We start from the raw sequence: 209203 nt of genomic DNA on the forward strand, positions 1-209203 counted from the left end.
TTGGACTCTCATTCTGACGGCACCCATTCACTGCAGAGGATCCATTGGTGAACAAGTGATGTAATGATAATTTCTCCAAATCTGTTCTGATGAAGAAACAAACTCATCTACATCTTGGATGGCTTCAGGGTGAGTAAAATTTCAATTTTGGGTGAACTATTCAGTGTTTCCAGATTGGAAATGTCTAAGTATCATACAAGAAGCTCAAAATTATTGTAGTTGGAAGAAAATTATTGTACACAAGTCAAACGTACAGAAAACAGGTATTTATCTAGACCAACAACTTCCTGATACAACCTGCAAATTACCACAATAGATAAATAACTAGACGTACCTTAGTGGGAAGGTCAAAACTCCACCTAGTAGCTGTCATCGGAAGCCTGCGTGTTGCCAGATTGAGGGGTTCTTTTTGCGGTACGGATTTTATGCCGTCATGGACCGCAATATACTGCTCGATGGCTTAAAAGCAGGGCACCCTCCCGCATTCTTAACACATACAAAATACTGAAATTATCACACATTATGGGATTGTTTTTTTCATTATTAATCACACATCGTACAGATGTCAAAATTATCATACAAATTCAATAATTATCGTACGTCTCGCAACCCTGGAACTTTTCCTTTAATTTGTTGTTTGATTTCCAGTGTTTTTTCAAATTCTGTGCAATAACAAATTCAAGCATAAATGTCCAATGTAAAATTTGTGTCATGAAGTAAAACCAGAAAACATCACTGTGCATTTTTAAATCCCTTATGCATATTATAATATTTATTCAAAATAAGTGAAAGGCAAAAAAATTACATACTGTTCGACTTGTAACTTGAAAGGTCACAATTTATAACAGCAAATTATTCAAAACATTTAAATTATGCTACCATCTTTTTCTGGACTTAACAAGAGAAAAATGTAATTATACTGAGCCTTTTTGCTTAATGAGGATTCAGACATTTTGACTCAAACTTTGACCCAAAGCCCCAGTGCTTCCAATTAAGCGTTCGCTTCTGGTTTACATCGTAGAAAATGATGTGTGATGCAACTAATGAGCCATTTGGACAGTTTACCATTAAAGAAAATATATAAATAAATAATAAATAATAATAAAAAGCCTCACTGCTGAATAATATGAACGAGATAACCATTCACTGCCAACGAATCACTGTCGATCTTAATATTTTAATATGGTAATCTATTCTATTTTGTCAAAATGCACTTCTGAATACAGTTTATAGCCATGAGAGGCTAAAACACACTAAGCTGCAACAGTTTAATTAAATGGAAATTTTATTCGTATTTTATTGTATTGAATTGCATGAGGAGCAGAATACATTTTGTGACCTCTTTAAAGGCAGAATTTTAGATCCCTCGCTGACCTTTGATTAGCAAAGCCTCAAATTCTCTCTCTGATTTACACAATGACATGTCACAGCTTTTCAAAACACAGAGAAATTATAATTCCGTGAATATATTTCAAAACACAGAGACTGTGAGGAATACAACAGGAAAGTATCTGACACGGGAAAAATCCTTGAATCTGTTATGCACAAGAGAGACTCTACCTTTGTACTGCGCAAAAAGAAAATCTTACAAACAGTGATCTGATTCCTCATCTTTATTCTGTCTAATTAATGGAATACACACAACACTCAAAGCTTATGCAGATTTCCTGATGGTATTGTGATCTTCTTTGACATTTCATATTTGTTGTGTAAACATCACTGGACTGTACACTCATGGGTATCTGCCTGCACATTTATGGGGCATTTTCACAATAAATTACTATAATAATGCATCATAACAAAAAACGTCTCGGTTACGTATGTAACCCTCGTTCCCTGAAGGAGGGAACGGAGACGTCACATCGGATGACCGACGAAATTGGGATCTCGCCAGAGAGACCAGTCCACTTCGAGTGTAACTAAACGAGCCAATGGACATTGGCATGCGATCATTGCATCCAGCTGCCGCTGATCACAGCGTGAGCATAAGAGGCAGCAGCTGCACCGCATTAATTCATGCTTTCGCTGTGGAGGGGGACAGCCTACGCTCCAACCCTTGTTGCAGAAAGGAAAGCATGGCTCTGATCGAACATCTCCGGGGGTCCTCATGGTGAGAAGAACACCATTCGACGAACAGGTTCCACTTCAGAGCATAGGCCCGTCTTGTGGACGGTGCACGTGCTGAAGCGATAGTGAGTGCTACCTACTGGGGTAGGTCACCTAGAACCTCCGTATCCCATCCAGGGACCATACGTGGAGTTTCCACAGGTCCGGACACGGGTGCCAGAGGGTGCCCCGTCTCAGAGAAAGCAGATCCTTCCTCAGAGGAATCGGCCAGGGAGGGGCTGTCGCGAGGAGCATGAGTTCCGGGAACCAGGTCCTGTTGGGCCAATATGGAGCCACTAACAAGACCTGCTCCTCGTCCTCCCTGATCTTGCAAAGTGTCTGTGCTAGTAGGCTCACTGGGGGGAACGCATATTTGCGCAGGCCCTGGGGCCAGCTGTGCGCCAGTGCATCCGTGCCGAGCGTTGCCCCGGTTAGGGAGTAGAACCACTGGCAGTGGGTGGTTTCCGGAGATGCAAACAGGTCTACCTGAGCAACTCCGAACCGACTCCAAATCAGCTGGACCACCTGGGGATGGAGTCTCCACTCCCCTGGAAGTGCTGCTCGAGACAGCTCGTCAGCTGCCCGATTGAACACTCCCGGGATGTGGATGGCACGAAGGGACCTCAGATACTTCTGACTCCAGAGGAGGAGGTGGCGGGCGAGTTGCGACATGCGACGGGAGCGTAAACCGCCTTGCCGGTTGATATACGCAACGGTCGCAGTGTTGTCCGTACGGACCAGAACGTCGTTGCCCTGAAGGCACCCTCTGAGGCGGCTCAAGGCAAGGCGTACTGCCAGCAGCTCGAGGCAATTGATATGCCAACGTAGTTGGGGACCCGTCCAAACCCCTGACACTACGTGCCCGTTGTACGTGGCTCCCCAGCCGGTGGCCGAGGCATCTGTGAATACCACAGCATGCCTGGATACCTGCTCCAGGGGCACTCCTGCCCGAAGGAATGAGGGATCTGACCACGGGCTGAAGGTTTTGCGGCAGGCCGGTGTAATCTGAACCCGGAGAGTACCGCGCTTCTACGCCCACCTCGGGATTCGGCCATGGAGCCAGTGCTGAAGTGGTCTCATATGGAGCAGACCGAGCGGAACTATAGCCGCAGCTGCAGCCATATGCCCCGGGAGCCTCTGAAAGTGTTTCAGTGGGACCGCCGTCCTGCCTGATAAAGTCTTGAGGCAGTTTAGCACCGACTGAGCACGTTCCTGGGTGAGGCGTGCTGTCTGGTTGACCGAATCCAACTCCATGCAGAGAAAAGAGATCCTCTGCGTTGGCACGAGTTTGCACTTTTCCCAGTTGACCCGAAGGCCCAACTGGCTGAGGTGCCTGAGCACCAGGTCCCTGTGTGCGCACAACTGCTCTCGAGACTGTGCAAGTACGAGCCAGTCGTCGAGATAGTTGAGGATGCGCACACCCCGTTCTCTCAGGGGAACAGGGGCCGCCTCTGCGACTTTGGTGAAGAGGCGAGGCGAAAGGGACAGCCCGAAGGGCAGGACCTTGTACTGATATGCCCGGCACTCGAACGCGAACCGCAGGAATGGCCTGTGCTGCGGGAGAATCGAGACATGAAAGTACGCGTCCTTCAGGTCGATTGCTGCAAACCAATCTAGGGGACGGACGCACCCGAAAATGCGTTTCTGCGTCAACATCTTGAATGGCATCTTGTGAAGTGCACGGTTCAAAACTCGCAGATCCAAGATCGGTCGTAACCCACCGCTTTTCTTGGGCACAATGAAGTAAGGGCTGTAAAACCCCGACCTCGTATTGGCTGGAGGGACCGGCTCTATCGCGTCCTTCGCCAGCAGGACTGTGATTTCCGCACGCAAGACAGGGGCATCGACAGCCTTGACTGAAGTGAACCGTATGCCCCTGAACTTGGGGGGACGCCGGGCGAACTGAATCGCGTAGCCGACTCTGATGGTCCGCAGGAGCCACCGAGACGGACTGGGGAGCGCTAGCCAGGCTCCGAGAGACCGTGCCAGTGGGACCAGCGGGGCCACCGACATACCCATGGAGGGGCAGCGAGGTGGAACACAGGGACCCGCCCTGGGGCCTGTGACGGCCTGGCATGTGATGGCAGGGGGCGGGGTCTGGGTGTGTAGTGTAACACTGACCTGATTCCTCCTCGTGCGGGAGGAAACACAGGAACCCGGCTTGAGGCTTGTGACATCCTGGCGTTTGACGACTTGAAGCGGGGACTCGAGTGCTACCGCCCTTATCTGGTTCCACGAATGGGCAGGAGGGGTGCTCTTGGGCAACCCCCCGCTGCCTGGCAAGAGAGGAGGAGGGAAGTGATCCCGTGATACACGGGTCACCACTCTCCTCCTCTTGAGACCCAGAGATTGAGGAAATCGCTCTTTTATAGATGTTTTGGGTACCGCTGGCTGCTGGACCAGGGGCGGAACAAAAGCAAAACGAAACAAAAGATTCTCCACCCGGCCCTACTCCGGGGGAGGGAGTGGTGCGGTCACCATCTCCCGATGAGCAGTCTCCTCCATCTCTGGGTCACCCGTCTCAGGGCCTCTTGCACTTGCGCTTACCGCCAGGTTTCGCGGGGGCCTGGACGGGCTGAGCGTCCTGCCTGCGACCGGCTCCACAATGCTGCCTGGTGGAAGGCTGCTGCGGCTGCGCGGAAGCGGGGGGCGGCCACAGGGGGGCGCCCACGGCGACGAGCAGGCTGAGGGGCTGCAGCCGGGGTGGAAGCAGCAGGTTTCCTCCGGCGCATGATGTGTTTGATCACCTCAGTCTGCTTCTGTGCTGCCGAGAACTGCTGGGCAAAGCCCTCGACAGCGTCGCCGAAGAGGCCGGTCTGTGACACAGGAGCATTCAGGAACTGTACCTTCTCCTGCGCCTTCATGTCAGCGAGACACAGCCAGAGATGGCGCTCCTGGACCACTAGCGTGGACATCGCACGACCCAGAGACTGTGCGGTCACCTTCGTTGCTCGAAGCGCGAGGTCCATCGCAGCACGCAGCTCATGTAGAACCGCCAGGTCGTGACCACCCTCGTGCAGGTCTTTCAGGGCTTTGGCCTGGTGGACCTGCAATAACGCCATGGCATGGAGGGCAGAAGCCTCCTCCCCACAGGCTCTATAACCACTGCCAGTTAGACCTGACGAATACTCACAGGCCCGTGAGGGGAGACACGGGTAGCGGCTGTTGGACATAGTTGCATGGCCACAGACCGCTCCACCGAGGGGATGCCCACGTACCCCAAAGCTGCCCCACCATCGAGGGTGGTGAGGGAGGAGGAGCCACAAGATTTGTTTCGGGCAGTAAAAGGTGCCTTCCACGATCTTGTAAGCTCCTCATGCACTTCCGGAAAGAATGGCACCGGAGGGGGGCGCTGAGAACCAGCACGACCCCCACCGAGAAACCAGTTGTCCAACCTCGAAGGATCGGGACGCAGTGGAGGATTCCACACGAGCCCGACATCCTCAGCGGCCCGGGAAAGCATAGCCGTCATCTCTGGGTCTGGCTCGGACAACGCTACCACACCCGAAGGGGGCAACGCAGCCGAGTCGTCATCCCTGGAGAGAGAGTGCTCACCCTCCGATGCAGCAATCGACATCTGGTCGTCAGAGGGGGCGCCAAAGGAAACGCTTGGTGCACCCCGTCCAGCAGAGGGCCCAGCACGCTTCTTCGGCAGCTCCACCGGCTGCGGAGTGCTTGAGGGGTGAGGAGCTCCACTTGGGGATGCCCTCACCGTGATCCTCAAATCACCTCTGACTCCACCCGACGCAGCATCACCCCGGGTGCCAGGACGAACGCTGGATTGCGGCAGAGGCAGAGGGACTCCGCCATGTTTGACATAACGGAGTCTATTACGCAACTCTGAGATGTTCATGTCCCCACAAGAAGAACATGAACCATCCACGAAAGCTTCCTCAGCGTGCTGAATGCCCAGACACGTGAGGCAGCAATCGTGACTGTCCTGAGGCGCCAGGAAACGACCACACCCAGAAACACAAGTGTGATAGGACATCTTTAAAAAGACGCGTTCACCCGTGTTGCTCTTTTAGAGAAATTTGCTCTTTCAGTGCTGAAGCACGCAGGGGAGCTGGCCACCGCACACTCTTAGTGTGGTTGTCAGCCGGAAGACGGTCTTTTTTCCCGTCCGACGTGACCACCGCTGCTGCGCCGTACCGCCAACACTCGCTCGCTCTTGCGAGTGATGCACTGCCACTCGGCAACTAAGCGAAAGGATGAATTAATGCGGTGCACCTGCTGCCTCTTATGCTCACGCTGTGATCAGCGGCAGCTGGATGCAATGATTGCATGCCAATGTCCATTGGCTCGTTTAGTTACACTCGAAGTGGATTGGTCTCTCTGGCGAGATCCCAATTGTGACCGACTGAAAGGGAATCGCTGTTGTTGTAGTCCGACACCATGAACCGGGAACCTAATGTGACATATTCGTGAGTGAAACAAAATATTCAACAAGAAAAAATGTGCAAGGACCATTCCATTGGGAATTGATTAGACTGCAAAAATGAGCTGTTTCATATCTGAATACGAGATTGCAGTTGTCTGTAAAAGGATGAAAAAGGAATCAGTTCATGTTTATATTAGTCTCTTCCAGCTGGGAACCAAGATGGTGATGGGGAGGTGGAGGATGAAGGTCAAGTTCACCCTTGAGAGCAGCTCATCATATCCTGGTGATAATGCTTAACCTGCATTAAATTAATGTGCTAACTGGCATTTCAAAGGTTGTGTTACATAGCACAATAGCATGAAGGAATGCCTAAATAGCTTTCATTTTCACCACCTGTATTGTCAGCCGAAAAGTAAAGTCCTTTCAGAGGAAGAGCTTGGTATTATTGTACTTCATTTTGAAGGATGATTGCCAAGACAAACATTTTTCTTTGGAATAAAGTGCACTGATGAATCAGGGAGCAGGAACATTTATTAAGACAGTAAATAGGGTCCATTTAGATTTAATGTTGACTTTAAATCTGACATAAATTATTGATGTTAGCTGCATCCAAGCAAAGTAGAAGGAGCTCTTGCATTTATGGTTGGTAATAGTTTGAAAACAAGGTATAGATGCACTGCAAATTTCTCTTATATCTCTCATCCTTGCAAATATTATTGCAAGCTGAGCTGTGATATTCGACGGAGGTGCATTAGTGAAGGAAAGTAAACATGTGGAATGTGTATTTTCTGTTTACTTAGAACTAACCACCTTTGTATTTGTCTTCAGATAAGAGTACATTTCTCATTTTTATTTAATACTGTATAAAAACAATACATATATTTCCCTTCCAGGAACTTCGAGCTGTGTCCGAAAACGCTATGGGAATGCCTTCAGCGTGACCACACTCTGAATATCACCTGTAATCAGTCAAAATAGAAGGGCGAGGCGTCACGGGTGGGGTGACGTCACGACCAGGAAGTATATAAGCGTGTGCGGCGGAGCCGGGGTCAGCTTTCTGTCATTCAGCAAGCGCTCTGTATGTTGTCAGTCCGTTTTGTGTCTTGTGAGTCTTATTTAGTGTTGTCTGTCCTAAAAGATGCCTAACTCCAAGGCCAAGACGATGGGCGATCCCAGATCGCGTTTCAGGTTGTGTGTTAGTCCCTGCCCTCGCTACATCACGAGTGGGGACACACACAATCCGTGCGTGGTCTGCCTGGGTGCGGAGCATGCGGCGTCGGCTCTCGAGGGAGCCGATTGCCCGCACTGTGAGCAGCTCTCGCTGCGCACACTCCGCACCCAGAGGGCTCTCTTCGAGGAGGGAGCCTTTGCGAGTGTTCCTCACGGTGCTGGCCCCGCGCTGCCGAGGCGGAGCGGCGGCTGCACTCGTGGGGCTCGCACATGGATCATCAGATCCAGTGCCCGCTCTCTGTGTTCGGAAGCCGCGTTTCTTCCCCCAGTACTGGAGTGTTTACACAGGTGCCCCACAAGGCTGTGTGCTCAGCCCGCTGCTCTTCACACTGCTGACCCACGACTGCACTGCCAAGTTCAGCTCCAACCACATCATCAAGTTTGCTGATGACACAACAGTGGTAGGTCTCATCAGCAACAATGATGAAACGCACTACAGAGAGGAAGTGGCACAGCTGGCTGAATGGTGTGGCACAAACAATCTGTCCCTCAATGTGGAGAAGACAAAGGAGGTTGTGATGGACTTCAGAAGAAACTCCGTTGACCACCCCCCACTGACCATCGACAGCTCGACTGTGGAGAGAGTCAGCAGCACTAAATTCCTGGGGGTGCACATCACAGAGGATCTCACCTGGACCACCAACACCATGTCACTCTCCAAAAAGGCACAACAGCGCCTACACTTTCTCCGTCGGCTGAAAAGAGCAAGTCTCCCTCCACCCATCCTCACCACATTCTACAGAGGCACCATTGAGAGTGTGCTGACCAGCTGCATCACTGTCTGGTACGGGAACTGCAGTGCTGCTGACCGCAGGACGCTCCAGCGGACAGTGAACACAGCTGCTAAGATCATCGGTGCCCCTCTCCCCTCCATCCTGGACATTTTCCTTACACGATGCTCCAGCAAAACCAACAGCATCGTAAAGGACTCCACCCATCCCTCCCACAGTCTCTTCCAGCTCCTACCATCAGGAAGTCGGTATCGGAGCATCAGAGCCCGCTCCGCCAGACTGCTCAACAGCTTTTTCCCCCAGGCTGTGAGAGCCCTGAACTCAAATCACCCCGCCCCCCTCTGAAACCCCATGCAAACCCCTACCTCCTGTAACATGGACCACACTCCCCAACCTTACCACACCAAAGGAAAAACTGTATGGAATCTTTTATTTTTAATTTTTTGTGCGCAATTCGAAGTGTGCTACACACAGGTGAGTGGGCCTGTACAAACCACACTCTCCTCTATGTGCACTATGGACAATTTACACTATGGACACTTTACACTATGTGCACTATGGACACTTTACACACACTGCTGCGTGAACACAATCCCACAAAAGACTCAGCAATATATGTATGTTTACATGCTCATGCACTACAAATCATCCTGCACTGTTCCCCAACCAGCTGCTGACTCAAATGTCTCTCTTTGCACATGTACAGTATTTGTGAAGCATTCGTATAGTTAGTATTTTTTTATCTTCTATTTTTTTAGTTTGTATAGGGTAAATATTTATGTGAAGCATTCGTATAGTTTGTATTTTTTATCCTTTATTCTTTAGTTTGTATAGGGTAAATACTTATATAGTATACTTATAGTTAAATCTGTCAGTAGGTTAATTGTATAGGTTTATCGTGTTTTTTAATCATTGTTGTATGTCTGTATTTATGTAGCACCGTGGTCCTGCGAGGCACGACATTTCGTTCCACTGTATGTCCCCACATGCAGCGGAATGACAATAAAGCTCAACTTGAACTTGAACTAATGTGCCATCTCTCATACTGAGCTGCTTAATAAGAATAATGCATTTCAATGGCCAGTGTGAAGACAAACCTGGCAAACCAATTCACAATCAAAGAAACAACATAAACATCAACACAGCGGAAAAAAAAAAAATCATAAAATTAGAGCCTCTTGAAGGCTTTGGGTTTTTGAAGTTTTGATCTTTTGATCTTCTTGTATTACTTCTGCTTTTACAATCTGTGGATGAAACATTGATCTCTGGCCGTCGTTCGAGGTCACATGATGAGTATGCTGATTGTTTGGCATTGTTTCTTCACGCTTTCCTCTATAAGAGCAACCTGGCTGACATTTTTGATGTCTAGCTCATTTTAATGACCACATCTTATGTACTGTATGTACTTCACTTTGTATGGTAAGCTGCTGCTTACTTTCATATTCCGCCTTCACAAAACAAAAAAAAAGTCCTCTTTCTGTGTGAATATACTCATTCCAGATCGTGTATCCATAAACACACTCCTAACCTTCCTGAGCAAAAGTGATCAAAAAGCCCCCTGAACATTTTTACATTTTCTCATGATTAATATCTAACATTTATAATCTCTCTTTCAGCCACGAATAATTGAAGAGAGTGTGTTTTCTCTTTCCACGTCTTGCTTGAATCCTTAATGCTGTGGTACTTGAATGGAGTGGTGCTTTTGTCTGGATCTGATCAGCTTACATCAAACAACAGGCTGCAGGATTACGCGTTCCGCATTTCTTAGACGACTTGGATGAATATTATAAGCACTCAATCGCAGACATTTGTGATGATAACCAAGTTAATGTACTTGAACAGCTTTTAACCAGGATTTATTTGAAGTATTTTTAGCTATCAAATGTAGGATATCAGAGACCAAATCAAACAAATTTAAGATTCGATCAGAACATTGAAACACGAGGAGCCGAAATTCCAGAGGGGCCCCAAGCCTGTAACAGGACATCATAAATCAGATTCCTAGCTTCAGCTCATCTGAAGCAAGCGAACCAACCAACTCTGTCAGTGAGCAGCTTGCAACATTAAAACAAAAGGAACAAATATTGATAATTCCAACTCAGGAAAGAGCCTGTCAAATTTGGGGCAAGTAATCAAGACTGATGGTCAAAGAGATGGCCATCACATGTGTTCCACGATAGAAATCACGAGCTTCCTTAGATTGTTGAATGTTCGCCTTCTGCTAATTCACGCCTGCACACTAGGGGGCGCCGACCAACGTATATGGATTTAATGGACGTATATGGACTGAAGCAACTTTTTACTTGATTATCCATATCACATTTTACATGTTAAAATGTAAAATACAAAGATTTAATATTAAAAATAGGCATTTTAATATCATACTAAGTCATATTATTGGAAGATAGTGACATCTGATATGTATATGCTCTTTATGCAAGTAGTCTCTTATACTGTTATAAAGAGCTCATTGATTTACAAGCTATCAGAATTTCATTTATTTTATTTATTTATTTTTTGGCCAAATAAATATCACCAACTGCATAAAATTGCATATTTTTCTCTGAATAAAACGTTTTTTTCTGCTCCAATATGAGCTGCATATTCTCATAGTATATGAGGCATAAAAGCCTGATCTATTAAATAATACTCAACATGTTTAATTGTCTAAAGTTTTAATAAATGGTTCCATTAAAAAAGACTACTATTTCAAATGTCAGGCATTACAGGGTTAAGAAACTGAAGGTGCAGTTACAACATCTACCTTAGTCCAGCTGGTAGGACTAATTAGTCCATGCTAACTAGTCCAGCCAACCAATAACAGTGCTTCTCAGTTTTTTTACTCCAAAGAGCTGAAATGTATATTAATTATAAAAATGCCCATTTTATGATTTTATTTATTTATATGATTTCTCCAGGTCTAATTAAAAAAAAATACGGCTTCATTGGCAACCACCCTGGGTTCATTGTGTTCTCAACACAGATTAAAGCAAAATAGATGAAAGCCTACATGATTGTTTTTCATGCGCATTTTACAAGGAGCTTGTACTTGATTCTTGCTCAAGTAGCTTTTCAGACATAAAGGTCTGCTGGAGTTGGATTTTTCTGCAGTAATGGTTCTTCTGATGGAGAGGGATTTATTTTACTCTCTGCTCACCTACACTCCATTTAATATCTGATTGGACACGGTGATACTGTATATAAGACAGTGATTGTTAAGTGCTGTATGTGGGTTTGAGATAACGGTGTCCACAGGAGGTGAACCGCTAAAGCGCATTCATTCAGACCACCACATGAAAAGAAAGCTACATTAAACATATCTCATTAAGATCTCTGCTGCGATTTACTGCTACTTTATGGACTCACCTGCTCTGTGTTTTAATGCAGTGTTTGCCCCAAGATACAGAACAAAATAATTTCTTTCGGGAAATTACTTTTATAACACCATCATTTAAATAATAGTTTAGTTAAATGATAAGAAAGGTGACTGGCATATATTGGGACACCAGAATAGCATAATTTAAGGATAATATTTGTTACAAGATACTGATTTAATTTTGCTTAACAAATCATTGTACACCAATAGCTCATGCTCATAGTTCAGTGCTTGAAAAATCATGCTAACTCAAGGACTGACAGATAAGAGCACTACTTATGACCCATGTTTTCATCTCTGCTAACAGTTCAAAGGCTGCAATAAAGAATGCATTTCCATAATTTTTAAAAAGCATCATGATATTAATGATAAATTGTTTTATACAATAAATAAAAAATATAAAATTATGGAAATAATATGAAAATTTTCTATAAATACTGTATAACTATAATACATATATAGAGTTTATGCAGTTTAAGGTAAATTTAAGACTTTTAAGACATTAAGGAAAAAGAAAATTTAAGGGATGGATCAAAACAGTATTGTCTCAGTAAATGTACATGTCTTGCTTTAAACTTTAAAGAATTGAAATACAAATTCCAACAGATCACAACATATCTTCCAACAGATCTCCAAACAGATCTCCAATACATTTTCGTAAAAAAAAAAAAAAAAATACATATATACATGTATACAGTCATGGCCAACAATAACATGGCCAACACCCTTGGTAAATATATGATCAAAGAAGGCTGTGAAAATTAATCTGCATTGTTAATGAGCTTTTGAGCCTTTTATTTAAATAATTCACAAAAATCTAACCTTTCATTATATAATAAGAATTTAAAATGCGGGGAAATATCATTACTGTCACGGTGCACACACGAGGAGGAGCAAGGAACATGGAGACGAGGATGTAACTTCAAATAATAGTCTTTACTGATGACATCAGGACAAGACATGGCTGGACAAGGCAAGGCTTACAGACAGAAACACCGGGGGTAACGAGTAGACCAGACGAAATCTAACAGAACAGACAGGACTAATATACAAGGGATAATCAGACATACACGGCTAGACAACAATGAACTAATAATCACATCAGACAAGGACCGGAAACAAACCAAATATGGATACAAGTGGCAGGAACACATGAGACACACGACAGAGGACTGACACTTACGAAATAAATGTTTTTCTCTAATACACACTGGCTACAGTTAATGGCACCCTTTTTTCAATGCTTTTTGAAACCTCCATTTGCCAGTTTAACAGCTCTAAATGTTCTCCTATAATGCCTGATGAGGTTAGAGAGCACCTGACAGGAGATCAGAGACCATTCCTTCATCCAGAATCTCTCCAGACCCTTCAGATTCACAGCTCCATGACGGTGCTTCTTCTCTTCAGTTCACCTCACTCATTTTCTACAGGGTTCAGGTCAGAGGACTGGAATGGCCAGCAGAAGCTTGGTTTTGTGCTCAGTGACCAATTTTTGTGTTGTTTTTGCGGTTTGTGTTTGGATTATTGTACGGTTGGAAGATCCAAACATGGCGCATTATAAGATTTCTAACAGAGTCAGTCACTTATTGATTTTTTATCTGTTGGTATTTGATAGAATCCATGATGCCATGTGTCTAAACAAGATGTCCAGGACCTCCAGCAGAAATATAGGCCCACAACATCAAAAATACAGCAGTATATTTCATTGTACACATGGGGTACTTTTTATCCCTGTGTTCACCAAACCCATCTTGAGTGATTGCTGCTAAAAAGTTGTTTCATCTGACCATAGAAGCCAGTCCCATTTGAAGTTCCAGTCGTGTCTGATAACTGAATTTACTGGAGTTTGTTTTTGGATGAGCTAGGAGAATTTTTCTTGAAACCCTCCCAAACAACATGTGGTGATGTAGGTGCTGTTTGACAACTTTTTTTAAAGGTTTTCTGACCCCGAGACACAACTATTTTCTGCAATTCTCCAGCTATGGTCCTTGGAGAGTCTTTAGCCACTCAAATTCTCCTCCTCACCGTGCATTAGGACGATATAGACACACGTCCTCTTCCATGCAGTTTCATAACATTTTCTGTTGATTGGAAATTCTTAATTATTGCCCTGATGGTGGAAATGGGAATTTTCACTGCTCTAGCTCTTTTCTTAAAGCCACTTCACTAATTTGTGAAGCTCAATTATCTTTTGCTGCACATCAGAAATATATTCTTTAATTTTTCTCATTGTGATGGTTTATTAAGGGAATTTGGGCTTTGTTTTCCCTCCTATTTATATTTCTGTGAAACAGGAAGCCATGGCTGGATAATTTCATGTTCATAATCACCCTGGAGTGCTCAAAATTGTAAATATGAATGGGAATATACTTCAGAGATATTTTACTCATGAGAATTTTTAGGGGTGCCAATAATTGTGTCCAACGTGTATTTGAGAAAAACATTTATTTTATAATGATATTTCCTGCCATTTTAAATTCTTATTTTCCAATGAAAGGTTAGATATTTGTGAATTTTTTAAATAAAAGATCAAAAGGGTTAACAATGCAGATTAATTTACACAGCCTTCTTTGATAATATTTGCCAAGGGTATAATATTTGCCGATATTTTTGGCCATGGCTTTATATATATATATAGTGTAACGGGCTGAAGAATCACACAACCGTGCAGGGTGAAGAAAATTCCCCGGAGGGTGAATTTATTGAATAAAGTGAACAGTGCCGGAAATGTGCTTGTCGTTGGTGCACGGTGTCTTCTTCCTCTCTGGTGTTGGCGTCCTTCTTTCCCTCTGCATGATGTGCTCGGTGACTTCGTGCAGGTGGCGGGCTGAACGGCTATCCAGAGCTGTCTGTGAGGCACAAGAAAACACACGTTAACAGCGGTACTTGCTGGAGGCATTGCTCACCGTCCTCTGTCCTCTCGCGGCTTATAAAGCGCTCCCCTAAGCCGCGGCAGCTGGGTCCGATCAGCCCGCCGTGATGAGGAGCAGGTGTTTCTCCTCAGTTGCCAGGGCGACGCTGATAGGCTCTCGGGACAGGCGTCACATATATATATATATATATATATATATATATATATATATATACAGATACATACATACATACAGCACACACACACACACACACACGCACGCACACACACATATATATATATATATATATATATACTGTATATAAAATGCTTGAATACCTGTGCTCTGAATTACTAGATTATAGAAATTAAAATGAAGTGAGATTATAATTAAAACCAAAATGCATTTTATGAATTTAAGACTTTTGCTCTGATTTAAGACCTTTTAGGCCTTAATTTGTGGAAGACCCGCAGAAACTTTGTATACAAAACATGGGGCTATCAATTTAACATTTAATTATTTAAATACTAAATAATTTGCCATTTTTAATAAATAGCTATTTAGCATTTCATTCTTTAAAAACTAAATAATTAATAATTAAATATTATGCGATTTTGCAATTAATTATATCCCTGACCCAGACTAACATTTTTAAAAAGTTGGACCACTGAACGTAAAAAGCACTTTAGAAACATTGCACTTGTGGAGTGAAATGCTGAAAAAACTTAATAATCAGAATATTGTCAATTACTTTAATTTACAGCCCTAATAAAAAGTCACCAAAAGCTTCATACTTGAGATCTAAAACTTTGCATGGCATGCTAACTCTTTGGCAACAATTAAGAGGTAACGCACTAAATTTTGAGCTTGTTCTGTGTACAGAATATCTGCAACTCATTTGTAGTCATTGTAGATTGCTGTTATAAATGGCATCTCAAGATCTAAAAATCAACTCCCTACTGCATTATAAAACCTATTCGATGAAATGGTTACTATTAAGAATATCTAACAATAAAATAGACTGAATTCATATAAGAAAGTTAAACTTAATATACTATGAATGAAACTGTGACCTGTGCTGGTTTGCAAAGGTTAGCCAAATATAACAGAAGAAATGTATATACTGAAGTCTTAAAAGTGCAGCAGTGTTGTTTTACTAACATATAGTAATTTCGTTTTTTGTGAATATTCTAAATTAGATTTTATTTTTTATATTTTCAGTTTTCATTTTAATTTTAGTTAAAGTTGTAGTCATTTTATTTTATTTATGTCATTTTAATATAAATATGTTTTTAATTATTTTTAGTTTTAGTTTATTAGTTTTAGGGTACATTTACACAACAACACTCAGTACTTCAAAATGGAAAAATTTTTGCGTTTTTGAAAAAATGTGTCTACACACAACAATGTAATTAAATTGGAATTCCCGTTCACACGGATCTGTGAAAATGACTAAAATGCTGTATTATGCATGCCAGGCCAGTAGATGGCGGTGACATGAAACTCGTGCATGTCCATAGAATGAGCGCGTAATATGAGCTTTCGTAGTTTACACGGAGACAATTACAGTATGCAAGATTAATTTAAAAAAGAGACAATAACAGTATAATTTTCAAAAACTTACACATTTGTTTGTGAATTTGCACTATATGGAGTGCATTAAAAGGCTTATGAAGTTATCAGTTAATTGATTTCTCAATCAAAACAATTATGGATTTTAATTCTGAAATCAACTTCGAAAACAACAGTAGCTGTAGATAAAACACAGGACAACTTAAAACAACAAGAGTTATGCTTTTGTATATTTCAATGTTTAATTTTCCGTCTGAGAGGTTGATTTTTATTAAAATGAGATGTAAAGTTTTTTTTTTTTTTGATACTTTAGAATCCTGCCATAACTTACTCAACTATTTGTTCAACACAACGATAGTCTAAATGAATATATAAACAAACCATTTAAATTAGTGCTGTCAAACGATTAATTGCGATTAATCGCATCCAAAATAAAACTTTTTGTTTACATAATATCTGAGTGTGTACTGTGTATATTTATTATGTATATATAAATACAAACACATGCATGTATATATTTAAGAAAAAATATGTTGTTTATATACTAAATATGTTTATACAGTATATAATATAAAATAGAACAATATAAATATTTAAATGTATATACATGTAAATATTTTCAAAATATATACTGTTTGTGTGTGTGTTTTTATATGTACATAAATGAACACAGTACACACACATAAATTATGTATGTAAAAACTGTGAAATTGATTTCTACTCAAAGTTATTTTGTCTGGCTTTCAACAAACACATGCATGCACGTGAAACAAAACAAGCCTTCCCATCTACCACTGTTTGCCAGCTCAGCCTTCAGATCCTGTGCCGATTCTGCTCAGTGGCCAGAGAGAAGCGAGAGATGAAAGACTCAAACAAAGAGAGGCAGTCAAATATTTATGAAAGCACAGATCCCTCTCACAGACAAAGAGAGAGAGAGTGCAAGGTGACGTCAAGGTGTTTGATCGATGTAATGGAGTCAGTTTAAGAAGCGGTGTGTGCGTGGCCGATTCCCTGGAGCAGAGAGAGAGCGAGTTTGATATGATAATGCACCTCGTGCCAGTTCTGTGCACCATATGCCCATCCTTTCATTGGGGAGATAGGTGCAGATGGTCGGGCTCGCTGCTAATAAGGGGAATAGAGCAGTATGGGAAAAGAGGTGAAGGGATCCCTGATGCAACACTAATGACAAGTCCACTGACAACACCTTCAGTCTAGAACAGCAGGGTCAACTTGTCCTGCCTTCTTCACAAAATCACAGAAATCTGTCTTGTTGACTACAGACTGAACTCCTCCTTGACTCTTGAATGATTACACTAGAGGTAAAGTGAGTCATTTCTGTGCCAATGACGGCACCACATGATGGACTCTCTGAAATTACTATTGTTTCCAAAGAGGTCTCATAAGGGAAGAGTGCTTTTTATCTTTATACCGCCAAACAATCTGGTGCTGCATTCACCCACATAAATCTGTGGATATTATTAGATGTGAATGATTGAAAATACAGAAATATTGTTGCATTTTTATGGTTCACTAAAAGGAATCGACTCATAAGAGTCAATTGTTTGTGAATTGGCACTGAGCATGCTGCATTTTTGTAGATCACTAAAAAGAAGCTTGTATACAGTTGTTTGTGAATCACCATTTCACTGATTCACTAAAAAGAATCAGCTCATAGTCATTTGTTCGTGGATTGGCACTGGTCTCACTTAATTTTTTTTATTCACTAAAAAGAACTGACTCAGAGTCATTTGTTTGTGAATCAACATTGGTCGCACTGCATTTTAATATACTGTAGGTCACTAAAAAGAAGTGCATTTTAATATAGGTCACTACATTTCTTTGTGAATCACTACTGGTTGTACTACATTTTTTTTGATTCACCAACAAGAACCTGCTCATAAGAGCCATTTGTTTGTGAATAGGCATTGGTGACACTGCATTTTATTGATTCACTAAAAAGAAGAGGCTTATGAGATTTATATGTTTGGATATTTGACTAGACTGGTCACGCTGTGTTTTAGATTCACTAAAAGAACCAGTTATATATTAAACGTGTACCTAGCTATATATACATACATACATACATTATCAATTCTTATTTTAGTTTTAGTTATTTTAGTACATAAAGTTAAACCAAATGAAAATGAGATGTTGGCTTGCAACCTGATGAAATTTAAAGGGATAGTTCACCCAAAAATGAAAGTTTTATGTTTATCTGCTTAACCCCAGGGCATCCAATATGTAGGTGACTTTCTTTCTTTAGTAGAACACAAACAAAGATTTTTAACTCGAATCGTTGCAGTCTGTCAGTCATATAATGGCAGTTGCTTCCACATTTATTTAGTTTCCTGAGGGACACTGGTATAGCAAATAGGATATAGAATACAGTTTTGGAAATTATTTGTATTAATTAAAGGGGAAGGGGAAGAAGAGAAATGGAAGTCTCCCTTCTAGTTATAGTTTATCTCTGTCTAGCTCCGGTTCACACTCCAGTACAGTAGGTGGTGGTAATGCACCATTGAAGTGGGATGCCAACCGCCATTAAACATCAAGTGAAGTGAAGTGAAGTGACATTCAGCCAAGTATGGTGACCCATACTCGGAATTCGTGCTCTGCATTTAACCCGTCCAACGTGCACACACACAGCAGTGAACACACACACACCATGAACATACACCCGGAGCAGTGGGCAGCCATTTTATGCTGCAGCGCCCGGGGAGCAGTTGGGGGTTCGGTGCCTTGCTCAAGGGCACCTCAGTCGTGGTATTGAGGGTGGAGAGAGCGCTGGACATTCACTCCCCCCACCTACAATTCCTGCCGGCCGGAGATTCGAACCCGCAACCTTCGGATTACAAGTCCGACTCTCTAACCATTAGGCCACGACTTCCCCACATCAAGGAAGAAGAAGAAGAAGATCGCTTCTGCGCATCTGTCTACTATAATTGTAGACAAATTATTGTAGACGGTAGTAATCTTTCCTCATTGTCACACAGTTTGCTTTAAGCTGTTATGAGCAGCCAAACATTCCAACTGCATTCTATTTCATTTTATAATTCTATATGATATACCTGTATACCTACTGTTCTAAAACAATAGGGTTTTTACTGTTGTTCACGAATCAAGTCTTAAACTTTGGCATAGAACTCATCCTGTTTGCTCTACATTCAAGAATGATTCCTCAACTCAATGAGCTTATAAAGGAGAGGTGGGGAAGTCGTGGCCTAATGGTTAGAGAGTCAGACTCGTAATCCAAAGGTTGCTGGTTCGAGTCTCGGGCCGGCAGGGATTGTAGGTGGGGGGAGTGAATGTCCAGCGCCCTCTCCACCCTCAATACCACGACTGAGATGCCCTTGAGCAAGGCACCGAACCCCCAACTGCTCCCCGGGCTGGCTGTGTGTGTGTGTGTTCGTGTGTTCGTTGGATGGGTTAAATGCAGAGCACGAATTCCGAGTATGGGTCACCATACTTGGCAGTATTTCACTTCACTACTATTACTTTTCTATCTGATTTCTTATTTTTGTCTGGAGGCTGATAAATCACTTACACTGATGGCATGTTCAGACGCTGAGCCCCTCGAGGTCAGTCATATCTAGGCATGAAAGAAAAAGAAACAGACATAGACAAACAGATATTTCTAATAACATTAGATATAACATGCAGATCATTTGTTTGAGGATTAAATTAAGGCAATTGTGTTGTATTAGAAGATTTCTGAAATATTATGTTTACAAGGTTGGTGTAAAAGTACTGAAATGGTAATTTCTGGCTCACTGCATGAAACAAAATTTTCAATTTGAGCAAATAGCCTGTATTGTATTTGAAATCTACAGATGCAAATAGATAAAGTGCAATAGAATAAACACTTAAATGTGTATTTTGGATGATTTCTTTCCACTAATCTGAAATAAAACAAGTCATAGGAACATATATATGTAAAAAAGTGCTGACTAAAATTATAGTTTTTATTGCATTTTGAAGCTGAATTGTATGATGCAGGGCACAATAATATTCTTAATCAGGGCAGAATCAATTTGGTAATGCGATGATATTATTAAGCTCTTCACAAACACTCTTTTGTGTTAGCGCTCCAACTATTTGGAGCAATTGGCACCCCAGGGTTCTAATGCGCACAAGTCAGACATCAAATATGTGAGCTGAAAACTGCATTTTTAGTTTCTCAATAGAGTAAAACCCAACCAGCATCCCTGTGGTGCAGAATGTTAAATGTGTAGAAGCACTAGACCTCTATCACGCGTGATCCGAAGTAAGAAATGTCAAAGCCTGGTATTATGAGAGATCATTTTACCTTATGTTTTGTGACATTGAATTTCATTTTTTTAAGTAGATGATTTTTCATTTTATATAGGCCTATATATATTACACACAATATTATAATATTCTGAAATATTTGTATATTTTAAAATGACTGCTTTCTATTTATTCCTGTGATGCAAAGCTGAATTTTCAGCATCATTACTCCAGTTTTCAGTGTCACATGATCCTTCAGAATTCATTCTATATTTGTTGCTTAAGAAACAAAATCATTATCAATGTTGAAAACCGCAGCTTAAATTGTTTGTAGAATTTTTTTTTTGAAACAGATTATTACTCACTGTCAAAAATATGATTAAATAAATCTATCTATCTATCTATCTATCTATCTATCTATCTATCTATCTATCTATCTATCTATCTATCTATCTATCTATCTATCTAAATGATATATATTATATAGATATATAGATTTGCCTTCTGGGGAAAGAGAGCTGTCTAATCACGCTAATTGCATTATACAAAATGCAAAGTTCATCAGTAGATTTTGTAGTTTATTTAATGTTGTTTTTATTATATTGACATGGTCAAATATTAGTGCAACACTGGGATGGTTTGTATAATTAGCTGAATAAGCTAAAAGCTGAATAATTAGCTAAATGGATTTCTCTATTACCAGACAATTTGGAAACATGGCTAAGAGATGTGCAAGAATAACTACTGCTAATTTTTGAATTTATTTTATCTTCAAGGCAGGCACAAATTACAAATATGTAATATTATAAATGTCCAACATTATGCTGTCATTATGATTTGAGACAAAGCCTGACCCTCAACCAGATGTTACACTTTGCTTTGCTGTTACACTCATTCAAGAAGCCAAATGTCTTATAGTGAGCAAAAAAGAAAACCAATGAATACTAGTAAATATTCAAAAACGCATTTTGACATTTCACTTCATAAACTTTGTATTTGCTACTGGCGTTTTCAGATGGTGAGCTGTTTATAATTTAAAACGTACAGTCTTGAGATTGTTTTGAGGTCCAATGGAAATAATATTTATACATTCATGCCTGTACAGATGTGAAATAATTGCTCATATCCTTCATATGCTGTTTGTAGTTGTAAAATGGCTGTACGTAGACCATACATACATGAAAGTGTTTTCATTTTATACATGAACGTTATTTTGACAGTATTTATGAACCTCTGTTGTATGTGTTGAATATAACTGCTGGGTCATTACTTCCATATCATTAGTGAGCTTCTGGGAAAATCACGTTTGCATCTCAATAACTACCTTTGCATGTGCAGCACATATGTTCTTTAAATATGGTATAAACGGTAATCCATATGCTACTGCATTAGCACTGGTTGCTTAATGAAATATTATATCATAAATCATTAATTGCATTCATGTGTTTTATTCATTTATTACTGTCACACTAGCTGTGATTCAAACGCCTCAAAGAGCAGCTGAACTCAAGAGCACCTCGTGGCATCAGAAAAGCGCAAAGAATATGACAGATATCAGAGAAGTTGCCTGGGCAACAGGGATTTTTGTTCCGTGATTGATTCACTGCAGTCACCAGCCAGACATTACAAATGAGTCAGAGAAATGAGTCCCCAGGAATTATTCATGCTGACAAATCTATTGACTGCTGCTCAGCTGAGGGGAATGCAGATGAGGAACTGTAAAAACAGCGAGTGGGACTATATTGTGTGAAAGGCTCCACTTACCCAACGGCTGAAGCGGCCACATGCTGCATTTTATCCACTTAAGATGTTAGTCAAGACTTCCTGCAGTAAAAAGGTTTGTTTAGTTTTTATATGCTCAGTTTATAAAGATTGCACTGTGAAAATCCATTTATGAAAACACAACTGTATAGCAAAGACTATTATGCACTCTGTACATAATACGGTCAAGTACATCAAACTCTTTATCATTTTTTATTTAATAATATTACATTTTATTTGGATCTAATCCAAGGTGAAAAATTAGATTTATGTTTGTATTATTTATAGACTTTTACAGTATATAATAATATTTTACATTAGTTTTCATTTTACACTTCCAGTTTTCATGTTCATTTTAGTTTAGGTTTTAGTCATTTTGTTATGCACTTGTCATTTTTTTTGTAATATTTCTATTTATCTTTATTTGAGTTTTATTTCACCTATAGGTTTAGTAATTTTAGGACCATAGGACTATGTAATAATAATAATAATTATTAAGTTTCTAAGCTGAAGTTTTTTCATCTAATGTTTATATTTTGTTTTATGTTATTTCAGCTTTATTTCACTGAACGAAAAGATGGATTTTAATTGCTTGTTTTATTTACCAATAAAATCACTGATTCCAGACACGGTGATTGGATCAGGATGCATCATAGGATCATGGCGTTACCAATTGTCTAATATCCAAGAACCCATTCTTTTTTTTTTTTTGCTAACAACTGTTTATTGAATTTTATTCTGTGGAACAGTAGTACAAAACAAAAAGCAGCTGTATAAATTTAGAACCCACCCCAACCCATCTCACCCCCTGGTAGACTTAAAAAAATAACTAAATAAATAAAATAAAATAAATAATAATAATAAAATATATTAATTCATATTAATAGATAAACAAATAACAATAAAATAATTATTACAAAGATTTTAGAAAAGAAGACAACATTAAAAGCTGAATGCCATGAATTAACAGTTTTCACATTAGATCCATGTATACGAGAAGTAGAGCATTCCATCGAGATAATATCCAACAAATACATAGTTCAGGTTTGTCTGTCCATTGGGTAAGGAGGATTCCAATGGTTGACAAGCAATTTTTTTGCAGCTAACAGTGAACATCTTTGTTGGACGGACAAGGTGAAGTCCCAAAAGTCATTCATGAAAAAATGGCACAGAGTCAAACATATCTCAGTACTCAACAAATATCATAGGTCCAGTGAGAGCTGAGTCCAAAAAGGTGAGAGAGATGAGCACTCCCAAAAAAAATGCAAAAACGTGCCTAAAACTCCTTGGGAACAGAGCTTACACTTAGGAGAAGACGAAAGATTCATTTAAAAGAGTTTCATTGGAGTCACGTAAACCCTATGCAGCAATTTCCAATGAATCATTTGGTGATTAGGGTTTTTAGAAGACAATTTAAACATACCCCATACCTGATCGGAAAATAAAACATGCACATCCTCATTAAGATCCTTAGCCCAAACAGTTGTATTAGATAAAGGTTTGTATGAATGCTCAAAAAGAAAGAGATAGATGACTGAAGCAGAGGAGGGAGATTCCTCAGAAGGAATGATAAGTTTGTGCAAAGGGTGAACAGGCAGTAGAAAGTTCCAAGGCACCCCATATGCCTGTAGGGCCGATCTAATGTGCAAATACATAAAAAAGGGTGCCTGAACCCATTCTCAATACATGAATAAATATCACATCCGAGAAGAGTTTTGATATCCAGTCAGAGCAGTATTATGATGAATGCTTAACACTGATCAAACAATGAATATTCAGGTCCTCGCACTGCACACAAGTCAAAGCAAAATTTTGTTTTTCTTAGGGGATAATTTCACAGAGCAACGCAGGGTAATTCTGCTCCAAACAAATAACGACATACAATACATCTTATTAGCTCCATAATATAAATAACCTGAATTCCCTGATTTAATGGGAAGAAAATTGAAAGTTTTCTGTTGCCAGTGGGAGGCAGAGAAATTGAGTTTGTTAGTAATGAGAGAGTTAGTAAATGAGTAATTTCACTGGCGGTGGAGGAAACCATTTCATAGAGCTAAAAAGTGGATTCACTGAAATAGTATCAGACCCCACTCAATACAACACACTGCGGATCTATTGAGCATTTCACTCAATACTGTTTAAATAGCTTATAAAAGTAATTGCTTAACTAAAATCATTTAATTGTAATATTCGGTTTTGATAGGGTTTCTTTTAATCGGGGGAACAGACGTCCTTTTTTGATTACAAATGGCAAGTGGGTTTGAGGCAGCAGGGCTGTTCTAACAGTATTACTGTTTTCAATTATGGCTATAAAAAAAAAGATCAATGTTCAGTTAAGGACAAAAATAGAACCCCCCTATCCCCAATTCAATAGGATAGGGGTTAGGGTTAGTTTTTAAATTATCTAAAAAAAAAAAAAAAATTCAATAACAAATATCTCAACACAGAAATATATTACTATTGCAATAATACTATTGTACAGTAAAATAAAAACTTAATTTAAATGCATTTGGTAGTTATTAGTTATTATTATTATTATTATGTAAAATGAAAAAGGTTAATTTACTTTCATGTATTTGTCACTGACAATAATGATAATAATTCAAAATATTTTAATTTTATCATAACTTAAGTATTTTATAATCCATTTTTATGCATTTGGCAGATAATAATAATAACAATAACAATAATAATAATAATAATGTCAGGAAAATGTATTTACAGAACAATACATTACAAAGTAAAATTACAACACTAATATTTATGTCCATTTCTTTCTTTGCATTCAAACGTTAGACTCATAGAGATTTTTATTTATTTATTAATTAATCTATCATTTACACAAGTATTTAATAAGATAAGAAGAAGAATATAATACAACCCTAATTCTGGAAATGTTGGAATGTTTTTAAATTTGAATAAAATTAAAAGTAAAAGAACTTCAAATCACATGACCCAATATTATATTCACAATAGAACATAGATAACATAGCAAATGTTTAAAGTGAGAAATTTAAAAATTTTATGCACAAAATTAGCTCATTTCAAATTTGATGCCTGCTACAGATCTCAAAACAGTTGGGGCGGGGGCATGTTTACCATGGTGTAGCATCTCCTCTTCTTTTCAAAACAGTTTAAAGATGTCTGGGCATCGAGGTTATGAGTTTCTGGAGTTTTGGTGATGGAATTTGCTCCCATTCTTGCCTGATATAGGTTCCCAGCTGCTGAAGAGTTCGTGGTCATCTTTGACGTATTTTTCGTTTAATGATGTGGCAAATGTTCTCTATAGATGAAAGATCTGGACTGCAGGCAGGCCAATTCAACACCCAGACTCTTCTACTACGAAGCCATGCTGTTGTAATAGCTGCAGTATGTGGTTTTTCATTGTCCTGCTGAAATACACAAGACCTTCCTTGAAATAGACGTCATCTGGAGGGGAGCATATGTTGCTCTAAAACCTTTATATACATTTCAGCATTTATAGTGCCTTCCAAAACATGCAAGCTGCCCATACCATATGCACTTATGCACCCTCATACCAGAGATACTGGCTTTTGAACTGAACACTGATAACACGCTGGAAGATCTCCCTCCTCTTTAGCCCGGAGGACACACTGTCCGTGATTTCCAACAAAAATGTCAACTTTGGACTCGTCTGACCATAGAACACTTTTTCCACTTTGAAACAGTCCATTTTAAATGAGCCTTGGCCCACAGGACACGACGGCGCTTCTGGACAATGTTCACATATGGCTTCCTTTTTGCATGACAGAGCTTTAGTTGGCATCTGCAGATGGCACGGCGGATTGTGTTTACCGACAGTGGTTTCTGGAAGTATTCCTGGGCCCATTTAGTAATGTCAATGACAAAATCATGCCGATGAGTGATGCAGTGTCATCTAAGGGCCCGAAGACCACGGGCATTCAACAAAGGTCTTCGGCCTTGTCCCTTACGCACAGAGATTTCTCCAGTTTCTGCATGAGTGATGCACTATCGTCTGAGGGCCCGAAGACCACAGGCATCCAACAAAGGTCTTCGGCCTTGTCCCTTACGTACAGAGATTTCTCCAGTTTCTCTGAATCTTTTGATGATGATATACACTGTAGTTGATGAGATTTGCATTTGACGTTGAGGAACGTTGTTTTTAAAGTATTCCACAATCTTTTTACACACTCTTTCACAGATTGGAGAGCCTCTGCCCATCTTTACTTCTGAGAGACTCTGCCTCTCTAAGACATCCCTTTTATAGCTAATCATGTTACAGACCTTATGTCAATTAACTTAATTATTTGCTAGATGTTCTCCCAGCTGAATCCTTTCAAAATTTCTTGCTTTTTCAGCCCTTTGTTGCCCCCGAGCCAACTTTTTTGAGACCTGTAGCAGGCATCAAATTTGAAATGAGCTCATTTAGTGGATAAAAGTGTAAAATTTCTCCATTTAAACATCTGTTATGTTCTCTATGTTCTATTGTGAATAAAATATTGGCTCATGTGATTTGAAAGTCTTTTAGTTTTAATTTTATTCAAATTAAAAAACCTCCCAATATTTCCGGAATTCGGATTGTGTTATAATAATAATAATAATAATAATAATAAAACATTTGTTTACAGAACAAAGAGTAAAATTACAATACTACAATAATATTTAGGTCTGTCTTAATTTATTTGCTTTCAAAAATAAGAACCACAAAGCTCTTTTCTTTTTGTCACAAAAGGGAGCCCTTAGAATAGAATTAGAATTATTATTAACGATTTTATTATAAATCAGGCATACATCCCTGTATAAATTTCTATAATTAAACTGCCAGTCATGTTTGTATGAAAAATAAACTTGCTTTTATCTCCACTCAGTGGACATTTCACTTCAAGAAATCTGAACTGAATCATCTGAATCATCCCATTTATTCTATAGGCTAAAATAAGCAGCATACATTGCTGTTGAACTTTTGGAGTGCGGAGCTCCACTCATGCTTGAGGAGTGGAGTTTGGAGAGGTGTTTGTCTTTGACTTTTAATGACAGTGATTAAGCACATAAGCATGACTGGAATTCAGAGGAACACTTAGACCCTTACCACTCACTGCGATCAGCTCTATTAAGTCTGAACTAACCCCTCTCTGTTTATGCAAATAGGACCTGTAAAGTTTTAATAAATGCAGGTTCATGCGAGCTCCATGTCCCCAAGGACACTTGAGCCAAAGGCCAGACTCGAGTGAAAAGTTAGAGAAGGAAGCTTGGGTTTTTAGCTCAGCTCCCCGGAGGAAAGTTATGTATCTGCAATTCATTCAAGTAGACCCCACTGTCTCATATTAAGAAAAATGATTTATGTTCATTATAAACTAGATTGTGTTATAATACACTTGACGAAATGACAAATGTCTTTATAGTATTTCAAATGAAATTCACTCTCTGTAGAAACCAGGGTGTCAGTCCTCTGTAGTGTGTGTCATGTGTTCCTGCCTCTTGTGTCCATATTTGGTTTGTTTCCTATCCTCGTCCTATGTGATCATTAATTAATCCTTGTCCAGCTGTGTTTGTCTCGTTATGTATGATTTACCAGTGTATTTATAGTCCTGTCTATTCAGTTTGATTTCGTCTGGTCTACTCGTTACCCCCGGTGTTTCCTGTCTGTAAGCCTTGCCTTGTCCTGCCATGTCTTGTCTTGATGTCTACATTAAAGACTATTATTTAAAGTTGCATCCTCATCTCCGTGTTCCTTGTTCCTCCTCGTGTGTGCACCATGACACAGGGCTTGTATACAATATTTAATGCTGAATTTTTTACGTACTGTAAAATAATTTATGTGGAAAAATAATACATTACTGCAGTCAAAGCTGTAGTGTGTAATTTATTAAACCACCTGTTAAAATGCTTTTTCATATCTCAGATTAATTTGTAGAGTCGAGTTAAGCTGATTCCCCTGAAAGGTGCAAACACAGTGGCACTTGCAAAACACTACTTATAATTATATTTAATTATTTACTATGGATTTGGTTGGTAACAATAATGTGTGTGCAAAACAATGGTAAAATTACAATACTAATCAATTAGAAAAACATTCGATGTACTGTAGCTAGACTGGCTGATTTTAATTAAATAAGTAAGTTGTGGATAAATATACAATCCTGTCCTAAAAGTTGAGTGTATTTTTTTTTTGTATGCTTGTGAAAAAAAAATTAAATCAAGAGTCAAGTATTAGCAAGTTATTAGACTGATTCCCCTGAAAAGTGTCAACACTGTGGTGCTTGCAAAACACTATATTTACTGTAATTATTTTCTTAATTGCATTTGGCAGGTAATATGTGTGCGGAACAACAGTAAAATTATAAATTTACAACCCGAATTCTGGAAATGTTCGGATGTTTTTAAAATTTGAACAAAATTAAAACTAAAAGAATTTCAAATCACACGAGCCAATATTTTATTCACAATAGAACATAGATAACATAAATGTTTAAACTGAGAAATTTAAAAATTTCATGCACAAAATGAGCTCATTTCAAATTTGATGCCTGCCACAGGTCTCAAAATAGTTGGGACATGTTTACCATGGTGTAGCATCTCCTCTTCTTTTCAGAACAGTTTAAAGAAGTCTGGGCATCAAGGTTATGAGTTTCTGGAGTTTTGGTGTTGGAATTTGGTCCCATTCTTGCCTGATATAGGTTTCCAGCTGCTGAAGAGTTTGTGGTCATCTTTGACGTATTTTTCGTTTAATGATGCACCAAATGTTCTCTATAAGTGAAAGATCACCTATAGAGCACCCGGACTCTTCTACCACGAAGCCATGCTGTTGTAATAGCTGCATTATGTGGTTTTGCATTGTCCTGGTGAAACACACAAGGCCTTCTCTGAAATAGACGTCATCTGGAAGGGAGCATATGATGCTCTAAAACCTTTATATACCTGTCAGCATTCATAGTGCCTTCCAAAACATGCAAGCTGCCCATACCGTATGCACTTATGCACCCCCATACCATCAGAGATGCAGGCTTTTGAACTGAACGCTGAAAACAAGATCTCCCTCCTCTTTAGCTCGGAGGACACGGTGTCCATGATTTCCAACAAGAATGTCAAATTTGGACTCGTCTGACCATAGAACACTTTTCCACTTTGAAACAGTCCATTTTAAATGAGCCTTGGCCCACAGGACACGACGGCGCTTCTGGACCATGTTCACATATGGCTTCTTTTTTGTATGATAGAGCTTTATGTAACCCGCTGCACCAAGTACTGCAGACACAATGGGTTCTGAATATGGACCAGTTTTCAAAAGTTCAGGTTCGCCTACGGAGAATAAGGAGCTCAACAACAACAATGAATCACTCAGACACAGTAAGATGTTCAACTCTGTGTTATTTGTCAAAAGCAAGTGTTTAACTAAGCAATTGAAAAGCACCTAATCAGAGGAATGAGGAAAATAAAAAAATACAATAGGTGACTTTCTCAAAGAAAATAAAAAAAATAATAATTTCAGTGCAAGTTGTTTCGACAATAACTCTTCTTTTTTTTTTTAGATTAAGGACTTCAAATGAAAACTCAGAACACTCAAATGGGCAATTACAATCACCCTCTAACCACAAACTTCACATCAGTTAATGAAGTTAACCTTTTGTGTACTCCTTTTAGGTATCACTAATTTCTTTGTTTACTCTGGAGAGAAAAAAAAAACTGAAATGAAATGGGGATTTTATCCTTTGTTCAGTCTTCCAAAAAAAACTGTATCAAAACCTCAGTGCGCTCCTTTTTTTTCTTGAGTGAAAGCTTGATTCCAGAAAACGTTTCAACTTAACCCTTATTTGACACCCTCTTTGAATTATAAGGAATACATTTCCCTGTCTTGTCTAAATTTTTAAAAGAAAAAAAAAAAAATACACGATCAAATTAGAAAAAATAAAACAATTAGGAAGAAAATTCTAATAAACCTGAATAAACTCTCAATTTAAAGCTCAGTTTTCAAGAGTCTTGTGATTTAGTAGGTTCATTCACAAACTTGTTAATGTAACTGAATTCCGTTAATGACAAGGAAAATGTTTGTCCTCAGTCTCTCCCATTAGATCCTTCCAAAAGAAAACTGTGAAATGCGCTGTTTGTGCTACTAATTCACTTTCCTACCGTCCAGTTCGGCAACAGCAATGTCAATATCACTCAGTAGCACTTGTTGAGAACTCCTTGCGGCTCGCCAGTCCTCCCTCCGTGAACACGAGAGTTAGGACGAAATCCAGGAATCCAGAGACTCCATTCCAGGAAGCATCGATCTCCATACACCGTCAACTCCGAGCTTGCAACATCCACTCGACAGGGCAACGATGAAACCGAATCAGAAGTAGGGAAAAAAAAAACCTAACCTTGAATAACAAGGTCACGAAACAGTCATTAATATCATTTTCAGAACAAACACATATCACAACGTTTAACAGAGTAACAAAATGACAATAAATGATCTCAATTACTAGGGATGCACCGATACCACTTTTTCCAGTACTCGCCCGATACCGATACTTTAATTTTTGGTACTTGCCGATACCGATATTTTTATTGTATTTTTACATTTTTTAAATATTGGGTAAAGAAAACAAATGAGTATGTAAAATGTTAGTTGATTAACTTCATTTATCAAATAGATACTGTCAAACCAAAATTTATTCAGACACCTTCAACATTTCTCACATTTTATTCGCTATATAATATTACAAGAACTCCAATTTAACTGTGTCAGAACAAATTTAGCTTGATAATACCTTTCTATCAATCAATCAAAATTATTCAGACAGCTGTTGGTATGACAATATTTACACAACTATCAATACTTTGTCGGGCCACCCTTAGCCTTAATGGCAACCTGTAGTCTCCTGGGCATGCTGTCAACCAGGTTCATGAAAGCCTGAATTTCAATTCCATTACTTGGTCTGAATAATTTTTGGTCTCACTTTTGTATCAATTTTACTGGTAGTCCACTGTATGAAGAATTTTTGGGTATAATTTGTCACAGTTTACTTTATTTTGCTATCCTCAGTTACTTAAATTAACTATAGTGTCCTGCACCCACTAGTAAAAAAAAATAAAAAGTAAAAAATTATATCTGGTCTCTGAATAATTTTTGGTTTGACTGTATATCCTTCGGTTATTTTTCACACTTAATTATGCCCATTAAAATGTAATTTACAATTTTTTGTTACTTTCACTGTAAATTTTTTATTTATTTATTTGCTCTATGGTACATCATCGTAAATAGCATTAGAGCTGCTCCATTGCAGCGGCTCAGTGCTGTAACCACGCTTTTTGCTGTAATTATGCAGGGAACCACTCTTTATAAATCAATCATTTTCAGATATATAATTTTTTTTTTTTTCATCTTAAACATTTAGATTTCAAAGCCATATAATTTGCAGAAACATGCATGAAGCAAGGAAAACACGCACAGCGCGCGCACTTATGTGTACCGGAGCAGATGAAAGGGACAATTACAGAACAGCCTAGCGCATTTCACACAGGCTGATAGTTTCACTTGTGTTTCACTCGTGTTCAATGCTTAAGGTTAAAAATAAATGATGTTTAAAGTGAATGAATGCCCCTATATGTTGTCATATATTTACGATTTAGTTTTAATTCAAATGATGCGTGCTGAGCGAACATCAATAAAGATCACACCACAGAAGTGCGCGCGCGCTCTCTCTATCTCTCTCTCCCTACTGTTAAGTAACTTGTGCATTGTTTTACTTACTCGTTTTTGACATTTCCGACCGAAGTACAAACTTTCCAGTGATATCTGTGAGAAAGGGATATACTCGACAAGCTCGCGCATCTGCCATGGATGAGACCATGGATGAGATTGACTGTTTTGTAGCTCCAACAAACTTGGTGTCCACTCGGTCTTTCACTAATAAACGTCTTGAAATCAATTCCCAATCGAAAACATCTTTTGCTTCTGTATGAAACACTTAATTATTGGATAACACACTATATGTGTTAAACGAGACCTTCTCTCTGTAATCGCGTAAAACCAAAACCGACTTATTCACTTTTTACATCAAACTTTACTTCTGATCTCAATACCGTGTCTCTGGTGAATATCAATCAGTGTTTAATCAAATAGCCCGCAGGCATCCAACAAAGGTCTTCGGCCTTGTCCCTTACGTACAGAGATTTCTCCAGTTTCTCTGAATCTTTTGATGATGATATACACTGTAGTTGATGAGATTTGCAAAGACTTTGCAATTTGACCTTGAGGAACGTTGTTTTTAAAGTATTCCACAATCTTTTTACACACTCTTTCACAGATTGGAGAGCCTCTGCCCATCTTTACTTCTGAGAGACTCTGCCTCTCTAAGACATCCCTTTTATAGCTAATAATGTTACAGACCTTATGTCAATTAACTTAAATAGTTGCTAGATGTTCTCCCAGTGGAATCTTTTGAAAATGTATTGGTTTTTCAGCCCTTTGTTGTCCCCATGCCAACTTTTTTGAGACCTGTAGCAGGCATAAAATTTGAAATGAGCTCATTTAGTGCATAAAAGTGTAAATATTTCTCAATTTAAACATCTGTTATGTTTTCTATGTTCTATTGTGAATACAATATTGGCTCATGTGGTTTGAGAGTCTTTTATTTTTAATTTTATTCCTATTAAAAAATATCCCAACATTTCCGGAATTTGGGCTGTAATATTAATTTAAAAAAGCACATCTGATGTACTGAAGCTAAACTGGCTGATTTTGGTTAAATTGTTAAATTCGTTATGGATGGAAAATACGTTCCTGACCTCAAAACTGAAGTGTGTCATTTTTTTATGCTTGTTAAAATATTAAAATGTCTTTACATATTAATCTGGGATATGTAGAGTCAACTATGCACAAGTTATTAGGCTGATTCCTCTAACAGTAGTTGTGCAGAAATGTTCACTTTTACCTTAAAGGAAATGCACACTTCACCTTAAAAAAAGAACCAAAGAAAGAAAGAAAGAAAGAAACTGTGAGTGACATCAGAATGCTTTTAGGCCAGCACTGTGCAAATCAAATTATGATATTATCAGTGCACTGATATAGATCAATATTTCTCCACCATATCCCATATAAAGTTTTTGTTCCGCTGGGCAAAAGTAAAAGTCCTGTAAGAAAGGCCTTTCACATGCTGAAATGCAATTATAGATGTGTGTTATTTTATGTGTTACTGGTACATGATGACTGATAAACTATTAGGGGAAATCATCTCCATCAGTGATGCAACATTCAAAGTTCATTTCTGAGACAAAGACTCTCTCTACTGACAAAGCTTCTACTTTCAATCATTTTTTATATATTTTCCATACAAGTTATCAAAAGTTATCCACTTTTTAAAAAAAACTCCATCACACCTCAAAATAAATAAATAAAATGGCAAAATATTTGCCAATCTTATAGCCATAAGTTTAATAGATCTAGGTATGAACAATTTATTTATTTGAAAAGAAAGTAATACTTTTATTTAGCAAGAACACATTTACTGATCTTGTGACAGTAAAGACTTTCAAACTGTTATAAAACTAAATCTAAATAAATGCTGTCCTTTTTTTCTATTCATCAAAGAATTCAGAAAAAAAGTATCTCTTCCACAAAAATAGCTGCTGAAAATTCAGCTTTGCATCAAGTAATAAATTACATTTTTTTTTAAATATTCAAATGTAAAATTATTTAAAATTTTAGTAATATTTAAATGCTTATTTCACTGTAAACTGTAATAATAATGTAATACTGTTTATTTGATTTTCGATCAAATAAATGCAGTCTTAAAGGGGTCATCGGATGCAAAATTCACTTTACAAGTTGTTTGAACATAAATGTGTATTGGAAGTGTGTGTACACATCCATCCTATAATGATAAAAATCTACCCAGTAGTGTTTTTAAATCCGTTTTAAAATCCTCTTTCTCAAATCAGGGTGTTCTGAGGTTCCTGTCAGAATGACTTAGTTCTGTACAGGCTGCTCCCACGATAGTTGATTGACAAGACCGTCTTACCTTAGACCCACCCTGAGTGAGCTGTGAGCTATCTGCCATTGTGTCGACTCCGGTGCAGGGGAAGACAATATGTCTCCGATTAAGTGATTGAGGTGTTTTGTTGTTGGATGTAATAATGAATATAGCAGTCGTCATTTACTCCTGACATCTGAGCTGCTGAAGACGATTCACGTTACTTACGTTTTGAAGTGAATGCGCCGATCCCGATCTGCCTAAATGTGTCTATGTTCGAGAGAATCATCGGGTCAGCAGAGCTCATTAGCATTTAAAGCAATATGGACTAGAATGGCTTAATTAAAATTTTGACAGGCACTAACATTGAGAAATTTTAACCAAAGTATGTTATAGACTTTTAATTAAGATCCTAAAGAATCATATCAACTTGTGGAAAATGGGCATCCGATGACCCCTTTAATAAATGTGACACTTTTTTGAACCCAAACTTTTGAACAGATGTGCATACAGTACACAATTAAATGATCATTTATTACTTTTTGCTTCACTCAAAATTACAGCTTGATACAGAGTAAAATTACATCATAAGTTATATTTGCATTGATTTGTTTTTTGTATTGTTATTTTTTATTTTATACCACACTGTTGTCTACTTCATAACCAAGTACACACACAAAAAAAAAGTTATTAAACTGTAGAGAATGGTGGAAATGATGCCACAACTGAGAAACAGCCAAAAACTAATATACAGTAAGGCATACAAATGCTACAAGGATGCAAGTTTTATGTGACTGACATTTCCGACAACTGTTATAGTAAACAGCAACTTTGTAAAATTATTGTTTGATTGGAAAAAAGTGTTAAAAAATGCTCAAAGGAAAATATGTTTCACTCATAATTAAAATACAATACAACAGCAATATTGTTTGCAAATGTCGTTTCTGTTGATTTGAGCTCCGGGTCACACCTCATTAACAACAGAGTTTTTTTTGTTTTTTTTTCTTAAATAATACAGAACTATGGTGGTACTACTATTTACTGGCCTATTTTTCACATTCTCTAAGAAGCCTGAATCCAGCAGAATCCCTCACACAGAATTGAAGCAATCTAGCAGAAATTCACACATGAATGAGCCAGTTATAAAAATACCGAAAACACTCGCTGCCTTTAACCTAACTCTTAGCAGGTTGTCTAAAAATCATCTAAAACATCTAAAAATCACTCATTCAATAAATCTTGATGACATTCAGTGATCCTTGCATGCATGTACTCACTCTCTTCCCTGCAATCTACTTGGACTGTTACCTTAGCAACAGGTTTCACAGCATTGCAACCAACAGTTGGCAGACCCACATCACTGCCATGGAGCTAATGGCTGTAGGGAAACACAGGACAGAGCATTCAAATTAGTAATCTATAATTAATTATTATTCTACTACTCCGCGCGCCTCCCCTGACATGCTCTCGCGCACCACACAATGAAGTAGACCGACTCTGCTTGAGAGGTGATCTGGCCTGGGTAGTGTGATTTACATAGTTTCTATATAATTTCTTATCAAGTTTTCAAGTTTTAAGTTTACTTTATTTATATAGCACATTTAAAACAGCCAGAAGACTGACCAAAGTGCTTTACACTTGGAAGCATCCACAAGAAAAATTAAAAGGAAACAAGACACATAAATAAGAAATGGAATAGATAAAATACAACCTAATAGGCCATTGAAAACAAATAGGTTTTTAAGAGTGATTTAAAAATCGTCAGACTAGGGGCCGTTCTAATCTCAACTGGCAAGTCATTCCAAAGACGAGGCCCAATTACTGAAAAGGCACGGTCACCTCTACGCTTGAGTCTAGAGTGTGGAATTAAGAGGAGGTTCTTGTCGCAGGATCTCAAACTTCTCAAAGGGGTATACTGGTGGAGCAATTCGGATAGGTAAATGGGTGCTTGATGATGTAACGATTTAAAAACAAATAATAAAATTTTGAAGTGTATTCTAAATTGGATAGGCAACCAGTGAAGGGCCTTCAGGAGCGGAGTGACATGATCCCTTTTTTTCTTTTTTAAAAGAAACTTAGCAGCAGCGTTCTGGACCAATTGAAGACGGGCAATTTGTGATTTAGAGATGCCACAATATAAAGAATTACAATAATCTAGACGCGACGTAATAAAAGCATGAACGGCCATCTCCAGAGTCTTGTCGGTGAGAAAATTTTTGATTTTTGCAAGTGTACGGAGCTGATAAAAACTAGATCCAATCACGGTGGAAATTTGTTTATCAAATTTTAGCGTGTCATCCAATAAAACACCCAGGTTCCGTACCTGTGAGGACCTAAAAGCAGATAAAGGTCCTAGGTCAAAATCAGAGTCCTTCATATTATCTGATGGACCGAAAACTATCACCTCAGTTTTTTCTTCATTTAGAGATAAGAAATTTTTAAATAACCAAGATTTAACTTCATCTAAACAGGACAACAGAGCATTCATGGCCATAGGATTGTTTTTCTTAAAAGGTAGATAAATTTGGGTGTCATCAGCATAGAGGTGAAATGACATCCCGTGTTTCCTAAAAATGGAGCCTAGAGGCAGCATATATAGTGAAAATAAGGTGGGAGCTAAGACAGAACCTTGAGGAAGACCACAGGGAAAAAAGGAAGTGGAAGAGAAGAAATCTCCTAGCCTAACCACATATTTCCTATCCGACAGGAATGACTGAAACCACTTTAAAACTGTGCCAGAGAGACCCACCCAAGATTCAAGTCTATTAATTAATATGGAATGGTTGATAGTGTCAAAAGCAGCTGATAAATCTAAGAGAACAAGGACCACAGAGTCCCCTGTGTCAGTGGCTAAGAAGATGTCATTTAACACTCTCAAGAGGGCTGATTCGGTACTGTGAGCAACCTTAAAACCAGATTGAAAGTGTTCAAACAGACTGTTTAGAGCAAGAAAAGATTGAAGCTGGAAAAACACAATCTTTTCCAAAACCTTTGAAACAAATGGTAGAACAGATTATCATATACGCGATCATATAGCCTAATCACCCAGACCCTGATGATTTTACTCTGAGTACCAGCAACATGTCAGAAGTGCCAGTACGCACAAAAAAGTGCAGGTACTCTAAAGGCTAAAATATAGAAGTGCCGGTACCGCTTACCGGTGCGTACCGGACCACTTCAAGCACTGATTGTAAGCAACAAAAAAATTGCAACCAAATTATGTGCTTGTGTGACCAACTGAGAAAGTTAGTCGCAAAAGTGCGACCAGTGGGAAGAATGAGTCTAGAGCCCTGTACGGGTACATAAATCCACACAAACTAGCAGATTAAATAAGTCATTTGAAAACAGCGTGAGTGATTCAGCTGGAGTGCGTCTTCTCTCTTTCACTCTCTCAAAGCAGCTTCACATCAGCGCATCTCGTCTGCAATACGAGCTGCTGCACGCTGTCGCTGATCTAAGACTTGGCTCGCATTTCAGGACACATGTCAAAATTGTCACTTGCTTAATTGGGTCATTGTTGCATCATCACAAAAATGTGTAATTTTTAAACCAATAGGTACTGGCGCGCTCCAGAGGCTGTTTCAAGGCTGAGCGCTCACAGTCACATCCAATGCCGCCTAGCGAGTATCATATTGAGTTATTTTTTGTAGTCTGTTGAGTTTAAGTGGCCAAATACACACAAAATTACACAAAAATGGCCATCCTGGCCAGTTTCCAGGTTTTTTCTTAAGTAAATGTGAACAGCTGAGAAAGAAAACGCATGTGTATAGGCTATGGATCTGTGCATTATGGTTTGTGAGAGCAGAGCAGTTCACGTCGCGTCTTTTGCGTGCTCAGGATCTTTGTTTCAAATGTAGATGTGCACATTATAGGTCAGCACAAATGTCTTTCATTGGCGCGTGAGGAGGGGGATCCGACAAAATGAGGTGCCGGATCTGATTTTGGAGGTGCCGGATCCGGATCCTGGGAGTGTCTATTTTTCTCCCTTTTCAAATCTCATATCGCATCAGAAAGGCATTTATTTTCAATAAAAATTAAGGAAATAATCAAAAAGTTGAAAATAGATCAAACACAGATCAAAGGTTCTGCTTAATACGGGATTCTTTTAAAAGTGGCAATTTCTTAAATGCATGCTTTAATCTTTTTAAAAGGAAAAGGTAACCTTGATCTGTTTGTCCAGTGAATTTGAATGAAACATACAATAGCCTGCAGTTCAATGGGCAGAATAAAAACACAATACAAGCCAAAAAAAACTGCAACAGCTTTTAATGTGAGGAAATATTGTCTTCTTACACAAAGATAAATAAAGCCTCATGTCTCACAAAACACATTTTACAAAATCACAAATTAAACATTTTCAGAATTTTACATTTAAACATGTTACACAAAATATTTACATAATATTAATTCTTCCTTTAAGCAAGAAAACATATGTACATCAATGTACAAATGAAACCAACAAAGATGAAAAAATGAACCTCTACTCCTGAGAAAATGCTGGGTTATATTTTAGTGCACTCCATCATTTCTTTAAGGCTAAGTAACTTAAGTTTACATTTACGCATGAGAGACGGCAACAATATACCGCCTAGATTGAGTTTTCCCTGTTTGTTCCTGAGGACGAGTGTCGCTGACAGTTCTGTAAGGCCATAGGCACCGTTTTCCTTAAATGACGAACCAATGCTTCCCTTTGTGCATGTGAAGAAATAATAATTCCTGCTCTGCGTCACTGTGTCTCCTCTGACATCTTCACTGAGAGGTTATGTAAATCCACAGAGGAGCCTTCAATTATAACACGCTTCTCTGCTGCCCCCTCAAGGTGGAATCAAGTCAGCGCTGGTGAAAACTGCAACGCAAACCTGCACAAATGGGACTTTAAGAACATGCACTGCTTTAAAAAATTAACATGAAAATTCTCATCAAACAACAAATAGCTCCTAACAAAATCAGGCCAACAGAACATCTAGCTGAACAAAATCCTGTATGATTGCGAGGTGAATATTCAAGCGTGATGAAATAGGTGGACACTTTGAGTGCAAAGACAGGGTGTTAATTGTATTATTATTAATATTTACATATGATATGGTGCTTTTGATCCATAAGGGTGGATGTATAGGTGAGGTACACTATCCTGCGTGGATGTTTATCTCTTTTCCCTGTCCAGCAGGTCGTTTTAAATATCCCTCAGGGGTCTAGAGTTCATACAGTATTTACAGCTCATCCGTCCTGCTAAAGTCATGAAGAATTCAACACAGGAGGATTAGAGAATCTCAAACTAGCATGAAATGCCATGGTATGTTATACAATGGCCCCCAAAAACTGTCCTTAGGGCTTTATCTTTGGAATGCTGATGAAAAATTGATTGTCATTTTCGGGGCAAGGGTAACGTGTGAATGGTGTTAAAGTGCTCGGTGGCATTTCAAAGACGGGACTCCTTCGAGAAGCTAAAATAGAAAACATTGGGCAAACGGAATACCACCTCTCTTCTCGAATCTGTGTAAATGTTAAAACCGTGATAAAATTTTCAATTGTCTTGTGCGCAATAAGCCGAAATTATTTTTCAGCCTAAAAAAAGTTGGCCAATCCCCAGTTTTGTATTTTTGAAAGTTTTTGGTGGCACAGTTCATTTGAAAATGAGTGCAGTAATTAATATTTATATACAACGTACATTTTAACAAGTATTCAAAGATGGGATTTGTCTGATAAACATTTGAAAGCAAGTGCAAATATAAGATTTTATTGTGTAGCAATATGTTGTCATATATATATATTTTCCCATTACGCATCATGAGGTTTTTTTTGGAATAATAATTTCAAATTTTTATTATTTAGTTATTCTCATTACTGTGATGGAGAAAAGTTTATTACAGCAACAACTACTGTAATAAAACACTATTTAAAAGCAGAAAAACATTTACCATAGTATATAAATTCTTTACAATTGAAATATATTACTACTATTTATACATTACGGTAATGAGAATTTGGGGGCAAAATTGTTATTAAAATATTTTTTTTTTTAATAACATTAAAAATAAAAACAATTCTAAAATAGTATTGATTTGGATTAGGCAAAATATTTTCTTTTGATTTTGGGGTGTAATGCGACCTGGATATGTTTTGAGAGATTTATTATATTGTAGAAAGATTGACAAAATTTGAAGAGGGCATTTTCGGTGACTTCCTACATGATTTGATAGAGAGTCCATGAGAGGGAATGACGTGGACAGAGGGGATTATGGGTAAATCAGCAGAAGAAGATCTCTCCGTCCATTGAAGGCTCGGTCAGGGGCAGCAGATGTGATGCTGGAGACAAAAAAAACAGCAAGATTTGAGGAGAAAATTCATCTACACTGAACCACAGTAAATACAGACATCTTTCTCAGTGTAATAAACACCTGAGATTGATATATAACTCACAACTCGAATCAGAAATCCTATTAGACCTTCAAAAGCAAACCCCTTCCTTCTGGAAATGTGTGACGTTCTGCGACAGAGAACTTGTTACCAATTCCAGTCAGAACGGAAACGGCGGTTGTGGTTTGCAGGCTAATTGAATCAATTCTTTATCATTATCTCTATTGAATTAGTGTGTGTGTGTGTGTGTGTGTGTGTGTGTGTGAGACAGTGTGAGAGTGAGTGTGAGACAGTGTGAGAGTGAGTGTGTGTGAGAGTTCAATGTGTTCACCTGCATCCTGAGGAGGCTGGCTCTTGCTCTTCTTCTTCTTTTTGTCCTTCTTCTCCTTGGATGAAGCCAGCTGAAGCAGTCGTGTGGGCATCTGGTTTTGTCCTTCTGAGCTCTGAGTTTTGCCGCCCAGGGAGAAGAGGCTGCGGCCCTTCTGTTTGGAGTCCATCCTGGACAGAGAGTTCTTCCTGGGGCTGGATGATAACTCGCCCTCCCAGATCTCTCGCTCGATGGAGCTGCTGCTCTGGAGCTTTAGGGAGTCTTCTGATGTGCTGGAGGGCGTGCGCTGAAGCCGAGCCTGTGGAAGAAATGAAAAGAAAAAAAATCATGTTAATGTGTAAAACAAATTTGTGTTCTTTTAAGTTTCGAACCAGTCATTATTTGAAAAGCACATTTACAGAATTTTTTAATTCTGGCACATATTGATACAGTAAGCCAATGATAATTATTATTAATATTCATGTTATGGTTGATAATCTATAAATGGCCAATATTAATATTCTTTACTATTTTGACTAAAGAAACTTAAAATAATATTTAATATGTTTTTATTTGATTTTTTTGAAGAAATTAATTGTTTTAATCAGCAAGGAGGCAATAACCTGATCAAAAGGGTTACTGTGACTTGTGTTTTCATTTTTCTCTCACATTTTTACAAGTTTTTTTACAAAGCCTTTTTTTAAGAATCTTCATTTCAAATTAATGCTTTTATTTTCTATTTAACAAAGATTTTTTTTTATTTTTTTTTAAATATACCACAGTTTCCACAAAAAATGTTTCTTGATCATCATATCAGCATATTAGAATGTTTTCTGAAGGATCATGTGACACTGAAGACAGGAGTAATAAGACTGAATGCTGAAAATGCAGGAACAAAATAAATAACATTTTAAATTATATTAAAATAGAAAACAGTTATTTTAAATTGTAATAATATTTCACAATTTTAACTATTTTTGATCAAATAAATGCAGCCTTGCTGAACATAAGAGACTTTTCAAAAAAACATTAGAAACGCTTAAGATCTCATACTTTTGAACTGTAGTATATTTTTCCCATTATAAATTTGCTAATGTTTACCAGTGCTATTATCTGTTTTTAAAGTTTAAAAAAAAAGAAAAAAAGAAAAAAAACTAATATTGTCCAATAACCGATCCAATACCAATGTATTCTACTTCCCTAATTTGTGATATTTTCTAGCATGCAAGTTTTTATCTTACAATAAAATGTGAACAAGATGCTATTTCAGAAGTCAAACATGTCAATAGTTCATTTTAAGTCAAGTTTAAAACTAGACATTACTTAATTCATCCCATTTTATTCAGTCGTTTGAATGCTCTCAATGCTAAAGAAAGAATAATTCTCAATAAAATACTGCATAAAGAAAGATGATGGCCTTCAGCTCTCTATTCTGAGTGAATTAATATTATGAGTTACAGTAATAAGTAAATGCACAGAAAATATGGAGGCAAAAAAACCTGCTTGAATATGCAGTTGAAGACTCACCTCCACCTCGCGGAGGTGCTCCACTCTCTCCACCTCCCTCTGCAGCTGCTCCCTCTCCCTCTCCAACCTCCTCTGAATGTCCCTCAGTCTCTCTAGATCCCTCTGATAATTATCTTTCCTTCCCTGCAGCTCCTGCTGCGCCTCCTCCAGCTCCTTGTTCCTCCTGCGCATATCCTCCTCCTTCACGTGTAGCTGCACCTCGCGGCCCGTCAGCTCCTGCTCCTTCACATCCCACTCCTTTTCCTTGCGCCGCTTCTCTTCGGCGTGGGCAGCCTGCTGGCGCTGCAGAGCGGTGGTGTCCTGTCGGTGCCGCTCCAAGCTGCGCTGTTTCTCCTGCTCCACCAGCGAAGGGGGACGGGAGGAGGAGCGGGATGGGGCGCGCTCGCTCAGGGCCTGACGCTGGTCCTCGATAAAAGTGTCCTGCTGCAGCACTATGGCCTGTAAACAAAATACATATATTAACCATTTAGAACAAAATATTGTATATACACATATATAGTATGAGGGGCAGGAAACAACAACAAAATTATTAATTTAAATTATTATATTCAAATACACACACACACACATTGTGTTTTCATGTTTTATGGGGACATTCCATAGGCGTAATGGTTTTAATATTGTACAAACTATTTTCTATCACCCCACACCTAAACCTACCCCTCACAGGAAACGTTCTGCATTTTTAGATTTTCAAAAAAAAAATATTCTGTATGATTTATAAGCTTGTTTTCTGATGGGGACCTAAAAATGTCCCAACAAGGTCAAAATTTACTGGTATTACTATCCTTGTGGGGACATTTGGTCCCCATAACTTGATAAATCCCAGGTACACACACACACACACACATACATACATATATACAGTATATTGAGAATGCATTAAAAAGTAAAAAGGTTCCAACTATACAATACATTAATTTATTACATTATATATGTCCATTATTCACAACACACACGTTATTTTTGAAAAATTAAACAAAAGATCAAAAGTGACAGTAAAGATCTATGACGTTACAAAAAACTATTTCATTTAAATGCTCTTTTGAACTTTGTTTTAATATTATACGGTACACGTCTTCAACATTAATTATAATAAGAAATGTTTCTTGAGCAGCAAGTCAGCATATTAGAATGATTTCTGAAGGATCACATAACACTGAAGACTGGAGTAATGATGCTGAAAATTCAGCTTTGCATCACAGCAATAAATTACATTTTAAAATATATTAAAATACAAAATGGTTCTTTTAAATTGTAATAATATTTAACAAATACATTTTTAATTTTTATTTTTTATTTTAATGCGTCAGTTCAGATTTATTATTTTATATTTAGTTTGTTCTATTTCTTGTTTGGAACATATACACACCTGAAGTGAGCTCAGAAGGTCATGAAGGTGAGTGACACTAGTCAGGATCTGCTGTCAGGAAACACAAGCCATCAAGAAAGACAGTCATTTTTCTCACTCAAAAAAGCAATCAAAAAGTCATTTAAATGCACATACTGATCACCACAAAATACATACAACTGATTATATCTAACACTTTTTCAAGGAATTATGTTCAAAATGTTTACAGAACACTTGTCTTACATAAGTTACATGTTACCCAAGTACACTTTCATTTTTTCCCAGTTCCGCAAGCTAAAAGTGTCATCCACAGCCCCAATGAGCATTGAAGGATAACATCCTGCACTCTAAAAGAAGCATGCTCTCCTCTCTTACCTCGCTGTTTCTCTTCAGCAGGAGCAGCAGGTTGGCGTTTCCTCCCTATGGAGCAGACAAGCAGAGACTGCAGCTTTACTGAGCCCAGCTGAGACTGTTTAATCAGCCCAACACCAGTCAGAGTGCAGGCCTGAGCCCAGCACACCGCTGCTCATTACGCACATTACAGAGTCAGCCGATGCTGGGCGCTCCTAATGGACGCTTATTCATTTTCCACCCTCCACCGAGCCCTTGCTGCACTAATGACTCCCATTAGCTACAAAACCTGACAGGATATTATAACAGCTCCATGTGGGTGTAGTAAACACTACATGACACTGGAGGACAGTGTGACTCTGTTTGGGTCTGTTTATTGGGATGGATTGCTTTAATGTTGTTTTAAAACATTTGAATAAATATATGCTGACATACACTGGGGAAACAAGCATTTATAGTCATTGTGTGACTTTTATTTAGAACAGAAGCACAGCAGTCTTTAGAAATGAATATTTAAGAAAAATAAATCCCTATTTTTAAGAGTGCCGATTTCACCTAGATGTTACGTAAACAAAATTGTGGCAGAATGTGTCAAAGTCCCTTTAAGAGTATTCTATAGTCTTTGAATATGTGCAATAATCCTACTAAAGTTGGAGAATATTAAAATGTATTTACCTGATTAATATTTAGATTAGTTCTTCATTTATGTGAGTCTTCAGTGTCACATGATGCTTCAAAAATCATTATAATACGACAATTTGGCACTAAGGAAGCATTTTTTATATTGAAAACAGTATAATATATATTTAAAGTGCCCCTATTATGGATTTTTGAAAACGACCTTTCATGCAGTGTGTAACAGCTCTAAGTGAAAGAAAACATCCTGCAAAATTTTAAATCTGAAAGTGCACCATGTATAAAGTTATTGTCCCTCAAAAGAAAGAGTCGACTCTGCATCATTGAAATGAGTCGTTTTTAAAACAGTCAACACATCAACATGAAACATTAGCATATTGCCCACCCACTTGTTGTGCGCGCAGACCTGGGAAAACTTGATTTCCGCATTGGTCTGAATGAAAATGCAAATTCATTCTTTGCCACTAGATGCCGCTTTTGGAGAGGTAAAAATAACCTGGTAACGGCTGTACACAAAGCAGCACTGCGCTCACAAACACTGCGTTAAATGAAATCGAATAATTATCGGACCAATCACCGCAGATTAGCGTCACGCAAAAGAGGGGTTTGGAAAAATTAATCATTGAGCGGATCGTTTGGGAGTCGTTGAGCAAATAAGGTAAAAATAAATGCATATTATAAGAAAATGAAAGTGTTTTTTTGACCTTGCATGCATGTCAACCTGTTGTTGGGGACTCCCAAAACATGAACCTTTCATAACCCATAATAGGGGCACATTAAATAACAGTATATAATATCATTTAATTATTATTTATTATTATTTTAGGATTCTTTGATGAACAAACTTCAAAAGAAGATAATTTTAAAAAATGATTTTCAATATCTTCAGTGTCTTCATTGTCACTTTATATGAAGTTAATGTGTGCTTGCTGAATAAATGCATTAATTTCTTTCAAATAAAAACTAAATCTTGGCTTTTGTGTGCAGTATTGTGTATATACACACACACATACATATATTAATATTATAACATTCATATTCATTACATTAATATATTAGAATTATAAATATTCAGATTTATAATATACTCAAGACTGACATCTGTATAAATTAATATATACTGAAACAACTATTCTAACTACTCAACTAAATATTCAGGATTTATATTTATACGTTCAGAATAGCTAACATAAATTTGAATACTGACTTGGTAATATTGTGTTAGCTTGGACTAAAGCTAATTTCTTAAAGGCGTCCTACCTTCTTCAGTACACTGTCAGATTCTGTCCTCCGAAGATCTTCAGCTTCCTCTTTGTCACCATCTACACACACAAACATAATGACTGAGCAGGATCGAATCAGTAACTGTGCTTTACATACAGAAGATTTACAAAGATTTTTTTAAATGAAACAAAGAAAAAAAAACTTAGTCAAAAGAGGTACATAAATTTGGTTTACAACCATCAGCTATGCTGCCTGAATAGACACATGAAGTACATGAAATGTCTCACGTTTGCAGATGTTCATCTGGTGGCTGTCAAATCCTCCGAAGGTCTCGGCTCTGCGTGGGAGACACACAGGTCCCATGTTCCCCGGAGCGCAGGCCACCTGCTGTCCCACCGCCCCTCGCAGACTGTTGTTCACCAGCGCCTGCAACATCTCCACTGCCACACAAACACACACAAGTCACTAACCTCATTACATTAAGTGAGTTACTAGTCCTGGAAGAACATTAGAGCTGGAAATGAGATGTTGCCACAGCTGCCACCAAACACAAATAACTCATAAATAACACATCAGCTTCCAGACAACAGGTGGGGAGCAGCTGAAGACGCTGGTGGCATTTCTTACCCTCTCTGAGAGCGTCCATCATGATGGGTTCCCCCTTGGGGACGTCCTCGTTGTTGGCCCTGAAGAGCATTTTGACCGCCGAAGCAGTGTCGTCGGACGAACCGCACATTTCACGGAAAAGCTTCATCTTCTCCAGCAGGAGTGATACGATCTGTTCATCTTTCCTCTGGAGCATGTCTAAGACACAGGAGGTCTTGTTATTTACAGATTTTTATCATAATTAGGGTGTTAAACATATACATTTTTAGAAAACTAAAAACCTTTTAATTAACTCAAAGGCTCATTTGAATGTCAGAATCAGAATCAGCTTTATTGCCAGGTATGTTTGCACATACGAGGAATTTGTGAATTTAGTGACAGTAGCGCCACAGTGCGACAATGACAGCGACAGGACAAGACACAGATAATTAAAAAAAAAAAAATTACAAATATACAAAATGGACAATATGCAAAATAGGACAAACACTATACAAAAAAAAAAAAAAGTGTGACGAGTAAACCACAAAATAATAGAAAGATAAACAAAGGATAAAAATGATGTTTTGTCTTTGCTAACTGTATGTTATATAAAATATTTCATAAGTGATTCATAAGCAAACAACTCTTCTGAATTAGTTCATTTTAATGTCAAAAAAGATCATTGCACACCGAGTCCAAAATTTTCACATGCGTTTTTTCCGTTTTTTTGTATTCCACCTCCTCTCCTATCAAAATGCATGCTACGGACGCAAAAACGCAGAAAATCGAACCTGATCCAAATTTTTTTTTTGACGGACGAAAGTTTCGGAGGCAGTGTGCAAATGTAATTGACATAACGTGAGGTCATATTTATTTTTTAACGTGCAATGACCTTAAGACCTTAAGATATATACATATATATATATATATATACACAATAAAAATTTTGATAACTTATTTTGTATATATGTTTTTAAATCAATAATTTATTCATTTATTTATACTATAAGAAATATATGGTATATTATTTTGGATAATTTGAGAAAAAATATATACATTTACATAAACTATGAAAAAAGGGCAAAGACCTAAACTAACAGAAAGAAAGCTGTTCACCTCTCATTTCTTTCGTTTTTGTTTCAAGTAGTTTCCTGTCTTCCTCCGTTTCACTCGGGATCCCCTCATCATCATCCTTTTCTCTGTGAACACGCACACAAAAATCATTTCACTTTATACATTTCCTGGTATTTTCTGAATGATACCATCCAAGCATCCTTGCAATTGTTCTACTTTTTAATTTAATAGTTAAATATTTAGTAATTTTTTAAAATAATTTTTAATCTGTAATTTTTAAGATTATTTTAAAATAATGAAAAATGCAAAAAAAAAATATGTTTATATACACATGTATATATTTAATCAGTATTATTTTTGTCTAAATATCCATAAATCAAGATGATCAAGATGACTGAATAAGAAAACATTAAGACTACAAAGACTATTATTTCACAGAATATATCTTAGTATTTTTCTTAGCTTAATGAGGTTCAAGCTCTAAGTGAGAAAACCATTAGATTTATTCTTGGCAAGAAAATATTATTTGCATTAGAGTAAAAAAAATTAAGTCCCTTACTATTTCATGCAATTTTGCTTCTCAAATATCTTGTTTTCAGCATTAGCTATTTCTTCTTTCATTTGCAGTGAATGTCCACGATGTAAAGGTAAGGATGTGAACATCTGGTACTCACACTGAGTGCATGGCGTCCTGAATGAGCTGCATCCAGGTGTTGCGCTCCTCTCGGGAACTGGCGTGAACCTCCACCATCTCGGGGTTTGCGGTGCCAGCGGTGATGAGGAAGAGGCCGCGCTCCTCGTGGGCCACCTCTCGCACTATCAGCTTCTGCAGGGAGATAACGGTGGCTCGCTGGTCCTGTTGATGAGAAGCGTGAGACACAGAATGAGGAGGGCGGAGTGAAGCCGAAAGAATATGCAGAGAGAGAAAGAGAGAGATGGGAAACAGGAGGAGGAGAGAAAAACCTCAGCGGATTGAACGAAACATCAACACTGTAGTGTAAAATGTGTCCGTATATTCAGTCATCTCTTAATCGAAGTATTAAACTTAATAAACCATCATATGGCCACATTTTACAATAAACACAATATTTCCTCAGACATTAGGCCAAATTTAACACTTGTTTCTCCAAACATTAAATAGGTCTATTTAGAAATTCATGATGAAACTAATCCAAAGTAACAGTGGATGCTACTTTTGTTCTCAGTGCATTATGGAACAAAACAAGAAATGTCCTAGATTTCAAAGAAAAAGCTTTGTAAAAAACATGAATGAAGAAAGCCGTGAAGAAACATGACAAAAGTGCATTATCAAAAAATATGGTTCATTTTTTAACATTAGTCAACTACAATAGTTAACATGAATTAAAAATAAACAGTACTTCAACAGCATTTGTTAACCTTCCTTCATGTAAATTTCAACATATACTAATGCATTTTTAAAAATGAGAAGTTGTATCTTAATGACTTCAGTCTGACATATCGAAACTGATTAATCATTCTGGGTAAGTTTTTATGTCAGTTCTGATTTCAAGTTGATTTTAAACCTACTATCTAGTAAAGAAGAGAGCACAAAATCCAATCACTCACCAGAGATGCAAAAACATATTTCTGGTCTTTTTCTTGGAGGAACACAAAGACATCAGAAAGAAGTACTGCGTGGACATCTAAGGATAAAAAAGGTGATGCTTCTGTTACAATAAACATTAAATTCCAAAATATTACATTTTTATATTTAGAACCATTAATGGGTAGCACTTTATTTTACAGTCCTGTTCCTCATGTACATACTATGTACTTATTGTAGTAATTAATATAACTAGGTAATAACTAGGTACAAACCCTGAACCTACCTCTACCTTACCTTATATTACCAGTACTTTCTTGGGTAAGTACACTGTAAGTACATTGTGAGTACATGTAATTGAAATAAAGTGCAACCCATTAATGTTATAAAAAATGTAGAGCCATAATCTTATTAATACTATTTATGTGGAAATATGCAATATTTTGTATGTACCTTTGATAAGAAAGTAGTATTTTAATCTTATGATTTAGTGATAAAAAAAGAAAGTACAACAAAAAAGGTTTACACAGGTGATTTTGTTCCTTGTGATGATAAAGTAAATAAATGGCAGTGGCTACTTGCGCTCAATGTAAATAGCGATATGCTAAGTGAAAATAGCAGTATTTTCTTAGCGATATGCTATTTACACTAAACGCAAATAGCTATAGATTCTATTTACATTATTAAAATAGCAGGATTTTCTGTTATTTATACAACTGGTTAGTGATGTATGTCTCGAGACCACTTTTACGTGGTCTCGGTCTTGTCACGGCCTTGACGGTCTTTGGTCTTGGTCTTGTCTTGGTCTCGGACCTCTCGGTCTTGTCAAGTCTCGCTGTCTTAGACCGTCATAGTGGTCGGGGATTTAGCAGTACTACACGCCAGTGATGCGCGGGTTGATCCAAAATGAGCGGGTGCCCGCTGTCACCCGCGGTTACGAGTCATCCAAAAATATTTTGAATGATATTCGGGTCGCGGTCGGTCGGGTCGTTTGAAATAAAGATGCCAATTAAACCTTTGTAATTTATATAGTTCTAGTATTTATATTCAACTAACTGTTGAATAAATGCTGACGCGGGACAAAATTCCCGATTTCCCAACACGTTGGAGCAATGCCATTGTATAATTTTAATAGGTTACTTTTAAGCGCATATAGCTCAGTATGTCAGTTTTATGTATTTTCTGAGAGGGGGTGGGATTTTTGTTGGGAAAGGGGGGAGAGCCGCACACTTCGATTAGACTGGATAAACACATGCAACATCTTAATTAAGAAAATGAAACGAAATAAATGAATAAATCAAGCCTATATTACATAACACTATATCAGCATTCAGAAAAAGAACAGTTTGCGCTACTAAGGGCTTTCACACTTTTCCAAAAGCCGTTTTCTCATGTTTCTTCTTTCAATACTAAATCAAAAAACGAATGGACGAATGATATACGGATTGGGTTGTTTATTTACCCGCGCATCACTGCTACACGCTCAACAAAAAAAAAACTACACGCTCTAGAATCTTTGGTATCCACGACAACACAACGTTTGATAATGCAATATTAATATTTTGCGCCCTTCAAATCAAATGCAACCAATCACATGCATGTATTTATTTTTTTTGCGACAGCCATTGACATTGACATATGACATTGACTGTCAAACATTAGGCCTAATCCAAGTTTATAATTGTGTATCTTTAATTTGATGTTACAATTTCATACACATTAAGTATAATTTCAATTGGTTACATATTTCTCATTCTTTAGACAGTTGTTGGAGGAGCAAGATGGTGTTGGGGGTGTTTGATGTTTTGTCAGATGAACCAGTCAGTACCAGTAATGTCAGTCCTCAACAGTATACAAAAGTTAAGGGAGTCTCAATCCTCTAATAGTGCAGTAACAGCCGTCATACAATTGCATAGTTGATCTCACCCAGTCTGAAAAAACATTTACAGTGAGCTCAGTCACACACATGACATGGTCTGTCTCTGTATTGCTCTGCCTGTAGTTGAAGTAATACCGTCTAATATGTATTGAATGTAAACCCTATGCTGCTGTTCATACAAGTTATTGCGTAGCTTCAACACTAGTCTGTTTTTTTTTCTTCTCCGGTCTCGACTTGGTATCGGTCTTGGTCTCGACTTGGTCTTGGTCTTGACATGGTCTGTCTTGGTCTTGGTCTTGGTCTTGTCTTGGTCTCGATACCTTCTGGTCTTGGTAGTGTCTTGGTCTCGGTTTAGGCGGTCTTGACTACAAGTCTACAACTGGTTGCAAATAGTGTCAATTATCTGCACCTCGGTATTGTGGTGTGTATGTAACAGTATGCAATAATAATGTATTCAGTGCAAATTATAATTTTAATTCAAATTATTAAATGGATGCCACCTTATTGGGTCAATAAAGCCCTCCCTTCACCTTCCTTAACCCTACCTGATACTTTATTTTCAACCTCTTGATTATTTCCTTCATTTTTATTGAAAATAAATGCCTTTCCGATGCGATATGAGATTTGAAAACAGATGAAAAAAAAATGTTTGGCATACGGTGGATTCAAACTTGGGTCAATCGCATCAAAAAGACTATGGTACATGCTTTAACATCTATGCCACTGGAGAAGATGTTGTTTGACAGTCGTCTTTTGCAGTGCTGACTACCCCAATCACTTGTTGGTGGGCGGAGTTAGTGCAAATAACAAGGCTGCCAACAAGACGGGCTATTTGCACTTGGTTATTGCAACTCTCAATTGAAGGCTGATCAAGCACATGATCAGATTTCAGCACATAGGATCTTTAACACATAACATCGTCTGAAGAGGTTTCATATTTTGAAACGGAAGAATCACCCACATATAAAAGTTGAAAAAAAGTGGACAGTTTACTTCTATTCACTGTTGAAGAAATGACATCTATCAAGAGTTTTACCTTTCAGTCGCCCGGCAGCGTTCTTCAGCTGCAGAGGACCATCATGGAGAAGCTTGCGGCTGCGCAGCAGATCCTCTCGGGCAAACATCTGGCCGTTCTTCATGCGTGTGATGGACTTGCTGTCCGTACGGCTGTAGATCTCTTTCAACCTTTTCTTCTTCTCATGCTCATTCACTTTACTATCCACTGAAGCAATTGTATCTTTCACCAGCTGTAGCGCCTGCGTCAAGTCCTCAAAATCCTTCTCGCTCTCTGCACAAACACACACACACGGGTTCATATGAAATTGAATTGTAATAAATTCCTATAAACAATAAACCAGTCCATTTTGTTTCATTATAGTATTAGAGTGGCAGAATAAAATCCTCTTGAGAGCTATAAGCTCCTTCTCAAATTGCCCCTGAAAGGATATTTGCTATACTTGACGCTCTAATTCACTTTAAAAATCTCTTTGTTGGGAATGTGATCAAAAAGCCTTTCAGACTGGCCGTGCAACAGTTGGAAGTGATTTGTGGTAAATGTGGAATATTTATATGCTGCTTCTCATGTGTGTGCGGCACTGGGCCCATCCGTAAGACAAGCACGTTTACGGAGAGTGTATTAGAGTGCTATTTAAACACTGACAGGCGAGTCGCTTTGAAGAACTGAGGCTTGACTTTGCTTTTTGCCGGCGTCTCTGGCTCAAGTTCAATTTTATAGTGTCTGCTTGTCTAATTTTTGTCTTGTTTTGTTATCTCATCATTTCTGTGTATTCGTAAATGACACAGAGCAAACAAAATTGGAGGGGTTCACGACCATCGAAAGTGGCCAGTGATCTCTAAATCTATCACACAATAGTACCAGCAAAAAATAAGCAATTTCTTTTATTAAATTGACACGATCGAGAAAGATTTTTACAATTCTGACAAATTGTTTTCTAGTTTATTAACATTAAAATATTCAGTTTTTACTTAAAAGCACAAATAACAATACAAAACTATTTATGTTGACGTAAGCAGTGTGTACCTTAGATGGAAATGTATATTTTAATCTTATGACTTAGTAAAAATAAAATAGTAAAAAAATTTAATAAAATGAATAAAATGCTATTTAAAATGTAAATATTTCTATTAAAATGTAATTTATTCCTGTGATCAAACTTGAATTTACAGCAGCTATTTTTCCACTCTTCAGAGTCATATGATCCTTCAGATATCACTCTAATATGCTCTATTTATTGAAAAAATATCGGGAATGAGAGAAGAAATGAGACTGGGTCACATGGGTCACAAAGTGAATTAGAGCTCCCACAAAATCTACATTTTGTGCTAGAGTAACTATTTAGCCCAAACGCTGTTGCTAAGAATTAACTGATAGATTTCTTTAAAAATAAGATTTAAGACTAAATCGCTTTGTGGTCAGCAGAAGACGCTAGAACCCCTGATAGCTAAATCTCACCTTTGGTGTGCTGCAGGATTCTCTGTAAAAGCACCGGGTACTTTGTTATCCGCTGAGTCACCAGTAATATGCACTCTGGGATGCCCAGTCGCCGGACAACACTGCTGCTCATTTTTTTCTGGAAACAAGAACACATTGAGAATCATTAGGTATCTTTGTGCATTTAGTGGGAAGAATGACCAACATAATGAAGTGAGGCATTTACTCTGATGAATGCCTGGAAGTGTTTGTCTCTGGCGTGCAGCTCCTTGTAGAAGTTCACTGCTTCACTGTGTCGACTGCAAAATCTACCATAGATTTTCTTCATGTTTTCTGTATTGGAGTCTGAGAACTGAAGCACATCATGTGGCATAAATCAAAACAGGAGCTCGGATATGAACAATGAATCTTCTGTATAATTTAAGTTGACATATGCATGTCAAGCTGAACAAAACATTTTTTTATGTTAATCATTTATAATTTAACACAATATAATGCAATATTACCACCCACAAGTAATGTAGTTTAGCAAACTTAGTAATATTACAATACTTATGTATTCCCAAACTTTATCAACCAATCCCCTTTGGCCTAAAATAGAAGTTGAAGTATCATCTGAGATTAATAAATAAATATTTTAATAATTTAACAACACATTTGCACATTCACAGTTCTTTGATGTTGGTTAACGGTCACATGACATATTTAATGACATTTAAAAGTATTTAATCTGTTAAAATATTTTTATTTTAAAATTATTTTTTTATGTATTAATTATTTATTGTAATATAATTATTACTTAGCATTTTTTAGGATTTGTGTTAATCAATTTACAAACTCCAGCTTGAGAAACGCTGTAAAATAATAAATTAATATATGAAGATATTTTTCTTTCGTTGCGATAATATTTTTATTTTCATCCATTAAACTTGCCATAATAACATCTATCATTTCTACTCAATTTCTACCCATTTTCCAGTTTTTGGAGTTTCAATCCCATTAGTAAGTAAACTGAAGTGCAATGAACATATGACTGCAGGATGTAAATATTGTAATACTTTTAAGACAGCAAGTAACTTAAATGTTAAAAGTATGTTTAAGTAAACTTAAATATAACATTTTGGAAATTTATTTTATTTATTTATTTTTTAACCATTTAGTATAACATTATATAACATAACAGTACAGTATATCAAATTATCACAGCAAAGCAAAGAACGATATAATACAGCATAGTGTAGTAAGTGAGGTGCTTCAAAACCGGTCAAAACCCAACATAGTACACACAAGTACACAGTATTCAAATAAACAAAAAAGTCCTTAAATTCAAACACAGAAACGTATTAATATATAATCAAACGTTCTCACCAGGCTGACCAGCACATCTCCTATCCTGTTGATTATGAATCCATCTGTGCCTTCCAGCTTGCCTTCCTTCTTCCTCTCTAACAGAGCGCTGAAGAAGAACGAATGGAGCTCCAGGAGATCTTCCAGCATGGGAAACATCTTCTCCACCATCTGGGCATCCAGCTGGAGATCTGTTAGCAGGCCCTTACTGTACACATCAGACATAATCCGTAACGTCCGCAGGTGATGCATCTCCGTCTGGATCAGCTCTGGATTGATAAAGGAAGAGGATGTTTAGATCCAGACATCTGGAAAAGCAGCAGTTAGCGTACTTGTTGCTTTTGAGTCCATGAATGAAGATGTAGACCAGAGGTAGGCAACGTCGGTCCTGGAGTGCCGATGTCCTGTAGAGTTTAGCTCCAACCCTAATCAAACACACCTGAACAAGCTAATTAAGGTCTTCAGAATTACTAGGGCTACAGGCAGGTGAGGTTTTTTCAGGGTTGGAGCTAAACTCCAGGACAACAGGACCGACATTGCCCACCCCTGATGTAGATTCTTTGAGATTTCCATGTAAAAGTTGGACGCTGGATGTTATCATATCCATAAATAAATACAAAATTAGCAGCATTGTTATTTTAGTATCATTGAAATACTATTATTTTTTTTATTTTTTTTTTATAAAACGTGTTGAATTAGATTTTATTTTAATATAAATAATCAATGTTTTCATTTTATTTGAATTTTATTTCAGTGCATCAAGTTGAACTAAACGAAAATGAGAAATTTTGCTAGCTGCAATAAAGTAGCATACATAAACTATTTTCTATATGTATATGTGTGTGTGTATCTTTTTTTTTTTTTTGCAATTAAGTTGTAGTTAACTATAATAACCTTGTTTAGCAGACACTTTACCCTGGACACATTCTGCATTAATTTAGTCAGAGTTTGTGAATAAAACTCACAGAACAGCAAATGCTTTTGAACATAAACAACTGAAAGTGCATTCAATTCTACCATAGTCCTACCATAGATGACGTCTTGTCTCTTAATGACGTCCTTCTTGAGTTGCTTCAGATATTTCTTATCTACAGTAAGGCTCCAGGAATCAGCTTCCAGTTCCTTAACATCTGCTTCAAAGTCTCCCATCAGCCGGATGTCAACCATCTCAGTTCCTTTAGCAACAAAGAAAATGTTTACTCATGCATTACTAGAAAAATTTATGGGAACATTTACACAACTTTAAACTTTCAAAAGCCTTTTCACTGATAGTGAAAGTGAAGAATGACAGAAAACAAGAAGAACAAAATACAGGCCAGATTCACAACCAGGTTTCCCAGATGAGCATCACAGACATGCACTAAACAATTACTTGTTAATTTTCCTCTAAAAGATCTCAGTTTGGAAGCTCTTTGAAGCTTGTGAGAGAAATATAGCTGCTTGCCTTCATCTAGAGACTCATTGGATGCTGTGACCTTGTTGGGTTTGTGGAGGGAGTCAGTGGATTGAGACAGATACCGCCTGCTTCTCAGAGGCGTATCGTCAAACCTGCAGGAATAGGTCGAGGTGCAGTGGTTATAACAGAAGGCCGGTAAGGTCCAGTATCCTACAGACAGATTCACTGTCACAGATTGTAGAGTCAGCAATTCATTTGTATGTTGGGAATGGCATAATACCACACTACTCCTACTAAGAATGCAGTATGCATGCTGTGCACAGTATGAGCATTGTCTATATGCACTTAACACCAATATAACATTAGATTTGACCAAATGTGAATAATATTAAGACACTAGATACTGTTTCACACAATGTAATAAGCTTGACTTGATCTTTTTATTAGGATTATATAATGTCTACAACTATCTACTTAGTGGCTTACTTGATTGAATTTCCAAAAGTTAGGAAGTTTTAACACAAAATTAGATACAAAAACAAGATCATAACAGGACACGTTGATTGTAAACATGCAACATAATGAGGTAATGTAGCATGTTATTGTTAATTCATCATTGCATACTGTACAGTTTCACATGGATCTTTTTTAAATAGTCTGTAGTAAACAGTTTATACTGTGCAGTGAATTGTATTATTAATATATACAATAATGGTATTTATTCATATTGTGAATTTGCATCTACAGTGCCTTGCGAAAGTATTCATACCCCTTAATTGTTTTCACGTTTTATGTTGCTGCCTTATGTTAAACTGTTTTAAATTACTTTTTTCCACAATCAATCTACACTCCATACACTATAATGGTAAAGCAAAAAAAGGTTTTTAACATCTTTGCAAATGTATTAAAAATAAAAAAACTTAAAATGATTCCATTGCATAAGTACTCATACCCTTATCTGGGACAGTTGGAATTTAGCTCAGGAGCATTCATACTGCTTGTAGGTGTTACTAGACTTTGAGTGAGGCTAACCTGTGGCAAATTCAGTTGAATGGGTATGATTTGGAAAGGCACACACACGTCTTAATAAAAAGTCCAACAGCTGATAATGCATATCAGAGCAAAAACCAAGCCCTGGGGTCAAAAGAACTGTCTGTAGAGCTCAGAAACAGGTTTGTGCCAATCCACACATCTGAGGAAGAGTTTAGAAAAAAAAACTCTGCTTCATTGAAGGGTCACAGAAGCATATAGTCTCTGTTACCCTTAATGGAAGAAGTTTGAAACAACCAGGATTCTTCCTAGAGCTGGCCTCCTGGCCAAACTGAGCAATTGATGGAGAAGGGCTTTGGTTAAAATGGTGACCAAGAACATGATGGTCACTCTAGTTGAGCTCCATGATCGTGTATGCAGATGGGAGAAATCTACAGGACAAACATCACTGCAACACTCCACCGATCTGGGCTTTATGGCGGTGTGGCAAAACTCAATCTTCTCCTCAGTGAAGACAAAAGAAAACATACTTGGAATTTACAAAAAGGCACCTAAAGGACACTCAGACTCTGAGAAACAAGATTCTCTGGTCTGATGAACCTCAATTCTAAGCATCATGTTTGAAGGAAACCAGGCACTGCTCATCATCAGCAGAGTACCATCCCAAAAGTAAAAGTGTGCTGGTAGCAGCCTCATGCTATGCGGCTGTTTTTTAGCGGAAGGGACTGAGGGACTCATCAGAGTAGAAGAAAAGCTCAATGCACCAAAATATAGAGAGAGCCTTAATGAAAACCCAGTCCAGAGCATTCAGAACCTCAAACTGTGCAGAAGGTTTACCTTCCAACAGGGCAGTGACCCTAAACACACAGCAAGAGTGGCTTATACACAACTCTGTGAATGTACTTGAGTGGCCCAGCCACAGCCTGAGCTTGAACCCTATCAATTATTTCTGGAGAAACTTGAAAATGTGCATCTGACCCCATCCAACCTGACAGAGCTTCAGAGGTGAAGAGGCGAGGAGAAGAATGGCAGATAATTGCCAAATGATGATAAGTAAAGCTTGTCACATCAAACAAAAAAGACATGAGGCTGTAAAGGTGCTTTAGCAAAATATTTAGTTAAGGGTATGAATACTTATGCAATGTACTTATTTAAGTTTTTTTATTTTTAATACATTTAAGAATTTGTGAGAATTCTGTTTTTGCTTTGTCAATATGGTGTATGGAGTGCAGATTGATGTGGGAAAAAAGTAATTTAAAGCAGTTTAGCATAAGGCAGTAACATAAAACATGAAAAAAATGAAGGGGTATGAATACATTCGCAAGGCACTGTATTTTAGATGTATATTTTCATTTCTTTTAATTTTAGCTTGTGATTTTGTTGCATTAGTGTTGGTTTTTTTTGGCTCTCTCTAATACAGTATATATAATTGTATACATTAAAAAAGCTCCAATTTGATATATATATATATATATATATATATATATATATATATATATATGTGTAAAGATTAAATATAAAATAAATATAAATATTAAAACCTGACAATACTTGTTGGTGTATGGGTTTATGAACTAACATTGCAATATTGTTGATGGACATGCTTTTCGAGAGGTTGCTGCTGTGGAAGGGCATAATACTGGTGGGTCGTCTGGACGGGACAATCACAGAATGCTCCTCTGGAGAGAAGATAGCAGACCAGGGCCGTTCCCGCAGTGTGGATGCTGCACACAAAATCACATACAACATTAGGACAAAAATAAGAGTATAAAAAGAGAAAGAAAATCAACAAACCCACATTTTGTTCGTAGAGTGACGACAGGCATATTGGTGGACTCTGGTATAGAAAACTGTTGTTTATAAAACAGAAAAAAGGAAGAGATTTGAAACAGAACACAATGCAAACACTTTTCTTGATGTGTAACAAAGGATATGGCACATTTTACAATAAAAACAACTCAAACCTTCATTCTGCTTTTGGGGCAAACTGGGACACTTTCTCTACAACTCTTGTGAACTCTCATATTGCAATCTGCAAAAGACACGTCAATAGAAAACATTAGGAAAGTACTCATTTGCAACTCACTTTAATAAAGATGCTCCATTCCAGATGCTGTAAGCATACAGTATTAAGCATAAACAGCTTTTTCTCTTTGCGAAGATTTCACCTCTATGACCAAACACAAGGTTTTAATATAGTTTTAACACAAGTAATTGTGCTTGCTATTCTGGCTTTTGGTCAAAGTGGTAAAGACAGTAGGGCTTAGGAATTCCTTCCAGTCAGGAAACTCCACCAATCACACAATTTAAATGCCATGAACATGCCCTCAATCTCTAGAAAAACACATCTGTCTTAAAGAAGTCGTGGCCTAATGGTTAGAGAGTCGGACTTGTAATCGAAAGGTTGCGGGTTCGAGTCCCCGGCCGGCAGGGATTGTGGGTGGGGGGAGTGAATGTACAGCGCTCTCTCCACCCACAATACCACGACTGAGGTGCCCTTGAGCAAGGCACCGAACCCCCAACTGCTCCCCGGGCGCTGCAGCATGGCTGCCCACTGCTCCGGGTGTGTGTTCACGGTGTGTGTGTGTGTGTGTGTGTGTGTGTGTGTGTGTGTGCATTTGTTCACTACTCACTGCTGTGTGTGTGCACTTGGATGGGTTAAACGCAGAGCACCAATTTCGAGTATGGGTCACCATACTTGACAATACGTCACAACAACAAAGATAAAGACTCTGACCTCATTGAACATGTCATCAGATGCTTCCTGAAGAAAATACTGTATTCATAAACACTTTCAAACCCAAGAGAACTAATGATATGATCTGAATCAACTATACAGTATTTTTTCCTTGTTTATTATTTATACTTACTATAAAAATCATTTCAAAAATAGCATTTACTGTATATTATATTATTTTCTTATTTTTTATTATTATTTTTGTTGACACCATTATTTTGTAAGGGACCATTTCTCAATATTAACTAGTTGCTTATTAGCATGCCTATTAATAACATACTGGCTGTTTTTTACTTAAGCACACATTCTGCATGACCATATTCTACATCCCTAATTCTACCAAACACCTAAACTTAACAACTACCTTCCTAACTATTAATAAGCAGCAAATTAGTAGTTCATTGAGGCAAAGTCATAATTAATGGTTTGTTAATAGTGAGAATTGAACCTTAAAATAAACAGGTTGGGCTATAAGGCTATGGACAGATGCTAAAATAAATTCAATGAGAACTTACAGGACTTTTATACACAAATATGAATATGCGATTAAAATATAAAACAAACAAAGAGGGGGAAAGGGATAGAAACAATACAACAAAGACAGCAGCTCCATGAGGAAGTGAATGATGTTACCAGAACTGCTTCCTATTTTTAAGCAACGAGTCTTTTGAAATACATGACACAATAGTTCAGACATCTTTAAATCACCCTTCACTTGGAAAACGTTTTTCTATTTTATTTTCATACTAATTAGCAAAATCATTTCTATTATATATGCATCCTGATTCTGCTATTTGTCCTGGTAAATAAAGGTGATGAAAGGATATCTCCACTGAAATTTAGTATTTGGGAGTAAATAACTGTAAGTACTGAAACCCTCAATGACAAAGCACTTCTTACTTGTGCAGTTGACAGTATCTTTAGTGTTGAGGATTTTGTTGCATTGCTGGCACAAAGCTGGATGCAGCGAGTTTGACGCGCTGAACACGTGTCCATTCACTGATTTCTTCTCTCTTTCTTTAGCCTCCCGGTCTTTCTCCCGATTCTTTTCCTTTTCTTTATCCTGCGCCAGAAAAGGAGAAAGAAATATTACAACAGACGACAGCCGTTAACACAATTCTCAAATATGCCGAGCACCGTAATGGCCTGTCATAGTTACTTCAGTTTAAACCCATTAACTTCAATTGCTTATTGTTTCCTTTAATGGCATTTTTGCAAAGTAATTTACTGCACCACCCTGTCTTCATGCTCCAAAACAAGGTGCTTGTTTGCTATTACTAAAATTTACAGGACTTGAGCACCCCAGATTGGAGCTAATAAGTATGCTATGCGAAAAAGGACCTTAGTGGGCACACCTGACAACAACCTGCTTGTTTGTGCAATATCGTAAAAAATGAAAAAATGTGCAATGTCATTTCAAACTGAGGGCATGTTCATTGTGATTCAGACAGTCGTGCACAAACATCCTCTCAATTGTTGTCAAGTTCTCCTGTAACAAAGTTCAGCTTCCTACTTGTAAAACAGGCCTCAAGTTAAGCAAGTGTACAGAAATGACCATTTTTGGTAATAAAACGTCAAAGTAACAAATATCATCTGGCTTATTTTAAACATGAAATATTAATTTCTACTATCCACCATAAATCAGAAACACTACCATCAATAATGTGTCAGTTGCGGATGAAATGCTCTAAAAAGACAATCACTATGACAAATAAACAGTGAGTAAGTCATTAGATGCCAGTATTAGGCAACTAAGGAGTTAACCATTTCTGAAAATGTGAACATCTAGAGGTGAGAAGAAAAAAAAACAAACAAAAAAAAAACACACACACACACACACACACAAGACAAACCACAACAAAAGTCAACAGGGCAAATCATCACTCTCCTCAAGCGAGGCGGTGTCTGAGATTCGGCCTACCTCTTCTCCCTTCAAGCTCCTTATGCTCTGATAGCGGCCCTGCACCTCGCAAAACTTTCTATATAACATTACTGTAGGAGGCAGAGCCTTTGCAAGACTCTCGAGCGAGACAAGAAGTTCAGCATCACCTCAAATTCAAGAGGAAGTGATCCAATTTGAGCTGGGAGGTGCTGTGACTCTTACTTCCTTTTTATAAGTCGTTGCTGGTCTCAGAACAGCAAAGTGCTGATGAAATCTGTACATTTTGATGTTAAAACACCCTTATGAAAACTTTCTAGCCAATAAGAACAGCTGCAAGCCTTTCAGGGTATATATGTACTGGCCCTTTAAATGGGGAAAATGCTGAGCTAACAGTAAAGGATGAAGCATTATTGTGCCTCCTCTTCCTGTCTTATTTCCTCTAGTGCTCAGAAAGAACCTAACACAATATACTTCATTCATTTTAGTAAATGTCTTTCATAGAAGTCTTTCAGTTGAATGACCAGGTGGTTATTCGCATCCAATCACCACTATGAATAAAACAGATGATCTAATCTACATTCTTGGTAGAGAGGAAATAACTTGAAAAAAAGTTGACCACAAAAGTTGACTTACTCTGGCTTTCTTGTACATTTTGTTCTTCAAGTAGCTGAACGTCCGGCTCACTTTGGTGGTGCTTTTTTCAAAATCTCCTCTTAAAGGTCCAGGTTCCTCCTCTGTGATGCTAAAAAAATATATATATATATATATTTAAATAAATAAAATTAAATAAATAAATAAAATTAAATAAATAAATAAAATTAAATAAAATTAAATAAAATTAAATAAAATTAAATAAAATTAAATAAAATTAAATAAATATAAATATAAATATAAATATAAATATATATATATATATATATATATATAAAGGAATGCTTTACTTCCAGTGTTTCCAGAAATGTAAATATGAAATGAGCCAAAATATTTATGGCCATCTAACCTGTATCCCATTGAGCTGGTGGTACTGGTGAATGACGTCATGCCTACAAACACAATGATGGAGTCAAATTAGCATCACCAACAACAAACAGACTCCATCGCCCCATGGTAGAGCCTGACTTACGTAGACATGCAAAACCGGCTTTTTGCAAAAAGAGTTAGTGAATAAAAAAATGTAAAAAAAATAAAATGTATCTCTCAAACTCCAAAAACAAGTGCCATTAGAGCTGGGTGATATAGCTAAATCTCTCTCACTTCACCTCTCAAAAAAATTCAAAAATGTCATTTTTTGCCCCCCATGAAAAGACATGATCTGAATAGAACTGCTGCTGTTAAAAAGTACAACGTTACACAATTTTCTCTAATTTTATATAGTCAGCAAAGATATTGTGATAACATGGCTAATATTCGATGTATCGCCCAGCTAAAAGTAGTTCATGGACATCTTCTGAAGCTATATGATTAGTGATGCACCAAAATTATTATATTTATTTTTTTTACCAAAACTGAAATTAATGTTTTCATGAAAACCGAAAGCAAGAATATAAATGTTGGTCATTAAATTTGGGTCATTAGGTAATGAAATCAGAATGTTTTTCAGGGTGTTATGTTCTCATTAGGTGATAAATTAAACAAGCCTCTCAATATTTCAGCTGAACAAATTGTGCATATTGCTACTCTAGCATCAATTTTCGTCAAGTAAAAACACAGCTGGCATGTTTACCTGTTGTAGCTTAGTTTCAATAAGACATTTTGAAAGCTATGCTGAATTTTCATAATTCCTTTTTCTTAACATGTGGTTTATTAAACCAAAACAGTTGAAAACTGATCCAGAAAACGTATTGCTCTGTATGAGGGACAGGTCTCAAAGGTGACTAGCATATTTCACCTATCTCTGCATCTACTGTGAATCACAGGAAAGTCATCTAGGGACGAGACGCTGGAGGTCACTATGCTGAGGATGCTATTATCCTGAAGATCCTACTGCAAACTGCAACTTACTTATGATATCCTCCTCATCACTAGATGAAGAGCTGACTCTAAAGACAGTTTTAGATTTGGGGAGGAGCGGTGAGAGGTTGAAGGTAAAAGAGATCTGCCTCTTTCGCCGATTCCTTCCTATCGCTGGGCGGCCGCATTGGGGATGGAAAAATCAGAGCAAGTACTTATTAAACCAGATGATTAAGGGCCTGAGAAATGGGTGGAGGACAACTAACATAAACCAGATGAAGTAAACAAATTATGTTATACTGGTACCACCTGTACTCGTACAACCTCTGAGAAAAGAAATTCATTAGAAAAATCTGGTACCCTGAGAGAAAAAGATGTTTCTAGCACAAAATCTGTTCTATAATCACTCTATACTGGAAATAAAGCAGCTTTACTTACCATCTATGTCCCGTTGGCTGATGGAAAGCATAGAGACTGATTTTGTGAGGGGGAGAGTCACAGATGGACCGCTGTGTCTGAACTGATGGTACTTCCTCGATTTCTGAAATCACAAACTCAGATGGCTCACTCTTAAGACTACTTTTTCCACCTAAAGTGTTTTCAGGAAAACAGAGCACTAAGAATTATTAATAGTTTTTTGTTCAGGTTGTTGGCTTCAAGGACCATTTCAAATGGTTTGTGTACTTTAACCCAAATGTCACGATTTGGAGACTCTTGTCTTACCTGTCCACCTGGACTGCTGCATTCTCCCAAATCGGACTTGGGTCCTTCTTCTGTGAGAGACATCAGTGAGCCCCTCTCCTCACTCTCCTGCCTCTGAACCCCTCGCTGATCCTTGGATGGACCTCCGGACTGCGGTATCCAGCGTTTGCCATCCTCAATCCCTGCTGCTAGACCCTCCAAACTATAACTACAACAGAACACATCAAAAAGAGCTCAGTTATGCTAAGAAAGGGGGGAAAAAAAGAACATGTAAAAATAAAAAATGATAAATATACAAAAATAAAATTAATTAAATTACTAAATAAAAAACTATTAGTGCTATCAAGCGACTGATCGTGATTAATCGCATCCAAAATAAAAGTTTTTCTTTACATAATATATGAGAGTGTACTGTGTATATTTATTATGTATATATAAATGAAATCACATGCATGTATATATTTATTAAAAAAAATATATATATAAAAATGTATGTTTATGTATTAAATATATTTGTATATAATATAATATAAAATATAATAATATAAATGTATTTACATGCAAATATTTTCAATTGAATGAATGTATGTGTGTATTAATATATACATAAATAAACAGTACACATACATATATTATGTACACAAAAACGTTTATTTTGGATGCGATTAAGCGCAATTAATCGTTTGACAGCACTATTAATTATTAAAAATAATAAAAAATTGAAATAAAAACAACTAACTCATGAAAATTTTAAAGTATATAAAAACAAACAAATAGAAAGAAAGAAAGAAAGAAAGAAAGAAAGAAAGAAAGACTTTGAGAGCCGCCTTATTTAAAGTGACATAAATAAAAACAAAGCTGTACACATACGGTTTTCTAATATTTCCAAAACTATCTGGACAACCTGCAGCATTGACTGTGCATCTGTCCTTCACTATTTTTTTTAAATCACTTCAAAACAAATATGGTGTTCCCATGGTTTCTTTTTCACCCAAAAAGGCATACACATGTGTCTGTGTGTGGTGTACTACTGACCAACCAGATGCAAAATATGCAAAGCGGATGTTCATATTGCACTACACCCAACACAGATCAGGGCTCCAAACTGCGACTAAAATGGTCGCATTTGCGACCAAAAATATTGATTTGCGAGTGAAGTTTTTGCTGAGGTCGCCACTGGCGACTATATATAATTAGCATGAAAGGACTTTTTTCCCGATTGTTTTGCACTCACATCTTTTGTTATGTTCACGTATTAAACTTACAAAAAAATGTAATAGTTAAAAAAACACTACACTGTACACAAGTGAAAATGTTGATTATTTCTTCCTGATCTGACATTTAAAAATTATATTTATGTGTGTAACCTACTGTAGTCATGTCAAATTAGTCATATTAAATCCTATTTTACATTTCAGTGTAACAATCTGAAGCAGGTTTGTTACAAACGTCCTCTTACCTGACATTCGGACCAGTTACGAGAACAACAATATTAGTCATTATGCAAAAACAACAAAAAAAGCTACAACAAAACTACACAGCAAAAAGCAGCTCCTCTAAGTATCTCGGCAGCAACACAACTAACTTTTAAAAGCCATCATTTCTCTAAGCTTTACCGAGGCTGACTGGAGCAGCACAGAATAAGGCCTATACAAACGCTTCACTATGCTCTGCAAACAGGTAATGCAAATGATGATGCAAAAGCTCTTTGTGCTAGTCAGAGGGGTTGGCTCTTCGGTTGAATTTACAGGAAGCTTGCACACAATGCAGTACCTGATGAGCTCTCTAATTTCTTCCAGCTCTCGACAGGGTTCACTGGGGCACCAGCTCAGACTGACCAAAATAAAGGAGACACCAGTGGGCACAGACCAGTTAGAGGGGTGGTAGAGTGGAAAAATGAGCGTTAATTCAGTAAACAGTTTGTTGAAAGATACTGGATAAATTATCATGCTCATATAGAGTGCAACAGTAGGGTTCCAGAAGATAAAATCCTTTTATTGGATTAGAAAATAGTTAAATAAAATAATATTTATATATATATATATATTAGTGCTGTCAAACGATGTACACAATACATACAAATATGCATGTAGATACATCTAAAGATTTTCAAAATATATACTATATGTGTGTGTGTTTATATATAAATATAATATGTGTGTGTATTGTGTATATTATGTAGACAAACTTTTATTTTGGATGTGATTAATCGTTTGACAGCACTAATATATATATATATTTATATATATATATATATATATATATATATATATATATATATATATATATATATATATATATATATATATATATATATATATATATATATATATATATATATATATATATATATATATATATACACACATACATATACACACACACACATATATTTATTTTTTTTCAAATAGAACTAAAAACAAATATATCAAAAATTATATAATAAAATATATCAAATTTATTTCATGTAAACTAATATATATTATATATAACATAATATATAAACAAATTATTTATTATAAATTATTTAATATATCAAATTAATAAATAATTAAAAATAAATACATTATACAAATTGTATAATAATGATTATATATAAAAACAAATTAATGAATAAATATAAAAAATGATATAAAAAATAATAATAAAAAAACAAAAAAGAAAGAAAGAAAGAAAGAAAGAAAGAAAGAAAGAAAGAAAGAAAGAAAGAAAGAAAGAAAGAAAGAATATATAAATATATTTAACACATAAAAATGAATAAATTCTGGAAAAAAAATAAATGATTAAAAAATAATTAATTATAAAATAAACTGTTTAAATAAATAAATAAATAAATAAATACTGTGGTGCTTAACTGTGGGTGGGGGGGTATGGAGAAAATGAATAGCTTTATTAAGTCTGGCAAATATTTATTTTAATACATATTTATTTTTTAAACAGAATTGGGTTTAATTGGAAAATTCTCAGTACTGTGATGGAAATGGAAATCACTGTTGCACTCTATAAGGATTTCAGATACTAAAGGACATCTCAAAATACTCAAGAATACAAAAAAAAAAAATGGATACCTTCTTCTGTAAAACATAGGCTTTTCCTCTCCTGTACTTCGTTCAGAACTGGAAATGGAAAGATGAAGAGAGGGATGAGAGATGACATGGAAATATGAGAGATTCAAACTACTATGACTATAATAAGAGTCTCTGAAAGGTAAAAGTGAAACTAGTAAAGTATGGAATTGCTTCTCAAAAAAAAAAAAAGAGCGAATGCAAATGAGTAACAGAGGGAAGAGCGAGTTGAGAATGACTGAAAAAGCATGGAAAGGCATGAGGGTGTCAAGTGTGAGCGATGTCATTCTCGGAGCACGCCATGTTTTGGTACTAATGCATTAGCATTCAGTGTGTACTGAGAGAGAGTGAATTCAGTGCATCAAAACATGAAAACCCAAATACATTTTAGGCAGTCATCTGTGATAAGATGTACATTTCCATCATATTCATTTACTATATTGCTATAGCACTTACAAATGGATTACAAACCCCTTATTTTAAAAGATTTGGTAACACATTACTTATTTACACACATACACATTTACACTACCATTCAAAAGTTTGGGGTCAGGAATTTTAAATAAATTAATACTTCCATTCAGCAAGAATGCATTCAACTGATCAGATGTAATGGTAAAGACATTTATAATGCTACAAGATTTCTATTTCAAATAAATGCTGCTCTTCTGAATTTTCTATTTATTAAATTCGGCATTTCCATCACAGAAATAAATTACATTTCAAAATATATTAAAATTGAAAATAAACTAAAATAATATTTCACAATTTTACTGTTTTTTTTCTGTATTTTTAAACAAATAAATAGTCTTGGTGAGCACAAGAGACTTTTTACAAAAGCAATTAAAAAAAAAAAAAAAAAAAAAATCTCACCACCCCCAAACGTTTTGAATTGTAGTCTGTCTGTATATCCTATATTAGTACCATTAAGACATCTTGCATTGCAAAATTACTACAACTAAGCACACGTCAAAAAAAAAGAAGAAAAAAACTTAATATTTTTATTAAGAATTATCTTATAATATATTATTATCATTATTAAGTAAAGCCAGAACAATAAATACTACTAAAGCCAGAACAATAAATACTACTATGATGTTTTTTCAAAATTTTCTAAATATTTTATAATTTATATTTGAAATAATGTATTGAGAATCAGTTTTCACAAAGCAGAAAATATGAAAATATGGTCCTCATAAGAAACATGATCTCAGGTACCTGCGCTGGTTCATCTCTTCTTCCCCTCCCTGGTTCTTCCCAGGACCCCAGCTGTGTCTGCGGACGGGAGAGAGTGAGCGTACAGTGGAGCGGGAGAGAGAGGCGGGCAGTGGCACCTCCTTTAAGCTGTCTTTGGCGTCCTCTTCCGCCTCCCCTCCGTGCCGCACCTCCTCTGAGCTCTCGGCCGAGGAGCTGGGATGACCGACGCTGGCCGTGTCGTCTGTGGAGGAACAGGAGACGGACACCTCACTCGTGCTGTCGCCTCCCCCTACTGCCTCCTGCCCCTGAGCAAGAAATAATCAGACACAAATTAACAAACAATATTTTGTTCAGACAGATGAAAAACTACTCAGCAAAGCACTACAGTACTATAAAAACCAGGCTACTGTACGTCTCGTCAATGATAAATGAAAAGTGTGCAAAAGGGAAACAAATGGTTCAATTTAAACAACAAGCAGCCATGCTGCCAAAAATGCTATTAAGAGTATTTAAGTTTATCATTTAAAAAAAAAAAAAAATGTATCAATGTGACAGGAAAAAATATTTTAAAAGCTTCCATGTTTTTTTATGATAGAACTATGTTAATTCTATGACCAGGTGTTATTTTAATATTATTTATATACTATTATTAAGTTTTAGTAATTTCGTTTGTGCTTGTGTCATTTTTATTAGTTTTGGGTTTTTCCTGCATTTCTTTTTAACTAATTTTTTTTTTATTCATATTTTTTTTTTTTTTTTTTTTTTAAACTAATTTTTTTCTTCAATTCAGGTTTAGTCAGCTTATTTTATTTTCACTTAGCTGCCAATGCTAAAGCAACACTAGTTAACAATAAGAAAGCTAATCCTGATCTCACAACCTGACCTATTATTGATTAACTTTTGAATTATATATGAAATTTAATACTGAAAAACAGACTAAACTCTAAAGTTTGAAAAGTTTGCATCGACAAAAGTGAACACAGAGCAATATCATTGTATCATTTTGATTCTTTTTAGAACTTTTCTCTTTCTCACATTTAATCTATAACACTCACTCAAGTTTGACTCCTACAGTCCACTGCATCTATATCTAAATAGAGTCTGTTTACCTTAGACTTGTGTGCATCTCTCAGACTGCTGTCTGTCACTTTAAAGTGAAAAAGTATGTCACTGAATCATCAGCAAGGTGAAATGAGTCTGCACATCAACACACACACTCCTTATTTTCATCCATCCAGGCAACTGTGACACACACAAACCATAACCTATGATCCCACACACCTAAACTTAAAGCAGTCGTGAGCTTCCTTGGTGTGAGGTTTTGATGAGTCTATTGCGTGGAGCGCTGGTGCCATGAGAGAAAAGGTGAAGAGGATTTGAGTTTCTGACACACACTGAGGTTTTTGTCGGTGCTCTGGGGGGAAAGTCCTCAATTCATGCGCCCCTGAAACAGCTTCTATTGAGCATGTGTGCGAGGAAGCAGAGGGGGTGGTTTATAAGCGTGTGTGTGAGCGTGCAAGAGGTTCTAGAGAACTTATAACCACGTGACCCAGTGGAAAAAAAAAAAAACCCCTCTGGTAGATTTTAACATTTAGGTGTCCTAAAAATCACCAAAAAAAAAAACCAACAGATCTAGTCTCTTACAACCATTCAGCGTGCATCATCGGATGTGTATCATAATTCAGAATTTCTTCTCTGCATTATTATTAGTGTTTTTTGTATTTAAATACAAATACAGTATTTTGTATTTTGAAAATACACAAAATTCATTTGAAATTGGCCATCCAGTGAAGTAACACCTGGCCTGTTTACAGCAAGAACGATAATTATAAAGATAACTACATTAGCGTATTCTAAGTATACAATGCAGTTGTGTCATCTGTCACTTTAAATGCTCAAGCTCTTTAAAGCAGAAATAATTCCGATTAGCTGTCAATGTTTTATCATTCATCATTTTTTGTACTGTTATGATTATAATTGTGGTGTGCTATCTGCTATTCACTTAGATTTAGGATGTACTCACACTAGTGGATCTGATCCATGCTTGAGCGCGATTGACCCCCAAAGTCCAGTTCATTTCACAAGTGTGACTGCTCTGTACCGTGTCCAGTGCGGTTCGTTTAACCATGCCCTGGCCTGCTTGAAGAGGTGGTACGGGTGCGGTACACATGTAGTGTGATCACTAACCGTGCCGGACCATGGAACAGTTAATTTACTATTTTGTATGCTCTATTGTTATCGTTATGACAGCAAAAATCTTTATTACTACTTGGATATCACACTTTTCAATTAATTTAATTTCGAGTACATTTAGATTTATAATGGGTCTGGCTCTCATCTTATTGATGAACAGTTAATGTAGTTTTCTGTGAGTAAAGCTGCAAATTCCACCATTAACCTCAGCTGCCTCTGTAATAATCCTCGGATATCTGTCTGTTAGCGAAAAGAAAAAAAAAAAAAAACGCGCTTGGGCTTTAGTACAAGGCAACTGTGCCTAGTGTGCGTATACCCTTTATATATATATATATATATATATATATATATATATATATATATATATATATATATATATATATATATATATATATATATATATATATATATAGCATTATAGTTATCTTTGTCTACACACACACAGAAAGCTGCTGATTACTCATTTATCCATGTTTCTTTATCGCCCTCACGTGTCAATAGGTCCTGCCCACTAAAAGCTCCACAGATATATTTGCATAGCACGATGATATAGAGATGATATAGAAAAAGTTCAATTGATTTACACTTTATATCATCACCGACATATATATTGTCATATCACCATAGCAATAAGTAATGATTAAAGTTTAATGAGCACATTTGACTAGTTGATAAAACCAAAATCTGACCAAAAAAAAGAAACCTAACAAGACTGACTAGTGCCATGTTCCCCTTGCTAGTGCTCTTTTGTTACCTGCTGGGACAAGGTATGCTTTTTTTTCCCCCACAAAAAAAGATCACCTTGTTTTAATGTTAAAGTCATGCACATAGTAGTGCAATAACTATTTCAAGCATTTTGTATGGTTTATACACAGCAAAACAGCATGTATTTGACTGAAAATCCAGAATCATCAACAAGCTAACGGTAAAGATAGCACTGTGACTGTTTATATAGTTGTCAACAAATGAGATGCCCTATTCTCTCAGAAACACCTCAACAAAGCACGAGAATGCGACATGCTTGTAATCAGGACTTCTGAAATTGGAAATAGGACATTTTGATAGCACACGAAGGCAGGAATCCAGAAAATGTCATTACCCAATTCTAGATGAAGTCATACAGCTGCAGCTCACATGCATGAAAGTGGCATGTCTGAACTAGTTGATACAGGAAATCAGCAGTCTAATAAAGAGGTTGATTGGCAAAAAGTATTTTATGTATTTTGAAAAAAAAAAAAAAAATACTAAGATTAAATGTATTTAAATACAAAACGCATTAGATTTTTTTCAAAGGTATTTAAATACAAAATAGTATTTTGTATTTTAAATACATGTTTTTGAAATACTGCCCAAATACTGCCAATTAAATAAAAAATTATAAATACATGCATACTGAATTTCCCATTTCTCATGCATTCTTCATTCTAAAGACTAGTCCAAAATCGTGATATTAAATCACAACTATTTTATACCATTGTTCTATTGTTTTATATAATGTAATGCTGAGTAGAAACAGACCATTTTTATATAAAATGCTAGATGTTTTAAAATATTATTTGGAAAACTGATTTTTTTTTTATTAATTTACAAAATATATATAATCCTTGCAAAAGGATCATCATATCTGGGGGTCTGTGGCATGAAAACATTTGATAAGGAATCACTTTTATTATTCCTCATACTTAAAGTTAGGGACTTTTCAAAGCTCTTATGCATGAGTCAATTGATGAAACCTCAAATCATGCAGCTTGTTGTGCTCTATTGTTTTTTTTTAGTGAGCAGACTAACAATTTTTCTAGGTGGACAAGAAAAAAATAAATAAATAAATAATTAAATAAATTAAATTAAAAATTAAATAAAAATAAAATAAAATAAAATGACTTAAGCAGTAAGCAACCACATAATGCCCAATGTGGCAAACAACTTGCACTTCTTCAGAAAAGGTACAAATCTTTCTCTCACCTTTCTGAAGATGTTGGCCTCTCCAGTGTCAGTACAGAGAAATCCATCTGTATCGCTTCCTGAGTCTCGAAATGTGACCGTTTCTGAGTTGCAAGTGTGAAACTCTGGATACTGTGAACTCTCTGAAACAAAAACACAGTTTTACACAAAGACAGACAAATTTATAGCTAAAAAATAGCTTGTTTATCCAGTTAATATCTTACTGAAGCCCAGTGTCCTCTTAAACAAAACATGCAATTTCTTCTACAGAGCAGATCTTTGTACAACAGCACGTGTTCATGACAGTGAAGTCTGACAATCTTGATAGAAAAAGTATCTGAGGCATCTGTCAGTACCGTCGCGTGGGTAACAAAACCATATCACGTGGGAGACAAAACCATTATGATAAACCTCAACAGATTCCATCACCTAGAAAAATACCACCCGTTTCCCTCCCTCTCTCGCTTTCACTTTCTTCTAGACTTTCAAAGTGCAACACACTCTCTGTGTAAGCTTCGAGTAAGTGAAGAATCAGCTCTCAGAGATCTGTCACGAGAGTGTGAGCTTTGTCAGCTGTCACACAACACACAGGTGGCTCCATGATTTGGGATGTGAAGGAGGGGTCTCGGTGGAACTGCAACAGCTGCCCTTTCTCTATGCGTGTGTGCTTTCAATGAACTAATGCTGGAGTAAAAGCAAACGTCATTACCTCAGATAAACAACTGACAACATAAACACAGGTCATGACAGGCCTCTGAAAAGAAAGTCAGCGTATCGTATCAATATATAATCCCAGTTATATTTGAGTATTTACAGTATGTTTTTGATATGATTCATCGTAATGTTTTAGATGTTAAAACATGTATCCTGTCCCAGTACTTGGAAACTGTAAACACTGTGGCTCTGCTGTGCTTTTAAACATTGAAATAAAACTAAATTTAAAATAAAATACTTTTTGCATGGTAATGAAAATAGAAAATCAAAAAATAATAATAATAATAATATTAAAAATATTTAAACAAAATGCAAATTAAATGCTAAAATTTTTTATACCTGTTTGGTTTTAAAAACATTGTAATGTGATGAAACTGCAACCATGAAACTAGAATGTGATTGTCAAATTGCAATTTCTCCTGAACTTGTACCTGGAAGTTGCAAACAATGTGGCTTTGTGGTGCTTAAAATTAAATTAAATTAAACTTAAAACATTTTTGCAGTTTAATAAAAAAAAAAAAAAAAATAGAATAAATAAATAAAAATTTAAATGGAACAATTATTTATGTTAATTAAAATAAATAAATTAAACTGCAACTATAATGCAACATTGTTAAATGTTGTAAAAATGTTTGATACTTCCAAAGAAGCGATTAATAAATGTCAACCCACTTCCTGCATTTACAAAAACATAGCAGTGATCAGTGATAAGTGATCACTGATAAAGCTGTGAGTTCAAGTCAATCCAGTCAGAGGAGTCTAACTGGAAAAAAAGCTTTCTGTATGGTTGAAACACACATCTCATTAAACAGGAAATTTCTCTTTTTAGCACTGCATCATGTTTGTGGTTTGAATGCATCGTTTTTTTTTTACCAGACACTGCTGGCGGAATTAAAGATTGACAGTCTTCAATAAACAATCCCATCATACTCCTCTATACAAGCACTTTCCATTACCATCATCTGTGCATCGCTCAATTCCTCATACTTCATTAGGAACCTCACAATAAAAAAATAACAAAACAAGATTTTCCTTCCTCTTCTGAAATGAAAGGAGAAATTAAAGGAGTCTGTGTAGAAACACTCCAATGTTTACAACGCAAAGTTCCCACCTCTCTGGGAAGTTAGCAACAGAAGTCATTTACATACTGTATAGAAGTCTTAAAGGTACAAAAACCAAAACAGCCCGTTTAATTCTAAGGGTCAGAGAGAGGGTGGAAATTCTGTACAAGACACTGTGGATAACATTACAGTTTAACTGTATACTGCCGACACAGACAGCATCCTAGCTGTCGAGGAAGTAAGCACACACGCCACACAAAACACCGCTCATCACATGAAGTACATGAGCGACGTGACTCACAAATGAATCAGAGAGAAAATGACGTTTACATGTTGCCAAGCTTACAACATAAGCTCAGAAAAAGAATACAAATACATAAAACAGTTTAATATAACTAAAAAAGGACTGTTTGAGACAATTGTCAAACAGCAATGAGCAGTTTATTTGCTGTAGTGCTTATTAATCTTTGCTTACTTATAAAAAACACAGTTTATTGTTAGTTCATGTCAGTTCATATACATTAAGAAATATTATCTGACCATTTTTTTAAATAATGTAATAAACATTGAAAATAGCATTCACTGTGATTACATTTTAGATTATTACAATTCAAAATAACTTTTCTATTTGAGTATATATTTTTAAAAAGTTATTTATTCCTGTGATGCAAAGCTAAATTTTCAGCATCATTACTCCAGTCTTCAGTGTCACATGATCCTTCAGAAATCATTCTAATATGCTGATTTGATGGTTAAGAAAAGTTTCTTATTATTATCAGTGTTGAAAACAGTGGAGCTGCTTAATAGTTTTGTGGAAACTGTGAAACACTTCCATTCAATAGTCTGGTGTAAGATTTAATAAAAATAAAATAATAATACTTCTATTCAGAAAAGATGCTTTAAATTGCATTAAACTGTTTTCAACATCAATAATGAGCCATTATTAATAATTGAGTTCCAATAATAATTCAGCAACAAATCAGCATATTAGAATGATTTCTGAAGGATCATGTGACAATTGAAGACTGGAGTAATGATGCTGAAATTGATAAACTAAAATTAAGCCCTACTAGGTTAATATTAGTATTGATTTACATAACCGACAACATGATATCAGGTCATAGACGTGTGACCTTACCTGTGGATAAGCTGGGTCTCTTCTGGGAAACACTGGAACACGCACTGTCTTTGTCTCTGTGGATCTGGGGACAGAAAGAGGAAGATATGGTCTTACGCATGTGACTGTATAAGTGGAAAAAGCTGTCTGACACATTCAAAGCAAATATAAACATCAGACTGCATGAAAAATTTGTGGTTTTTTTGTTGTTTTTTTTTTTCATCGCTGAAAAGGTCAACGTAACCGAGGGTTTCTAATGAATGCATGAAGCAAAGGGAAACAGAAGCAGCAGCTTTTCTCACATACGCTCAGAAACTGCAGCATATATGAGTTTAGAGCCCAGTCTGCGGTTTGTGGACACCATAACAGCTGCATCTCACTCATTACAGACAACACACCACCTCACACCGGCCCTGAGGGACGACAGCGGTTTCAGCGACCAGGATCCAATGCTGAGATGCTCCCCACAAACAAACTACTGCTAGCTGGATTCAATCCAATGATAAAACCCAGAATATAAACCAGATACAGCTCAAATAAGATAAACTACGCCTGAGACTGTTGTAAAATAAACCCATAAACTAAGAGAGGCAGACAACTCACTCCCTTAATCCAAAATTAAGATTAATTTTAAAAAGGCATTTATGGAAATAAATAAATACATACATTCATACATACAATCATGGCCAAAAATATTGGCACCCTTGGTAAATATGATCAAAGGTGGCTGTGGAAATTAATCTGCTTTTGTTAATCCTTTTGATATTTTATTAAAAAAAATAATAATAAAAAAAAATCTAACCTTTCATTGGATAATAATAATTTAAAATGGGGGGAAATATCATTATGAAATAAATGTTTTTCTCAAATACACGTTGGACACAATTATTGGCACCCCTAGAAATTCTTGAGTAAAATATCTCTGAAATATATTACCATTCATATTCACAATTTTGAGCACTCTAGGGTGATTATGAACATGAAATTATCCAACCATGGCTTCCTGTATCACGGAAATATAAATAGGAGGGAAAACAAAGCCCAAATTCCCTTAATCATCCATCAAATAGTTGAGCTTCACAAATTAGTGAAGTGGCTTTAAGAAAAGAGCTAGAGCAGTGAAAATTCCCATTTCCACCATCAGGGCAATAATTAACAATTCCCAAATCAACAGAAAATGTTACGAAACTGCCTGGAAGAGGACGTGTGTCTACATCGTCCTAATGTACGGTGAGAAGGAGAGTTTGAGTGTCTAAAGACTCTCCAAGGACCACAGCTGGAGAATTGCAGAAAACAGTCTCGGGGTCAGAAAACCAAGCTTCTGCTATGGCCATTCCAGTCCTCTGACCTGAACCCTGTAGAAAATGAGTGAGGTGAACTGAAGAGAAGAAGCACCGTCATGGAGTTGGGAATCTGAAGGATCTGGAGTGATTCTGGATGAAGGAATGGTCTCTGATCTCTTGTCAGGTGTTCTCGAACCTCATCCGGTATTATAGGAGAAAATTTAGAGCTGTTAAACTGGCAAATGGAGGTTTCAAAAAGTATTGAATAAAAGGGTGTCATTAATTGTGGCCAATGTATATTAAAGAAAAACATTTATTTCATAATGATATTTCCCCCCATTATAAATTCTTATTATCCAATGAAAGGTTAGATTTTTGTGAATTTTAAAAAAAATATTAACAAATTAACAATGCAGATTAATTTTCACAGCCTTCTTTGATCATATTTACCAAGGGTGCGGATATTTTTGGCCATGACTGTATATACACACATATTGCTAACCAGCCAATCACATGGCAGCAATTCAATGCATTTATGCATCTAGATGTGGTGAAGGCGACTTGCTGAAGTTCAAACCGAGCATCAGAATGGGGAAGAAAGGGGATTTAAGGGACTTTGAACGTGGAATGGTTGTTGGTGCCAGACGGGCTAGTCTGAGTATTTCAAAAACTGCTGATCTACTGGGATTTTCACACACAACCATCTCTAGGGTTTACAGATGTAGGATATCAGAGACTGAATCAGACAAAGTTAAGATGCGATAAGAGCATTGAAACATGAGGAGCTGGAATTCCACCGAGAAGCCAGGACAATGTCATAAATCTGTCCAAATCCTAGCTCCAACTAGTCTGAAGCAAACTAACCAGCAAGCCTCTTTCACAGAATAGCTTACAACCTTGAGACAAAAGAACACTTATTGATAATTCCAATTCAAGAAGGAGACTGTCAAATTTGCGGCAAGTAATCAAGACTGATGGTCAAAGAGATGGCCGTCACATGTAAACCTGTGATAGAAAATCAAGAGCTACAGACTCTCTTGGGTGGGTCTCCACACACAGAAGACAAAGAACCAGACTGAAAGTCCTTCGTTCATAGAGACAATCTGTTCACATGTACTAAAAATCATCTTAAAAGGACATATGAGTTATTTCTCTGCATAGAAATAACCTATATTATGTTTGTAACCTACACATTAGATTATCATGCTTTAATCAAATATTATGTATGGTTTTTATTAATCACTATTGAATAGCTGAAGGATTCAGATGCGTGTTTTTTATGTATGAGTGTGAAAAATCATGCTTTAAATGTTTCTTCCAATCAATTCTTTGTCAAATGTATCATAGTCTTGTTATAGAAATCGTGTTCAAAAGTATACTTTGCAAGAGCCTGTAAAGTTTGGACCTCTGACTGAACGGATAACGTTGATTTATTGACCTGGTGGAGGAACAGAGCAACACCCCAAGCAAGGACAGTATCTAATTGGTCAAGACGTCCAGATGGGACGGTCTGAAAGCAGAGTTTAAAAACTCAGGACACCATCAAACTTTCTCTTAGTCACTCTCTCTCCTCTTCTCTTTTGCCACCGCGTTTTGACGCTGCTCTTTGAGCGTGCTCTGGCCCATGTGCCAGCTGCTACCACAATGGAAAGAAAACCAACCTAGTCTCATTACCTCCTTTTATTTTTATTCTTTTACTTTAGTTTCTTTTCTTTCCGTGGAGTTTCGTGTTCTAATGTAAGTTTGCTACAAAGTCCAGCTCCGACTGCACCCGCTTCAAACTTCAACCAGACCAACTCCGCATCCTCAGCCAATGCCCAAGACCTCACTTCAAAGACTATTGAACTTCCAGCCAATCAGACACTTCGGGGAACCCCCTGTCTGCAATGACAACACAAAGGAAACCCCTTAACACAGGCAAAGCAAGCAAGCAACACCTCCAGGTTCTAACTGAATCAGGTGCATTTAATATAAATTTTTGCCTGATTGAGAAACTCAAAGTGAGGGTTAAATAAGTGATCGATGGTTGTTCAGGTCGATGCAATTGAACATATTGCTATAAACTTGGGATTTCACATTTCCATTCTCTTAAACTCATCCTTTCCTCACTTTCTCTCTTTCTGCAACATTGTGAATGTGTGAATGCTTGTGTTCATGTGTTAGATTAGTTTATGTCTTAGGTTTATATAAATAAAATCTGATTTATATTGAAAAGAGAAGTATCTTGTGTTTTCTGCTCACAAGTTAATGTCTTAATCTGCCGATCTAGTTACAATGCTGTTTAATAGAGTTTTCACTATATTTTGGATTTTAATATCCAGTGCAGAGTTTGTTATACGGCTCCTTCAGTGAATCGCCGTAACAATGATTCTGCTCAAATTCCTATAAAATCATAAATGATTCCCTTTGAGCTAAATTAAACTATTTCTTTAAATTACATATTAATATTACTTTTATTACGTTGCACAGAGACTGGTCCGAAAAAGAGAAAATATCCAGTGAGCGATAGTTGTGTGGACGAAAATGCCTTGTTGATGTCAGAGGTCAGAGGAGAATGGGCAGACTGGTTAGAGATGATAGAAAGGCAACAGTAACTCAAATAACCACTCGTTACAACCAAGGTATGCAGAATACCATCTCTGAACCAGCTTCGCTTCAGCGGCAGGCGCGAGTCAAACAGCGCGATAACTGGCGCGCTGTAGCCCGTATCAATTCATATAAAAGCAGGAAATAAACTATGTGCATGCAATGTCGTGGTCAGTTAAGGCATGAAGTTACCAAAAAGGTGATTAAAGCTGCCTTAAAACCGCGCATGCACGTAATATGTTATATTTGACCCTGCACCACAAAACCAGTCTTAAGTGTCAATTTTTCAAAAATTGAGATGTATACATCATCTGAAAGCTGAATAAATAGGCTTTCCGTTGATATATGGTTTGTTAGGATTAGGGCTGGGTATCGTTCAAAAATTTTCGATACCGATACCTTGAGTTCGATACCGGTTCCTGAATGATACTTTTCGATACCAGTTTTATGAAATCAGTTTTAATAAGATTACATTATCTCAAAAAACTATTTTTTTAATGTTGATATTTATACAGACTCAAAGCCTCATCTCCTGAGCCACTGCACAAAGGAACAAAATATATCCAACACAATAAATAAATAATTTTAATAAAGTTCAAATTGTTTTCAGTTTACACATCTGTTAGGCTACGTTTACATTAGTGCGTGTTCATTTTAAAACATCATTTCTAGGTTGTTAAAGACATCAAGAAATTTTAAATCTTCATCCACTTTCATAAGTGGGTGTTTTATTTTCTTCCACCATATGTTTTATTGTTATTAAATTCTGGTGTAGTATGTCTAATTATTTGAATGCATAAAAACAACTTAGTTTATTTAAATTTATTCTTAAAATAGCCTAATGAAAGGTTTTATTTTTCCTCAGAAATTCTGTGTTCTGTATCTGGTTTTCAAATGAAGACATAAAACATTAATTTAATTTCTTTAAATTATTGAAAATCAAAGTTTATTTATTTTGGCAAACAAAGGGGGTTTACTATTAAAATTAATAAATGGAATAACTGTTGTGTGATCATTACTAAAAAAAATTATAATAAAGTTTTAATAATTTTAATAGTAGCCTAGTAGTAGCAGTATGTACTGTCTGCTGAACAATATTAATATATTTCTGCCGCAGTGTCTTCCAAGTTAAACCAAACTTTTATTTTGACGGGTTGCCTGGAATACCTTTACAGTTCTGTGTGTATATGATATGACGTTAGTTTTACTCGAATCAAACGGTAAAATGCTCATTAATTGACTCTCACAGCAGTTCTGAAGATGTTGTTCATGTGTTTATGTCCTCATTTAGTTAGGCGGCAGACGCTGAAATCACCGCGAGCGTCACGCAAGCTTCAATCTGTGTGTAGTAAACAAACCGCGCGATATAAAGAGCGGATTGCCCCGTGCGCTTTCGAAACATTATACATTATACAAATTTGTGTCCTCCTAAACCACATAAACATGCACACACACACAATATATTAAATTAAAATTTTAAAACGTTAATTTTTCAAAATATTACTGTTGTATTGTATTCTATTGTATTTTTTAATCAAATAATTACAGCCTTAATGAGCATAAGATTTTCAAAACTATTTTTGAACGCTAGTGCATGTGAACATAGTTGTCTTTTATCACATTGCAGATGTAAAAACACTGTAGAGGGAATGTGTTTTGCCATTCTTAAATTGTTTTAAGCAAACCAACAGACAAAGCAGTCCTAATACAGGTCACATATAACTTGGTGCTAAAAAGAGTCTCTTGTCTATCTTCTATACCGTACTTCCTTGTTCAAAGTCCTGTTTCAGTCTGTATTATACTAAAGAGGCCCAATAATGTCATACCTGCTTCCCTGCTATATGTCAGCTTTTGATCTGAGGCACTGAAAGGGTGAATATATACAGTCTATTGGAAATGTTTACACAGATCTCAAGTTACAGCCAGTACTGCTACTGAACAGCAACCTGTACAAAGCTCCCACAATAGAAAGCCTGTATTACAGCGACCTGCACCGCTGATGGTTATTCACTCGGCTGGAAAGCACACTGAAAAGCTCTTTCCCCTTTGTTATAACCCAGCTACAGGGTCACACAGGTGATGCAAGATCGGACGGGGGAGAAAGACGGTCAACAAAAGGATCCCTAGAGGGAGGGAATACAGGAGGAACACGTGAGGAACCAGAGAAATGGCTTCTGATTTGACCCAAGAGCAGTTCACGTTTCCATCCTGACCAGGGACTAATTAGGTTCACAGTTCACACCCTCCAAAAACCAAGTGGCCGTGCACAGTTTTAAAGCCATTAACAATGCACAACACTACATTGATGATCATGTCCATGCCAGGGCTGAGACTGTCCACTGTGTGCCTCTGGGAAGGCAGTGTGTGCGGAGAACACGGTCGTCTGTTGTCCCGAACACAAGCCCTGCCTACAGACGGGCTGGAGAGCACAAACACACACTCTCAGAGTTATTCATACAGCAGTTCCCATCATAGAGTGTGATGATATCACACTGCTGCTGCTGCTGAAAAACCAATAGAGATTAAAGAGATTATAAATGAAAAGAGCTGTATTGTTAAAGCATAAGCGGTAGGAGTCAGACAGGGGTTTGTTTAATTATTAAGTGTACAAGATGTTTTCATTGGATGAATTAATTCTTTCTTCACACTTAGATCAGATCCATTTGTCCAGAGGAGTCAAAGATGTCATGTACAGAGATCATCACATGTGCGAGTTTTAACAGTATATATATTTTATACACAAAAAATTACATAAATTTGTGGTCTGTATTTTTTTTTTAAAGTTTTTGAGTCTCTTATGCTTAAAAAGGATCCATTTATTTGATTAAAAAACTGAAATATATTACTTCAAAATAAAACAACTGTTTATATTCAAATATACTTTAAAATATAATGTATTTCTGTGATGCAAAGTAGAGGTCTGCATTACCGTAGGACCAGACCACGCGGGATTAAATTCTCGAATAAAATGTGGCAGCGGGCGGTAACTCTGGTGCAATTTGAACGGGAGCGGGTGGTCTAACAATATCCTGTTCCAGACATCCTTTCAGAACAGCATATCCGCACTTTATTCTTATCAAGCACCGGTACAGTCTACACTCACACTGTTATGCACACGCTGCCAGAGGTGGGTAGTAACGAGTTACATTTACTTCGTTACATTTACTTGAGTACATTTTTTGGGTAACTAATACTTTTAGAGTATATTTTAAAATGGGTACTCTTTTACTCAAGTATATTTTTAGAGAAAAAACGGTACTTTTACTTCGTTACTGTGGGCGACTCTCCTCTCGTTAATGTATCTTAATGCAATACAAATACAAAATGCTTTGGTTTATTCCAAACGCGCCGTCTACTTTTCTCTGGGCAATGAACGATGCCCATTCGCGAATGATTCATTGTTTTGAGTCGATTCTGTTTAAAGGCTATAAGTGAGTTCGACTTCATGCAGCACTTAGCAGACTGATCGGCGGCTGACTTGAAGCAGTGCATGCCGGTTAGAAATTTAGTCCGACTTGAACCGGCACCGACCACACGTCATGTCACCACACGATAGCGTTTCGAGAGCAGCCGGCTGACTCAGCCGGCGCAATTTCTCCAGAGCGACTGCGGGAGCGCTGATGACGACACAGCTGTTTCACGATTGGCCAAATTCACCACGACAACAATGACATGTGTTTCTAATGTCTTCAAATCCAATACAGCTCACAAATCTGTTTTTAGAACAGTAAAAGCTTTTTTACTGTAGTCGCAATGTTATATTGAGTCACGTTTATCATAAAACACTGATGAAAGCATACATACCCCCACTTTATTAGTATTTAAATAGTTTACGTTGAACTTTATTCTTGAGCAGATGGCACTGTATTAAGCAGTATATAAAAAGTATTTCTGTTGCTCATGAAAACGTTTCTGAAACGTCTGTGTATTTGACAAATATTGCATTTTATTCACTTCATCTTTGATAGAGTATGCAAACACCACGTGAGTGTCACTAACGGGAGCAGAAAGTGTCCAGCTTGACATCCGTTTTCAACTCTGCCCCTGACTGCAAGCGGCTACTCTCGTTGATCGCCGTCTGTAGCCGTGCTTCAAGTCGAACGCACCTAATATCAAACCAGTTGGCAAACCAGTGAATCGGTTCGCGAATCAGTTTGAATGATTCGTTCAGTTCCCTGCCGCACGCGCTGAGTCTCTGAAGCGGTTCTCACTCACAGAATTTTCATCAGCTGTTACTCCAGTTTTCGGAGTCATATGATCCTTCAGAAATCATTATAATATATCGATTTATTACCAGTGTTGGAAACAGTTTTGCTGCTTAATATTTTTTGGAACCTGTGACATTTTGTTCAGTATTCTTTGATGAATAGAAAGCTAAAAAGAGCAGCACTGATAATAAATCAACATGATTTCTGAAGGATTATGTGACTTAAATGTTAAACAAATTGTATCCTGACAAGACGAATAAAAATAACGAATACAATTTTGTGCATACTACACTCTTTCTTTCAGTACAGGAAATTTAAATGTGTGATTCTGGAAACGAGACCTAAATTTTGCATGAACCTTCAGAAACCATTCTAATATACAGATTTGCATTTGCTTAATATTTTTATGGAAACCAGGATTTTTTCATTATTTAATGAATGTATAGTTCAAAAGAACAGTATTTATAGAATTTTTTGTAACGATGTAAAAGTCTTGCCACTTTTGATCAATTTTATGCATCCTTGCTGGAAAAAAGTAATAATTTCTTCCTGATCTAGAACGTTCGAGCTCTTATAGTGTTCTGTTGGATTTTAATGTAGTAAAAAAACTTTAATTCATAACACATTAATACTGATTCAATGTAAAAGTTTGACAGAGCAGCAGACTACTGTACAAACATTTGAGTTGGATAGACTCCAGCTCCAAAAAAAAAAAAAAAAAACCCCCCCCCCCCCGAAATATAGCATATTTAACCTATAACACTTCATTAGACAGGGAGAAATAATTTTATAAATTTACATTTAGTCATAGAGGAACAATCAATGAATGAATGCAATCGCATTCAGTATGTACATTAGCATAGACTTTGTTTCAAAAACCAACTCTATGAATAAAGAAAGGCTGATAAAAACCAAACCAGCTTGATTATGGAGTAAACATTTGCATCTCTAACTGCGACAGAGCTAAATGTACGCAAAAGAGACTGACAGTTAAATATGCAAGACTTACATGAGGCATTGACAACTCTTATAAAATAAAGGTTTATTACTGGCATCTATGGTTTTATGAATAACCTTTCAAATCCATGGAATGTAACCACACAAAAGTTTATTTTTAGTGCAAAAGGGCTCGTTAGATTTAATAAAAAGTTTAATAAACAAGTTCCCATTAATTTCAGTTGACAGTTGAAATGCAATTTTCGAAGTCACTGAATATGTTTTATAACAAATGTGCTTGAATCGAAACATAACGAAACAAAAAGCAAGCATGCAGAGCTGTAGTGCAGCAGTTAGCACATGACACATTGAGCTGTGGTGCTCATGCAAGCAATTCAGGTTTGAGGCACGTGATGTGTCTAGATCCATCTCTTCCCGTCTTTCTCTTATCCATCCATCCATCTGATAAAAGAATAACATCAAACACAAATCTGCATGCTTTCCAACCACTATATTTTTGGTAACGCTCTAAAGATGCCTTGAACCGCTCTCCGTAACACAGGCCCAAACCCTAAAGTCAGAGCCAAACATGGCCCAGTGTTGCTTTCCAGAATCTGGCATCGCTGCCGTTCTCACTGCATATTTGCGGCGCTAGGGGAGAAGCCAAAAGGGCAGTGCCAGCAGACTCTGTAGAGAGCCGAGCATTCAGAAGTGTACCCAATAAAAACACATCTGGTTTGAAAATGCACAGAGTGTGTCGATGCATGCAGCGGGATCAAAAGTTGTAATCCAAAATCAACTGCTTCAGGATAAAATTTATGACACGAAAAGATGTTAATCAGTTAGTGGGACATTTTGAGTCTAATTCCTGTGCCTGACATTGTCATGTTCCTACAGGACCATTTGTGTTTCCAAGATCTGCATCTTAAAACTGCACAAAGCTCCAAAATCTCTGGTTTGTGCTGATTGTAAAGATGGTGATTTTTAGTTGCAGTACAGCGCTATGAAGTCACTTGGCCGACGGCCCGTTTCCATCATTCTCTCCAGGCTGAGAGCCAAAGGAAACCATTAGGATTTGAGTAGCGGCTCCCAGACTGTCACCAAACTGAGCCGCCCCTCGACTCACGCAGCACTTGACCTCCACATGCATGCGCAAACACACGCACTCATGCACAACCTCCATTTACAGTCAAAACATTGTATCTGAGCTTTCCCAGAAGCATTTCTCCAATCCAACTGCCATCCAGTCTTCGGGAGTCATTAAGAACAAAAGCGCTCAAAACCATCTAGAGAAATGCACGGAGCGAAAAATGTACTAGGATCAGTCAATGGAATGGCACTTGCTAAATAATTTACTTCTAAAATACACTACAGTTCAAAAGTATGGGGTCAGAATGATTTTATTTTAAATAAATGATATATACATTAAACTGATTCTATTTCAAATAAATGCCTTTTTTTTCCAGAATCCTGGGGGTAAAAGCGTATCACTGTTTCCACAAAAATATTAAGCAGCACAACTGTTTTCAACTTTTATAATAATAATAGTTTCTTGCACAGAAAAGTGAAGTGAAGTGAAGTGACCCATACTCGGAATTCGTGCTCTGCATTTAACCCATCCAAAGTGCACACACACAGCAGTGAACACACACACACTGTGAACACACACCCGGAGCAGTGTGTGTTCAGCATATTAGAATGATTTCTGTAGGATCATGTGACACTGAAGACTGGAGTAATGATGGTGAAAATTCAGCTTTGCAACACAGGAATAAATTACATTTTAAAATATATTAAAATCTAAAACAGTTATTTTAAATTGTAATAATATTTCACAATATTACTGTACTTTTTTTTTTTCAAATAAACGCAGCTTTGGAGAGCATAAGAGACTTCTTTAAAAAGCATTAAATACATTTTTACCAACCCCGCACTTTTGAATTTAGTGTATGAAGTTTGAGTGAAAAAACATTTTTTAAAAAAGTGTGGAGTGGTAGTTAATTTTATTCATCAGGAATTAATCTGACTGTGAAACTGGACAAAAGGTTGAAAAATAGAGACTGAATCCTTTTTACAAAGTCAAGTATTGCACTTCTATGAAATTGTGCAATGTTGAATCGTTTACAAAAAACCTATGAATTCTGTTTATATTGACTTCAAATGGCACTGATTCAACTGTACTGAATCAAATGACTCAGTGACTATGACCACACACATTCAGATTCAAAAGAGGAAAATGAGTCATGAATTGCCATTGCACACAAAAGCTTAATGCAATAACACTGAAAGTGACGTGACATGACTTGACATGTCACGTCATACTTGGAATTAGTGCTCTGCATTTAACCCATCCTAAGTGCACACACACACCGTGAACACACTGCAGTGGGCAGCCATTTATGCTGCGGCACCCAGGGAGCAGTTGGGGGTTCGGTGCCTTGCTCAAGGGCACCTCAGTCGTGGTACTGAAGGTGGAAGAGAGCGCTGTACAATCACTCCCCCCATCTACAATCCCTGACGGACCTGAGATTCGAACCCGCAACCTTTGGGTTACGAATCCAACTCTCTAACCATTAGGCCATGACTTCCTGAAGACACAGTTCAATAGTTATTGAGAACTTAAGGATTTGAGGTTTGGAAGAAATGACATCTGTGCTAATGACTGTTAAGACCAATCAAGCCACACGTCGTCTTCGCTGTATGATCAAACTGGTAGATCAGCGCTTCAGGGTGTTTGTCTGTTGAACCACATTAAACAGCTGAGAACAAGCTGCACCTTGTTTGCACACACACAGTTTTAAGTCTGGCATGATGTGTGAATGTCAGATGTCTCAAGCCAACAGAAGAACTATGAATCAACAAATAAGACATGACAGCGTTTGGACGCTCAGAAAGAACAGCTGACTGCAAACGCCACAGATATGGCCATCATGTTTTGCAGGAACCAGCGCTTTCTAAGAACTGAAACAACACCTTAGCTGGGAAAAACTTGGAACAACACTGCAAGATATCAATAATATTTGCATAGGAAAAATCATAAATGAGATAGTTGCGATCTGTTCTGAAACTCTTGATGTCTAGAGGAAATAACGGAGACATTATAAAATGTCTCAAACTGTGCGACTGATGGCAAAGTCTGCAATAAAGCGTTTCAACATGAAACATTTTTCACCACAGTCTTCCATCACTGTATCTGACAAGGAACGCTGTCCTCATTCATTTTATAACACAGTTCAAACTTAAACAAAAAGTTCTGAATTAAGTGAAGCATAACTAAGTTTTATAAAAAATGTTTTATATAAATAAATATTTTTGCTATTTTATGATATTAAAAATTATTTTACTTACATGTACACAATTTTGAATAGCATAAATATTTTTTGCCATTTTATGCCACAAAAACAAAAAAAATCTATACTGTATGAAAAAAAATTACATTTTATGCGGTTAACAAAACATATTTACAAAAATAAACTAAACCAGATATTTTAGGCCATTTTAATGTTTGCTAATGATTTAAAACCTAGTTTAAATCCAACAGTTTATACTAAATAAAGACAATGCAACAGCACTGAATGTCAACATTTCAGACCTTCTTACCTTGATTAAAACTACATCCAGAGTTCTCTCTCCTTTGGCACACAAACTATACCTCCGCTTGTATCGCTCGTACATCTTTCCAACAAGTGTAAGAGGAAACTGTGACACTGAACAAAGCTTATTTCCCACATGAGGTCCTGACAGGCACAATCTCCACGGCTCAAGCGTTTGGAAAAATGATCTTTCACATCTGTGTGAAGGGCCAGCCCCTTTCCCTCGCTCATCCCCCACTCCACTCTTCTCTCTCTCTCACACACACACACTCTCTCGCATATGCAAACAGTCTTTTTTCCTCTTTCTTTGCGCCATCCCATTGTACTGGCTCTTTCTCACACATCTGCACACGGGTCATTCCTGCTATGAGGTACATTTTAATAGTCCAAAGTGTATTAACACTGGATCAAAATTGGATTATTTGGATTATTAAAATTATTTTTTTACACATGCAAATCATATTATTTGGTTCACAATTAGGTTCAAGTGGATTTAAAACAATTTCTTTACTTTGGTACGAGAAGAAAATGTGTTATTCTGCACATACTAACATGACAAATAATCTTAAGAAATTTTTTTCTTTCTCTAATAAAAATGTTTCTAAACAAAGCTTTCCTGAGATTATTTAAATTAAAATCAAGTTATACTTAATAACAACACTGTCTAAAATTAAAAGCATTAAAGAAACATTTACATTAATAGAAATAAAAAATTTTAAAAAATTATTTCGTTACTTGCAACTTGGCAACATTTCTAATTTTAAAATTAAAAACAAATAAATATGAATAAAAGCTAAATAGAAATAAAACCAATAACTATTAAAAAAAACTAAATTAATAATATTGAAATAAATATTACAATTAAAACAGAAAATATATATGAAAAAACTAATAAAAAAACATTGTTTATAACTTTTGTTTCTATGTGCTCTTAGTGTTTTGTAACAAACCTAAACTAACAAAAGCCAGTTCCTTGATGACATCATCCTCCAGGAAGTGACGTAATTTGGAACGGAAAACAACAACACTTATCTAATAAGCACTAGAAATGGATTTGAGGAATTCTGTGGTATTAGTTTATTTCATTCTAAAATATTCTGAATATCTAATATTCATATTAAAATATAAAGAATATCTAAATGAACAAGTTGACAAGTTAACGGTCACACAGCAATGGCTAACTATAGCTATTTTTTTCCCCTGTTAAAAGACTTGGCATTGAGTAAATAATCAAGTTATAATTACAGCATCTTATCTTGACCAGAGCATATTTCTGAGAGTCTGATAGCCATTTATAGAAATAGCTCCTTATTAGCATCAAGTTCAAGCAGCACTGCAGAACGAGAACAACCCACACGGTCGCTTTTCTTTCTCAGCGTCTCAGTTCTCCTTCCTTCTCTGAGTTCAGTCCCTGCAGGAAAGCCTGTCCGGTGGGATACGCAGATAACAGCCCTCATGCCTTTCTAATGGACACCACCATTGAACCGTCGTCAAAGCTTTTCAGTGTTTAGTGCACCATGTACAGCATACAAACAATCACAAACACACCCTCTGCCCAGAGGAAACGAAGCCGAGAAACACCTACTAGTGATTTCTTCCATCTGCTCATGATCTCCAGAGGTGAAATGAGCAGAAAGAAACCGAGGCTCCGTGTGTTGCCAAGATAGGGCTGGTTTTAATTTGCAGGAAAAGGCCTTCAGCACTTGTGGTTCACATAAAAGGGTAACCCCAGCCCCCCATTCCCCCAAACGGTTGTAAAGAAGCCTGTGGATGAACAGCTGGCCCAGAGGTCACGACATTAAACTGTCAACGTCCAACAGGAGAACGGCTCAAAACAACAAAGTGCTGTGAAAAATCATTATATAACCTGTTACATTGTGCCCTGCAACGTAGATCAACTGCATTTTTGTCAATTGCTTGTTTGAAAACTTTGAACACTATTTTTTTTTCTAGCTATCTCTATTCTCTCTTCCAGGCCTGAACTCTCACAAAATAAACAAATCCACATTGCTTCTGGACTTCACGCCTCATTGCCACCATATCTAGTGTCTCTGTGAACACAGACACAAAAGCAACTGTTTAACCTTGAATAACAGAAGCACAATCACATTGTGAGTAAAGCACAAAACTGAAGCTGAAAATTATGTCATTTGGCAGAAAACATATGGCCGCAAAACGAATTTCGTTTTGGCCGGATTTTGTTCAAAATGACGTCACATCAGTTCGTTCTTTGATTTCGTTTGAAGTATTTTGGGGCCTTCATAAATGTCCTTAATGCATCCTCAATGAATAAGAGCATTAATTCCTTAGCAAAAAGAAAAAACTTTTGAATGGTAGTGTATTTCTCTTCTTTATTCCAGCACTGGCTCCACATGTACAAAGATATATTACTGCTGGATATTCAGATGTTTATAATAATTCTCAGATCTTTTCATAACTAGCAGGCCTAAAGATGAAAAGGAGGACCACATCTGTTATTGGTTATACATGGGCCTGACACCATGGGGACCCGACCGAATTGCTGCTGAGTAACAGGACGTTACGTTATGTTTTCAGAGAAATATCGCCCCCATTTGGAGCTTGGTGCTCAAAATTATTTACTTCAAAGCAACTGTAAATATTGACCCCTCGCTGACAGGGACCATGACAAAAATCAAGAGCCTATTTTGGTTAAAAAGAGATTTGAAATCAAATTTGTCTTGTTAGGTTTGCTTTTATATCAACTTAACTTTTTTTTAAATATATGGCGCATGATCTGAAAAACAGTGAAACATCACAGTCATCCATCGGCATAAAACAAAGAAGTGACAGAAACAATAATAAACAACTGACAGCCCTAGTATTTTAGCAACAACTATCATGGGATATCATTCATGTCACAACATACACCCACAGCATATTTCATAAGTGAAGTGCAGTAAATTAAATACATATTCTGAAAACACTATATTTTTAGTACTAACCACTGGTGCATCTTTTTTGTCTGTGATATCAGGCCACATTGTCTTCTGAGCGTCCATCTGATCCTCCAAACTTGCATCTGACTCTGTGGGAGAACATACAATAACTTTAATCAGTCAGAAATAAGTAGTCAAAAAGTTAAAAGAAAATAGTACAACAAATATATATATATTACTATTAATAACATTATTTTTAATTCACTCAAGAATGGAATATCTGAGTCATTATTTATTAAATGATAAATGAACTAAAAACATGTCCTGCACTGCAAAAGCATCAACCAAACAGGCATGTTTCTGGAAATGGTAAGTCTGGCTATTTTAGTTCAGTTACGTAACTGTGCAAAAATAACAATACTCTTTAAAAACATGGGCGTAGCAATGTACTTTTTCGGTCACTGTGAGAACGGAGGAAAAAAAAATTCAGGAAATGGATGCTGACCTCGTCTTGCAACTTCACTTCCCTGGGCATCCCATAATGACATCACCTGTTGCTAAGCTACATTCTGTTATGTATATAAATCATGATGAATACACCCTGTTCGCTCAGGCGTGTGCGTGTCGGAGACGCACAGGCTACTTTCAAATATTCTGTTGGATCAGAAAGGTATAATTACTAAATTTTGGTTTATCATGGAAGGCGGGTGCTCTTGAAGAGACTTGGACAGCCTGTTATGCAATCACAGTGTAATATTTGATCAGTGATGAAATTAAACATGAATCTTGGCAATGGATTTTTTTGTTTGTTTCTCCTTGATTCAGACTAGCAAAATGTCATTTTTTGAAGCAGGAAAACATATGTCATCAAATGCACATAATACTATATTTTTAGGAACAGAAGTCATGGTTTTAATATCATCTGAAATGTGCTGCAACTTATTTTCCAAAACAACCTATATCACGTAATTTCCATCAAGCATGCAAAATGATAAAATGCACATATTTTAGATTTATGTCAGATGAGAGGTACGTGAGCCCAAGTTTATTTGTTTATCACTTTATTCAATGTTGTATAGCTTTGGCATTTACAATAAATGTTTATAAGGAATACCACTGTAATTTATGATGGTCTATGTATTTTTCATTCCTGTTCTGAATACCATTTGATTTCAAGGTTTTGTTGTGGAGTGACTGGAGTTATAATGCATATCTATAGCATTTACAATGTTCCTAAACATTTCATTTTATTTACCGGCATTTCATATGTGACCCTGGACCACAAAACCAGTCATAAGTGCTTTCCATTGATGTATGGTTTGTTAGGATAGGACAATATTTGGCTGAGATCCAACTATTTGAAAATCTGGAATCTGAGGGTGCAAAAAAATCTAAATATTGAGAAAATTGCCTTAAAGTTGTCCAAATGAAGTTCTTAGCAATGCATATTACTAATAAAAAAAAGTGAGATATATTTACGGTAAGAAATCTACAAAATATCTTCATGGAACATGATCTTTACTTAATGTATTTTTGGCTATTCCAACAAATATACCCCAGCGACTCAAGACTGGTTTGTGGTCCAGAGTCACATTTTGTTACTGAATAAAATAATAAAATGTGATTTGAACATTTTTTTATCTTATAATCAGGTGCAGCTCTTATTCAGAAAACAGTTCATCATAAATATTTTACACTTTTTATTGTTCAACTCACCTTTCAGTAGGTCTTCTTCACCCATTGGTTGCACTGCAGCTTCTGTCTCTTGAGACACAGGATCTAAGCATGCTTGGGTTTGCTCAGGACATACAGAAGAACCTATAATGTCATCCTCGTCTAGAGCATTTTGGACACGTAAGGCACCATCTAGATGGTCACTGTGGACCGAAACACCCAACAGACCTTCTGCATTGACTGCCAGACTTTCCTCAAACTCAAACTCATTTGATGTAGCTATTATGTCTGTGGGATCCACCAAGACACGCTGATCTCCAGATTCATCTGAGTTTACAAAAACTACACCCGCATCCTCTTCTGAAAGGTCTACTGCTGCTGTGCCCTGCATGGCCTCACTGTTTGAGGTCATATCCTGTCTGGGATCCTGAGAGGAGTCATCTGGGAGATTCACTTTCTCCATATCTGCGGCAATCGCTGACTCAATAACTTCCTCTGCTGATGCAGGAGCTTCCCAAACGGGTTCGTTCTTCTGATTCCCTTGAACGTTCTCCATCTTCTCAAAGCCAGAACCTAAAAGAACCTCTAGATTTTCTAAGGTGCCTTCACTAGTTGCTGTCGAAGATCTCGGTTCTGGACCAAGCTCAGTTTGTAAGACGCTGGAAGAACTTAGTTTCTGTCCGTCAAACTCACTCTCTTCAACCATTGCATCTTCAATTGAAAGATTTCTTTTTTCTACAGGCAACAGCTCTTGATTTACTTCTTGCAGGTGTAAAACGCTCTCATCTTCAGCAACCGAAGTCCTTGATGGAGTATCACTAAATTGTTCCTTCTCTTGGTTGCCATCTGTTTCAAAGTATGGCATTTCTAGACTCTCCTGAAACTCCTCATCAGTTTCTTCTTGATCACAGGTTCCTGAAGAATCAAGATCTCGCCTGCTTTCCACATTACACGTGATCTTCTCACAAATGCCTCCCTCTAGCTGGGTTCCTGTGTCATCAGTTTTATCACAAACATCTTCACAAGCATGCATTTCATTTTCCACCAAATTTTGTCGCGAGCAATCCAGAGGTGTATCTCCATCAGGATTTAGGTACAGTGGTTTCTTGCTTTCTTCTCGAACCTCCACTGGATCTATGAGATATCCGCACTCATCCGCTTCTTCATCATCAGTCTCTGCACCCTGAGAACAAGATTCAACATCTGAGCTTTCCGGCGTTTCCAAAGACTGAGTGATTCCCATATCTCCTGCCTCAACGATGAGGCTACGTTCAGATAGCTCTTTCTCCTCCAAAAAGTTGTGTCCTTTTTCCTGATTTTCCTCCTCAGGTCCCTCAGCACACACTGGTGTTTCACAGATTAAGTCATCCACTTTATCAGCTTCCTCTCTTTGTTGTCCACAGGAAGAGGTTCTGTTGACTAAGCTCTCAGAACCACTCTGCAAACCATCACTGCTATCTCCAACGTCACCTGTACCAACTAAACCAGTAGTTGAACACTTTTCTTGCTCTCTGCAATCAGTCTCACTGTTTTCACAAGCACACGCCCGCTGATCTTCGCTATTGCCATTGTGTAGGAGAGCCGGGTCAGTTTCACAGCTGAGTGAGGGACCTCCGTCACCCTCCCTGATTTCCGAGGGATCCAGGCGGTCATTACGTTCTCCTTTGTTTTCCTCTGTGCTAAAAGGAGTGAACCCTCGTTCTCTCGTATCAAGGGAGTCGAGCAGTGCCTCTTCACAACAGCAATCTCTGGTCTCCAGGCCGTCATCACATTCTTGGGCAATGTGCGGAGAGTCTGAGCTCTGCTGAAACGCAACTCCTCCCTGAACATGAACACAGAACAACAGCTTAGGGTTTTCTCTCCTTCAAGCAATTCTCTAACTCTACAGTTATGTCAATGCAATGAATAGCAGATCAACAGCTGTTGGAAAAAGTTATGGTGGGGGTTGAAATCTGAGGGATATTTCATGGCAAACAAGTTCCCTTCTGTTGACTGCATAATAGTATGTATTCATTTAGCAGACATTTCTAAAATCCAAAGCGACTTGCGAAGAGAAGACAACACAGTGATTCATTGTATAGAGGCAGTAACATGAGATGAGAAGTACAATGTTTCAAGCTGTTCGGAGACATTAGTATATGTGTGTGTGTGTGTGTGTGTGTGTGTGTGTGTGTGTGTATATATATATATATATATATATATATATATATATATATATATATATATATATATATATATATATATATATATATATATATATATATATATATATATATATATGCACACTGTATACACAGACATACACTAAATATTTTAGTATGTTAAATATTAATAAATATTTTAGTATGATAAATATATAAAATAATTATATTATTATAAGATGATATTACATGCACTACCAATCAAAAGTTTGTAAGTACGATAGCAAGTACTCAAGTAAGTACTAAATAAATAGTAAGTACGATATTTTAAATAAATTAATACTTTTATTCAGCAAGGCCACATCAAACTGATCAAAAGTTACAGTAAAGACACTTATAATGTTACAAGAGTATGAATTTCTGTATTAATCAAAGAATAATGACAAAAATGCATTATGGTTTCCCCTACAATATTAAGCAGAAGATATTATGTTATTTAATATTTTAAAGCATAGTAATAAGAATTGTTTCTTAAGAGCCAAATTAGGATATTAGAATGATTTCTAAAGGATCACGTGACACTGAAAACTGGCTGCTGGAAAAACAAAACAAAACTGGAAAATAAAACATTATTTCTCATCAGAATTGCAGCCTATTTGCACGCTGAAAATTGGCACGTCATCATAATTTTAACCACAAATCCCAAAAAAAAAAAAAACCACAATGAGCAACAGAGTTCAAAAAGTAGAAAAGGAAGTTTTTCCACATTTAGACAAACACGCCTAACTCACCTTCCCTTGACAATGGCTAAGGATCAGTCTGTACAGTTCCAGGATGTCGGCCTGTAGGTTGGGTGGTGCGCCGCCCGGCTCGGTGCCCACAGAGAGGGTGTAGGTGTTCAGAGAGGGGTGGTGCTGCACCACAGGACTGCCCGAGGAGGAGAGCTGCCTGAGTGTCTCAACGCCAATGTCTCTCTCAAAACCCTCCCTAAATCAAAACAAGCCATCAGATGAACAGGATATGCTCAAACTTTTCTATTCCAGCTTTAAACAAAATAACACCCTGCTGTCATCAAATGTACTGTAATTAAATTTCAACTCTTTCGCCAACTCAAGATTGTTAATAATAAGAGGTAATGGTTAAAATCTGGGCCTAGAGCATTGACTAATACTGGGTGGAGTGATTTTTGTCACAAGAAAGCAACTGTCACTGCTGTCTGAAGCAGCATGCAGCAGATTATTATTATTATTATTATAACCTTTATTTTACCAGGAAAAACACATTGAGATTAAAAATCTCTTTTACAAGAGCATCCTGGCCAAGATTAACAGTAACACAGCTCACGGGGGGTTAACATATAACATCCATAACATCAAGTAACATCCATAAATTACACACATGCACACAAACAAGCATATCAATACACAACTAGTCAAAACATCTACAGCCCAATGTTTCTGTCTCCAAGTTATTTAAAAACCCTTTAAAAATATCTAGTGACACCAGCTCCTTAAAATGTAATTTAATTTGCAAATTATTCCAAGCAAAGGAAGCAGCAAATTTAAAATACTTTTTTCCCCAATTCAGTACGTACCACTGCAACAGACAATAAGAAAAATTCCTGGGACCGAAGGCTATAATTGCGAACAGATTTTTTACAGATATAAGTATTAAGATATGAGAAAAGTAAACCCAGGATAGATTTGTAAATAAAAACGTGCCAGTGTTTTAACCTACGGATGGACAAAGCAGACCATCCAACCCGGGCATACAACTCACAATGATGAGTAAAGGTCTTAAGATTTGTTATAAACCTCAGTGCACCATGATAAACAGTGTCTATAATATGTATATATATCACATCACCATAGTCCAATACAGACATAAAAGTGGCAGCAACAAGCTTCTTTTTTGCCTCAAAGGAAAGGCAGGATTTAATTCTGAAATAGAAGCTCAAGGTCACTTTCAATTTTCTCACCAATTGCTGGACATGGGGGCCAAAGGAAAGAGCATCATCAATTAAAAACCCAAGATACTTATACTGAGACACAAATTCAATCTCCAAACCTTGAGAAGTTATAATAGAAGGAGGATTATGAGGAATTGATTTTGATTTAGAAAACAACATAAATTTTGTTTTATCTGCATTTAAAACTAGTTTTAGATCGAATAAATTTCGCTGAACAATATTAAAAGCAAGCTGTAACTGTGAAAGAGCCAGATTAGGTGTGGATGCTGAACTATAAATTACTGTGTCATCAGCATAATAATGAAAATGTGTATTATTAACATTTTGATCAATATTATTAATATATATAGTAAATAGGAGCGGCCCTAGGACCGACCCCTGTGGCACACCTTTAGTTACATTAAATGAACTAGAAATAAAACCATCTGCCTGTATACACTGAGTTCTATTAGAGAGATAATTATTAAACCAACCAATAGCATCTTCAGATAATCCGATACTGACAAGACGTTGTATCAACAAAGTATGATCAACAGTATCAAATGCTTTGGACAGATCAATGAATAAAGCTGCACAGTGTTGTCAACTGATTCAATAAAATCATTTAGTAATTTTAAGGCTGCAGTAGTAGTACCATGTTGTTTTCTAAAACCAGATTGAAAATCAGACAGGATATTATTAACAGAAAGAAAGTCCTTTAGTTGATTATTAACAAATGATTCAAGGATTTTGGCAAGGACAGACAACTTTGAAATGGGCCGTTATTTAGCTGTGTAGGATCTCCACCTTTAAACAGGGAAAGAACAAAAGCTGATTTCCATATAGATGGAATTTCATTTAAAACAAGATAAAGATTAAAAATATAAGTCAAAGGAGGGGCAATAAAATCAGCGGCTAACTAAGATGAAAGAATAATACACAATTAGATCGCTTTAATGTCTCAGCAATAAGATTAAATGGATCTAATGGAGACTTCCTGCTTCTCAGATGTTTCTTGTGTGGGAAAAAAAAGCACTAATTATGTTTCTCAATTAGATTTTAAGGTGATTTTAGATGCCTCGAACAACACAGTGCTGGCCAAAATTATTAGAACACTAGTATTTCCACCAGCTAAAAAATGGTTTTAAGTTAGTTCTTTCCATCTTTTGCTGTAGTGTGTCTGTAGGAAATAGCAGTTTACATTTCCAAACATTTATTTTGCCATTAATTGTAATAATCTAGTGAGATTTTTGTTTGCACAAGGAGTCTGACAACAGCCAGTGCTCCACACAGAGATCTGATCATCATCCAGTCTGTCTGGAGTGACATGAAGAAACAACAAACTGAGACAGACTCAATCCAGAAGAACTGTGGTAACGTCTCCAAGATGCTTCAAGAAACCTACCTGCAAAGCTAACTGAAAAACTTTGCGCAAGTACACCTAGGGTAAAAGCTGCTTTAAACGCTCTGTGTGGAGGTCTGGCTGTTGTCAGACTCCTTATACAAACAAAAATCTCACTAGATTATTACAATTAATGGCAAAACGAATGTTTGGAAATGTAAACTGATATTTCCTACTGACACACTGTTGATGTGAATAAGAGGCTGTGTATAAAAGCGCATCACTCACCGGCTGAAGAGCTCCAGCAAAGCCGCATGTCCTCGACTCTTGGCGATGACCACTGGTGTGGAGCCCTGTTTATTACACAGGCTGAGGGCATCTCGGGCCCCTGGCTGCTTGAGGAGAAACCTGGCCACTTTGAGGAGCCTGCGGCGGGCTGCGAAGTGAAGGAGGGTCTCTTGAGGTTCCAATCCTGAGAGAAATAACAGTATATTTAACATAGTATAGAGAGAAATAACAGTAACAATGTGTGTATGAATATTTTTCTCAATATGTCCTTGTATTTGGACATTGCATTGCATAACAAAATATCACACCAGGTTATATTTGTTTTAAAGAAAAAGAGCACAAGCACAATTTTCTAACATAATTCACTACACAAGTTTGTTAGACAAGGGCAAAGTATTACGATTCAGCAAAGAACCAGACCATGTCAATGAACTAAATATTTAAAAAGATTTGCCACCTGTAATTAACGTCACACTGTAACTGACCTGTGAACTGTCACGTGGCCATTATGAACTCAAAGGAACTGCTCTGATTACTTAGAACCTGATCTGCAATGTCATTTAGGGACGTTTATTTGGCTGCAGATTCGAGACCTGGAATATCATCCAATACATTCTCTTCTAAACTAATGATACCCAAAAAAAGAATGAAAAAAGAGAAAATGGAGACACAAAAAACAGTCACAGGCCAAGAATAACTGGAGATAGTTACACAAAAATATTATTATCTCTCCAAAATAAAGCAGTTCATATTTTACATTATAATACATAAAATATTAAATTAAATGTGGCTGTAAATTGTATTTTTTCATTTTGTAGAGAATGTTAGAAAGAAAGAAAGAAATCAAGCATGGTCCTGATGATCTACTACACTAATGCTATAACGCCCCCTAAAGGATAAACCACATAATAACTACTGTTGAGACAATCCTCCAGTTTGATAATATAAAGTCCTATTGGACAATGCAAACAGATATGAAACATCTCAACCATTGTGTCAAACTGGCAACTTAATAAAGTAGATATACTTTACTTCTGGAATCAAATGGACCACATTAAAAAACAACTACAGAAGAACAGCCTAGGATTGCACATGATTCAACAGACTCATGGACCTACAACCCTATTTGAACCCACAACCTTTTGATTTCCAGCCCAGATCTATGCGCTAGCCTCCACCAAGCTGCACTCACGTATGTTATTCCCCAGCAGGCTCCAGCCAGGGGGTAGCGTGATATGTTTGAGGGCAAGGGACAGACTCTGGTCCAGCTTTTCGCACTCCTGCAGAGGGATCTGATGCTCGTCCAGTAGCAGAGCCTCTTCCAGCAGATTCGTCTGCCCCACTGCGCTCACCAGGAACTGGGCCATGTCGAAGGCCAGGTCCTGTACGAAGTGTAGGTGCTCGGTAGCCAGAGTATGAATGTTACCGTCCGGTCCCGCTGAGCACAGGGTGACCAGCACCGACTCACAGCAGTTATGAGCTTTACAGAGAGGAAAAGATCATGACAGCAGTCAAACACATTCAATACAGTAAATAATAAAGGGAAATGTCAAAAGAAAATTGGGGTAACTGCTGTTGTCAGATATTTGAGCCATTTAGCTGAGCTGGGATAGCAATAATAATAAAAAAAAAATACACCAGCTAATAATTTAAATAAATTAAAATATTAAATTAAATTACAAATAAAAAATGCTAATTACAATAAATAAAAATAAAAAAGATTTTCGGGTTATTGCAGTACTACTGTCAGTACAGACATAGAATTCATGTCTGGAATCATCATACATTTTTTTTTTTTTTACACAATTTATTGTTTAAATAACAGTATTTAGTAAGCTAGTGCTGCAATATCTCATTCCTGGCAGATACAAAAACAACAAGTCCTTATTGCAATGGTAGCTCATCTCCAAGCTATAACTGCTGTGGCTAAAGCCTGTGGTAGGCTACACACAGAGGTGACAGTCAGGTCTCACCACACAAAGTGGCATGTTGACAACCTCCTGAGAAAAAACCCATACTTGCATGTAAAAGCATTTTTAAGAATCCCAAATGTCCTACTAGTGGTATGGACTTCTGTTGTTTTATCCCACTCTCTAAACAGTTCCTCAAATAACATTCAAACCAACTGACATACATTTAATTAACGCTTAAAATGAAAATATCTCTCTACGCAATATTACTACATTTTTTCAGTGCACATGACTGTGTTACTTATCAGCTACATGACAAAACAGTAAACAGTAAAAATATGATGTAACTTCTATTTCCAGAATAATCAGCTGTCCCATTAACACACTTTACAGCAGAGAAATGCAAGAACAGGATATCAGTTTTAGAAATATTTAAACACCATAATTTCACATATTTCAGAGTGAAACAATGTTAATTAAGGACAAATGTAGACCCAATTTCATCTAAAAAGTGATTAAATACTGCAATGTTACTGGTTAATGTAATTTGTCCCTGTAATTTTTTGATGACAAGAAAATAATGATTTTTCTTCTTTTTTTTTTTTTTTTTTGGTAATGTCACTGACATCCAAGATGTTAATGAGTTTGTTTCTTCATCGGAACAGATTTGGAGAAATGTATCATTCCATCACTTGCTCACTAATGGATCCTCTGCAGTGAATGGGTGCCGTCAGAATGAGAGTCCAAACAGCTGATAAAAACATCACAGTAATCCAAACACGACTCCAGTACATCAATTAACATCTTGTGAAGTGAAATGCTGCATGTTTGTAAGAAACAAATCCATCACCCATTATTTTTAACCACTGCTTCCGGATATAATACGAGTCCTCTTTTCATAATATTATGAAAAGAGCATTATGGATTATGGACTTGTATTTTGGCCGTGTAGCTTTTCACTTCACAAGATGTTAATTAATGGAGTCATGTGGATTATTGTGATGTTTTTATCAGCAGTTTTGACTCTTATTCTGACGGCACCCATTCACTGCAGTGGATCCATTGGTGAGCAAGTGATGTAATACTACATTTCTGATGAAGAAGCAAACTGATCTACATCTTGGATGGCCTGAGAGTGAGTAAAATTGCTGAAAATGTTCATTTTTAGGTGAACTACTCCTGGTATAATTAAGTAAAAGGTCAATTTTCACGCTGACTTCAATGCAAAAGCCATATAAGCACAAAAACTAGATTCACAATTGCCAAACACGGTCTACCCCTGTAAGCTCCCTCCATCAGTGGATCAACTCTCACTATGGGACTGAGCGACACCATGTTCATTCTGACTCAATCCACCAGAGTCCTTAATAGGATCACCAAGCAAACAGGTTTTGTTGACAGGAACAAGTGCTGCCACCTCTGTTTGGCTGGAGACAAACACTGTCTGCAGTGAGGACTTACATGAGGGTTAATTCATATAACATGATCTTTGATAGGAACCTATAGCTTAAAACACATATTATGTATATGTGCATGAGCTAAATGAGTAAACAGTGCTCATTTTTATCTGCCAAAAGACATGTCTTAAAAACAGCACAGAGGGCATCATGTTCACCCAATTCATCTTCCCCCAACTGAGTAAACAAAAAAAGTGAAAAAGTCTCTAAATTCACAGTCAGAAGAACATTTAAACATTCATCACTAGAACTCACAGTTAACAACCACATTCCTCAACTTCGATATTTGGCAAAAAGTTAATGTGACTGTAATTTCATAATCCATCTGAAATGTGGTGTCATTTTTCAATGCTAAAATACTTTATCTTGTCCCCGTTTATGCAGAGAAAACAAAGTAATTTATAGCTTGATTTATTTTTTTGTAAAGTGTTTTTAAAATATTAACCCACCAGACGTACAGTAAGTACAGATGCACAATATATCATATCAATTATGGGCCGATGTATTAACAGTTTCAGCTCAGCTGATATTGGATATTTAAAATATTTTATTTTAAGATTAAGCTCATTGATTTATTATTACTAAATTAAAATGAAAAATAGGGCTTTTAAAGATTTTTAAAACCTTTTTAAAGCACTTCAATATTAAAGCATGAACCTCTTGGAGAGTGATTTCACTTTAAAAATGCATGTTAAGTTTCATTTATATGTGCTTAATTGTATTTTTTAAACAAACTAGTATACATTTAGGCCTATAATAGAGCTGCACGATTAATCGTTAAAAGATCGCGATCTCGATTCAAATACCCACACGATCTAATTTCTAAATGACAACGATTCGCCCGTGTCTATTAAAACTTTGAAAAAATCATACCGGAACATTCAAATCTGCATTCGCGCTGCTGCTGATCCAGAGAGCAGACAGTTAACGTGTTTAGGTAAGAAAAAGTTTCACAAACAGTCTTTTCAACTACACAGTATTATTTCTGTCTTGCAGTCATTCATAGAAATACTGGGATAAAAGTTTATAGTTCGGCTACAAACATTGATATCTATGGTAGCAAACAAAATAGAGCCACTCATCTTTTGAAAGTAAGTGAAGCGTCGATGCATCGTTTCGCCACTAGGTGTTGACAAGTGACTGTTAAAAAATTTATTTGTCATTGAATCATTCATTCGAGATTCGTTCAAAAACACTGATTCATCCATTAATGAAACAAGTGAGGTATGAGTGAGTCATTGAATAATTAATACAAACCAGTTTTTCATCATTTTAATACTAAAAATTGGTGTATTAAATACACTATATTTTAAATACATATACCCCAGGTTTCACAGACAAGGCTTAAGCCTAGTCCTAGTCTAAACTGTAAATCTGCGCTGTTTCAACTGAAATAAACGTGCACTGACTGATCTTAAAATATATCAGTGCCTTTGATTTGTCTCAAGATGCACACCAGTAATGTTTTTTTTTCCTAAGCATGTTTATAAAAATTGCTTAAAATGTCTTAATTGAACTATGATTTAATCCTGGCTTAGTCTAAACCCTGTCTGTGAAACCGGGCCACACTGTATTATAGATTAAAATGTTTAATAATTCATTTAAATTAAACATTTAAATTAAACACTTTTAAATAGACTGCAGCAATTAATATTTAGTCACACATTATTTTGTTTAGTTCAGAATCGTGATCTCTATTTGAGACAAAAAAAAATCGTGATTCTCAATTTATCCAGAATCGTGCAGCTCTATTGGAGATTGGCTATATATAAAATAAAAAAGGAAAAAAAAAAAAAACATTTATCGTGATTACAATACTTGTGCATCCCTAATAATAACTTTGGCTCAGTCCATATACAGTTTCTTTGTAGTGCTAGTGACTACTAGAGCACCAAATTTTATAGCAAACTTCATTCTAGGACAAGCATTCCCATACATTTTTGTCAGCCAAATCCAAGATATTTTAAGCATATCCTGAGATTTTAAGATCATTAATTTAACAACACATTTGCATTTCAATGGTTCTCTGATGCTGGACAATGTCGTTTGACATGCAGGAAAACAATTAAATATGATATCTTTTTTTTTTTTTTTACCCCTGCAGTTCCCTCACAAACCCCAATTCGATAAACTCTGTTTTAGGAGTGTTTTTGGGTGTAACAAAAATATCCTTTTCAACAGGAAAAAGGTGGAGAGGTCACGGTTGGGATGCAGTTGGCTATAACATCACAGATCTAAGGGCCCAGTAGTGCACTCACCTGGACACACAGCCTGAAGGGTGGCATGGTTGACCTTCAGTGTGCTGGTAAGATGTCTCTGAGCAGAGCCGGTGAACAACAGGAAGAACTGCACCTCCCCCTGTTCTCCTTCACCGAGCGCCTCATCACAGAGCTGAACTGTTAGCACACACTTGCCCTGACACAGGAAAAGAGAGAATTGTGAAACACAAAATTGTGTTTATGAATAAGAATTGAATATATTATTGGGCAAAAGCACAAATAAAATGCCAAACTGATCCAAGCTTCCACCGGTTCCAAACCCTTTTTATTGAATGACATGTTCATTTTCTGCATTTTCAACAAACTTGATCATTAATCTACGGTTTGAAAAAAACAAATGAATCATTTCTACATGATTTATTAGACAGAGGCACTTGATTAAAGTGAAAGGTTTGCAAAAAGTATACTTTCCTTGCTTTTAAATGGAACCCTTCATATATTTTTAACCCAAGAACTCAGAGTTAAATGCAATGAAAAATAACTGAAGTTGTGGTTACAACAGGATATCACACTCGTGTTGGTCTGCACAGATTAGCACAGATAGCAGTGAGACTTTAACAGCACACACCCTGATGTTCTACATGAGAAGCTCCCTTCCTCCTGTGACACTTTCACAAATTAACTAAAAAAAAAAAAAAAAATCTATATAAATAATATTCAAACAACATGTTCACAGTTTTGCTCAGTGGCCAACGGAACCACCATGGCAAAAGTCATTATGTATTTATACTGTGACTTTATCACATATGTGACCGTGGACCACAAAACCAGTCTTAAGTCGCTAAGGTATATTTGTAGCAATAGCCAAAAATACATTGTATGGGTCAAAATTATAGATTTTTCTTTTATACCAAAAATCATAAGGACATTAAGTGAAATATTCCATGAAGATATTTTGTAATTAATTTTGATTAGTAATGTGCATTGCTAAGAACTTCATTTGTAACAGTTTTTCATGGTTAAAGAATGCAAAACGAATGTGCCGATCTTAAGAGCTTTTTAAACTTTTTTAAGGGGTCATATCATATGATACGATTTCATGTTTTCCTTTGTCTTTGGAGTGTTACAAGCTGTTTGTGCATATATAAGATCTGTAAAGTTGCAAAGATTAAAGTCTCAAACCCAAAGAGATATTCTTTATAAAAGTTAAGTCTCGTCCACGCCCTCCTAAAACGCCTCATTCAAACACACCCCCACATGTCTATGTCACGGTGTTGAAAGATTTGCATAACACTGCACAAATGTATACGCAATGAAAGAAGGCGTAACTTTTATTCTAACTGTAGTATTGTTGTTGCCGCCACCATGTCCTGGAACTGTGTTTCGCTGTGAAAGCGAAAGTACTTTGTTTGGCCTTCCAAATGAGTACATAACTAAAAATCAGTGGTTAAGTTGTATTTACAACACTGTTCCAGAACAGTACAACGCAAATATTCGAGTGTGTGCAGCACATTTTACGGAGAACTGTTTCCTGATCCTGGAAGAGAGTAGCCTACAATGTGAACACTATGAATGGCTGTGAACACTATAAAGTGGAGCAATTCCAACTTTGCAAGAACAGTCTGGTGCTTCTGACTCACAGCCTAGAAGTACGATTTGATATTTAAAGAATTTGCTACTGACGATTCAAACGCGAGTTGAGCAGTGTAGAGTAGTGCTTGTTTGGCGTTTCTACGATCAGAAATACAGACATGGTGTTATGTTTACGTGGCACGTATGAGTCATTATAATCAGTAATTATGTCCTCACTGAATGCAACAAATGCCTCATTTATAAAGGGTTTTATTGCTTTAGTCTCATCGCGCCGGGACACGGCATCACAACATGGTAAGGGGCGTAACATTTCAGTCACAGGCTTGAGGTATTCAGCCTATCACAATGCACTGGATAGCTGGCCAATCAGAGCACACCTCGCTTCTCAAAACGATGAGCTTTGTAAAAATTGAGCTTTCCAGCAAAGCTCAAAATTTCAGAAAGGCGGAGCATAGAGGAGCAGCAATAATGTACAATATGTGGAAAATAATGTGTTTTTTGAACCTCAAACCACATAAAGACATTGCATTACACCAAATACACAAAATAATGTTCTTTTTAGCAACATCATATGACCCCTTTAAGAACATAAATGTCCAATGAACCATGACATAGTCAACTCAAGAAACCGATAAAGTAGAATTGATAAGTAGAGTGTTCTTCGCTGAACTTAAAGTGCTAGAAAGAAGCATTAAAAACTTTGGTTCATGGCAAAGTCCTTTGCGTTACAGCAACATAAAGGGTTTTTGAGTTTCGATGGAGGCTGTCCTATGGTACGATTGCCAATCAGATAAAATGTAAATCTGAGCTGCATACCGACTCCTGAAATTATTTCAGGAGAAGAAAGATGTCTATGGGAATAAAGACACAATAAGGGGTGTCACACATACTTCTGTGCTCAAAACCGTCCTAATCCGTCCTCTATCACTATCACCATTGTATCCATTCATCTCAGTCCTTTGGATAATCTAATATCGTTTCAGCAGTTATTTATAGACATTAACACAAAGATAAGTGTCTTTGAACCCTCGTCGGATTTCACAGCAGTGGAGGAAAAATCCCTTCTCATTGTTGACTGTACGCCCTACGTCAGATGGGCCTCTTGTGATAGTAACACAATACCGGTCATGCATCCTTCCCGCTGCTCGACTCACTTTCTGTTCTTGTAAGGCGCTGACAGTCATATTCTCCTTTGGGATCTAGATTAGCCATATTCCCTAGGAAGCATTCAATCAGGGGTCACCGTTATCCTAAATGAGAATGTTATTGATTTTTCAAGATCTGTGTTGAAGTCGACTGAAAGGACAGCAGACTTTGAGCAGATTGGCAAAGCCAAACAGTTTTTAACTGGGTTCTGCTTATATTATTGCAGAAAATGTACGTTAAAACACTTTCTTCTATTTCAGCTTTATGAGACAACTACAGGTGCATCTCAGAAAATTAGAATATGGTGAAAAAGTTCATTTTTTCTTGTAACTTTCTTTCAAAAAGTGAAACTTTCATATATTTTAGATTCATTACATGTAAAGTAAAACACTTCAAAAGTTTTTGTTTTAATTTTGATGATTTTGATGATTAGAGCTTGAGGTAGAGTCTCCCTCCACCCATCCTCACCACATTCTACAGAGGCACCATTGAGAGTGTGCTGACCAGCTGCATCACTGTCTAGTACGGGAACTGCAGTGCTGCTGACCGCAAGACCCTCCAGCGGACAGTGAACACAGCTGCAAAGATCATCGGTGCCCCTCTCCCCTCCATCCTGGACATTTTCCTTACACGATGCTCCAGCAAAACCAACAGCATCGTGAAGGACTCCACCCATCTCTCCCACAGTCTCTTCCAGCTCCTACAATCAGGAAGACGGTACCGGAGCATCAGAGCCCGCTCCGCCAGACTGCTCAACAGCTTTTTCCCCCAGGCTGTGAGAGCTCTGAACTCAAACCACCCCGCCCCCCCCCCTCTGAAACCCCATGCAAACCCCTACCTGCTGAAACATGGACCACACCCCACCCCAAACACCCCCCCCCCCCCCCCCAACCTTACCACACCAAAGAAAAAAACTGCATAGAACTTTTTTTTGTGCAATTCGAAATGTGCTACACACAGGTGAGTGGGCCTGTACAAACCACCTGTAGTAACACGCTCTCCTCTATGTGCACTAGACACTTTACACACACTGCTGCGTGAACACAATCCCACAAAAGACTCAGCAATATATGTATGTTTACGTGCTCATGCACTACAAATCATCCTGCACTGTTCCCCAACCAGCTGCTTGACTCAAAATGTCGCTCTTTGCACATGTACAGTATTTGTGAAGCATTCGTATAGTTTGTATTTTTTTATCTTCTATTTTTTTGTTTGTATAGGGTAAATATTTATATATAGTATACTTATAGTTTAAATCTGTCAGTAGGTTAGTTGTGTATAGGTTTATAGTGTTTTTACTTCATTGTTGTATGTCTGTATTTATGTAGCACCATGGTCCTGTGAGGCACGACATTTCATTCCACTGTATGTCCCCACATGTAGCGGAATGACAATAAAGCTCAACTTGAACTTGAACTTGAACTTGCAGCTCATGAAAGTCAAAAATCCAGTATCTCAAAATATTAGAATATTGCCTAAGATCAATCAAAAAAAAGGATTTGCAAAACAGAAAAGTTCAAGTTCTTTAAAGTATGTTAATTTGTGCACTCAATACTTGGTCGGGGCTCCTTTAGCACAAACTCCAGCATCAGTGAGGAATGGCATGGAAGCGATCAGCCTGTGGCTCTGCTGAGGCACTATTGAGCCTTCAGCTCGTCTGTATTGCTGGATCCACTGTTTCTCATCTTTCTCTTGAAAATATCCCATAGATTCCATATGGGGTTCAGGTCAGGCATGTTGGCTGGCCAATCAAGCACAGTAATATCATGGTCAGCAAAGCACTTGGAAGTGGTTTTGGCACTGTGAGCAGGTGCTAAAGTCCTGCTGGAAAAGCAAATCAGCATCTCTATAAAGCTTGTCAGCAGATGGAAGCATAAAGTGCTCCAAAATCTCCTGGTAGACGGCTGCACTGACTCTGGACTTGATAAAACACAATGGACCAACACCAGCAGACGTCACGGCACCCCAAATCATCACTGACTTCAGAAACTTCACACTGGACTTCAAGCAGCTTGGATTCTGTGCCTCTCCACTAGGTGTGTAACGATATACTGGTATGACGGTCTATCGCGGTTTGAACGTACACGGTTATCATAGCATAAACATTTGCATATCTACGGTTTAAAAATTAATGAAACAAAAAATATAATAATCTCACCCGCGCATATGCAATTTATGTTGGCTGCTTCACTCTGCTGAAATGACAGAGATTGTATCTAATTTCCATCCCCCGCCGAAAAAAAGTTTAAATTTGCAGTATGGGAATACTTTGGATATTAAAAAAACAATAAAAAAAAAACAAACAAACGTGGGGTTGTCCTTGAGGACGAATCCAATTTGCAAAAAATGTGGACGCAAAGTGGCTGCAAAAGCAGGCAATACATCCAACATGTTCGCTCTATTCGTGGACATCACCCCTCCGTGCAGATAAAGGTATGCCGCATTTATAACAAGTTATAAGGCCGTATAATTTCCGTGATGCAGAGGGAATGCTGGTGCAGTCGTGAACATGGGATTTACAGTATAACATTAACGAGGTTGTCTCTTAAAACGCACAATCTGATGGATTGATAAATCAAAAGTAGATACGAGTGGCGCCGTTTTATCTACTACATACTGAAGTATGCATGCATGACACTAATGGTGTTTTCAGTGTCTATATAAACATGAACATCAGCAGAGCTGCTCTGAGAGAAAAACAGTTTTGAGAAAAACAATTGTCAAATACACTAAACTCAAAGGTCTGCTACAACCAGTCAAAATAAAAGTTCAATTTAACTTGAAGTCCTGACAGAAATAAATTAGCATTGTACAATGTACTTAAAAGTTATGATAATAACAATATTCTTTATAATAATTTATTTATTTAAACATTATTTAAGGAATATCATGTTTGTCCATGTTTTAACTTAGGCTACGTCCACACGAAGACGGGTTTCTCCGTATCCAATCTTTTTTTTTGCCTCAAATTCTGTAAACACGGAGTCATCTCAGGAAATAGCTGCGTCCACACGGAATCACTGAAACCGACTGAAAACGATGTAGTAAACATGCAATTCTGCCACAGAGATACACAAAAAAACAGAGAAGACTTGGACCATGTGCGTAAACCTTGCGCGCTGAATATAAACTAACACACAAAGCAGGAGATTTTGCTTTAATAAAACTAATGAGCTCAGTAGGTTCTGCAGCACGAACACAGGCACGTAGTCTGACATTGTTGTTGTTGTTGTCGCTGTTATGTGACGTAGCGGTGTCTGATTAGGGGCCAGACGTGGGCTGATGACGTCATCGTTTCAGAAAATATACGGATTCGCCGTCCACACGAAAACATGAAACCGGCGTTTTCAAATTTATCCACCCTGGGACCCGGTTTCAAAAATGATCGGTTTCACTCTTCGAAAACGCCGGTTTCGTGTGGACGAAACGCCTATACGGTAAAAAATGTATGCGTATACAGAGAAACCCGTCTTCGTGTGGACGGGGCCTTAGAATACCTCTGTTGTGCAGCACTTTGCCAAAAATAAGTGGTTAAATTTTCATTTGATAACATTTTAAAACATTAATTAAAATGTTAAAGTGTGATATAGATATACATAAGGCTTATGGCTTTATTTTGTAATTGTTTTTTTGTTTTTTCCTCACAAGGGGGGGCTTACTTTCATTAAAATTATTTCAAGTTTGTTGCAATAAAGGATTTGTTCACTCAAATAACTTGTTCTTATTCTTTTAAGTCATTGTTACTGATAAAAATGGTTTAATATATACTGTGAAACCGTGATATTTTCTGAGACGATTATCATACCGTGAAAATCTCATACCGTTACAACCCTACTCTCAACTCTTCCTCCAGTCTCCAGACCTTGATTTCCAAATGAAAAGCAAAATGTATTTTTTATCTGAAAAGAGGACTTTGGACCACTGAGCAACAGTCCAGTTCTTTTTCTCCACAGCCCAGGTAAGACGCTTCTGACGTTGTCTCTGGTTCAGAAGTGGCTTGGTAGCCCTTTTCCTGAAGACGTCTGAGCGTGGTGACTCTTGATGCACTGACTCCAGCTTCAGTCCACTCCTTGTGAAGCTCTCACAAGTGTTTGAATCAGCTTTGCTTGACAGTATTCTCAAGCTTGCGGTCATCCCTGTTGCTTGTGTTCCTACCCAAATTCTTCCTTCCAGTCAACTTTGAATTTAATATGCTTTGATACAGCACTCCTTGAACAGCCACCCCTTTCAGTAATGACCCTCTGTGACTTACCCTCTTTGTGGAGTGTCATCAATGTCTGGATCATTACCAAGTCAGCAGTCTTCTCCATTATTGTGGTTTCAAAGAACAAGAGATATCCTGAATTTATACTGTAGGGATGGTCATTAATTGAAACTCAAATGTAAATATTCTAATATTTTGAGATACTGATTTTTGACTTTCATGAGCTGTAAGCTCTAATCATCAAAATGAAAACAAAATTTTTTTTGAAATGTTTTACTTTACATGTAAAGAATCTAAAATATATAAGTTTCACTTTTTGAAATGTTACAAGAAAAAATTAACTTTTTCACCACATTCTAATTTTCTGAGCGAGCCATCTGTTAATTGATCTGTTTGAGCATCTTGATTTCTTACATTTTATCTGACTGTCAATCGTACCATAGGACATCCTTGTGGTCTATGGAGGGTCAGAGAGCTCTCGGATTTCATCAAAAATATCTTAATTTGTGCCCCGAAAATGAACGAAGGTTTTACGGGTTTGGAACAACATGAGGGTGAGTAATTAATGACAGAATTTTCATTTTTGGGTGAACTAACCATTTAAACACACAATTCTGTCTAGTTAGAAAAAAAAAAAAGCATTTCCATCCATAAAAGATTTGACTGAGCAAATAAAGAGAAATGCAAAATAAACAGAGGATACTTACATATAATGGGGCTTGACAAGGACTAAGTTTCATGACTCTGGACACTGAAAAGATAAAAAAAAAAAAAGCATGTCAATGCAAATCAGATCAACCAGAATACTGATGCTGCTTTCAGCTCAATTATAAAAGGTTTATAACTCGATAAGTTTGAGCATGAAAATAGCCTCAGCAACTGTGGATCCAATTCAAATTAGCACCTCTACTGAAAATATAACAGCTGATAAACAACACTTCAGGCCTAAAAGATATTCATGAGTGTGACTCACACCTCAGTGAATGCAAGACACGCTAAAATACACTGCCAACTCACAAGCCTGTAATTAGCAGAAAAGTGATGCATTTAAATGTCTAAGGGAAGAACAAGTTCATGGGCGAATCTCACGCAACATGTCAAAATGATGTCCTGGTCATATTTCACTCCATAAATCAAAAGAATGAGACAGGACATTATATTCTGAACATTTTGAATTACAAAAACACCCATTAACGCATTACGTTAATCATAAGTTGGTATAGAAGTGTGCTTAATTTACATGAAAATAATGTCGCAAATTAACAGAAATCTTGGTCCTAAAGTATAGGCTTAATTTTGTTCATGCAGAATATCTTTTAGTTTTTGGACATTTATAAGCAGCTTCATAGACTATACAAATTTTTTAATTATCAAACAGACTTACATGCAAACCATCGGTCATCCATTCTTTCATTGGTTAAAACAGCGCTGCTATATTTAAGGTGAAAGGATAAAGAGACCGCCAATAATACCCATCCTAATCCTATTCTCCTGCAGTCACGTTGATCTACATTCCCTCTTCACACAGTCTTCACATTTTACCTTTAATATCTGATTTTGCAATGCAAATTACTTTGTTTTCTACAATAGAAAACATATCAGCACGTTTACTTGAGATGCGTAATTGTGTAATAAGTTTTGTTTTCAGAAAATACACCTTTACAAAATGTTCTTGTGCATTGACTTTTTTGTAAGCATAAATCTAACAATTTTTTGTAAGGGTTAGGGTTATCCTAAAAACAAGAAAAAAAAATTCCAATGCAGTAAGAAATTTAATTTAAGAACATTCCTTGGTTTTGCTTCTAAACTAAATGCATCTTGCTTTAAGTTCAAGTAGAGAAGTAGATATTTTACTGAAAAACAAGACAATAACCATATAACCATACATATTTACTAAATCGTATTAACTGAAACATTGAAACAAGCATTTTCTTTAGCTGCTTTGGAACGATATGTATTGTTAAAGCACTATAGAAATGAACTTGAATTTAACGCAAATTAATATGCACAAATTTTGCATGCATTTTTTCACACACAATGTATGATTTATCACTAACTTGTGTAATAGATTACATTCTAAATCAAGAATAAATAATCAAACTGTGGAACAATTTTTTTTTTTGGAGGAGGGGTTGTGGATACTTCATCTTCAAATATATATATATATATATATATATATATATATATATGTGTGTGTGTGTGTGTGTGTGTGTGTGTGTGTGTGTGTGTGTGTGTGCGCGTGCTGTGTAGGTCAAATACACTATTCTTATCCATACAGAATAAGAGTGAAACGCTTGGCTGAACCTGAATGCAGTAATGATGACCAGTGAAACTGCCTTTAAGTTGTCTAACATTTCAATTCAGTTCACCTGCTGTAAGATGATATATACCTACATAAGCTTATACCGTAAATACTTTGCGATGCATGAGTTAATCTACATCAAAGGAGAAACATGGCTTCCCACCTTGAGGTGTGGCTCTTCTGGGTTCTTTTCATAATGTTCTATTGCACAAAGAGCAATGGCATGCAGCAACAATTTAAAAGGGGAAGTTGATTCATCACACACAGGCACTGCTGATGTGACAAGAGCAAAGATCAAATATAGATTTCCTCCCAGCTGAAATGGTTAAGGAAACCTCTTTCTCTGACACTGGCATATTTATAATGAACAATACTGACTTCATATGGACGTAAGGAAATAAGCAAACCTTGAGACAAACCCGAGTTTGACCCTACAGCATGGGCATTATATGAACTGACTGAGGCAAAGCTGTTATTAAACAGCACAATTTTAGTTTTCTTTAGCAGCAAATCAGCATATTAGAATGATTTCTGAAGGATCATGTGACACTGAAGACTGGAGTAATGGTGATAAATTCAGCTTTGCATCACAGGAATAAATTACATATTAAAATAAATGAAAATAGAAAATAGTTAAAATTGTAATTACATTATTTCAAAACTTACTGCAAAAGGATAGGAGTTAAATATCAAGTTCGAGCACTAGAGAATTACTGGAAAACCTATTAGCATGTTTGACCCTCAAGCAAGGCACTCCATCGCATGATGATCCATGAGGATCCTGCAATTAACGTCTTTGAGGCCTTTTCGAATTACATGCATCTGCAAAATGACAAATTACAATAATTCGATCTGACATAATAATCAGGGAAGCTTATGTGAATTATGAGATAATTATCATGTGTCAAGTCTCTGAATGGAGGTCCAACAGGATTATGACAGGCTTTGGGTGAGGGTTAACCTCAGTGATCAGCATAGTGCAATTTCCTATGGACTTTTGTGCAGCAAAATACAGCACAGTCAATGCTTAAAACAGGCAATAACATGTACTAGCCTTGGTAGAGTAGAAATAATCAGGGCTGCATTAGTGCCTCAGGTGTGAAGATTTAAAGTCTAAAATGTTGCTGAAGTAGCAGCTGCTTTTGTTTTGCGTTTTAATCTTTTTTGCCCCCAAGTGATATAACAAACCCCTACTCTATATTAAAATGCATTTCCATATCAAATATGCCTGTCTTTTTTAAACCAAGCAGAGTAATTGTCCACACACTAGGAGTAATTTCATACAAAAGACCACAATATGCATGCATATAAGTCTAAATCAAATTCTAGATAGTAAATTAGTTGAATAAGAATGATTATAAACCCTAGTGGTTTCTGATATTATATATGATATGAGATATTATATGAGATGATATGACCGTTGTTCTCAGAGAGTGGGCGGCAACCCAAGAACGAGCCTCGAGTTCGATCTGACAACAGGAAAAACAATGCAAAATTCATATAAAGAAACAAAGCAACAAAGAGATTCTGCTATAACACTATGTGCTTATATAGCATGTTATACACATTGCAGATTTAATATTGGAGGGGGGGGCTAATCAAACAAGGAAGTATTTTGTATTAATAATGACGCATCAAAATGATTTTTTAACAAAACCAAATTTAAAGTTTTAATTTAGTCGAAAAACAAAGGCAAAACTTAAAATAACGTTAAAAATGTAATTAAATTTAGGTAAGTGGGTAATTTAACTATTTATTATTCAGGGTGTTGTGTTATTAAAGAAATAGTTAATCCATAAAATGAAAATTTGCTGAAAATATATTCACGCTCAGGCCATCCAAGATGTAAATGAGTTTGTTTTTCATCAGAGCAAATTTTGAGAAATTTAACATTGCATCACTTGCTCACCAATGGATCCTCTGCAGTGAATGGGTGCCGTCAGAATGAGTCCAAACAGCTGATAAAAACATTACAGTAATATACACGACTTCAGTCCATCTACTGACATCTTGTGACGTGAAAATGTGTGTTTGTAACAAACAAATCCTTTATAAAAGGTGTTTAACCATCCATTTCAGTGGAAAAAATCCACCCCTTGTTGTCCTCATACACAGCTGTATTTATTTTGGACTGTTGCTTGTAAATGGTGCATATTTCTCGCCTGATTCTGAAAAGACTACTTTTTCACTGAAGAAAGCAATATAATAGATAGACTTGTGGATGGATGCAATGGTTTAACGTTAAAAACATCTAATTGATGAAATTATTTCTTACAAGAACGCAGCTTTTGGCTTCACAAGATGTCTTATAATGTTTTTATAAGCTGTTTGAACTCTCGTTTTGACGGCACCCATTCACTGCAGAGGATCAATTGGTGAGCAAGTGATGTAATTCTACATTTCTCCAAATCTGTTCCAGTGAAGAAACAAATTCTTCTAAGTTGGCCACACCACCCACTCCTAGTATGAACAACCAAATAAACAGGTTTAGAATATGGGTAGGGCAGTATTTTTGTGGGTTTCAGGCATTATTCAGAATGAAAGGAAGCACTGAAACATACGACATATGACCAAGTTCAATGCGGTCGCTTGCATTGAACTGGCCACATTGTGTGAGCAAAAACTTGACCGTACTATATTGAAAATTGTACAGCTTCAGGTAAATATCTCTGTTTTTGTTGTGGTGTGACGTATTGAAGCACGTGAAACAGTAACACTCAATAGTGACATCTGATACTGGTGTCCCTCACTGACACATGATCGTGTCAATACTGAGCCTGCTTCGTTTTTACATGTGAGAAAAAACTTGGCAAGATCAGCCGGTATAAACACGATTGCTTTAAATACAATTGGAAAGTTCTAAGAAGAAATAACAAACAGAAATTGTAGTCCGTTAACTTGAGTATCGAGATTTGTCATGAATATCATAAGAGCGATATTATGTCAACAATAAACCTGTGTCAATAAGAATGCAATATTATAAATTGTCCTTCTCGGTGTGGAAACTAAGTGTTATTAAATGTCATTTGAGACATAAAGCTTGTTTTATTACTCTGACCTGAAATGACCACACCTTCTGATCAATGCACGTTTTGAAGTGGTTCCTGATCTACTGTAGTTCAAAAGCTGTGGTGAATTTGTAACTGTTTGTAGTCTATAGTTCTCCAGAGAGCCACATCAGTAATGCCTGAGTGAGTGACTGTGTGTGTTTTGGGGGAGGGTCACAGCTGAAAGGTGTGGAGGTGGAGCTTGATGTTTAACTACTTGGTTTCCATAGCAACAATGATTGACACTTCAAAGCGTGAGGGCCACTGTTCTATCCAAGACCATGAGATAAACGTTACAGCTAGAAAACCGCAGCATATTTATCAGCATGCCCATTGAAAACCATCTGTTTAATCAAGATCTCAACCTGCTAAGACAAGCAGCACTTTTATTCCTCAAACACTACCATTCAGAATTATGGAGTCAGCAAGATTTTTTTTTAGAAATGTATACTTTTATTCAGCAAGGACACATTAAATTGTGACAGTTAAGGCATTTATTTTATATTTATATAGCAAACAATTATGTTCTTTCCACTTTCTATTTACCAAAGGATCCGAAAAAATTATTACAGTTTATTCTAATTATTAGTATATTAAAATGATTTGGATCATGTGACACTGCAACGCTATCTAACGACTAGTTCGTGCATATTTTACGAGGTGGCTGATTCGAATGAATTCGTATGACCATACTCGTATGATTTTGTACGATTTGTCTAGACCCCAGTGAAAGGTAGGTTTAGGGGTGGGGTTAGGTGTAGGTCAATCATACAAATTCATATGAATTCTGCAACTCGTACAATTAGCAAAAAAAAAAAAAAAAAAAAAAGTTTAGCAAAAATTATATGAATTTACATGAGTCGGGTTGTACAAGTTTGTACAAATTAGCCACATAGTAAAATATGTACGAAATGCCATGAAATCCGGTTGGACACTGAAGCCTGGAGTAATAATGCTGAAACTTCAGCTTTGCGTCACAGGAAAAAATTACATTTTAAAATATATTCATATAGAAAACAGCTATTTTAAATAGTAATAATATCTAGCTAACTTTTCTGTATTTTTGATCAAATAAATTAGGGATGCACAATATTATCGGGCTGATATCGGAATCGGCAGATGCCGATATTTACATTTAAAGCAATTATCGGCCGATTCCAATATCAGCCCGATAACATTGTGCATCCCTAATTTATTTGATCAAAAATACAGAAAGTTAAAAAAATTATGCCTATAAGTCTCGCCGATAAGAGGAATACATTAACTCACATGTGCTCAGGGTGTGCTAGTGATTAGATCACGTCAGCAGTGTGGCTCATTCTTGAAGCAAAGTTTTGTCTGAATGATGATTAGATTCACTCTTTTGGATTGCAGCATTTAATCTGTGAAACCAGTACAGAATGATGCGTTTGCGATAGAGTAAACAGGCTAATAGCACGTGCAGCAGCAGCCTCCCCTGGGTCCTAAAGCCCATTCGGTAATGCGTTTTAACCTGTAGGGGGCGCTGTTGGCCTACTTCTAATTCAATTAAATGTAAATAGTCGTGACGTATTGTCAAGTATGGTGACCCATACTCGAAATTGGTGCTCTGCGTTTAACCCATCCAAGTGCACACACACAGCAGTGAGTAGTGATCAAATGCACACACACACACACACACACCGTGAACACACACCCGGAGCAGTGGGCAGCCATGCTGCAGCGCCCGGGGAGCAGTTGGGGGTTCGGTGCCTTGCTCAAGGGCACCTCAGTCGTGGTATTGAGGGTGGAGAGAGCGCTGGACATTCCCTCCCCCCACCTACAATCTTTACAACCTTTCGATTACGAGTCCGACTCTCTAACCATTAGGCCACGACTTCCCCTACACAATTAACATTTACACTGTGTTTCTGATTAAATAAAGCAGTAATTGATATCATAAAATAATGAGTATGTTTTGATTTAAAGGTCAGAAGCTATAGCTTGCATGGAAAAAAAGATAATAATTCACAAACATGACACTTGTAAATTAAATCATTTTATAGGCCTATATACTGATTTATTCATTAATGTGTAATATGCTTTATTTTTTAAGCAAATCATAAGCTCTAAAAGATTTTCTGAATTTTTACAACTCTTTTGCTTTAGACCATCTACAAATGTTAATCCTTATAAATAAAATAAAATGTTAACGCTGGGTTAACGCTGCATCTTTCTGGGGGGGGGGGGGAATGCAGCGATTGATATATAGTTTATTTATAGTTATTTTCAAAGCTTCAATGTGCCATCAAAAACCTTCATTAAGGTTTATTTAATTCGAACAAGTTCTTGCTAAAAAAAATAACCAAAATTTAAAATATTTTTGCTTATAATTTTTTCACATGAGAGACTTGGTGTTGTTTCCAAACAAAAAGGAAATATATCGTATCGACCAAAATGATTTGGAAAAATATCGGCATATCGGCAAAAATCCAATATCGTGCATCCCTAAAATAAATGCAGACTTCACCTTTAAAAATAAAGGTTCCAAAAGGGAGTTTTTGCAAAGATGCCATAAAAAAACTGTATAAACTTTATTGTCAGACAAAGTTTGAAATTTGTCTTGCATCATAGCATGTTTCACAATTTCTACCAAACAGATCATCAGATTTTACAATTTCACATAACCAAATAAAAGATTTTGCAATAAACACTACAGGGAGCAAGAAAACATGATTCCTGGAATTTTGATGCCGTGTTCAATTCTTGCACTGCTTGAAGCACAAAAGTGTGTTTTAGACTCATTTGATTAAATCTTGGGACTTTGTAGCACAGATTAGATGATAAAAGTGCAAATGCATTATTCAGCACATGATTCGAGTCAGAAGCAATGCTATTAGCCAGCCCTATGATAAGATAACTCAGGTATATGAGAGGCTGCCCTCAAACTTTGAGCAAATTTTTATTTTGATGTTTTTAACCTAACAAACTCATGATCACAGACATTTTCAGCTCCCAAAAGAGCATTTCAGTAAACAGTTCTTCAAAGAACAATGTTTTTTCTTAGTGTGAAGAACATTTTAATCATCTAAAGACTCCTTTTCTACTATAAAGAACCTTTTGTGCAAAGGAAACTTTAAGATTCTTCACGGAACCATAGAAACCAATAAACATACTTTATTTTTAATAATCTCTTTCAAAAACATTGAAAAATCTTATCGACCCCAAAAATTTGAACGGTAATGTATAATGCACCAGTTCCAGCTTGTGGTTCACTCAGGCTCCCTCCTGTAGGTACAGCTTTGCACTTCATGTGACATATGACTGTATGACGTAACTTAAAACCTGTAACACGATGGAAGTCGTGGCCTAATGGTTAGAGTTGGACTCGTAATCCAAAGGTTGTGGGTTCGAGTCTCGGGCTGGCAGGGATTGTAGGTGGGGGGAGTGAATGTACAGCGCTCTCTCCACCCTCAATACCACGACTGAGGTGCCCTTGAGCAAGGCACCAAACCCCCAACTGCTCCCCGGGCGCCTCAGCATAAATGGCTGCGCACTGCTCCGGGTGTGTGTTCACGGTGTGTGCGTTGGATGGGTTAAATGCAGAGCACGAATTCCGAGTATGGTCACCATACATGGCAGTATGTCACTTCACTTCACTTCACATTTAAACTACTGAAAGTCACCTTTAAAAGAACTTCGACAGGTTTCATGCCACAGGTTTATAATACATAAATTTCATATATTTCTCCTCACATTTTAACAAACTCCTTGGATGACATCTTACCTCAGATCTTGAGAACTCCAAGCTGAGTCCAGCAGAGCTCATAGATCCATTATTTCAGCATATTATGTGAAGCAAACGAACCAAAAAGCACACCTGAATCTTCATGCATCTCAAGTGCATGGCAGGTTAGGTCACAGCGCTGATTACTGCGAGCTAAATGCGGCTTTGTGTTTGGCAGCAGATAAGAGCCGTGTGATGTCATGGGTGGGGGAGGACAAGGAGGCTGTGGCTCAGGTGTCTGTTTCCAAGAGCCACTGCTGCTCGCTGTGCCGCCTGATGCCTGGCTGGTTAATGTTCTCCTACCTGATGCTCTCAAAACCTGCTGTTATTGCTGTTTGGTCCTGCTGTTTTACTCCCTCAGGGAACAGTTACCCTATTTATGAGTCAATATTTACCTGTACTGCCTTTCTGACATCACATTTTAATAACTGAGGAAACCCTGGCAAGAAACACTAAAAACAAACATAACTAATCAATAATAAAAATCAATTGGTCAGTCCACCAGAGATTGAGAAACTAAGTTTCAAGGGAAAGTTTTTGCACTAGGTGGTTCGGCTTTCAATTAAAGCAATTAATTTTCATATGATATCACAATACATGAGCCAATTAATGAAATAAACAAACTTCCATCTAGAGGTAAGCCTAAGTTTCCGATATAGCTGGGTTAAACCACATTATTGTTGATGAAAATAAGAATAAAACACAAAAGAAAAACCTGATTAAACTTTTTACAAACTTAAATTCAACATACAGAATTACCAAATTTTGCCATAAGTTAAATATATTAAGGTTCTGCAATATATAAATATATTGTGGAAACTTATTTCCTGTAGCGCTATACAAATAACTTAAATTATGAATACAGTGGCTATAGTCATTTACAGCTTAGATATTACTGTGCTTTTAAACAGCATTAAAAACTTATTTTTTTTCCCCTTTATTGTGGATTTAAAAATCTCTCAATTTTAGGTCCTAAAAATATAAATAAGAAAAACACAAAGAAAAAAGTATTGAAAAATCAGCATGCTGCAATTTTCAGAATGTATTTTGTATGAACACTGTCATTAATAGGCTTTGTGCACCTGTTGACTTGACTTTTGAGTCCAAGTTCATTTCCTTATAAACGATAAGCCGCCTGACAGAAAAATGTGGAAATATAAAACCTGTTTTGATGTTTGCACGGTTAAGATCACGTCCATAATAACACATGAATCCAGAAAGTATAACTAAACAAAAGCTGTCAAGCGTTCACGCGCCTCTGTATTTCTCCAAGTATGCATGAAATAAGCCACTTACCTCTTAACTAAACACGTCTACCGCCGGATTTTGCCTTTAGGACGCATCAGGATCCAGATAAACTGAAAACAGGTCAGATGACATCCACGTTTCATGATACTCTCTGAGGAAACATATTAACCAGTGGGAGGCAAACGCTGATGACCAAAAAACTTTCCTATCCGTTTTTTCTGCTTCTCCCAAGCGGTGGCCCTGAAATCCGAATCCACCATTGAAACGCATTGAAATCTTATTTCGTTTTTTTCCTTATTACAGACGTTTGTACACTGAAAAGCATAATCATTTATATTTATTATTTATAAGGAATAGCACCTGACATTCATACAGAACTCCGCTCCAATAAATGATCACACAAAACCCTTTATTCTGTAAATCACAATCGACTGTGATTGGTCCATCTTGATCAGCGATGAGAAAATGATCAGGTATCAGGAGACATCAGTAATGAGACAGAGAACCGTTGCTATATAGTGAACTGAAAATACCTAGTAAATAGATAAAATGTCAAAATTATTATTTAGACCAATCGTACCTTGACTAATCACAGAAAGGCCGTCTAAGACACGCCCTCCTGAATTCAATCTTGAATAAAAGCTCATCTAAAGTCCCATCTAAAGCCATTTCAGGAGTTTGGTTTCTAATACTGGCAAATTAGGATCATATTACTGATTATTTTGCCTTTTGCACTCATAATCTACTTTTTTGTTTGAGGATGTTAACAACTGAATGTTTTCAATTGGATTTGTCATCAGCAGGTGTTTTATGGTTTGTTGTGTCGCCCCCTGGCGATAAATAAATAGACTGCATTTCAGAAACTCATAATGAAATCTAGATATTAATATAGTGAGGCATTGCTTGTGTGCATTGTGAATGGAAGTTCAGGGGTTTCTGAATAATGAGCTTCATGATCCTCAATGAACTGTCTCCAGTGCGTTCAGAAAGCCCCGGAGACCCTTCTCTCCCCCCAGCAGAGTTCTGGTGTTAGATAAATAAGGAAACACTGAAAGAAAAGACTCTTCTCTGTGTGTCACACTGAACTGCACTTTGGCACATTTGCAACAGTTAGAGTAGGGGGAAACGTGAAGTGAATCTCAATATCCCGTCTGCAGTCTGCCGCTCCCAGTCTGCCACCAGTGAAGAGAGATGGGAAACAAGCTTGACACAATGAAGTACATTGCCAGCTTTGTCCCATCACAAAAGCTGTTTTGTACATTGAAGGACTTGCTGGAGGAGGAAAGACTTGGCCAGCTATGTCAAAGTTGATTCATGCAGAGTTGGGAAGTTTTATGGTTGTTAGTGATGTTGCTGTGGTTGTTGGGTGGTGATGGCGCAGTGGATAAGACACATGCCTTTGGTGTGAGAGACCCGGGTTCGAATCCACTGTGAGACACCAATGTGTCCCTGAGCAAGACACTTAACCCCTAGTTGCTCCAGAGGCGTGCGACCTCTGACATATATAGCAATTGTAAGTCGCTTTGGATAAAAGCGTCAGCTAAAAATGAATAAATGTAAATGCTGTGTTTTCCACTTTATGCATTTAAATATTGCTACTGTTGAAGATTTAAAAAGACCTTTATGGTTATAAATGATTCAAAGGTTTCAGAATGTAGAATATCATTTTTAGGAAACAGTGCCATTTTGTCACTTTCACTCACTAGTACTGATATAATTAATGATATTGTAAGGATATTGAACGTATTTTAATATCACCTATTTTTGTTTCATAGATCTGAGTCTGTTTTGTGTGTGACAAGTAAAACATGTCTTATTGAATTTGTTGTTGTCATTTCCCTGTATTTCAGTTCAATGTCAATATTTTGTGATATTCCTCTCTTTTAAAAAATAATGCTTTGATATTTCTGACATCATGTTTAGAGGTGTGTACATAATTTGTATTAATTTATTTATTCCAAATACACTACCGTTCAAATGTTTGAGCTTTTTTGAAGGTTTCTGAAGGACGTCTCTTATGCTAACCAAGCCATCTTTGCTCAGTCAAAAACATAAAAATAGTAATATTGTGAAATATTATTATAGTTTAAAATAACTTTTTATCAAATTTATTAAAATCTAATTTATTTTAATGAAGGCTGAATGACTTTTCAGCAGTCTTCAGTGTCGCACGACCCTTCAGAAATCATTCTAATATACTGATTTGCTTTCAGGCTGTTTAATATTTTATTTTTATTTAATATGTTTCATTGTAAAATAAGTATTAAAAATGATAGGCTGTAAATATTTAATAAATAATAAACTAATATTCAATTCCTCAGTTGCTCCTGACTTTCCACAAAGAAACACTAGATGACGACTTCCTCTTTCACTGTGGAGCAGATTTGAGGATAAAGTGCATTTCAAAAAGCTTTATTTCTCTGAAGAACATACAAAATAAAAGTGTCAATCAGTGGAATCTCAATGTACGGTTGTGAAAGTCCAATTATTTATCATTAAGCAAGCATTATCTATTCTAAAGAAATCCAGTAGCCTACTTGGGTTCATCACTTCTTACGGCTCGCGCGTCTGTCAGTCAGGTGACAGGAACTGTGGTCACGCTCCAATCAGTTTTGATTGGGCCAGTTTGATTGTGACTCTTTACTGTCTTTCCTTCACACCTCCGTTCCCGTAATCCAGTGGGATTGCACTCGCAGATCTGGAAAACAAGACAGACAGAGGAAGACTGACCGAGTATGACACCAACACAAACAGTCATTCAGTGGAAGATATTTTCACTTACTTACTTTATCATTTACAGGCAGCTGATCCCAGTTAATTATTAAATTAAATATTAAAGTAAAGTAATTATAATATGGATTAATAGGGGATTAACCTTTTTAAGTATTATTGCAAATATATATATATATATATATATATATATATATATATATATATATATATATAAAAATTGAGATGGAGAAATTTGTTTCAGGTTTTAGTGGAACTTTTAATAACTGTGATTCAAATATTAAATTAAATTAATAGGGAAAATTAAAATAAATTAATTTAAATTAAATTAAATTATAATATGGATTAATAATGGAATTTTTAATACCTGTGATTCAAAAATTAAATTAAATTAAATTAATAGGGAAAATGAAAATAAATTCATTTAAATTCAATTATAATATGGTTTAATAGTGGAATTTTTAATACCTGTGATTCAAAAATTAAATTAAATTAATAGGGAAAATGAAAATAAATTCATTTAAATTAAATTATAATATGGTTTAATAGTGGAATTTTTTAAACAGGGAACAATCCAACAAGGCACATTAACCATAAATAAGAATAATCAACATAATACTTACACTCACAACAAAAATAACAACAATGAGTGGGGGGGGGGGGGGTGAAACACAAGGATCAAAAACATAAAGACATCAAAGAAAAATACATGAAAAAAGCAAATGTTTTGAAATGGAGAAACAACGGGTTTCAGATTTTAGTGGAACTTTTAATACCTGTGATTCAAAAATTAAATTAAATTAAATTAAATTAAATTAAATTAAATTAAATTAAATTAAATTAAATTAAATTAAATTAAATTTTATTTTATTTTATTTTATTTTATTTTATTTTATTTTATTTTATTTTATTTTATTTTATTTTATTTTATTTTATTTTATTTTATTTTATTTTATAAAAGTGGAAATTTGAATACCTGATTCAAAAAGAAAATTAAATTAAATTAATAGGGAAAATGACAATAAATTAAATTAATTTGCATTAAATTATAATATGGATTAATAATGGAACTTTTAATACCTGTGATTCAAAAATTTTTATAAATTAAATTGATTCAAATTAAATTATAATAGGGATTAATAGTGGAACTTTTGTGTAATTCAAAAATGAAATGAAAAATAATGGAAAATTAACTTAAATTAAATTAAGTTGGCTCCTGCAGGTTCATTAAATAAAAATTGCAGTTTCATTATAGCCAATGACATAAAAACAAAATTAATTGGTCACGACAAGACACTAAATGTGGTTTATTATGTGGTCTGCCATTTGACAAGGTTTGAGGACGACTGTGTTAAACCAAGGATTTGTGGAGGTGAAGCTGGTCTTACAGTATCAACTGCCCACTTAGGAAGTTTGATAAATTGGTGGGAGGGGAATGTAAAGAGACGGAGCAAGCGGAGAAAACACAGGGATGTGATCTAAAAATAGCCAATGGCTCTGTTGGGGTGGAGCTAATCCTCTTTGCAGCAGAATTATTGGCTGTGGGATTAGGCAGCTTTACTGTGTGCAAGACATCTAACCTCTATAATACTGTCCCAGAGCAGGCCGTACAAACAAGCCCTGAGCAACACCGGAAGTGGGCGTTTTATTTCAGCTAGTTAAGCCAGTGTTGCTGATGTCAGCCTGAGAAGGAAGTGATATCAGCATCCTTCTGCATGTCATGAAGGAACATTTTTTGTTAATAAAAAGGTTTCGAAAGATATTGCACTTTGGTGCAAGCAAAAGCATTCAAGCAAAAACATTTCAGGCTATGAAAGCTAAAATGAATAAACGTGGCAATTCAAAGGCTACAATCTGTGTTTTATGTAGTCAAACGTGTTTAAGGGGTCCTCTTTTCTCACTTAATAACTTCTCAGTGATTATTTAGCATTAATGGTATCATAAGCATGTGAGGTAAAATCATTAACAGTATTCCGCTCCCCCAAAACATGCAATAGCATCCGCTTTGGTCTATTGTGGTCTCATGTGTTCTCTAAACTGGACTCTACCATTTGGTCTGGCTGCATCAAGTGTAGGGAGAGTCCATCTGGATGAGCCGGTCGACCCATAATCCTCTGGTCTGCCCAACAGCCTCCTGTTAAGGTGACATGTAGTGCTTGCCTTCTGAAAGCCTGCCAGGATTTTCCTTTGGATTTTTAAAATTCATATCAAACACCATAACACTTAAAGTGAAAGTGAATAATAATTCTGGTAAGTTCATTTAATTTCATTTTAATTTTAAGGATTTAAAACTGCTTTCAGAACCATTGCTTTTAAATCATGCCTGTATTTGGTGATGTGAATGCTTCACATTCAATATTAAATGTTTCAAGTCGTACAAATGGCAGATCACAATATTTGACTACATCCGTGTGGATCACAACAATAAAATGGAACCCATTATGAGAGATTAGAATTAAACTTTGAAAGTGTTGCATGCATGTATTTTGCAGATCTATAAAGCTGATGGAAAAGCCTCATGACATGTTGCCTTTCATTGCGTACAACAGATTGTTTATTGACTTTTAGCTATTGATATTTTTGGTCCCGTCTGTCCTCCGATGAGATTACAATTATAAATTACAACTCTAAAACGAAAATAGCAATTGAAATAGTATTTATTTATTTGTTTTATATTTAGCTTTAAAGCAAATTTATTTTATTTTTTCAAAAAAATCAAAGAACTTGTAAAATCTAAATTACAGAACCTCGCACAGCTGAATCTGTTTTATACATATATATATATATATATATATATATATATATATATATATATATATATGCCGGACACCCCTCAAACTTGCTTAATAAATGTTTTTTGCTCTTATATTTGGGGATTCCTTTTGTATATACTATGCCTGACTCTGTGGAAGGTCTGCTGATAGAAATGTTGCATATTAAAATTATTAAGAGTTGTGCGGGATATATACAGTATACATGTATGCAGAATATAAGAAAATATAATGTAACTAATTTATAATATAAAGATTTTCCAGTTCACCAATTATTAAAAAAAAAAAACATTCTTATTTGTTGTTTTTTTTTTTTTTTTTTTTTTTAATAAACAGCAATGTCAGATAATGACAACAAACAATTAAAATGCCCAAATATATCTGAATGAAGTATGTTGATAAAGTGTTAAAGGTGACTGCCATGAGGCTACAGGTGGCATGCTTAAGCAAACTTGCCCTTCAGACTTGCCCTCTGTTAGGTACTGTGTCCTCCCTGTGACATCACTAAAGACCCGCCCACACCATGTGCACTTTCAGCCATATATGGATATATCACCTGACAGAGAGGATGTCACAAAAGAATTTAGTGGGAAGATTGTATAAAGATTTAATTATTGATTTCAGTTTAGCTTTCAGAACCTATGCATTATGTATATATTAGAACATATACATCATATATATATATATATAAATATATATACACACACATCATATATTATTATTATTATTATGTATTAGTTTTCAATGAAAACATTTTTTTTTTTTTTTGCTTTATTTCATGTCATCTACTGACAGTCATTTCAATAATGTGACAGGACATGTATGTGCATTTTATATGGTATTCAGAATGGATACATATCATGATCTGATCCCATAACAGTCCCTACAGACCTAACTGCATGCATTTGCAAGGTTTGTTTTAGCTTATTTTGTCTCAATACATGTCTAAAGTTACATAATGCCCATCTGGGGCCGTCAGATCATGATAACCAGGTCGAGAAGGGATACTCAATGAATCTACATAGATGTGTTCTCTCAGTAATCTCTTTTCTACTGTTTTTAATGTTTGGGCAAGGGACAACTGTGAGTGCTCAGGGATGAATGGCTTGATTTTTGATATGCTGAAAACCATTTTTTCCCCCAAACCAGTTCAAAATATGTATTATTGCTCTCATACTCCAAGTCGTATACTCTATTATGCTCCAAACATTTGATTATGTTCATCGCCCTCCAAATTTAATCTGGCCTTCTGGGAATGAATAAAATTCATCTGGTTTTAAGATGGATTAAATCATAGCTCTCACTTGGAAAGCGGGAGAAAATACGGCCCATGTCGGGGCACAAGAAAAGCAAGAAAAGCAGTCTGTCTTTATAGTACTTAGACATTTTGATATTGTCAGTGTCTTGATCATTTCTAAACAGACACACATGAATGTGTGCGTTCCCATAAAAGCTGCCACATTGCCATGCGTGCCATTCATTCATCTGTATATTACAAATGCACAAACACGTAAGTTCAATATGAAATACTTAGATTTCAGGCATATAGTGAGCAGGATGTCTCGTCTCTAGTGTGTTCAGATCAAATGGTTTGGGCTGGATAAGTAGGCGGCTTATAATGAGGTCTAGTCTTGACCAATGAGAGTGTGGGATTACTGTCTTGTATCAGACTCTCGCATGGCAGCACGAGACAAGAGGAAGTTGCAATACTAGTGTTCAATTCTCTACATTGTAAAAAGCAGGCTAAATAAAAAATAAAAACAAAAAGAATGAACAATTAAGGAAGAAAGAAAGAATATACTGGTACTTTTCTGCCAGGACATTATGCATTATTTTTTGGACAGTTCTGTTAACCCTAAAACAAAACACAATGAATTGCAAAATTCGAAATACAGGCAGAACACCTCAAATAAATAAATAATACAAAAGAAAAATGTTAATACAGTATATTGTGCCCTATTTTACTTTTGTTTTTTGTTTTTGTAGCTATATTTGTATTTTGTATTGTGTACTGTAAATAATCAGTGGCTATTTTTTATTTTTTTTGTCTTCATTTATATTCACTATTTAAAACATTTTGATCAAATATTTTGATGACAAGTATGTGTACTTAAATGTGTAGGCTATATTGTTGGCTAATAACATTCCTTTTAACTTAAATGTTCATATAGGCTACTTTGTTGCCACTGCTTTATTCCTTTATGTGATGCTACTGCATTTTCATCGAAAATATTACTTCAGATTTTAGCGATTTTAGCGTGATTTTCATACAAATGACTAAGTAGGTTCTTTTTAGTGAATCTACCACACACACAAATATTGTAAAAATTCATACAAGTGTGTAAAAATTAATTTGGCAATGGAATTTAGCATTTGTTTTTTTTTCTAGCATCCCATTGAATTGATTGAAAAAAATCTGTTTCACAACCTGGTTTTCATTCATGTAATGTTATAATCTATTCTTAGTAAAGTAGATTAACCTATTTTCCCCCCAATTTATTAACTTTTTCTAACTAATGTTCATTTTCTTTCAGGTGTAGCATGTGGCCTTGTGTAAAATCAACCTCATTGTCACCATAAATACCGAGGCCTTAACTTAAATCAGGTGCAATTAATATTTTAAGACCTTTTTGGATTTGGAACTGTTACCAAAGGCTCAGAGATTTCTGGGGATTATGCAAATTTAGCCGTTTTTGTCTTCAAGAATAACAAATTTAAGCCAAAATGGATGACCCTTACCAAAACAATATAAACCAGCAGGGAGAAACGTATCCCACATACGGAGAAGGAAGAGAGTACACTTACCCCTATCAGACAGACTACCCTCCTCAGGAGGAGGAAGATGCTGCTAGTGATGCCACCGAGGGCCATGATGAAGATGATCAGATGTACGAGGGCGAGTACCAGGGCATCCCTCATCCAGATGAGATCAAGGAGGCACGGAGAGCTGCCCGGAGGGAGGCCCGCATGAAGGCCAGGATGGCAGCTGAGGTGGAGGAGGAAAAGTTCCCTGATCAATACGAATCTATCATGGAAGACTGCGGTCACGGCCGCTTCCAGTGGACCCTCTTTACGGTGCTGGGTCTGGCCTTGATGGCTGATGGGGTGGAGTGCTTCGTAGTGAGTTTCGCCCTGCCCAGTGCTGAGAAGGACATGTGCCTGTCAAATGCTGACAAAGGCATGCTGGGTGAGTAAAGGAGTGGAAAACAGATTCAGCTATATTTCTGATCAGACTAAATCAATCTGATAAGTCTTTGTTTGTAAGAAAGCCCAATCGAAGAGTTAGACATATTTTTTAATGTGGCTCAACGCAGAGTTTTCAGACCTAAAAACAAAATGTGAAGTGAAGATAATAGCAAATGTAAATGCTCCTCACATACAGTACTTTCAATGAATATATTTTCTAGATGTCCCAGAGAGTTTTATATTTGTCAAATCAGCATCTAGACCTAAACAATTTCAACATGGGATGATATATAGTAGTCAACGCATTTTGGTTTTAGGTTTTACAACAATTTTGATGAAAGGTTTTGATCCACTTCAAGTGTTGACTAGTGTATAAATAATTTAAAAAGTAAAATGTAAAACATTTCAAAGTAAAACATTTCACAGATGGTTCCCTGTCGTCTCTATGTAATTACTTAAATTTCAATTATTATGTTTTGGACAGTATGCTGATTTTAAGAAATTACTATTTTTATTAAGCTAGGATGTATTAAGTCAAAAGCGACAAAGACATTTCCAGTATTTCGAACCTTCTATTCATCAAAGAATCTTGGAAAATGTTTTTAACTGCTTTCAAAAATGATAATAAGGAATGTTTCTTGAGCAGCAAATCAGCATATTGGAATGAATTCTGAAGGATCATGTGACACTGAAGACTGGAGTAATGATTTGCTTCACAGGAATAAATTATATTTTAAAATATATTCAAATAGAAAAAAGAAATATATTCCAATAGAAAATAGAAATTTCAAATAAATGTTGTTCTTTTAAACTTTCCATTCATCAAAGTATTCAGAAAAATATTAAGCATCACAACTATTTTCAGCATTTAATAAAAAGAAGAAATATTTCTTAAGCACAAATCACTATGTTAGAATTCAAATTCAGCTTTAATAACAAATTATATTTTTAAATATATTCAAATAGAAAGCAGTTATTTTCAATTATAATATTACTGTTTTTACTATATTTTTGATAAAGCAGATATTAGATCCCATGTACACACTGAAGCATATCTTCCTGCAATATGTTTTTTTAAAGCCTGTTGGTGGCAGAATGAGAATGGTTCTTTCATCGCATGCCATAGTAAGGGAGAAGCAGGAAAAGTTTCAATCAGGGATGAAAGTAGTCTGCTGTCTAGTACTGTGTGTAATCCACAGGGAAGTTCACAATACCTGCCACGTGCCTGATAATCATTTATCCCATTCTCTAATTAGCCGTTTGAGACTGTGTGTGTGTGTGTGTGTGTGAGAGAGAGAGAGAGAGTAACAGACCACTGATAAAGGCAAGAGAGACAGAGACATGGTGTGACATTCTGATGCTTTTGTTAAATATTGATTGTGATGAAGATCACAGCTGTGTCCAAACTAGTAAATACAATACCTCAGGGATATTTCACACAAAACTGAAATTCAGTCATCACCTATTCATCCTCATATCATTCCAAACCCATATCACATTCTTTCTTCTGTGGAACAGAAATAAATAAATAAATAAAAACTGGAAACTATTGTTTTTGATATTTGGTTTCAAATATTTCAGAAGGATTAATTTTATGATTTTCTGTGTTATTGTTCCTCAGTAGCTGACTGTGTGGCTCTGTGTGTTCAGGTTTAATAGTGTACGTGGGGATGATGATTGGCGCTGTCCTGTGGGGCGGTCTGGCTGATAAACTGGGCAGACGACAGTGTTTGCTCTACGCACTGGCCATCAACTGCATCTTCTCCTTCCTGTCCTGTTTCGCACAGGGCTACGGCTTCTTCATCTTCTTCAGACTCTGCTCAGGAATCGGGTGAGACTCATCGAAAGCAGCAGGAAATGATTTATGCAGAATTTTGTAATACTTTTTAGTTAATTTTTCAGCATTGTTTGTGCAGACTCAGTTGTAGATCAGGAAATCTCTTACTATACTAGCTTTATGGTAAAATTAAACGATAGTCTCTGATGATCTCCTGCAGGATCGGTGGCTCAATCCCTGTTGTTTACACGTACTACGCTGAGTTCCTGCAGATGGATAAGAGAGGAGAACATCTCAGCTGGCTGTGCTTGTTCTGGATGCTCGGGGGACTGTACGCTTCCTTCCTGGCATGGGGAATCATCCCACATTATGGTCATTCATCATAAATCATAATTCCTTTCTAATAATGGTTTCTAATAATAGCAATTAAGTAAAAGCACACTTGAAACAAGAATTGCAGTGAGCAAAGAACTGAGCCTTTTTTGAACGTTAAGTCCCAGTGCAGGACCTTGTAAGCGGAAAGCAACAGTGTTTAAGTCCATAAGAATATTACAAGCTGTCTGGAAGTAGTTGGACCTACCAAAACCCCTTGTCAAGATCCATGTTGTCATGTTTCTGCTGAGGTTTCTGAGGGTTTGGGTTGTTTTTTGTTGCAGGCTGGGGTTTCAGTATGGGGACAGAGTTCCAGTTCCACAGTTGGAGGGTGTTTGTGCTGGTTTGTTTCCTTCCCTCTGTGGCTGCTCTCGCTGGTCTGGTGTTCATGCCAGAAAGTCCCCGTTTCCTCCTGGAGGTAATATGATAGTGCATGATGGTTTACTAGTAGGGCACAAAGGATTTTATCCTATTTTCTCACATAAAATTATTTGGATTTAGATTTTTTGTGATTTTTCCTCTCAAAATCCAAAATATTTATTTAGATTTTTCCTCTCAAGTCCAAAGTTTTTTTAAAGTTCATAAAACTTATTTTAGTTGATGATATCCATTGGCATCCATTGACACAGTGGCACATTGTTAATGACAAATCAATAAATCAGAGTAAAAAAGCACAAAAGACTGTGCACAATGTCCTTTGAGAAAATATTTTCAAAAAAAGGTATTCAGATGTCATTCAGATGGCCGAGAGAGCTCAGCACGCGTTTCTTTATTTGTTTGCGTTGTGAGCATTTGCAGCACCTGCTGTCAAACTGATGAAGATGTTTTCTTGATTTGCTGGTGCTTTTTCTCTTTGCATGTGTTTTCTGAAGTTGCAGCGCGTTGAGCTCTCTCAGCCACCGTACAAAAGTGCTCAGTGCATAATAAAAAAGTGCACAGTTAAAGACAAAACCATTTCAGTATCACATCATCATTAGTGTCTAAAACAGTAATAAAATAAACGAGCAGATAAAATGTCAATAAAATAAAATATTAGATATTAATTTATGTAAATTTTGCTCTGAACAAAGCAGTTTATTAGCTGCCCAACACTACTTTGAGTTTTATAAAAACGATGTACTGTACACTCTTTAAAAAAAAGTTCTTTATTGGCATTGATGGTTCCATGAAGAACCTTCAACATCCTTGGAACCTTTCAAAAAGATTATTTATAGTGGAAAAAATCTTTAGATTCTAGATTTTAGATGTTCTTCGAAATGGTTAATTTAAGAACTGTTCACTGAAAGAATCTTTGTGGAACCAAAAATGGTTCTTCTATGGCCTCACTGCAAAAACACCATTTTTGATGCCTTTATTTTTAAGAGTGTACTGATTGTTAAAATGGCATGTTGTGAAAAATATCACATTTTTAAGGCATAAAGTATATTCTATTTCTATAAAATTAGTTCTAATAAGAATTGGTGCACACCCTGTTAAAAAGCTCTGTGCTATACAAAATTCATGGTCTTTTTTGTGAATTTCAGACTGCAAGACATGATGAGGCCTGGATGATCCTGAAACAGGTCCATGACACCAACTGGAGAGCGAAAGGAGAGCCAGAGAGAGTGTTTCAAGTAAAGATGTCCATTTTAAACTACTAGACTACTAAATAACAGCAAAGCAGCTCATATCCGTGTCTGTGATGAGTTTACTGAATTGGTGACACCCGATGAATCCTGTTATGTGGCTCAGCTTACATGGCCTCATCTATGAAAACAATCCCTGTCTTTCAGTTTTCACAAATCAAAATGCCTCAAGCACAGGATGACGAGTTCATAGAGATTCAGAGTGAAACTGGCACTGCCTTTCAAAGATTCATGGTCAGACATTTGACCCTGGTTAAACAGGTAAGCACCGTTTGAGCTAAAGACCTGAATGATAGCTAAAAGTGTGAGGCTCATTGAGGAGGGGTCAACCATTAGCTTTCTTGGGGTTCAGAATTACAGTTTTTGTCTGGCAGATGATAAAAGCATTGAAGCATGCAATGAAAATATTGGCTGTTAGATGTTTGTTTTGCTAAAGTAAATGCAGTGTTGGTTTCCATTGTCCTCCAAAGGTCATGAAGAACCTGATGTCACTCGCCGCACCTGATCTCAGACTCCATGGTTTGTTCATTGCCATTGTGTGGTTTACGATGGCCTTCAGGTGAGCAGCTCTCGATAGCGGATATAGTGAACTTCTCGCTGCTTACTTTCTACGTCGCCTATCCTACCAGTCAGTGAACCTCATAAATCATTGTTTTGAAATGTTCTACATACTGTAGGCAGTATACGTGTGATAGGCATTAAAAACTCAACTCAGAATCAATATCAGTACATAAAGTGACATAATAGTAATAATAGCAAAATAATGTTTCAAATAACAAAAACTTAGTTAATAATTGTTAAAATTAAAAAACAAATATGCAAATATATAAATACTTAAATGTACAAATGCAGTGCTAATAAAATAAGTTTTAATATTTATATTAAAAGTTTTAATACAATATTTAAAAACATATATTAATACACTACCATTCAAACATTTGGGGTCAGTAAGATTTTTTTTATTCTTACATTTTTTTATGCTCACCAAGGCTGATTTTATTTGATCAAAAATAGTCAAAAACAGTATTTTGTTAAATATTTTTTTTTACCATCTAAAACAACCATTTTAATATTTACAATTTTTATTTTCTCTTAAATAGCAAAGCTGAATTTTTAGCAGCTATTATACCAGTCTTCAGTGCCGCATGGTCCTTCAGAAGTCAAGAAATTTTAGTCTTTTTATTAATTATTAGTTTAAATTATTAGTTGTTCTGCTACTTAAGGAAGTATGGAAGTGTTTCAGGATTCTTTGAAGAATAAAGTTAAAAGAAGAGCATTTATTTGAAATCTTTTGTAACATTATAAATGTCTTCACTGTCACTTTCCAATCAATTCACCTACCCCAATGTTTTGAACTGTTGTGCATGTTAGAATTGTTCCTTATACATGGCACACACTAATGAATTATAAGTATATTTATAATCATCAGTTTTCTTGGTTCATCTGCAATCTTGGAAGGTTTTTGGGGGGATTTTTTGACTGCACTATTGTGATTGTCTTTTCAAAATTGCAAGTCAGGCTGCGTAATGAGGTATCTTTAGTCACCAGCATGCCTGGAGCATGTAAATAATGATCTCTCTGTAGGCTTTAAAACAGAGCAAAATGACTCCTTTAACAGTAAACAACATACAGCATTAATTCATCTTCCACCACACAGCTATTATGGCCTGGGAGCGTGGTTTCCTGACCAGATCAAGTACCTCCAGTTTGAGGAGTATGAGTCCAACGTCAAGATCTTTCATCGTGAAAAAGTGGAACGCTTTCATTTCAACTTCACTCTGCAAAATCAGGTCCACAAGGAGGGCGAGTATATCCATGACAGGTACATTTATTCAGTTTCAGAAGTACACATGCCCGATTATTAACTTAACTGTCTCTCTGTCTTGATATGTGTGACCCTGGACCACAAAACTTAAGTCGCTGGTGTATATTTGTAGCAATAGTCAACAATACATTGTATGGGTCAAAAGGATTGATTTTTCTTTTATGCCAAAAATTAGGATAAGTAAAGATTATGTTTCATGAAGATATTAGGTCAATTTTTGATTAATCTGCATTGCTTAGGACTTCATTTGGACAACTTTAAAGGCGATTTTGTCAATATTTTGATTTTCTTTACACCCTCAGATTCCAGTTTTCAAATAATTGTACTTCAACCAAATATTTTCCTATCCTAATAAATCATACATCAATGGAAAGCTTATTTATTCTGCTTTCAGATGATGTATAATTCTCAATTTCCAAAATTTGACCCTTATGGTTTTGTGGTCCAGAGACACATGTTTTATAGAATAAAGGACTATTGCAGGTAAATTATCATTCAAAAGTTTGGGGTTGTTATGATTAAAAAATATATATATTTTCAAAAGAGGTATTTTATGCTCAATAAGGCTGCATTTATCTGATCAAAAATACAGTAAATACGGTAATATTGTGAAATATTATTACAATTTAAAAGAACTGTTTTCTATTTGAATATATTTAGAAATGTAATTTATTTTATATAAATGTAATTTAATGTATGTGTATTGATTGAGCATTTGTATGTACTTTACATGCAGGTTTATCGACATAGAAATAAGAAATGTGAAGTTTGAGGAATCACTCTTTGAGAACTGTTATTTTGAGGACATCAGATCAACAGACACTTTCTTTGAGAACTGCACCCTTAAAAACACAGTCTTCTACAATACTGGTATTCAATTCATACATCTTTTGTATATGTATTATACATTAACCTTCAGCCCATTAGATTTGTGAATGATTATTTGGTGTTTCCTTTCATTAACTGTCATTTTTGTCATGCTTCTTGCAGACCTGTGGGAAGATTCCAAGTTCATTAACTGTAAGCTGGAAAATACAACATTTCTGCACCCCAAAAAAGGCTGCCATCTAAATTTTCAAGAGGAAAATGATATCTTGATCTATCTAGTCAGCTTCCTGGGGAGTTTGTCTGTAATACCGGGCAACATCGTAGCAGGCCTATTAATGGATAAAATAGGACGACTTAAAATTATAGGTGAGTGGTTACACACAGCTGTTATGGCTTTGTCAGTAACTTTCAATGGGTTTATATTATCTAAATGAATTGTGTGTGTGTTTGTTTGCAGGAGGATCCATGTTAGGCTCCGCTGGCTGCACGTTCTTCCTGCTCCTGTGCTTCAGTCAGTGGGCTGTCGTCTTCTTCCAGTGCCTGTTCTTCGCAGCCAGTGCTGCAGCTTGGAACGGCATTGAGGTCGTCACAGTGGAGCTCTATCCAGCCTCAAAAAGGTACAAAAGATCCATTACAAAAAGACATCTCTGATACTTAAAATTCATGCACGGCAGATGCCTTTAAAAACAGCCTTTGAAAACTTTAAAATGGCATTCACATTTTGAACTACACCCCCGTTCAAAAGGACTTTTCAATGTTTTTGAAAGAAAGCTCTTATGCACACCAAGTCTGCATTTATTTGATCAAATATTATTACAAAATATTATTATAAAATATTATTACAATTTAAATTACTTTTTCTATTTGAAAATTATTACTCCAGTCTTCAATATCACAAGAAATCTTTCTAATATGCTGATTTGCTGCTCAAGAAATTTTTTCTTATCAATAGTGAAACAGTGCTGGTTACATTTTTTTCAAGATTATAAAAAGTTCTAAAGCATTTATTAGAAATTTAAATCTTTTGTAACATTAGAAATTGCTTTATTCTCACTTTTGATCAAATTAATGTGTCCTTGCTGAATAAAAGTATTGATTTTTTCATAAAAAATCTTACTGACCTCAAATAGCTGGTAAATGGTAACATAAATCACTGAAAGGTTCAGATAATTAAATATCTTTAGATAATATACTGCGGTCAACACGTGAAGCAATAAACCACAAGAAAATTGAGGCTGTAAGAAAAAGAAGCATATTTTATATGTTCTGTTAATTAATTTTTTTTTTGCTTTTGTTTATTTTGTGAGGTGTACAGTCCATGTAATATCTTCTATACACTGTAAAAAAAAAAAAATCAAAAGTTGAGAGAACTTAAACATTTAAGGCAACCAGCTTGTCACAGTGCACACAGCAGGGATGAACGAGGAACATGAAGAAGAGGATAAACTCGCATGGCATGGCACACCAGGGAGTAACAAGTAGACCAGACGAAAACTAACTGAACAGACAGGACTATAAATACACAGGATAATAATAATAGATAATTAGACAAACACAGCTGGACAAGAATTAACTAATCATCACACTTAACAAGGACAGGAAACAAACCAAATATGGAAACATGAGGCGGGAACACAAGACACACACGACAGAGGACTGACACAGCGTCAGCAGATTTTTGAGTTTTCTCAATTTGTTGTTTTAAGTTTATACAACAAAAACCTTAAATAATAAAGACTTTTTTTTTTTTTACTATTTGAACAATCTAGACTGAAAACAGTGTAACATATACACTCTTAAAAATAAAGGTGCCTAAAAGGTTCTTCACAGCAATGCCATAGAAGAACCATATTTGGTTCCACAAAGGTTCTTTAAAGAACCATCTCTTTCTTACTTTTTTATAATCTGAAGAACCTTCTTTCGCCACAAAGAACCTTTTGTGAAACAGAAAGGTTCTTCAGATGTTAAAAGTTCCTTTATGGAACCATTTAGACAAAAAGGTTCTTCTGTGGCATCGTGAAGCACCTTTATTTTAAGAGTGTAAAACAACCTGAACTTCAATGCCTCAAAATCTCAACACATCAAATTAAACGTGATGTTGACTCTGAATAAAGCTGTGAAGTATGTATACTACTGTTCTACTCATCCATCATTTGTGTCCTCAGAGCCACAGCTTTCGGTGTTCTGAATGGCACTTGTAAACTGGCAGCTATCATCAGCACTTTCACCTTTGGCAAGTTTATCGGCATCACCAAGATCATCCCCATCATCCTGTCCTTCTCAGCGCTGGTGTGCGGAGGACTGCTGGCGTTTAAGTTACCTGAGACACGAGAGGTCATTCTTCAGTGAAAAAGCCAAACTCCTCAAGGCCTCAGCGTTTGGTCCAACTGGACACTGGATGACCGCATGCTGGACTGCTGAACACTGACAGCAAAACGGCTGAAACATGTAAAGCGGATATGGTGTCATGCTAGAACCACTGCACCGTAGTATTACAGTCGTAGCATTACTTCTTTTAAACTAGTTGTAAGTTGTAGAGCATATATTTGTTTAAAGTGTTCACAGAGGCTATATTTTGAGAAAGGAATCCAAAGTTTGGAAATATATTTGCAACAATTATACAAAATGATTTAGATGTGAGCATCATCTAATTCCCTTTTTTATATTGGAACAAATAATAACTTTTTGACTGTAAGTTCAATCTTTAAATGAGATCTTTGCATATACTTTTATTTAATATTAGGGCTGTCAAACGATTAATCGTGATTAATCGCATCCAAAATAAATGTTTGTGTTCACATAATAAATGTGTGTATACTGTGTATAAATAGTATGTATATATAAATAAAAACACATTTATCTATATATTTAAGAAAAATTAATATGTGAATATATATTTATAAATATATATAATTTATATTATCTGTAAATATAAATATTTTATTTATAAAAATAGCTTTTTTCATAAATATGCATGCATAGGTGTTTATTTATATATACATAATTATTATAAACAGTACACACACATTTATTATGTGAACACAAACTTTTATTTTGTATATGATTAAGCTCGATTAATAGTTTGACAGCCCTCTTTAATATGTAAAAATTGAGTTCTTTTTGCTTTTTGGTGCAAAAATCTTCATCACCAACTTCATCTGCTCACCAGATTTTGGTCATCCGCTAGTTTTTGTTGTGTTGTATATGTTTATTCCACATTAGATAATTATATTTTTACTGTGTTTTAACTCTAATGTTCTTGGATTCCCATCTTTTCAATTATTGTTTGTCATGCCTTTTAATTAGAAAATGATACAGAATGAAAATATTGTTTGTATGAGGATAGATATTTTTAAATTTGACTTGTGTGAAGTGTGTACAATGCTCATTTCCTGTGAGAAAATATGTAGATTATGTGATTTTGATTTTATTTTTCTGTTTTAAACACGTGTGAATAGTAATTACGAAGGAATGGCTCAAAAATAGTAGTTTTAAGAGTATCTTTTTTTCACTTTTGACCACAGAAAAGTTTATTCAAATTTATTTTATTTTAATAGGTCAACACTGATTAAATGCTGCAAAAGCGCATCCATAACAAATCTTAATAGCTTTATGTCAAATCTAAAATCTAAAATATATTCTTTTTGTATTTGTTCAAAAAATTTAAATAAGAAAAGATCAAATTATGTTCTTTTGTTTCTTTTGGTTTGTGATGGTATAAAAATAACATATAAAACATTATTATTTTACGTCTGATTTTCAGTGACTCGTGTTCTTTCTCAGCACAATATATTAAAAATGGGAAAGAAAATGAGAAAGCCAGTGTTTTGGTCTTATTTTAAGTTCTCGTGCTTTTCAGTGAGTATGTGAACATGGCAAGGCACTTGTAAAAACACAGCCAGGTCTCAGGTGTGAATCAGTCACACCTCTTGTGATGGTCATTTATTTATGCAAAGGTGTGAAACAAAATCCAGATAATTCTTTCACCAGATTTACTTGATTATAAATTGCAGTGCATTCTTGCGAAAGCTTAATATGCTACTCTTCTAATTTATTTATTTGTATTTCTTAAGTTTGTGGCTGCATAATGTTTTTACTCTTAGCACAGCTTTAGTTATTTATTTAGAAAACCATCATCAGCATTATTTTTCAGTGATGTCAAACAGGGAATTTGCATGTGCATTGATGGTTTTATTCATGCACAATGTTTCCTCTTGTTTTAAATCTACTCTGTGATTAAGTCGGTTGTCACGTTTCATACCAAGGGTGTGAAAGGCATCACTTCGCTAGGTCTTGCCAGGCCACAGTAAAATTTGTATTTACCCAGTAAACCTACAGTAACTAAAGTCAAAGCAGGTAACATGCAAATTACCAAATGTACAAATGCATTATCATGCATGTTTCCACTGCAAAAACTAGCACAAGGAACAGATATTTTAGTTGTGTTTCTGTGGGAGTTTGATAGAAGCTTGCAGAAGAGTAGAAAGACACACACAGGTGCCAGCTTCACTCATTCTACTGCAGTACAGAGGTGCCAAATCTAGCACGCTGCTCAGTCACTCTCGCACTACAGAAAGACAGAGAGGCAGCCTGGAGGTCACAGCATCGGTCATTGAGGTCAGAGGATCCATTCTCAAGAAGTGGATCTGGAAGATTTGAACAGTTATCTGGTTCCATCATATCTGTAAGGGCAAACTAGTCAAAACTATTATGACAACAAATGCTCATTTTTATTCTTTGGAAACCTCAGTGTGGCTGACATGATAATATGATTGGAAATCACTTTCTTGGAAGCAGCACAGGTTATTAGATATGGATAAGCTCTTTGTTGGGACTGATTTAATTATCTGGTGTGATATGTTTACACACATTCCAGACGTGAGGTCATCTATTGTACTCACCGCTCTTTCATCGCAAAGCCCGCGGTTTATTTCAACTTCTGTAGCTCTCTGGTCTTCTTTTTTTTTTTTTTTTTTGCTGGTGTGTGTGAAGAATGAAGTCAACAGGTGACATTTAACTCAACAATCACCCAGAACAAGCACACCCATTCACTTTTAATTCTATTTCTAAACTGATATGTTGTGGAATAAATGTTTCTTAAACAATCAGTCACTTAAAAACATTAAAAAGTCTTACCATCTCCAAGCTTTTCAGTTTATTCTGTACATTATACATTCAATATAAAATGAACCATGAGTTTACTACAAATAAAACCCAAAACAAACATGGTTACTATAGTTAAACCATGGTAACCACAAATTAACTATGGTTTTGCAACACTAACCATAGTTTAACCATGGTATTTGTAGTAAAACTGTGGTTATACAAATGGTAGTCAATACTCCAAAAAAACATGGTTACTACAATTTTAGTATAATAAAACCATGGTTAAAGGGATAGTTCACCCAAAAATGAAAATTCTGTCATCATTTACTCAACCTCAAGTAGTTCCAAACCTGTATGAATTCCTGTATGAAGGAAGATATTTTGAAGAAAGATTGTAACCAGGCTGTTTTGGGGCACCATTGATTTCCATAGCAGGAAAAAAAAATACTATGGAAGTCAAGCGTGCCCCAGAACTCTTTCTCTTGCTCTTTCCCACATTCTTCAGAATATCTTCCTTCGTGTTCAGCAGAATAAAGACATTCATACAGGTTTGGAACTACTTGAGGGTGAGTAAATGATGACAGAATTTTCATTTTTGGGTGAACTATCCCTTTAATTTTCGGAAGGGTTTATTAGCATCAGTGTTTCTATGAAGAACCTTGGAACCTTTCAAATGTAGAAACGTTTCTTTATAGTCGAAAAAGGTTAAAATGTTCTTCAAAATGGTTCACTGAAAGGTTCTTTTGGGAACTAAAAATGGTTCTTCTATGGCATCACTGCAAAAACACCCTTTTGGAACCTTTATTTTTAAGAGTGTATGAATATTTTTCCATTTAATAAAATTTATTAAAATGTATTTATCATAGTTTTTTTCTAAAGAAAAAAAGTTAAGATATTTCTAACTATACACTGATCAGTCAATCAGAAACAATTAGTTTTTTATAATGTACTCATTATCACTTTGAATCTCTGAATGAAACCCACTTCACTGACCACAGTGACTATATCCACTAAACTGCAAACCTGCTCACCAGTCTGTGTGAATGTCACACCTCAAGTGCAGTCTGCTAATGGAGTTTATTAAGCATCATTAAACACAATTAAGGTCAATTATGCTGCTTAGCTCTTTGAAACACAACCCCATGCAGACAACTGTCAGCAGTTTTGAATTATTAGGCTGAGGATTGGGACCATATTTTATATATAATTTGCTGTAGGCTGCTTCCACTGATAAAGGAATCATCAAATGATTAACCCTTGTGCATCAATAAAAAAAGTTACACTTAGGTCCATAGTGGACAAAAATGTCCATGTAAAAAAAAACAGTCATAAAAATTGGAAGTTTGGGAGCAGAGACTTAAGTGTGGTCTCATTTTAAAGAAGACCCATGGCAGAGTATTGCTGAAGTAAAAATAAGTTTACAAAGTGAAACAAAAAAAAGTTATACAGGTTTAAGTTTATGAAAATTATTTATGAACAATATTTTATGTTATTTTATGAATATTTTATATATGAAACATGTTGAACTCTAAACCTGCTAGAAAATCAAAGCCATAAATCTAAACAAGTTGTGTTCCAAATTTGAGGTTGATATCTCAAAAAATTAGCTTTCAGTAAAATTGTGTTTGGACGCAGTACTAAATTTTCCCCATTAGATGCCAGTGCACACGGTGCTTGGATTTGTGATTTGCAGTAGAGTTTCTCTCTCTCAATTTTTACAAGAACACACACATACACACACACAATTTTTTTTTATAACACACATACAAACCACACTCTGACATCCATACCAACACACCCACACAATTATAGCTGCATTATATATCCAATTGGCTCTATAATACGCAGAAGCAGAAAACAGGAATAAAGTGAGTGTTTGCTTTATAGACCCTTTATAGACCAAACCTGAAAAAATGGCACCATCTGGTAAAAAATGTAATTTTGAAGCCTTGCCAACAGAATGAAAGCATATTAACAAAAATTGCATCATTGTACAGTTAAATGGCACTGCGATTAAAAACAGCTGTTTTAATGGGTTTCAATGAGAACATTTTTGTCCAAAAGGCACTGAGTGTAACAATTTTGTGTACCTAGTGCATAAAATATTTTAGCTTGTGAGCACAGAGTTAAGTTTTTCTCATTTTAAAGAAGACCCATGGCAGATTATCATTGAAGTAAAAAAAAGTAAAAAAAAAAAATGAAACAAAAAAAAAAAAAAAGTTATAGAAGTTTAAGTTTATGAAAATGCTTTATGAACAATATTTTATATAAAATATATATTTTATGTTACATGTTGAACTCTAAAGCTGCTAGAAAATCAAAGCCATGAATCTAAACAAGCTGTGTTCCAAATTTGAGGTTGATATCTCAAAAACTGAGCTCTCAGTAAGCACACAGTAAGCACACAGGCTTATAAAAGCTGAAAGCAGTTGTGTTGCTCAATATGTTTGTGGAAACCATGATGCATTTTTCAAGATTCTTTGTTGAATAGAAAGTTCAGAACAGCCTTTGTTTTTATATCTTTTGTAACATTATAAATACCTTTACTGTCACTTTTAAATTATTTAATACATCCTTGCTGAATGAAACTATTAATTTCTTTTTAAAAAATACTCTTTTTTGTGAATTATCTGAGGTGAGTTTCTTAGATAAATTAAAATCGGTTTAAACAGAACCCATGCATTGTTTGGTCAGTTGCACAAGATGAGTTTTCTGGAAGAGTAGCTGCACTAGTTTGTTGTTTTGAAGAGGAGTCAAAATTCACACCTCTGCTCCTGCGGCCTCTCCGAGTCTTTCCCAGACAGATTCAGGCCGAGTCCTGGGGTCTGAGAGACAGAGATGGCTACAGTAGGCCTGCAGAGGTGTCACCTCACACCTCTGAGTCCAGCATATAAACCTCCAGCCCTCCGTCCAGACTTCATTCACCCTCAGAGTCGCAATATGGAAAGCTCAAGCCACAGCCAGCAGAACCAGTGGAGCTGTTCGAGCTCAGAGTCAGAGTTTTACAGCGTTTCCTCTCCAGACACCGTCTCGCCGGATCCAACCATGGACCGGGGCTTCTCCCCTTCCCACCAGGCCCAGCCTGCATGCTCAAAATCAGTCAAACCTGCAGGTGTCATCAAGAAGAAACGCAGATTAAGGCTGAAGAACCCGAGCAAGCAACGGCAGAACGCCAGTGAGAAGGAGAAGCTGAGGATGAGGGATCTAACCAAAGCGCTCCACCATCTCAGGACCTACCTGCCTCCGTCCGTAGCTCCTGTAGGCCAAACCCTGACCAAGATCGAGACGCTCCGGCTCACCATACGCTACATCTCGTTTCTGTCTACTCAGCTGGGTCTCAGTGAAGAAGAGCTGAACAACAGGAACAACAGGAAGAACAGGAACTCCAGCGGCTGCTCATATTCTCCAGAGATCGTTGGTTATTTTCAGTACAGGTCTATAGCTGGAGATTGGGTTGAGCAAGGACAGGGTTACGGTCACTATGATGGACAGTATGAGGGTTGCTCTGGTCATACAGGGCAATGTGATGAGATCAACATGGATCAGTATGGTGGTTCCTCACAGCAGCATTCAACAGAGCAAAACTTCTCTGCAAATGTAGACGGCTTCCTTCAGTCACAACAGTGTGCTCAAACATCACAGACATACCAGGTATGTAAATACTACTTATGTTTTTTTTTTTGTGGATGATAAAATAATTATATATTTTTAATAGATTTTTTTAAATTATTTAATTATATTTAAATATAACTTATAAAATATTTCTATAATTATATTTAGATTTATTATCTAGTTATACATTTAAATATAATGTATTATATATATGTATAAATATATATAAATGATAGAAATAATATATATTATACAAATAGTGCAGAAGCTGTAAAATAAACATTATTTATGTACAGAGTATATTTGTACATTACATTTTCATATTACTTCATTTGTTTTAATTATATTAATATTTAGCTGAACTTTAGTTAAATTTAATTCATCTGAAATCAAAAAATAACTGGCAGACCCTTTGCAGTAAAGCAACTGACCCTCCAAATGTCGCAAAACACCAGATTGAAAATCATTGGTATAAGTTCATATTTTAGATACTGCAAGTGTATCTGGTCACTATTTTCACTTTTCAACACTTTAAATAACCGAAACCTTCAGGAAAATAAATACATGCAATATTAGGAAAATTAATAAAAGAATAAATAGCTTGATAATACAATACATATATATATTTTTTTTATTTGTATCTATCCACTATCTTCATTTATTAACAAATATATGTCAAAGATATTTAAAGATGACAAAATAATATCTGAATTCAGATAACAGATAAATAACATATATACATATACTGTTATGAGGACTGAACACAAAGCAATTTTTCTTTCTTTGAAAATAATGCCACAAACAGTCTCGTGCAGTTAAAAGTTGAAAATGAACAAATCAAGCAAACAAACATATTTTAAAGTACTGCGCTCTAACCAATCCTCTGTTTCAGGTTTATGGCAGAAACTTTGGCTATCATCTTGTTCCTCAAGCTCACTGGAGCTGACCGCAAAAACCTCTCCATCACACCCAATGCAAGACCGATACCTACTACTGGACTGTGTACAGTAAATGGATGTGGATGTTTGGCTTGTGAAAGCAATAAATGTGAATCAAAGTTAATCCTGTAATTCTTATCATTTAAATTATATGTGTTATCCTTGTCTGTTCTATGTAAATACAAAACTATATTTGATACGTATTTATAATAAAACATATATTATTAAAAATAGTTTCTCTTTTCCTGTTATCGTTTCTCTTTTTCTTCTTCTCTACACTGGTGTTTCAGTCGTGTTGACTGCAATAAAAAATATTTAATATTATGTTCATTAAAATATATCTAACATTGATAAATAGTAATCAAAGAGGGATTTTATATATAAAATGTATTTATTTTTATGTGTGGTGTTTATCCTGTTCTTTCAGAATCACAGCAAGGAAGACTTGGCATGGGAGTCTAAATAAAATATTACATTTAGCGCTCTCTATTGATAGTTTTCACTTGACGTTAGACCCTTATAGGAGATTGCATCAACTAATAATGCAGTAAAACGCAGATATTAAAAGGTGAAATTCAGGTCACGTGTAATGGGGCGAACAAGACGTGAGGCATGCGGATCCATGTGCAAGCTTTTATTTATAAACATAATCAATACACAGGCAGGGTCAAACAACGGCAAACAGATATGGCACGGGCAAGACACAAGAGGGATCCTAGGGCAAGCGTGGGTCGACGATCGGCGAACAATATCCAATAGGGCAAAGCAGAGAGATAATCCAGGTACACAAGCAATAATACAAACGAGGTGCAAACAGAATCCAAATGGTAAGGCAAAGGGTTAATCCAGGAAACACGGGCAGGTATCGAAACAGGCAAGGCAAGGCAAGACAAGACAAGACAAGACAAGACTAGACTAGACTAGACTAGACTAGACACTAGACTAGACTAGACTAGACTAGACTAGACTAGACTAGACTAGACTAGACTAGACTAGACTAGAACGACTGAGTGGGCTCTGTAGAGTAGCTATCGCTAGGATATGCACTATACAATACTCGGCGATCATAGAGAGAAAGTCCAAGGCTTATAAATAGTGTGTGATTGGGTGATAGTGATTGTGAGATAGTTCTCAGCTGTGAGCGTGATTAGTGTAATCAGCTGTGTGTGTGTCGTCCATGCAATGGATGATGGGAAATGCAGTCCAGTGTGCTGTGTGGTGTGAGAGTCAATATGATGGAGAGGCGACCTCTGGTGGCTATCGGGCGGAAGGCCACAGACAGGATTCGTGACAGAGCCCCCCCCCCCCCCCCCCCCCCCACAAGGAGCGGCCTCCAAACGTTCTGATTGGCAGTTCTGATGGGGTGTACGCAGCCCAAACGCAACATAAAGTGTTCCCCATCATGGGAAGCGCTTCGGACAGGGGAATTAGTGCAGGAACAGGAGGGGTAAAGTGAGCTGGTTTGGGGATACTAGCTGCACGTGCAGACACCAGTGGTGCATCCTTCACACTGGATATCAGGCTAGGATACTGAAGGACTGACTTTGAATATCTGGGTGTGGCAGACAGGAAGTGACAAGACTCTGGCTGATCAGCTGTGACGTGACATGGTTCTGGATGGTTAGCGGTGATGTGAAGAGACACTGGAAGATCCACTGTGGTCTCGAAGAGACTCTGGCAGATCAGCGGAGACGTGAGGAGACTCTGGCAGATCAGCTGTGACGTGTAGGCCCATAAGGCTCAGCGTTACTGACTGTACTTCTTATCTTTTGAACTTGTCTGTTGACAACAAAAGACGTTGTTTTACAGGTTAATATAGCTATAGTTGACCTGTAGTTCATAAGACGTACTTTTTAATACGAAGGTGGATTTATGTCATGATGAGCGTGTATTTTGTACGCCTAAATTCAATTAAATCTGTGTAGAAATGTAACTGAGCAAGACCTAGTCATGTATAAGTTCGGTACTGATCTTCATTTCAATAAACATTATTGAAAGCAGACTAATGATTACCAATAATCACAGATAAAATATTTCTGGTAGACTGTTACCAAACAAATCTGAACTTTTTTGATATAACTGTCGAGAAACCAGTCATAAGGGTCAATTTTTTTAGAATTGATATTTATACATCACATGAAAGCTGAATAAATAACCTTTCCATTGATGTATGGTTTGTTAGGATAGGACAACATTTGGCTGAGATTATACTATTTGAAAATCTGGAATCTGAAGGTGCAAAAAATATCTAAATATTGATAAAATCGCCTTTAAAGTTGTCCAAATTAAGTTCTTAGCAATGCATACCTAAAACTAATCAAAAATTAAGTTTTGATATATTTACAGTAGGAAATTTATCAAACATATTCATTGAACACAATCTTTGCTTAATATCCTTATGATTTTTGGCATAAAAGAAAACTCGATATGTTTTATTGGCTATTGCTACAAATAAACCTATGCGACTTAAGACTGGTTTTGTGGTCCAGAGTCAAATATAGGCTAGTTATAAACTTTTATAAAAGGCTGTTTATTCGTTGTAAAGTATTAAGAGTCTCACACAGACAAACAAATCTTCTGTCAGACGCAGTTGAAGATAAGTGCCTGAGAATACCACATTGTTCTGATTCAGTATCTGCTGTCAGATGAGTCTGTTAGTGTCCTTATTCGATTACTGTTTATGGTACTTGCGATCAAATAAATACAGCCTTGGTGATCATTATAGACATGCAAAAAACAATCTCATGGTGATATTTGGATATATTCCACGGTACTGAATCTTTACCATAGTGTTTACATGGTGCAAGGAATAGGTCCAGAAACTTTGGTACTGCCAAAAGGTACGCTATTGTTCAAACGTTTAGGATTACGTTTGGGGTACTGCCAAAGTATTCAATTCACTAGATAGTCTGTTATGTTCTGATTCAATGAATCTTGTAATTGTATTCAGTAACTTTAAAGGTTGCACTGTCATGTTTCATGGGTCTGTGTGTTCATTCTGTCTATGTGTTGTCTCTGTGCTGATTGCTTGTCAGCATTACCCAGCAACCCCGGTGCTGATGAGCTAATCAGAGCGGCTGCACCTGATATTCATCTCGGCGCATATATCTGATTGGTGTTGCTGTTGTCAGTTCATTGTTGCTCATGCCTTGTCCTGTTTTCATCTGTGTCTAGCGGTGTTTGCTGTTCCTGGTTTTCTTGCTGCCTTTTGAGGATATTATCGCCGGGGTTGGAGTTCCTGTTGTCAGGCGCCCTGGATTTCTGCTACATCTTTCTTCTACATCTCACTTGTTGCTGTCTACGCTATCCCTGATTAGCTGTTGTTGCACATTTATGCTTCTGATTACTGCCAGTTCTTTGTGAGCATCAATAACCCACCTTATTTCACTTGCAACTGGATTTTGAGTTTTTAGCCGTGACAGGCACAGAGCTGCATCATAATAACCAAGCAAATGTGACCTTTCCTGGTTGATTTAACAAAAACAATAACCAGAAAGGAAACTACTTTGACCTCTGATCACAGATATTAGTTATTTTGTAAGTTGTAGTGTATTCCATCCAAGCATGATGCTTAAGGTGTGATGTGTATTCAGTCTGTGACAAGTGAAGCCTATTGCTGCTAATGAAGTTCAACTGACTGCAAAAAGCCTGTTCACGCCACAAAGTCTAGCCTCAAACCTTGTCGTTGAGACCCCCCTCAAAATACTCATGTCCTAATGTGAGCGAGCTGCATTTTAAATGCATCGAACAGTTGTGTGTGAATTACAGTAAATTGTGGAATTAGCCCACAAAGTTTATTTTGTCAGCTTGTGAGGGATATTTGATGTGCAAATCCCAATGTCAAATACACACATTCAGCTCTTTCATCTTAGAAGGCAAATACACAATTAAAATGTGTGAATGTGTAACAATCACGTGTTAATCGGCTCATAATCACTTGGGTGTTAAACAAAGTTAGAGTAAATCCCCAAAATTAAAGGGTTAGTTCACCTAAAAAAATTAATTTCCTTAAAACGAGATGTTTGTTTCTACACTAGAAAAGATTACAGGAGATCTACAGGAGAAATGTAGCATTCCATCACTTGCTCACCAGTGGATCCTCGGCAGTGAATGAGTGCCGTCAGAATGAGTCTAAGCTGATAAAAACATCACAATAAATCCATCATTTAGGCATTTTAGACTTGAAACCCTTGTTTCTGACCCAAATAGTCCTCATCCATATCCATTATACATCCATAGTCCATAATCTATAACAATGCTTCCTGCAGTGAAAAAGTCCATCCACCAGCATTTTTATAACTGTTTTGGACTGCTTGTAAACAGTGCTTGATTTGTGTATATTTCTCTCCTAATTCAGACGAGACAACTTTCTTTCACTGGAGAAAGCAATATTATGGATAGAGAACTCGTATTATAGCTGGAAGTGTCTTGATGGATTTGTTTCTTACAAACACACAGCTTTTCGATACACAAGACATTAATTGATGGACTGGAGTGGTGTGGATTATTGTGTTGTTTTTATCAGCTGTTTGGACTCTCATTCTGACGGCACCCATTCACTGCAGAGGATCCATTGGTGAGCAAGTGATGTAATACTGAATTTCTCCATATCTCTTCTGACTAAGAATCAAACTTTTCTACATCTTGCATGGCCTGAGGTTAAGTAAATTGTCAGCAAATATTCATTTTTGGATGAACCATTCCTTTGAGTTATGTTAGACACCCTCCCGTTCTGGTAGTTTAGTTCAGTTTACCAAATGTCAATGTCATATCTGCAATCTACAGTCACATGTGAAATCAAATAGTGCTAAAACCAGCTTGTCTGTCAGGACGAGTGTTTTTCTGGTGAAGTCCATGAGAACTTTCTGAACTAACACCATTAACATTTCAGAGGTGTGACTTCACTCCTTTGATTAGGAAAATACAGTCTTCTTTTTAAAACTGACATTTATAATTAAACTAATATATAATTTGTGATCACATTCATTGAGCACATCGCTGAGAACTTTTGGATAACATTGCAACATATATAATTTATGTTGATATCTATGAATGTGTGTGTCTCTGTTGAGTCAAATACGACACTTCTGTTTGTGGGAACTGCAGTCACTGATCTCGTCCACCACCATCATCTGCATCATCACTACAGGAGCCCTATAAGTAGGTGTCATTTTCAAACCCCTGAGGTCAAAACTTCATGTCTAGCTATGAAGTTAATCAGAATGGTCTTATTCATGGGTGTGATGCGATTGTGTTTTTCTCATGCTCCTCTCCTCACGTATTTTGATGGAATCCAGACTTACTGATGAGCTAAGTCTTATCTAGCTACAGTGTTTGTTAGTCGGGGGATGATTTGAATTTGTAATCTGAGATGCAAACATCTCTGACCTGAATCAAATATGTCATCAGCAGTAAATTAGCACTGACCTTGAAAAGCCCAGGGCCTCAGGAGTCTGAGATTATCAGAAAAATACACACAAACACAAATAGAAGTTCTCCATTATGGTTGGTCAGCTTCAGATAAAGTCCAACACTGAAGCCATTGGTGCATTTCTCAGAAATACTGCATACGATTGAATTGTTCTGCACTTAACGTTCCAACTCTAGCTTTGTACTGGGTAGCTGACAAATAACATGGGCTTCAAGATTTGTGTTAAAATGTATTAATGGAAAGTGCTGTAAGGAAAGGATATGACTTATGGCGACCCATACTTGGAATTTGTGCTACGCATTTAACCCATCCAAGTGCACACACACACACACAGCAGTGAGAAGTGAACAAACACACACACAAACCGTGAACACACACAGCCATTTTTGAGCAGCCCGACCTGAGATTTGGACACACAACCTTTGGGTTACAAGGCCCACTCTTTATCCATTAGGCCATGACTGCCCCTGTGGTCATTATATGTTTTTCAGTATTTTTTAAATCATATTTTAGCTTTCTTTCAGTTCATTTAAATAGTATTTTGTTGTGACAAATAAAAAAAAAACATGTAATTTTAATAAGTTTAAAAATACTATGTAGTTGCATACTACTAAGTATTCCTATATATATATATATATATATATATATATATATATATATATATATTAAAATACTGCTCCGGGTGTATGTTCACGGTGTGTGTGTGTGTTCACTGCTGTGTGTGTGCACTTTGGATGGGTTAAATGCAGAGCACGAATTCAGAGTATGGGTCACCATACTTGGCAGTATGTCACTTCACTTCACTCAGTTAAATATTAGTAGTTGCTCTTCAGATTTACAGTGTTTTAATAAAATGCACAATACCTTTCAGAGATTTGGGGTCAACCATATTTTTTATATATTTTTTAAAGAAGACTGTTATGCTCATTTATGGTGATGTATATCTATCTATCTATCTATCTATCTATCTATCTATCTATCTATCTATCTATCTATCTATCTATCTATCTATCTATCTATCTATCTATCTATCTGTCTATCTGTCTATCTATCTATCTATCTGTCTGTCTGTCTGTCTGTCTGTCTGTCTGTCTGTCTCTTATTTAAAAATGCAAGGGTTGTGTGCTCAGGCTGTTTCTGATCCTCACACCTCACATCTGAGGCAGGAGAAGCTGTTCTTTCCCACAGACCCCCTACTTCTGGTGTCACTTCTCCTCTCAAGTACTGACTGTGATCCTCTGAGGTGCCAAATCGCACTTCATGGAGGATATATACAGGAGGAACACAGTCTACCAGCAACCACAACCTCATTCAGCAGAGACCTTCTCAACTCTACAGCCATGGATACCTCCAGCTCTCCTCTTCAGCTCCAAGACAGCGGCACTTTCGTGTTTAACTGTGAGAACCCTCTGGATCAGAGCTACTCTGTATCAGATGCGGGCTACTACAGCGCCTGCAGCAGTCTGTCTCCAGCCTCTTCCATAGATTCCTGCGGCTTCTCCCCTCCAGCTTACCCTTGTGGAGCGGGACAGGACATGCCCCAGATCTTCCCACACCACAGCATCACCACCCAGGAGAAAAACAGGGTCCAGCCACTCAAGAGAACCGGGCGGCCAAGGTCAAAATTCCCTGGAGTGAAACGGCAAACTGCAAGTGAGCGGGAGAAGCTGAGGATGAGGGATCTGACCAAAGCTCTTCATCACCTCAGGTCGTACCTTCCTCCATCAGTGGCTCCAGTAGGAAAAACCTTGACCAAGATCGAGACGCTGCGGCTCACTATCCAGTACATCTCCTGCCTGTCTGCTCAGCTTGAACTCAGAGAAGATGAGACAAATCATGGAGCTCAGGCCGAGGTCAATGCTGCATCAACCATCTTTGACAGCTTCACTGCGACTCCTTCAGTTACTCAAAGTTTACCAGCTCAGCAGTTCCCATCTATGACCTGTTATCAGGTATGTACATGGTACTTCAACAGAATTTATATACTATTTTAAATAATAATATTTATAACTAAATATTTAGTAAATGTGTAGTAAAGTTAGAGTTCATAGGCAATATTGTACTTTAAGTGTTTTTTAGGATAACTTAGTTTCTATTTTAACTTTTGTAAAAATTGGAGTAATTTTTGTGTGTGTGTGTGTTTGTTATTTTTATTATAATTTTTTTTAATTAGTTAGATTTAATCAGTTTCCTTGTTAGGCACCCCCTCAAGTTTTTTTTTTTTTTTTTTTTTTTTTTTAACATTTATTTGTATTTAAAGCACAATTTTTTTATGGTTTTAATTTTAGTTTAAAATGTACTTAACTATAATAAACCTGGTTGTTGTGCTGTGTTATATTTATAAAATAGTTTTTAATAATAATAATAATGATTTTTTGTATTTTAAAAATTAAATTAAATTGAAAAAGAAAATAATAATATTAATGATCTTCTTTTTTCTTAATTTGATCTGTATTTAATTTTTCCGGACTCAGAATCCAGTCGAAGGCGAATTCCTATCATTCCCAGCTCAGGATTGTTGGTTTCTCGAGCAACACAATTTCATCCATGGACAGTGCTGATCAAAGTGGACTGAAATTCTGAATGCAAATATGAATCTGAATGCAAATATTAATTTGTGCAATGTGTGTAAGATAATGAAATACTTTAATTTTTGTATATATGTTTGTACAGCTATTTATATTTTTCGGAGTTCAAAAATATATTAATATTTATGAATTAGGCAAATAAAGCCCTGAAAAATCTTACATCAGTTTTGTGTTTTTAACATTACATACAAATGGTTTCAATATTATGCCCTTTAAACAATGTACACCATAAAACATCAAGCAGCATCCTGTCGAGGGACAGCTGTGATGGTCATTCCACGTTGTAATTCACACATTTAAGGAAACACCCCTGCAGAGTGAGCGTTAATGTGGGCAGGAGAGTAAACTAACTCTCACAGGTGAGATCCTTTACTATCCCTCCAACTGTAAACAAAGCTCTGTGGGGCTCTTCTTCTGAAATGCAAGGTCTGGTGCCTCTTTCAAGCTAAAAAAGATAAACTGACGTGTTATCTGATATCTTAAATTCTCTTTTATCTTGAGTAGGAAAAATTCACCCAAAAATGAAAGAAATGCTGAAAATTCCATTGGACCATCCAAGACATAGATGAGTTTGTTTCTTCATTGTATATAGATACTGATATAAAGAAATTCAGCATTACATCACTTGCTCATCAATGGATCCTCTGCAGTGAATGGGTGCCATCAGAATGAGAGTCCAAACAGCTGATAAAAACATCACAATAATCCACACCACTCCAGTCCATCAATTAATGTCTTGTAAAGTGAAAAGCTGTGTGTTTGTAAGAAACAAAGCATTTGAACTCTAAACCATCGCTTCTGACCAAAATATGAGTCCATAATCCATAATAAATCTTCCTCCATTCTGATGGCACCCATTCACTGCAGAGGATCCATTGGTGAGCTGAGCTAGTGATGTGATGCTAAATTTCTTCAAATCCATTCTAAACCCATCTACATCTCTTTCAAATTTTATATTGTGGGTGAACTATTCCTTTAAGTACCCATGGTGCCAGCAACAAGGCGACATGATAAGAATCTCATGATCCCACGTCAGATTGCACAACAACACAAAAAAACCTTGCTGTGACTTTATTAAAGATATTAATAGCTCCATTAGTGATGTGGGTGACAGCTGTTCTTCAATATTCATTTATAATATGTGGTAAAAGTCGTAAGAGTCTTGAACGTGACAAGTCTGCAGCTGCTTTCTGACACCATAATAATGAGTCACTTCCTCGCACTCCCTTCCTCCCATTTGTGCAGTCTGGTCTTCCTCTGTTGAGCCACTAATGACACAGAAGAATTAACCACGTTCATCTAGTTACAGAAACAACAATCCTAATATGTGCTCTTACATCTTGGCCTGTGCTACTACAGGTCCATTCCACTGCGGATGCTATTATTTCATCTTTCATAAGCAGTATTTGCAAAATAAGTTTTTTTCCCATTAATTTCCTCCATAGGTAATTTCACAAACAAACAAACAAAAAAAAATAATAATTAGATTAAAAATTACTAACATTTTGGTTTGAGGTTGACTTTCATTAAAAGAAAAATAAGGCAATGAAGCTACTCGTCCTATGAAGAACAATGAAAAAATGATAATTGAATCATGAATGACAGTACAACATAACTGGTGATTAGAAACAAAATATATTTGATGTTTATTGCAAAATATTTAAATGCTTACAAATATATATTTTTTCTGAGCAAAAGAAGACTGACATCAGAATTTAAACAACTACGTAATAAAATACTGCAAAATATTTATTTAATATTCAAAGGCACAGAATAGCTGATTATCAAACTTGATTATAAAATGTCTGTATTATATAAATATACATAATACAAAAATATGAAAATATTACACACAAACGGTCATAATAAGAGTGTTTAGGCTGTCTGTTCAATCAGCCAGTTCATCACTTGCGCTTTGTTTTCAGATATCCATTTAATGTTGGCTTTTGTTTGTTCAATGGCCTGCTCTATTGCCTGCGTACCAAAACTAAAACTGCTTGCTGCAATGTCCTCTTTAAATCGCTGCAACTGTGATTTGTCAAAGAAAAAGAGAAAGAAAGGCATAAGTACACACATTTCCATATTTTCTATACATGTTATGTCTATCACACATCTCAAAAAAAAAAAAAAAGAAAAATAGAATATAGCATCACAACAATTTTAGCTAATCTTAAAATTAAATCAAGGATAACAAATATTGCGTATTTGCTATTGTTTAAAAATCTGAGGTCACTTAGATTTTTGAGAAATGAATAAGGAAGAATTTGAATTTGACGATTTTATTCAGCAAAGTTTAATTAAATTGAACAAAAGTTAGTAAAGACATTTAAATGTTATAAAAGACTTCTATTTCGAATAAATGCTGTTCTTTTGAAATTTCTATACAACAAAGAATCCTTCAAAAAAAATGTCACATGGTTTCGAAAAAAAAATTAAGCAGCACAACGGTTTTAAACATTTGTAGGAGCCATTTATAATGTTTTGTTAACATGTTTTTCTTTCTTTTCTTTTATGTTATATGGAGCTTGTGTGTGCCCTCTACAGGACGAACCATTCTGGAGTCTGTGTGTGCCCTCTACAGGACGAACCATTCTGGAGTCTGTGTGTGCCCTCTACAGGACGAACCATTCTGGAGCTTGTGTGTGCCCTCTACAGGACGAACCATTCTGGAGTCTGTGTGTGCCCTCTACAGGACGAACCATTCTGGAGTCTGTGTGTGCCCTCTACAGGACGAACCATTCTGAAGTCTGTGTGTGCCCTCTACAGGACGAACCATTCTGGAGTCTGTGTGTGCCCTCTACAGGACGAACCATTCTGGAGCTTGTGTGTGCCCTCTACAGGACGAACCATTCTGGAGTCTGTGTGTGCCCTCTACAGGACGAACCATTCTGGAGTCTGTGTGTGCCCTCTACAGGACGAACCATTCTGGAGTCTGTGTGTGCCCTCTACAGGACGAACCATTCTGAAGTCTGTGTGTGCCCTCTACAGGACGAACCATTCTGGAGTCTGTGTGTGCCCTCTACAGGACGAACCATTCTGGAGCTTGTGTGTGCCCTCTACAGGACGAACCATTCTGGAGTCTGTGTGTGCCCTCTACAGGACGAACCATTCTGGAGTCTGTGTGTGCCCTCTACAGGACGAACCATTCTGGAGTCTGTGTGTGCCCTCTACAGGACGAACCATTCTGGAGTCTGTGTGTGCCCTCTACAGGACGAACCATTCTGGAGCTTGTGTGTGCCCTCTACAGGACGAACCATTCTGGAGTCTGTGTGTGCCCTCTACAGGACAAACCATTCTGGAGTCTGTGTGTGCCCTCTACAGGACGAACCATTCTGGAGTCTGTGTGTGCCCTCTACAGGACGAACCATTCTGGAGTCTGTGTGTGCCCTCTACAGGACGAACCATTCTGGAGTCTGTGTGTGCCCTCTACAGGACGAACCATTCTGGAGCTTGTGTGTGCCCTCTACAGGACGAACCATTCTGGAGTCTGTGTGTGCCCTCTACAGGACGAACCATTCTGGAGTCTGTGTGTGCCCTCTACAGGACGAACCATTCTGGAGTCTGTGTGTGCCCTCTACAGGACGAACCATTCTGGAGTCTGTGTGTGCCCTCTACAGGACGAACCATTCTGGAGCTTGTGTGTGCCCTCTACAGGACGAACCATTCTGGAGTCTGTGTGTGCCCTCTACAGGACGAACCATTCTGGAGTCTGTGTGTGCCCTCTACAGGACGAACCATTCTGGAGTCTGTGTGTGCCCTCTACAGGACGAACCATTCTGGAGTCTGTGTGTGCCCTCTACAGGACGAACCATTCTGGAGTCTGTGTGTGCCCTCTACAGGACAAACCATAAGATAAAGCCACAGGTGTCTAATGAGATGGTGTGGTTTGCTGGAAGCACACGGTCTTTAGACCTTCTTTCTCCCGTCCAGTGTTCCCAGTGTTTTATAATTTACAGTTTGAATTGTTTTGTATTTACTTATAATGTTAAGTTGTATCAGCTTAGTTTGCAACATTCAAGATAAATAAATCAACTGTGATCTACATCATTTTCCTGGAGTTTAATGGATGTAGAAGAGCAAACAAAGAGGTGTCTGAAATGAACCCAGCAGACCCAAGAAGTGACTTTCTAAAATCATTATAGTAGAAAATCATTATTTTTAATTGCAATAGTGCTTCACAATATTACTGTTTTTTCATAAAAATAAACAGTACGCAGCCTTGGTGAATATAAGAGACTTTCAAAAACATTTGAAAAACAGTAGTGTAATAATATTTGTTTTGCATTTGCAAATACAAGCTCTTATTCAAATAGTACAAACCTGTTGCAGTTCAAATTCTGTGGAAAACTTTTTTGTGATGCCTTGAATCAGTCTTCCAAAAAAGAAGGATCCATCATCAAAGCTATGGAGATCACATGATCGAAAATGTCAGAAGAGAATACAAATATACATTAAAGAAAGAAAGAAGGAAACACAGTACTTACTCCTTAATTATAAGCTCCCAGTTTGCTCTGACAAAGTCCCAAACCAGCGGCTGGCCTATTGCATTGCGTGCAGTATACACAATGACGTAGCTAATGTCCTGCTTCCTGATCAGGTTTGGATCTAGTGAGTATTCTAGGTACCTTTAGAAAACAGAAAGCAATGAGTATACATTACATGTACAAGACTTTTTTTTTTTTTTTTTGAAAGAAACTGTATTTATTTGTTCATAAAATACAGTGAAAATAAATATTATTACAATTTAAAATAACTAATAATTTTCTATTCTAATATATTTTAAAATGTAATTTATCATTCCTGTGATGCAAAGCTGAATTTTCAGCATCATTACTCCAGCATTCAGAAATTGTAATACACTGATTTGCTGCTCAAGAAGCATTTATTATTATTATCAATGTTGACAGCAGTTATACTGCTTAATATTTTTGTGGACACATATTTGTTTCAGGATTCTTTGATTAATAGAATAGTACAACAACAACAACAACAGCATTTAGTTGAAATAGAACATCATCTGTTACTTTAATGCATCTTAACTGAATAATAGTATTCATATTTGGTAATTTATATTTTAAGATATAGTATACATGACTCACCGGTTTAACAGCCAGGGCTCTTTAGTGCACGATAGACCATATAACAGTTTCTCTGCCTCTGCAGCAATGGTACTGTTCTTGAACATCTGCCATCCGAAATCCCACTCCTCAACACCTCCAGCGGTGATGGCATTACAGTACACATTGACCTTCAGATTTGGGGGAATTCTTGAGTGGAAAAAGAAAAAAATCAAACCGAAATAAACAACTGAACTGAACCAAACCAGAAAGATATTGAGTGAACTGGCTTGAATCAAACTGAACAATATCTGAATGAACATGGCTAGAAAGAACCTAAATGTTTTTAACTGAATTCTGAATTGAACTGAATTAAATTCATTAACTGAACTAAACTAAAAGAAGTGATATCAATAGACTTCAGAAAACTGGAACTGAATTGAATTAAACTTCCATAAAAAGATTTAAAAAGAACTAGAACTAAATGAACTAGCTTGAACTGAATTCTGACTTGAATTTAATAAAATATAATTAAAATCAATGGTATGGATAGACCTAGAAAAAGCTGAACTGGTTTGAACTGAATTCGGATTGGAACTGAACTGAACTCCCATAAACAAAGAACTAGAAAGAACTAAACTGGCTTGAACTGAATTCTGAGGGGAAATTAATTGAATTTAGCTCCCATTAACAGATTGAAAAGAACTAAAAAGAATTGAACTGAACTGACTCAAACTGAATTCTGACTTGAATTGCACTGAATGAAACTGATTAGCTCAACTAAACTAAAATCAAATGGTACAAGCAGACCTAGAAAGCGATGAACTGGCTTGAACTGAATTCAGAGTAGAACTGAATCACTGAACTGAATTTGCAGAATAAGAGTTAAGAAATAATATGAAATAGGAAAGCTGATTGGAACTGTTATGAACTGATTTCAGGCTTAGAGAAGTGGTTTCCATACGGGTTAGTGTCAGGGTTTTTCATCCACTGTCTGTACCACATTCTAGTGAGCTCTGAACATCCTTTCACTCCGGTTTTGCAGGCCATTGAAATTGCGTTTATTTGGTTGTATCTATAAACAGAAGTCACACAAACCATACAATATTTCAGTTTCCCTTTCCCATTCCCTTTTATCACAACATTGCTTATATTGCTAATCTATATGCAAAAACAGAAATGAATTAAACTCTCATATGTTATGCAACTTCTCAGTTATAAGTAGAGTTTAAAGGGGTCATATCATATCTTTTTTAGTTTGTTATTTGTATTTTTTTCCACTGAGGTCCACTTAGTTTTTGCACCAGTAATAACGGTAATAATTTAGTTTATGATCATATTTCACCCCAGTCTCTGAACCTTACAATTAAACGAGCTGTTTTTGCGGTTGTGCCTATATGACGTTTATGTAAACATCCTCTTTGCATATAAAATTACCTACGGGATTGCACAAGCTCTGACAGATTTTCCCATACTTCATTCATATTTACCACATCTGTCTTGTGTTTCTGAATATATTTCCTCATTACCTCAGTGTGTGTATGCGGGTGGTCATTTCTTCTTGTGGTCTGTCTGACGTCAGTACAGAACGAGCTGCTTAGTTTCAATAAACTATTCTTTTTTTACTGATGAGAACAGTTTCATAGTACATTTATATATACAAAAATGAACAACCATTTATTTTATTATGATGTGACCCCTTTAAAATTCTTCACAACAGTTTTATGCTTGTGGTTATGGAATTAAAGCATATAACTGACTGTGGTAACACATTGTGGTGGTACTAAAGTAATCTTTAGAATAAACGGCAAACAAAGTAATCATGTATTTACTGGTCCATGTATTTTGGGGGTTTCTGAGTCCAGTTTGATGTGATTTTTTTGAAGTGGTCAAAAAGAGGTTGCACCTTTCTCCGCAGGTAAATCTGAAGGGTTTTAAAGAAATGTATAAATGTTAAAATAAGTGTCTAATATGTTCTGAATGAGCATTCTCTGTGTGCTGAATTTTTGTATTGTAATTTTTTATGTATTAGCTGTATGTGATCATATTTGTGTAATACGTAAACAAACATACCTGTAAAGGTCCATAGACTTCTGTTCGGTCAAACATGAGGAAAAAGTACTCCAAATTTCTTATGGCAGATTCCCACGGTATGTACTCCTTCTCCTCGTAGAGATAATTGGTTGTTCTCAGAGCCAAGGTTATGCTGATTATCTCTGCCCTATGAATAATCAGATTCAGATGTTCAATTATTTTATTATTTACAGCCAGATAATTTTGTCCATTGATGAAATATCTTTGCAGCGGAGAGCTTACCTCGCCAAACTAAATGCATCATCGATGATCTGTCCCCTATTAAGAACTGGAATAACCTAAGTGAATAGTGGATCAAATCAAATGTTATATTATGTTATTATTTATAATATGCATATTATATCAAGTTGCTAGTAAATATAATTTATAATTATATATTAGAACAATTCATATCTACAAAATTATACAGCAGAACACTTTACATTATAAAGATTGTAATACACGGACTCAACACTTGAAGTGGATCAAAACCTTTCATCAAAATTGTCCTAAAACCTAAAAGTGAAACTTTTATGAAATTTTCTGATCCACTTCAAATGTTGACTACTATATTTAATACTATGTAACCATATAAGTTTTGCTAAATCAATCATTTTTAATGTTCACTTTAAACTGATTATTATTTGGATTTTATTCAGGTATGCTACTTTGATGCTCAATGTTTTCAATTAATTTAAAGATAATGAGATACCTACTTTATGATCTGAAGTCAGCTGTGTGAGGAGGCGTTCCCAGTTCTGGGGATCATAATTAACCCTGTAGTATCCCGTGACATTCAGGTTGGCCAATAACCAGTCAGTATCAGTCTTCATGGGCTCATATGAAGCTGTTTTAGTGAGCAGCCAGTGCTGGCCCATGTTACTGCCACTCTTCATCCATGTGATTGGCACAAACCATTCATACCTGCAATTATTTTTGAACATACACACAGTATACTTTAAAAGGACAGGACCCTGTTGGCACATTTGCCAGTTTAAACATACTTGTAGTCAGATGGCGTGTCTACTACTGCCTCTGGATGTATCAGGAAGTGCTGCTGAGTGATACTTCCTGTTCGAGTGTCAATAGTTACTACAGGAAAACCCATCTGAAGAATCCAGCGATTCATAATTTCATTTATTGAGGCTGGGAGCTGGATGCTTGAATCTGCGTCTACAACCTGGAAAAAACAATTATAATGAAATATTATGAAAATGATGGTTGAAAAGACAAACAGGCTTATACTAATATTTAAGGATTCCATTGCATCAATTTTGAAACTTACTTCCTGCAGTTTTTTCCAAAGATCTGTGTGTACAGTGTTGCTGTATGCATACTCGTGCAAATAGTTCTGTGGAAATCATGCACAGGTGTTAGTCTGAGAAAAAGTCACTCTAAAAGTCACATTAATGCATCATAAAACCTAAAAACCCTTCAGACATACATGAAGTCCTTTAGCAAAGATAGACTCTGTCAGAAACTCAGACAGCATTCTTAGTATTGCAGCCCCCTGAAATGACAACAATTTAGCATTATCTAAAACATTGCAATACGACACTGCTTAACAGTGATATTTCAAGTTATTTTTGGCACATGATGAAAACCTTGCTATACGTGATGGTATCAAATAGCTGATCGATTTGATCCGGGGTGATGACTTCATCCTCTCGTGAAGAAAGCGGGTGGGAGGAAACAAGAGCGTCGACGCCAAACGCCCTCTGAACCTGTTGCAGCACCATCAGATCTTTCTTCAGGAGAGAAAAGACAGTGAGTGAACCCCTCACTTTAATATATCCATAATACTTAACACACACACATTTGTTTCTACTACTTTTATACTGACCAAACGATATTTATTTATCCCCTAACCCTTACAGAAAACCTGTTTGCATTGTTTCACTTTCAGATAAACATCATTTACTATTTTTTATATTTTTTTTCTCCCTCAAAAATGTCAACATTTTCACGTTTTACTATCCTTGTGAGGACATTTGGTCCCCACAATGTAGCATAAACAAGTACACACACACACACATATTTATATATATACATACACATATATATCTATCTATATCTATATATATATATATATATATATATATATATATATTAGTGCTGTCAAACGATTAATCGCAATTAATCACATCCAAAATAAAAGTTTTTGTTTACATAATATGTGTGTGTGTGCTGTGTATAATTTATTATAAATACACACCCATGCATGTATATACTTATGAGAAATATGTTATGCTTATATATATGAAATATATTAATATATAATATAAATTATATGAATATCAATATATACATGTAAATACATACAAAAAATTTCAAAATGTACACTGTATGTGTGTGTATTTATATATTCATAATAAATATAGACAGTACACACAGATATATTATGTAAATGAAAACTTTTATTTTGGATGCGATTAATTTCGATGAATCGTTAGACAGCACTAATATATATATATGTGTTTTTGAAGTGTGTATCAGGATTGCTTACGAATATTAATTACGTTACGTTATGTTGCGTTGCGTTGCGTTATGTTCACCTAGTTCACCTAGTCTGGCTTTTAAAAAAAGACGTTACTAATTAGCTAGCAAATGAAGAAATCTTAGTGTTTTGAGTGTATGGTTCATACACAAGTAAGACGTTTTTTGTTGGAAATCAAGCAGGCGTGACTTAACTATTTTTTTAACGTGATACTCAATCGGGCGAAAGACACTAAAATGCACTAAAATACGATTAAATACAATTAAACTGTAGGTTAAAACCATAACAAACACGGGAAAGCATCTGCGTTCACTGGTCACCTGAATGGAAAGCAACGAAAAACGACCAAGCGCAGTGTGACGTCATCTGCGTAAGGGTTAGATGCATTACAGAGTTAACATAAACACAGGGTATACTGATTTCTAGTGTAATTTTATTATATTGTGTATTTTATAATATTTGCTACTATTTTATGAACATATAAATGATTTTCAAATGTAACTTGTTGAATATAGTGAATAAAAGCTTACAATATTCCAGGTGGGTTCAGCATAATCAGCTCCAAGATATGAAACATAATTTGCAAAACCTTCATTGAGCCACAGGTCATTCCACCATCGCATGGTCACAAGGTTCCCAAACCACTAGACAATCATTTGACTCAAATAAATGAATTACATAATTTAAATTAGTTAAAAAACACAATTTTTAGAGAGAGGGAGAGGGAGAGAGAGAGAGTTCTCCACATACCATGTGTGCAAGTTCATGTGTAATTACAGTAACCACCCATTCTTTATCTTCATTAGAGGACACTTTAGGATCGTAGAAAAGCGATAGCTCTCTGTATGTGACCAGACCCCAGTTTTCCATGGCTCCAGCAGCGAAATCAGGCAATGCGATTTGGTCTAGGAAATGGAAAGTATTAGTCTGACTGCTTGTTTCCCCAATGGCCCAGAATTAATGGATTGAGACACAAAGTTTGGAATGAGCTTGCATTTTTAAACTCTCACCTGATTTGGATAGGGGGTATATGGTGTTGTAATAGTTTTCTAAATACTTCAAAACAGGGAATGTCACATTAAGGGCATAATCTCCCTGACCACTTTCAATGGCTTCTCTACGTCCCCATATTCTGATCTAAAAATTAAGTAAAGAAAATAATACATTTAATGGAAATTGCAAATTTATTATGTAATAAAAATCAATATATTACACGTTTAACTTAATTGTTAACCACATTTAAAATATATTTATAAGAGGAAAGAAGGGAGCAAGAGAGTGAATATATCTCGATTTCTACCAAAATATTGGCCTCTGGAGGGGATCGTATGTTGGTAAATTCACTGACGACAAAGGCCAACAGATATGTCGACATTTTTGCAGTTGGCTCAAATCTGGTCTGTAAAACCTCTTTATTATCTATGGTGATGCTTTGAGTGCCTAAAGGGAAAATCATAATGAGTTAAGAATTAAAATATGTCCACAGATAAATCCATGCAATATACACTTAGTACACTCTTAAAAATGTATGGTTCCATGAAGAACCTTTTATGGTTCCATGAAGAACCTTTTATATCCAAAGAACCTTTCCATTGCACAAAAGGTTCTTTGCAGCACAGAAAGGTTCTCTGTAGCACAGAAAGGTTCTTTAGACTAATGGTTTTTCACACTCAACATGTTGTAAATATATTTTTATTTTTTTTATTATTTGGAAAGTGAACTAAATTGTCCTGTCTGGTCAAGAGCTCATTCCAAGCTCATTTTCTATTAGTTGCGTTCAGTTATAGTGCAATATACAGTATTGATTTAGAGTTATATAAATAGTGTGTTTATTAATTAAAGAAAGACCAGTAGATCAGTCCTTTTGTATCTATTATCTCTATTTTAATGCTGTTTTTTGACTCAAAAATTATTAGGCTAGTTATTTAACAAAAGCAAAATTTGTCTGCAATCATGTTTTAAAATGAAATAAAAAGGCTGAGGTATAGGCTACAAAATCTTAAAATAAAAAATAAAAAGTTCCACTTTGTCACTAAATTAGATTAATTAGCTGTTGATGATATGACGCACTGAATGATTTAATCATGATGGTGTGACTGTATCAAAAATAGAAAATGTTATTCAGCTATTCTTTTTTTGTCTTTTGGAAGCTGCTTTCAAAATCCACTTGACTCAAAAACCTGAGGGAGCACATGCACTTTGAATGGGCATGACGCCTCTGCATGTGACCTCATATTGTTGGAATAAATCCCAGAATGATTTTATTGATTCTTAAGAAAAATAATGTGACACAAGGCATCCGATTATAATAAATAGCACAATGTCATTTGCATAGCCTATAGTGGTTTTCAATTCTTGTCGCCCTTATTTAACACACCTGAATCAAATCATGAGCTCAATAGGAGAGTGATCTATGAATCAGACAAGAGAAACTACAAAATGCCTTGTGATTTCATATTAAAAATAAATATTAGTATGCTTCATGTGAGCACATAATATACCATCTGAAATAGAAGCATTTGTAAAAAAGCAAATGGCCATTATGAATTTACTAAATTTAATGTAAGCTAGTGTTTTAAATGCCAACCTGTGTTCACATAGTCGTACTTACTGTTTAAACACATGATAAAGACATGATTAATTATTATCGTTAATTATTAATTATTATTATTTTGTTTGTTTTAAATGGGGGGGGGGGGGGTTATAGTTTAGTAAAATCACGGCCATGACAGGTCTTAGCTTAAATTGTCCTATTTTATTTATTTGTTATTTGGCAAATGCAGTTTTACAATAAAAATGCAATATTTATTTACCACACGCGGTCATTTTAATGGTCGTGAGCCCTGAAATCAAGTTGTCAAAGTTTTGCACTTTTCATGTGTATGAAAGTAGGAGACTTTTACTGTTTCTGTTTCAACAGTATTTTTGATAACATTAAGGCAGTCTTGGTGAGCAAAAAATACTTCTTTCAAAAACAAATTGTGATGTTTATGTAATCTTTCAACAGGTACGGTGTATGTACACATACACTATATTGCCAAAAGTATTGGGTCACCCCCTTCCAATGAACAGATTTAACTACTTTAGTAAAATCCATGAGTACAAATCTTAATGTTAAAGCATATAATGATATTCAAACCTGTCATTAGAAGGGGTGACCCAATACTTTTGGCAATATAGTGTATGTTAGGGTGTGAAGGTATGATGTTCACAGTGTAAGAGGCAGAAAAATATTACAGTATCACTTAAAATGAAATTAAACTAAATGTACTTCATAAAGTATGCACTTTCCAGACATTAAAGGAGTCATGAACTATCTATTTTTTGTACTGTTCTCTGAAATCCTCTTATAGTGTAAGATAAAAAAAAATTAAAAATGTATAAGTATCAGACTATTTTCTGTTCTGTTTCTGACCCCCTCAGCAGAAAGCTTGGTCTGAATAGGTGTGGTAGATTGTTGACTCAGAAGTAAACACCCACTGCTAGGATTGGCTAACAGTTGTGTATTTGGCAGCCTACATCCTTCATTCATAGACACTGCTGTGATTTAGGTTAAAATGCTTAAATACTCAGTACATATCAAACAATCTGTAATAACAGACAAGGCAACAGTGACCAGATAATAGGCAAGGCAAGGCAAGGCAAGGCAAGTTTATTTATATAGCACATTTCATACACAGTGGTAATTCAAAGTGCTTTTACATAAAAGAAAGTGAAATAGACATTAAAATCAATAAAAACATGGAAATAAAAATAATAAAAACAAGGAATTTTAAAATGATATAGAAAATGATTTAAAATAAATTTAAAGAAAATGATTATACATAAGATACCAGTGTTTACAAGTCTTGTCATAGCCGTATCTGGGGTAGAGGATGCTATGGCAGCAATACGAGATACTCGTGATAATCTGATGTCTCGATTGCCTTTGGGTCTCGCTCCCTGTTTGTGCCATCGATTTGTCTGTCGATCTGTTTCGGCTTTTTCCTCTACACTTTGTATAAACTTTTGAGATTCAGAGGACTCACCAGCTGTATGCTGAGGGGGTCCGTGATGACCGTCTGCTGTGTGTTCCGCCTGTTTTGGAAGTCCAGCAAGTAACTTTGTTTCAAGAACCGCAATCCTTTGTAGAAGTTTGTGGCAGTTCATGCAGCAAGTAGATTCCACGAGAGGCATTTTCTCTCATCTGTTTGAATGTAGACAGCTGTGTTTTTCCGTCTCTGGAATGTAAACTGCTGGGAGAAAGTCTTAATTTTCCCCCCAAAAAATGTGTTGTCTGAGCACTGTGCTGATCTGCTGAAGTTAAAAAAAAGAAAAATGCAAAAATAGGGAGTAAAGCGCAGAGCAATAAGCAAGAGCGTCCGAACAGTAGCAAAGCCGAAAGTAATAAAAACAGTGCTTAATATTTTAAAGGGTCATGAACTAGGACAAAGTAAAAGGGTCATAAACTGAGAAACTGTTTTTATTATATATTTTAAATCACCGCTTACTTCCTACAAACCCTAAAAATGTTTGTTGTCACAGGATGCTCTATACCCAACCCCAACCATCGTCCTAAAAGACTGTGAAGACGGGAACCCTTTAACCAGTGGCTCAGTTACCATTCAGATGGATGGAGAGGACATGGTCAAAGATGGGCACTGATATTTCCCTGGCTCTCAGCCTCCTGTACTCACTCCACCAAATATACAATGTTGCGTATCCAAAATATTTGAGAAAGACCTTGACGTTTTTGGAGGCTTTCGTTTTCCAAAAGAATATACCTGTCCCTATATGTGTACAGAGGGTTTATAATTCCCTGTAGATTCCCTGTAATCCGAGAGGTACGCACACACACACACACACACTTCTCTGTATGTATAGATAACTCAAACACACTTAAACAGACACACAAACACATCCACGGGTGTAAATATACACGAATTGCAGTTGAACGATTCACAGGCATTTTCCAAATGGAAGTGATCATCCCTGTCCCCTTATAGTGGGGACTTTGGAGTGAGCAGGGTACACGCGTATCATTATGCAGTCGTTTGGTATGCACTTGGTAAAGGGAGCAATGTAATTTTCTCATCTTCAGCTGGGATGTTCCTGTGACAACGCAGCATGGTCTCTGATTCAACATTCAAGATTTTTCTTTGTCACATACACAATTATACAGAGTATAACCAGCAGTGAAATGTAGGTCAGGTCCGCTCCAAGGACAGTGCAATTATAAAGTATACAAATATTAAGAAAAAGAAAAGTAGAAAAAAAAAAAAAAAAAATAAAGATAAAAAATATCAATATAAATGTGCAGGTCAGTATGTTGTTGACTTAGATAATAATAAGAGGAATGTGCAAAAAGTTGTACAGGGTATGTAAATAGCAGCAATATGAGGTAGAAAAAATTCTGAAGCTTATTGATATAGTGATATTTACTTGGAGTCATGTGATGTTATGACACAGAGTTAGAGTTTAGGAGCCTGATGGCCTGGGGGAAGAAGCTCCTTCTAAGTCTCTCAGTTTTTGCCATCAGGCTACGGAAGCGCTTACCAGATGGAAGCAAAGTGAATAGACGGTTACCAGGGTGATTAGAGTCCTTGATGATTTTAACAGCTCTACTTTTGCAGCGTTTGAGGTAGATGTCCTGCAGAGAGGGGAGAGCAGACCCTGAGATGCGCACAACTCTCTGTAGTGCTTTGCAGTCCTGATTGGAGCTGTTTCCATACCACACTGAGATGCATTGTGTCAATACACTTTCTATGGTCCCTGAATAGAACGTTTTCAGGATTGCTGGTGAGACCCTGAATTTCCTCAGCTGTCGCAGATGGTACAGTCTTTGCCTGGCTTTCTTAACCTGTGTTTGGATGTGTGTAGTCCAAGTCAGGTTCTCGGAGATGTTTACACCGAGGTGCTTGAAGTTGCTCACCCTCTCCACAGGGGTCCCACTGATCATAAGAGGAGTGTAGGGCTGCTGCGGTCTCTTCCTAAAGTCCATGATCAGCTCTTTAGTTTTGCTCACATTCAGAGAGAGACAGTTGTCCTGGCACCATGATGTGAGTCTCTCTACCTCATCCAAGTATGCGGTCTCATCGTTGTTGGAGATGAGGCCCAGAACCACAGTATCATCAGCGAATTTGATAATAGATGTGGAGCTGTGAGAGGACACGCAGTCATGCGTGTAGAGAGAGTAAAGCAGGGGACTCAGGACACAGCCCTGTGGGGCTCCTACGTTGAGGGTAATGGAGTTTGAGGTGAACTGGCCAACTTTCACCACTTGAGGTCTGCCGGTGAGGAAATCTTGAATCCAGTCATAGAGTGAGGAGTTTAGGCCGAGGTCCGTGAGTTTAGATGCCAGCTTGATGGGGACTATAGTGTTCAAAGCTGAGCTATAGTCAATGAATAGCAGCCTTACATAATTCCTATTGTTGCTGTCCAAGTGTGTGAGGGAAGAGTGGAGGACGTGAGAGATGGCATCGTCTGTAGATCTGTTTGGGCGATAGGCAAACTGAAGAGGGTCCAAAGTATCAGGGATGGAGGAGCAGATGTGGCTCTTTACAAGTCTCTCAAAAACCATGACTATGATGTGAGTCTCTCTACCTCATCCAAGTATGCGGTCTCATCGTTGTTGGAGATGAGGCCCAGAACCACAGTATCATCAGCGAATTTGATAATAGATGTGGAGCTGTGAGAGGACACGCAGTCATGCATGTAGAGAGAGTAAAGCAGGGGACTCAGGACACAGCCCTGTGGGGCTCCTACGTTGAGGGTGATGGAGTTTGAGGTGAACTGGCCAACTTTCACCACTTGAGGTCTGCCGGTGAGGAAGTCTTGAACCCAGTCATAGAGTGAGGAGTTTAGGCCGAGGTCTGTGAGTTTAGAAGCCAGCTTGATGGGGACTATAGTGTTGAAAGCTGAGCTATAGTCAATGAATAGCAGCCTTACATAATTCCTATTGTTGCTGTCCAAGTGTGTGAGGGAAGAGTGGAGGACGTGAGAGATGGCATCGTCCGTAGATCTGTTTGGGCGATAGGCAAACTGAAGAGGGTCCAAAGTATCAGGGATGGAGGAGCAGATGTGGCTCTTTACAAGTCTCTCAAAAACCTTCATGACTATAGATGTGAGGGCAACTGGGCGATAGTCATTCAGACAAGAGGGTTTATTGCTCTTTGGCACAGGGATAATGACAGATTTTTTAAATGCAGTGGGAACCACGGAGGTAGCAAGGGACTCATTAAAGATGGAAGTGAACAAACCAGCGAGCTGATCGGCGCAGGACCTCAGAACACAACCGGTTATCCCATCAGGTCCGGCTGCTTTCCTGACGTTCACTTTCTTTAGCGCCCTCCAAACCTCATCCTCCGACACTGTGATTACAGGATCAACGCTGCTCTGCCTGCTGCTTCCTGACGCGCTGGGCGGCAGAGACGCGCCGCCGCCGTTGCAATCGAAGCGGCCAAAGAAGGTGTTTAACTCATCGGCCAGCAACGGATCTGCTCTCACCTCCGCGGAGGATTCGTTTCCAAAGGCACAGATGGTCCTCAGTCCCTGCCACATCCGTCGAGAGTCATTGAGCTGGAAATGAGACTCAATTCTCTCTCTGTATCTGTGTTTAGCGGCTCTTACTGCGCGTCGGGGAGCATAGCACGATGCTTTGTACTCGCTCATATTCCCGGTCAGAAGAGCCTCATTGTAAGCGGCAGTGCGTGTGTTAACCGCAGCACGGATTGTTCTGTCCACCCACGGTTTCTGGTTGGAGAATGTCCTTATCGTTATTGTTTCTGTAGCTTGCTCGGTTAGCGTGTTTACAAAGCTCAATGCTACATCCGTGAACTCGCTGACGTCAGAAGAACTCTCCCGGAACATGTCCCAGTCGACGTCATCAAGATCCGCCTGCAGCATAGCCTCTGAGTGGGAGGACCAGCGTGTCACTACTCTCTGCACCGGAGGTTCCTGAACGAGCCTTTGTTTGTATCCCGGTGTTAGAAAAATGGAGGCATGGTCCGATTTGCCAAAAGTCGATAGTGAGCGGGCTTTGTAGGCATTCTTGAACTGAGTGTAGCAGTGATCCAGTGTGTTTGGTCCTCTAGTTGGACAGGATACATGTTGGTGAAAGTTCGGCATGACCTGCTTGAGGTTAGCTTTGTTAAAGTCCCCCGCGATGATAAAGGCAGCGTCAGGATGTTTGTTGATGTAGCCGCTGAGCACATCGTGAAGCTTAGACAAAGCGGTGTCTGCCTGTGGTGGAATGTACACAGCAGTGACAATGATCGATGAAATCTCCCGGGGCAGATAAAATGGGCGGCAAATAATGGAAAGATGTTCCAGATGAGGCGAGCAGGAACGCAACAGAATGGAGATATTCCTGGGATCACACCATTTCTTGTTAATCATGAAACACACACCTCCACCCCTGGATTTACCGGCCTCTGCTGTTCTGTCCGTCCGAAAAACAGAGAAGTTATCACTTGGCATTACAGCAGTGTCCGGGACCATGGACGAAAGCCACGTTTCTGACAAACAAAGGATGTTGCAGTCCCTTATGTCCTGTTGGAAACTAATCCTGGCTCTAAGATCGTCCATCTTATTTTCCAAGGATTGGACATTTGCGAGTAGAATGCTCGGGAGAGGAGGACAGTAAGCCCTTTTCCGGAGTCAATCTCGAATCCCAGTGCATTTCCCGCGGTGTTTCTTGATCCGGCGCCTCGGGGGGATATTGTTCGTTTCCGTGTTCTGAAGAATCTCCAGAGGCCATGAAGGATTCCTGGATAAAGTGTCCTGGAACAGGTTAGTGTAGCGGTTTCCAATGTCCAAAAGTGTTTCTATGTTGTAGGTGATCAGTGCCGACATGGAATGTGTAAAAAGAGAAAGTAAAAGTAAGTAAAAAAGTAAGTTAAAGCAAAATCTCAGCGGAGCGGCCTGAACGGCGTCCGAACACAGCGTCCAACACATCTGTCAGCAGATGTCACTGTTTTAATGCCATATTTATGTTTTTTGTTTTTTTGTTAGCACAACTGTTGTAAATAAACATACATTTTTATATTTAAAAAATTTAAATATGCTAATATATAAAAACTAATATGTATGAAACCTTTTTAAATATCAATTTTTTATGCCTATACAGATCGTGCTGCGTTGTCACAGGAACATCCCAGCTGAAGAAGAGGAAATTACATCGCTCCCCACTACAAGGGGACAGGGATGATCACTTCTATTTGGAAAATGCCTGTGAATCAACCGCGAGTCAACCACGAGTCAACCACGAGTCGCGTATCGTTACACCCCTACACATAACACATACACTCACATACATACACACAACACATACACACACATACATACACACAACACATATACACAACACATACACTCACACGTTTATATTAAACTGTAGATAATTTTCATTATGAAAATTCATAGTCTTTCCATCACTTTTGGATGTTAAAACAGTATTTGTTTGCAAATGGTATGCAATTCATCGTTAGGCTTTCTTTTTGAAAGAAATACATTTCTCTGTGAAGGAAGTTTTTAATTCCCTGTAGTTAAAATTAATCATCTTAAGCCATCTTAAGTTGCATATTTATTTGTTGTTGCTGCTGCTGTTTATCTTGCAAGTATCAGTACTGTTTTATATTGTACTGTTTTTATTGCATTTTTTCAGCTGTTTTCTGGTTATTTAATGCTGTTTTCAGTTTGATTTTGGGCAATTTGTCTAATTTATTAATTTTGGTTGCCTATTCATATGATTTTGTGGCACAAGAGATAAGTAATAAACATGCATTTATTCCTATTCCTGGATTTCGTTGTATGTTTGTTAACTACAATGTGGCCATGAAGAACCTTTTCATGAATGGTTCCACAAAGAACGTAATAAAGTGACGAAGAACTGCAAGGGGTTCTTTTAAGAACCTTTGAAAAGGGTTCCTTGCAGTACCAAAAAAGGTTCTTTATGGCACTAAGAAAAAAAAAGGTTCTTCAAGGAACCATCTAATAAAAGGTTCTTCAGGGAACCAAAAAAGGTTCTTCAATGGCATCGCCGCGAAACCCCCTTTTTGGTTCTTCCTGGCACCTTTTTTTTTTTTTTTAAGAGTGTACAATTCAAAAGTTGGGGTCTAAATTATTTTTTTGTTTTGTTTTTGAAAGAAGTCTGCGATTATGCAGTGTTTAGTTGATCAAAAATACAGCCAAAACAGTAATATTGGGAAATATTATCATTTAAAATCACTATTTTCTGTTTAAATATATTTAAAAAATTAATTAATTCCTGTGATGCACAGCTGAATTTTCAGCATCATTACTCCAGTCTTCAGTCTCAAATGATCCTTCAGAAATCATTCTAAGCTGATTACCTGTTTAAGAAACATTTCTTGTTATTAAAGTTGAAAACAGTTGTATTGCTTAATATTTTTGTGGAAACTACAATGCATTTTTTCCCTGGATTCTTTGATAAATAGAAAGTTCAAAAGAACAACATTTATTAGATTTTTTTCCAGTATTATAAATGACTTTACTGTCACTTTTGCTTAATTTAATAATGCATCCTTGAATAAAACTGAACTGCTGCATAATAATTTATTTTTAAAAACTTTTGAACAATATATAGAAAAAATAGACATTGAAAATAATTGTTCAGAATATTAGATGCAAATTTTGTTAGTGATTACATAGCACGCAAGGAAAATATAGCAAAACCATTAGGCAGCCGTGGCCTAATGGTTAAAGAGTTGGACTCGTAACCCAAAGGTTGCGAGTTTGAGTCTCAGGTCCAGCAGGAATTGTCGGTGGGGGGGAGTGAATAGCCAGCCCTCTCTCCACCTTCAATACCATGACTGAGGTGAGATGGCAACATGGTCAGACATAGCGGCTACCCCGGGTCCCAAAGATGGTTCTTTTAATGTCGTCTGTTCGTCTCCAAATAGTGTCAGCTTACCGCTAACTCATAAGGAAATCACCCCAAAATTCATCTATGATCGCCAAAGTCTTTTGGATATGGGCAACGCATACAAACACCAACTCTCGCCGGCGGCTACTGAGAAGCTACGAGGCCTTTGTTTACTGCTGGAGCCGGACCTCGAGACCGCAACCTCGCCTACTGACACTACCCACACAAGGCAGCGTCGCAAGCGGTGTGAGAGAGGACGGAAGCGCGGTAAGCGCGGAGGTATACGAGCTAGGCTAAGAGCTAACCCCACAAGACCGGCTCTTCCAACACTCATGCTCTCAAACGTTCGCTCTCTGGAAAACAAACTGGACTTAATTCAACTCAGTCGGTCTACACAGCATGAGGCAAGGGATTGTTGTGTGTTTGTTTTCACCGAAACATGGCTAAACGATAACATCCCGGACTCCGCTGTTAAGCAGCACGGGCTAACCAGCTACCAAGTGGATAGAGATTCATCACTATCTGGTAAGACCCGCGAAGGTGGCTTGTGTGTGTATATCAACAAAGACTGGTGTAACAATGCTGCGGTAATATCAAAACACTATTCATCGCTGGTGGAGTTTATGTTTGTGAAGTGTCGACCGTTCTATCTGCTGCGGGAGTTCACGGTCATTGTTATTGTCAAGGTCTACATTCCCCCGCGTGCAAACGCTAAAAGACTGCCCTGACGGCTTTTTCATCATAGCCGGTGACTTCAACCATGCAAACCTAAAGACAGTTTGCCAAAGTTCTACCAACATGTGAACTTTGCAACAAGGGGAAACAACACACTGGATACAAACAAAGGCTCGTTCAGGAACCTCCGGTGCAGAGAGTAGTGACGCGCTGGTCCTCCCACTCAGAGGCTATGCTGCAGGCGGCTCTTGATGACGTCGACTGGGACATGTTCCGGGAGAGTTCTTCTGACGTCAGCGAGTTCACGGATGTAGCATTGAGCTTTGTAAACACGCTAACCGAACAAGCTACAGAAACAATAACGATAAGGACATTCTCCAACCAGAAACCGTGGGTGGACAGATCAATCCGTGCTGCGGTTAACACACGCACTGCCGCTTACAATGAGGCTCTTCTGACCGGGAATATGAGCGAGTACAAAGCATCGTGCTATGCTCCCCGACGCGCAGTAAGAGCCGCTAAACACAGATACAGAGAGAGAATTGAGTCTCATTTCCAGCTCAATGACTCTCGACGGATGTGGCAGGGACTGAGGACCATCTGTGCCTTTGGAAACAAATCCTCCGCGGAGGTGAAAGCAGATCCGTTGCTGGCCGACGAGAAACACCTTCTTCGGCCGCTTCGATTGCAACGGCAGCGGCGCATCTCTGCCATCCGACACGTCTCTGCCATCCAGCGCGCCAGGAAGCAGCTGGCAGAGCAGCGACGATCCTGTAATCACCGTGTCGGAGGAGGAGGTTCGGAGGGCGCTAAAGAAAGTGAACGTCAGGAAAGCAGCCGGAACTGATGGGATAACCGGCCATGTTCTGAGGTCCTGCGCCGATTAACTCGCTGGTTTGTTCACTTCCATCTTTAATGAGTCCCTTGCTACCGCCGTTGTTCCCACCGCATTTAAAAAATCCATCATTATCCCTGTGCCAAAGAACAATAAACACTCTTGCCTGAATGACTATCGCCCTGTTGCCCTCACATCTATAGTCATGAAGGTTTTTGAGAGACTTGTAAAGAGCCACATCTGCTCCTCCATCCCTGATACTTTGGACCCTCTTCAGTTTGCCTATCGCCCAAACAGATCTACGGACGATGCCATCTCTCACGTCCTCCACTCTTCCCTCACACACTTGGACAGCAACAATGGGAATTATGTAAGGCTGCTATTCATTGATTATAGCTCAGCTTTCAACACTATAGTCCCCAGGTTAAGAAAGCCAGGCAAAGACTGTACCATCTGTTGTCAGCTGAGGAAATTCAGGGTCTCACCAGCAATCCTGAAAACTTTCTATTCAGGGACCATAGAAAGTGTATTGACTCAGTGCATCTCAGTGTGGTATGGAAACAGCTCCAATCAGGACTGCAAAGCACTACAGAGAGTTGTGCGCTTAGCTGAGCGCATCTCAGGGTCTGCTCTCCCCTCTCTGCAGGACATCTACCTCAAACGCTGCAAAAATAGAGCGGTTAAAATCATCAAGGACTCTAATCACCCTGGTAACCATCTATTCACTTTGCTTCCATCTGGTAAGCGCTTCCGTAGCCTGATGGCAAAAACTGAGAGACTTAGGAGGAGCTTCTTCCCCCAGGCCATCAGGCTCCTAAACTCTAACTCTGTGTCATAACATCACATGACTCCATGTAAATATCACCATATCAATAAGCTATTCATAATTTTTCTCCATGTAAATATCATATATCAATAAGCTATTCATAATTTTTCTCCATGTAAATATCATATACCAATAAGCTATTCATAATTTTTCTCTACCTCATATTGCTGCTATTTAAATACCCTGTACAACTTTTTTGCACGTTATTTTTGCACATTCCTCTTATTACTATTTAAATCAACAACATACTGACCTGCACATTTATATTTATATTTTTTATCTTATCTTTTATTTTATTCTTTTATTTTATTTTTTCTACTTTTCTTTTTCTTAATATTTGTATACTTTATAATTGCACTGTCCTTGGAGCGGACCTGACCTACATTTCACTGCTGGTTATACTCTGTATAATTGTGTATGTGACAAATAAAAACTCTTGAATCTTGAATCTTGAATCAAGGCTACCATTATACAACTTTGGAAAAACTTCAGTCGAGCTAAAATAATTGGTAAGGTCTGAACTTCTGAAGTCTTACAGATTAGCAATGCGTCTTCAACTTCAAAATATTTGTGAGCTCAGAAACTCAGATTTCTATGTATCTTACTGTAAAAAGCCTGTGATGTAGATCCTGTGGTTTAATCCTTTTTTTATTAATTTAATTTAATTTTATTTCTATTACACTTGTCACTGATGTGATCACTAACCCAGCTCCATGCCATTAGAAAGGGCCACAGTTCCAGGAGGATGTAGGAGAGTCAGGTGGAAGACGGCCTTCATTGATGGTTCATCAAAGCAGGGGAAAGCTTTTCTGGCGGCAGTGGGCTCCATTTGTGTTGTGGCGACAACTCTGCCAAAATGAAGTTCTCAGTTGAGGGTGTAGGAAGTAATAATACAGCTTGCAAATTCCTCATAAATGTTTTGTTCAAAATTCAGTGTGTAATTCAAGGGAAACATTACACCTAGTAATGAATTTACATGTACATTTTTGCATTTAGCAGACACTTTAACCCAATATGCAATAATAATAATTCAATAATTATAAAAATATTAAGCGGTGGCTTATGGTGTCACAGTTGCCTTCTGTGGCAAAACGAGGAACAAGGAGACTAGGGCAAAACTCAAAGTAAACAGTCTTTAAGACTTCAAAAACAGGGAAACACAAGGCAGGCAGCAGAAACAGGAAACAACATCGACATTCAATACCAGACGCTGGACACAGGAAAACAGGCATAAATACTAAAACTAAATGAGATAATTAAACAAACACAGCTGGAAACAAATTAACTAATAATGAAACAATAAGGACAGGAACAGGAACATAGCCATATATGGGCATTCACGAGGATGAAAGTCAAGGGTAGCATGTAGAGACAGAAAACACACACGATCAGTCCTTGGGCGTGACATATGGTGTAATATGATAACTATTTGAACTTTTGTTTTAAAATAAACATTAAATAATTCTTTCATAATTTTTTTTAAATTCTCCAATTCAGTTATGCCCTGATATTATATACCCGAGATACATAAAATATTTGTACATTTTAAAATTAATTTCTCAAACCACAGTTCAAATTAAATGAACTTTAAAAAATCTAGAAGTTGATTAAAACTTAGTGGAAAAAACATACTGCGTATTACAGGACCTAAAATACTATTATTTTATGCATAAGTATACTATAAACAGAAAAGGTTGTTAAAAAGGTCATAAAAAATGGACATAAATTGTTTGTCAAATTGTTAACCTCCTAATTATATAATAAATTAGTGGAGTTATTTTACAAATTATAGTGTTTCATCATAAATTATTTTATATTTATACAATTATTTCTATAAAATTGTATTATGATTAATTAATTAGTATTAGTGCTGTCAAACGATAAATCGCAATTAATCGCATCCAAAATAAAAGTTGTTCACATAATATATTTGTGTGCACTGTGTATATTTATGTAATGAATACAGATTAATACAACATATATTTTGAAAATGTTTACATGTATATATTTATATTTATATCATTTATATTATATATAAATATATTTATTATGTAGAAATATATTTTTCTTAAATATATACACATGCATGTGTGTGTATTTATATATACATAATAAATATACACAGTGCACACACATATATTATGTAAACAAAAACTTATTTTGGATGTGATTAATCGCGATTAATCGTTTGACAGGACTAATTAGTATTATAAGTATTTACTTTGATCTTGACTACAAAAGCTGTCAAATTAAAACATTTCAACCCTTTTTTAGTAAAATAATGCCAGTAGTACATCTTACTTTTTTACACCATTTTCTGTGTACTCGCTTCTGTAAAATCCTCCTAGGTCATCTGACAGCTCTCCGCAGAATTCCATGTAGAGCCAATAGGATTTTCCAACTTGTAGATTTCCTTTCAGCTGAATCACCATGAACTGCGTTTGTGTTTGAAACCAGGTTTTCAGTATGTCCGGAGCGCTCGTCCCTCCCAAACCCATCAGCTTGGCATGGTGCATCTCTGAGGTCAAGGTGAAGTTCAGCTCATTGGAATGAATAAGGATCAGGTCGGTCTCATTGACGCACGTGAACGCAACTCCAGATTTCCCAGTGAAAATATACATGCCCTGTTCGTCCGTCACCAAGCGAGGCCAAAGCGTCACATTGTAGTACTCAGGAAGAAGGGCGTCAGGAAGTCTGTACTTGTCCCAGGGCTCGTTCGACGGTGCCGAGGTTCTGTGGGGTGCTGCAGTCATCACCATGCGGGTCCCGTCTATGGCATTTACCTCGTTTTTCCGTTTCTCTTGAGCATAGACCACTGACAATGCAAAAATGGTGAGCAGGGCCCCAGCGCACAACCCAAATAGCACAAACCCCAAAGGCTTACTAATGTAAAAGCCTTTCCCCATGACTGCAGAGTTAAAATGAAGCCTCAGGAGATGTTGTCAGGAGTTAATGATGGGACCAGGACAGGATCAAGTCTATGCAGACAGTCATGAAGCGTGTCAGATTAAATAGTGGTGACTGTGATGAATCATGCTGTGGTCATATGCATGCCACTTCTGCGGAAAATAGTTGCTCAAGCTCTGTATGTCTGCATAGTTCTCATTTTTAAATCAACAAAACAATGGCAAATGTCTTTATACTTTTCATTTGACTTGACTTTGCATGTGACTTTTGTTTGCCAAGTTAAACACAGGGACACAGGGCTTATTAGCGATCGCTTCAGGGTAATTACATTACTCTTGAGTCTTGAAATCGCTTTATACCCCCCCCCAAGTTAATATTTCAAATGTTATGAAACAGCCTCCTGGTGTTCATGTGGTTATGACAGTGAATTAAATCGAAAAACAATCCAGCGGAAGTCAACAAGAAGCACTGTATCTTTTAACATATTCTGAAGTTACATGTTCAGTGTGTCATGATGATCATGTATAAGCGCAGTCAGAAATGAGGAAGATGCACGCTAAAAAATGCAGACACAGTTACACAGCGTCAAATAATGATTTCAAAATGGTTCTGCAACTTAATTATTTATTTAAGAGAAAAAAGACAGATGTACATGTATAAAAAGTCCTTTAAAATCAGTTACCTCCAACCACCACTACCATTTAAAAGTTTGTGGTCAGTAAAAAGTCTCACCAAGGCTACATTTATTTGATCAAAAATACAGTAAAACTGTGAAATATTATTACAATTTAAAATAACTATTTTCCATTTTAATATATTATAAAATGTAATTTATTCCTCTGATGGAAAAGCTCATGCTGCTTAATATTTTTTGTGGAAAACATGATTCTTTTTTTCTTCAAGGTATTGAATATAACGTTCAGAAGAACAGTAGTTATTTTAAATGTCTTCACTGTCACTTTGATTAGTTTATTTCACTTGCTGAATAGAAGTATTAGGGCCAGATTTACTAAACATGGCAAATTAGCATTAGACCGCAATTCCATAAAAGCTCCAAGGACGGGAAAATTCTGTGGGTGATTTACTAACAATGCACACATTAAAGAACACAGACGCAGCCAGATCATTTTCATAATGGCAATCCAGAGCAGCTCTTGTTTGGGCATTAAATATTGGCGCAAATACCAGTAATTTGATTAATTAATTTGAACACCCTCCTCCCATAAATTTTGCGTCTGAAAGGGAAACTCCTACAAATGCATATTCAATAAGGTCAGGTGCAAAAATAACTGTCTACGCCTTTTCAGTGCTAATTCTTCACTGAGTGTCTTTAGTAAATTCTGAAAGTACTACAGTATTTTAACGCCAAAAGACGGTTTGCGCTGGCGCAAGCTATTAATAAATCTGGCCTTTAATTTCTTACAAAAAAAAAACTTACTGACCCCAAACTTTTGAGAGGTAGTGTATGTTTGTACTTTTTAATGGCAGCATATTTACAAAAATGCAAAATCCAGTCAATAATAGCAAGTTAACAATAAAACGCTAAATGGAATTTGACATTTTATTAAGAACATTTGAGTGTGGTTGCCCATACACAATTGCTTTTGAGTGTGCATAGCTATACGATTGCTTGGGTTTGCTAGGATGCTACTTAGTCAGCTCAAAACAACAGATTTTCCAGGCCCTAAATATGGCTTGGATCACATGTAAATCTATAGGAAGTCCACTCCAAATGCTTAGAAATTTATAGCAAACCTCTTCTGAACAACCTGCATGATTTGAGGTATCATTGATGTCCATAGCAGATGAGCATGATGAGTATGAGTATGAGCAATAACAATAATAATAGTGATGCTTGACTTAGCAACACCACTAATTATACACAAATTCTGAAACAGGTTCCCTGCTTTTTCAATACTGAGGGATCCATTGTCAGTGTATTTTGTATAGTCTCTATATATTGTATAGTCTTGTATAGTTGGGGGTAACGCATTACAAGTAACGCAAGTTACTTAATAATATTACTTTTTTTCAAGTAACTAGTAAAGTAACGCATTACTTTTTAAATGTACAAGAGAATATCTGAGTTACATTTTTCCCGTTTATTGACTGACAGTGGGCTGTGTGAACATGCTGTTACTGTAGTTCTAGACTAAATGTTAATGTGCATTAATTCATCCCACTCGCAAAAAACAGATTTAGTATTCATCAAAATGAACTCAAAATATGACACAAACCTGTAATAATATAATATGTTAAACAACACAAATGTATCTAATCCCAGTTTATTAACCAATGTCTCTGCTGACCTTTGATGATCCAGGTCAACCATACTAATAAGCAAAAATGACTTTAGATAAACTAACAATTGTGCTTCATTGTTTTATATTGCTGAAGAGTGTTGAACCCTCTTCTCCTGCGTTCTACTTTACAGTCGTGAATTTACTTTTACTTCAGCCTGAGGTTCATTCATTTCACTTTTTGGTGTGAAAGGGCTTTTACATTTGCTATAATTAGAAGTTCTTGTATTAAAAACAATCAAGCCCTGCTCATATTTAAAAAGTAACTCAAAAGTAACGTAAAAGTAACGTAACGCATTACTTTCCAAAAAAACGTAATTAGTTACTTTTTTAGGGAGTAACGCAATATTGTAATGTATTACTTTTAAAAGTAACTTTCCCCAACACTGGTCTCTTATGTAAATCCATCCTCATTTGTATTCGAGTGATGTGATCTAGTGGTTAAATATCAGAGTGCTGTTGTGTCCTTGAGCAAGACATTTCTCAGGTTACTTCAGGAGGGCTGCTCCTTGGGTAAAAACATCCTGTCAAAATGCTGTTAGCGTCCAATCATTTTCATTCCATCAGGTTACGAGATGATGAATTCATGTGAGGCTGGAGCCGTCCTGCAATACACACAAAAACATTAACAGGAATAGTTCACCTAAAAATTTAAATTCACTCCCATTCATAAGTTTGGGTGTTAGTAAGATCTCTTGTGCTCACCAAGGCTACATTTATAAACAGTTACACAGTATATTGTTAAATATTACTGATATGTAATTTTTTTTTCCAATTCTAGTTTCAGGATATTCAAAATTGCCCTTTTGTGTCTCACGGGAGAAAAATCATACAGGCTTGGATGACATTGAGGGTGAGTAAGTGATGACAGAATTTTTTACTTAAGTGCATCCAGCTGAAATTACTGAAGCAATACTTGAACTTACTCTGATCTCACGGCGCACAGATGTGAGTTTTATGCTGATTCTGAGAGGAACCACTGCAGAACCGGTTCCTTGATCACCGCCAGCCACTTAATTTTGGCTGTTGTCTTCTCGATGGCCTGCTGCAGCGCTTGAGTTCCCGAGCCGAATCCGGTCTCAGCGTTGTCCTTTTGGAAGCGTTTCAACTGAACAAAGACAGCGAGGATTTAACACTTGACTTAAGTCAGGTTATGTCTTATAAGCCTCTCACAGTGCATGCAATAGATTTTTGCTGTGTGGTTGTAAGGTAAGGTCATGTACCTGACTGAGTTCAAATGGTGTGCAGAATCTATAGGTGACGTCACTAATCAATCTGGAGAAAGTGAATGATCCAGTGCCGTATCTGTTGAGTAATACCAAAAGTTTGTACTTTTACATATTTGTCTCTTTCTCTCTCTTTGTGTGTGTGTGTTATGGTATTTGGCGTACTTACACTTTGAAGAAATAGTCCCAGTTTGCCCGGACAAAGTCCCATGCCAAAGGTTGGCCAATAATATTACTGGCAATGTACCCAATGGTAGAAGTGGCATCCTGTTTGCGTATCTTTTCTGGGTTCATAGTGTATTCCAGGTACCTTATTAAAACATTAAGCAATTTATAAGTTATACTCCACAGAGTATTACAATGCATCTACACAAACTGTTCAAAAACACATTAGAAATGCAATTCAGACAGGCAATGACTTGAACACACAATTTCTTTTGTGGGGTTTTAAGTAAAAAAAAAAGTGATTCTCTCTTAAAAAGCGCAATTAAACGTCCCGCAATTAAAAAAAAAAAGTGAAGAAAAAATTTATATAGTGTTTTGTCATAATATTGTCATAAAAAGCATATTGCATAATAAACATATGAATATTAAGCTATATTAATATATATTTTTTAAATACATTGTTGTGTTAAGATATTTTGTTGTCTTAAACTATAAAACTGGAAATGATATAGGATGCATAAAAATATCAGAACATGACATGACAAGGTAAGTTCTGTTCAGGTTTATTAGGTATAACCACAAAAAATGTTTTTGTCATTCCAAAGTTTCTAAGAACTTGAGTGTTAATATAAGTGTTTTAAATTGATTTTTTTTCTTTATGCTTCCCCAGAGCTACCTGTTCAGTAACCAGGGCACTTTGGTGCAGGCCAGAGCCGATCTCAGTTTGACAGCTTCAGCTGCGACTGTGGCCTCCTGGAACATCTGCCAGCCAAAGTTCCACTCTTCTGCACCACCTGCAGCGATGGCGTCACAGTACACCGTCGACCTCAGGTTAGGATGAATCCTGAACGCAGTTTTTCTCATTATTTATTTATTTCATCACAAATGCATCACCAAAAATGTGAACTATTGTTACTATATAAAATAGCCATTTTAACACATTTTAAAATGATTTATTCCCAAATTTTCAGCAGGCTTCAGTGTCCTATAATCCTTCAGAAATCATTCTACTATTATTTGTTGTTATCAATGTAGAAAACAGTTTTTTTTTTTTTTTGCTTTTTTTTTTTTACTTTTTTATATATATATATATATATATATATATATATATATATATATATATATATATATATATATATATATATTTCAGGATTTTTGAAAGAACAGCATTTATTTGAAATAGAAATATTTTTATAGATGACTTTACTGTCACTATTGACCAAATTAATGCATCACTGCTTAATAAATGCTTTAAAAAATCTAAATAAATTCAAACTTTTAAATGGTAGTGTACATTCAATGTGCAATATGTATATTTTTAATTTTTAATATTTTAAGTCTACATCAGAGAAGTGTATCAAAATGTGACCCTGGACCACAAAACCAGTCTTAAGTGTCAATATTTACGAAATTGAGATTTATGCATCATCTGAAAGCTTTCCCTTGATGTATGGTTTGTTATGATATTACAATATTTGGCCGAGATACAACTATTTGAAAATCTGGAATCTGTGGGTGCAAAAAAATCTAAATGTTGAGAGAATCGCCTTTAAAGTTGTCCAAATGAAGTTCTTAGCAATGCATAATAATAATCAAAAATGAAGTTTTGATATATTTACAGTAATAAATTTACTAAATATCTTTATGGAACATGATCTTTACTTAATATCCTAATGATTTTTGGCATAAAAGAAAAATGGATAATTTTGACCCATACAATGTATTTTTGGCTATCGCTACAAATATACCTCAGCGACTTAAGACTGGTTTTGTGGTCCAGGGTCACAAATATTAGAGGTATGTTTCTGATATTATTGTGCACAATATTGGTGCACTGTAAAATGTAATAATCGGTGTAACTCTGAAATTACTTTCTTTTTCAGATGATGTTACAAATCACACTTTTCAGCCCATCCTTTCAAATGGCCTGCCCGCATTGTTACTGCCTGTAACACTCACTTTTTACACTCACCAATTTATATGTTTTCTTATTAAATATCTTGTTTCTCTCTGAAATGCAGCATCACATTACAGAAGTAAATTTAGTTGTGAGTAGTGTTTGACTTTAACATTTAACTTTAACTAATTTACACATACAGTATATGGATCTCAGCACACTCTGAATTAAAAACTATTCTTAAAAAAATCAGTTATTTGTTCACTGTATAAAGCTAAGTTTCATGTCCTCCACTGACATTGAGTGTCAAGCATTTGAAACATCTCAAAAACACATCATACAACATTCTGAATAACTGACACTTTAAAGGAACCGGTGTTATAAGTTACTGATCTAAAAATTGCTCAAGACATGGTATACAATCATCCACATAGGACATTGCTTAATTTCCTTTGAGGGTTGCACTCACGCATTGTTATGAGGGTTCTGCATCCATTTTTTGAACCAGCTCCTGGTTAGTTCTCTGCATCCCTTGATGCCGGTACTGCAGGCTAGAGACAGCGCAATGATCTGTGTGAACCTGAGGACAAAATTAAACATAACTTTATCTATATAAAGCAAATTGAGTCTGGGAAGCATGTGATATGAAATATTTGTCCTTACTGATCAGTGTGGCCAGAGGGAACTGTTGTCCAGTTTGAGCTGATAGTCCCAAAATGTTCAAATAGTGGTTTGACTTGTTTCTTAAGATAAGCCTGAAATAAATACAAACAGCAGTCCCTGTAATCTATCTGTATTACTTCAGTTTTGATTATAAAAATGAGATTTAACCAACCTGCATGGCACCATAAATTTCACTGCGATCAAACAGCTGGAAAAAATAGTTCAGATTTTGAAGCGCCGTCTCCCATGGAATGTATTCCCGCTCATGCAAGAGATATTTAGTTGTTCTCAAAGCAAGCGTTATGTTTATAATGGATGCTCTGGAAAATAAACAAATAAACAAAAAAATGTTTTATATTGAATACAGTCGTCCACATTTTTTACCAGTCAATTTCCACGACTTTTCATGACCTGTTAAATTGTTTTCAATTACTGGATGGATACAAACTTTTAAAAATCACTTTAATTCAGACGGATTTACTCATTAATCGTTAAGACTGAATTGTGAATCAGTTTAACTGATTCATAGCAAAGAACTGACTCAATTCACTCACAAATCTCACTAACACGGTTTGCGAGATGTATTCCACACAAAAACCAATGGAATATTTTTGAGCAGCACATAACTAGAATAACTAAAAAAAAACGGTTATATCGGTTTATTTTAGTTATTTTTTTGTAATTTGATTAATTCTTATTGCTTTCCCAGGCCAAAAATAAATACCTTTCCAAGACAGTGGGAACCCATTACCATTCAAAAATGTATGGGGTCAGTAAGATGTTTTAATGATTTTTAAAGAAGTCTCTTCTGCTCATCAGGGCTGCATTTGATCAAAAATTTAGTAAAATCAGTAATATTGTGAAACATTAATATAGTTTAAAGTAGCTATTTTCTATTTTAATATAAAATGTAAATTCATTCCTGTGTTTTTCTGCAACTATTACTTATTTTTTCAACATTTGTTATCATTATCGATGTTGAAAACAGTTGTACTGCTTAATATCTTTCTGGAAAACGTAATCTCTTTTTTTGGTTCAGGGAGAGAAAGAACAGCTTTATTTGCTTTTTTGTAACATTATAAATGTCTTTACTGTCACTTTTGATTCATTTAATGCACCCTAGCTAAATAAAAGTATTAATTTCTATAAAAAACTAAACAAAATAAACATCACAAACTTTTTAGTGGCAGTGTACATGCAATGTGCAATAACTCTCACCTTGCCAGATTAAATGCATCATCCAGAATCTGAGCTCTGTTTACCACAGGTATCACCTATATAAAGAGAAGACATTAAAATGTTGTTTATGTCTTTTTAGCCCTTTTGAGACTGTTCTATCTCATAATTTTCATGCAGGACCTGGTGATCGGACTCCAGTTGGCTGAGAAGTCGCTCCCAGTTCCCAAAGTCGTAGTTCACTCTGAAGTATCCCGACACATGGAGGTTGGCCAGCACCCATTCATTTTTGCTGACTTTCATGGGTTTGTGTAGAGCTTAGAGCAGATAAAATAAGGCAATATTTTAAAAATTATATCTCCATGCAAGGAGAAAATATTTCAGTTACAGTACTGGCAGTGCAAAGACTAAATGAATACATGCATCTTTATACTTGGGCCAGTAGATAACCACCAAGCAACAACCCTGACTAGTTTTACATGGTCAAACACTTTTCCGTTAGTCTTCAGTAAATGTAAAAGCAAATGCATGCACTCAAAGCTTTCTCTCGAACCAGAATAGTTTTGTAAGCTTCACTTCCTTGTCTTCTAAAAACAAATCTAATTTCCAAAATCCAGGGTTTCATGCATCTCCAACCCCCTGTAGAATAACGAATAAGATTTTACTCTTTTCCTACTACAGATTGGCTGGATGCCCTTGCGTTGGAGCGCAGAGACACAAAACTTTAAGAACCGAGTGACCTGCGATTTTATTGGCTGAGCGAGAGCGTGCAAGACCTGTTGCAAGATCTTGAGGTAGATGAAAAGTATAAAGTGACTTAACAAGGTTTAATGTACCTGATTTCTGTAGAAGCCACAGCTGATCCTGCTCCTGGTTTTTCTTCATCCATTTGATGGGTACAAACCATTCATAACTGAGGTTTAACACAACAGTTAGACTTATAAGAAGGGTTTTCAAAGGATCTAGAAATGTTATATTCCAATAATGATGTTTGACAACATACTTGAATTCAGATTTCCTATCCACCACTGCTTCAGGCTCTAGAAGAAAGTGCTTTTGGCTGATGTTCCCTGTTCGAGTGTCAATAGTGATTACTGGGAAACCCATCTGTAGTATCCAGCGGTTCATGATCTCATGAACACTATATGGTAGTTTCACTCCAGGAGTTTGATCCACTGCCTGTTTAAGAAGTGAAAATGAACAGTTCCTTAATGTTTTACAGTGTTCACTACACCACATATTAGGGCACGATTGATTGATTTTTTTTACAATTTCAACATATTTTTTACATTTAACTAGTCAACTTAAAAAAATGTAACTACAACATGACTCAAGTATCATTTTCTTTATTAACAGTCTAGTTACAGTAAGTTTTATTCCAAGAGCAGCACATGTGAAGTGGATATAAAACAAATTATCTTGTTAAAAGTGGAAAAGATGCATGAAATTGTACAAACACATATATTGTACAAGCTTGTTTTAAACACAGCTATGGGCACAGCCCGTTTCTGCAACTGAATAAAAAATTAATGAGGGTAATTGCGATTGTTTATCTCGCAGTTCTGATGTTTTTGTTTCACAATTGTGAGTTTGTATCTCACAATTCTGACTTTATAACTTGCAATTGCAATGAAATCTTTTTCTCAGAAAAATACTTTTTTCTCAGAATTGTGAGATATAAACTCATAATTGCGAGAAATAAAGTCTAATTCTGAAGGAAAAAAAGACAATTTTATTAAAATTGCGAGTTTTTATCTCACGGTTGTGATTTTTTTTCAGAACCTCGAGATATAAACTCGAAATTGCGAGAAAAAAACATCAGAATTGCTACAAAATTGCTTTTTTCTTAGATTTGCTAGATAACTTGCAATTGTGAGAAAAATGTCAAAATCGCAAGATATAAGTTGTACATACAGACTTTTTTCATCCAATTCTGACTTTCTTTCTCAGCATTGTGAGATATGAACTCACAATTTCAAATTATAGTCAGAATTGTGAGATATAAACTCACACTTGCAAATTATAAAGTCAGAATTGTGAGATGTAAATATTGCGAGAAAAAAAATTTATATTGCAATTCAAATTTTTTTTCTTGGATTTGCAAGATATAAGCTTGCAATTGCAAAAAAAATAATTGTCAGAATTGCAAGATATAAGCTGACTATCAGTCCTGTCTTCCTGTCTTGTGTTTCCCTTCCTCTCGTGTCCATATTTGGTTTTCCTGTTACTATTTTGTTTCCCTGAGTAGTTTCCAGCTGTGTTTCATTACTCCTCACCTGTTTCTGTTCTTCCTCATTTGATTCCTACTGTTTATAAGCCCTGTGTTTCCCTAGCTTCACGTCCGCTGTTGAATTGTTTTCCCTGTCAACCGTTTGGCTATTAACGACTTCTGTTTTGTTAACTCCTTGTCTCCATGCCTCCCTGTGATTTGTGACGCTGAGTTTTTTTTTTTTTTACGTCTAGTTCATAGTGAAACGACTATTTTTCTTACACCTAGTGTTTATACATATCTCACAATTCTGACTTTTTTCTCATAATTGTAAAGCCAAATTTGTGAGATATAAACTTGCAATTGCAAGAAAAATGTCAGCATTGTGAGAACTTTTTTTTTTTTCTTGCAATTCAGATTTGATTTGAATTGCGTTGTATATGAGTTGAAATTATGAGTTGTAGAGTCTGATGATAAGGGAAAAGACTTTTCTTACAAGATATATTTTATAACACGCAATTATGACTTTATATCATGCAATTCTAACTTAAAAAATTGCAATTGCCCAGCTTTACCACATATAAATCTCAAGCAGTTAAACAGCACACCTTTTGAAGATGGTCCCAGAGATCTGAATGAACTGTGCTTCCAAAAGCAAACTGCTTCAGATAATTCTGCGGGAGAAGAACAACACAACTGTACTATCGGGTCATGAAATACGGCGCAAAAGTTGCATGAACTCTCGAACTTGTTCAAAAACAGTAGAGTAAGACTTACACCAAGTCCTTTGGCAAACACCAGCTCTGTCAGGAATTCAGAGAGCATTTTAAGCACTGCAGCTCCCTGTAATGACAAACGTATGAAATGCATGTATCTCTGACCGGACTGAAACTACCCTGACTGATTTATGACTTTATTTGCAACCTCACAAGAGTGGTGGTCTTTCGAAATTCCACAATATCAGTGTTCAAGCTGAAACCCAGCATAAAGATCCAAAACATTTTTAATGTTGTAATCAATACTATTGTTGTGAGTGCTTGCCAGGCAGTTTGTTCCAATCTAGGGTATCTTTATACTCATTATCCTGTTTGCTATCTCTTTTCTGGGTTTGTAGATTATTGTCAGGGTGTTGCTATGTGGTTGTTACAATGTTAAGTATTCAGAATGAATGCTAGTCCATTGCTATCCAGTTGGTAGAGTGTTCTTTTTGTTTTTTAGGCATTGTTAAGTTGCTAGTTGTCATGATAATGCAGTAGATTTTTATACCTTGCTGTAGGATATGGTGTTGAACATTTCGCTGATTTCTGAGGGTGTGTTGACCTCTTCCTCCTTTCGGGAGAGGGGGTGAGAGGAAGTCAAGCTATCCACAGCAAATGCTCTTTGCAGGTCATACAGAATCATCTGGTCTTTCTGGCGAGGGACAGAGTTGATTGTAAATGACATGTTACAAGGTGTATCTCTTCAATACATTTAGCTGAACAACAACATGCGACAATACATCATCCTCTCTCAAAGGTGAAGTATGTAATATCTGCACCACTAGTGGCTATAAACGAAACTGTAAAAACAATTAATGTTTCCAGAGGGCTGTTTCAAAAAACAAGTTTACCAAGTTTAGACTGACTTATTTTGAATCAAATCAAGTGACAATAAGTCAGACTAACTGAAATAAACCTGGCTTATTTGGTAAACTTGTTTTATGAAACAGCCCCCTGGCTTACCAAGTTTGTTTGTTTGTTTGTTTGTTTGTTTGTTTTGAGGGCATATGGTTTAGAAGGCAAACAAGCTCTTAGTAAAGTAAATATAAAGTCTATATAAGTTCTTATAGTAAACTTGAAAAATATATTAAATAAATATTTATTTATTTATTTAGTAGGCAAACAAGCTCTCTGTAAACTTGCAAATATATTAAATATTATATGTATTTATTTATTTACAAGTCAAGTTTTTGGCAAACCTGAAATTTTCATAATAAATTCATTCATTCATTCATTTTTCATTAAATTAAATAAATATATTATTTACCAAAAGCTTTATTGACTTATAAATAAATAAACAAATAAATATTTAATATATGTTTCATTTACTAAGTACTTGTGTGTCATAAATAAGGTCAAATGAGTTCTTGGTAAACCTGATTTATTTATTTATTTATTTATTTTATCATTCATTCATTCAATTATTCATTTATTTATTTCTTTATAAATGCCCCAGGTTTCCAAAAAACGCTGCCAAATGAATGAATGGATGGATGTTTCAGGTTCATCAAGAACTTGTTAAACAGGCACTTTTTATATGCTCCCTGTAAACAAAACTTGATTTTGTCAGAATGTATGGCTATTTCTAAATGACCATCAAGGGAGACAGCATCCACCACCACCACTGTCTGCTTACAACCAGCCAAACCTTTGCTTAAACAAACAGACCGATGTTTTGAAAGCATCTACAGATTACTTTTAGTTGTTTCTGTTCATTCAATTGGAATAGAGAAAGTATGTACATACTTCAACTTTAAATACAGGCATGTTTCTCTACACTATGTAAGTGCAATGATGAGTATGTAATAGTGGACGTCTTAAAATTATTTTAAAAAATCCTCTGATGTTCTTACCATGTTCCAGGTGGGCTCAGCATAATCAGCGCCCAGATACTCCACGTATGAAGCGAACCCCTCGTTCAGCCAGAGATCATTCCACCATTTCAGCGTCACAAGGTTTCCAAACCACTGGAAGACACATAAATCACATGGCAAACTGTGCGAAGCAAAAAGTACTCAGAGTCCCCTTTACTGGGCCTAGACGTACCATGTGAGCCAGCTCGTGAGAAACAACAGTCACAATCCTCTGCTTGTTGCCATTGGCAGACGTCCGTGGATCGTATAGAAGAGCCGTCTCTCTGTAAGTGACAAGACCCCAGTTTTCCATGGCTCCTGAGTTGAAGTCAGGCAATGCAATCTGGTCTAAGAAAACAGGAGGATAACTGCTTGTTCTACTATGCTTTTGAAGAATAATGATTTTATTTTTTTTATCATGAATGCAGCTGCTCGTACCTGACTTAGAAAGCGGATAGCTAGTGTTGTAATATTTCTCAAAGAACTCCAGTATTGGCTGAGTGATTTTGAGCGCATAGTCGCCTTGCCTGTCTTCAATGGCTTTTTTTCTTGCCCATATTCTTACCTTTGACAAGCCAAACAAACAAGTTTTCAAATAACTTCACGTCTATACATTCCTCTTCATAAAGCTTAGATTTATAAATTGGTGTAGAGGCTCTACCAAAATTCCCTTCTTGTCTTTAGCATTGATGTACTTGAAATCACTGACAACAAACGCGACAAGATACGTTGACATCTTCTTTGTGGGGCCAAATATCGTTCTGGTAACTGCCGTTCCATCGATGATGACATTTTCTGTTTCTAAGACGAAAAAATAAGAAATTACAATCAGAGATATTTCTGAAAATGTAGCAAGTAATTAAATGCGTTTGAGTTAAATTATTTACATTTGCATTTATGAATTTGACATTTACATTTAAATTCAGCATTGCCGTCATATTAATAAAAAGTACATTTTAAAATATATTACATTTATGAATTTATTCAAAGCAACATATATTGCATTTAAAGGTATAGTCCACCCAAAAATAAAAATTCTGTCATTCATGTCATTCCAATTCGGACTTTTTGTTTTGTGCAACACGAAATAAGATATTTTGAAGAATGTTGATGACCAAATAGCTTGGTTCCCATTGACTTTCATTATGTGGACAAAAAAAATAAAAATAATAAATAATAATTATATATATATATATATAATGGCAGTCAAAGGGACTCAAATCAACATTCTTTGAAATATATTTATTTGTGTTCTGTGGAAAAAAAAAAAATGCATAGAGGTTTGAAACAACATGAGGGTGAGTGAATAATGACAAGATTTTCATTTTTGGGTGAATATACCTTTAAGGCATACATTTTATCAGTTTATGCATTCCCTGGGATTCGAACCTTGCCATTTCTTTACTGTTTGAGCTACAAAAATGCCTTTAATATGCCAGTTAATTGTAGCTAGTAGCATATAACAAAACTGAGTTCTTAAATTAAGATAAAGTATTCGATATATTAAATAAATCCATTTTAATTCCATATGTTGAACACATCTATCACAGTTTACAGTCCACAGCATTATGTTTTGCAATTGAAAAGCATTTTTAAGAGGGATATGTTAGAAAATCTTGACAGGGTTCAACATAATGGGATACAGAAACGCTGTTTTGATTTGAAATTGGCCCTGCAAGCAAAACATGATTTGAGGCAAAAGTTTGTCTGATTTGGTCATGTTTAGTAAGTCAAGATTAGATTTGAAGCTGATGACAGTTGAGGGAATAACTGCATGGAAAGCAAAAACAGCTGAAATAAATGCCAACATCAGGAGGACAGATGCTGCCGAATGTCACACAACCCGCAGACTATGACTCAAAAACCACAAAAGACATGCTAACGAATATGCAAACTTTGCACGAATAGTTGATTAGTCATAATCACTTTCATGTTGTTCTAAACCCATAACTCTCTCTTCCATGGGAATGGAAGAGATGGGAATTTTTGAATATCATGCTCTAGTTTTTAATTATCTGAAGCAGTACTTTTATGTTGTTGTAATAGACTGAACTTGAAGTCCTTATTCTCTGAAAACCTTCCTCTCTGCAGCAGCTCTCAGATCAAATATGGTGTCTATTCACCATTTTTGTAGTCTAAGGCTAGTATGTGGCTTCAGAAGGCTTGGGAAACAGAGCGCAAGTCTTAGACTTTTTTAATTATATTTGTATGGTGTTTTATTTTGTGCCGTTTCTAGATAAGTGCATACTCTCAGGAAGCAGTTACGGCACAATTAGACCGTTTTGGGGCCCTGTTGTAGTCTAAGAGGGAGAAAGTAAACAAAAATACATTAAAAAAAACCTTAAAACATTTAATGGAAAATGTAATGTATGTAGTATAATTATTTATTGTTAATTTGTTGTAATTTTGGTTAATTTTACTCTTAATTTATTGTTTTAGTTCATGTATTCCAACTCTAAGTTAATAATGCTTTTTTAAAATATTTAAATTAAGTAAATAAATCAGATGTTTGGAGGGTAAAACTATTGCAAATTTTATAGTAAAATTTGCAGGTGACAACAATTGAATCCTGGCCTGAAAACCCTTTTTGCTGCAGCTTGTTTAGGGCAGCACATACAGATTCGGCCTTTCACTGAACACAAATACAAAGTAATTAGTCAAGGAACTATTATAGGTTTTGTGATGGATTGTTTGTCTTACTAATTTCTTGGCTGTTTGACAGTGCTGTCATTCCCAGGTCATGGATGAGAGTGATATGAAACACAGCTTTCATGCCAGGTTCATCGAAACACGGGAAAGCTTTTCTAGCGTAAGTGGCCTGCATCTGAGTGATGGCAATAATTCTGCAAAACATAAGAGCAGTTCAAGTGTTGCTGGATCACTAAACTATAAACAATAGTTAAAAGCTTTTTTTGTGCAGTTGCACTTATAAATACATTGAATTACTTTTTGTTTGTTAGTGTGATGTCATATTTCTAAATTTAAATGATCTACAATGTTTTTCTAAGATTGAAAGGAACAACATCAACGAAATGATTTTTAGTAACATAAGTCACATGTCTTGATTTAATTGCATTATAAAAATATCAAACCAAGTGGCATTCATTTTTTAGGAATTTTTTTGCATAACATTTCAGAAAAAAATATGTTTGTTAGATTTTTAAATGATAAAACAATAGATATATTACCATTCAGAAGTTTAGCGTTGAGTTAAAATAGTAATATCGTGAAATATTATTACAATTTAAAATAACTGTTTTATATTTTATATATATTTTAAAATGTAATTCTTTCCTGTGATGGATAGCTGAATTTTCAGTGTCACATGATCCTGTTTTATATATATATATATATAATTATCAATGTTGAAAACAGTTGTGCCTCTCAATATTTTTGTGGAAATCTTAATGCTTTTTTCAGTATTATTTGATGAGCAGAAATTTAAAAAAGCATATTTATAACATTAATTTTGTAACATTACACATGCGTTCCCTATAGTGAAGAATAAATATACTAAAATGTATTTGAAATTCATTTATGTTAAGTATACTACAAATACATTTAAATATTTATGTGCTTAATAAAAATATCCTGCAATTGTACATTTAGGATACTAAACTGCTGTCTTGGAACAACTGATTTTATACTTCATGCACTTTAATTGTGCGGAAGTAGAGATAAACTCCAACTAAAGATATACTGAAGTATATTTGATTGTGCTAAAGTGAAACTATTGCAAGTATACTTCAGGTACACTTTAAATATCTCGTATTAAAAGACTGATGTTATTCAAAGATCATGCAGTATTACAAAATGTGCATTGTGCACAAGTACTATATACTTCGCATGAAATAAATGTATTTTAAATACGTGACATTTTTACTAGGGTTTACTGACATATTTTGTTCGATTTAATGCATCCTTGCATTTATTTAAAAAAAAAATAGTACTGACCCCAAACTTTTGAACAGTAGTGTATATGCTCTACAAAATGAATGCACATATGAAGTTTCGTGACATTTTCTCGCTGAACATGAAGGGAAGTACACCTGTGGTTTGTCTGCTAGGGAACTTGAAAGGAACTGACTTCATACATCCACTGATCTTTAAAAGCAGTTGCTTAGAAGCAATTGCAGAAATGGCTCAGAAAAGCGAAGTTATTTCAGAGAAATCGCTAGCAGATGTTTAATCTGTTTGCAGATGCCACGTGGTTTGATATTTTGTGTCTAATGGAATGATATTCTGACATTAGCTGCTTTAGTCTGTACTTTTGGGGGAAACTGTATTGCTTCCAAAAACAACTTCTCACTTTTTTTCCCCATCTTCCATGTATTCACTCCTGTAGAAACCCTCCAGATCATCAGCGAGCTCTCCTGTGAACTCCATGTAGAGCCAATAGGACTGGCCAGGCTTCAGTTTTCCTTCCAGTTGAATCACCAGATACTGTGTTTCCGTCTGAAACCAGGTTGTCTTTATGGCCGGAGCCGTTACACCGCTCAGACCCGTGAGTTTTGCATGGTGCCCCTTAAACAGAGTTAAGTTCAGCTTGTTGGAGTGAATTAATATCAGGTCTGTCTTCTTCACACAAGTAAACATCACTCCAGAGATCCCAGTGAAAACATACATCCCATTGGCGTTATTCGCCAAACGGGGCCAAAGAGTCACATTGTAGTACTCTGGAGACAGAGTATCAGGCAGTCTGTATTTGTCCCAGGGTTCGTTGGAAGTCTTTGGGGTGGGAGGTACTGGCGATGTAGTTGCGTTGGTGAATTTTGCTGCGTTTTTAGACTTTTCTCGATTATAAACCACTGATAATGCAATGATGGTCACCAAGGCTATTGCGGCTAGCACCATGGCTGCAGTGGCCAGATGTTTGCTGATATAATATCCTTTCCCCATTGTTCACTGTGGTTTGTGTTGGGAAACTGGTGGTGTCCTTTATGTGCGTTTTACTTCTTTGTTGAGATGATGCTAGCATGACATTGCCTTCAACAAAAACAAATAGATGGTTTCCATCTTCGGTGATATAAATACCTAGAAGAAACATGTGGAATAGTTCACCCAAAAATGAAAATGTCAATATTTATTTACCCTCATGACATTTAAAATTTAATTACTTTCTTTCTGCTGTGGAACAAAAAAGGAAATATTTTGTAGAATCCCCACGCTGCTCTTTTCCAAACAATGAAAGTGAGATAAGCTGCCTACAGTGTTATATTACAATTTTTTAATATGCTCTTGTTGTATTCATTACTATTTTGAGTTAGATCCAATTTTTATGTTTAGTTTAAGTATTAGAACTTTTTAATGGGATTTTGTCATTTTTTATTAATTTTTACATTTTTATTTATGATTTATCAGTGGCAGGCCTTCAGTGGTGTCATAAATGAATTAATCCACCTCTTAACACCATCATAATGATGCCACAGCAAAAGAAAGCATAAATATTATACAGAAATGCATTATAACAGGCCATTGCATCCCAGACAGGAAACAAGCATAAACCCAATTAACACAATTCAACAAGTTGCCACAGCTGCACAACGTACATCATTTCTAGCTGAAGCATTAACCTAATAAAATGACAAAAATATAGTCCACCCGATGTTCTTACAGACATTTATTAACTCAAACATATTATTAGGCCAACAGAGAAGGCATTGTTATTTATATTTTATGTTTGTAATATTTATACATATTATTTATATAAGTATTTGTGTAATATTTATACTTTATTTACATCAATTACACACAAAGCTAATTTATTTTACTCGCACACAACTAATGGATGATTTGTAAGCTGTAAATACAACTTTTACAGTAGTTTTATAATACTGTTTCTCTCATTTTGCTGCTCAGAAATGTCATCGTTTGTAAAAATCTACTAGAACAAACTAAAATTAATAACTTTAAAATAAAAAATGTATAAAATAAATATAAACTAAAATAGTTGTTCCCCCCCCCCCCCCCCCCCCCTTTAAGTAAAATCCTAAATTTCATATTTAATACACTTCATATTCATATTAATCCAAGTTAAAAATGGTGTTCAAGCAATTAGCTGACAAAATGTGCACTTCTGTTTTGTGGTGAAGAATAAAAAAGATTTAACTTTGTCAACCTTAATGTTAGCTTTAGGTATACATAAAATTAAGTCTTAGTACAAAAAGTTACATGCTGCACATCTGGAATAATCAAATGCACTAAATAATGTTGTGCTTCCTGTTGATGCCTGACCTCATTTACCATCTTCCTGTTACCAAGTTACGTGAGTCCAATCAACAATCACATGCACATATTTTAACACTTAAAAGCTGTTTATGTGTTAGAAAGCAGAAATATGAGCAAAAGCGAACAGGCCTGTAAGCTTGAACAGATTTTAAGAGCATGGACCATGTCATTGGTGCAGGATAGAATAGGATGGGAAGCCTTCCCTGTCCAGCTGATTCATTTTCAACTAAACCAATGGATAACATAAGGAGTCTTTTCTCAAGAAGAGCAATTTGTGTCCTTGTAAGTGGGAAATGTATGTGAAAGTTCAACTTGCAGATGTTTGGGCAGAACTTGGGCAATGAAAATATAATCATAACACCAATAAGCTTTGCCATAAAAATGCCATAATTTATTTGATTTGATTTTAGTTCTTCAACGTAAATGTATTCATGTAGCAACATTTTTATATTTTTATTGATTAATTGTATTTTATTTATTTATATAACATTTTTATTATATATATACAGCATACATTTGTACATTTAGGATACTAAACGGCTATGCTTAAAGTCTGATAAATTGGAACAACTGATTTTATACTTCATGCACTGTGCGTTGCAGTGTTGCCAAGTCCGCCGTTTTCCAGTGGAATTGGGCTACTTTGAAGGTCACTGCACACTAAGTCCGAAATTTTAGTTTGACATTTCCGCACGTTAAAAAATAAATACGACCTCACGTTGTGTCAATCATGCTTGCACACTGACTTCATGTCCGCGGGTTTAAGAGACCCCAATAACATGATATGTAGCCCCTAAAATGCTAATTTTACCAGCGGAACCCAGCCACAAATCATGTATTACCCCACCGGAATGCGATTTTTACCGGGGGATTCCACTCGAAACGCAATTACACTTTTACTTCAAATTGAAATTCCTAGAATTGAGATGTTTAACCATTTTCTCTCTCTCTCTCTCTCTCTCTCTCTCTCTCTCTCTCTCTCACTTCCGGTGTGTCTGAGTGCGAGTTGACGGAGTGTGTGAGCGTGGTTGGAGGGCTTGTGAGTGAAGCTTTTTTTCTATTTTCTCCCCTTGCTGTTTTTCTGGTCTTTTCTATTTAGTATTTAGTTTTTGGTTCTTTGTTGGGCCGCGTGCTATCCACTTTTATCGGGGAAGCATGTCGGCCCCATGTGTGCAGAGTTTGAGTTCACTCACGCGGCGTAATGCGGTTAAAGTTGCCGCCGCGGTGAGTGTGGAAGATTGTTGTCTTGCCATTGGTGAGGTTGTGGGGCATGAGAGCGTGCTATCCGCCTCCAGAATGAATAGTGCCATTGTGGTGTTTCTTAATAGCGTAGATAAAGTTAATAAAGTAGTTGAACAGGGAATAGTCATTGGTGGTGATTTTGTCTCTGTTCTTCCTCTATCATTGCCAGCTAAGAGAGTCACTTTGTCAAATGTTCCACCGTTCGTAAGTGATGACATTTTGACACAAGCTTTATCCCGATATGGAAAATTGGTATCTCCGATTAAAAAGATACCAATCAATAGCGGATCACCTCTGTTGAAACACATTGTTTCGTTCAGGCGATTCGCGTATATGATTATTCAGGATGATGTCGAGCTAGACATGACGCTAAATTTTCGCATTGACAATTTTGAATACGTTATTTTTGTTACTACCGCGAAATCTAAGTGTTTTCGTTGTGGTAATTCTGGACATCTAATTCGCAATTGTCCTGACAAAGTTTCAGAAAGGGAAGCAAACGTAGTGAATGAGAGTACTGGGGGTGGTGGTGGTGCGTTTGGTGTTGCTGACATAGTTGAGGAGGTATTGCCGGGGCCGAGCTCGGCTGTGGCGGTGACGGATACGAGTGTTCCCGGTGAGAGTGTTGTTGCGTCGACTTCACTGCAGTGTGAACGCTCAGGCACGATACGCACCAAAACACTTTCAGAGGCTAGTGTCAAAGATTTACCGAGCGTGGCACAGTTTTCTGAGGCTAAAGGAGATGAGCAAAATGAAAGTGCTATAGAGAATAGTTCAGTGATTTTGCAAGAGGCTTGTGCAAAGGTTTGTGTGGAGGGAGAGCATTTTTTCAAAATGCCTCATAAAAGGAAGATGATTAAAAAAATGGTTGATGCCAAAATAAGTAAAACGAGTGAAGTACAAGACGATATGGATCAGGATACAGAAAGTGATGGTGGGTCTTCTGACTCTAGTATGACATTTTCTCAGGGGGAGTTCATTGGTCGGGATTACGGACTTGATGATATTAAGTTATTCCTTAGATCAACAAAAAATAAAAGAGGTGTGAATGTGCAGGAATATTTTCCTGATGTCAAACAGTTCACTGAAAAAGCAAGAAGCCTCATGGCAGAGAGTTGCTTTACTAATAAAGAAGTCTATCGACTTAAGAAAATTGTGAGGAATCTCAATACTGTTTTAAACAATGATGTCTGTTAAGTTTAAAAGTAGAATGGCTGATGTTTTTTGGCTATTTGGGTGTTTTTTCTTTTCTTTTTTCTTTTTTATGAGTGAAGTTCATGTAGCTAGTTTGAATGTTAATGGTGCAAGAGATCCTAGTAAAAGAGCTACAATATATGAAGTAATTAAACAGAAAGATATTGATGTTGTTTTGTTACAAGAAACTCATAGTGACTTGAAAAATGCTGCTGACTGGGCGAGGGAGTTTGATGGCATCCCAGTGTTAAGCCATAACACTTCAATAAGTGGGGGAGTTGCCATTTTATTCACAAAGAATTTTAGTCCTATCTCTTATGATGTTGATGAAATAGTGAAAGGTAGGCTTTTAAAAGTTAGAGCTGTTGTCGAAAGTTATGTGTTTATTTTTATTTGTGTATATGTTCCAACTGCACCAGTTGAAAGAATGGTTTTTTTAGACATACTGTGTTCAACGCTACAAAACTGTTGCCCTGAAGACCTTTTGTTCCTAGGTGGTGATTTCAATTGTACTGAACATAATCTAGATCGAAATCACATTGAGCCTCATTTGGCTTCGCGTAAACGTGTTATTCATATTATTAAAAAGTATGATTTATGTGATGTTTGGAGATCCTTAAATGGTAATGAGAGACAGTACACTTGGTTTCACACACGTGATAATGTTATGTCATTAGCTAGGCTGGACAGATTTTACAGTTTCAATCACCATCTTAGTATTTTTAATAAATGTTATATAACACCAGTACGTTTTTCAGATCACAGTATGGTGCACTGTAAGTTTATTTTAAGCTCAATAAAACCAAAAAGCGCATACTGGCATTTTAATATAAATTTGTTAAATGATAATTTTTTTAAGGAATCATTTAAGCATTTCTGGGAAGCTTACAGAACAAAAAAGTTTTTTTTTATTTCATTGCAACAGTGGTGGGATGTTGGTAAGATAAAAATAAGACAATTTACTCAACAGTATACGCACAACGTTACTAAGGAGTTGACTCGTTCTTTAGAGTTTTTGGAAAGAGAGATAATTGAATTTCAAAATTTGGCTCAATCTACTGGCGAGATTCATTATTTAGAAGCCTGCTCAAAGAAGAAAGCTCAGTTAGCTGATCTACTGGGGCATAAAGCACAGGGGGCTCTGGTCCGTTCACGCTTTCAAAGCATTGATCAGATGGATGCACCATCCCAATATTTTTTCAATCTGGAAAAAAAGAACGGGCAGAAACGGCTTATTCATGGATTGCGCTCCGAAAATGGAGTGTTATTGTCGGATCCTGCTGGTATTCGGGGAAGGGCAGTACAGTTTTTTCGAAATCTGTATAGGAGTGAGCTCAAGTCAGAGTGTTGTGCGGACAACTTTTTCCTGGACAGCCTACCAAAGGTGTCAGAGGAGGGTAATAATGATCTTGAAGGAGTGCTGACTTTGGAAGAGCTCTATAAGGCCCTGCAAAGCATGGAGTCTGGGAGGGCACCAGGAGTGGATGGCCTCCCGGTTGACTTCTATAAGGCTTTTTGGTTGGAGTTGGGTTTAGATCTGCTGGAGGTACTTAAGGACAGCTTGTCGAAGGGCGGGTTGCCTTTGAGTTGCCGAAGAGCGGTGATCACTCTTCTTCCAAAAAAAGGGGACCTTACAGATATTAAGAACTGGCGCCCTGTCTCGCTTCTCTGCAGTGACTATAAAATACTTTCTAAGGCTTTGGGTAACAGATTGGCTGGAGTGTTGGGTCAGGTTATCCATCCGGACCAGACATACTGTGTACCTGGTAGATCGATATTCGACAATATTTCTTTAATTCGGGATATTTTTAATGTCTCTAAATTGTTAAATTTGGACTGTGGCTTGATATCTTTGGATCAGGAGAAGGCGTTTGACCGAGTAGAGCACTCATATTTGTGGAGTGCTTTAACAGGTTTTGGTTTTAGCAAGAACTTTATAGACATGATTAGGGTACTCTATTGTGACGTTGAGAGTATGCTGAAAATAAATGGTGGCTTATGTGCTCCTTTTCAGGTTCTCAGGGGTATCAGACAAGGTTGCTCCTTGTCTGGAATGTTGTACTCCTTGGCTATTGAGCCATTGCTTCAACAGATAAGAGGTCAATTAAGTGGTTTGTTTTTACCAGTTTGTAATAATAAAATTTGTTTGTCAGCCTATGCCGATGATATTGTGGTGATGATAAACAGACAAAGTGATATGCAGATTTTACTTAATTTAATTGAAGAATTTAGACTGTTGTCTTCTGCAAAGGTCAATTGGAAAAAAAGTGATGCTTTATTGTTGGGACAATGGACGGATGGTAAACCTTGCCTTCCTGATGGGTTGTGTTGGGGGAATGGGGGTATAAAATATTTAGGAGTTTATCTAGGGGATGACAGTGTGTTACAAAAAAATTGGGAGGGGCTGATGGAAAAAGTTAAGGGGCGATTGGATAAGTGGAAATGGTTATTACCAAATATGTCCTATAGGGGGCGAATTCTTATTGTCAACAACTTAGTGGCATCCTCACTTTGGCATAGATTGGCATGTGTAGACCCCTCACCACAGTTTTTAGCGGAGGTTCAAGCTGCTCTTGTGAACTTTTTTTGGGACAAACTACATTGGGTCCCACAGAGTGTTTTATACCTCCCTAAAGATGAAGGTGGGCAAGGTTTGATTCACTTACAAAGTAGAATGGCTGCCTTTCGGTTACAGTTTTTAAAAAGATTACTTGATGGTTCTACAGATTTCAGCTGGCGTGCTGCGAGCTGCACCATTTTGCACACTATTGGGGATTTCGGATTGGATAAATCCCTTTTTTTAATGGATCCAACCAAATTGGATCTATCGGAACTGCCTGCTTTCTATCGAAACCTTTTCAAGGTGTGGAGTTTTTTTCGTGTTCACAAGACTGAGAACTCTCATTCTCTCCACTGGCTTTTGCAGGAACCACTGATACTTGGGGCCCGCTTGGACATTGATACTCCCTGCTATCTGCCGGGGTTCAGCACCATATTGCTGAAATCCAAGGTTTTTACTTTGGGGCATCTGTTGACTTTAACTGGGCCTCAATTTGAGAATGTGGATGTCGTATCCAAACATTTAGGAATTAGATCTGTTCGTTTATTAACTCGTTTTTTTGTCAAACTTAAATCATGCTTTACAGTTGAAGAAGAACATTTGTTAAGAGACTTTTTTACAGGGGTTTGTATTCCTGATGTTGAGGATCCCTTTCCATGTTTGATTATTCAACCCAATATTGAAGAGGGTATAGGTTTTTTGCTGAAATCAGGTGAATCTTTGTTTTTAGATTTCTTGTCAAGTGAAGGAAAAAAACTGTATAGAGCCTGTGTTTTGGTTTTTAATAAGAAAATGTTAGAAAAAAGAACCGATACACCATGGCGTTCTGTTTTTAAACTAAGAAATGATGTAAAACCTGAATGGAGATCATTATATAAGCCACCATTGTCTAAAAGGGTTGGTGATATACAATGGAGAATTCTCCATGGTGCCATTGCTGTCAATTCCTTTATTTCAGTGCTGAATCCAGAAGTTAATTCTGCTTGCCCTTTCTGTCTTCAAAGGGAGACTGTTTTTCATGCTTTTATGCATTGTTTTAGATTAGAACCTTTGTTTATGAGATTAAAAGAATTGTTTTGTAGGTTTGATGAAACTTTTTGTATTGAGACTTTTATTTTGGGTTTTAAGTACTTTCAGAAAAAACGTTTCACATGTCAATTGTTGAATTTCATTTTAGGGCAAGCAAAAATGGCTATTTATATAAGCAGGAAAAACAGAGTGGAACAAAAGTGTAGCGATGATGTGAACGTGTGTTTTTTATCTTTGATAAAATCTAGAGTTTTCATTGATTTTCGGTTTTATAAAACTATGAGAGATCTTACAACTTTTGAATTGATATGGTGTGGTCATGGTGCGTTGTGTGCAGTTTGTGAAGGTGATTTATTTTTTTCTTTGTAATTTCATTAGGTATTAATATCCTCTGTGTAATGTGTTGAATGTATTATATGGTCAGTTTATTGTGAAGAGATACTGTTAAAATTGTAATAAAGTTTCTTTCAAAAATCAAAAAAATCTCTCTCTCTCTCTCTCTCTCTCTCTTTCTCTTTCTCTTTCTCTTTCTCTTTCTTTTTCTTAAGGGACCAAGATGCAGAATGAATTGGAGTTGTACCTGTTGGTCTGTCCAAACCCTTGTGTGTGGAAGACTTGCAATGCAGTGATGATATTAATTGGATTTGTTGATGTTGTGTTTTATGCAAAGATTTATAGTAATGATAGTGTCTATTGTGGATTATACAAGCATTGTGAGAAAAGTTTTATGTTCTTATTATTTTGAGTTGTCTAGCAGGGTATTATTATTATTGTTATTTTACACTTTAAACATTTTATTGTATTGTATGATCAGTGTACCATTTCTCACGTTGCTATGTATCACCGTTATTCCCATTAATGGCAAACGTTTGGCACCCTGTGCTGCCATGCATTGCACCTTTTTATGTTTTTTTTTTTTTTTTTTACAGTTTATATAGTTTATATATATATATATATATATACAGTATCTCACAGAAGTGAGTACACCCACATTTTTGTAAATATTTTATTATATCTTTTCATGTGACAACACTGAAGAAATGGCACTTTGCTACAATGTAAAGTAGTGAGTGTACAGCTTGTATAACAGTGTAAATTTACTGTCCCCTCAAAATAACTCAACACACAGCCATTAATGTCTAAACCGCTGACCACAAAAGTGAGTACACCCCTAAGTGAAAATGTCCAAATTGGGGGTTCATATTGTTTAGGCGTTATACCAAAAACAGCCACCGGGTGCCAAACTCCATTTAATTTTTTTTTTTTTTTTTTGGATGCATTTCTGTCACAAATCTATCAATTTCTCTCTCAATATTACATCTGTAACAAAATAACCACCACATATGGAATCTTGAGACTCAGACCTTTCCAAAGTTTAGTATTTTGTCAAGATTATAAAAGGTTTTGATTCTAGAAGACTGTAATACATTTTGTAATATCACACCCCCGCTAAGGGGGAGGAGACTGCTAAAACATTTTGAAGTACCATTTCTATGGTAACGCAATATCCAATTTCAAAATGGTTTTCACAGGATGCATTTTGAGATTTTAAACTTTCAAATGGTATATAATTTATGATGATTGCTAAAACATGTGATAGGGAAAAAGGCAAGGAAATATAGACTCTTGGTCAACTATGGTCATAAATTAATCTATTACTGATCCTACATAATTTGTAACAACAATAAATGGTAAAATATCTATTTAGGAGTCTTAGACCTTTCCAATGATATAGAGTTTGTCATGATTACATTAGGATTTAATTGTAATATAGTGAAGTAAACTTAGGTGTCCCGTATACGGGATGGTGACAGTTTTTTAATTATATCAAATGTTTTGAATTTAATTTGCAACATTTTTCTCTCAGAAATTGCTAGTATATTTCACAAGTAATTACAAAGAACTGGCAAATAATACATTGAATTAAATGTGAAATACTGAATTAGACTAAATAGGTATTTTCTTGTAAACTGAACTCCAGTAATTTTATTTACAACTTGATTTTTTTGTCTTGTTTCCAGCCAAAATATCTTAAATAATCTGCCAGTGGGGTAAAAAAAATTATCGTATGTCAAACAGAAAACAAGATTATTTTTCTTACCCCACTGGCAGATTATTTTGCTTGTTTCAAGCAAAAACTCACTTAATTTTGACTTGTTTTTTTCTGAAAACAAGACAATAATTTTTACTTGTCTACAAAATCCTTCTTGATTTAAGAATCTTTAGATATTTTGGCTGGAAACAAGACAAAAAATCTAAGAAAAGCATTTTTTGCAGTTTAGTCCACCAGCTGGATCTGAATATAAACCATTATGGAAATTCATGCTGGTCTCAACTGATTTTAACAGGTATGCCAAAGCCTTTATTGCATATCATTGTTTTGCAAAAAACAAATTCATGCAATCATTGATATTAATATTTTGCTCTCACCTTTCAGCTGTAAAACCATTTTGCTTAAACTCCTTTCTGACAACTATAAGCCTTTCGCTCTACTGCGTACAACCATCTCCACCTGGAAGTTATTTGAGGTAAGTAAATATACATAAACGTATTCTCTCCAACCCTCTAAAATATGAAACACCCAGTCCAAACCAAAGAAAGCCATCTCATCTGTTGACCAAATGCTAAATCACTTGTGTCTGGAAAGCCATGCATGCAGGAGCGCAGAGATCTTGCAGCAGTTCTCTTGCTTTTGTAGAAAGACTTCTTCTTAGTTCTTGTGTGAGATAAAAGTCAAATCAAATAAACACACACACATGCTCGACTGACGAACAGAAGAGAGTAAAAGTCTACATACCAGGTATCCATATGGAAAGTCACAGAAGTGGGAGAGTCGGTGAATATGATGAGGCTGATGGGAAAAACAAACACACACACACACACATGCGCACGCACACACACTTCTTCCCATTTGGGAGGAGGGGTGAAAAGAAGCTCAGGTTTTCTCATACACACACACACACCCCTAACCCACACACACACGTATGCACATGAACTGTGAATTCTCTAACAAATCTTTGTCGAGGGGTTTTAGGGGGAAAATATGATCACTCCGAAGCATTTATTCTTATGTTTTTTCATAGCTCAAGAGGCCCTGTTATGTTTAATGAGCACAGTTTGAGACCACTTTTGAACCTCTAATGAAGGTACATTGGATATTACAAAGGTTCTTTTCTCAAGAGTAAATTAAGATATTAAGAGATATTTAGAGTTCTGTCCTGTGGCTATATTTGATCATTTTGGCTCAAAAATGCAAACCTGAAACAGTTATGCAGCCATTATACTGTTTATCATCAGTCTGCCATCAGCTATGATCTTGAAAGGTAATTTGGATGTGATTTGATTATATTAAAGCCTCCCACTGTTTATCTTCCCTTTAGGAAAACATAATCATCAATACATCAAAAACAGACAAAGTTTAATACTTGCTCAACATCACTAACCTTAAGTATGTGCAATTATATACATACTGTACATACATCTATGTACTCAATTATTTGATCAAAAATGCTGGAAAAACATTATTATTGTGAATACCATTGCAATTTAAAATAAGTGTTTTCTATTTTAATATCATTTCTGTTTGAGTGTAATTTATTCCTGTGATGCAAAGCTGTATTTTTAGCATCATTCCTTTAGCTTTCACTGTCACATGATCCTTCAGAAATCATTTTAATATGCTGATTTGATGCTCAAGAAACTTTTCTCATATTATGAATGTTGAAAACAGTTGTGCTGCTTGTTATTTTTGTGGAAACTGCAATACATTTTTTTTTCAGGATTATTTGATTAATTGAACAATTAAAAGAACAGCATTTATTTGAAATTACTGTCTGTTTTAATCAATTTAATGCATCCTTGCTGAATTAAAGTAATGTACATTTTGATGAATTGCAAAAAAATTGCTATAAATGCAAATGTTAAAGAGCACATTTCAAATAGCTTAAATGTTAAAATGCAACAAAGATCAGGGTGGAATTTATGGCAAAACTGAACAAGCAGACTGAAATTCGTAGAAACTCATGTACTCTCAGTATGCATGTGATAGTGTTTTCCCAACAGGATACAATAAACCATTTCAGCTGAAATGCAACACACAGGGAATGCCAAGCAGATAAACAGAGAGAAAGTCTTGATGGAAATGTTCACAACCAGAAGTGAGACTCATATTGTTTCAGGAGATGATTCAAACGAGTCATGAAAACTTTAACTCTTAATCTGATGGGAATTGTCTGATGAAGTTTTGAAGGGTGAATATGTGTCGTTGCACATACTAAAGTGTTTGTAGAGATTGTATTACCTCTATTAACTGGCGATTGAGTTGTAAAGCCTCTCCAGGGATATTTCCTGCAAAGAAAAGCAATTTCTTGCAAGTCTTGCTGTTCAAACTGCAATAACCAAAAAATCACAGCTTTAAAGACACTCTTTAAGTGGCTCACATGGAAGTACAGTTTGCATCAAATGCACACATAAGCTAAGGCTTGAAAAGGCAGTACATGCAGATCAATAATACCTAAATATACCTCAGTCTGAGTGAACTTCTTTCACTAAGGTTATGTAGGAAGCACATCTTTGAGGTTCATTTTGAGGTACCTTGTTTTTGCTTGCTAGACTT

The 209203-nt window shown here is 36.6% G+C and overlaps 6 protein-coding genes across 8 annotated transcripts; 3 read left to right on the forward strand and 3 right to left on the reverse strand.

Moving 5' to 3' along the window:
- Window positions 1-38447: 38447 nt before the first annotated feature.
- On the reverse strand, window positions 38448-121973 carry LOC306847622 (A-kinase anchor protein 13-like). 3 transcript variants are annotated; one of them, XR_013782171.1, is made up of 39 exons: window positions 121614-121973; window positions 111931-111974; window positions 104317-104473; window positions 99884-100171; window positions 98692-98875; window positions 95905-96100; window positions 93015-94794; window positions 91365-91447; window positions 75817-75880; window positions 72925-73046; window positions 68791-69074; window positions 67576-67623; window positions 66281-66340; window positions 64529-64715; window positions 64244-64346; window positions 62856-62898; window positions 62489-62597; window positions 60874-61036; window positions 59201-59268; window positions 59035-59086; window positions 58816-58960; window positions 56295-56398; window positions 55879-56025; window positions 54872-55119; window positions 53730-53855; window positions 53525-53642; window positions 52088-52339; window positions 49196-49272; window positions 48283-48464; window positions 47651-47733; window positions 46577-46753; window positions 46237-46389; window positions 45986-46047; window positions 44114-44158; window positions 43760-43810; window positions 42388-42825; window positions 40885-41179; window positions 40385-40502; window positions 38448-39055 (listed from the first exon to the last, which is right to left on the reverse strand). XR_013782171.1 is itself a non-coding variant. In XM_079381670.1 (38 exons), exons 2-38 carry the CDS (start codon window positions 111961-111963, stop codon window positions 40444-40446), a joined length of 6783 nt encoding a protein of 2260 aa, XP_079237796.1. In that variant the 5' UTR covers window positions 111964-111974; window positions 121614-121973; the 3' UTR covers window positions 38448-40443. The 3 variants fall into 3 exon arrangements, 2 of the variants coding, with proteins under 2 accessions (XP_079237796.1, XP_079237795.1); XM_079381670.1 differs by having other exon boundaries at window positions 38448-40502; window positions 43760-43807; XM_079381669.1 differs by having other exon boundaries at window positions 38448-40502.
- A 7817-nt stretch (window positions 121974-129790) lies between these two features.
- LOC306872333 (synaptic vesicle glycoprotein 2B-like) lies at window positions 129791-140495 on the forward strand (the record flags this gene model as incomplete). The annotated part of the gene is made up of 13 exons (XM_079420839.1): window positions 129791-130253; window positions 131903-132083; window positions 132250-132401; window positions 132686-132819; window positions 133925-134014; window positions 134174-134287; window positions 134497-134585; window positions 135684-135848; window positions 136588-136721; window positions 136842-137045; window positions 137137-137296; window positions 138845-139370; window positions 139769-140495. 12 exons carry the CDS (start codon window positions 129791-129793, stop codon window positions 139026-139028), a joined length of 2070 nt encoding a protein of 689 aa, XP_079276965.1. The 3' UTR covers window positions 139029-139370; window positions 139769-140495.
- Window positions 140496-144623: 4128 nt separating this feature from the next.
- On the forward strand, window positions 144624-146343 carry mespba (mesoderm posterior ba; the record flags this gene model as incomplete). The annotated part of the gene is made up of 2 exons (XM_079431202.1): window positions 144624-145436; window positions 146290-146343. The coding sequence occupies 2 exons, from the start codon at window positions 144624-144626 to the stop codon at window positions 146341-146343; spliced, it is 867 nt and encodes a 288-aa protein (XP_079287328.1).
- Window positions 146344-153106: 6763 nt separating this feature from the next.
- LOC306878790 (mesoderm posterior protein 2-like) lies at window positions 153107-154879 on the forward strand (the record flags this gene model as incomplete). The annotated part of the gene is made up of 2 exons (XM_079431317.1): window positions 153107-153718; window positions 154859-154879. 2 exons carry the CDS (start codon window positions 153107-153109, stop codon window positions 154877-154879), a joined length of 633 nt encoding a protein of 210 aa, XP_079287443.1.
- A 1092-nt stretch (window positions 154880-155971) lies between these two features.
- anpepla (alanyl (membrane) aminopeptidase-like a) lies at window positions 155972-180200 on the reverse strand. Its single transcript, XM_079421703.1, has 19 exons — window positions 179483-180200; window positions 177887-178029; window positions 165282-165421; window positions 164992-165118; window positions 164732-164886; window positions 164512-164625; window positions 163089-163232; window positions 162929-162994; window positions 162770-162835; window positions 162489-162664; window positions 162201-162408; window positions 161728-161783; window positions 161485-161632; window positions 161244-161335; window positions 160376-160486; window positions 159454-159621; window positions 158839-158979; window positions 158675-158756; window positions 155972-156382 (listed from the first exon to the last, which is right to left on the reverse strand). The coding sequence occupies exons 1-19, from the start codon at window positions 180085-180087 to the stop codon at window positions 156230-156232; spliced, it is 2895 nt and encodes a 964-aa protein (XP_079277829.1). The 5' UTR covers window positions 180088-180200; the 3' UTR covers window positions 155972-156229.
- A 493-nt stretch (window positions 180201-180693) lies between these two features.
- On the reverse strand, window positions 180694-207465 carry anpepa (alanyl (membrane) aminopeptidase a). Its single transcript, XM_079421715.1, has 22 exons — window positions 207386-207465; window positions 196645-197369; window positions 195036-195178; window positions 192997-193136; window positions 192774-192900; window positions 192529-192683; window positions 192336-192449; window positions 190991-191134; window positions 190502-190567; window positions 190333-190398; window positions 188519-188694; window positions 188352-188428; window positions 187699-187832; window positions 187558-187613; window positions 186512-186659; window positions 186340-186431; window positions 186146-186256; window positions 184456-184623; window positions 183784-183924; window positions 183612-183693; window positions 183315-183496; window positions 180694-182993 (listed from the first exon to the last, which is right to left on the reverse strand). Exons 2-21 carry the CDS (start codon window positions 197232-197234, stop codon window positions 183344-183346), a joined length of 2883 nt encoding a protein of 960 aa, XP_079277841.1. The 5' UTR covers window positions 197235-197369; window positions 207386-207465; the 3' UTR covers window positions 180694-182993; window positions 183315-183343.
- Window positions 207466-209203: the final 1738 nt, after the last annotated feature.

The sequence above is a fragment of the Barbus barbus genome (assembly GCF_936440315.1).
Source record: "Barbus barbus genome assembly, chromosome: 1".
Lineage (NCBI taxonomy): Eukaryota > Metazoa > Chordata > Actinopteri > Cypriniformes > Cyprinidae > Barbus > Barbus barbus.

Bases quoted from the DNA above. Each gene is read 5' to 3' on its own strand.
- LOC306847622 (XM_079381669.1), bottom strand. From the start codon at position 111,963: ATGAAACTTAGTCCTTGTCAAGCCCCATTATAT. The intron at 56,026-56,294 runs GCAAGCAGCTAT...TTGTTGCTAAAG, and splicing joins CAATGAGTCTCTAGATGAAG to GAACTGAGATGGTTGACATC. The intron at 55,120-55,878 runs GTAGGACTATGG...TTATCAATCCAG, and splicing joins GAGACAAGACGTCATCTATG to AGCTGATCCAGACGGAGATG.
- anpepla (XM_079421703.1), bottom strand. From the start codon at position 180,087: ATGGGGAAAGGCTTTTACATTAGTAAGCCTTTGGGGTTTGTGCTATTT. The intron at 162,665-162,769 runs GTAAGTTTCAAA...TGTTTTTTCCAG, and splicing joins TTTGGAAAAAACTGCAGGAA to GTTGTAGACGCAGATTCAAG. The intron at 162,409-162,488 runs GTATGTTTAAAC...AAATAATTGCAG, and splicing joins GACACGCCATCTGACTACAA to GTATGAATGGTTTGTGCCAA.
- anpepa (XM_079421715.1), bottom strand. From the start codon at position 197,234: ATGGGGAAAGGATATTATATCAGCAAACATCTGGCCACTGCAGCCATG. The intron at 187,833-188,351 runs GTACATTAAACC...ATCTGCTCTAAG, and splicing joins GTGGCTTCTACAGAAATCAG to CTCTACACAAACCCATGAAA. The intron at 186,257-186,339 runs GTAAGGACAAAT...TTTTGTCCTCAG, and splicing joins CCCTCTGGCCACACTGATCA to GTTCACACAGATCATTGCGC.